The following is a 247948-nucleotide window of genomic DNA, read 5'->3' on the forward strand; positions in this document are numbered from 1 at the left end:
GGTCACGAGAACTAGCAGCGCTGCAGTCGAGTCTTGCTTCCGGATTGTCTAGCCCGCCAAGTTTGAATAGCAATACTTGAGCTTGGACGAGTCGGTGATTCATACTAACACTTGACAGCACAAGGAAACAGACGCACACAAAAATAAATTTCAAACACTCAAAGAAAGAACACTCACACTGCGCTGACTCTCAACCCTGTGGTGTATTACACTTCATCTTCATCATCTTTTTTTGCTATTATACACATGGAAGTAAAAAAAAAAAAAGGAAGAAAAGAAACAGAAAAGGAAGCTCTCAACGCAGTGGTAGCAGACAACGTGCGAAACAGGGAAGCAAGATCCGACTGCAGCGCCGCTAGTTCTCGTGACCGCCACCTGGGTAGAGTGTACTAGAAGGAACGAGTTGGACGAGCTACAGGCTCCGCTCATGCTTAGAGTTTCACCTGAAAATGTTTAAAGCGATCAGGTGGACCCAGCCACTTCGATCGCAGCGCCGCCTTCGTAGAGTGTACTAGAAAGGACTGAGTGAGATGACCGAATCGTGTTCTCGGCGCCGCCGCTTGTGGAACGATCTTGGCGTTGGAACGCAACGCGTTTTTCATAAAAAGTGGCTAATCCGAACCGCTTCGCTCGATGTGCCCGAGAGGGCACTACGAGCGAAGTGGCTTGGATTAGCCGTTTTTTTCCACATGCGAAAGTACCTAAATAGCACTCCGGTCGCCCTACTCAGTCCTTCTAGTACACTCTAACCTGGGCCACTCTCCTCTGCAGGCGAGAATAGGGAGCTGCGAAACTGAGCTGGCTTTAGTAACTTTGACGACCACTCTTAGACAAATCAAAAAAAAGAGAGGCTAGTGTCATCTGCGTATAAAACGATTCTAACTACTGGATCTATGTAAGTAATATTGTTAACATGAATTAAAAAAAAAAGGTCCCAAAATACTTCACTGAGATACACCCCAGACTTCTAACTTTGTTGCTGATGATACAGCCGTGTAAATAAACAGAGTGTTTACGATGACTCAAATAGGATTGACGCAACGAATTTGCTTCGCTCAAAATTTTGTTGAAATCAAGTTTATTATAAAGTAATGTATGAATTATATAATCAAATACATTTGTGAAATGTATAACAATATGAAAAGCTACCCCCCCCCCCTTCAAAAAAAAAAAAAGAAAAGAAAAACTCTGCGAAATTATTTTTTAGTTAAAGCAAAGCAAGGTTTATGAAGAGATTTCTTTTTCTAAAACCAAACTGATCATTGATAATTATGTTATGCTTTTCTATGAAGTTGGAGAGACAAGTATGTATAATATTTCCATACCCTTGGCAACACTGACAGAATAGAAATGGGTCTGTAATTACGGAAGTTGGTTTTGTTTCCTGTTTCTACACTAGGACAATTTTAGCCATTTGCATGAGCTGCGGGGACACTTCGTTTAAGACACAAATTAAAAATATAAGCAAAGAAGGGTAAAACATGTTTCATTGACCAAATCTGTCTATCACCAGCGTCATAATTGTGACTATTTGTTAGCGTAAAAAAACAGTAAACACTTCGGTATCAGTAACTGTAGATTAAAAAGATGAGTAATTTTTTTAACTTTAAATTCTCACGCGCGATTTCTATATAATTATTTCAAGACAAATGAATAAAATGGTCATTGAATGTATTTGCTAAATTCGTATCAGTTAGTTGCACACCAGCAGAACAAATGCTTTTGATGTTATTTGCACGACCACTACAACAGAATTTAACTTGTTCACCATAAGGTCAGTGCGACCCATTGATGACATAGAATAATTGTGAAGATAATACTCTCACTTTTCTCAGGTCTTTTGTAAGTTGATTACGAAAGAAATATCGAAAGTCTGGAGGTCATTGGGATGTCTAGTCCCTACAAACTTTTTATAGAGCACATTTTTTAGATTGATTCGTCCGAGTAAGTCTTTCGTTATCTACGGAATTCAAATACGTTTCTTGATTTTAGTTAACGTGTAAAAACAAATTATCGCGATAAAGATCCTTAAACCGCTTTAGAAATAAATTGTACGTCTCATCTGGATCTTCATTTTTCAAAACATCGCACCAATTTGCGTTGGCTACATTTCGTGCCAGCTCGTCCAAACCGCTCGGCTTAGTACATTGAACTGGCACAGAGAGATAAATGTTTTTTTTTGTTTGCGCACTTTATCTTGACACACATAAACATGGGTAGACGATATCTAAGGTCGCCATAACTAAGCACTTCAACTCTTACACGACTTTGCTCCATAGGTAGTAATAAAATATCAATGTCTCGGAAATATTTACCCTGGTCGGCAAATTGATTACACAACGACAACTATATCCGTTTATTAATTATTGCAGTTCTCTCTTTGAAAGAGCGTTGCTTAGCATGTTGATGTTAAAATTGCTCATTCAATTATATTATGCTTTTTATTATTTGCAAGATGAAAAGGGACACATAAAAGTTTTACAGGGGGCCAACTTTTCTCGTGGACGGATGGAGGGCGTCGATAAATGATAGACCATATCGTGCTCCATTCGTAATGATGAGGCAATATAGTCTTTGGTGATGGCGCGGGGCTTCTCCAGTATTTCTTATTCCACGTCGCCCACATCGAATGTCCTCAGAAAACGAGAGTTCTTTCTTTGCTGGTAAATGTACTTGGTTCCTTTCAGCTTCCATGGAGCGAACTAGTGTCATTGAATGCTGTGTCCTATTCAGGGACTTTAGGGCGGAGAAGCCTTGACATGAAACAAATTAGTCTCTGCACGAGGTACGTCGACTCGAGTGTTTGCCGGCAGACTGATAAGAACAGTGCCGAGTTAATTAACTTTTTTAATGACTCTGAGAGAATTTTTTTTTTTTGGGGGGGGGGGGGGGGGGGAATATTCAATAAACATACGTGTCGCGCGAGATAAAAATGGCTTGACTTTAATTTTAAGATAATATTTGAAATACAAGGGGTACACGGGGACATGGGATGGTCGTCGTTTGAGAAAGAGAGCGGCAATTAGTGCATTAAAACTTGAACAAAGGTTAACTGAAAGGGAAGGTTCGTTGTAGGCACGGAAAGTATACAAGCAATAATACATAAAACAAATTAAAAACAAAATGAACCAACCCAATCACGAAAGCTAAAATTTAAGTTCCTACAGACTAGCGTGATGGGGCTGAGTAACTAGTTCAGTGGGAAAGAGAGTAAAAGCAGAAAGAATTGTGGGAAGAAAAAATTCAAGGGAAATTAGTTTTAGCGATGACCATGTTACAAAAACGAAACATAAACAAAGAGAGGTGTTTTATAGATCACGGGGAAGCTTTCAACTGTTTGATGCGAGAACGGGACGTTAAGGACAAAAACATAGTTATTTTTCAAAAAGATAGACACATTATGTCTACCTTTATCTGCCTATCAAATGTGTCTATCAAAAGTACACATCTATCAAAATTATGCCATTGTGATGTGATTGCGAGACGCTAGAACATCTGGTTTTAAAGTCCACGGGGTTTCGTCCTCTCCCCTGAAGGATATAACGATATGGCGGGAGTGCTGGGTTTTGCAGGTGAGGATGCAAGAACGAAGGAGGAAGGAATTATCATCCCAAGAAAGGGGGTTTAAAGTTTGGTGGAGAAGGCCAAGAGACGCGTTATAATAAACAAAATTGGTGGGGTAGATGATTTAACGAGAGACGAAATTTAGGGCAAAATCAAAAGGGGAGAGGTGTAATTGTTTTTAGGCTAGGTGGCGCAAGTTACCGCTCGATGCAAAGGGTATCATCTCTCATCCATTCATCTAATCTTTTCTATGATAGATGACGTAGGCTCGGTGGAAGCGCGCTGCTGGCTGTCTTCACAAATACCTCGCAAGAAAAGTGAACGGACTGAAGAATTAAGACATCGCTGAATAGAAGCGCCGGCCGACTGAACTATCCCTATGAGTTCACTACCATACTAAAATCTGTTAACTTTTCCATTGATGGTTTTAAGGGTCATGATATTATTGGAGTTTTAAAGAGAGTCAATTAAGAGGCAAAGCAAATTTTTAAGTGTTGTGAATGCCAATGGGATTCGAGATATTCGTCGATTAGTTTTCGCGTTTTTGTCGCCTTAATCAGGAACTGAACGCGGAAAGAGCCTAGGAACTTGCGTCGTAGTCGTTTCGCGTACCTAGTAATTATAGACCTCTAGTAGACCGTAGTCTAGACTCTAGAGTTACGCTTTGCTAGCGGGTGCTCGTGCCGTCGTTTGAAGCATGATTGAGCACGTGCCCGCAGGGTCCGCTCCCCGCAGCGTGCGGTCTAAAAACGATCCACTAAAGCTCCCAAATATCTCGGCAGCGCTTTCTTGGCGGATGCCCCGAGGCCGCCCTTTGCGGTTGCCGTTAGTGTTTCAAAATGGTGAAGCATTCGCCGAAACAAGTGCGCTCATCTTCCATGCATCATTAGAAATGGAAGACCTGGCAATCTTTCTGGGTCCAGTTTCGAAATTATTTGGTAAGCACGCAAGAACTTGTAATTGCATACCGGAAACCCGACCTTAAGCGAAGTGTTTAAATCAGATTGAAATCTAATTGTGACTGCCTTTAAAACTGTAATTTCCACATGAAACATTAAATCAACAATTAGAATATTAATTAACACAATTTAAATTTATTTAACGTGGCGGCTATCACCCCATCTAATGTCCACGGAGCCCCATAAAGACACACTGAAGACGGTGCTATTTTAACTGTCACCCTATTTAAAAAAAGAAATCCGATCAAACTAAAATCAAACACTTCGCATATTGTGTTCGATTCTAAAATAGGCACTCCAAAATAGACAAACAATCGCTCCTGCTATTGTTGTTTCCAAAAGATTTTTTGTGAAAACAACACCTCTAACAACACCGGTTGTTTGCCTATTTTGGAGTGCCTCTAAATTGTAATACTCAAAAGTAAAAAAAAAAAAAAAACAACAATTATTAGATGGCATTATTATCTTTCGTAAGCCTTCTTTCTCTTTCACTTTCATTATCGTGATTTTTAGAGCGCAGCTCTTAGGCGCCCGTTTCCGGGTAGATCGGCGTCGCCGTCGCCGTAACCGCGCGGTGCATCATGGGATGTATCCCATAATGCACCGAACGGGACCCTCGTGACGTCACTCGTGACGTCACGTGTGATGTCACGAGGGTCCCGCGCGGTGCATTATGGGGCATTTCCATACATGGGTAAATTAATTTCAAAATGTAATTTAATTACAATTACAATTACTTTGCTTCAAAAGTAGTTTAACCACAACTACAATTACTACAACACGAAAAGTAATTATTAAAATTACAAATTACTTTACAATTACTTAATTCTGAACGCGACCCGACTTGGGCCATATAACTTTAAACGAATTGCATAGAATGCACCATATTTGTTCATTCCTTGCCCTAATGTTCACGTATTGTACTTTCCTTTCATAAAGCTTGTTATTTTCATGGTAGAACGTGAGAGTATGGGGCAATGAAGTACTACGTTCTTATATTTTAATAAATAATAATAAATTAGTTCATATTCTGGAAGACGTTAGATCGCTAAAGAAGAAATTGGGTTGACAGACTTTTGTTAGCCAGGCAAATAAAAAGGTGACAATTAGTCATGCATGACTATGTTGCAAGTGTTAATATAAAACAAATTCACTCGTGCTAATATGACCACATTCACACACAAACATCATCGTATTGAAAATTATTTACATTGAACTCAAATTATAATGGCTCAGAAATACATAAGAACCGAATCGGGGCTCCCGGATCATTGGTGACGATATTTACAAGTGCGGGATCAGTCTCCAAAATGCTTATGCAAATAATATGTGAAGTAAAACCAGCAGAAATAAGCTTGAAAATAATACGAAGATACACATATGCGACAGTACTGAAAGATAGACGTAAAAAACAGGCAAAAAAAAAGCTTCGGAGACAATTAAAATTCCCAACCTCGGCTCAAAGCTGAAGCACAATCTTCTTTCTTTCAATGCAATGCAATTTCAATATGGCATGCTTACGCTATTGTTTTCTTCTCACACCGCAGGCGGCGCAAACGGCGCCGTTGAGGTAGGCTCCAAAGAAGATTGTCTCTCAAGCCGCAGTGTAAGCAACAAAACAACAAACAATGCAAAGCCATTTATGTTGTGCATATGCGTGAGTGTGTGTCTGTGTGTGTGTTTCATCGAGAGCTAGGCCGCTTGGTCGAGCGCTGATACTTTCAGAGAGGTTCTGTCGGTGTCGCAAAGTTTTTCAAAAGTAATTGTGCCTAACTTTTGCAATTACTGACGCTAGAACGTATTTAAAATACATTACAATTCCTTTTAGCCAAAAGTAATTAATTACAATTACAAATGACCAAGAAAAGTAATTAAATTACAGTAATTCAATTACTGTAATCGAATTACTACGGGCATTTCCCATGATACACGGCGCGGAGAGGAGGAGACAGGTAGAGGGGGAGGATGAGGGGGGGGAGGAGGAGGGGGAGGAGGAAGGAGGAGCGGGAGGGGGAAGGAGGAGGGGGAATAGAAGGGAAGAGGGGAGGGGAGGAGGAGGGGAGGATAAAGGAGGAGGGGGAGGAGGAGGAAGAGGAGAAGGGAAGAGTGGAGGAGGAGGAGGAGAGGAGGAGAGGAGAGGAAGAGCTTGAAGGATGAGGGGAGGAGGAGGAGGACGGAAGGAGGAGGAGGAGGAGGTAGTGTCGGGATCAAAGAAAAGAGGGACCGGCCAGTTGGTGTTCTTTCCGTTATCCGTTTGAGGCGTGCGAGTGTCACGCGCCACCAGCACATCGACTTTTATTTCTATAAAAGGCTAGCGCTTGGTTCTCGCGGAATTCGGGTCACTAAAGATATCCCCCCCTTCAGTGGAATTTAAGTTGGAGTTATTATATCCTGCCATTGAAGACTCTTTTGTGCGTTGGCATGGTTTACGGGTGGGGCTTCAAGGTGTGCAGGCTCGACGCGGTGTAGAGCAGCTGTATCGTCTTTGCCGGTGATACGAAGCACTGATGTGTCGGCTCTTCTCTGAACCACAGGGAACGGTCCTTGATAGTGAGGGCCTAGTGGTTTCATGTAGGGTCACTTGGTTTGACCTATCCGAGTTGGAATGGGACGAAGGTTCTCGAAGATTTGCCGCAGTGTTTCAGCGTAATCTTGGGGTCTTGTTGAAGATATTGGCTCGGCCTCAAAGAAGTCTGATGGTAACCTGAGGGGGGTACTGTAATGTTTGCCGAGTACAGGAACCGAGGTTTATGTAGACAGCAGCAGTTTAGTGTGATGCGGAAGCAGTGTTCCACAAACGCGGGCCAAATCGTTCTTGCTTCGTTCCTGCTTCTGCAGAGAGCGCGTGAGGGGCCGGCATGCAAAACGTGCTGGGCTCGCGCTTCTAACATTCTAGCGTTATCGGCCGTCGGGTTTGTGCGACGGCTGATAATCGCGATGTTGATTATGGCTGCGCCCAAGCGCCACCTAGACACTGTCACACTCCTCCCCCCTCCGCGCGCACCAGCTGATGTTCTGCCGATGTTTATGGTGAGAAACGCACCAGGGGTTTTTGGTCTTGTGCTCCTCCTTGGTAGTTGGGTGCTAGGGGTAGCCATGCCTTCAGACATAGCTTGGGCAGGAGCGGCCAAGGCAGGCTGTGAGTCCACCACAGAAGACCCTTGAATCGGTGCAGCCTCGACAGGGGAAGTAGCCTGATGTGCTGCTAGTGTTGAGGCTGCGGTTAGAGCATGATCAGGATATTCCCATTCCTGGTGATCTGGTGTTTTAGTGACTTGAGCGAGATCTGGACGCAGGTGTTCTTGGTGACGCCTCCAACACCGGCCATCTGTAGTGTCACGTCTATGATATAGTCGCTCGGCGTCTCGATCACCGTTGCCGGGACCCATGGCGGACCCGGACGGAAGTTGCGCGCATAAACTGCATATCCTATCTGGACAGGCGGTACCAGCCGAACGCTCTTGTCATGCGCCATCTTCTGCCTAAGCTGCCTTCCTGACACTTCCCAGACAACACCCGACATCCTCAGGACGTCCTCCAAAGGTACAAACGTCCTCACGGTTTTCAAGACGTCCTCAGGACGTCCTGAGAACGTCAGTCACTGGATCATCCTAGAAACGTCCTTAGGAGGACTTATTGAGGACGAAGGATACAAAGTTAGAAGTAATATATACGTCCTCAATTTGATTGCATTTAAAAAAAATGCATGAAATGGCGGTAGTATACACAGTTCACGTTCACTGCTCAACTAAATTTCACATACAAATTAATGCATCTACTTGCGTAAGTTTAGGACATCTTTTAACTATAGTTTTAATAAAACAATTCTTCATTAAAACAAGGACGCACTACAATTATTATTAGTTTTGTATTTGCGCAGTATTTCGAAATTCAGTTCCATTGGTAACATTCAATCTAGGTGGCGCAAGCTACCGCCTACTACAAGGTGTACCGTTATGGCAATTATCCACCCATCCGAGAGACTCAAGCAAACTAAGCCAAGCCAGGACCAAAACAGAAGTAGCGTCGAGGTTGACGATGGCTTGATAATTTATAGTTGGTAATTCATGCTTGGATGCAACAGCGCGGATACAGTCACACTCACAGGCACACAAGAAGGAAACAGACTCGCCGCGCTGATTAAAAACTCGGTGATATATTTCTTCTTTCTCATATTGTCATCTTCTCCTCCTTCGCCGTTAATTAGAACATTTTAAATTTTAAACACCAGAAACCAAAATATCCAATAGACATAATAAATAAATAATAAATAAATAAATGACAACTAAAAAAAAATAGAACTAAAAAAATTAAAAGAAATATTTTCTAAGTTTATTTATTTAATTATAATTTTTTTAAACTAACTTTATTTTTTGGTTTTTTTAATTTTCTTAGTTTTATTTATTTTTAGCTGTCATTTATTTACTTATATTTACCTATTAATGTTTATTGGCTATTTGGTTTTTTGTGTTTAAAAATTTAAAATCTCTTAACGGCGAAGGAGAAGATAATGACGATTTGAGGAAGAAGAAATATATCACTGAGTTGTTAGTCAGCGCTGCGAGTCTGTATATCCGCGCTGTTCCATCCAAATTGATGATGGCAGCAATGCAAGGCAGTGACAAAGGTTAGTGTGTTTTTAAATATAGTACTTCTTCGAAATGGCGGAAAGCAATGAACGGCGATTTCGGCGGGAAAGATGCCGGCGCGTAAACGAATGCTTCGAGCTTTTCAACTGTGCGAAAGACTACTCAGTAGCAGGGGTGTCTTCCTCGCACGAACATTAATTGTGATTTTTTTCTAGACCATCTTAGTTTTCTGCTCTGAGTGTCATCACAAATCAATGTTTTAGGAGCAGTGAAAGCAAATGTTGAGTGCGCAAACAAAGCTGACGTGGAGACGATCATCAAAGTATGGCTGCGCCACGCTGGAGAGAAACTGAAAAAGCTGCAGTCAAAGGCCGGAGATGTTCGACATAATGGTAAGTTTCTCACATTACCTGTTTTTATTAATAATGCTCATGGAATTGATTTTTTTGCAGATCTTGCTGACTATTCGGACTAGTGCTGGCCAAGTAGCGAAGACAGACGCACGTCTGGTGCAGACATTGAAAAAAGTTACGTATAACATTTGCTCTCCAATAAAGTATTTCTTGAACAGTAACCTCTGTTTGCAATAATGAATGGCACGATCATGCTCATAGTTACATGCTAAGAACGTAGCGCAAGGAAATACACAGAGGAGAAAGCCGACAGAATGCTGGAGGGGAGAGGTTTTCTCCTCTCCTCTTCAGCATTCCGCCAGCTTTCTTCCTGCTTTCCCTTGCCCTATGTGCTTAGCCTCTCACTGACTAGTAATCTAGAATTAGTGTGTGAATTTCACTTTAAAATAGTGCACAACAATGCATTTTATCTGCAATCAACTCTTGCAGGCATCTTGAGGTTCAAAATCTAGTTGGAGAAAACCTAGAAACAATAAAAATGAAAGCATCCTAACAGCTCAGTGAACAGCTGCACCTGCAGTGCATTGTCCAAAAAATGTACTAGAAAAATCCTTGGCTGCCTTCCTGAGGACGTTCTGAGGATGTCCTGAGGCCGGACAATAGGACGTTTTTAGTATGTTTCCAGGATCATTTGAGGACATCCTCAGGACATCATAATGTCCTCAAAAGGCTGTCCTGAGGACATCCTGGGGATGTCCAAGTGTTGTCTGGGTCAGAGAGTCTGAACGTACCGATACTTGGGGATGGAAATAGATGACCACGTTACCTGGAAACCCGAGATAAAACGACTTGTAACGCGGTGCGCTAAATTATTAACTGTGCTCCGTCACTTCCATCGCCAGAAATCTGGACTGCCTGCTCAAGGACTTCTGATTCTCTATCGTGGCCTTATCTTCTCAAGAATGTTATACAGCCTTCCTATCATCATAATCAGGGCTTATCAAATGACCACACTCGAACGCTTTCATCGCGTTGCCCTCCGTCAGTGCCTTGGACTGACATGCTTCGCGTGCATTACGGCGACGCTCGTAGAGGCCAAGGATCAAACAGTAGCTATACACACAAGAATAAGAGCAATGAATCATATCACTCGTATGTATGGAGCACGATCTGCGACATCACTGCTGTCCAACATTGAAGAGCGTTCGGATTCAGAGATAGGTCGATGTGTACAAGAATTTAATTTACAAATTGGACCTCCTAATAGCCTTTATACTGTCATCGACTAATTTGTGATGTCCATGCCAGAAGACAGTTCTGCCGTGTCTCGCTTCCCTCAAGAAAATAGCCTCCTGATTCGACCCTACTCATCCAGAGATTGGTGACCAAATCACCCCCAACCCCTCTTTTCTTCTTTTCTCACCCTCTTTCCCCGCCTGTGCGAGTCTTGCCACTGCCCAAGGAGGCTAACATTACGAGCAGGTAGTGCAGGCATCCCCTCTTCCCGTGTGTAACAACACTCAACAACAACAACGCCACAAACGCGTGCCGGAGACACGCTGCTTCACGCGCTTCTGAACAAAGAAAAATAAAAGTGTCGGACAAAACGGCCAGATGTCTCCACCATGAGCAAAGCTGACATGAAGGCACCCTGCTAATATGTATTTGGAAGTAAAAAAAAAAAAATAGTCGAATGTGTTGCAAAGAAGGCTAAAATACTTATTCCGAACAACATCTATTTTATGAAACATTATTTCAGATATTTTCATTCTCCGTAGACCTTGTTTGGTGGCTAGTGGATATGAAAAAAAAAAAAGAAAAAAAAAGATTTCTATTACTTTGAATAATTACAATATATTTTCTTAACCAACAAACAGGTGCTTACTCTGAGATGCAAATTGAATTTTGTTGTTAGCGTTTTGGCGCCCTAAACAATTTTTTTTGTTGTTGTAAATTTAACACTTCCCCGTTTTGCGGATCACTAAGAAAATCAAACGGGTCATCAATAGGTAGAAAATACGTTTCTACCTAAGGTGAAGCGTACGTTTCTTTTTTTTTTCTTTTTCTCTCCAAATTTTTTAATTTTTAGGCAAAATCAAATGAACCTTTAGTGTCTTCATAAGTAACCTCGGGAGTTCACTATGCTTTTGTCCGTTATGAACATCTCTTTCAGCAGTGATCTCACTATGTCACGGCGGAATGAAGCGGTGCTACCTTACCTCTCAGGGCACGTTTGCTCGAAGCTGGTTAACTAACCGCGGTTAACCGGATTTCCCTACGAGGGGGAATTTTAGGTCATGTGACCGGCAGAGCAAGGACGGCGGAGAAACATGGCGGTGCCCCGGTGAATGAGGGCCGCTCGCTTTGGAACTAATACGTCGTTGTAGCTGCAATATCGGGCGCGTTTGTCAACAATGAATGGTGCAGGAGGCTTTCGATTTGCCTTACCTCACTTAAAACGCAAAGCATGAGCAATCACCTCGCCGCATTTTTCAGATTGTCCTTCGATTCTGACAATTCCTAAGCCTAAATGAAAGCGATAGTTGTCGGCATGGCTACGGCTTTGAAAAGTGGATTGCCTTGACTCAATCGGCCGGGTATTGATAGCACACAAAAGCAGACAGCGTCCCCATAGACCTTTTGCTAAATTTCCCAAGCACCGAGGTGCATGCTACGATACTCCGTTTCACCTTATGCTGTACCGCAGAGAAGGTTAGAAGCGCAAGCTCAGAGCATTAGGAGCTGCTATCAACGCACGCGAGCGTGTGCCGCCGAGATGTGCCCTAGAGCACGTGCCCTAAAGAAAGGAGCTCGCGCTTTTAGCCTTTCCTGCGGTACCACATGAGGTGAAACAGAGTAGAGTGTAGTTACACGCGCTGCGCGTGCTGGCGTCTGCAGTAGTAAGTATTCTAAAGCAAAAAGCCTACCACAAATTTTGCCGTGAACGCGCGTTCGTCAAAGATTTATTATGATTATTTACTTCGTATATTCTATAAGTGGAAGGCCAGCGCGCGCGGATCGTTGAATTACACTTCCAGTGTTCTCCTCAATGTTAGGGTAATTTACTAATAGGTCAATTTTCACTGGATCCGAATTACAGGTTTTTCAATTTATGACGGTGTATATACAGTTCTTACATGCCGGCCAACCATACTGCCGGTGTAACGCTCGCCTTTCACTGCTCACTTCTTTCTCATCGTTTCTAGGACTGAACTTCGTCGTCCACTTTCAAACTTGGAAGGAAATTTCAACGACGCTTGTCTTCACTTCAGACAGCCAAATATTTAGAAATTTTCCAAACAAGGGTCAATTTAGTTTTACCTTACCGATTACCTGTACCACGAGCAATAAAAATTGTTTCTTGAGCTGAAATATATGCCGCGCTGTGTCGTGAAAACACGGTAGCGCGCATTTTCGGGTCCCCCCCATTTAGGAAACCTCTCCACGGAAGCCACTTATATTCGCTACAGCCAGGAGGTGACACCAGCTACCACCCCCATAATAAAACACGGAGCTATCGCTCATCCAGCCCTCGTCAAACTTGGCTAGGTACTTTTAGGTACCTAGTAGGGAAGGGCGGTTAACTTTTAACCGCGGTTAAAGTTAACCGGCTTCGAGCAAACGGGCCCTGGGCCCGTTTGCTCGAAGCCGGTTAATTGGGGTCTGTGTATGTTTATACAGCCTAGAACATAGTCTGCCTCAACGGGTGACTTGTCTCCCAGCTGTATGTGAGAAATTTTGCCAGTGCAGTGCAACCGCTAGCCTGCACGGTCTTTCACGTGCATCACGCAATAGTAGGGAGTTTTCGTAGATCGTTTCCGCTGTCCCGCAACGCTCTCCGCAACCAGTTACGCTAGCCGAAACTCCATAGTCAAGGCCACCGGCACGCCGGCGCAGTCGCGGCTGCTTCGTTGCGGAGTGCTTAGCGGAGGGGTGAACGCGGTTTACGAAAACTCCCTAGTGATACACGACCGCACGCCGGAACCATGGTCATCCAGATCGAAACGGGCAGGGGTGGGTATTGAACCCAGGATCCCTGGGTTATACAGCGCAAGCTTTCGCTCCACGTGCTCCGAGCTGGTGTGCTCTAGCCCACTCGGCCGCCGATCTTTTCTTTTTTCTTTATTGCACTTGGCCGACGATTCTTCTTTATCTGTCCAAACTAAAGCCCTTCGATGTGTTTGCGTTTGTCTTGCAAATGGTGTCAAATGCGCCAGTGCACGAGACCCGTGTCTCGAGCGGCCCCTGGAAGCAGTTGTCGGCGCAGTACTGAAGTGTGCGGTCCTTGGACCGCTCGTCGCACATGTCTTGCGCGTTTCCACAACAATGGTTGGCGGTACTTGTAAGTGTGAATTTTATCACATGAATTTAGTCTTCATTTGCCGGCGGCGCATTCAACTTATGGAATTTGCGAGGATCACTCGAGTGGAACACGGCTTTGTGTTTGAGTGGTTCTTTTTCGCTGACAGGCAGACAGACGGAAACAGTCCTTTCTTGCCATACCCGTTGGCGTATAAGCAAACCATATCCCGTACAGCACCTGACCACGCCCCCTTGTCACGTGACATGACGTCACTTCCGCTAAAGCAATTTGTAATGTCACGTGACCTGACGTCACTTCCGCTCCAAATCGAAACCAGTTGTTTTATTGGTTAGCGAATTGTCACGTGACATGACGTCACTCGTGCCGCTGTGGCAAGGTAAACATGGCGCGCGCCGCCGCCTGAAGCACGAAGCCTACGCGGTCGACCATCGGTGCAGTCGCGGCTCAAGCCAGAAACGCTTGAGACGGGAAGCCTACGCGATCGACGCAGTCGCGGCTGAAACGCTGTGAACGAGGTGACGCGAGGGACTCAACACTTGGTGACGCAACTACGCGACGCCCGCAGTACGCGACGTCCCGCATCGTGCTTCTGCACAGCAGTGCGTAAAAAGCGCAAGTACTTCTCTTAGCGTTCTCAACTCGTCGCTTGATAAGAGCAAAGCAAGGTTACTACCAACGCCTACCGCTGGTTTCCGAAGTCGAGCCTTCGGTTTCCAACCTCGGGTCTCGATGTCCCCGCTATTCTTGCCGCGCAGGTTCGTCGCCGACGCGGCGGATCTGAACCATATCATGCCTGAACGCTTGCCTTTTTCGATACGAAAATATGCTCTGTTGTCACGAACGTTTACGCCGACCCACAAGCTGAATTTGAAGTATTGCCAGCATTTTTATTTCGCCTGTACGTTGTCATCGCATCACCGTTACTCGCGGCGACGCAGATCTTCGTGCTTGCCTTCTAGCGGTGCCGCGGCTCTCCGGACCCAAAATAAAAAAAAGCTGCTCTACGCTCGAACCGCAAATTGGGGAAGTGGTAAAGAAATTAGCTTAGTACCGTCAGAAACACTCGTATGACGATAGGCATGCTCAGTGGAACTATGAAGAGAAAAAACAAGAGTGCATACTTTGAACTCTAAAAGTTTTTATTTCACCACATTAAATATATCCTTGCAATGCAGTGCTGGTTTCCAAGAATGCTATTTCCTCAGTCCCTTGCGAAATGGCAAGTTCACACTGAAAAGCAACAGTTTACATATACATTAAAAGAAGTTCACGAATGGAAATAATAGTTTCTCTCGAGACCTAAGGTAAAGCAAACGGGCATGTCGCCTCAAACGTATAAGGCACATGAAAGCTGTAACTTTGGAAGCTACTATATAGCTTATTCACGTAAAAGCAGCATCACACACTGGCAACAGCTTATGACCAGTGGCTGACCAGTCAGTCACAAGAGACTTAAAATCGGTTTCAAGTCATTCCCTTCGTAAGCAGTTGCAGGTGAGTGAAACAGCCTTAAAGTGTGACACCTTTCGCTGTGAACACCAATTGTAAACAATGAATAAACCTCTTCTGTCCTTACTTAATTTACACCATGTCGGAATTTTACATCACTATTGTGTGCATGTGACAAAATGTGAAATTGAGCCCGAAACTGACACGGCTGCAAAATAATCAGTTTTAAGAACTCGTGTCGGATTTAAAATTGCAACCAGCAATCCTGGACACGGAGCAGACGTTCGATTGTATCTGTTCGGATGAGTAGCTGTGTTTTTATTTTCATTAATCCAGACAGTTTGAATGGATGTAACCTCTGCTTTTGTACATAACATGCGGATATGAGCATAAACAACAGGGGAGGCACCCAGCATTAACATCAGAAGTATGAAAACAGGTTAGAGAGCAGCTGAACTTAATTCTACTTGTTGGCTGATGAGTTCGTGGACGACATGAAGCATGGAGTCTTCTGCCGCGCCTGTGAACCCTCTGTGTACGGCCCTCTTTCAATGTCTTTTTTTCTGACTCCGCTTTTGAAGAGACTTGGGGCTAAGGACGTTGGTAACTGGTCATCGGTTCACACTCGACAAGTGCTTCCGGCGAGTCTGTGCCCAACTACATTGCTGTGCTGCGTCGCGTCGCTCAGCACTGCGAGTAGACATAATTTGCGTACAAGTTTTGTGACCGGTTAGCTTGTAGGGTGTGTGAGGAAGCCATTTAGCGACACCTTCTCGCCACACCAGACCTCGTTTTCGCTAGGGCTCAACAACTTGCGATTGCTGCGGAGTGTGCCACAAACGGAAAACCCCACATTTCCGGGCTCCAGAGACGGCAGAGGTTCGCCACATGGACAAACACCACCTACACAAGGCATGAAACGATTCAATGCCAAGCCACAGCCCTGGCGCAGGGAAGGCATCTCCGAGTACAGCTAGAAAATGTTGTGCACGATGCAGGTAGCTATAATTTTAAATACGCCATTTCTGTGGTGGAAAGGGACACATCATACATGCATGCCGTCAGTAGTTGGCCAAATCCAAGCACCACGCTCCGGTAGTGGAATTCAGTCATAATCTGGGATCATTGAACCAAGGTAGAAATCGTTGAAGTTCAAGTAAATGAAATTTTCATCTGCATAGATGGTGAGGCTTGGTCAACAATTGTTCAAAAGAGATAGTATCGGCTTGGAATGGCAGCATATACTTAAACCTAAATTGCTCTCCGGACGTATTCACAATGTAAGTTGGTGGTTCTGGGAAATGTCAATTTTTCCACGCGGTTCAAGGGAAAGGAGCATGAGCCACCATTGCTGACCGTGAAAAGACGTGGAGCAAGCCTGCTTGAAAGAAACCGGTTTGAAGTATTCGATAGGCTGCGTGAGCAACAGACCTTTCCGGAAACATGTGGTGCCCCCAGCGTCTACCTTATGCACTGCGACGTCCAGATGTATGGCACGAGGAATTGTCCCAGAAGCGAAGACGGAGTTGATGTTTGTTTAACAGTTTGTGATTTCAGAACACGGAGGGGGCAGAGGGAGAGCAAAACAGAGGGTGTGATGACCTTTTTTTTTACCACTCACTCAATTTTTAGCATTTTCCCAGCTCCTAATGATAAGAAAGACTGAATCGTGCTACTACTACGATCTACAAAGCGTTTGAGCCGGCACGAGCGTACATCCGAAGAGCTCTACAATTCCCCTCGTTGCAAGGTCTCTTAGGATTTTCCGGAAAGGTCTATTGCGCATTCAGAAAGGGAGAGAAGGGGGGGGGGGGTCCAAGAAGATGAAAAATTAAAGCACTCCTTGTCGAGGCTTGAGAAAGGATGGTCTTGCTCTTGTCTACCGCCTAACACAACACAAAGCACTACTATTTAAGGTGTCCTTCAATTAGCCGAGCCACTCCCACAGACTCAAGGACTGCCAAAAGAATTTCCAAGGGTCTTCGAGTAAGGACTTGGCGGACCCACATACATTCACACTAAATCTGAACTTCAAACCCAAGTACCACAAGCCTCGACTTGTTCCTTTGGCCAATGAGTCAAAGGTGTAGTACACCATCACGCAACTCGTGCAACAAGGAATTTTGCCCTTGGTGCAGATATCTGCATGGGCTACGCCAGTTGTACCCGTGGGGAAGTCAAACGGCGTGATATGGCTATGTGCATGTTATAAACGCATCATTAATCCAGTCTTGAAACAAGTCGTACCCACTGCCAACAGCACAGCAAATTTTGACTCAACTAGTAGCATAGTCCTTTATTACGCTTTTGGTCACAAAACTTCTCTGCAACGCTATAGAAGGGCTTGGTATGCGACCACGTGTGGCACTGGGGTTGACAAGGAGTCGGAGTCCGCCGTCCCACCTGGCAGACATGACGCAGAACACGGGGGCAAGGAAACTTGTTTCCTAGTGGGACTGGAGTTGTCAACGAAACACTTAAAAATGCACAGACAAACAAAGTCTGGCGACGCGGTTTTCCTGTTTTGCTCTTTGGGCATAAAACGCGCCGACAAACACGGTGAAAGGCGCGACGATTACTTTATTTCTTGATTAAATCTTCAGCTTCTCTTTCACTGTTGGCGACTTTCCGTAAACAGTGCTGACAATCGACTCCAAACTTTTTCCAAACTAGAAATACCCGAATCGTTCCTTTTGTGGGCCGTTCGAGGCATTCTATAGGTGAGTGCCACGGAGTTTCACGCTGATTTTGAGGATGTTTATACCTTCATATTCGAATGATCGAGGGAAAGCGCTCCTTTGTGGACAATACAGCATCCCGATTATCACAGAACGTGATGACAAGTCTCTCGTCTGCCGGAATGGCTTGCCGCGGAACGTCGTGTCCTACTTCGTGGTAAGCGGTCTTACTTTGGTCAGTCCTCGCACATGGGTGTATCCATCCTGATGCAAGGGCGTAGACTTCGGCGTCTTGAAGCACCACCTCGCACACCAAGTTTTCACGAGCAAAACCAGCCAGAGCAAATTCGCTTCTGCAACACGACCGCCCGGCGCCAGCCAGCAAGCCGCGCCCCTGACTACTACATGCAACCGAGGGACCGGAACTGCGGGGCCGGGAACGAGGAGTGGCAGTGGCCACCAAGGGCTTCTCGTTCCGGGAGGAAGGGTAGAAGGGTGGGATGGGAGACAACAGAAGGCATAAACGGGCGAAGAGGATAGATTTGTCTCCGAGAGATGTTCCTCAGTGGGACTGCTTGCTGTGCTTGAAGTCTAACGACAGACAAGAACTTGTCCGTCGTCAATCGATTGTCGGCGACACAGAACTTTGTGGTGTCGTCGGACAAAAACCGGTGTTTGTCGCTCTAGTGGGACGAGGCTATGAATGTTATATTCGGCGGCAACACTTATAAGAACACCGTGCAGAGTCCAAGTAACGTCGCTCCCACGGTCCCCCTCGCTCGGGTCAAGTATTGTCAGCGCCAGGAAGCCACGAACATAGATTAGACTCTCTCAACAAACGTCGCAGCATCCTGTTCACTGCACCGTCCTTTTAACCAAAATTGATCAACGAAACGCATTTAACCGCAGTATGCGTTCAATTAACGACGAGGAAGTTTCTGGACCCCCGAGGATGGACGACTCCGCTCATCACGGATGAATTATAAAGCTTTCCCCTGGTGAAAACTGAAGTTAGTAGTTGGAATGCCTCGAATCTTACTTCGAGGCTAAGAACATCACAAGCTGCGCAAAGTAGCAAGCCGTCTTCCTGGCGTTCTGCATGAATAAACCCACGACACCGTACAAGCCTTGCTCGCACCGAAAAAGCTTTCAGAGGTTAAGTTTGAGATCATCAAGCGCTTCAATGAACACCACGACCCCAAGCCAGCAAAAGTGCCGAGTTGGTTCAAATTCCATCAACGGAACAAATCAAACTACGACGGGCTCCGTCCTCGAGTATGTGGCCGCACTTCCTCCGCGATTATCAACTTTTCAAGGATTAGCATCATCAAAGGTCGCGGCGAGCTGTCAACACAAAAGACGGTTTGCCACGGTGCTGACGGCGAGTGTAGCAGTGGAGGGGGACAGGTTTTGTTCACTTCCGCATATCACACATCAGTTCCGTTAGCCACCACAGCGTCTGCAGATTGGCAAATATTTTCTTTTCTTTGCGACTACGCACCGGAATAGCGGTTTTTCGGGGCAAAGTGACACATTTTTGGTCACTTGAGCTTGGATAAACAATATAAAAAATACAAACTGCCAATTCTTTTAACACTAAAATCGTTGCACCACCCCTTTGACGTGCCTCACGCAGTAGTGATACATGACTGCGTGCCAGTATGATGTTCATCCACATTGAAGCGAGGAAGGACGGCGATTGAACCTCGAATTCCTGGATTCTGCAGTCCAAGCTCCCTGCTTCATGTGCTCCGAGCTGTGGTGCACTAACACGCTCGGCCGCCGATCCCCTCAGCAGTGCCATCGAAGGGTTATGCGCCTCGGTCCAGCCCACGAGCTGACCGCTCGACCAATGTTGATGCTGTAACCCTGCAGGCAAACAAAGCGCTTGTGGTTGCAGCCTGCCACTCATCTGTGAGCTCAATTGACGTTAACACAGCAGTGTTTCCAGGCCTGGGTCTGCAACTGAGTTTTAAGCCCCCCTGACGTGAGTCCCCAGAAGGCTGCCGGCTGTTGAGGTCTTTAGTGAAGTCTCACAATAGGCACATCGTCCTGCACGTTCCTCTGCAGGGAATGGGGTCTCTTTCTTGGCCTCTTGGCAGGCTGGTCACTTGGTGGGCATCCGGCTGGCACCCTTTTCGAGCCCCTCACCAACCCTGGCCTATGTCGGGCAAGGCTCATAAGCTGCACCCGGATCTGGCGTCCCCGGGGCCTTCATGCTGCCGCAATTGCCTCGAGGCTCAACATGAGGCCAGTGGTGTCATTGCCATTGGGCACACAGTCCAGCTCGTGCTTAAGACTCTGCAGGATTTTGAGGTATGTTGTGCTGTCCTCATTCAGGGCATGCAGGCACTGCAAGCTCGACTCCAGGTGCCAGTACACTTGTTCTCGTGCCTGCGTGGAAGGCGTTGTGGCAAGCAAGCGAGCAAGTTACCTTCTCTCTGTACTCTGTCTCACTTTGGGAGCTACAAGGAAGGGCGAGCTCCAAGTTTTCGGCATCCCTGCAAAACATGCAGGTTCGTGCAGTGCAAGCTCTGTTCAGGATAACATGCTTGTGCTCGTAGCTCCAGCTTCTCTCCCTCGGAATGTGAAGCAAACTATAGTTGTGGTGAAGGTTCAGACTTTGAGGCTACAAACAACTACTCAAAACTCCTTTGTTTCCCTTTTTTCTTTTAAGTTTACACATGTACGGTCAACAAGTAAACCTGCTTGACATTTTAGTAAGGGAGCATGACTGCGATTCTAGCCAGGTATGGCTGCCACATAGAAAACGAGTCCTGCCATTTTTAGATTAGTGAGCAACACACCAGGTTAGTTAAAATGTGAATGTAACTTGGCAGGTATGTGAAGCTTGGAGAGCCCACTTTCACTGTTTTAGCATGGGTATATATGCCGAGACGCTCCAGGAATTACCACAGTCAATCTTAATGTCCGGCGCATTGATGCATACCCATATGCCGGACATTAAGATTGACCGTGGAAACTCCTGGAGCGTCTCGGCGTATGTTCCCATGCTAAAACAGTAAAGGTGGGCTCTCTCTGCTTCACATATCTGCTAAGTTGCATTCAGATATTATGCAGGGATGCCGAAAACTTGGAGCTCGCCCTTCCTTGTAGCTCCCAAAGTGAGACTAAGTACAGACAGGAGGTAACTTGCTTACTTGCTTGCCTCAACACCTTCCACGCAGGCACGAGAACAAGTGTACTGACACCTGGAGTCGAGCTTGCAGCGCCTGCATGCCCTGAATGAGGACAGCACAACATACCTCAAAATCCTGCAGAGTCTTGGGCACGAGCTGGACCGTGTGCCCAATGGCAATGACACTACTGGCCTCGTGTTGAGCTTCGAGGCAACTGTGGCAGCATGAAGGCCCCGGGGATGCCAGCTCCGGGTGCAGCCTACGAGCCTTGCCCGACATAGGCCAGGGTTGGTGAGGGGCTCGAAAAAGGTGCCAGCCGGACGCCCACCAAGTGACCAGCCTGTCAAGAGGCCAAGAAAGAGACCCCATTCCCTGCAGAGGAATGTGCAGGACAATGTGCCTAGTGGGAGACTGCACTAAAGGCCAGCTGGCATGCAGCCTTCTTAAGACCCATGTCAGGTGGGTCTCACTTAGTTGCAGACCCAGGCCTGGAAACACCGCTGTGTTAACGCCAATTGAGCTCACAGATGAGTGTCAGTCTGCAACCACAAGCACTTTGTTTGCCTGCAGGGCCACAGCATCAACATTGGTCGAGCGGTCAGCTCGTGGGACTGGACCGAGGCGCACAACCCTTCGAAGGCGCTGCTGAGGGGATCGGCGGCCGAGCGTGTTAGTGCACCACAGCTCGGAGCACATGAAGCAGGAAGCTTGGACTGCAGAGTCCAGGCATTCGAGGTTCAATCGCCATCTCTGCTCGCTTCAATCTGGATGAACATCGTAGTGGCGTGCAGTCGTGTATCAGTACTGCGTGATGCACATCAAAGGGGTGGTGCAACGATTTTAGTGAGGAAAGAATTGGCAGTTTGTATTTTTTATTTTGTTTATCCATGCACAAGTGATCAAAACCATGTCACTTTGCCCCGAAAAACTGCTATTCGGGAGCGTAATCGCAAAGAAAACGAAATATTTGCCGATCTGCAGCCGCTGTGGTAGTTAACGGAACTGATGTGCGACATACTCTTTGGGATATGCGGAAGTGAAAAAAACCAGTCCCCCTCCGCTGCTACACTCGCCGTCACCCCTGTGGCGAACCGTCTTTTATATCGAAAGCTCGCCGCGACCTTAGATGATGCTAATCCTTGAAAAGTTGATAATCGCAGAGGAAGTGGCTCGGGTCTGTAAAGAGAGAACCCAGGGAGATACCACGTGATCGCCCAGAGTGCGTCACTCGAAAGGCGATGTGGAGAGTTGAGAGGCACCTTAACCTTCGATTTGTTTTATTTTTTTATAAAAAATCTAGCATTCGCAAGAAAAAACGGTTTTCTGTTCTTCATTCCATGGGTGACACAGATTATTTTCTGCAGTTGATTGGCCAAAGTCTGAAAATCGTTGAACCGCCCCTTTAAAAACCCCAGGCCGGCAGTCATACTGCAGCTGACTAAATTTCTCATCTATGGTGTAAACCAGTGTCGCTAAACTCAAAAGGCAGACCGACCTTACGCTTTGTAAACACGGACAAGAAATTTGGTGTCTGGCACTGCTGGCGTTCCTTGTCTTGCCCAGGGACGGTGTCCGTGGTGGTCAGCGACCTTTGTGTAGCTGCATCAGTGTTGGCAACCGTTCTTCGTAAAGCAGTCCTTGTTAAGGACATGAACAGCTTCCCTCTGGTTAGTCTAAAACGTTGAAACGTGCCATCTGTGAGAACAGTCCGGGTTTCCATGGTAAGTTTTTCCTAGTGCGCCACTGCAAAAATCCCTCTTTGTGTCGCGACTTGGCTCAGGTTGCCTTTCCGGTTGAACCCTTTTGGTGTATGTTACTTGTACCCTAAGATTTCTTAGCTGACGCGGGAGTCTGCTAGGCTCCCATGAATTATGCACTTATTTTAAAGTCGCATTCACTTAAGACCAGACTGCATCTTCCAACACATTTCAAATCGGAGACGTGTGGAAGAGGGTTATCCACTTACACATACTAAGGTTAAATGAGTTTTATTAACGAGTTTCGCTTGAAAAGGACGGTGAAGCGAACTGGAATCTGTAACGTTTGTTGAGAAAGTTTGATCTATTTCCAAAGGTCATCCATCCACCAGGAGCGTGACAATGATCCACGACAGGTCCCCTTCACCGACGCTGCTCATTGCAGAGGTCTCCATGCGTCTCGCCTTTACTGTCAACCGATGGGTACGACTTGACGAGCATTCCTTTGACTTTTCGTTGAAGTCTTTGCTTGAAACGCGCTCTTCCCAGTGTCCCTTGTGGAAAAATTTGCACGCATCTTTAGCGAGCTTGCATTTATCAGGTGAACGCATACCTGCGCAGAGGATACAGGATTTCTTTGATGATTTCGCCCCCTTACTTGTGGTTGCAGTGGAACTGGGCACTTTACCTTGTTTCCGCATCTGGAGTTGCTGGCTGGCGGCCGACTCTGTTTTCAATGCGAGAGTGTTGGCGCAGTCTAAAGTGATGTTCCGTTCCACTAGCAAACGTTGAAGGTGAGAATCCTTGATGTCACAAATTAATCGGTCCCTCATCATCACTTCGAGCGGTAGCACAGCGGAGACTTCTCTCGCTGGGGCTTGCGGGACCTGTCGAGTCTTTTGTGATGAACTGGCATTTGACACAAGCATGGCTGTGGTGGCCGTTGCTAAAGAGGGTGTGGTCGGTGTGGCCGTCACTGTACCGAAGTTGCAGTCGGCAGTGATTTTTTGCAGTGCGGCCACATCCTCGGAGACAGAGCCCATCGTAGTTTGATTCGTTCCGTTGATGGAATTTGAACCGACTGAGCACTTTCGCTGGCTTGGGGGCGTGGTGCTCATTGAGGCGCTTGATGATCTCAAGCTCAACCTCCGAAGCTTTTTGTGCGCTTTCGTACGCTGTCGTAGGTTTATTCATGTAGAATGCCAGGAAGACGGCTTGCTACTTTGCGGAGCTTGTGATGTTCTTAGCTTTGAAGTAGGATTCGAGGCATTCCAACTACTAACTTCAGTTTTCACCAGGAGAAAGCTTTATAATTCATCCGTGATGAGCGGAGTCGTCCATCCTCAGGGGTCCAGAAACTTCCTCGTTGTTAATTGAACGCGTATTGGGGTTAAATACGTTTCATTGATGAATTTTGGTTAAAAGGACGGTGCTATCAGTGCATTGATGCATCACTGTGATCTAAAGGTGGTTCATTCAGAGTGGGTTCGGAACTACAATAGCACGTCCTGGATGCTCAGTTCCCAGTGGTGCTGGCTAGATTGACAGCTTTCAGGCTCCTTGTCAACTCCAGTGCCACACGTGGTCGCATACCAAGCCCTTCTATAGTGTTATGGAGAAGTTTTGTGACCAAAAGCGTAATAAAGGACCATGCTACAAGTTAAGTCAACATTTGCTGTGCTGTTGGCAGTGGGTACGACTTCTGTTTCAAGACTGGATTAATGATGCGTTTATAACATGCACATAGCCATATCACGCCGTGCGACTTCTCCACGGGTACAACTGGAGTATCATGCCGTGTGACTTCCCCACGGGTACAACTGCAACCATGCAGATTTTCGCTCCGGGGCCAAAATTCCTTGTTGCACGAGTTGCGTGATGGTGTACTACACCTTTGACTCATGGGCCAAAGGAACAAGTCGACGCTTGTGGTACTTGGGTTTGAAGTTTAGATTTAGTGTGAAAGTATGTGGGTCCGCCAAGTCCTTACTCGAAGACCCTTGGAAATTCTTTTGGCAGTCCTTGAGTCTGTGGGAGTGGCTCGGCTAATTGAAGGACACCTTAAATAGTAGTGCTTTGTGCTGTGTTAGGCGGTAGACAAGAGCAAGACCGTCCTTTCTCAAGCCTCGACAAGGAGTGTTTCAATTTGTCATCTTCTTGGACCCCCCCCCTCTCTCTCTCTCTCCCTTTCTGAATGCGCAATAGACCTTTCCGCAAAAGACCTTGCAAAGGGGGCAATTGTGGGGCTCTTCGAATGTACGCTCAAACCGGCTCGAATGCTTTGTATATCGTAGTAGTAGCACGATTCACTCTTTCTTATCATTAGGAGCTCAGAACATGCTAAAAATTGAGTGAGTGGTAAAAAAAAAGGTCATCACACCCTCTGTTTTGCTCTCCCTCTGCCACGTCTTCGCTTCTCGGACAATTCCTCGTGCCATACATCTGGACGTCGCAGTGCATAAAGTAAACGCTGGGGGCATCACAGGTTTCCAGAAAGGTCTGTTGCTCACGCATCACGTAGCTTATCGAATACTTCAAACCGGTTTCTTTCAAGCAGGCTTGCTCCACGTCTTTTCACGGTCAGCAATGGTGGCTCACGCTCCTTTCCCTTGAACCGCGTGGAAAAATTGACACTTCCCAGAACCACCAACTTACATTGTGAATACGTCCGGAGAGCAGTTTAGGTTTAAGTATATGCTGCCATTCCAAGCCGACACTATCTCTTTTGAACAATTGTTGACCAAGCCTCACCATCTATGCAGAAAAAATTTAATTTACTTGAACTTCAACGATTTCTACCTTGGTTCAATGATCCCAGATGATGACTGGATTCCACTACCGGAGCGTGGTGCTTGGATTTGGCCAACTACTGACGGCATGCATGTATGATGTGTCCCTTTCCACCACAGAAATGGCGTATTCAAAATTATAGCTACCTGCATCGTGCACAACATTTTCTAGCTGTACTCGGAGATGTCTTCCCTGCGCCAGGGCTGTGGCTTGGCATTGAACCGTTTCATGCCTTGTGTAGGTGGTGTTTGTCCATGTGGCGAACCTCTGCCGTCTCTGGAGCCCGGAAATGTGGGGTTTTCCGTTTGTGGCACACTCCGCAGCAATCGCAAGTTGTTGAGCCCTAGCGAAAACGAGGTCTGGTGTGGCGAGAAGGTGTCGCTAAATGGCTTCCTCACCCACCCTACAAGCTAACCGGTCACAAAACTTGTACGAAAATTATGTCTACTCGCAGTGCTGAGCGACGCGACGCAGCACAGCAATGTAGTTGGGCACAGACTCGCCGGAAGCACTTGTCGAGTGTGAACCGGTGACCAGTTACCAACGTCCTTAGCCCCAAGTCTCTTCAAAAGCGGAGTCAGAAAAAAAGACATTGAAAGATTGGGCGTACACAGAGGGTTCACAGGCGCGGCAGAACACTCCACGCTTCATGTCGTCCACGAACTCATCAGCCAACAAGTAGAATTAAGTTCAGCTGCTCTCTAACCTGTTTTCATTCTTCTGATGTTAATGCTGGGTGCCTCCCCTGTTGTTTATGCTCATATCCACATGTTATGTACAAAAGCAGAGGTTACATCCATTCAAACTGTCTGGATTAATGAAAGGAAAAACACAGCTACTCATCCAAACAGATACAATCGAACGTCTGCTCCGTGTCCAGGATTGCTGGTTGCAATTTTAAATCCGACACGAGTTCTTAAAACTGATTATTTTGCAGCCGTGTCAGTTTCGGGCTCAATTTCACATTTTGTCACATGCACACAATAGTGATGTAAAATTCCGACATGGTGCAAATTAAGTAAGGACAGAAGAGGTTTATTCATTGTTTACAATTGGTGTTCACAGCGAAAGGTGTCACACTTTAAGGCTGTTTCACTCACCTGCAACTGCTTACGAAGGGAATGACTTGAAACCGATTTTAAGTCTCTTGTGACTGACTGGTCAGCCACTGGTCATAAGCTGTTGCCAGTGTGTGATGCTGATTTTACGTGAATAAGCTATATAGTAGCTTCCAAAGTTACAGCTTTCATGTGCCTTATACGTTTGAGGCGACATGCCCGTTTGCTTTACCTTAGGTCTCGAGAGAAACTATTATTTCCATTCGTGAACTTCTTTTAATGTATATGTAAACTGTTGCTTTTCAGTGTGAACTTGCCATTTCGCAAGGGACTGAGGAAATAGCATTCTTTGAAACCAGCACTGCATTGCAAGGATATATTTAATGTGGTGAAATAAAAACTTTTCGAGTTCAAAGTATGCACTCTTGTTTTTTCTCTTCATAGTTCCACTGAGCATGCCTATCGTCATACGAGTGTTTCTGACGGTACTAAGCTAATTTCTTTACCACTTCCCCAATTTGCGGTTCGAGCGTAGAGCAGTTTTTTGTATTTTGGGTCCGGAGAGCCGCGGCACCGCTAGAAGGCAAGCACGAAGATCTGCGTCGCCGCGAGTAACGGTGATGCGATGACAACGTACAGGCGAAATAAAAATGCTGGCAATACTTCAAATTCAGCTTGTGGGTCGGCGTAAACGTTCGTGACAACAGAGCATATTTTCGTATCGAAAAAGGCAAGCGTTCAGGCATGATATGATTCAGATCCGCCGCGTCGGCGACGAACCTGCGCGGCAAGAATAGCGGCGACATCGAGACCCGAGGTTGGAAACCGAAGGCTCGACTTCGGAAACCAGCGGTAGGCGTTGGTAGTAACCTTGCTTTGCTCTTATCAAGCGACGAGTTGAGAACGCTAAGAGAAGTACTTGCGCTTTTTACGCACTCCTGTGCAGAAGCACGATGCGAGACGTCGCATACTGCGGGCGTCGCGTAGTTGCGTCACCAAGTGTTGAGTCCCTCGCGTCACCGCGTTCACAGCGTTTCAGCCGGGACTGCGTCGATCGCGTAGGCTTCCCGTCTCAAGCGTTTCTGGCTTCAGCCGCGACTGCACCGATGATCGACCGCGTAGGCTTCGTGCTTCAGGCGGCGGCGCGCGCCATGTTTACCTTGCCACAGCGGTGCGAGTGACGTCATGTCACGTGACAATTCGCTAACCAATAAAACAACTGGTTTTGATTTGGAGCGGAAGTGACGTCAGGTCACGTGACATTACAAATTGCTTTAGCGGAAGTGACGTCATGTCACGTGACAAGGGGGCGTGGTCAGGTGTTGTACGGGATATGGTTTGCTTATACGCTACCCGTTGCCAATCTCGTCAGCTGCTGTGGACTTGGCGCGCGATTGTGGACGAGTAGTAGACCCGCGCCACTTGCTTGGACAGAGAACTCCTTGGTACAGTTTCACGGGTGGGAAACGGTTGCTTCTTGTTGCTTTTGACTCGACGCGCAGAAGTGTGCACTCTTAGAAAAAAGGGTATGGATAGTCCTCCTTTAGAGGAGGAACGGTCTTGTCACCTATCTTTTTTTCGAAAGGGAGAAACTTCCGTCCCTGAAGCAGGGGAGCAAAGTTCCTCCGTCGCTTGCATCTCAATATGGCGGCCCCGAATCGAGCAAATCGAGCCCAATAAGGCTTGACGAGGAGGCTACGTCTCTTGTACGGGACGAGAGCAGCAGCAAATAAAAGCGTAACACGAGCTTCCCGCGAACTGTGTTTATTTCCGAAGCCAGATTCCCCCCACAGGTACAGAAACTTGCGTTTCGAAAGCAGTTACTCAGTCTTTTCGTCGACAGCACTGCAATGTTAAACGGAGACAACCGAAACCCAGTTACTTCGCGCACTTTGAGTCTTACCTTTGGTGTTCCTCGAGTCACAATTCCTTCGTCAACCGCACATCACGGAGAAGGGCAAACTCAATCCGCGAAACCAAGAGCCGCTCTCGAAAGAACAAACTTGAAGCCGCTTTTTATCGCGTAGCGTGAAAGAAGGTTAAATCACTTGTTACCAGATAGCAGGGTCAAGCAGAGTAATTGCAAGTAGCTAGACTAAGTGGCGCTAGGTACCGCCCAATTCATGTTCTACAGAAAAATAATTTGATTTCCTCAGGCCACTATTGCGCTTGGGGATCCTCTACTATACACACATTACGGTTATTACAAGCATCAGGTGAACATACATTGAGCACATACACGGCACACACAAATATCAATAGAACGGAACACCACACTAACCCGAACACAACACCCGTGCTCTGCGTTTCCGTCTCTTATACTGGTCGTTTCGAACGGACGGAATTTCTCGGTGACTGAATAAGCAAAAAAAATATTCCCAGCATGTTGATTTTTTTCCAGCAATGTCAGACCTCTGAGAGTGTTTTGAATGGCTCAGGGGATGAATCTCTTATTAAAAAGCAAACGCTCGATCACGCCGTAATCATTTGAAAGCCAATAAATCAAGCCGGTCCAATGCGGTTCGAAGCCATGAGTTTGTTTCCCCGCACGGCACGTTGTAGCCTGTATTTCAATTGTAGTGTTTGTTTTTTTATTTGTGCTGTTCCCGCAAAGCTGCAATTGCCGTCTTGAATTAATCTCTGTAGAGCGGATATTCACTCAGCTGGAAGTGATGCTTCACGGGCTGAGAAATCGCTTTTCGATCAACTTGAATGCAGTCAAAGCCGCGACTTGCGGCAGGTGTTAACTGTACGGAGCTACGTCGTGGCGAGCCCGAAAACTTCTAGCGCTCATCCCAGCGCGCCACTTGGAGGGTAGTTTCTCCAGGAACCGTATAGTATATTTAGACAGCAAAATAAAGGGTAGCTTTTTTTTTTCGATTTTACCTACTATTGTTTTTTAATTCTAAAATTCCACACCGTAAATATACGTACTTTCCGTCACGATTTCGTACTGTTGTCCTTGCCCCAGAGCGCAATCGCTCTCGGGAACGATACAACCGACAGTCACATTGGCCACTGTACGATAAAAGCTTACTGTTCAGACCAGCGTTCCAAAACGACTATCCGCACGTTGATTGATTGCACGTAATCTCTCAAGTGGTATTAAACTTTTTAATGTAAAGCGGAATGTCAACCTGTGACACCCCGCCCCCTCGGGGTGTCACAGGTTCACGGCCCGACCAGCGGCATCAATGCCCGACAGTTTACGATCTCATCTTGTTACACCACTGATTCGCGAACACACGGTCACAGCGGCGATATTTCCAGTCTTCGGTTCACAACCCACAACACTGCCATCACGATGTTGCAGCTATTTTCTGACACGCACAAGTACAGAACCACGTTGAACGCCGGTTGCACTCGGCATCGGAAAACAGAACCGAACTCAGCAAGGCACCCTGGCAGCCGGCAGCAAAACCTGCCTCTCTTGGACGGAGTTCCTGCGGTTTCCGTATCGTCGAAACGTCGACACAGTTCCGGGTGGTTTCACTACAGTCCCGCCAGTCCCGCAATCCGGAGACAGCGATCTTACCCAGTGTACGTGGCGCTGCTGGCACTGCTCCGGAACTTCGCTGTTTCTAGCGGCTTCGTTTGCTCGTTTGATAAAATTAGTGATAAAAACGTCAATGCAACCGAAATGTTCTGCAAGTTTAGACTAGAAGACGGAATTACAGGCGGCCTTCGCAGCCGCTGAAGCTCAATGAACTCAACAGCTATTTATTAAACAACGTTCGCGACCTGCTCGAAAAACGAAACCGAAAGAAGATGAGTCGGGAGGGCGAAAGCTTTCTCCCGTCTGCCTGGAGAAGGAGAAAAACGTTTTGTTCCTCCCGTTTTCTCGTGTCCGCTTGGGGGCGCGTCAGTAAAAGGGAGGAAGACGCGCCGTTTCAACTTTTTCTTTCCATTTTTTCTTAGAGTGTGGACCTCTTTGACGAAGTCCACACCTCTGGACGTGCAGAAGTGCGGACCTCGCCACTAAATGAGCTATGCTCAGGGTCGGGACCCTGTTCCCCAATATTGCTGTGGGCGCCGCCATCTTGGTGATTGTACAGAGCAGACGCAACTGCCGATCGTCATAATTCAAAAGTACGACTTCCTCGGCATTTAATTCGGTGTTTGGAAGTTCATGTAATATGGCTTTGCTCTGTCGCGAAGCGTTTAAACATTTATAGAGGACGTAAAAGCGCTTGCTGTGATTTCAGATAAATTTTCAAATATCTGGCAGCCATGATTTTAAGCCACATTATGGACACGTGCCGTTACCCTAAAGCGTAGCTTACTTAGTGGCACTAGGGAAGATCATGGCGGAACAGCGCAGCACTGAGCTAGATTTCAGACGCCGTGTTCTTCTATATAAAGTGCCACGAAATAAGCTACGCCTCAGAGTAAGAACACTTGTTCATATTGTGGCTTAAAATCATGGTTGCCAGTTATCTGAAGATTTATCTGAAATCACAGGACACGCTTTTCCGTCCCCCACAAATGTTTAAACAGTGGGCGACAGAGCAAACCAATATTATATAAGCTTCCTAACACCGAATCTAAAGCTGAGGAAGTCGCACTTCTGAATCACGACGATCGGCAGTTGCGTCTACTCTGCACAAGCACCAAAATGTCGGCGCCTACAACAATGTTGGGGAAGAGAGTGCCGATACTCTAAGCGCAGCTCATTTAGTGGCTCTAGTTCTTCCAGTAGTGGCGCGCGGCAGGTGTCTCGAGCATTTACATAAAGATGATTGGCGTCACTTTTCCCAGGATAGATAGGCTTTACTCCACACAACCTGGGAGCGTTTTTGTAAACCAGTATTCAGACAAAGAGAGAGGCCGATATAGGACATAGGAAGTGCAAAACTGCCTTGCCACATAATTTGAGAAGGCAGTGATTCACGCAATAGTGCTGCAAAAGCGTCGTGGTTTCTGGTGAGAGCAATTTCGCTTGACAGCCCATTCCAGTCGGTCGTAGCCCGTAGTAGCGGGGATAATTTGTGGAAGTCAGTTCTGGCGGCGAAGGGAATATGGACTTTGTTAGGGTGATCATGACAAGGAAAAATACTAGTGGGTGGGATGAAGTTGGTTTCGAAAAATTCAGTTGATGTGTGATATCTATGGAAGTGGGATAGGCTACCAAAATATCTTCTCTGCTGGAGCGCTGATAATCCTATTGATCTTCTAGTTTGAATGAAGCTTACAGGTGTATGCATTTTTAGAAAGCACCGAGTTGCCCTGTTGTATAGAGATTTTAGCCTGTATTAAATACTTTTGATGCGGGTTCTAAACTCTATATGCGTACTCCAATTTAGGTCTAGCCAAGGTCGTGTAGTATGCTAGTAGTTTAGTTTCTGCTGTTGCCATGTACAAATGCTTTCTTAAAAATCATAAAGATTGGTTAGCTCTGTTAAGTATGTACTCGATGTTAGCATTCCAGGAAAGATTGGTAGTTAAATCAACTCCTAAATATTTACATGAAGTTACTTTATCAATTTTTATTTCATGGTAGATTAATCATTGTGTAGCAGGAAAGCTCAGTTAGCAAATGTGATTGTTTTTGTTTTTTCTGTATATATTTGCATTTGACATGTTTCTTACCACGCAAAAATGCTATCTAGGTCTCTTTGTAGAGCACTGCAATCTGACTGATTATATATCTAGCGGCGTACCACACAGTCGTCTGCTAAACGACGAATTTTTGATGAAAGATTGTTAGGAATGTCGTTTATATAAATTAAAAAGAAAGTGGACCAACTACGGATCCTTGAGGTACTCCAGAATTTACGTTTAGAGGGCGTTAGCTTATACCGTTTATGTCTACGGTTTGCTTTGGATTGTTGAGATATTCTCGAACCGATAAAATTACCCGTTCATTAACTCTTTTTTTTTAATTATTAGACGACTGTGTGGAACACCCCCCATCGGAAGCTTTCGAAACATTTATAAACACTTCGTTAGGAAAAAGAATATTGTTAGCAACAAGATGACTCATTACTGATGAATACACTTTGTATTCTAGTAGTTTACTGAAACAGATGTGATATAGGTCTGTAATTTGTTGCACAGTTGCGATTAACAGATTTATGAATTGAGACTACATTGCTAATTTCCATTTAGCCGGCTACAGCCAGTGTCAAGTGCTGCTGAAATAGGCTGTCATGTAGAACGCCTGGCACAGCTAGTTTAAACAATTTCGAGCATACCCCTGGCCCTGGACTTGATTTGCTGGTAGACGCTCGATAGCACTGACGACGCCATCAATACTTATCTTAAGGTCCTCCATTTCAAGGTTAGTTTCTGAGTCATGAAATTCAAATAAAGGGAAATCATCGGTAAACACTTCACAAAAAAAAATTGTTAAATTTTTTCTGGTTCGCTTGAAAATTAAACTTTAGTTCATAGTCAGCGCTTTGTCCGTGCACTTCTTTCACTCGTCCCTTGTCAAATTTTTTGTGTTTTCGTTTTCACGTTGAAATTTTGAGGCTGATTGATGAGGAGAAAGTGTGACGTCCCTTTTTGTAGTAAAGGAAATTTGTTTTCTTTCTTTGGTATTTACTACACGCCAGAACTTTTAGGATATGTTTTTAATATACTAATCAAATCATGGTTAAAAAATGGTATTTCGCTTTTCCTATTTCATTTTTGCGCAAACGCGCACATACTCCATACTCTAGGCAGTCATGCTCCGTATCCGAGTATATGGCCCTTCTGAAAAGTATCTTATTTTTTAAGATCGCACCTTCTACGCTTCGAGAGAACCAGGCGGGACAGCTTTCGCTTGGAGTGCTAACCAAATCGGAACAAAATTCTCACGTATTGAAATTATTTTTTTTAATTGACAGCCAATTATGTTCTATTGAGCGTTGCAGGTACTGGCTTTCACAGCGCATTCGGAAATTAAATTAGACAAAGAAGCTTCGATGTCATTGATTTTCGACTTAGAATAATCATATATGAGCTTTGAAAATTGCTTTAAAATTCACATTGCTTGCTTAAATTGCTTTTTAATAGGGAAATCGGCGGCGCTTCGTTATGATTTCTAAGATGCTTAGAGCACTCAGAGTGAGTTATCGCCTCCTCAGGGCACCTTTAATAAACAAGCGTCAATTCTTGCACCACGTGATCACACTCTTTGCGCTTACTCGCGCGCAGATAAGATCAGGCAGTGCGGGTAGCTGACGGATTGGTCCAAGGAGCATGTAGCTCCCATGTGTTCTGTGAACGAAGCATATTTCAACTGACCGTAGCAGCCCCATTTCATGAAGACTAACCAAAATTTCACGAGCGCGGCTGTGCATGGTGTGTGACATTAAAAGCAGCATTAAGAAAAAAACCTAACAGAATGAACAATTGGGCGAGTTGTTACATATTCCTAATAAAGCAGCGCGACTAGACATGAACGAAGCGAACAACTAGACAGAACGAACGTTGTTTTGATTCCTAAAATAAGGTTTTCTTCTAGTATTGCGATTACTGCCATTTTCAAAGTGTTTATTATAGAACAAATGAAAACAGTTATTCGTAAAGAGGTATCAAACTTTATTAAGCATAGCGAGCGTACTCACACATGACCACAATCACTTACGAAGAAGAAAACAATCCTCAAGCTTTATAGTTTCATATTGCTTCTAGAGTGGTGTTACGCAATAATCATGTCTCTTGAAGTTGCTCTGGGTGGCACTGGGCATTGTAAGAACTAAGCATCGTGCAGAACCCTAAAAAAAGAAAAGGAACTTGCAGACTTCGTGGCACTCACCCACAGATGGACGCTCCGCCAAAGGCGCAACTAACATGACGGACACTGCATAACCAGTTAGAAAGTACACACCTAGTAGAGGTAAAACTAAACGATGTGAAACAACAAAACGAATATTAAATTAAAATCAATAGATACAAAACCCTCGCCAGGGCTTTCTTTGGTAGCTCATCACAACATCGCAATCTCTCGATGTGACTGTAGTGAACCAGCCATTTGCCATCTCTAAAATGGCTGTGAGGATGGAGTTGACACAGACTAGAGTGCCTTCATGCCCGGTTTGCTCAGGGTGATGACATCTGACAAGTTTCTTCAAAATGCTTTTTCTTTTTTTTTCGGAGCGCCTGAACACCACTTTTTGACACAAGCTCTTGGTGTTGACTAGCGGCATTTTGTTTACGGCTATCCCTTTGTGTTTTTCAAGTGAGAGCGTGCTGTTGGCATTGGGTGCTAGTACAAAAGACGTCATCACCCTAAGCAGAAGGACATTGAGGCTCCCTAGCTTAAACTGGCGATAATAACTGGCGCGACTACTCGAAAAGTTAACTTCGAGTGGCCGTCCGTTTGGCCGTGTTACTCTCTGTACGCGACGCGCTTAACGGCCATTACTGCCGACTGGACCTCGGTGGGACGTTCTCTTCCGTCTACCATCAGGCTGTTGAGACGACAGATGGCCTCTGCGAAGACTGCATGGCGATGCGGGCGCTGTAGTCGTACAGAGCCTAGGAAGGAAGTGAACATGTGTGGACTTAGAGACACCCTTCGAAAGACTTCGCTGTTAAATGATCTACGTACTATCGCGGACAATATGAGCTGAAACAGCGCTCCGGCCGGCGCAGTGTACTACCTGCGCCACCTGTCGCCTTGCTCCGCACGCATGGCGCACACTGAGGCCGAGATAAATTCTCCCTTGCGCTCGCTGCGCCAGTGCGCTCTTCCGGCTGTCTGGTAGCGAGACAGCGGGTGCGACAGCATGCATGTGTGTGGTAGGATGGCGGGGCACGAAGGATTGTACTGGTCGTCCCTATTTTGGAATTGATTTAATTTACTCTATCGCGCAGAATCACGTAGAAAAAACGCTGAGTGGTGAAGATAAAATTGTTGAAGTGTGTTAAATTGCAGCTGCGATTATCATTTTTGAAAGTCACATCGAAAGACGTTTCAGGTGGTTTTTGTTTGATTAAGTGCATGCACAAAGTAGGACATCGTAAAGTATAGGCCAAAATCTGTATGCCGGATTTAGTCCGGCTCTAAGGTATTATTTTTTTCTGTTTCATTGATCCCATACGTTAAAAAAAAAAAAAAAAAAAAAAAAAAAAAACCCCGGTAAGCATACATGTTACTGAGAAGGTTTTGTAATCTTGATTAGTATGAAAAGGTTCAAATATATTATTTCTTTATTACTGGGCCCACGTGTCTGGTTCGAACAAAACAAGTTGCTGACAAGACACAAGCTTTTTGTTTACAAATTCTTAGTCGTAATAAAGTGAGAGAAACAGTCATATATTTGCCAGGAGAAGATGTCAGACACAAAAGATTAATAGTTGGCGTGGAACTTCAACTGCAGTATACAATAAGATCGGGATCAAGGAGGCAGCACGCAAAAGTATGCGCTGGTTAACGGCGTTAAACTGTGTGTTGCATACGTAGCATCAAGCTCTGTTCCAATCGGCATAAGTCCGGTTCAGGGGCCCTGAGGCGCGGTAAAACTTGCAAAATAATTGAAAACAGCGTCATTCTCCCCTGACCCACGAACACGGCTCTCATCCTATCTGGTAAGAAATCATAGAGCGCGGGCACGAAGTCTGGCTCCGACCGAAGCCACTCCCATTCACCTCTTATTGCTTTCCAGAATTTGTGGGCAGTGGCGCGGTGGAGGGGACGCCGTGACATGACTACCTTGATGCACCTCCAGATGTGTTCGATGATATTCAGATCGACTCCTTTTGGGGGCCAAGGCAGCTTCGTCAGGCAGCGCTCCTCGAGGAGATACGAGCGTGACAACGCATTTTCGACTTCGGCGCTTTCTTGAAATGCACTAAAATGCAGGTTAGCTGAAAACGTGAACATTGGGCTACGCGGCACACGCACCGTGATGGTGGTTCCGTCGGCCAATATTAAAAAGTTTTTGTAGATCGTTTCCGCTGTCCCGCAAGGTTCTCCGCAATCCGCTACGAGATGCGGAACTCTGTAGGCAAGGCTAGCGCCGCGCATGCGCGGTAGGGGCGTCTTCGTTGCGGAGAGCGTAGCTCAGGTGGGAAACGGTTTACGAAAACTCGGCCATTTTCGCTAGCAGGCGGCCGGAAGAGCGCAGCGGCGCAGTGAGCGCAAGTGAGAATTTATCTCGGCCTCTGGGTGCGCCGTGTTTACGGAGCGATGAGACAGGCGGCGCAGGTAGTACCGTGCACAGGCCGGAGCGTTGTTTCAGCTCATATTATCCGCAATAGTACTAACTTTTGAACACCCTGAGGATATAAAAAGGGTGTTCTATGAACTTATACGCATAGTCACACCCTTTTAGCATTCTTATGTCGAGTAATGCATCCTTTCCTAAAGGAAGGTATACCTGCAATTTTATGCATCCTTTTTGGGGAGTATGTTGCTTTTGAGCGATTTCCAATTACGCGCTATATAGCCATAATGGTTAGGGCAGCCGACTCCAGCAAACACCTGCTCTGGCTAGATGACCTGATCAATATATACAGATTTCAAAACCCCCAGTCCAGCAAGAGAAACTCCGCCCCAAGGTTCGAATTATCAGAATTGAGGAGATTGGTGACAGAGTATCAGATAGCACAGCACCACCAACGTGCCAAGTATATGCACGTGAAATCCCCGTCATTAACTTTCCGGGATTTGAATAAATTTGAAGCTTCTAGAACGTTTTCTCGTGCTAAAAGTGCTACTGCGAAGACGTTATTTTTATAGTTTTGTTTTTGAGGTTAAGAGTGGAGGAGAAGCTCTTCGCACAAATCCCTCCTCTCTTTCTACATTAACAGCATTCGCTTTGTTAAAGCGGAAAGAATAGACAACTTTGTGGGAGGAACTTGTCCTGCACTCTTAACCTGGAAACGACTATGCGGAGCGCCAGTTCGTCTGCTTCTTTTGCAGGGGTTGTGGTGACGTCAGAACTCCGATCTCTGATTGGGGTCTACCCACTATCTTTCAATGGGTAGGCCTCAAGGCAGCTTGCTTTGAGGTCTACCCCACTATCCTTCAATCGGAGCCAATCAGAGCTCGGTTTTCTGACGTCACCAAAACTCCTGCAAAAGAAGCAGACGAACTTGCCTTCTACGCAAGTCATAAAGGGGCAATGCAACAATTTTTTACTTCGCGCAAATACCACCTAGAACGGATTCCTGACGTTAATGACCTATGAAAGACGCGTTCGTTTTTCACCCCACGCAATAGACGCCCGAGAAAAAAATTAAAGAAAAACGAGCAGCGTTTACCCCCTCTACTCGCAGCCAGAACAAGCGGCCACGTGATCTGGAGCCGATTATATGCCGTCAGTGTTGATCCACGCGCTGGGGTCGGCAAAGCACAGGACACGCGCCGAGTTCCAGACATTGTTATGGCTCGGCTATTGTCGTCATTGCAGCGATTGGACACTGGTTTCCCGGATGCTTCTCGAGCTAGTAATTATCACGAGCCCAAATCATTCAAATATCGTCATTGGGGTGTACTGCGATCCCCGTGTTACGTCATCAAATTTTGCAAAGAAGAGATTGATTGAAAATGATCGCTTTTGTCCTTGAAATTACACCGCAACAAAGGAGTTTATAGGAGGTATTCACTGGACGCCATATTTGAGGGCGATGTTTAGCGCGCATGATTGATTGATTGAAACGTTTATTTAATTTCCATGCCTCTGGTCTATGGAACCTCATGTGGCATGGGGAAGGGGGAGTGGGAGAGGGGTAGTGATGGATTAGACGTACCGTCCGATCCCGGAGGACCGGAGGTAGGAGATGATTGATGCGAAGATGAGATCTCTTTCTGCCGCTATCCGTTCTAGTGACGTCCCCTTACAGGACCATACAAGATGGTAGCAAGTCGCAGGGAAACCGCAGTGTGGACATCCAGGGTCAGGACCTGTGTCATTCTCATCTGTTGACTTGTAGAACTTGGCACGCCAAAAGGGAGTCACCATAGTCCGAGTCTGGAGCCTGTGTAGTGCCACTTGCTCCCATCGTGGAAGCTTGCGAGGGATCGGGTGGGGGTTAGAAGGTAGGAACGCTGCAAGGCGCGCTTTTCGTGCTCTTTGTTCTTCCTTCTTTTGGGTTAGATCAAAGCCCTCGTCAGGTGGAACGTCCCGCTGAACGGGCGAGGGGACCGGGCCTTGTGACGGCTGAGTATTTGCCTGTAGCAGCGCCCTCGCGGTCCCGTCCGCCCGCTCGTTCCCTGGAACGCCTGCGTGGCCCGGTATCCACGCGATGGTAATTGTTTGTCGAGCCGCGGCTTGACGAACTAGTTCGCGGATGTTAGCGCGCATGCTCAGAACGAGCTCACATTAATAGCCTGCTAAGATCGGCAACATTGATGGTGCTAAATGCACGCTCCAAAAAAAAAAAAAAAACTGCGGAAGCTCGCCGTCAGCACGCGCTCAGCAGCAGGGCACACGGATATGGCCGCCAGTGAATACTCCCTATTGGCCAGTGGCGTTGCGGGCGAGTATCCTCGAGTCTCACTAGTGCCAGTAAGCTCGTGTAAAGTGAAAAATATTCGATTTGAATATCATTTCACCGCTCCTTTAAGGCCGGTGCAGACACTTGCGTTTGAGTGCGTTTGACTGAGTCACCGGCACATCTGTGCTTCGTATGAAGCGTGGAATCTAATTCAAGAAATCATCTTGGCAGGCGATATAAGCAGCAGGGATGTCCTGGTTTCTGAAGCCGCAACGCAGTCAAACGCAGTCAAACGCAACCGTCTGAATACATGTTTTCAGCCTCGTCCTTCCTAAAGTCCTTCCTTGAGGCAACGTTACTAGATTACCTCAGTTGTGAAACTCAAGCGGAATGGGGTACCCCCCCTCACTCACTTCAGTCCGCCAAGTGTCGTTCGAATCGCCATCTAGATTTTCGTTTCATAACTGTGCGTTCCAAGGAGCAGAGATGAAGCGCCATCTAGACGCCGTGCTTCGAAACGTAGGTAGCGATCCCAGCGATCCCGACACGATTTCACCGTGCCCGATTCCCATAGAATACGCTGCAGTTACCAAAGCAGCTGTCCGGCGGCGCGTCGAGCGACGCTTGGCGAGTCGTGGTGAGTGAGGGGGGCTACTGTCCGTGCATGCAGCGTCTATGAGCAGTTCCGTAACTGAGCTAATCTAATAACGTTGCCTTGAGGTACCACCGTATAGACGATTTCAAGCAGCTGCGCATGGGCGCCGCCATAACCGACCTTCAGTTCTTGTTTCCTCTTATTCCGTTCGCTTCACTTTATCATTGCCACTGCAGGGCACGTTATCGCCACTTTAGGTGCTACTGCGTCCTTCTCCCCTGCATAGGCCTCTGTGGAGGCTCGTCAATGCCCGCTTCAGTGACTCGTCATTTCGGTAAAACAAGAGAAGGTCGGCTATGGCGGCTCAATCTGGCGCGTGATTAAAGCGTCTATAAGGAGTATTCATTGGGCGCCATATTTGTGGGTGCTATCTAGAGCGCATGCTCAGAACGAGCCCACATTAATAGGCTGCAAAGACCGGCAATCTTGGTGGTGCGGATTGCACGTTACAAAATAACTGTGGAAGCTCGCCATCAGCACGCGCTCAGCAGTCGCGCACACAGCTGTGGCCGCCAGTGAATACTTTTGGGTGCTGTTTAGAGCGCATGCTCAGAACGATCTCACATCGATAGGCTGCTAAGACCGGCACTATTGATGGTGCGGAATGCACGTTTTAAAGGAACTGTGGAAGCCCGCCATCAGCACGCGCTCAGCATTCGCGCACACAGCTATGGCCGCCAGTAAATACTCCCTATAAATTGCAGCGGTTGGCTCTCCCAATTGTGCTTTGCGGGCAAGTAGACGCTTCAGACCTATTCGAGTGTATAGTTGATCATTGGACGTTTTATGTCTGAAAGCTCATATCGACACTTCCGTTCCCCCCCCCCTCCCCCTAAAAAGAAGTAAAAAAAAATATTCATAATGATAGTTTTGATATTAACGAGTCAAAAATGTTTTTCAGTTCGTACCCAGAAGTGTTATCTATATAGCGGGGTATCCATCGGGATCCGTATTAACGAGACATGAATCTAGTCATGTTTAGAGAGTGCTCTTCGCGAAGGTTGATCCGGCGGCGACGGACGGCTAAGAAATAGGCTTGACCGAAGCTAAAGGGGTATTCACACGAGGGAGAAATCCCGGGGATTTCTCCCCGGCACGCGCGCATCACGAGACGAAAACGCGAGACTTTTGCACATCGGAAAGCCTGACGTTTTCGTCGCAAAATGCGCGTGCCGGGGAGAAATCCCCGGGATTTCTCCCTCGTGTGAATACCCCTTAAGGGCCGCGTTCCATGCATTTTCAGAATCAGTTCATCCTGCGTAATGCTGCGTTCGCGTGCATTAAAATATCAAGCTTTTTTTTTTTTTGCTTCTTTTTTTGGATAAGCGTCCAGACGTTCTATACATCACCACTGCAGCTTCACTCTCTATTCGAGCGTGTTTTCGCCTGTTGCACTCAGTGATTTTCCCGTAAAGATGTGCTGCGTTTTGTTTCGCTGCCTGGCTATCCAACAACGTGTTTTCGAAGAGAAATAAGATTGCGGAAATTATGGTTTGGCGAACGAAGTTTGGGCAAATGGCTCGAAGCTGTATGACGGGCTCACTAGCTCCTCAGCAAAGCTCGACGGACCATATCATTAGGCGCTGTTCGCAGAGGCGGAGTGCGCCCTTGTCTTCGCGCGTTTGTGTTTACCAGCCGTTCGTCGCTATGGGATAAATACAGCTCTTGTGTGCGTTTCTCTTGGAGATGTTTACTGAGTTTCGCTCATCGCGAACGCTTTCTCGCGCTATATTCTGCGTTTCGGTGCTTGCATTCTTTTTCTCTTATTGTGCAATCCTGCCCAGTCAGAGTCTAGAAGAAGCCCGTGGCTTAGCCTAAAGACGATTGCGGTTTCGAGATATTTAAGACTACACAAAAACGCTTGAGGACAAAGCGCAAACGCTAAACGTAGCCCGCGGCGCGCCGCAACGCACTCCGGAATGGAAGACGTCCGCTGCCTGTGTGAAGGGCTTATTACTGCTAACATAGAGCGACTAAAGTGAGCGAGTTCTTAAATTAGTTACTGAGTGAATTCTTGAATGAGTTATTGAGTGAGTTTGTGATTGAGTAAGTGAATGAGTGAGTGAATAAGTTAGTGAGTAAGCGAATGAGTGAGCGTTCTTATCGAAAGACGAAGGAGTAATGCGCAACGACCGCTTAGCCTACGAGCATAGGGCCATTATTCTCGGTTCGCTGGAGAAAAGGAAGAACAGCGGTTCACTGTTGGAGTGTCGGACGGGACTGACACGCGTCACTGACGTCACGCCGTTGCGGTGGCGCTGTTGTCGGCACGACGCATGCGCAGACGCTTTACGCGAATCTGGTTTCTGCGCACGCGCAATGTCCACACCTCGTTTAGGCGCGATAGTTTAGAAAGCAGGTTTTTACGTAAAAACAAATGAAAAAAAGCTATTTTTGTAGGAACTTTTATTGGAGATTAGTACAGAATAACTGGAGCGTGATATTTTTTATAAAAGTTTAGTTTATAAGGTTCTGCAGCACAATTAACATTGTCTTTACACAACTATGTCTCACCGGTGATTTCAGGCAGCGCGTCCCGACCTGGGTGCGTTCTAACTTCGATGGTAATTCGCGGCGCGCCCACTTGGGAGATGGGGGTTGGCATCCGTCCCCTGTGTGTTTTTATCATGTCTTACAGTGGTCAGTGTCAATAAGTTTTTCTTTGTCACCCTTATGCCATTTATGTTTCGGCGCCAAAATGGCCGATCAAAGCTAAAATAGGGCATTCACAGTGGACGCTACCGAATGCAATACTCTAGAAATATTCAGTGCCTCTAGTGTGGCGTAAACAGCGTTTACTAGCAAGTAATCAGCGTTTATTTGCTAGTAAACAGCGTGTAGGTACTGCGGAGGCGTGCGGCGAAAGGAACATTTTTACCAGAACGGCGGTGTGCAAGGCACGCAGCGGGGTAAACCATTTGCTCACGATTACGGATGTTTGTGGTTTCCTCTCTGGCTAACAACAAGCTCGGGCGGTAGCTGATCTTTAAACTTCGTCCCCCAGTTACGTGCGTAACGCACGTAACTGGGCGGCTGACGTGTTGTTTTGTATTCATATTCCTTATTTATTTATTAGCCACTTTGTAGGATGGCAGGGACAGGAGGTTGTAGGAACGCATAAGAGAGACCTGTACGTTCGCTTTCCTTTCATATGGTACAATGAAACAATAGTCTTGCTGTTATTGGTAGTTTTGTCGTCGCTCCTTACACGCATCCGAAGTGAAGAAAAAACTATAACTCATAACGAAAAAGAAAAACGACGGTGTTTTCTCCATTCGCACTACGTAGGTAGTCTCATTATGTATCAGCATTTTACTTTTTATCAGTAACTGAAAAAAAAAAATACTGTTCGACAAAATCAACGCTCGAACAGTACAAAAATACTGTTTGACTAAATAAAATCACGGGGGTAGCCTCATCTGCTGTCGCATGGCCTACAATATCGACCTTTTCATCTCAGTAGTTGCCTGACGGGCGGATAGAAGGCGCTGGTGCACTCGACACCATTAGGTTGCTTCAATTTGCTTGGTTTCGGTTTCACCGTGCACACGGACGTATTGCTGTTTAATGCCCTTTTCGCTTAATAGTATCACACAAATGTGTCCCTTGTAGTACACAGCCAGTAAAACAGTGGTACTCAGCTACTTGAAAACCATAAAATAGTTTCAATACTAAAATGCGAGATAAAAATAAGACAAAACCACTGATGCACACAGAAAATCATTGCCTACGGCCGTATCCGCTAACACAACTATCCAACAAAAAAAAAAAGAAAAAAGAAAAAAATTGGAATATTGATGCGTCGTGAAAAGCATGGTCGCAACCTGATTAACAATGTATTGAATCGCAAAGAACAGTCTCACTGCAAGGTTCTCGTGAAAGCCAACTTTTAGTGAATTGCGCCAACTGGAAGAGACTACTATAACGCAGATAATGTAAAAATAAGTGGATAGCTAGTCTGTATATCTTTCCAAGCAAGAGATTGCGGCCGGTGACATTTTGAGTTTTCATGCGTATGGCGCGTGCTTTGCTCGCTTTCCGAAGCCCCGAACACGCACGCGCTGGGCTCTGAACATCGCACGCTGGACTGTGATTTCGTGAGCATTGGAAATGTCTATAAATGAAAAAAATAATCAATGTGCAGGTGAGCTGGTGCGTATTAATCATGATTTTTAAACCAAGAGAGTGGGAAGTAAATTTAAAGATACATTAAAAAAAAAAAAAAAAAAAAAAACAGAAGAAAGGTGTCTGTCACCTTTCTCGTTTCTTCTAATATAGACGCTTTACACACGCGCCAAATTACAGCCGCCATTGCTGACCTTCTCCTGCCTTACCGAGATGCCGAGCAACTGAAACGGTAGTTCACGATCCTCTACAAAGGCCGAGGCTTTAGAAAAGGACACAGTTGAGTCTAATATGACAATAAACTGACCTGCTATGGTAACGATGAAGTGAAATAAACGAAATAAGAGGAAACAAAAACTGAAGGTCAGTTATGGCGGCGTCCATGCACAGCTGCTGCAAAGCGTCTATATCTTCACGTTTCCTTCCCAGTCTCAGTGTTTAAACATCACGATTAACAGTGTATAGGCTTGTTTTTATCGAACAAATTATTTAGTCGAGACCAACCTAGCCCGAATGGAAAATTTCTTTAACAATCGGTTCCGCTCCAGTACTCCTTAAAGGCTGAACTCCATGGGACGAATATGCTGCGAATAACCGACGAATGTTGCCCGGCGGCTTTTGCTCTGCGCGTGGAATCACCACAGTGGCTGCTATGTCGCGCGCAAAGCGAGCGTGCCGTCGGGCGGCATTCGCCAGTTATTCGTCGGATAATTCGCTCCATTTAGTACAGCCTTAAGAGCATTTCGCGACATTGGCTTTGGGAAATAAACTACCACATTTTCCGGACTATAGTCCACAGCCGATGCGTATTTCGGAAGAGCAAATTTGGTGTCCAAAATAAGTTTGTGCTTAGATAGCTCGCACCCGGTGCACAGTCCGCACTTAGTGCCTAATCCGAACGTAAAAGAATATCACACAAACCACACCTTAACGAATGCCTGCTGTGTTAGCTCACGCTGAAACTTATATTATACACAAATCAACATTAATATACTCCGTTATTCATAAAATTCTTCACGTCTTCTCACAGTGAACGATCTAGAAAAAAAAAATCATTGTATAGTCCGCGCCTGTAGATAGTCAGCATCAAGTAAAATTTAAACTTTTAAACAGGTATAGAGTGTGCGTTATGGTCCGGAAGAAAACGGTTTTCGTTGTAAGGGCATTTGCTTAAGACGTTCTGAAATTATGAGATAAGTGACAGGCTTTCGTCAAATGAAACCCAAGACTTGTCTTCCGTAAAATTTATGAAATGAAAATAAAGGGCGCAAGACAAGTGACATCGGGCAAGTTTGGCTGAGGCCGAATGCTAAAGATCTGTCAGACAGATCTTTATCTGTCTGAACAGATGCGTGTTGTACAAATCGGCGTCGAAAGGAACTAAAAGCAAATATATATTCGCTATTGACGACGCTGCAATCGGGGGATAAATTTTATCCAGATGGCTTCTTTTCGGCATCCTATTGCGGACCCCAGACACTCAAGCTATCCGTGACAGTATCTTACGCAGAGAACATCAGCTGTTGCGTTAAAATAAATAATTGAACGAGACTGGTGATCTTATGAAACTATTTAAGCACTCAAAAGAATTCATACAGATGGGACCAAGCACGGCACGCAGTTTCTTGAAATTCATGAATTAACCGATCAAACGAATGTTCATATTAGAAAAAAAAAACGATTAAGAACGTCAAAGACATGTAGATAAACTATTATGAACAAACAAATTGCCTGATATTGACGTACTGTTATTCCTAGCATGATATTTTTTTCTTGCTTCAGTGTAAAAATGCAAGTTATACATTTGTTGCCTGTCCCCTCCGAGTTGCCCGATATAATCAAAAGCAACAGTTTTGGATTTGTTTCAATACAAAGCACGATGGTTTTGGGAAAAGGGCATTATGGCCCCTTACCCAGATTATGTACAATCGTAAATACTGTTTCGTAAACGCATTTTCGCGTTCTTGATAATATGCGAATACCGGAAATTTTAAGAATATTTCTTGCGCACAATATTTTGGCATTGGGAATGGTATGTTGTGTATTCGTTACCACGAAGTACTGTATTCGCGTAATTATTATTTTCTGATATTTTTAATATCCCGAAGCGTACGAAAATTAACTAATATAAAAAATTGAGCAATTTACAGTGCCTGGCACTTCTTATTGCGAACGTTTCGGAACTACTAGTAAGCAAAGCGAAGTTGTCATATGTAATTGGCCTTCGAGCCCTCGTGTTGTCTTAGAATCATCTGCGTACTCAATGTGCGTCAGCGCTAACGCCAATTTCTCTACCTCCTCTAGCCATTTTACACGTATCCGTACGCCGAAGGTGCATGTAGTCAAAATGTGTTCAACAATTAACTGCATATGTTAGGCAACTACTGATGTACGGTAATAAATACAAATATCGGGCGGCACCTAACACAGTGTAACAAAACCGGGGTGAAACGCGACAAAAAATGCGAATACAACTCATCTACCAATGCACGGAGGAGAGCGGAGCGACGAGTTGAAGCAACCTAATAGCGATGTGCGCGACCAAAAGCGTCGCTGCAGTCAGCTTTCCACGATTGGCCAAACCATGGGCATATGAGCATTGTCAGATTGTCAACTTTGACGGTGTTAGTTCCGGATTGCGATGGCTCCTAGCTTCTACTGTGCTTTTTAAACACACCACCGAACTCGTCGTCGCACCTGATGGTAAGTAGCCAGGATAACAACTGGTGACGTCACGGCGAGGCAAATCCCAGTCGTGACGTCACGGATGGAAACCATAAGAGGGCGCCACCGAAACATCTCGGCGCTAATAATGGCGGCCGCATCACAGGATTCCAAGATGGCAGCCCCGTGCGAATGAAGAGGACAAGGTGTATAGGGGCTGACGTCTTGCTCGCCACGATAGACAGTACCTGGAGTTCATGGCTAATTTAGTATGCCGGTGTCGCTTCAGATTATAGGCTTTGTATAACTTTCACCAGTATTGATTTCTTCGGCATTTAACTCGTTTTACGAGGCAAATCAAACACATGCATCGTTTTTTATGTGTCCGTGCATATGCAAGCACGTGCAAATGCTCGTGCGCTTGCGCTCGCACATGAACTATCAAAAATAACCAAACGTGTTTCGTGTTCGTATACACCATTCTAATAGACCTATTGCTAAATCACCGAAATATTAAGGGGAACGCAGGGACTCGTGTTCCGCGCGCCACACGCGCACGCCTCCCCCGTGTTAAAAGTTTCCAAGTAAATAACTAAAATAAAGCGTTGACGCACGCGCGTGCAGTATACAATTTCTTTTAGGCTCTTGCTATTGGAGACGTGAGCGATCGAAAGCGTCGCTATGGTCGGCCCATCACAATTGGCCGAATGCTGACTATGACGTCAGCAAAGGATATCAAATCGGCGCAAATAAGAGGAATGTAATAACTTCAATTTCGACGGTGTTGGCAGTGTTGCTTTGAGAGCGCTATGATTTCAGGCATTCAACATGCCCATTATAAACACCATTGAACTTGTTCTTGACAAGGTGATGACGTCACGAAAGGTAACCAAATGAGGGCGCCACCGAAACATCTCGCCGCTAATAGAAGGGTTAAGGCCAGTTCAGACACTTGCGTTTGAGTGCGTTTGACTGCGTTGCGTCGAGAACCGAAAGCGAGTCACCGGCACATCTGTGCTTCATATGAAGCGTGGAATTCGATTCAAGGAATAATCTTGGCACGCGACATAAGCAGCACGGATGTCCTGGTTTCTCGCAGCCGCAACGCAGTCAAACGCAGTCAAACGCAACTATCTGAACCAGGCTTTACTGCTGCTGACGCCAGCCCGTGCGGCGCGTGGAACACCATTCCCTGCATTCTTCTTGATGCTTGGGTGATTTAGCAATAGGTCTATTGGGCCTCATCTGGCATTGGGGAAGGGAAAAGGAGCTTTGGTGCTGACTAAACTCACTGGTTTCTGTGAAAGTAGCGCAAACATCCCGTATGGTCGCTATCTTGGTCAGTGAAATGAGCGATTTCTCCCTGACCCCTCCGTTCTTGGTGAGCCGATCTCGATTCGCTGGTCTTTTGTCGAGACGTTTCTTGTATACCGAGATTTTTCTATCCACACACCGGCGATACAAGCGTACATCTTCGTACCACCACCACACTCTGTGTCGGGTCTTGAAAGCACTGAAAAATAGTTTAACGGTTTTGAAATACGCAAGAAGAACAATAATATTGTAAAAGATCCGTGGAGATGGGCATGACTGATAAGTTGATTGCACACACCGTGCCAAAGACGCTTATGTTGGCGAGGAACGCTTCCAGTACATTGATGCTCCATGGTGATCTTGGCGCGACTGGTTTAAAACGACCCCTCTGAAAGCTTCAAAGATTTGAATGGACCGAGATGGTGATTTCCGTGGCAGCGTACCCAGATTAGCCAATCGCCTTGCGAGGTTTCGTTCGTCTGTATGTTAGTATCTGTTTGTGTCCGGCTAGCAGGTAGGGAAAGCAATGGCGCTACTTTCCTAGGATACAATGACTTTAGTGCTGACGATTGATTATACCCAGTTCACACGGCAGCGTAAAGATTCCTTTGGCACAGGTACCTCTAGTAAAGGGAGCTGGAGATCGTAATCACACGGCGCATAAAGTTCCCTTTCGCTAAGGGAGGTCCTGTGTTAAACGGAGCTCACCATGCTCCCTTTACAGCTACAGGGAGCAGCCTCGGACCCAAGAACTCAAAGTAAAAATCACAGATAAATAAATATACCTCGTTTAATGCATTATAACAAATTGAATACATATAAGTAACAAATTATGAAATGATTGTGAACACAAATGTGAAAGAATAGTACAGTAACGAGGAACGAATACTCCAGCTAGCAGGTAGCAGTGGCGGCACGTGAAAAAAATGTGTGCTACGAACGCAAACGCGATGGACCACTGCGAGTTCTTTTTCGAGGTTGCAGACGAGTCGTCCGACTCTCCAGCCTAGGACCTTTCATCCTCGTCGTCGTTCATCCCTTGTGATGGCGTGACTGGCGTAGCCGTGAAACTGACGCAGTTGGTGTTTCTGCCGGGCACAATTTAGCTACTTCAGTGAGAACTTTGCCGAAAAAAGAGCTGCTAAACAGAAAAAGGTCGCTCGCCTCGCAATTAGACTGTACTAGAAAGGAGGAGTGGGGCCATCGGAGTGCTATTTTGGTACCCCCGCATGTGCAAAGAACGGCTAATCCAAGCCACTTCGCTCGTAGCGCCCTCTCGGGCGCTACGAGCGATGTGGTTTTGATTAGCCGCTTTTTATAAAAAAACGCGTTTCGTTCCAACGCCAAGCTCGACCGGCACACTGGTCAAGGTCATAGAAACGATAGAACGCCGGACTATATTTATTTATACAACCTAGACGTCAGGCGTCACGTACATAGTCACCGCGACCTGCCTTGTCATCACAACGCCGCGCGACATCAAGCAGGACGACGCCTTGACGTCAACGTCGTCATCGACGTTGACAACGTGCGTTACACGACATCAAGACTGCGCTCTGACGTCATACTTTTTTGACAACGACGACGATGTCAACGTTGACGTTGATGACGACAACGTCACGAGACGTCAATATGACGGCGTCCTTGTCAATGCAACGTCATAAGCACGCTTGGTGTTAGTTCCTTGACGTCGTTGTCAACATGACGCAACTCGACGTCACGAAGACGTCCCGACAGCTTCACGACGTCGACGTCATCGTCGACGACGTTACACGACGTAGAGACTTCGTCGTGACTGCGCGTCGACGTTGATGCTGGTGAAGGCGACGACGTTACACGCCGTCAAGGCTTCGTCGTGACGTTGACGTTCAGGATGACGTCAGGACGACGTTAACGCTACGTCATAACCATGTTTGACGTTGCGTGGGGCCTGGACGTCAACGTCGGCATTAACGAACACGTCCGCGTCGTCCTCAATGTGGCGCGCGACGTCATGATCGCGTTACAACGGCGGCTTGATGTTGCCTAACGGCGTCGTCCTCAATCCGACGTCACGACCGCGTTACAGCAGCGACTTGATGTCGTCAAACGGTGTCGTCCTCAACGCGACGCGATGTCACGACGGCCTTACGACAGCATCTTGGCGTCGCGTAACGTTGTTGACGATGACGTCGTGGCGTCGTCGTGTCTTGGTGCTTTGACGTTACCTCTGACGTCAAACTCATAAAAAATACAATATAGCCGTTAAAAGGGCACTGACACTCCAAAGGTCGTATTATTTTTTATTGTCTAAAGACACGCAAAAAAAAAAAAAAAAAAAAAAAAAACGCATCGCGAAAAAAAAATGTTTGCGCGCGCGCGCGCCTTTTTATTTTTGGCGTTTATATTTCCCGCGCTCACCTCCTTGCTTATTTTGATCGGTGACGTCAAAAATCAGGAAATTTAGAAGCTTTGTAGGCGACGCTTCTATAACATTTAATAACGGAAATCGTAAAACATGTTTTTTAACGCAATTGCGAACGCACTACGGCCCCTCTTTTTGAAATATCAAAAATCAGATTTCGGTGTGATGTCGCTTCCTGAATTTGTATCCTCCCTCGGAAAACTTGGCGGCGCTTGAGCAGAGGCTCATCGGCGAGTCGGGGAAGAAGCCGTTTTTTTCCCGTGCCCTTCTATCCCGCCTAGCTGCTCACCTCCTCGCTTCGGGTCGCGGTGGCAACGGCGCTTTGCTTCATGGCGTGGAGCGGAGGTCCGAAAGAAAGTCGAGTCGCAGGAGACCGCAAAATTTGACTTACTGCACTGGCGCGGACGCGCGGGAACTTCAATTTCGGCATTTGGAATTTTTTTTTTTTTTTTTTTTAAATTCAGAAGTACTGAATTTCCAAGTTTCGAGTTTTGAGGGTAATGTCCCAGCATCGTTTTCAATCGTTTCGGATAATAAAAAAAACTATGATTTTGATGTGTCAGTGCCCCTTTAAGGGGCTATATTGCCCATATGACCTTGACTTGTGTCGTTGCTTGATCGCAGCGAAAGTAACGCTGCGATAAAAGTGGCTTGGTTCCACCTGATCGCTTTCCTCATTTTAAATTGCAACTGAAAGCATGAGCGGAGCCTATAGCTCGTCCCTTCTAGTACACTCTATCGCAATAGAAACTCGTAAACGAAGATGATTTAGGCCACTGTGGCCAGACGGGTCTGACGTTTTAAAGCAAGTCTCGTTTAGGTGCGCCCTTAGAATTAGACAAAAAATAAAATAAAGTACCGCAGAAGCAAGCACAAATAATATTTAGGTTTTATATATGGAATATTTCACGCACAATAATCAAAAACTGCGAGTCAAACAGATTTCGAGGAATACTTGTCTATCCCGTGCTCCTCTCGCGGTTTAGCAGGAAAGCAATCGACATCAACTTAAAGTGCTCTGTTTTGTCGTGTGATCAAGAATGCCTTTTACTACAGGTGCCTTCAACTAAGGGACCTAAGCTAAGGGTACCTTCACGCTGCCGTGTGAATTGGGTATTAGAAGTACCGTCCCGGAGGACCGTAGGTATATGATGGATGAAAAGATTAGTATTCGGTCAGCTTCGAAACGAGCTCACATTAATAGGTTGATAAGACCGGCAAACTTGATGGTGTGGAATGCACGTTGCGTAAAAACTGAGGAAGCTCGCCATCAGCACGCGCTCAGCAGTCGCGCAGACAACAATGGCCTCCAGTGTATGCTCCCTGTTGCTCCAGTTGCTAATACGACGTGTTTATCGTTTAGTTTTTGGCATTGTACTTTTCCTTAACAAAAATTAAAAGAATGAAAACGAACGCTTGCTTTCTAGTTAATTTTATATAACGGGTTAACTTAGCTATCCGAAATCGTATGGGCTGCACTACCCTACCAAGTTACTGCCTTTCTGTTTTTGCTTCTAACTCACTCGGGCCGACGAAGGTACTGCCTTGCTTTTATAATGCACGCGTTACAAGTTGACGGTTTACGACAACCCCCTTCTTTCCTTTGTGCAGCAGTGTTATTTAAACCTTTTCGAGCGTGGCGTCGTGTTGACGGCCAACGCGGAATCCGAAATTGAATTCTCGTCTCTGCGCGAGTACATACCGCACTGCTGCGGGCGGTATAGTATTGACGAAACGACAGAAAACCCTCCTGTACTGGCTCGGTTCCTTGGAAACGACCTTGACTATCAAAAAAACAAATGAACAAAACAATAGAAGGACAAGATAAATGCGAATCGGACAGAGACACACACACAAAAACAAATGGGACAGCGGGAGTTGTCTCTACGGTTCGCTCGTGTGTTCAATATTGTTGTTCGGGGAGTGTGCCTAGATTACAGAGTGTTTCAAAATGCTAGGTTGGGACCACGTCGGTCATGGCCCGCGTTCGCAATGCGAGCTGCGAGGAAGACTCGAAAGTGTCGATCGTCAGTCACCAAGGGTCTCGATGCCCTTTCCTCCTCTCCACGCGACAACTGAACGCATGCGCACTTGCGGCGACCATCATGCGCAGGAGGAAGCGTCCGCCATTATATTGCGAGCGATTTCCACGGTTTGAGTCGCTTCCTCTCTTAGATCTGGGCTCTCTAGGAAGACGTTCCCCATATTTACGTACGGGCCCTTCTCTGTTGACTCGTTTCCGGGGATGAAAGGCGGGTACACTGCTGACGTTTCGTGACGAGACTGCACGTTTCCATGCGCCTTCTGGGGAAGTCGTTTCTTGTGTCGCTTAATCCGAGGAAGTCGTTCTTCGCTTCGGAAACTCTCGGTTGTTGTCCGCCCATGCAAATATTCGGGAGCAAAATTTTGATCGAAGACTAGCTTCATTCGCCGAGATGTAAGTCGAGAAGTTAAGCCGCCTTTCTGCATCTGCTACATACGGGGAAAAGTCGTCGCGTGGGCGAAAAAACAAACAAACAAATAGCCCCCGGATTTGTACGAGAAATAAAGAAAAAAAAAAAAAAAAAGACCGGGGCGGTTAAAAAGCGAGTTTAAATTTCGCTGATCCAATAACGTGGAAGAGAAATATGCGTGGGACGTAAAGTAGGATTAGAGAGTTGTGCGTACGCATCTCGTGTTGAGGATTTTATGGTAGTCGCTTGCAGAGTGGGGCAAAACTCTTCACTCAAATAAATATTCAATTGAATTTGGACTCTCTGAGATTATCTAAGTCAAATTCACGAAACTTTTAATGTCTTTATTTATTTTAGAGGTTGGACGGAGGCAGATACTTTTCGCTCGAGTGATTTGAACCATTACTCTAACGACATCGGACAAAAAAGCGATACGACGAAAAAAAAAAAAAAAAAGCAAGAAGAAAGAAAGAAGAAAAAACAAGAACACGAGCACACGCTGACTTTATTATACATATAAATCGAGTATTTGTTGACTGGTTCAGCTGATTCAGTAAAACGTAACTGCACTGCAGAGAAAAAAAAATAAAGAAATAAAAAAAGCTTTGTTTGGTTTAGCGCGCAGGTTTGGCCGCATTTTTTCCCACGAACATGTACTCCGTTCTGGAGTGAATGATGAACGTCATTCAGGCCCTATGATGAGCAAATTAATTAGTGCTAATTTCGAACATCTGCACGAGTGCGGATGCTCAAAATACACGCAGATTTAGGCACCGAGTTACACTTTTTTTTTCTATTAGATTCGAGGTTCGTTTATGCAGCATTTCATGGGGAAAGAATAAACTATTCACGCTTTTTATTGGCTCGAATTTTCGTTTATAAGCACGTTTGTGTACCCAAGCATCCGTAGTTTATGATCACCTGTTTTAAACCCACTAGTGCCAAATAGGAAGGTGCTCTGAAGCCCTCGGCACCTACAAACTAAAACAATTTCTCACATTTCAGGGCGTAAATCAGCTCTTGTGTTCCAAAACGAAGGTTGATGCATGCGGCGGCACCTCGTTTAACATTAAAAAGGGTGTATCTCTCGAAATAAGGGATCTGAAGGGGCGTACCCATGGGTGTAAGCCTTTGAAACATACTTTTTACAATCCGAAGAGTGTGAAATGTTTTAGTGCGCACGCTGTACCAAATCATTTTGACATAAACAAAATTATTTAAAAGACAGAAGAGAGCGTGTCGGTTTCCGGCATGCGCGAGTAGCACACACAAAAGAAGATTGTTTCGTGAAAGTTTCAGACATTGTTTCATGACAGTTTCAGACATTGTTTTGTGACAGTTTAAGACATTGTTTCGCGACAGTTTCAGACACTGTTTCTTCCCAGCTTAAGAAACGTAGGTGGTGGCTGTTTGTGCTCACGCTTTTTACTTCGTAATTTGTTTTTCGGCGCTCTTATCGGCTACGTCTGATTGGCTGGTGGGTGATATGCTGGGGTCTCGTCACGCCCCGCGTTTCTCGGGCCGCAGTCGTACTGACGTCGCACAAAAGTGAGGCAGCAGACACTGTTCGAGGTCGGAGTCTGCAGACACTAGCTGCGTTCAATTTACCTGCAAAGATGCAGAAGTGTGTAGCGCAGTCTACTTCCGGTATGCGTATTGAGATAGGACCGGAAGTCCACCGCCCTACACATTTTCTGCACCGGTGCAGGAGGTGCATGCAAATCGAACGCGGCTATTTTCTGATGCGTGTTTATTTCTTGCATGACGGTCGCCTTGTTCGTGTCAAACGCTGTCTGCAAACCTGTTTGAAGCATACATATGTGTGAAGCAAACACGCTTTGAAAATGTTCGACGCGTGCCCGCAAATAGTCATCGTGTCTGAGGCAAACATCGTGTCTTTTGTTTTCGACGTACGAGTGGCGTGACTTGAATGGGCCGTAAGCGACTAGGAGAATTAGAATCCGGGCAGGGTCGAACGATAGCGAGCGTCGCTCACCTCGTAGATGAAGGCGTACTGCTCCTTGGTCTGGACGCAGCCGCTGCGGTCCTGGCGCAGCTTGAACACGACCCGAGGAACGTCCACCCGACGCCGCTCCTCGAGCTCGTGCATGCACACGTCCACCGCCAGGACGGTGCCCGTCCGTCCCGTGCCGGGGCTGCAAGAACACGTAGAGACCTTCGCAAAAAAATCGCCTTTGGCGCGCTGCCGTCTTTGTCTGCTGGGCTGTGGAACGCCTTCTGAGCATGCGCTGTTGCTCGGCTGCGCGGTACATCAGATGCTACGCATGCGTGTACACTCAATGACTCAGCAGTTTTCACCCGGGCTATAAATGCAAAGCTCTATAGTAGGAGCAAAAACAACGCACTCGTGCACTCTCAGAAATCTAGAGCTGTCAGCGCTCCCGGAAAAAGCGATTGGGAAAGCCAATCGCTTCAATCTACGGAGGGTGCTCGGCGAATGACTGGGCTGATAATAAATGTTTTGAAGTTTAAACCTAAAAGAAAGTGTGTACGCTGTGGAACTGGGCACGGCGGTTCACCGTGCTCAGTAACTCAACGGAGAGAGTTTTTTTTTTTTTTTTTTAAGGTTTAACTTTGAACATTTTATTAGCGCCGTTATTTACTGAGCGCTCTCCGTAAGTGATTCGATTTTCCGAGTTCTTTGCCGGAAAGCTGTCGCTTCTGATTTCTTAGAGCGTGGAATAATGTACCAAAAATACGTCGTGAAAATATTTTCTTTTCTTTAAGTTGATAGTGTGCACGTTGGCATGTAGGGATATAGAAAAGCTTGCACTTGTCTGACGACGATCGAGGCAGACGGGCACGTGTCATAAGCCATCCAGAGCTGTAAGAGCGTACGACGAAATAGTAGACCTTGTAAGCTATCGGGTCACTTCCAAACAATTCCTTCTTAGAGTAGGTTTCTAATGATTTCGATATTCCTCCCTCAAAATAATGGAAGTCGAATGTTTTATAAAATTCGAAGCAATTATTTATTGTTATAAAGAGTTAAACGAGAAGACACTGGGGAAAAAACGGGGCTGTGTCTTTGCGGTGCATTGCTCAAGAAAACGTCAAGATCCTATACAAACAAAAATGGCGGAATGTAGGAGACGAGAGCACGCGAGGACGTCGGAACGCCGAGCTTTGACTGGAAATTTTAGCAGGACGCAAAGTTAGCTGCCTTAGTTTCTACTCACTCCTCGAACACGTTTGAAACGCGCTGGAACAGCGAGTAAAGACAAAGACAGGTAGCCTTTTCGCCTACCCGAAAATCATTCTAGTGAGTGCTCGGCTCTCTGGCATCTCTGCGCGCTCTCATTCCCTCCTATCCCTCAGTTTCTTTTCTACACTGTAGCATTGCATGTCTCCTATAAACACTATACTCTGGCGTCTTTATGGCACGTCGAGAACAGTCATATAACCAGCACGTTCCCGCTTCGGTTCCCCAGCTATATCCCCTCCAGTCCACTCTTTCCTATGGCGAGGCATTGGGAGAACTTCCGCACAGCCAGCGACTGCCTCGTCCCCTGAACCGAGCGTACGCCCGATCAGGAGAGGAAGACGGCACGTGTACTTTACTTTGGCGCGCATGCGCAAGCACGCGCACGCGCGGGAGAGTAAGGGGTTGCTTAAAAAAATGCTACTGCATACAAAAATGCATAAAATAAAACTACGACAGGCGCAGGCAAGCCCGCGAACGACTTCCATACTTCAACCGCGGACAAGGCCGAATAAAATAACGGACATACCTACACATACCGTTTAAAAGATTCGGCTTATTACTTTTACAACTGAAATAATTTTTGCCGTTTTTTTTTATTTCTTTTTTTTTTGTGGGAGGGGAGAACAACTTTTGACGTGCCATGTTTTATTTGTGGACAGTCGGGAAAGCAAGGTCTATATAATTTTCTGCGATAGGAGTGCCAACAAGCAGTCCGTTTTGTCGTGCACAACCCGCCCAAATGAATAGTGAACCGAACCGCGAGGCACTGGGAAACCAATTGCAACACGGCACCTGCATCCTATGAAAGGTGGGTGTACCCGTCTTTGATCGCTCGGCAATGCGTTGAGGTTTAGGCTGTCCGGCGCAAATTTCATACGCGCTCCACCGGGGGAATAGCCCATGCTAACCGACAGCTGAAGGAACACTTGACGTGGCGAATTCGTAGCCAATGAGACTGCAGCATTAGGCGCTAAGATTCCCAAACAACCAATCACGGAACGGAAAGAATGATTACCATACTAGGTCACGGCTTGCGTTTCTAAGGCTCTCAGTGACTAACATATCAAGCTGCGTTTGACATAACCTCACTCGGTTAGTTCCTTCTTTTTTTCATTCTTTCGTTTGACACTTCCCTTTAAAGTTTTGATAATAATGCAATTAAAGACAAAGGTGCAAGCGAGCTGGACAAGAATGACGAATATAATCTCTGGAGAAGGGAAACATTTTCATTTAATTTCATTTCATTTCATTTTATTCACCTCAAGGGCGTCCGATGGACGCATTACATGAGGGGAGATTCAAAACATATGACAAAGATTTAAAAAAAGAAAAAAAGACCGAATAGCAAAACACGGAAAAGTGAAATGTGATCGCGGATTCACCCATTGTCGTCGAAGAAAGCGAAATAAAGAAAGAATATGGCCCCAACAAAGCACAAAATCTATTATACAAGAACATGATCAAGGTGAGTAATTGTGCAATAGTGAACACTGATCTCTAAACGAAATGGGATTGCTGTCAGTAACAATATGATCAGGTAGTGCATTCCAGTCTCTCATACAAAGTAATAAGGGGGAGAAAAGGAAAGTGTTAGTGCGACTCAAGAATGGTTCTAGTTTCCGACAATGATCTAGTCTTGGCGATGTAAAACTGACAGGGCGGCAATAAACTGATTTAAACGGCGAATCGCTGTAATAGATGCTTTGTGAAAAAAAAACAAAAACAAAGCCGAGTTATTTTACGTCTTAGTTCAAGAGGAGAGAAATTATTGCTAGTTTTTAAGGCCGAGACACTAGTTTCCGGTGAGTAGTTGTTGTGCATAAATCTTACTGCTTTGTTTTGGACATATTCGATTCTTTGAAAAGGTAAGTTTGGTGGGGGTTCCAAATGGTGCATGCATACTCTAATTTGGGAAGCATTATTGTCTTGTATCCGAGTAGTTTTGTTTTAGGTGGGGCAATATATAATGTTCGTCGCAAGAAGTCAGGCGTTTTCAAGGCACTGCTTGTAATGCATTCAATGTGGTCGTTCCTTGATAGGGTGTCTGTAAAATGTATTCCCAAGTACTTAGACGATGTTACATGTTCCAGGTGTTGTGATAACAATAAATATTGTGATTGTGTTACTGCAGAAGACTTAGTGACGGACATATGTTTACATTTGCGAGCGTTTATGCTCATCTGCCACATAGAGCACCACGAAGATCTCGTATTTAAATCGTCTTGAAGTAGAGTTGAATCGTTATTTGTAATAATTTTTCGGTAAATAACGCAGTCGTTGGCAAAGAGCCTATTTGTGGAGTTTATGAAAGAAGGAAGGTCATTTATGTATTTTAAAAACAACAGAGGACCGAGAACACTACCCCGGGGGACCCCGGACGCAACAGTGGACGGACGCGATGATGATTGGTTAATTTTGACTATTTGTTTTCTGTTTTCAAGAAAGAAAGAAATCCAGTTAATGACGAAAGGATCGATTTGTAGACGTGAAAGTTTAAGAAGAAGGCGATGATGAGGAACAGTATCGAATGCTTTAGCGAAGTCACTAAAGATGATACCGGTCTGAGCGGTAAGAGGAGTATTGAAGTGAATATCCGTAACAAATACGAAAACTTTACTAGTGCACGAGTGACCTTTTCGGAAACCATGTTGATTAGAAAAAAAGAAGTTACACTTGTCTAGGTGAGATATGATATGTGTATACAAAACATGTTCCATGAGTTTGCATGGCACGCTGGTAAGTAAAATGGGGCGATAGTTCGTAGGATCGGAATGGTCTCCTGATTTAAAGATCGGCATGACCTTGGCGTAGCGCCAGTCAAGTGGGACTGAGCCGGAGTTATGGGATTGTTGGAATAGTTTGCAAAAGATATTTGAAGCTGCATGCTTGATTATTTTCAGAAATGTAGCAGGATTTCCATCATCACCGGGTGCACTGCTCGTGGGCAGGTCTTCTATTACTTTGAAAATGTCGTTCAGATTAAACAAGATGGGCAGCATAAGTGGATAACTATTTGTAATAGCGTAATGGGGTGATGGGTGTGTTTCCTGGGTAAACACGCTAGAGAAGAATGTGTTTAGCAAATTAGCAGCATCAACATCACTTATCTTTTCGTTCTGTTCATTTGTAAATGTTGGGCGATTTCTGTTCGATTTAGGGTTAAGAATTTTCCGAAATTTCTGGGGAACAGATGAATGCATGCCGGGAGAGGTCACAGAAAAAAAGCGTTTCTTAGCATCTTTTACATTTAGTTTACATTGTTTTGAGAAGGTTTTGTAATATGTCCAGTCGACAGAATCATCCGTTCGTTTAGCCATGGAAAATAATCTTTTTTTCTTGTTTAGTTCGCGCTTTAAAGACCGACCAACGAAACCATTTTCCGCAAGGTAGGAAAATGCCCCTCGCGCCCTCCTTTTTTCACCCTCTCCCAAAAATCACATGACGGCAGAGGCTTCTATTGTGTCGGCTTTTTCTGTAGGGATAATCCTCAAAAAGCGCGAAACGAGCGGGTAACTGCGAGCGCCACAACGACCTTGAGACGTCCAGGTGTCTTCCCTCGTTGACGTGGGGACGCGCAATCCGCAGGATTGAGGAAGCCAGCGCGACCGAACTCTTTTTTCCATGAGCTGCAGGTCCGAGGCCGCTCGGTCGGTGGAAATCGAGGGGTCGTGGTATGCTGGGTTCGTTCCAGCAGCCGCTTTCTGGCATCGCGCGGCTGCCGGAACCATTCCCGTGTCTGCACACGGATTGGCTTGCGCAATAAAGGGTTCAGGTCGTCGATAATACATTTATTTCCGAAACTTATAAATCAAGCGGCTTACCCTAATCTCTTCATTACTGTTTGAAACACGTCTCCTCTCATAGGTTGTTCATCCCATTTTGGACTCTTTTGCGTATTTATTCCTCCTTACGTCTGCTTGATGACTGTTCTATAACTTGATAAAGACCTTTAAATATTGGCGCGGGCTTGCGCGATCAACGCTGTCCCGGATTTATTCAAAATGGGAAAGATTGGCGTCAGGAGGGGTTGAAGAAGCAAACCGACATTCTTGCTTCTAATGAGGACGGCACAATCGCAAGATAGGTCTTTGCTTCACCTGTATCCACAACGCCCCATCGTTTGCACGATCATAATTTCTCAGTGACATAGGTGTATACAACATTTTACTCATAGTTACTATAGATGTGGCCCCACAGGCTTTCCCGTTATGGGCGAGTGGACTTTTTAACGACCGGCGACTCTCCTGAGTGAGAATAAATATTATCATTTTCAAACAACATCCACCCCTTTCCCCCCCCCCCCCCCCCCCGCCCCCCCCCCCCTCCCTCCCCTTTCCCGAGTTGGGGAAATATCAGGCCACTCCAGGAAGCAGCCTGCAGACTGCACTTTTCGGCTACTCATTCTCAACACATTCGAACGTGGAAGTAAACACATCAATCACATGAACGGCGCCCTGTTTATTTGCAACCTAAATAATGTGGCTCTTCTGTTGGGACCCAATCAATTTCATCATGAATCATTATTTGTTATAACTTCATGGTGAATGTAGTGATGCCACAAAGTGGTCGATTCAAAGGGAGAAATAGGTCCTTGTATTTATTTTGCGGAAATACTCGCTCCTGTGACTCCCAAGTGCGCAAGGTAAACGCACCCGAGGCAGTGCGTAATACTTTAAAACTGTCGTTGACGAGGAAATATTTGTGGGAAGCGCGTAAAATTGTTTACACCACGAAAACATACCTAAACACACCAAAATGTCGCAATTGCAAAAAAAAAAAAGAAAAGAAAAAAAAGAAATCAGCTTGCGAAAACCGTTGTTTTCTTCTCTCTCTATTTTTTTTTTTTCGTGCCACTACAAAAAAAAAAAAAAAAAGAAAAAGAAAAGCGGCCGAGCGACGAAATTTTATTAAAACCTTGCTTCTTGGAGAAAGAACACCAGGATATATGGTAGTGAATATGCCAGAGAGTTTCTAGAAATAATGGGCGACCATTGAATCTACCCTTCTGCACGAATCATGCCCGCGATATTTCCATTTTCCTTCCACGTGATTAGAAGGCAAGACGCTGGGAGAATTCATGTGCACTAACATGCTGCTTCTAAAGGAAAGTACCAGATTTCTAGTGCATGTCATTTTAGATGTAAATAGTTTAATCAGTGTGCACAAACATTCAAGGCCTGGAGGATGACATGAAAGCATGGCGGAAAGCAGCTTGATGAAAATAGAAGTCTGTATTGCATTGCACTGGTGTGAAAAAATGTTACGTATTTTTGTCTTATTTCCGTGCCAAAATAAAAACAGCGTTTAGAAATCGAACACTGTGAGATTTGAGGAGCGCCGAAAGGACATTAAAAACCGGGACAACCAGAGCTTGTCCTGGTTCCTTGTTTGTTCGGAGCCTTTCAAAAGGGGATAAAAAATTATGAACCGAGTGACCCGACTTACCACATTAGAGCAGTTCATTTCCATTGCGACAAGCTGTCTTCAAGCGTCTAGCATAGTCCAGCTTGTACTGGTCCGTTTTTACTTTCGGTCCCCTTCAAAACGTGAGCTCTAAGCCACTGGACCAAACTACCAGATTCATAATCTGCGGAAGCGGAGAAGTGGAAATGCAACAAAATGAATGGTTCGCCCACAACCGGATAGATGGGGGCCAAAATTTCTTTAAAAAAAAAAACACACAATCTTCTCTTCAATTCTGTCTAACAATTGTATGTGAAGGTGTACTTGGCTATGGCATTATGCGTTTAGGAATCAAGCGAAACTTTGTATCGGATCGTTAGATGTCTACGTTCACTCCCATTCGATGCTTACTATGTTCTCAACTATGTACAGGGGGTAATTTTCAGCGGTAGGCTTTTAATCTGATTGCCCGCCAGAGCGCGAGCCAGAACGCACTACGGCCGCGGGCCGTCGCGCTCTCCTCCTTCTTCTCCTTATCAATGTACAATCAAAGACGAAGGCGGGGCCGTCAATCGTGCTGGTGTCGGGAACCAGTAAGTCTGACCCTTGAAATGCAGGCGTGACGCAAAACCCAGAGGCGTATCTTTCGCCCACCTACGTTCTTCCCAGGCGGCGGAGATTGTCGTTTAGAGGGGATTATCTTCTGAACGGATCCAAGTTACTCGAGCAAGCTCGCATTCTGCTCGCAAAGCCCAGCCACTAAGCAAATGTAACGGACGGTGGTTCGAGAGGCTTGCAACCCTTGCCCGCTTAGCCCTCCCAACCACTTCTCCGCTTCCGTAAATTTTGAATGTTGTAGGTTGGTCCAGTGGCTTAGAGATCACTTTTTGAAAGGAACCGAAAATAAAAACAGACCAGTAAAAGCTCAATTATGCAAGATGCTTGAAGAGAGCCTGTCGTAATGAAAATGAACTGCTCTAATGTGGTAAGTCGGGTCAGCCAGTTCATAATTTTTCATCCACTTTTGAAAGGCTCCGGAAAAACAAGAAACCAGGAAAAGCTGAGTGACGCAAGGCCTCTCGTATTGTTCAGGTTGTCCCGGTTTTTTATATCATTTCGGCGCTCCTCGAAACTCAGTGTTCGGTTTCTAAACGCTGTTTTTATTTTCGCACAGAAATAAAACAAAATACGTAATAATGTTTCACACCAGTGCAGTGCAATAGAGACTTCTTTTTCCAGCAAGCCGCTTTCCGCCATGCATCCATGTCATCCTCCAGGCCGCGAATGTTTGTGCACATTGATTAAACAATTTACATGTAGATTGACATGCACTAGAAATCTGGTACTTTCTTTTAGAGGCAGCATGTTAGTGCACATAAATTCCTCCAGCCTCTTGCCTTCTAATCGCGTGGAAGGAAAATGGAAATACTCCCTGGCAGATTCACAACCATATATCATGGTGTCCTTTCTCCAAGAAGCGAGGTTTTTGATAGAATTTCGTTGCTCGGCCACTATTTTTTGTAGTGGCGCGAAAAAAGAAGAGAGAGAGAGAGAGAGAGAGAGGGGAGGGAGAAAGCAACGGTTTTCGCAGGCTAATCGTTTTCTTTTTTTGTTTTTTTTTTGCAATTGCGAAATTTTGGTGTGTTTAGGTATGTTTTCGTGGTGTAAACAATTTACGCGCTTCCCACAAATATTTCATCGTCAACGACAGTTTTAAAGTATTACGCACTGCCTCGGGTGCTTTGACCTTACGCACTAGGGCGTCACAGGAGCGAGTATTTCCGCAAAATAAATACGAGGACCTATTTCTCCCTTTGAATCGACCACTTTGTGGCATCACTACATTCACCATGAAGTTATAACAAATAATGATTGATGATGAAATTGATTGGGTCCCAACAGAAGAGCCACATTATTTAGGTTGCAGATAAACAGGGCGTCGTTCATGTGATTGATGTGTTTACTTCCACGTTCGAATGTGTTGAGAATGAGTAGCCGAAAAGTGCAGTCTGCAGGCTGCTTCCTGGAGTGGCCTGATATTTCCCCAACTCGGGAAGGGGGGGGGGGGGGGGGGGGGGGGAGAGGGGTCGATGTTGTTTGAAGGTGATAATATTTATTCTCACTCAGGAGAGTCGCCGGTCGTTAAAAAGTCCACTCGCCCATAACGGGAAAGCCTGTGGGGCCACATCTATAGTAACTATGAGTAAAATGTTGTATACACCTATGTCACTGAGAAATTATGATCGTGCATACGATGGGGCGTTGTGGATACAGGTGAAGCAAAGACCTATCTTGCGATTGTGCCGTCCTCATTAGAAGCAAGAATTTCGGTTTGCTTCTTCAACCCCTCCTGACGCCAATCTTTCCCATTTTGAATAAATCCGGGACAGCGTTGATCGCGCAAGCCCGCGCCAATATTTAAAGGTCTTTATCAAGTTATAGAACAGTCATCAAGCAGACGTAAGGAGGAATAAATACGCAAAAGAGTCCAAAATGGGATGAACAACCTATGAGAGGAGACGTGTTTCAAACAGTAATGAAGAGATTAGGGTAAGCCACTTAATTTATAAGTTTCGGAAATAAATGTATTATCGACGACCTGAACCCTTTATTGTGCAAGCCAATCCTTGTGCAGACACGGGAATGGTTCCGGCAGCCGCGCGATGCCAGAAAGCGGCTGCTGGAACGAACCCAGCATACCACGACCCCTCGATCTCCACCGACCGAGCGGCCTCGGACCTGCAGCTCATGGGAAAAAGAGTTCGGTCGCGCTGGCTTCCTCAATCCTGCGGATTGCGCGTGCCCGCGTCAACGAGGGAAGACACCTGGACGTCTCAAGGTCGTTGTGGCGCTCGCAGCTAGCCGCTTGTTTCGCGCTTTTTGAGGATTATCCCTACAGAAAAAGCCGACACAAAAGAAGCCTCTGCCGTCACGTGTTTTTTGGGAGAGGGTGAAAAGAGGAGGGCGCGAGGGGCATTTTCCTACCTTGCGGAAAATGGTTTCGTTGGTCGGTCTTTAAGCTATTTGTAAACCACGATGACAAATCCTCGGTTTCCACCGTGAATCGAGGGACGAAAGTTGAAAGCATTTCACCGAGTGTTTTTTTTTTTTTTTCATGAAAAGCCATTTTTAACTGGTAGAACGCTCCGTGTATGAGGTAGCAAACTGACGCTCAAATTCGTCCATGGCTGACAATAAACTTACGATATCCGTGCGTGAGTAGGCGAATATCGGTTTCTTTATCTTTTTAGAGCGTCGTGAGCAAAATGACGTTTCGACATGTAAAATACAATGATCGCTGATGCTTTCCATTATAGCGAATGATGTTACACATTCTGGGCTCGAGATAATGAACAGATCTAAGATGGCTCGGTCGCGAGTCGCCGACGTTATAATCTGATGGAGCGCGTACGTTTCCAAGAGGAAAAAATTAAAGGGGGCAATTTAATGTGAACTATGTCTGTCCCAAACCTGTGTAGGAAGTTTATATTAAATGAATATCGAAACACCTAGACCTTTTTCCTTTGCAGATTGAGATGGCGCCGTCCCCTGCAATAAGTGGCGAGTACAAGAAAAAAAGTGAAAGCCGTTTACAAATCCCTGTAAGGCCGAATTGGAGCGCAGCTCTTGAGGAGGAGGAGTGAAGGGTACTGAGGGGACGGTAGACCCCTCCTCCTTCTCCTCCTCCTCCCCTCATTTTTTAATATGCTCCGGGGGGGGGTCACGTGACCTCAGAGGGGTCACGTGACCTGGGGCGTCACGTGGGGGTCACCTTGGGGTCACGTGACCTTGTGATGACCTTGGGAGGGGTCACGTGACCTCGGGGGTCACGTGACCTTGGGGAGGAGACCACGTGACCTCGGGGGTCACGTGACCTCAGAGGGGTCACGTGACTTGGGGGTCACGTGACCTTGGGGTCATCTTGGGATCACGTGACCTTGGGGGTCACGTGACCTTGGGATGACCTTGGTTACGCCGACGCCGACGCCGCTCAAGCCGGGAACGGGCCCCTAAGAGCTGCGCTCTAAAAAAATGAAAGCCGTTTACAAATCCCTGTAACGCCGAATTGGAGCGCAGCTCTTGAGGAGGAGTAGGGAAGGGTACTGAGGGGAATCACGTCACCTGCGGGTAGTCACGTGACCCCGGGGGGGGGTCACGTGATCTCAGGGGAGGGGGTCACGTGACCTGGGGGGGGGGTCACGTGACCTCGGGGTGCACGTGACCCCCCCCCCCCCCCCCCCCGGTTACGCCGACGCCGACGTCGACGCCGCTCAGGCTGGAAACGGGCCCCTAAGAGCTGTGCTCTAAAAGGACACATAAATCTCCAAACACAGCTAGGTGACTGGTGCGCGACCAGTCACCTAGCTGTGTTTGGAGATTTGTGTTTGTCCTTTGATCCGCCTGTTCCCCTTCTCGGGGGATTATTTTAGTCGTTCTTAAAGTTTGTTTACAGTTCGAGTGACGGCACAAAACATCATACCTCCATGGTGAACGCTTAGAAAGGTAGTGCGACAATTTTAGTGCTCACAGAATTGTCAGTTTGTATCTTTCATATTGTTTATCCAAGCACAAGTGACCAAAAACGCGTCACCTTGCCTTAAAGAACTGCTATTCCGGTGCGTAATCGCAAAGAAGAAAATGAAATATTTGCCGACCTGCAGGCGCTTGTGGTGGTTAACGGAACTGTGTGACGTACTCTGGGGGATAAGCGGAAAGAAACAAAACTTGTCCCCCTCCGCTGCTACAGTCGCCGTCACTCCCGTGGCGAACCGTCTTTTGTGTCGATCGCTCGCCGCGACCTTCGACGATGCTAATCCTTTAAAAGTCGATAATCGCGGAGGAAGCGGCTGGGGTCTTTGAAGAGAGAACCCACGGGGGAACCACGTAATCCCCCGGAGTACGTCACTCGAAAGGCGACGTGGAGAGTTGAGAGACAGTTTTACCTTCAATTTGTTTCATTTTTTTTTTTACAAAAAAAAAAAAAAAACAACAACAACAACAAAAATACACACACACACACACACACAAAAGAAAAGAAAATTAGCGTTCGCAAGCAAGTACGGTTTTCTGTTTTTCGTTCCATGGGTGGCACAGATTAATTTCCGCAGTTAATTTACCAAAGTCTGAAAATCCTTGCACCAGCCCTTTAATTAAGTGCATCTTTTACACCATTTTCTTGTTTGGAATATGCACTGAGGTCTTCTCGAATGCACTAAATCGAAAATACGTTTGCAAAAAAAAAATATATATATATTTGAAAATGCGGTGTACAAAATGTTTCGCATGTTAACATAGGCTTACGCTGTGTACTGTCGTACGGCCAGTGATTTACCGAGTAAAAGTGTAAATATGCACTCTAATCCGCACATCCGGTCCTCAGTTGTCAACACGTTTACGGTTACTTTATGTTTACTTCTAGACGTCTTAACTTACCAGTCTTTTGATTCCTAGCGGTCGTGCGCAGTGCGTGCAATAAGCATACTTAGGTTTGTTGGATTAATACATTACACCAACCAATGCCATTAATAAAAATAAAACTATTCTAGGGCGCTTGGGAGACCTCGAGGACAAAAAATAATCTGCATCAAAGATTCCTGTCTATTCCTAGACTTTTAATTAGCTGGAAAATGCGCGAAAGAATGTTTGGAACTTTGAATTAACTGGAAAATGCGCTTTCTTGGTTATTTTCATTTTGAACCCTGCATATAATTTTAAATTACAAATTGTGCGTTTATTTAGAAGCGGAAAATTCTAGTCGGCCCTTAAGGCGTTTAATGTCTCAGCTGTAAGTTAAAAATGTTCTCCCTTGTGCAGAACCTCCGCTAGCATAGGTTCTTTAACGTGCAGCACGCGGTGCACGCCGGCACGATGCACATTTAAATCGAAACCGGCATGGGAATGGGGACGGAAGCCAGGATGGCTGGTTTTGGCAACGGTATATATCTTTCGCTGAATTTCAGAATCTGAGGGAGTTCTCGTATTTACACGACGCGCACATCCAAACAGTTCTCGAGAAAACTCAGTTATTTTATAGCTTTTATTTTACAAGCTCGAGTTATTTACCTGCAGTGGACGACAGTGGGCCCCTGGTTTCGGGAGACGAAGCGCCTGGCCTCGATGAGGAAACTCACCACGCTGGACACGTCTTCGGGGACGCCCTGCGGGGGCCACCCCGTGTACCAGCAGTGGTACACGTCTCTGCACAGGTTCTTCTGCAAAACGATACAAAAACACAGAGTTTACACACTAACACGTGGTTTACAAAGAAGATTGGGTTTGCCCACGCTGGGTGTGAGCACTGGGCCTGCGCAAAAGTCACATTCGCGTGAGGCGAATCGTCCGCGCATGTGCAGTGCCGACAGCAACGCCACCGCAGTGGCGTAACGTCAGAGAGTTTAATTGGTGTATAGGAGAGTGAATGCCCTAAAAGAAGGGCGGGAGAAATTAGCTTTGTCAATCTATACAAGCAGACATGGAAGGAGAGAAAGAGATGAGAACGCGCGGGGACGTCGGGACACCGATCTCTGGTTGGAGGCTAGATGCCTTTGTCTGCACTCAGTGTACGAACGCGTTCAAACGCGAACGCCAAACACCGGACAACAGTGTTCGAAGCCGTTCGAAGATTGATTAGGTATAGTCTCTACTATACCACACGGTATAATAGAGACAAAGGCAGCTTTAGCTTTGAGTCGTCTGGGACCACCTATCCTTCCAGTCAGAGCTCGCCGCCCTGGTGTCCCCGCGTGCTCTCGTCTCCTCCTCTCCCTTATGGACAACTGAGACTCCTTCCGGCCATTCTCATCCTGTCAGTGAGTACACACTCAAAGAAATCTGGAGCGTGTACTTTTCCGCAAAGTATACTATGAACAGTCAATCCCAAACACCAAGTGCCGGAGCAAAGACAGTCTTTCTTAATCTAAACATATTTTCAGCCACGTCATTTACCAAGTGTCCTCTATAGATTTTTTAGACCTCGCAGTGCTAAGTGCTCGTTATCAAAATTAAGTGTAACACAATACCGTTACCGCTACTACCAAAAGTGTAACGAACGTTGAGGTTTGCGTTACTTGAAATTTGAGTATTAATTGGCAGCAATAAGCCGCAAAGCAAAACTTCGACATCAATTAATTTTTAGCAAGTCAGAGCAAGTCAGTTCACTCCTACAAGACCGTGTAGAGTGCCTATAGCTTTGGAAGCTGAAACACCTCAGAGGTTGGGAACGCACATACGAACTTGTACACGTTACTAAGAAAGTAAGGAATTACATTTACAATTAACCAAGACTAAAGTTTAGCTAATTACTGTTATAAGTACTCTTCCATAAAAGTAAGTGAACGTTACGTAAAAAGGTAATGTTACTCTTGCGGCGTTACTTTAACTTTCTGTCCTAGGGTAAACAAAAATTTAAATGTCAATATACTGTACAGAACGAATGTAGTACGTGGTACGGGGCGGTCGTATTACAGCTCAATATTCTTTAGCTAGATTTCAGGTGAGGAACCCTACACTTTGAGAGCCAAAAACAGTCAAGTTATGAACCTACTTGTTACTACAAACGTAAAAAAGCTGACGTCACCTAATATTTTTTATTAGTGGGTTTAAGTAGATTAAGAGAAAACGCTATAGGATCCTCATCAAACACATGTTCTACTAAAAATGTACCCTAATATGGTAAAAAGAACAAAAAATAACACAAAAGACACACCTACCGTTTTTATTTAGGTCACGAAAAGCTGACGCACAAAAGGGACACAGGGATGTGGGAAAGCTGGAGCTCTTATAAGAATAGTTGAAAAACAGCACAATATCAAATAAACATCCGTATGTACTAAATATAAGAGGTGTTCTAATATCTTTTGAGCATAATGCCAGTCACTATCACATCGTTTTGAGACGATTCCCATTTGAACTTTATTTAACTGTCCTAAACAATACACTAAGAGTCATAGTCAATATTTAACTGTTGTAGTCAATATACTAACTGTCGTAATCAATAAAACTGAAGACAGCATTGTTAATTGCCTCAATCTTTTGGAAGGCGCATATTCGTTTGGTGTCCTTCTCTCCGCACCTTTGAGAGCAAAGAGTGAAGGGACAAGATGAACAGGTGCGCAGATCCACTATACCAACTCGCGTGCATTTCTAGAGTTTTTTTGTTTGTTTGTTTGTTATACGTCGCTCTGCAGTCACGCCTTGGGCTTTTAAGTCATCGAGTTGCTCAGCATCTGGCATGCCTTCTAGAAATATACTGCCAATCCCCCACTTCCTTCACCCACCCCCCCCCCCCCCCTCCGCGAGCTGTTTAGCCACTTGCGTGTTCGATCTCGACTGTTACAAGGACACTCAACTTAAGCAGCACCTCGGCTCCCCTGTTATTGCGAACTGCATAAGAATATTCCCTGAGGGGAGCTTTCGTTACGAATTTTGTTGTCGAAATGTGAGATAGACATTTCAATGTTAAAAGGTGAAATCTTGCCCAAAGAGTGTCCCTAGTGGCATAAAGTACAATAAAGATTAGTTCGTAGCGCTGAGTTTTGTTGGTCAAGGTCAGTATTTTCTCATGCCTTGGTCGTTTCGCAGGTTTCTGCCGCTTGGCGATAGGTTTAGTAGAACGTATGCGAGTTTAAGCACTGGTGGGACTCGGCCAGTCGGCGGTAGCTCACCCTCAATCATGGTGAGCTACCGCCGTGGCACCCGTCGACCAAAGCTTAACCAAGACCCCGGCCGTCAGCGTTCAACATTTCTTCCCTCCACCTTGCGTCCTCTCGGCACGGTTGAATACACCTTAGAATTGGGGGCCCGGGGTCGTATGGGCTCGGGGCCCTAATGACTCACGAAACACCTGGTTTCACAGGTGCCCCCTGCGTGGAGGGCGTCACAGCGGAAAAGTTTACCAGCAATAAAGGTCGATTCACACACTTGCGTGAGTTTGACCGAGTGGGGCTGCAACGGCTTGCGGCGTTAATCGTTTTACCGGTTGCTACAGCGACGGGGTTTTAAAACGGTTGCAACCGCCCCGTTGCCATAGCAATCCGTAAAAAAAGATGGACGTCGCGAGCCGTTGCATTCGCATTCGGTCGGACTCACGCAAATGTGTGAACCAGACTTAAGCGTGCTAACAGACTCGGTTTTGGAACCAATCGCTGATGACGATGTGTTGAAACCTTCAAGTGGCGATAGGGTGTCACGTTATTGACGGATGCCGGTTGCTACGAGACCTCCGCGTTTTTATGGTATGGCGGCAGGGACGAGGGCAAGGATCTTTGTGTAGAAGTTCGGTCAAAACACCCACCAAGGATGTCTGCAGCTTCCCTGCAGTGAAAGACTTCCCGACTGATTTTTGACAGTGACGGAGGGATGTTATTTTTCCCGGTGAAAAATTTCGGAATGATGCCGCGGAATAGAAAATAATATTTGCATTTTTCAGCGCAGTTACACAATGAGAGTTAAGTTGTTTTCGAGCTAAACAACAACAAAAAATATTATAAAGCAACGTGCAACGGAATTTATTAAACTATACCGTAATATAGTAACGTAAATACTTTAATCGGTCGTGAACCGAAAATCTTAATACGCACGATAGTGCGTTACTAGAAAAAGTAACGCGTTAGCCGTTACGTCGTTACTTGTAACGTGTTACTTCGAACACTGAACACTCGTAGCTTAGGCTTTCCTCCAAGGAACGCTCTATCAATAAGCAACAGTAAAACATGGACTTTAATTTTTTACGGAGTATGAAAGACCTGGTGATTGCGGTGAACCTGGGTGGAGAATAAAACTTATTATTTTTTAAATGTTGATTTTAATGAGACCGGATTTACAACGATATTTAAACGTTTCCCGCAAAAATAATTTATGAACTATTTGTTATTAAAGTTTGTTGATTACTTGATTATTTCTACGTGAATTTGTTTTGTATTTAAATCGAAGATTTATCAAGCAAGGAAGACTTATAAAAGGCTGAACACGAGCAATAACAAGCGCCCTTCAAGACCAATCTGAGCGCCGAACTTTTTTTCGACGGTCCACTCTGTTCATACGTAACGGCCTATTTCATCGTAACCGTAGAGCACAGTAAAAAACTAACAAACAATAACAAAACAATAACTACAAAAAGGTCCTTTACAATCAAATCACAACTCGAGAGAAAGGTCAAGTGAAGTTTTTAACTACTAAAACAAATCAATCTGTTTTTGCTCTAGTGTGACGGGGATTACAGAAATAAAAGGTTGGTGATTAAACTGCACATTTACAATAATATTTCCCTCCGCACCGTTATCAGTAATTCGGTGAATCAATCAGACAATCGTCTATGTTGAAAAATACATATAGTGGTAAGAATAGGGTCTAGGACATTTCGGTGTAGGACTTTTCGGTATAAGACTTTCCGGTGTAGGAGTTTTCGGTGCACGGACTTTTCGGTGCACGGACATTTCGGTGTACGGACATTTCGGTGTACGGACATTTCGGTGTACGGACATTTCGGTGTACGGACATTTCGGTGTAAGGACATTTCGGTGTACGGACATTTCGGTGTACGGACATTTCGGTGTACGGACATTTCGGTGTATGGACATTTCGGTGTATGGACTTTTTTGGTGCATATCTTTTGAAATCCTAGTTATCTTTTGATTGTCTTGAGACGTACGTCGCATATTTTTTTACTTATACTGCTTATACTAACATCTTCATACAGTATCTTTGTGCCCTCTCGGTATGAAAGATCTTGATCATGGCATCTACAAATAACAATTTGTTTTTATTTTCCTTGTTTATTAATCAAATGAGTAAGAGATTATCTTCGACGTACTTGTCCTAAGTAACCCCTTTGCTTCCAGTATACAGGGTCTTTTCTTTAAGTTTAGCAGATTTGTTTAAAAGAAGCAGTGAAGGTTACACTTATGTGGTTTGTGCAGGTGAGTTATACGGCCAGGGGGACATAGTATAGGGGGCTAATCGTAACGATCATTTGGCTAAATAATTGAAAATTGTTAATTAGAATTTTAATTATTGAAAATAGATATATCTCTATAATTAAAAGTTTGCTGAGTGTCATCGAAAACCACTAAATGAATAATTTCCACAAAGACTCTGATCGCATGAGAAGCGTAGTAGTGCACTAAAGTTACCACCCGTGGAGCAGGTACAAGGCTAGAGGAGGCAGAACGTGATGATAATCTAATCATCCGCGTTCCGCAAAAGCTAGCCTTGTACCTGCTCCACGAGGGGTAAATTCAGTGCACTACTACGCTTCTCACGCATTCAAAATCTTTCTAAAAATGACTGATATAGTGGGTTTCGACGACGCTCAGCAAGTTTCTAATTGGAACCATATGTATATATTCACTAACTAAAACGCTAATTAACAAATTTTAATTAATTAGCCGACCTATGGCAAAGATTAGCCCCCCACACAATCTCCCCCTGGCCGTATAACTCACCACCACAAGCGGCATAAGTGTAACTTTCACAGCCTTTTTTAAACAAATCTGTTAAGCTTAAAAAAAGAAACACTGTATGTGTGGTCACTTCTTATGTCATCGTTTTGGCTTACCTAACCTAGAGCTAAACCGATCGTTATTAAACCCTTAAATTGCATCAATGGCCATCGCTACGAAAACGCGTAACATTTTTGTAAAATGTTTCGATAGTTTAGCTTCTTATAATGACTGCCTTACAACTGTATTAAGATATCTTTCCACGCTACAGAATGATTTCGAACATATTATTGTTGGATCGTAGACGCAATCATTTTTATTTGTTGAATGCATTTTCTATATTTTTTCTAACAGACAAAAGCAGACATCGAAATGAACACAAATCAGCAATCCCCTATCAATACATCTTGTACGTCTTATGCACAAATATAATAAAGTTTAGAAAGGTGTGCATTTTCTGCTGGAAGTTCAACTATTAATTTTAAAACACAAATCGTATTTACTACGAAATTTCCGATCGCCGAAGCGTTCGTACGCCGAAGCGTTCGTACGCCGAAGCGTTCGCACGCAGAAGCGTTCGCACGCCGAAGCGTTCGTACGCCGAAACGTCCGTACGCCGAAACGTCCGTACGCCGAAACGTCCGTACGCCGAAACGTCCGTACGCCGAAGCGCCCGTACGCCGAAGCGTCCGTACGCCGAAGCGTCCATACGCCGAAACGTCGGTGCACCGAAGCGTCCGTGTACCGAAACGTTCTTACAGCAAAATCTACGGTTCCCGTAAAGAGTCACTATCTTCTGGCTACAGTGATCTAAATCAGTATATACTGTTTTAATTGATGTTCTTCAAGAATTCACCATTTTTACCTTTTCAGCAGGGAACTCAAGACGCATGAAGAGAAGAGAATCGAATCCGTAAGCTAAAATTTAATCTAAACCTAATGTAACGTAAAAAAAGAAAGGAAAAAAAAAAGAACAGCCGAGGCAGCAAGTATTGATGATCTGTCTAACTATATGGAAATGAGATGGCACATCGAATCACACTCTGAAAGCCGCGAACAAATGGAGATGCTGAACGCGTATTGGTCTAATGCTCTCAAGACGGATCACCGGGAAGCGAAACCTCAACGTGACCAACGCGACCGAATGCATTTTGTCGGCGACCGCGGTGCAATGAATACCGATTAGAACGGGCGCACAAACAACGTTCCATCCGTGTTCTGTTTTCCCAACTCGTGACGCAGGTTCCAGCGACCAGAAACCCGCATTCCGTGCTCCGTGTTACCTCAGGATGAACCGCGAACGACGCTACGGGCCATTCAAGCCAATCCAATGCTCCGTGTGTGCCACGTGACCTTGAGGAGGGAAAGAGCGGCACACGGGGAGCGCAGTCACGTGATCAAGGTTCGCGGCGCTGGATTGGATGGAATGACCCGTAACTTCTGCCGTGGTCTATCGTAAGGTCAAACAGAGCACACCACAGTTTTCCACAAACGGGTACCACACTTTCCTCTCGAAAGGATAACAGCATTAGAGAGCGTGAATTCTGTAATGAATCACGCGGTTTAGAGGTTCATAAAGGAACGGACGGACCCGCATTGCGATTTGCGCTTTTGGTCGAGTTCGCGGGGTTATGTAAATAAGTTTTGTTTGCTCCAAGCCGCGCATGCATGGGCTCGGCGAAAAGGTTTAATTTCCGAATACCGCGCGCGCCTGGCCCACAGAAATGTGGGCAGATAGGTCCTTGTGCAGACTAAATAAGCGGGTTTGAGTTACTTTTATATAGCCACAACGGAATTAGTCCGCCTCGCTTCATGCAGCCTGCATATTTCTGTCCTCGTGGCTTTACGGCAATTTTTTTTTTTTTTACAGGTACATTCACGTTCAGCTTTCTGAGGCAGAATGCGACTGTACACAAACAAAGTGTGATAATAACGGAATCGCTACCGAAATTAGACTTGGGATTCTTGCTATTTCGCTAAACGCAACTCAGCTGCGAACAATTTGGGACACGAAGTGTTTATTTTTTTGTTAGTCTAAAAAACGAAAGTGGGGATGTTATGCCAGTTGAAGAGTGTGCGAATGTATTGAACCGAGTTTCTGTTGAATCATTTTCTAGTAACAGCACCACGGACTGTCCTCTCTCAGACATTTCAGACTATTTGCCGATGGACCCCATCTTGCTCCATTGTGCTGGCGTCGATCATGCCATAGAAATGTTAAGATTGTCGTCTTCAGCGGGGGTGGACGGTGTTAATTCGAAGTTTCTGAAAAATACTAAGCATTACTCTTCTATTATTTTAACTAAACCTTTTGATCAGTCTATTAGAGATGGTGTTCTCCCTTTAGATTGGAAGGTGGGGTAGGTGGTTCCCATTTACAAGACTGGGGACAAACATTCCTTCCTTATCGCCCAATCACATTCCTTATCGCCCAATCTCTATAACCCGGTGTTCCTTGCAAACTCCTTGAGCATATAATATGCTTCCACCTCGTCAATTTCCTAGAATTTAACAACTTATTCTGCCCATCCCAACATGGATTTCGAAAAACATTTTCATGTGAGACACAGCTTGTATCATTCACACATGTCCTTCACTGCCTCCTGGACCGAGGATCCCAGGCAGACTGCATTTTCCTAGATTTCTCCAAAGCGTCTGATAAAGTATCTCATAAACTACTTCTTCAGAAACTGTCCAAGCTTAACATAGATGCTGACGTTCTTGCATGGGTTCAATCTCTTCTATCTTTGTGGTTACAATTTGTTACATTAAATAATAGTAACTCGTCCTTTTCGTCTGTATAGCCTCTGGGGTTTCCTAAACATCTGTTTTAGGACCTTTACTTTTTAAGATATATTAACGACCTCCCTCTTAATATTTTCTCGTCTATTTGCTTATTTGCTGACGACTGTGTGATTTACCGTGAGATACTTAATGATCATGAAAACATCATGCTTCAGTGTGTAATTAATGATATCTACCAGTGGTGTGACGTATGGTCTATGACGCCTAATACTAACAAATGTACGTTCATGCGTGTATCTCGCCAGTCACATGAAACTCGGAACTACTTTCTTAATTAGGCTCAGCTTGACAAGGTATCTTTTTACAAATATTTAGGTGCGCATATAACTTCTAAACTCTCATGGAAAACAGATATTCAGTATATCACATCTAATGCTAACCGTATGTTAGGGCGTGATTTTTAAGTGTGATTTTTCATTGGCACCTGTTTCCCTCAAGCTATTTTTTTTATAAAGCTCTAGTTCAACCTAAGTTAGATTACGCAGCCTCTGTTTGGAATCCCGGACAAGCCACTCTTATCACCGCGTTAGAAAGCATTGAGAAAAGACCCGCTCGTTTTATTCTTTCTAATTATCATCATACATCTAGCGTAACTTCTATGAAGTCTACTTTGTCACTACCGCCCCTCTTCTTGCGACGTAAGCTTTCACGCCTCTCTTTGTTTCACAAACTTCATTTTTATCACTCTGTGCTTCGCGACAAATTAATCACTCGTCCCTTTTATATTTCTGCTCGTCATGATTATCAACACGAAGTTGGGGTACCTATCGCTATCACATCTACATTCCTATCTTCTTTCCTTCCTCGCATATCCCTCAACCGGAACCACTTTCACGGACCAATTGCATCCATAACTAATACTACTTTTTAGGTCTGCTCTCATCAATCATTTTTTTTTTGTTGAGTGTGAATGACTATGCATTACACTGTTTTGATACCAACTTTGCTCTCACCCATTGTAATGCCTTCGGGCCCTGAGGGTAAAGCAAATAAATAAATAAATTATAGAAAAAAAATTAAAAACAAATAGAGATAAAGTTGGGAACTGGCTCTCAAACGGCCATGGCAATCATTGGGAGGTGAGTCCTCCCCCAAGAGGTTGCGGTTCTTACCGATATCCGTAGTTACAATTTGCTCCACTAGTCAATTTCACACTCTGGTGGTTTTAAAAAGAAAGTGGTCAGACTGCTTTTGTAATTGTGCCCATAAACGGCCTGTTGAATTGCGGTAACTGGAAGGTATTTAAAATAGTAAAATGATGAATTGAGAACAGAAAGGGACACATTTGTAACCTTAATTTTTTTTCTTTCAATTTGCAAAAATTTCTATGATAGCATGGCTTACAGCTACAATTGACCCTTTTCAGAATCGTATCCAGCAACATTGGCGGTCGCTATTTTAAGTGCACGCAGCGTGTGACTGGATGAGAGTCCTCGCCAACTGCTGACGCAATCTTCGTGTGCCCAGACAGTGGCCGACTCAGACAGTTAGCGAAGCAGCTGCAAAATAGAAGCGCACACTTTTGAAAATGGTCTATTGGAGGTGCGAAATGTTGTAGCTTATGAGACTGAGACCTCGGGAAACATGCGGGTTTTTGACATAAGTATGTTTACCACACTATCAAAAGGTGAACTGGCCAAAACGCTGTGCCACTTTTCCTTCTAGCACCTGACCGTTTTTATGTGCCTGTCTGAGAGCGGTTTATGTTAAACATTTTCGACTTTTATAGCTTTAAATATATTTAAACAAAAGACGCGGAAACTGTCACTGTTTCATTTACTTTCGTGGGTCGACAAGTGAAAATGTCACAATTATATCAAACGTATTTAATTAAGGAACCGCAAGAATGCGTCTATACGTGTCACTTCAAGGAAAAGCAAACAGGGTTGGCGGACGGTTTATGCGCTGCGTTAATTAGTTAATTTGACTCGATCTATTTTGATCTTAAAAAAGTCTAATTAGATAATTGCCCAAGGAGGGTAGTATAACGTAAAAAAATTGTCTGTCAAAATGAAAGAAAAATACTTTTTATGCCTGGAATGTGCGCATTCTGGTAAAAAATAAGCATCTGATTTAAATGCACACTTAGAGAGAGCCAGCATTAATGAACCAGGGGTCATGGGCAAGAAGAAAACCACGGATCTCTACTGAGGTACAGTTTTTCGCTGAAAGCAGGTAAGAAAGACGTAGAATCATACACGAAAATAGTGTTTGCCAAAGCTATATATATATATATAATATATATAAAGTAAAAGTTCTCCCCGTCGGGAACTCGAACCACTCCACTAACGACAAAGCTGAAAAACACAAAAAAGCAAGGCAAATAATGTCGACACATTCTTCATTTAAACCCAGCTTTTGTTTTTACATTTGTAATCTTCGGCGTGTATTCGCAGAATAATTTTGGATTTCCGGACGTGTTGCAAGCCCAATGTAATTACTTCGGAAGCGGAGCCGATTTTGTTTTCCCGCCGGATTGCATACAATTATCGGAGCGACCGTCCGTAGCGTCTGCTGATCAGACGGAACTAATTTCTGTCTGGTCAGCAGACGCTGATCAGACGGGTACGTGATAACTGCTCCCACTACCCAAGCGCGGGGCCGCACGCGCCAGCCTTAAAACTTTTTGTTTTGACTAACCAAGCAACGCAACGTGGGCACAGGTCTTGCACATTGCGAATTTGCCGTTAATGAAGTGCAAAACGAAAACGCCATTGGAAGAGACACCTGCAGGATGTTATTTCATGGTTGGCAGCAAACCTTGCTACAGGTTTGAGAAAACTAAGAGTTTGCTTGTATATCAACTTGCAGTCATATCTCTCCAAGGAAGCAATCAATCAGCCATCCAATCGATCAGTTGTTCAATAAATGATTTAGTTGTTTAAAAGTTTGTTGTTTATAATATGTGGCACGTGTATATAGACTTATGTCACTTGTGAAAATTGATTGATTGGTTGATTGGGGTTTTTTGGCACATCAGCATCTAAGGCCATAATGCGCCAAGAGTCTGAACTATTGCAGTAGAGGGTGAGAGAGAGGAAAGAGCTATAGTAGCAGGTGATGTGATAAAAATATGGACATGCATTTGTATAAGTGTAAAAGGTATGGTCATGAGTTAGGGGTGGAAAATAAAATCACAGTCGGTGTATAAGGCCGATATCAGTAAGAAACTTAAATAAGCAAACATGAGAAATAAGTGGTTCATCACCTAGCAGCAGGGCTAGGTGTAGTGGGACATGTTCTCTATATAGTTGTGAGAAGTGTTTCTGACGGTATTGATCATAAGTGCGACATTCAATTAAAATGTGTAAAACGCTTAAGGTTATGTTACAGTATTCACATACTGGAGCATCCTCCCCACTCAAAAGGTGCCCATGTGTGAGACGTGTATGACCAATTCGTAACCGACACAGGATTACTTCGTAAAAGCGCTCCCGATGCCGGGCACTCTCCCATTCACTTATGTAAGGTTTTATTGCATGTAATTTGTTGTACATTTTAGTATTCCACTGAAGTTGCCACTTTAACCGAATGCACCGTTTTAGAGACGTGTGATAGTCTTTATAAGGTATTTCACGCAAGTCTATTTGTTTCTTGCTAGCAGAACGTGCTGCAGAGTCAGCCGCTTCATTTCCCGGGATGCCAACATGGCTAGGCACCCAGCATAAAGTTATGCGAATGTTGCTGTTTGCGGCTAGAATAATCTTACTCTGCAATTCAGAAACAAGAGGGTTTGTGACCCGTTCCAGCGATAAAACTGCTTTTAAAGAACTCAAAGAGTCAGTGAATACTACTGAGCGAGGAAACCTTTTCTTGGTTATGTAGTCGACCGCCAATAGCAGACCGTAGAGCTCTGCCGTGAATATGGTGGCGTTTGAGTTTATTCTCCTTACTCGCTTAACGGATGGTCCAATCATAGCGCATCCCACAGTGGAGTCGTCTTTTGTCCCGTCCGTATAGAAACTTGTATACTCTTGATATTTACATTGAAGTTCCAAAAATTCCTGCTTCATGACTTCCTTTGGAACATCTTTTTTACTATGTTTCGTTAGTGTGAAGTCGCAGTGAATGTTGCTATAGTCCCATGGGGCAATATGGGGAGGGTATTGGACTACTGGGGCCTTTGCATCCATTCCAATAGACTCTGCTGAACTACAGTTCCTAATTGAAAAAGGAGGAACTATGGAGGGCTTGTTTTGAAATGTTCTCTGGAACCGAATGTTTTCTATGTTATCTCGGGCAGGATGCTCAGGGACCGAGCGGACCCTAATGGAGTACATGAAACCTAGTGTAAACCTTCTATACTCCAAGGATGGTTCATTAGCTTCTACGTACAGACTAGGTACTGGGGAGGTGCGGAACGCACCAGTAGCTAAACGCAACCCCTGATGGTGAATGGGGTCCAACTTCTTCAAAGCCGATGCCCGGGCTGAACCATACACTATGCAACCATAGTCAAGCCGGGAACGAACGACAGAGCGATAGATGCGTAATAGACATAGTCGGTCTGAGCCCCATGCCACATGCGATAAAACCTTAAGAACGTTGAGAGATTTCAGACATTTCAGTTTAACACTCTTAATATGTGGAATAAACGTGAGTTTTGAATCAAATATGAGACCCAGAAACTTGTGTTCACTTTTTACGGAAATTGGAGTACCATACATACTTAAAGATGGATCATGGCAAATTCCACGCCGACGAGAAAAACAAACACAGGCTGTTTTTTCGGGCGAAAATCTAAAACCATTTGTATCAGCCCATTTGATCAAGTTATTAACCGTAAGTTGTACCCGACGTTCACAAATCGACAAGTTACAGGACGAGACGGAGATCTGCAGGTCATCAACATACATAGAATATTGTACTGAAGGTGGTATTACACGGGTAATTGAATTTAACTTAACTATAAAAAGAGTGACGCTGAGCACGCCTCCCTGGGGGACTCCATTTTCCTGTATGAACTCTCTTGAAAGTGTTGTGCCCAGCTTCACACGAAAAGTACGGTGCTCCAAGTAACTTTGGATGGCAGCTAACATGCGACCTCGAACACCGAAACTGAACAAGTCTTGCAGTATGCCAAAACGCCAAACCGTGTCATAAGCCTTCTCTAAATCAAAGAAAACAGAAAGGCATTGTTGCCTGTTCACAAATGCCTCCCGCACAGCGGTCTCAAAACGAACTAGATGATCAATCGTGGACCGGGCTGAACGGAAACCACACTGGTACTTATCAAGTAGGTTGTTTCTCTCCAAGTAAAATATAAGTCTCTTATTAATCATTCGCTCCATAGTCTTTGAAATACAGCTAGTTAAAGCTATGGGCCTAAAGCTAGATGAACATGAGGGATCCTTGCCTGGCTTTAGCACTGGTACGATGATAGCAACCTTCCAAGAGGATGGAAAGTGACTCTCGAGCCAAACTCTATTAAAAAGGCACAAAATAAGTTCCAGGGTGGACGGGTGGAGATGTTCGAGCATTTTATAATGAATCCCATCGGGTCCAGGTGCAGACTGCTTGGATGAAAGAGCCGACTGAAGTTCGTGTAGTGTGAATGGAGCATTATATGGTTCTCTCATAGCACCAAAGGTGGTCACGGTCTTTTTTTCAGCGTGCAACTTGTGTCGCTGAAAATTTTGAGTATAATGCTCGGAACTCGATACAAATTCAAAGTGTTCCCCTAGGATGTCTGCCTGCTCTTTCAGACTCGCAGGGCATATTCCATTTAGACTTAAAAGTGGGACAGAAAATGCACGGTAAGAACCGTCGATTTTATGCACTCGGTCCCAAATTTCTTTCAGGGATGCACTGCTATTAATAGAGGAAGCATATCCTCTAAAGCTTCGCCGCTTAGCGTGCCTTCGGATGTACCTTGCCTGTGCCCTCATTCTTTTGAAATTAATAAGGTTGTTCGGTGTAGGATATCGCCTAAAAATTCCCCACGCTTTGTTTTGTTTCTTTTTAGCCTCTCGGCAGTCTTCATTCCACCACGGCTTTGGCCTTTTAGGAAGATGGGTGGACGTCATCGGTATGGCAATCATTGCAGCTTCCAGGATGTGCTTTGTGAGATGGTCTGTCGCTTCGTCGATAGAGAGTTGATGTAGAGATGTAACAGCTAAAAGAGATGATTGCTTAAAACGTGCCCAGTCAGCTTTTTCAAACTTCCACCGAGGTGAACGCGATGAAAGAGTGACGTGAGAATGGTTAAATTCTAAAATTAGTGGGAAGTGGTCACTTCCATATGGATTTTGGATGACCTTCCATGAAAGCAATGGTAATATTAAAGGGTGACAAATGGATAAGTCTATAGAAGTAAAAGTATGAGTGGTAGAACTAAAATAGGTAGCTTCATTCGTGTTAAGTAGGCACAATCCCGAGGAAAGAAGGAAGCGTTCAATAAGAGCCCCTCTAGGATCTCGTCTGCCACTCCCCCACAGAGGATTGTGTGCATTGAAGTCTCCTAAAAGTAAAAAAGGTGGTGGAAGCTGACTAATAAGGTCTTCAAGCTCTTCAATCTTTAGCTGATAACTGGGAGGTATATATAAAGAACAAACTGTAATTATACGATCTAACAAAATGCGGGCTGCCACAGCCTCCAGCGGAGTCTGCAGAGTCACTTCGCTACATGGAGTTGAGCGTTGCACTACAACTGCAACACCTCCAGATGAATGAAGTGCTTGTATCCGGTCCTTGCGAAATACCTGAAAGTACTTTAATATATTAGTGTGGCTGGCTTTTAGATGTGTTTCCTGCAAGCAAAATGCAATGGGGGCATGATCGTCTAGCAGCTGGCTCACATCGTCATAATTCGGAAGGAGGCCTCTACAGTTCCATTGAAGAAAAAGAGACATTGGCATTCTAAAAGGAAGTCAGATCGATATATATATGTATATATATAGATACCAGAGAAGACTAAGACACAAATTTATGGGGCTTTTGGTGCCTCAACACGGCGGATTGTTTTTTTCTTGGCAGTGTCCTTCGGTCGTCCTACAACCTCAGAGGAGACCAGAGGAAGAGACTCTGTTTCGGGAAGAGACTGGTCGTCTTCAGAGAGCGGTAGGCTCTCGTCCATTTTTTCTTCCGGCGAGAGCGTTGGGCCCTTGGGCGGTGGAGGTTGTTCTGTCCGCCTGGGCTTTTGGTTGCTGCAGGAAGCACGAGGAGGGAGCCCTCGACCCCTGCCAGAAGGACCAGCTAGGGCCGCTGATGGCGCCCCTGATACCTGGGACGGGGTGGTACCCTCCTTGGAGGGTACAGCACCCTTAGAACATGAAGGTGACTGAGTGTGCGTCACCTTCAAAAGTTCGGAAGGGGACCCCTGTGGAGAGGACAGGTCTTCCAGGGAAGTCTGTGTCTCCACAGATGCCGTAGACAGTGGGGGTCCCCTCAACACTGCCTGGGCATAAGAACCCCTTGCCTGAAAGGCAAGCTGTTCTTTGGCTGCTTGGTAGCTCAGGTTATGTTTCACTTTGAAAGTCAAGACGTCTTTTTCCTCTTTCCATTTTGGGCAAGAGCGAAAGAAAGCAGGGTGAGCTCCGCTACAGTTTACACATTTCGGTTCATTTTCACAGATGTCCGCTACATGGTCAGTACCACCGCACTTTCCACACGTTTCTCGGCCACGACAGTTTCGGGAACCATGCCCAAAACGTTGGCAACGGAAACACCGCTGAGGATTTGGAATGAAAGGGCGGACTCTGCAGCTCAAATATCCTGCCTTCACGGTGGATGGAAGGGCATGGAGCTCAAATGTGAGTATCAGATGGCGGGTTGGTTTTTCTTGTCCGTCACGTTTTAAGGTGATTCGTCGAACAGCAACGACAGCACTCTTGCGAAGACCTTCGAGGATCTCGTCTTCACTGCATTCGAGAAGGTCATCTTCTGAGATGACACCGCGAACAGTATTCAGGGTACGGTGGGGGGTGACAGTAACCGGGTAGTCTCCCAGGCTTGTCATCTTCAAGAGTGCTGTGCTTTGTGGCTTGTTTTCTACCTCAACAAGGAGGTCTCCAGCAAGCTTCTTTGCCTTATAAGATTTTCCAACCACTTGTTCTAGATGCTTTGCAATCACAAAGGGAGAAACTTTTGACAAATGCACAGTGTCACTTGCGGAGTGTACTACAAGAAATCGAGGATATTTTTCAGGTTCATTAGCTTTTTCAAAAGTAAGGGGAGCGGGGCGAACCCTTTTCGGGGGTCGCTCTGCTCGGGGTTGAGAAGAGAGGGGCGCCATAAAAAGGCAAAGGGTTTTCGGAATCTGTGGCGCGCCGCCCACCACGGAGCCCAACGAGGGAATAGGTAATACCCCATAACAAATATGGCTTTGCTGGAAGCATTACTCTATTAGCGCTACCCAGAAACTATAACCAAGTGTGGATCTGGACGAGAGTATCTGTCACCACCCAAGGTTAGCCCTTGCCGCCAAAGAAGTTGAAAAGGAAAGAAGAGAAATGAGAAGAGTGAAAAGAAGGAGGAGACAAGGGTGAAAGAAGGGAGGGGATAGTAGAAGGAGTGGCGACTAGACTGAATCATCCTGGCCGGGCCTTACCAGGACTCCCGTCTATGAGAAGCGGGGGCCGAAGTGGTGTATTGCCTCGCCCGGGGGGCCCCGAAGGGTCCAAACCTACCCCGGGCTCGGCTCAACCACCAGGATGCCCTTTTCCCCAGACACGGGAAAGCCACGCACAGCCAGACGTGGGCGGGCGAACCCGCATGGCTCGGGGTCCGTGGAGACGCCACTCTCCAAACACCTGCTTTCACAGGTGCCCCCTGCGGGGACTTGTGAAAATGAAAATAAGTAAATCTATACGGCGTAGATTAAGTTTCTTTGTTATAGACTAAAGTTAATTTAATTTATACGAATTGCATATGTCACAAAGCCGGCCTTTTTTTTCCTCCCTCACAAAAGGGGTAAATTAGTAACCCGCCACGGAGAGCCAATTTGCGTGTTTCTTGTTAGTAAAGTTTTCGTGGTAAAGTTGAGGACGCTAACAGGAAAGCCGATTACCTTTTTCTACTCCAGGAGAAAAAAGTACAGAGAGATAATATATGTATTTCGAAGAGCTGTCGCAGAAAGGACATGGGCGATGAACTTGCTAGCCCCTTGCGTTTTATTCTTAATAAAATTGTTAATATAAAATCTTCCTGATAAATCTTAGTACGTTATGGTTTCAAACACTGTGTTCGAGTGCGTTAATTCACCGCGACTCCGCAGCAACACGAGTGGAACATTACGCTGAAGTTTTGAAGATAGGAAATATCATCATATACTATTACCGGAGAATACCGTGCGGAGCGACATTGCTACCGGAAGCTCGCGCTGTGGCTTGCTCCAGGAGCCCTGCTGTGCCTGAGGTATGTATATGATCGCGGCAACGCTACGCTGAAACATTTTGCTAGGAAGTTTTCGTGGATCGTTTTCGCCGTCCCGCAACGGCTCTCCGCTACCCGCTACAGTACCCAGAGCTCTACAGTCAAGGCCATCGGCGCGCAGGCGCAGTAGCGAGTTCTTCGTTGCGGAGGGCTTAGCGGAGGGAGAAACGCGGTTTACGGGAACTCCTCATTAAAGAGTTTAAGTAGATCGTACGCTGCGGAAAGCGGACTCAGCGTGATCGTGCTCAATTATGCTTCGAAGTGACGGAGCGATCTTAGTATCACCTTGATAGCGGGAGCGTATACCAATCTACTGAAACTCTTCAATAAAACGCTTCAGCATAGCGTTACCGTAATACTGTTACCATTACCGTAACAGCGATGCGGAAGCTGGGTCGAGAACGCACCGAAAACGAACCTTATTTATTTCAGTTCTTATTACGGTACCGTGAACAAACGGCTTGTGAGTTTACCTATACATTCTGTTTACCGCTAAGCTGGCAGGGCGCTGAAAGCTATGCGGTCCTTGCCCCAGTCAAGCGTCAGTCTTGTATCCACGTGATCATGCTGTCTGCGCATAATGTTTTGTATAGACCGTTTTCCCTTCTTCCGCGGCGCTTTCCGCAATGAAGATGCCGCTATCGCGCCCGCGCTCCGTTAGTCATGCCTGCAAAATGCCAGATCTCCTAGCGGGTTGCGGACAGCGTTACAGGACGGTGAAAACTATCTATGAAAGCTCTCTCGTGAAGGGGTTGTGGACCGCTTCTGCCACTCCGCAACGCTGCGGTCATGCGCAGTGGCGGCGTCCTTATAGCGGATCGAAAAGCGATATACGAAAGATCGCTAATGGTGATTTACTCGCTTGCGGTGCCTTCTTGGTCCGGACCCGGCGTTTGAATTATATCGGTAACAGTATTACGGCAATGCCATGCTAAAACGGCATATGAAAGGTTTAAATCCCACTCCTTCGGTGTTTCCTAGTGTACGCGAGTTGTAAATGCCTGCTTTGGTGCGATCAGTACGGCATGTGCACTCGACAAATTCTCACCCTTCAGCAGAGACATCAGGCACAATTTTTAGACAGGCTACCATCATGCTGCCTAATTGCCTTTATACAAAAATTATGATTTTGATCAGGAGACAATTTATTTCGCGATCATTCTCAGTGATATCTCAAGGAGGGCTACAGGCGACAGCTTATCAAGACGCCAATCAGGAATTCTTTCAAATTCCACTACTAAAAAAAATTATAAGTCTTAAAAAATTCTTAAGAAAAGAAAAAAAAGCCATGAGAGCCACACTAATGCGGTTTGTGCAGGTGAGTTATGCCGTTAGAGGGACATAATATGGGGGATAATTGTCGCGATAAATCGGCGAATTAACATAGTTTTGTTAGATAACCTTTTGAGTATTGAAAATAAATATATAGTTCTAATAAAAAACTTTCTGAGTGTCGTCGAAAACCACTAAAGCAAAAAAAAAACTTTTTTAAGTACTGAGCGCGTGGGAAGCAAGGTTGAGCTCTAAAGTTGACACTCGTGCAGCAGGTGCAAGGCTACCGGTGTGATAACACGCCCTCCCTTTTTCAGTTTCTTATCATCCACGTTTATTTTAGCCATAGTTTAATTTATTCTAGAAAGCCTGTCGAATCGCAAAAAAGCGTGGTCGCTGTGAAGAGAAAAAATACCAGGGAAAAAGGCGAGCGGAGGGTCTCTCGGGCAGCGCCAAACAATGCCCCAGCGGTAAAGTCCGAAAACACAATGGCACTCTTTTGTGTTTTCCGCCCCGCTTTTGATTCTCCCTGCACCAGAAGTTTCCTTTTTTTTTTTTGCGGTTTATTGTTTCGCGGAGAGGCCACCGCACGTATTAATGCCTCAGCCTGAGAGATCACCCCAGAAGTGGCTCTGCGTTGCCAAATCAGGACAATTCGGCGCTGCTCCTCGCCTTTTTTCCGGCGGCCGGGCGCTCAATGGCTACGTCGTAGAACTGACAGGCTTTCTAGAATAAAGAAGCCATGCTTTAGCGCACTGCTGCGCTACCAATCAGCTGGGTCTTTCTAAAAATTACTCATTTAGTGGTTTTCTATGACGCTCAGCAAGTTTATAATAGGAATTATATATTAATCTTTATTCGTTACAATGTTAGTTTAGGAATTTTATTTAACTATTCAACTCACCATGACAATAAGACCCTTCTATTATGTTGCCCTTGCCGTAGAGAAAGCTTGCACATACTGCATCAGTGTAGCTCCCTAAAATTGTATAAAACAAATGTGTAAAATAAAAGAAACCCCTGTTTAAGAGGGCTATCGCGTAATCAATTCGTGCTATTTTTGCTCATGTAAAATGGGCCCAAAATGCGGGATAAAAGAGGAGATGTGTACCGCTAAGCTTGAACAAGAAAAGACACACACGTGCACAAGTAGGGAGACCGTAAATAACTTTTCTTATCAATAGAAGACCTGCTTTCACGATGTCAGCGCGCGATCGCTTTGTCTAAAACTCTGAAACGGGAAAGTTGAAAGCAAAAGAAAAATGGACAAAGTGACGGATAAAAAAGGACAAAACAACACACGAAGTGTGTTGTTTTGTCCATTTTTAGTCTTCCCCGTCTCAGGGTTGACAAGTATGTCGTTTACTAACCAGCTCGCCGGCATTCACTCACTCCTAACACCTCCTTTATACTTTTCTTTTTGTTATTGTCTCTCCTGCCAAGTTTTAGCATTTTTGGTGAACTAAAAGGACAAAAAAAAAGCAAGATTATCGCAAGTTTTTTATTTCACGCTATAATTCGGTAGAATACGGATTGATGAATCTGTCGCGCACGTCGCACATGCACTCAAATATATGCAAATTGAAAACTCGGTATGTATAAGAAGAAAAAAATAAAAACAGCAACACATGAATTTATTAACACACCTCGCTTCTAGGCGCTGGTGTCTCGTTTTTATTGAACATCACTAAGAAAGATTAAGGAAATATCAAACGCGAATAAAAAAGACCGGGATCAGTGCAAAAAAAATTATTGTGGAAGGAATTGTAAATCGAGTTATCTTTTTCTTATTTTTCTTCCGTAGACGGCTGGCCGTAAGTATTCAGTGAGCTTTAGAGCCTCTCATGAAATAACGTATCCACGGATGTTTTGCTTCTGGTAGTTCGTAAAAGTGTAACCCCTCTAGGCAGTAATCATAGCACATCCGGTCACAAACTTTGGAAAAGCGCCCGAGGCGTGTAGTAATATTCATTGTGTAAAGTATATACATAAACTGAAGATTCAATTGAGGTTGGGCAAAAACTAAGTATACACACCTAAAAGAAGAAAAAAAAAAGTTTGGTATGTTCGCTTATCTACAGCGGGGACACTCTCGGAGTCTGGCTAGCTCCCCATACGTTTGAACAAATTTGATCTTGAAATTAACCGTCGTTCACCATTGCCATAAACTAAACGCGATTTATTGTGGATGTGTAACTAAACACGAGAGCTCCTGCCAAACACGACAGAATGAGATGACAGTTCAAAACCAACGTTCGTTTAACGAGAATAATCTGGGAAGGCGTTTTGGTGCAAATTTGCAGACAACCACGAGAAGAAAGTATCAAGTAAAGTGTGGGTCATATAAAGAAGGTGAAACTCTCCACGTAGAGTTTACCACAGTCTTTAAAAACTATAGTTAGGGTTTTGTTCAAAGCAAATACCGATAAAACCCGAAAATTAACTCCCGATGCAATCTTATCAAAATCGAAAAAAAAAAAACCAGACATGATAAACCCCGGTTAAGAGTTCTCCTTGAATAAGAAAAGCCCAAGCTGAACGGGAACACTATCTGTTTACAGCTTCTATTTGTCATAAACCGGAACGTAGCCCCAATGAACTGTCCGCGTGGTTGCTTCTTGCTTCAGAACGAAACATCTCATCTAGTTTAAACTTGAGGAAGAAAACGAGAAGGGATGGACAAACACAAACTTCCAACTGGAAGTTTGTGTTGGAAGTTTGTGTTTGTCTCATCCCTTCTCGTTTTCTTCCTTAAGTTTAATTATCCATATCAACCCGCTCGTTCTTTCCTTATCTAGTTTATATTTTTAATTTTTTGTCTCTCACATCGGTACGGGCATGTTTTTCAAGTATTCGTGTCGAATTTCCTTCAACATAACTAGGGTTTCTCGTTTTTGGAGTTTGATTTTTAAGAAATGCAGAGTGTGTTTTTCGATATCCGATAAACCCCGATACTTCAGGGTTCATTGGAGTTATGATGGATTAAACATTTTCTAAAATTTAAAGTTTGATTTTCAGGTGTTTTCGATTCTTTAAATTTTAAAATATACCCATACACAAACGCACATTAAAGTCTCCTGTCTCGAATGAAATTTTTTTAGCTGAATTTGTCATTAGCGCTTTTGACATTAAGAATACCTGATGTTCCACGACAAAGCTTGCATAAAGCGATGCTTGAACAAATGTTGGTATTTTGAAGCCACAAAACATTTGAGCATAGTCGCTGGGAAGCATAGAAGATTTATGCCCCAACCACTTTTTTTTTTTAATTAATGGGTTTATATGTTTCCTCGTTATAAAAACACGATCCCTCCTTCTATAAGTATCTCAAATGGTATGGTCCAAACTGAAAACCAGAACAGTGACCTTGGTCATGTGCAACAAGTAAAATGACCAGTTCTCCTGTATGAACTTTGACAAGATATACGGTGAACCACTTTTGGTAAATAGTTTCCATTAAGTTTTGAAATGAAACTGAAACCTTCTCTCCTTTAAAAGACTGACACTTTGCTCTAAACAAATTTACGATCCTTTTTTTGTTATCGTACCTTGAAAAATTAGAATTTCTCGGATAAATCTGAATTTACAAAAATTTTGCCGCCAAGTTTTTATTTTTATTTTTCTATAATATTTATCCGAAGACACGAAACCCTAAACATAAGCCCCGATAAACCTCGATTTTCGTCCGACACAAAAATGTATACCTAACAATCCCGAATCTGTGGTAAAAAAAAAAAGAAAAAGTAAAAGATATACATCGAGAAAACCCCTCGAGTTGGAAGATAACTGAACCCCGGAAACGCGAAAGCTTACTTATAAATAATTGTGCACATACAGAATGAAGCGTATCAAGAAGTGTTAAATATACAGGGTGTCTTCTTTATAGGCTTTATAAATTTGTTCTAAAGAAGCCGTAGAGACTATGCTAATGCGGTTTGCGCAGGGCAGTTGTACGGCCACGGCCATGTAATTAAGGGGGTTAATGGTCGCTCTACAAGTTTTGATCTTTTTAATTACTGAAAACAAGCATATGGTTCCAATTAGAAAGTTGCTGCGCGTCTTCAAAAATCACTAAATAAGTATTATTATAAAGATTTTTGGGGCGCGTAAAACGCGCGGTAATACGCCACCACTCGCGTAACGGGCGCGAGGCTGGCGGTGCGAAATCACGGGTAATAAGAAACGGAACAAACCGCCCGGACGCGCGACCAGTGCCAGACATGTACAAGTTACCGCAAAAAGCAATTAAGTTACTGAGTATCGGCTTCAAAAATAATTTGAGTAGAATAGAATTTGCTCAAATGAAAAGTCACTGAGTAAATTACGCACTACCATAAAAGAGTAGCGAATTACTTTTGACCTTATTTTTATACTTTTTGTGGGAACATGAAAGTGCATAGGTTTTAATTCGTCAGCGAAATCCTCCTCGTCAAATATAAAGCGGCTTGCGCTTTCACGGAATGCTTTAATAGCTGGTTCTCCTTCCGCGTGTTTAATTATTTTGTATTTTTTTTTGGTCAACCATGTACTGCGGACGTATCATTTATACTTTGAGATCTAGCATTGCCTGAGCTTGATTTTGCAGATAGTGTTCGCGTGTTTCCAGTGTTGCGTAAAGTACATATAAAAAGCCCTTGAAGTAGAGTAAAAAGTAAATAGAGGTTATGTACCTCAAGCGAAGTAGTGAGTACGAAAGTAATTTGTAATTTGAGTAGAAGTTACTCGGAAAACCTAATTAAAGTTAGCTACTAATTCCCGAAATAAAAATGTAACTAAAATAACTAAACTATTTAGAAAAGTATTTAAACTACTACTTCAGTAATCTTCTTGGCGTTCCCCTCTCCTAAGCTGCGAGGGGAGCCAAGTTGGGGCAGGGTAAAAAGTGAAGAGGATATAGGGGAGGAGGATGCGGGCCAAAGTGGAAAACGCGAAGTGTACATCGGCCTTTAGGAACAACGTTAATAACACACTCCGTTGGGAAGCGCACCCTTGAAACCCAGATCGCTCGCGTCCGCCGAGACCAAACTAAATACGAAAACACCGCCACCCTTTAGCGACTAGAAAAAACATGAAAGTTCATTCATATTGCTGCTGCGCAATGGCTTTGTGAGATGGCGCCACCGGCCCTTGCGCGACTCGACCTGAACCGATACGTGCAGATGTGCAGTTCCCGGAGTGGCCGCTGCGGGAGAAATGGCGGCGTTACGATCTCCATTACTTCGGTTCCCGAGTATAAAGGTTGGAACGCCCCCAAAGGTGGCCAACAAAGCACAGAAAAGCTGTTAGTGCTAAATTTGGCATAGCCCGAAACAGCCCATCCCCGTTTGAACCCGTCCCGTTTTAACCCACTCCTGAAATGACCTTCCCGTTTGAACCTGTCCCGTTTCGTTCTATTCCCGAATCGCCCGTCCCATTTCGTCCGGTCTCGTTTCAACCCTTTCCCGAAACGCCCTTCATATTTGAAGCCGTAGCCGAAACACCCTTTACTTTTGAGCACGCCCCGTTTCAGCCCATTGGTATAAGTTCCCGCACATTTCTACCTCTTCGCGAAAAGTCCCCATCCTTCTAGCCCTGGTTTGCACACATTTCTGCTTAAGAATACGTTCTGAAATGAAACTAATACGAAGGGGCAGGCGAGCTATTTAGATGTGTCCTGAAGTATATATGCATGTCAAATATATTCCCACTTGAACCACTTAAAATGTTTCTTTCAATATGGTCCCCAAAACGTGTAACTACGAACTATGTACAGTCGCCCAATTTTTTAATAATATCAAGCGAGCGTCGACCGCCGGAACGGCCAGCGCTGTGCCGCGGAAAAATGCGGCGTCACGGGAGAGATTGAGCGCCTGCGCACAAAGCCCTTTCTGGTGGGAACGTCGTCCGCTAGGCTATTCCATTGACCGCACACAGCCCCTGCTCCGTGGCAAAGGAGGGCAGGGCGCTTGCATTGTCGAAGTGCATCGCCGATACGCCCCTCCACTTGAAATGCGCTCAAAATCCTATTGACCTTAGCCTGTGTAACCCCAAATGGGTTTTCTATATCCCTTTACGTCAAGCCGCCCATCGACATTCTCACAACATGTTCCCGTGTCTTTATTGGCCCCCGAGGAGGCATAAAAAAGTGCGCGCGCCCGCTGGTCGAAGAATACTGTGACTACCCGGTTACATAGGCTAGATGACAACAGAAACAACGCAGTTGATGATACAAAACACCAAGCGGAAACCCTATCTATACTCCATATCATGTTGTGTTGTACCGCAGCCGACGCTACGAGTTGTCTTGGCCAGTTCATCGCTAAAAGTGTGTCACGTGGCCTTCCCGTTGGGTACAACTGCACGGGAAGCACGATGTCACGTTGCAGCGTGAAAGCACCGGATTGGTTTTGATGGCTCGTAGCATCGTCTGCGGCATATAGTTTAATGCATCGTTGCATTCAGTTTGTCGCGTCTCCGTACTTTTCATTTTTGTTGGTGTTCACAAAAGTAAACACAAATATGAAATGAACAAAGTAAATTAAACTCGAAATAACGCGCGGTTTATGCCACGCCACGCCTGAGCAGTATCACGCAAGCAAGCGCTGTTCAGATCTTTGCTTAAAGGCGGTTAGCTATGCCAACAGATAATGACCAGGGGCTGTGTGCGGTCCACGGAATAGCCAAGCAGACGATGCTCCCACCAGAAAGGGCTTTGTGCGCACGCGCTTAATCTCTCCCGTGACACGCAATTTGCCACGGCACAGCGCTGGCGGTCCCGGCGGTCGACGCTCGCTTGGTATTATTAAAAAATTGGGCCACTGTACACTGCGCAACAAAGTTACCGTAAACATGACGTTGGCGGTTTTTCGAATTTTACTTCCAAATTGTGTTAGAAGGTACCAAATTTTACCGCTTAGGTTATTGGCCCAGATGAACACTTTCAAAGACACTAATAATATTGATGGCAGTCTTGATTGTTTGAGAAGAACAGCAAAAACCGACAATCGCTCGTTCTCGCTAACAGTGTCGCACTCTGTGCAACGAGGGAATCTTAGAATGTGAGGGAGGCAAGCGCTTCGAGTAAGCTCAAATTAGCATCGCAGTAGGTTTTATACTGCGGCGCTACTTTTACCGTACCCAAAGCGCTTGCGTACATTTTTCAAAAACTCCCTTATAGTGAACGAGATATTTTGAAGCGCGATAAATCAGACACGTTGACGGGCATATGATCGCAACTTAATTTTCTTACGATTTTTTTTTTATTTTTTTTTTATTTTGACTAGAACTCTGGGGTGCTGGAGCGAAAGGCGACCAGAGCCGTCTGACAAGGCTCCAGTCCCCGTTACAGCTCTGCAGCAGCAGAGCAACAACAGACATAACTACAGACATGCAACGAAGGGTGCACTTGTAACATTGGCTTGATATCCAAACACTAAAGCCTCGCGCACACATTCAAAAATAATAAAATGGTACCGCCTTGTTTAGGAAGTCGAACGGAGAAATTGTGCCATCAGAAAGGCGACACTTCAATTTGGATTAGTTCGCGGCTGGCCCCTTTCCCGCACGGCACCTCCATTTGCAAGCTGCTGGAGAGATATTCTTGTCAAGGCCTCATACCGTTTGATCAGATCGATGAAGCTGTACAATGTTCGGGTGGGCCCTCCCTGACACAGCGTCTATCTAACGGTGCCATGTCTCCAAGGTTGTTCCGGGAGAGGGAGAAATGAGGTCAGCAAGGAAGGCAGACATAGGACACTTGAACCGACTCAATAGTTAACGAACAATACAAACAAACCAACCCAACTGATAACGAAAGATGGTTGAAACAGGAAGGTTGTTTCGGGATAGGACGAAATGGGAAAAGATGAAACGAGAAGATAATGTAACTAAAGCAAGGGTGCAGGCAAACTGGTTCAATACTGACATGGTAACCATGAAGCCGGGGAAAAGGAGGGACGTAGGACAGACACAAAACTCCAAAACGAGAAGGTCGTTTTCAGCCGGGTCGAAACGAGAAGGTACAAACGGGAAGGGTGCAATGGGAATGGGGCGAAACGGGAACCACCACTAAGTCCGCTGTCCTTCCCGTCCAAAAGCGTCGTTTGGTTTTTGGTCACCGTTGGGGGCGTCTCCCTCCAAACTGAAAGTCTCCTCCGGTTTCACCTCTGGTGGCGTCATGTCGGCTCCAGAAGCTTTCTACCTCCATGCTTCAGCCGCTGGGTTCGCGCGTTCGACCATAAAGAAGACAATTTGTTGCCGCAGTTACGCTGACAATAGCAGACTGAATTTATCGCGCGGAAGGAGACAGCGGGGTGTCCAGATCAGGTTCATACCTGGGCTCTTGCCGTGCTCGAAAATATTTCAAAATGAAAACTTAAAACGTAATGGCTGACTTGCTCCAGCGCCTAATTTTTTGACGAGCCTTCCAGGAAAAAGAATACTTTCATCTCGTACTTTGGACGAAGTTTTTCGTATTGCAACATGCAACATGTAGAAAAAAAAAAACAGTCGGCATCTATGATAGCTGTTCTTGGACGAACAAAAACAGATAAGTGTTACTGTGCAATTTTGCAGGTCCGTCACGGAAGCAGATGAGAGGGTATGGTTTGGTTTAATTTGGATAGATGCTGCCACAGACCAATGATTTGAAAATTATGTTTGGCAACAATAAAAGGCTTTTGAGAAATTGATTTATATATATACTACAATGTCTATAGAGCTGAGCTTTAGACTAAGTAGATAATTGCACAACTTGATAATTTACTACAGTGTACCCCATGACGACGCCACGCATAATTGTCATTCAGTTTCAACTAAAATACAGACCATGTTTTGCTTTGCAATGACATGGTGGAATCCAAAAATACCGGGAAAAAGCGACGTGTTTTTTTTACTTCTGCTAATTTAAACAAAATAAAAGTAACGCGCTGCAGATTCTTTCTAACCACGGCCTCTCACTCGAAACCGTATGAAGTGGTGGGTTTCTGGACGAAGCGGGCTCAGCTACCATAGTTTCTTGTATTTTGGTTATTGTCAAATTATGACCGCTACAAATTTCCGCTGAACAGAGTTGGCGGTAGGTGACTTAAGTTCGAGATTCAAAATGGCGATATCTGTGGTTTGCAGGTTTTCGTCAGGTGCGTCGAAGAAAATCGAGCGCGACTGCTTCGTTTTACGAATGCAAGAAAAAAACTACGTATTATCAAAATGGTTTGTAAGTCAATACATCTTAATGCAGGCTTGGTTAAGATCTAGCAGAAGCGTGTAAAAGCACATGTCACCACAAGGACATCGATCGTGAATGAGAGCCGATTTTTGTTTTTCAGAGGCATTCCATGTGTCGTATGATTCAAAAACACGAATACTAAAAATTTGAAAAAGGAATAGAATTATTCGAGCAATCACAATGTGATATAAATAAAAACACATATTCGCACACACATTTAAGGACAAGTAAATAAAAAAAAAAAAGAAGGGGGAGGGGCATATGAGAGTCTATCCGGAAAATTAACGGAAGACAAAGGGTATTTTAGAGATTTTGGACCAACTCTTTGAGGGACCACTAGTTGTTTTTTAAGTAAGGTGGAACAAAGATGATGAGGGCACCCTATTAGGCGTATTTATAGATATTTACTTATTTGTGTATGACAATTTCTCCAAAGAGAAGGCTTAAGGCAAATGAAGTGGGTGCCAAAGAAGGTTCTCACGCACTCTGGGTGTATTTTTTTACTCCAATTATTACTACACTTGAACAGATTGTTCGCCTCAACGACGTCCTGCTCTCATTGGTGTCTATATCTATATCTTTTTTTATGTTTGAAAGCAACGAGAATGTTCTCCCCCTCAAATCAGGCTAATCCGACGAAAAAATCACTGTGTGTCCATCTCGTTACCACTTCTTTGCTCTCAAATTGATATATTTTTTTTCTACATAGGAGAAAGGGCTCATTAGTGAAGGTAATACAATAACAGTTGTCTTAATTTGTTGCTTGTAGGGTACAAGCAGATCTTTGATGAGTTCGCAAAGTAAAAGAGAAAAAGAAAAAGCTGGCACTTGTCGTAGGAAAAGAAAGTAAAGAGGTAAAATAAAAATCCGCACAAAGTTTCCACAGCTCAGGCCTTCGACTTTCCTAAGTTTGGAGCCTTGAACCAAAGTTGAGTCAACTCGGCTTAGACATACCACCTTTTTTTTAAACAGAGAATTACTAGGATTTTTCTTTAAGTTGCTCGATTTGCACGGGAATGGTTAAAATTAGGCGAACTCTGTGAAAGAAATTGCCTTCAACAAGCAAATGCAGAAAAAAAAAAAGAAAGAAACGGCCTGTTGTAGTCCTCCGTACGATGAAGCGTATATAGATGTGCAGCCTTGCTTTTATTACGGGAGCACGTTTTTTTTTTTTCTTTTTGGAGCGCTTTTATCCTTAAGCTTGCTTGCCATATGAAGGATACATTTGTTCTTTCGGGTTGGCGTCGAAGAACCTGCTGGTACAAAGTGATTCAAGTGAGAGGACTTTGAGCAAGCTTGATTGATGTTCATCGATCGGATAATGCTAGAAGAGAATAGCGACCGTTGTGTTGCAATGAGCTAATACAAAACAACTACACTATTCGTACGTAAAATCTCGTCAATCATGTGTCAACGACCTTTTTTTTTTTCTTGGGGCAGGAGACCTTATAACGTCATAGTATCTTCGTAAATCTACCTCGTAGAAGCCTTGTATCGTTCTTTTTTTTTAACGAACTCTTTGTCCGATCAAACCACGGCAAGTCATGGTTTTGTCGAAAAATCTCGCTCACCCGTTTGTGATGGTGCAGGTGGTGTACCTCCATTTGAAAAACGGCTGGTTTGGAACAGCGCAAGCTACTCAGCTAGGCGGGTTAACATGTGCATCAATGACATTCTCTTGATTCTTATCTTGAGTCGTACTCGGGGCATGACACTGCATCGGGAATGGAACGCTCATGCATATTCCTGCTCCAGGTACTACTGCGGACCATCTTCAGCGAAGGCGTGGATGCCGAACTGCCACGCACGGACATCACCGGTCGGAGGCCTGCTTCGAGCGGGCAAACGTCGGCGAAAACAACTCATATGCAGCCGGATCTGGAGGATTTCTATCACTTCAGCTGGCAACACTGATCATCAACCACTGACGCCACCGCCATCACAGCCGGACTACAAAGCACGCCCACTTCGAGCTATCCTTGGGACATGACACTGCATCGGGAATGGAACGCTCATGCATATTCCTGCTCCAGGTTAGTTATTTAAAGTTCGCTGCTTCCTATCGTTCAAGTGATTACTATTTGTTAGCAGTTCGTGCACCGGCTACTGGATTGAACCTTACCGGCGTGCTCGTTTTTTTTTTTTTTTGTGCCCGCGGAACGGAGGGGTATTGTGTTGCTCATGTGCGCCGACGTGGAAGCAAATCCGGAACCGGATGACGCACCCGCTGTCTCCATTTCAAACACTGACGTCATCTTGACAACGGTACTTGCCACAGTTCAAAGGATAGAGCAAGGTCAAATTAGTGTACTCTCAGAAATAAAATAACTCAGAGAGAAGAAAAGACGAGGGACGAAAGGATGCAGGAGCTCTACTCAAGGGTAGTGGCGCTGGAAACAAAAACTAGTAACGCGTCTGCGTTCAAAATGGTGGTGTTTCAAGTGAATCCCTTTCCACTGTTTATTAAAAGTTCAGTGATGTTATAACCAGATGTGGCGACGCAGAAAATAGACTAAGGCGATGCAATTTGATGTTTTTTCGGTCTTTCTGACGACTCCAACGAAACGTGGAACATCTGTGAACAAAACATCGTAAACTTTTGAGCGGAAAAACTTGAGATTACCATTGCGGCTGACAATATTGAATAAGCTCACCGCCTGGGAAAGGTGGTTACTGGAAAATATCGACCCATAATCGTCAGGTTTCTTCGTTTCAAATATAAAGAGCACATACTATCTTTTGGGTTTAAACTTAAGGACACTCCCTTTGCAGTAAGAGAACACTTTTCCCTCGCTGTGCGAGTAGAAGAGCAAGGCTACTCGCATTTGCAAAAGAAAAAAAAAGCTCCTTTTAAACTACGATTTGATAAGCTCAAACTCAACAACAGAACGTACACTACAATCAGAAAGCTGACTGCATCAGAGAAGTAAGATAGCAACAAGAAAATTTGGGCACTCACGCCTGCGTCGTTGTTCCCCCTCCTTACACACGTGCATAGATAAACCACCCCCCTCCTTATCGTTTACTAACATTCCTAGCATCCTTCCTAACGCGATGAATTGAGTCAATTTATCGAAGATAGCAACTCTGACATAATTGTGCTGACAGTAACGTGGATAAACCCGGATAGCATGAACATCGATATTTTTCCGGATAGAAATGACTTTCAAATATATCGCCGGGATCGCCTAAACAAACGAGGAGGTGGTGTCATGATAGCCATAAGAATCATGCGCCCTCGTACGTCATTAACCTAAGTAGCAACCTAGAGTCACTTTAGGTAAGTTTATCTTTATCTAGAGGCAAATATGTTGTTGGTGTATGTTACAGGCCTCCAGATTGTAATAAGTTATTGTGCTGAGTTAAGAAATATACTTTCTGTTATCAAAAGCAGGTTTGGAGATGCTAACACTCTGTTATTTGGTCACTAATTTTCCAAACATTGACTGGACAAACTGACATTTCATCATCATGTTAGGAGGAACAGACGTTCGGTGAATCATCTCTTGACTTCAACCTCGAACAAGTAATTGATCAACCAACGGGTTTCAACAACATTCTTGATCTTCTCCTTGTGTCTCATCTTGGCATGATTAGCTCAATCAAGTACATAAACGGCATAGGTGACCATAAACTAATACAGATGACCCTAAATATATTCTCACCTGAACACTCAACAACTTCTAAAAAATATACTTTATTACAATAAAGCTGATTATTTTCAAATGAATGAAGACCTCGATGTATTTTTCAACAGCTTTTGTATATTTCTGGAGTCACACAGTAAATGAAAATAGGTTATTTCATAAAAATGAATGGCTGAATGCGTTAACCGTTATGTGCCACGCTTTAAAATATTTTCTGATCGCAACAATCCATGGTTTAGCAAGAGATTGAAAGCCCTGCGCAATAAGAAGAAACGGTTTTTTTGAGCTGCTAGGCATGCCGACACAGAACATGCTTGGTTGAAGTACATCTTTTGCGCAAAGCTTTATGTTAATCTTCTACTATAATTTAAAGGAAAATTTTATAACTGCGACCTACCATCCGTCGTAAAACACAACCTTAAAGAATTCCAGAAGCTTATCGCTCCAGATGAAACCACAAAAAATATCCTTGATTAACCGGGAAGGTGATACCATTTATGATGTTGGATGTCCTGTTGTTATGAATAACCATTTTGCGTCTAAGTTTACACAGGAGGATACGTCCACATTGCCCGTTATCAATGACGTTAGCTGTCGATTTATGAGTCCTATTTCTATATCACCTTCAGGAATTGAAAGGATTATATATAACTTAAAAATACTACGTCGGCTGGCACGGATAAAATTAACTCTAAGATTCTTAAAAATACAAAGCGCATATCCAGTGAAATTTGGAATATACTTTTTCAACAATCATTGTCCGCCGGTATTATTCCAGACGACTGGAAAATAGGGTTGGTCGTTCCAGTGTTCGAAAATGGAGATCACCACCTCGCCAGAGAACTACCGTCCCATCTCTTTAACCAGTGTGGTGTTCAAACTGCTTGAACATATTATTTCTCCAAATGTTGCATCGTATCCTGAGTCTAACAATTTTTTTTTATAAACATCATTGTGGTTTTTATAAAGGCTTTTCTTGTGAAGCGCAACTATTTGAATTCACCCATGACCTACATCTCAACATACACTAACTCTCAAACTGATGACATATTTCTAGACTTTTCTAAAGCATTCGACCGCGTTCCCCATTGTCGCCTTTTGTCTAAGCTCTCTTCACTTAATTTTGATTCCCTAACACTCTCATGGATTCGCAATTTTCTATCGTTTCGCTCTCAGTATACTGTTTGTGGTGATTTGCAATCTGACATTACTAACGTGACCTCTGGCGTTCCGCAAGGCTGCGTCTTGGGTCCTTTGTTATTTCTTATCTTCAGTAACGACCTTCCAAATGCTTTGTTTTCTAATGTACGTTTGTTTGCGGATGACTGTGTCTTGTACAGAAGAATTAACACTCCAGATGACCACATACTCCCGCAGCATGATCCTGATAGCATTAATAACTGGTGTGAAAAAATAGCGAATGCTACTTAATAAATCGAAATGACAGGTAATAAACCTCACTCGCAAACGATCTTTATCTCACTTCTCACACATATTAGGCGCTTCATCTCTTAGTGTGTGTCCATCCCACAAGTATCTTGATGTCCATCTTATAACTAACCTTTCATGGGTCACCCATATTAACTTTGTGACCACCGACGCATCTAGAAATCTCGATTATATCAAACACAACCTTAGAACAGCCCCTAACCATCTCCGCAAACTTGCTTACGAAATATTTGTCCGTCCGAAACTCGAATACCCTGCAGGGATTTGGAGTCATTTTGAAAAACAGCGCGAATATCACACGGACAAGAAGGAGGAACACACAGGACAAGGCGCTGTTTTTCCTTCTTGTCCGTGTGATATTCGCGCTGTTTTTCAAAATGAATTCATACCAACTCGCCCAACTTTCCATTCTAGTAAGGGATTTGGAGCCCCAATCAGAAATACCTAACCAGGTACATTGAAAAAGTCCACAATCTAGCAGTGTGTTTTATAGTATCCTCCTGTTCATATAACATGAGTGTCTCTCTCCTAAAACATCAATGTTTTTTGCCATTGCTCGAAGTACGTCGAACCATTTCGACTCTGTGCCTATTTCACAAGTTATATTATAGGAATGGTATTTCAAGCGTTACTTTCCTGAAACCCCCTAATAGGTCATCTCATCGTACTACTAACAGTAAAAGTTTTTTAACACCTCACTGGGTCAACCAACGCGTTCGTTAATTCAGTCGTACCACGTGGCATCCGCGTATGGAACGACCTTCCCGAATCCATAGTCACCATTAGCGAGACTGCAGTGTTCCGTGAACCACTTGAATCATATTTTCAAACATCTGCGTCTTTGTTCGTGTGTAATATGGCAACCTTCTATAACAGTCTCATGTGTTTATTGTTTGGACTTATCTTGTCCCTACGCGATCATTTTGTGGAAAACTGTATGGGCATTTGTTTCTATATTTTTTTTTTACTTTTCAATTTATGTATTTGAACCCGCCCCCCCCCCCCCCCCCTTACGCAATGCTCTGAAAAAGAGCAAGTGAGATATTGTGAATAAATAAATAAATAAATAATTTTTTCTTAAATACCAAGATCTCCCAATGACATTCTCTTAATTCTTATTTTGAGTCAAATTATTTTTTTTTTAGGTACCAACACATCCAACTTTAACGTTACATTTTATAGCTCAGAAAAATGCCAAATTGTACTATTTGACATTGGAATACTTATATACAGAGCTCTGACAAGAGACACCAGCTGGCACTTTCGATGTCGGCAATTATATCAGGCATATTTTTTTAAGTGACAAAATAGTCAATTTATAAGGCTATCTGAATAATTGACACCTCAACATAGCGACAGAATGCTCATTATTTTGCAAGGTGCTCAATAAAGATAAACAACACCCAGTTAGCAAAATTTTAAGCATTGAAAGTCAGTTATCAAATATTTTGTGAGTAGGTGTAAATTGGCGTAGGTGAACATTAGACACATTGCTTGGCACATCATGAAACCGAGCTTAGTGGGATAACTTACATCGAGGTCATGCAGCTTGAAGGTGGAGAGCGTAAAACTGGGCCTCACATCCTTGGCTTGAAGAGACACCTGGTAGTCGCCGTAAAGCTTGTGACAGTCCAGCGTGTTTTGAGGGAAGTAAGGGGCGCACCGTTGCTGCGTAATCAAGAGCGATAATCAAATACGGAACCACAAAACAAGTACATAGTGCACAACTCTAAGGGCGTGGCCTGGCCTGACACATGGCGCATTTATGGTCTTACATTTCACACCGCCTGTTAGGAAGCGATCGGAGCTTTTGTGTAGTCATAATATACCTCACTAGTATGTAGTATATATATATATATATATATATATATATTAGCAAGGTTTCGGGATTTAGGAAGTTTAAAGCTACTTCGGCTAGGACGTTGTTTTGGCCCAAAAACCCTAACTGACCTAAGTAATATTGCGTGACGTGAAACCCAGCCTGCCGGGCACAAAATCGGAAGCGGAGAATGTACTTCATGAATTCTGGACCCACAATGCCAAAAGTGTTAATTCACGTAGCATACCTACATATTTTATTTAGAAAAAAAAAATTACCTATATTTTGCTTTTAGCAGTTTAGAATTAATGCCACATTATTTTAGAACGACGTAAATCTAGAAGACAAAAAGAAAAGCCGCATATAAAGATGAACGCTACCTTGCACAGTGCTTCTTACAAAACTCTCATATGTTTCTCGCGATCTAGATACAACAGGTTGGGCGACGCTGCTTTGAAAACTTCTCACAAACAATTAGCGCGAGGCTTCGAGCGCAATGCAACGGAATGGGCTAAATGTCAAAGTAACACTGTTGCCACTCACCACACCATTTTCCTCGCATGGAGTGAGCATAAGAATAACTTTGCACTGCTGTTCCCAGACCATTCGCCAAAAATCTTTCACAGTTTCCGGCAGGGGTGCCTGGCATGCAATGTAGTGACGAGATCGACCTTTGTAGCCCTGAAAAGACGAAAAAAAATTATAACTGAAATATTTCTGGTTGCACAAGAACAACGCAGAAGAAAACAGCCGTTGACTAATGGGTAAATAAAAGCTAGCGCAGTTAATATGAAACGTCAAGGAGCTTATGCATTTTTTATACATATATATCATTGGGATGAGAGATATCACATCACATATTTTGGGGCAATTATCGCTAAGCGCATTGTTTATTTAAATATCTGACACCTCTAACTATAAAAACAACCAGTACGGTTTAAGTTATATCAATTTAATGTGCAATCCTTAAAGGTGCCCTGAGGGGGTTTTTGAGATCACATTAATATGGCAACAACTCACTCTGCGGGCTCTAAGCATCGTAGAAATCCATAAGTCATCAGAATGCGCGACCGATTTTCCTAGTAAAAAGCAATCAAAAATCGAAGTTATTGACGGCGATTGGAGGGGCATTCTCCCGGTAGCCAGGACGGCGCGTGATCAATGAAAACGCGACATTTCGTTGAGGTTGCAAACTCTGTTATCACAAAATGTGTACGCTTTTGTAGGCGATAGAAGCAAGTGAGAGTAGTCGAACAATGTAAATATTTCGCCGAGAGGCAGTATACTACTGCAATAGCGGTCTCCAAAAAAAAAAAAAACTATCTTCTCTTCTTTTTCTTCGAATGAGTGATGTGTCCGGTTGTCAGCTCTCGAGTGCTCGATCATTCGCTCGTTCGGTTGAATCGTAGTCCGGGCTGTGGGAGCAACGAGCCGCGCGCATTTGAGATATCACTCCGCGGTTTCCCCGATTGGAGGCGCGAGAATCCTTCGATTGCTGTTGACTGACAGTGATCCTGGTTTTGGGACATGCACCTCCCATCGTCGGAGTGGTAATCGGTGTTTTCCGATCTTGGATTGCTTTTTTAATAGAAAACTCGTCCGCGGATCGTCATAATTTGGGGATTTCTAGGATGTTTAGAGCCAGCAGAGTGAGTTATCGCCATATTTAAGCGATCTCAAAAACCTTTCAGGGCACCTTTAACACAATTGGTTTTAAAATGCTCTCATTCATCTCTTTTTCTTCCTTCCTGAAAAAAAATTATTGTTTTTTTTAATTATTTTGCAATATCGCCACTGAAAATGGTTAACTGGAGGTTTTTAACGCCACTTTTATGCTGTCCAAGGCTTCGGTGCACAACACCTACGGAAGGGTAGGTGGTTGTTGAAAGCCAAAGAATAAATGAAGTGAAACGAACCCTGACATAGTTGGCGTTGATGTAGTCGGATGTCTCATCGCCGAGCTTCTTGGTCAGGTGAACCCTTGTTTCTGGGACTGAGCAAATATAAACGCAACTTGAAATGTCAGCTGACTCCGGCAAATAAGATAAAACACAGCCGCCCCGAAAAAGTATTAATTATACATTATAATACAATGATTTACTATACAGTTGCATAATACAGCACAATACAATACAGTACAGTGTAATCAAATGCGATGCACTCTAATACGATACAATAAAGTGTAAGTGTAAAGTGTACAATACTATACAGTGTAATACGATACGATGTAGTTTAATGCAGGCTAATGCAATACCGAGACAATACATATTTATTTATTTCGCCTATGAGTATTGCAAAAACTTTCACAAATTAATGAGGCTTGTGCATGGGACGTGGCTGCAGGTTACACTTCCCTTTACAAATAAATAAACTCTATATTCAAGGAAATCAACTGCTTTATAGAGCTTACTTGGAATGACGTTTGCGTAGCGATTTTTTCCTTCCGCGCCGTGAGGAACCTCGTCTACGCGAGGTATAGTCATCGGGATGCGCTGTAGTCAGTCATGCAAGAAGGAACATTCAGTACGCTCAGCATTTAGCACACATATCTGGAAATCCTAAGACATTTCGCCACTTCTAGTTAGGCTGATAAATTCGATCCTATTGATGCAGTCTTTTCTCGACATGTCAGTAACACTGGTAAGCCGTTAGTACTGACAATATTAACTTTCAGTCTGTGAACATAAACACTTGATAATTTCTTCTTCATACCAACAGGAGAAAGTTGTTCTTCATAAAGCTCCGCGATGCTAATACAGAGTTTCTTAAGGCACTCCATTTTATCACGGAATGTTCTAGGAAATCAGTAAAAGCTTCGCCAAGGCATTTACCCCGATATATTTTAAACGACAGGAAGCCGTCGTCAAGCTTCAAGCTTAGCTTTATTATACTATACTTCTAATCTATGATCCTGGTTTTTTCTAATGTACTTGAAGGGGTGGTGCAATGATATTTGTACTTTGCGTAAGTACCACTTAGAATGAATCCTTGAAGCTTCTAACCTATGAAACACGCGTTAGTTTTTCTCCTCCTGGAATACTTGCAAAAAAATTGAAATTGATAAATTAAAAAAAAAAAAAAACAACGAGCAGCGTTTTATTTTTTTCTTTCAATTTGCAGTTAGAACATGCGGCCATGTGACCTGGAGCCGATTATATAGGGGTGTTTACAAAGAGTACAAATCTCTCTCTATGCTCTCCGAGACGCGCATAACGTGACAACAAAAACGTCTCGTCTTTGCGCGGAGCAGCGCTGACGTAGGCATCCCGGCGAAGAGGGGAGCTTTTGCACGGACTGCACAAAGGCGTGGGATCTTTTTGCAATTGGCGGTACCAAATTTGTGAGTCTGGTAACTCAGCGAGGTGCCGGCGGTGGCACCAGGATCGCCTAAATTGTGACTTGCGCTGTACTGCGTATGTCTTCCGAGGCATCCGAAGGAGTCTTCGATATTCATCAATGCCGCCCCTCAAGCCGCTCCTCATACCGCTGGTTTTTGATTCTACGTCCTTCGTGTTGCATTCGCCCATTCAAGAAGCATCGTTCTTTTAGCAGAGCGCAGTGTGTCGTCTTGTACATCTGAGAGCGCTGCTGCCATAATCGCGTATTGCCGTTTAATGTACGCCTTCATTTTAGAGCACAGCTCTTAGGCGCCTGTTTCCGCGTTGAGCGGCGTCGGCGTTGCATTATGGGACGTCACAGTTTCCTCGCTAAGTTTAGCGGGGAAACTGAACTGGGTTTCAGGTCATGTCACGACAGTTTTACCACTAAGTTTAGCGGGGAAAGTGAATGCGCAGTGTTGCATCATGGGAAGTCAGAGACCTACACACCAATTCAGTCTCCCCGCTAAATTTAGCGGGAAATTGAATTGGTGCTTAGGTCACGTTACGTCGATTTTTCCTTATATTTGACTGAGAAACTGAATTTATTTATAGGTCACGTGACACAAAGTCATGTGACGTCATTTTCCCGCTAAATTTAGCGGGCAAAATAAATTGGTGTTCCGCTCACGTTGCGTCGATTCTCCAGCTAAATTTAGCGGGGAAACTGTGGGAGGAGGGGAGAGTATGGAGGAGGAGGAGGAGGGGAGGGTACGGAAAAGGAGGATGGGAGGGTACGGAGGAGGAGGGTACGAAGGAGGAAGAGGAGCAGGGTGCAGAAAGAGCATGTGAGGAGAGTGATCTGCATTTGTGTGCACACATATATATATATATATATATATATATATATACAACGCGGGCACGTCACACCATCGTACGTGGTCTCCGAGAAGGATATAAACTAATATGTGCAGATGAATGAACCATATTTAACCCAATGAATCAAAGAATTGAAGTTTTCAGGAACCCGCCGAAAGCCAAAAAACGGCGGAGTGGTTAGCACACCCGACCGGACATTGGGAGGCCCAGAGTTCAAATCCTGGCTCCGCCGTTTTTTGGCTTTCGGCGGGTTCCTGAAAACTTCAATTCTTTGATTTATTGGGTTAAGTATGGTTCATTCATCTGTACATATTCGTTTATATCCTCCTCGGAGACCACGTACGATGGTGTGAAGTGCCCGCGTTGTATGTTCAAAAACGTGGCTCTTGATTCTCGCAGATGATGATGATACCGTGTCTCTAAAGCTCATAAACAAAAAATACTACATGTACGCGGGACGGGACAAACAGTAGGAGGATTTCTGGAACACAAAGGAGCACGTACCACGTGACATTAAGCGTCGTACCGCGTTCCACGCGGCGGCGTGTGTTTCCAGAACACCTCCGACTGGATACATTTCGTTTCTTGTGCATTATTAAGACAGGTAGGAAACGCCAGAAAGCTAAGGTGGAGTTGTGTAGTGGTTAGCACACCCGACCGGACATTGGGAGGCCCAGAGTTCAAATCCTGGCTCCGCCGTTTTTTGGCTTTCGGCGGGTTCCTGAAAACTTAAATTCTTTGATTCATTGGGTTAAGTATGGTTCATTCATCTGGACATATTCGTTATATATATATTTCTTTTTGAAATTGTTTTGTACGGTATTTCGCAAACACAAGATACATCAAGAGCTGCGCTCTAATTTCGCATTACAGAGATTCGTGAACGTCTTCCATTTTTTATAATATCCACGCACTGGGGTTGGCGAATCACAGGACACGCGCTGTGTTCCAGCCAATGTTAGGGTTCGGCTATTGTCGTCATTGCAGCGATTGGACACGAGACACTACCTAAAAGCTTGTCCAGCTATCGATTATCGCGAACCCACATCGAGTGCTCACGTAATGCTGGAGTTGAATCCATGAGCCAGATTTAAATATCGTCACTGGGGTTCAATTCCTACACTGCGATCTTCAAACTGCGTCATCAAGGTTTTCAAAGGAGGCATTGGCAGTAAGCGCTCGCTTTTATTCTTAAAATTACACCGCAACAAAAGAGTTTCTTCGTCAATTGCGCTGCGTGTAAGTATACTTGTGTCTTTTTAGTGTCAGTAAGCTTCTGTAAAGTGAGAAACATTCCTTCACAATTTCGTTGCACGGACCCCTTTAAATAGCTTCATACTTTTAATAATATCTAATTGTCGCGAGAGACTTACAATCCTGAATAAATCGTAAGTAGAATGGTCGAATGTATGTTCATATATTTCAAATCGTGTATTGTTGCGTGTTATCGCAATGAACTCTTTACCAAGCACTGGCGCTAGCGCAACGTTTCGCAGATCTCACAGAATCAACGGATCGCACCACGAGACCTGGAAGTTTCGTACTTCATATCAGCTATAACTGACAATTAAACGAAGCTATATTTGATTCTATCTTATTAGGTCCCTGCCTTTAGCCGTATAAATTCAACACATTATACCTCCCATTAACCCCACCGCTCATGAAAAAGTTCGTTAGATCATACCTCCCCACTTCTTTCGCTTAAAACATGCGACTTATAACCACATCTTGGAAGAAAGAAAAACACTTTCCCCAATGAATTTTTGTTATACCTCATATTTTCAAGAACAAGTAGTACTTCGCTAGCGCAAATGTCCGAGCTCACCTTGAATTCTTCTTCAAGAGCTTCTTTGTTGGAGATGATTAAAGGAAGGTTGTTGAATGGCACCGGACTACTCAGGTCCTCCTGAAACACGTGATAAGAAACAGATTAACCGAAAGGTAGTATTGTGTGTAAAAATTAACGAATGAGTGATAGACGAACCAGTGAACGCTCTACATTTTGAGACACGTACTGCTAAAATCGCCAATATTAGTTGTGATATCATTGTAAGATTACGAATCTATTTAATCGCAGATATGTTTCTCGTTAATATATAATTTCCCTTGACATTCACCAGCAGGGCAATGTTGCAAGCGTATTTGCACCCCAAGTACAGCTAAGCCGACACGTTAGATTTGATTTCAAAGCTGATTTCAGAGGTTGCACGCATGTCAGCGTAAAGCGCAGTCATTGTCTAATATCGTCAGCTCCCTATGTTAAAACATGGGTTAAAGATCTTATCGGAATCGTCTCGCTGTTAGAGGTCGTGAAATGTACACCTCTTTACGGATGTGAGGTATTGGTTTGTCCGGCGAGACTCGGCGACCGTTGCCATGTACAGCCGCTGAGTGGAGGAGAAACAAGGAGCAGCGCGAGGTTGTTGTTCGTTCCGGCGGTTGAATGAGCGGCCATGATTTACGGGTGTCCTAGATCAAGTGCTTAAAGGCCGACGACCAGTTCACGCTTTCCACTTGTCCCCTGCTTCCTCCTCTCCCTCCTATCACCCTGTCCACCGTTGCCTGTTTCCTCCTCCCCCATGGTGAGGAGGATCTTCTGCCTTGCAGAATCACGCAACTGATCGTCAGCCTTTAAGAGACGTTGGAAGTTGACACAGATATGCGGCAGGGTAACCTTCCTGTGGGAAAACTTTCAAGTTATGGGTTTGAGCTGCCGATGAAAAGGAACCCTTAATATGGAGCTGTCCAGTTAGATCACGTTCAAGCTGATCATCCTACTTTTCTTTTTTTTCTTTACACGAGGTTGACTTGGAAGCATCGGAACTGAACTAGTTGATTTACATCTAATTTTGGTAGTGATTTGTTTGTAACAACCATTCTCCTCCGCACTGTTTTGGACGATAGTTCTAATGTTTTATTTAGAGTGCATGATGATTTCTTCACAAATGGTCCGTGAAACCTGAAAACTGGGGCCGAAATGGCGCAGAGAAAATCGGCGTTTTGAAAGCATTAAAGAAGCCCAGTGTCTGATCAAGACTTCAGTTTTATAAAGCCACTGACAGAACGAGGTCGTCAGGGAGGAGTTTTAATTGTCCCGTGTTGAGCACGAAGTTTCTACCTCTGACGACACTTGGGTGTCTCGTGGCCCGTGCTGGAGATCGCGCGTCCGATAGATATGTCATGCCGTTGTCACCCTGTCAGCGACTCCAGAGTTAGTTCTTAATTTGAGCTTTTGTTACGTTGTGCGTGCGTGGTTTTGGTAAATTTTCACGTCTGATGTTTCTTGTGGGTGCAACTCGCAGCATACCTCGCAGAAAAAGCGCAAGCTCTCGCCGTCAATATATATACATATGAAATACCGCCTGAACTTAGCTTGAGCTACACCGAAGCAATGGAATAAAAGAGCAAGAAAACAGTTCCGCTACGTACGTGGCCGTCAAAGGCATCGTTGAGGAAAGAACGCAAGGAATTTCGTATCGTCTTTTTTCGGAAACTGGACTTAAAGGAAGCCATGCTCAGTCCGTCCACTGTATTCGTCGTGCTGTGTTTGTTCAGCAACCGCTGCCGCATCACCACCTGCGTGTTGAACGGAGAGCAATAGCATACCAGCCGCAAATCAGCATTTACGTCTTGAGAGCTATAGTACATCAATTTTTCATATGTATTATTGTTTGTATCTCTTTGTATTTTTATCATTTCGTTTGTAATATAAACAACAAGTAACATACGCGTTTGCTTCGTTTGTAGCTTGGCGGAACGTATGGTGTTGATACTCTGTAGATACTCTGTAGTGGAATGGCATTGCGCGAATCGAATAATTATGTTATAGAATTAGGATTCTATAACGTAATTACATTGGCCACGTTTTCCCGAAACCCGTGTCATGCACGGCCTTTAGTTATCGTACTCATCTGGAAAGTATTCTTGATTAATTTAGGCAATGTTTCGATTTAAACACCCTAATAAGGTTAGGCTGCGATCGCTTTTTGTTAACTGATATCTATTAAATGAGAAATGAGAATTCTACGTAACGGTGTGATAAAACCACTTACCAAATTAGTAAAAAAAAGTTAAACTTGGAGTTTGATTAAAACTATCCCGACGAAACTGGAATAGCCGGGCATACGACAATTTGAAGGTATAGTACGTGTTTCATAATATAAAAAAATAGAATAAGATATGATAGAGAATAATTTCTTAATTACGTTGGCGAACCAACTCTGTAATCGAGAAACACATTGAAAAGAATATGCAACGAAAAGAGAATTTACTAGGTTATAGCACTCAAGATAATTATTACCACAGACAGAAATTCTGCAGGCCACCAGAGAGGCACTTAACCAATGCAAGTGATGCCAATTATCTAAGTAGAAAACGCAAAGGGAAGGTATCGCACAAAAGGTTCACATTTCTTCGCTTCCGATTTAGCTTTTTTCTCTCGCTTACAAAACAATCTGCTTAAAATAATAAGTTTTTCTTAAAGCCGAGACGCGCAAAATCCAGAGTTTAAGTGAAGCCTTCAGCAACAAGCGAGACTGTGATTATTAAGAGCTGCAATTAAACGGCGCGCCCAGAACAAACGCACGTTTATCATAAGTACCTCATACTGCATATTCTAATTGTAATCGGGTTTGTCTGTAGGAATGCCGCGAACCTCCTAAAGGTCGAGTTCAAAAGGGTCGAAAATTTTGAACCTCCCTAAGGCTCGAAATCAAAAAGTTCGCAACATTAGAACCCCGTTAAGGTTTGACTTTGAAAATTCGAAAGTGTCATGGTTTCTAAAAGTTCGATTTCGAATATTTCTAATTATTTCACAAATGCTCCAAGAAATGTGAAGATCTCAGTCTTTTTTTAGGATTAAACTTTGAAAAAATCGAAGACTTCAAATTTTTTTGAGGTACAGGTTCGAAAAGGTAGAAAATTTCGATTTTAAGATTAAAGTCGGAATTTCCTGAACATAGGTTGAATTCCGCATTTTCGAATCAAGTTTTTATGTATTCGTCTAAAAAATTGCCATATGTGCCACAACTTACTGAAAACGGTCCACATTTTTTCTTATAACGTAAATACTCCTCAGTGCTATACTGGCGGTATTACTCTATACTACTCGTTATTTGTTCCAACTTATAAAAAAAGAGTTGAACTGGTTGAACGTTTCATCGAAAAGGCCTAAGGCAGTCAGGTGAACATACGTCTTATGGCTTTGCAAACTAGTAACAATCCGATCAAACGTCGCCTGAATGCCATGCTGGCATAAAACAACTCAATAAACAGGGCCACACAGGCAGATAAAGACATCCCGGCTTCCCGAAAATTTAAGTTGCTCTGAGCGTTTATTTTTGGTTGGATGAGTGCGTGAAATGATAAAAATCTGGACACTGTCACTGCATCCGACACTAGTCAAGGTTAAGTAGAACGCAACCAGACTGAATGTAACCCCCGAATGATCCCTTTGGAATGGCCGATGTCAAAGCAAAGTGATCATTCGGCGCTTTAAAAGTGAAGCATTTGTGGCACGATTTGCTAAGTAAATCTCCAGTGTAATTTCCACTCAACTTCATGCATTGATATATTGTGTTATTTATATTGCCTCGACCCTATGGGGTTGAACTTCATTCGAACTTCGTACTTTTGTTCAAAAGTTCGAAGTTCGATGAACTTATTAGCTTAGCAGACTCGAAAGTTCAAAAATCATTGAATGTTTGAACGTATAAGTTATAAATCTAAAAGTTGCCAAATTTCACAGTGCGAAAAATGAGAAAGTTAAGAAACAATTTTTTTTTTCAGCGGTAAAAAGCGAAAGTTCGAATATAGTAGAATTTTTTATGTATTAAGTCCGAGATTTCGAAACGTTTTCGAACCTCTTGAACCCGTTGCTTTGATCTTCGAGCCTCATGTTCGAAAACAGTTCTAGGCATCGCTATTTGTCTGCATGGTGGTTAGACAGCGGCTTGTTAGTCATTATCAATGGTCGTCTGCTGTCTCCGCAGTGGACGAGCAATTTTGCCAGTACAGTACCAATATTGATGCATAGCCTGAATGAAGTATTAACAAGTAACTAAAGTAGAGGACAATTGGAAGAGAAATACCTCGCAATCTAGCCAGAGGTATCCGTGGCACGTACGCTGCTCACTGCTGCACACAGTGTACACTGCTTTGTTTAAACTTAACGGACTTGCATTGCAGCGGACGATGTTCCTGTGGAGCTTTGACGTCACGTGATGCCAAAAAATGCCGTGACACTGACGTTTCGTGGCACTACGACGTAACGTGACACACAATTCCCGCTAAATTCAGCGGACATATTCACACGGTGTTAGGCGACGTCATGTTGCACGGCGTCACGTAACACCCTGAATCTCTGCTACATTTAACGAAGAGATTTTTCTCCACTAAATTTGGTGGGTCACGACGTGCATAGAAGAAACACGCACGTCCGGGACCCGGTGCGAAACCTCACCAATATTGATCAGATGAAACTAAGATATATATACATACATTGGCATGCTTTACAAACGTTTAGTATGCACGCGATGGTACCGTCGGCTTGCAGGCGTGCAGCCCCGGGGTTGTTCGTGAAGTGAATGCGGGTGATTGCAAGCCTGCTAAAGGCACATTCCCGTGCTCGATGCACACGTATGACACTTTTCGGTGTCGTTTGTTTTTGTTTGTCGCTCTAGTGGGACTTGGGCAGAACGGCTACCGGCGAAAAACATAAAGAAAAGACAAGTCACGTTTTGGTTGGTGCCTTCAACGCAAATAAAAGCAGTAAAGACGTAGTGACGAGGAGCAGACACAAGCAGCTCTTTCAACTACTAACGGCAGTTTAATGTCGCCCGATAGACGCTGACAAGATTCGGCCCCAAGGGTGAAGGGGATCATGCCTTGTCGGCGCACCTTTTCGGTGACATTAAAGTGTCGTTACTAGTTGAAAGAGCTGTAAGGACTTGTCCTTCCTTCCTAAGTGCCTGTCGTATCTCGAGACATTTTTCGCCCTCGTTCTTAGTTGTACAGATCAATCACCTCATTATTAGGCTGCGTTTGTACCCTTGCTTTTGATAACAACGCACAAAACAGCCCAGTGATTCTTGTTGACAAACGTCCCACTTTTGCATCCTGGTTTGATGGGCCCCGGGGGGGGGGGGGGGGGGGGGGGGGGAGGCAGGTAGGTAGTTAAAAAATATGGCACTATTTAGGTCACAAACAAAGTGATCAGGTGATTTCTGTGTTACTATTGTTTTATTGTAATGTTCTACAAAAAAAAAACACGAAATATTTAAGAGGAGATTGTCAAATAAAAGGCTTTTTCCCTTCCGGAAAGCCGCGTTCCGCCGTGTTGATGAACAGCTAATGCCACTCCCCACATTAGTACGGTGACTGGAGTGCGTCTCCGCCGGGTGTTTGGCGTCCTATGCTGCACATAGATCAAAAGTGCTCCCGAAGGGGCAGCAAATGACGTCACAGAAGCCGGAGTGTCATACTCTTGCATGTCGCAATCCTAGCGTTTGGGACTAGAAGTACCGGCAAGAAGACACGAGCGAACGCGAGTGTCGCTGTCCTCGAGGCGTTCCAACTCCTGGCTTCAGAAGCTTCTGTGGACTGTCAAGCTGGAGAGCGATATGCAGCAGAACAGGCGTCTGCCACATACACCACCAATGCCATGACACCACCAGGATCGCAGCCGGCGGCACCATGACGCTTTTATGACATTATCTGGCGGAAATCGAGGGACCACTTTTTGAGACGCAGTAAACACACCACTCGGAGACAGTTCCAGGAACCATATACCATTAGTTTGCGTTAAGACGCTTACTTATTGGCGTCGTTATTGGTTTTGGTGAAATGGACGAGCATGACGAGTGGCTTCGTCGACTATGCGGAGAGCAAGTCGTCTGCTTCTTGCTCAGGAGTTGGGGTGGTGTCAGAACGGCGATCTGATTGGCTTTGGTCGAAAGGATAGTGGGTAAACTTCAATGCTAGACGCCTTGAGCTGTACAGACTATTTTTTTTTTTCAATCAGCCAATGAGAGCCCGGCGTTCTGACAAGAACCAGACGAACTCGCGCTCCGCATAGAACTTGGTAAGTATACGATCCTGGGTGTATTAGGGGTGTCAAAAGCAAGGCCTACTCGTTTTTGTTTTTCATTCGGAGCCGTCCCCGGGGCATTTTATGCGGCCATTTTAGCCGCCGACGGATCGACTTGTCAATCGGAGGCTCCTCCAAAGTCAATCGAAAGCTCGTTCGAGACTGCAGCATTAAAACGACAAGAACGTCGAGGAAAGAATCACGAAACAATTAGATGTGGGAATATGCAATTACCCACGCCCCGCGTTTCTTAAGTTATCACTGAGTAAAGCTGAGGCTCGTCGCAGCGTTCAGTGTGAGCCGCGCAGGAAGATAAAACGAAGTGAGGCGAGCGGATGATGGACCGCGAATTCGGGATTTCGCTGTCACGCGATGTGCGTGGTTGTATGCGTGCCCTGGCGGCGCTTACAAGCAGAATACAGATGAGGAAGAGGCTGGCGCCGGCGATGGCCGAGATGGTGATGGAGGCGATGACGCTGCTCGAGGCCGGGCCGTACACGCGGGCGTCCTCGGGCATCAGTGACGGCGTACCGTGCTGCCCGCTGTAGAAGCACACGTTCATCATCTGCGAGGAAACGACCCCCGTTCATATCAGGCCGACGCGACTTCACTCGTAGACTTTCTTTTGCAGCGAAGCTATTATGTGCTAGGATCTGGAAAAAAAATGACCGCATCTCCGCGTGGTGAATGATGTTGATCGGGGCGGAGCTCTGGTGGTGCTGATGATACTGGTTTTATTGTTCCTAGGTAGTGCTGATGGTGCTGATTTCTTTTTTATTGCTCATAGGTAGTTCTGAGTTCCGGGTTGCGTTTCGACTTCATTATTACTGCTTTAGGGTCGGTGAAATGCAGAGCCAGGGGTTCTTCTAGCGGATCAACTTGGATCCGCTAGTAGCCGTGGAAACGCGTCTCCACCGCTTAACTCAACGGCCCATGTCAGAAAGAGAGTGCGTGGTATAGAACGTGGTTATATACGCAGTTGAGCATTTGACCGGAGTGCCCTCTCGTCTATAAACGTTGAGCTAATGCATGAAAAGTTTAACGCGAGTATATACGCATTTGACCGCAGCGCCCTCTCCTGTATAAACGTTGAGCGGCTACATGCCACGTTTCATCCATGACATCCCCAGCTCTTGAGTTACTATCACTTCTCAGAGCCCCCTACTCGTCCCGCAGTCGTGGCCGAGTGGTTAAGGCGATGCATTAGAAATCCATTGGGGTCTCCCCGCACAGGTTCGAGTCCTGTCGACTGCGCAAACATCTTTTCTTTTTATGTGAGCACGGACGCCGGACGGACGGACAGACGGACAAGGCTAGATCCTAAGGAGCTTCGCCCCTAAAAAATGCGTCCATGAATGCTAACAAAGACACTCCCGTTTAAACGACGCTCCTTCGTTCCTATATGTCGTGGCAAGTATAAATATAAAGGGGGCAACCAGCGTGAGTCAGCCTTCCTTGGCATTATTAGATATACTTCGTATCAGCTTCGGTCCGAGTGTGGCCGACGTTATGAGCTGAAGGGCCAATCAAACACCGGGAAAAGCGCAGCGTCATGGCGTGCTCTCGGCGCTTGATAAGACTACCCGACGGAGGAGCACGCACAGAGACGGCGAATATCGGCTGGTCCTATCAACTGCAGAGAGCACGGCATGATGTTGTGCCTCTTTCGCTGTTTGATTGGCCCTTCGGCTCATAACATCGGCCGCGCTCGGACCGAAGCTGAAACGATATAGTGAGGTCCTGATTCTTGTTATAAAGTCTTCGCTCCCCGAAGGCGGATTCGTGGTGTGGCTAAAGCCAAGACGAGCACAGTTAAAAAATGGTGGTTGCGGCAGGAGTTGTGAGCGTGACGTTGGCGGCATCCTCTCGACTGCGATCTTCAACGCAGGGCGACATTGCACTCCTACAAGAGGTGCACGTCACAAGCCTTTTAAAAGACCCAGCAAGGTGTGCAACGCTCGCCGGCCACTTGCTGCCTGCAACGCGTGAACGTTTCTTGGCGAAGGTAGTGCGGTGTGCGAAGGTGGGCACACGAGACCTTCTTGCCGAGGCAGCGCAAGCGGACGCGCTCCCGTCGCATTCACATATTTAAACGAATCTAAAATCTTACTCTGAAGAAATAAACTTGTTTTTTTTTCTCTAAAGTTAGAGCATTTCGCGTGTAAAATAAAAAAGTGTTACTGTATGTTTACTGCGTTGCAATCGGGAGATGCTTGGGCTTTTCCGTCGCGGCGGAGAAACGCTATTCTAATACACTCCTGCACAGCTTGCGGTAACGCAAGCGCTAATTTTAGCACTAGCGTGAGCTAATCTAAAACTCCCTAATGATGACTTTAGTCACTAAAAATGAAATAAAGACAAACAACAAAGTCGTGTGCGTGTCTTCATTGCAATCACATGTAAATCGTGTAGATGTCGTAAAGTTGTCACAAAGTTAACAGTTTCGCTGCTCCTCTACCTTCGCGTGAAGTGGATGGCTTGTACAAGGTTTTTAGTGTCTCATTTGGCTCGTTGCTCTCCTATCCTTGTTTGAACGGCTATGAAACATGACGACAAAGTTTATACATTGCTCAAAGCAAGGAGGGGGGGGGGGGGGGGTTAGAAATGTTTTGTCGTTCCAATATACCTGACATCTTTTTGCTTTTTAAATAAAGATGCTATTATAAATTCCTCTCTTGCACATATTTGCCGGGACGGCCCCCGTAGCTTTTACGTCGACGCGTGCGCGTACGCCGAGGAACGGGGTTGGAACCCCCACTCGACGTGTTTCTTTTCTTTCATAATTCTTTAACCTTCTCTACGCTGTTTGGAAACGCATCTACGTCATGGTGCGCTTAGTGTCTGATATCGCCCATACATAAAAATATGATCACGAAGTGGCCCCAAACAACGTCACAAAAAACCTGGGTGTGATGCTGTCGGATGTCGCGATCCTGGTGGTTAATCGTAGAAATACTGGCGAAAAGCAGGAACAAACGTGAGTGTCGCTGTCGTCGCGGCGTCCCAACTCCTGGCTGCCGTAACTTCCGTGAACTGTAAAACCGGCGAGCGACCTGCAGCAAAGCAGACGTCTGCCAAAGACACCACCGCTGCTGGAACACCGCCAGGATCGGCGACCGGCGAGAGCATGGGGCATCTATGACGTCATCGGGTGGAAATCGAGGAGGCACTTTTCGGGACGCGGTAAACGCACCAGACGGAGACGCCCTCCAGGAAGCGTGCACCTTCTGAAAGTTCCAGCTTATTATAGGCTGTCATCGAGTGTTCGGATTGGGAACTTTCCTGAACTGACTGCGTGTATGATTGCAGCGGTAACACGACTGCTTCGGGACAGTGTCCCTTCCGTCTCTGACCTAAGATGCCTTTACGTTTCTCTTCAAGTTTGTAGGCATAAGATGACCTCATGAAGTATTTATTCCCAATTTTACGCTCATCTTATATTTTTATTTGTGACAATATTGTTTACATTTAAAGCAGATTTGTAAAGAAAGGTCACAAAAAACACGATAGGTTGGGGAGAACTGTCTCGCGTTTGAAACACACGTAAATCGACTGTAAGAATAAACCGTTATGCACTAACAAATAACTTTTTGTTCACATCCCTGGTTTTGATTGCGTGGTTTAATCAGCAGCACAGTCGCGACGCATTTGAAACACGAAAGAATAATTTAGAGGTAATGTTAACTGTTATTTGTTATCACTGCTAACGAAATTTTTATGCAAAGGACAAGAGTAGGAAGGAAAAAGCGTAATGGCTAATATTATCAAGGAAACGTGCTTCAGCTGATCGCTTTAATTGAAAAAATGCGATAAATAAAAATAGAAATAAAATAATAATATAATATATTGTAAACAAAACAGGCAACAAGATTAATTTCCCGGCACAGATGCTAACTCCGTCGGCAAGGGAGCCTGCACGCACGGAAGTATGAAAAGGCCGGAGTAACTAAAATATATATTTATATACAAAAATATGAAAGGATATGAAGCGCTGTAACGAATGTTACCTATGAGAAGGTAATTGCACGCACAGACAAACACACCTTAGGAGGTACTTACGTTCAGGCGAACACTCAAGCTTTCGATATATTTGACAGTATTTCAGCGATTTGTACGTTTCATTCTAACCTTGATTTTCCGAAGATTTCAAATCCCGCAGTCGCTAGCTTATAACTTACCTTTCATTTTAAACAAGTATCTAAAATATTACCTATGATGTATTTACTAGTAAAAAGAAGTGCGAGAATTTATTTTTGTAAACAATAGATGATCATACAGTAGTCTATTTGTATATGGTAAAGTTTTGGTGTTCAAGCCTTTATTGTAATTTTTGCTCATAACAAGTCACCTGGGAAACTTTTATTTATGTAATTCATAATTCCATCAACTGGTGATAATTTTTATATAGTGTTTGACATGTGTTATATAGAATTATATGCATTCATAGGGTGTTTACGTGTGCTCATATTGTTACGCGTCATATTTGTTGTATTTTTCACAGAACGTTGACATCTGTATGAACCCCCAGGCACTCTTAAGCTGTCAACGACAACTTCTTCGTCCGGGGACCCCCAGCACTGTGTTGAACAATAAAATTTAATTGAATCAAATATTAATATCATCTTCAGCTCCGACAACCATGCATGCGCCTCTCAAATAAACAGGACGATAATAATAGGGGGTTACAATAAACGACAAGCTAGTTCATTCTTGAAACTAATCTGGTGTTGCGAAAGGTCAACAATTGGGTTCTCGTGTCTTCGTCCTAATATATAAGTCTGCCTATGTGATCCTTTTAGTTTACAACGTTATATTTGGAGGATGTAAAACAAACTAATTAAACGGATTTCGAATTAAGCATTTTCTATACAAAATACACTTCAGTAATATTGTAAAAGGATATTGCCTAATACAATATACGTAGCAAGCTTTCTGCCTGCTTACAAGTTATTTATAATTATGCTGACCAGCAATTTATGTTGATATATATATAGTATCAATTACACGCACGAATATAACAAGATTAACTACCTCACGTACCCCATCCCTTGGTTTAGTTTCGTTTTATAAAAAAAATTATTACACAAATATATTGTAAAAAATGAGACGCCGAAAATATATATTTAGTCCGATTGAGCATTTTGGAATACACCTTGTAATAGCTTCAGCAGCGTGCCTTCATCCGCGCTTAAAGGAACGCAAAGAAACCTCCCGATATCCAAACATATTAAAGAGTGCCGCCGGGGTCCCGTTTTTAAACGATTTCTCACGACGCTCTCAGGAGATTAAACATGTGAGGGCTATCGCAGTCTGGAGAATGCACTTCCTTCTTCGTTTTTGCGGCTGTTAGACCGCCTGCTTTGAGGCTTAATGGCTACGTCTAGAAAGATTTCAAGTTGAGGGCGTCTGATAAGGCAGCTCCGGGGCTGCGGTAAAGTCGCGTGCGCGCCAGTAGGTTTTTGTAAAATTACAGGTCTGTCACTGCCGCTCGATTGTCTGGGTGACCGTGGGTTCGTAAACGAAGATACATCGCGAACCTTTCTCAGAACTGATCAATAGACGGAGCCTTGACAAGCGAATAGTTTTCAGACTACGCGTCCAGCGCCGAGGGAAGTTCAAATAATAATTCAAAAGTAAATTTCTTGAAACGGGAGTAGATATATGGCCTAAACGATATCTAAGGAGAAGGAGGATTCGATAAATTCTCGGCAATCTAGAAAGCTTCCCTCAGGACGCCACAGGCTCCAAGCTTAAAACTTTTGAGTGAAATGAAGAGGTTCAGAGACTCTTTCAATTTCTTGCAGAAGTTGGTACATTGATAGATGCGTATATGTTGCGCACTAGGAAAGTAGTCTGAGATACTAATACTAACTTCATGTATGTGCGCCTTTTTGTGAGGCCGGAATTGTCTAGCGGAGTAAACTATGCTACTTTGTTTACATACCGTAACTAAAGAGTTTCTCGTAACTTTCAAAGGACCCCATGCGTTTGAAGAGCTAACTACTCTAGTTTTATACCATTTGAGCCTAATTGACGAAACTGGATTAGTTTGCGAGTTGGAGTGAAGACGTTTGGAGAGCACGGATTCAATCATTCTTTGTTACAATGTTATTCTAAGTCGGCAGTATAAAATCTGAGTGGTATTTACGGGAAAACTTGTTTTACTTCGTATGTAGTGGATATTAAGTTGCTCTTTTTTTTTGTCCCGGAATTTTTTTTTTTTTTCAGAGATACATACGTTTTGCTTTGACAACTTTAGATGCCTATATCGGCTAAGCTGGGTTGGGTTGCCTTATTGTTTTTCCTTACGGGTGGCGCGAAACTTTGCAATACGCGGAATGATAGCGAAGATAATGTAAAAAAAAGCTTTAGTCGAGATCAGTTTTTTCCTAAGTTTGGAAGTAAAATAAAACAAAAAGCATTGTTCGACAAAAATGCTTAACGCTTAAAAAAACAAAAACTTGGAGACAACAACTTTTATACTGACAACTATTATTTGAGGGACCCGAATATAGTCGTTTTTCTTCAAATTTCGCATAACCACAGCTTTTTTTTTTTGAGTAGCCGTCCGATTCTTTTTTATTTGGTTTAAACAAAAGGATAGCATGATATAACACAATTTGTAGAAATAAAAAAGAAATATAGCATCTGAATTTTTCTTCTGAACGCGTGGGAATAATAAAAAAATAGAAGTCTAAAAGACGAGAAAGTTTTTCTGAAATAAATAACCGCAGTAGAGTATTGCCATAAATTACTGCAAAAACAGATCAATGATAGCTTCCCTCGTCTGAAGGTTTTACACCTGAAAGATTTACACTAAGGAGCAGATTGCGCTCAAGGAGGTGATGAAACACCTTAAGCCAAAACATAGTATAAATTCGACTATAGATACATATATACAGAATGTTTCGCCAAATCTGTACAAATTCGATCTTCCGAAAACTACTTATCGCACCAAAATATTCTTTTGTCGTTTTGGTCTTAGGCCAGGGGCCTATTTAGGAAAATTATTAAAATTTGGGATAATGCCGTTGTTAATTAGTTTCGCGTATTTTCTTAAATATTGAGTTTAAGGGCATGGTTTCAATTGAAAACTTGTTGAGCATCATCGAAAACACTAAATAAAACAATGGAGTTCGATAGAAGGCACGTGCTGCATTTTACAACTTTCTAAAAAATCGCACAACTTCGACGGGTTTATAAGTCTCGGATTGCAATCGGAGCGCCTCTCGGCACCCATGGCACTTCACTCCGTGGAGAAATAGTGCAACTAACCTCTGCTGCGCTGTCCTAGCGCAACGCAGCAGGGGCTGGTTGCGCTTATTCTTTACGGGGTGCGGTGCCTTCGGGGCCGAGGAGCGCTTCAATTGCAAACAGAAACTTAAAAAGCTGTCGTAGTTGTGCGGTTTTTCAGAAAGCCGTAAAATACCGCATGTGCCTTCTATCGTTCTGCCATTTGTTGATTTAGTGTTTTTGATGATGCTCAGCAAGATCGCAATTGAAAATGTGCCCTTAGACTCAATATTTAAAAGCTTAATTACGCGAAAACAATTAACAACCTAACTATTCCATACTTTAATAATTTTCCTAAATAGGTCTCTGGTCTAGGACCAAAACGGCAGAAGCCTTTTTTTTTTTTGGTGCGATGCGTAGTTTTCGAAATATCGAATTTGTCCACCTTTCGTAAAACACCCTGTATACATACATATACAGAAAAAGGTTCTGCAGTAAAACCACAGCCGCCCGGATGAGCACCTATTTTTATTCCTTTGCGTGTTTGTGCACAGCATGCGAGTCTGCGATAACTAACTCTCAAACACGGCTCACTGCGTAAAATCCCTGTTTGTTATTCTTTCTAACCACCAAGATTTTTTATCCAAACGTTTTGACTAAGGTGATGACTACAGCGTCTGTATTTCCCAGTGCTTAAAAGTCTCCCTCAGGTGGCAGGGAATCGCTTTGTCTTGGTTATGTTGGCCTGGGGTGAGGGGGGGGGGGGGGATGTTTCTTGACAAGCAGCTTGCCTTGAAACTAAACTAATAACGTGCACATGCCTCCAAACGCTGACACAGCGTTTGGCTGACATAGCCGAACGCTGCGTCAGAAACACACCAAAATGATTCATGTTGTAACCTTGGGTTTAGTTCTCAGCTTCGCCACTAGGGGCGCGACAGTTGGATCCACTCCCCAAAGGGGTCTGAGACCCCCGTTGAAATCCTTAGGGAATCGGAGATCGCCCGAGACACCCCCGACTTTAAGCACTGCTTAGTATTTGTAAGCACAACTGTTGTTTCTTAAACTTGATACGTCCTTGAGCGTTCTTATCGGGGGGTACAAATATGCTTCAAAAACTAGGTACCTTACTAAAAGTGAAATTTCAATACCTATGAAGTTGGCCCAATATAGATTGAAATAAAGTTTCTTTCTTGAAGTAATGTGTTGTCTCATTTTGAGTCGGAGGGTTTCAACCTCGCCTATACGCCACTCGCTGTTGAGCTAAACGACCGACAGACATACCCCTTGGCCATTCAACCGTCGTTTCTGCGCCACGTGATCACACTCTCTGCACATAATCACGCGGAAGAAACGGGCTGTTTCAACATAAGGCAAAAATGTGATTTGTCCGACGAGCACGTAGCTTCTATCACCTTGTGAGCTTAGCGTCAAAGAGTGTAAGTGAGTATATATCTAACTGTAGTCCGCGGACTATGCACGTTTAAAATTTGCAATTTTGCGGAGTATACAATGATTTGAGATTTCAAGGCAGTTCTTTATGACGAGATGTGGCGGATTTTTTTAATATGATAGATTACGCTAATCATTTCCGCTTGATGCTAGATTCTTCATGCAGCGGGCACCTTTCAATGTGTTCCGTGTAGGAGAATAGTTTTACATGAATATTACGCACAAGGTGCCAACTATGCACAGGGTACGCATCATGCATCGGGTGCAGACTCTGTACTAGTCCGTACGGGATGCGTTTTCGTAAAACAACGCAATCATGCCCGTGTTTCTCGGACACTTGAAAGGCCTTTCGAATGAACTACTTTAAGAATCGGCGAACCAGCACGCGCCGATCGGCACGCCCAAAGTCAATATCGCAAGCTGATGAACTATCTGTTTGAAGGAGTTCGTTCTGAAGGCCTTAGATGTGGCCGTAAAATATCGGAGGTAGAACATTACCTGCAGGTCGATCCGACCCTGGTCGTTGTGATGCAGGATGACAGCTGCCAGGGCGGTCAACTTCTGCGAATACCTGTCCTGCTCGTCCATCAGGTGCATCCGGACCACGGCCGTGTTGTTCCCAGCTATGGCGCCGTGGCGGGAGCTACCGCGGCCGCAGTGGTCCTCGATGATCACCTGCCGCGGCCGCACGTTAGCCCTCAGCTCCGAGGAGAGCACGCTGGCGACGCCGTGCCGGAAGGCCTCCATCTGTGCGCAGAACTGGGCCCAGGTGTGACTCAGCGTGATGGTGATGCACAGGGCCACGTTGGACTCGCCGAGCACCGGCTGCCCGGCCTCGCCGTCGGGAAGGCTGGTGCTCAGACCTTCCACGGGCGCTACGGAGCTGGAGTCAGCGTCGCTACTGCAGCCCGTGTCGAAGCGCAAGCAGCCACCTCCTAAAATTACAACAGGTGCGAGTTAGCTTCTCTCAAGGGTAGGGAAGCTAACTCGGGTGACGTCTTTCGCCATACACCCCTGGCACCATCTCGCTCGACTCTGCGGGGAGAGACGGGTTAGTGGAAGCGACTGATTCAATTTTCGGTGCCATTCGTAGTTTGATCATAGTTCGCCATATTAGTCACGTGACAACCGAGAACATGTTTATGGGCACAGAGTTGGCTGCAAGTGACGCCACATCCTCGAATTCGAAATGGCGACGTACGTGGATTCAGGGATTTCGTCGAGCGCATGTGAGAATATGGGAGCTCGAATGTTGCGCTCGAGGAACATCGGAAGCAAACTATATTCTTTCAAAATGGTTCACAAGTCAAGGCTTCAGAAAGCAAGCTTGATACACAACTTGCTTAATCTTAATTCAAACATATTAAAAAAAAACAGAATTGGATGAGTTAGACGAGTGCCGTCTACACCATGCATTTATCAGGCTCGGCGGACATCATATGAGTGAATATTTTTTTAAGTAAGTTGGCTAATTAACTTATAATTTTTAATTAGCTTTATAATTATTGTTTTTTTTGTCATTTTGGAATTTCAGTGTTGACGGTAATTACTTTTAGATGTAAAGCAAATTTAGACAATTTGCGAAAAGGGTTTCAACATATTAATCAACTAACTTTTGCGTTTTTTTCGCCCGATTTTAAAATTGCGCGCAAATAGATCGCATCAACTCCTCCTTACATTGACACGTGGAAGAGTGACGAAGTCGTTTAGTTCTTAGCGTCACTTGTGTGGTCGGCGCACGCACCAAGGACACGCTCTCGATATAGTGACGACATGGTTGAAACAAGAATATCACTCTTCCATTGTCATTCTTGGCAGGGCTTGCAGCGCTCTTATTGAACGCAATCGTTAATGACCATGAAATTAATGCAAAAGTGCAAGCCCGCTGGACAAAAATGACGATAATAATCCCTGGAAAAGAGGAACAAGGGGGTAAAGGAATAACACAAATCTTTAAGCACAGCTAGGTGACTGCAGCGCGACCTAAAACATTCGCCTGGTCCTGGTATCGAACCAGGGACCTCTTCATGTCGAAAGCACTCTCTCTATCAACTATGCTACCAGTGGAGCAGGCTACCAACTGAGACGTCAGTAGAGCAACCGGGTTTTATCAGCCGCAACGAGTCTAACACCAACAAGGGTGAACGGCCTGCATGTTTAGAGGTTATGATGATAATGTAACTTATGCGAAGGAGGGAGCGAGCTGGACAAGAAGGACGATTATAATCCCGGAAGAAGGGGAACCCGGAAGAAGGGGAACCCGGAAGAAGGGGGCAAAGGACAAACAGGAATATCCAAACACAGGCCTTCTCCAGGGATTATAATCGTCGTTCTCGTCCAGCTCGCGTGCATCTTTGCATTATTTGCATAATCATCATAATTAAAATAATTTTACGATGCCCCCTTTTATGTAATGCCCCATGGGGGCCTTTAGAAGTACTTAAATAATAATAATAAGAAACTAAAAAATGTAGGCTGTTTACCCTTGGTGGTGGCAGTTGATAAAATCCGTTTGCTCTACTGACGTCTAGCTCCTGGTTTGCTTAGTTGGTGAAGCGCTCCACTGGGAATGGAGAGGCCCCTGGCGCCAGGACCTGGCGAATATTTGCGGTCGCGCACCAGCCGCCTAGGTGTGTTCGGATATTTATGTTTGTTCTTTGTCCCCGTCATTCCCCTTCTTCAGGGATCATTATCTTCGTTCTTGTTCAGCTCGCTAGCACCTTTGCATTAATTTCATTATCATCATAAATATTTATGTGATTTTTACGATGCCCCCTTTTATGTAATGCCCATAGAGACCTTCGGAAGTACTTAAATAAAAAAATATTAACCTTAAAAATGCGAACCGTTAAAACTGGTGGCAGTGTATAAAACCCGTTTGCTCTGAACTGACGTCTAACTCCTGGTTAGCTCAGTTGGTCGAACGCTCCACTGGAAATGGAGAGGTCCCTTGTACGATGCCAGGACCAGGCGGATTTTGTTCGGTCGCGCACCAGTCGCCTAGCTGTGTTTGGAGATTTGTGTTTTTCCTTGTCCCCCGTGTTCTCTTGCTGCAAGGAGTATTATCGGCAATTTCTAAATTGGGCGAAAAAACGCGAACAAATGAATAGATGAATATGTCTAAAACCACCACTTTTTCGCAAATGTTTTAAAATTGGTCTGGCCTCTAAAAGTAATGGACCTTTTCCAAATACCGACGGCACCAGGCGGTGGCTGCACGAACTAAAAATCAAGGAAGTGACCTACCTGCGCTACCAATCGATAACGGGAGCTACGCTACCAGTTGCTTCGCTCTCTGAGCTGCGTCGCGTGCCCAACGCGACTTTAAAGAGGGAAATCCGTAGCGTCCCCCCAAACGTCGTGTTTTTGTTTTCGTCCACTTTCTTTTTTTGTGTAACACAATCATATATATGCTGCAATTACGTGTTCTACTCGTCGATCTATAGCCTCATTCCAAATTTCCTCGATTTTTCGTGCCGACTTCCACCGCTTGGCGTCGGGCGCTCGCGCGTGCGCAGAACGCTTCTCGGAAAAGGTCTATTGTCTTCAATCCGCCGAGCCTGATAAATGCATGGTGAAGGCAGAACTCTTGTAGCTCTTACCCAATATAAAAATAAAGACAAGTTAGAATTAAAATAAGACACCATATACAATCAACACAAGCGTGTGAAGACATGTTCCACTATTGAAATAGCGTAAATAAAGCCGAAGTTTTACCAGCAGTACTGATATTTTATTTATCGAATTATTCAATAATTCGAATCAGAAACATCCTAAAGTCAGATCGATCTATTCGGACAATCATTATTTGATTTGAATTTCAAACTTGAATATTCGCACACCCCTAGCATTTAAGCCTAAAATAATCTTTTTTTTTTTTTTTCCTATGCACTGCGAAGGAACCTGCAAAAACCGTCTGATTGATGCTGCTATATACTCACAGGTGGCGCCTACCCCACACGCCCTGATCTGATGGATCTGGTTCCGGATATTCATCCCAAAAAGAATCTCTTACGTTTTTGTGTTTTATGTAGTGCCATCTATGAATAGCAGAGTCAACCAAGCAGGTTTCACCGCTTTTTAGCTCTTTTCTTCTAAAATTTACGCTCCTAAATTTTAATATGATAAATGTACCCTTTAAAAGTACCCATTTGAAAAGTTTAATTGCATGAAGTTATTTGGATTATTTATACCAAAAATGTTTTGTTTAAGCGCGACTAGGGCTCAAAACACTGTAGATGCTGGACTAAATGTTTAATGACGAGTTCGAAAGTGACGAAAATGTTGCCCTTGACAATCACACGAAAATGGTCAGTTTAGACTGATTAATCGGTGTAGACTTTAGTCCGCGAATAATGCATAATAAATTATTCCGCAGGCTAAACGGTTGATTGCACGGCTCTTGGTATATATATTTTTTCAAGTGAAAATCATTGACCGAACGCACAAGCCACACGCCTTTTTTATACGTTTCCATAACAATGAGTGTCAGACGTAGAAAGCTTAAAGTGTAACGCCATCTAGCCAGTCTTCAAGAGGTAGTTTATAAAGGAATCTTTGTATCCGAACGACGTGTATCTGTACGGCTTGTTCAAGACAAAGCGCTTGCGTTCAGATGACCTACTAAAAGTTCCTGTGCCATCCACTCACCCGTACTGTCTGTCGTTGGAACGTCGCGGACGGTAGCTGCAGTCGCCGGAGGCATCGGTGTTGTCTGACCCTGACTCTTAATAGTCTCGGTGGTGTGCGTAATTATCTTCCTGTCAGTACCATGCGCTCTAGTTGTCGGAATAAACGAACCTTCGGTATTTATAGTCGATAATGTTTTCTTGCTTTCAACCACCGAAGACGCCGTCGTCGTTGTCAGCTTTTCCCTAATGATGACAAGACTATCATCTTCTTTTTGGGTGACCGATTTTTCCATCTTCGTTTTTCCACTTTCGTCCAAGAACTTTTCCTGGTCATCTCCTGGCCAGTCCGACTCGGACAGCTTAGCGTCACTGACATTCCCAATGAATTTTGGTTCCACTGATATTTTTGAGACGGGGTCTTCTGGAAGCAAGAGCCCGGATAGACCGTCTTGGTACTTTTCAGCGCCTTCGCCGAATTCGTCATCCGACATGCCAGGATCAGGGCTCTGTAGCTCTGCTGTTGATGATAGTGTATCAGGACCTTCTGTGGCTGGAACCTCTTTCGGACGCTGCACTTCGATATCTTCGTCACCCGTTTGTAAGCTTGGGTTTTGCGGCTTCGGCGGAGGCGTTAGATTGCCCTTGTCATAATCTGTCTTTGGCTCGACTTTAGCTAGCTCGGACGCAGTGGTCAACTTGAGAGCTGGCCCGCTTGTTGTTGTGTCTGCAGTACTGCTCACAAGAAACTTAGTTTCTTTGTAGAGTTCGCTAGCCTTGGTAGCAGCGCGTTCTGACGGAACCTCCGAATCCACAGCTGCGCCAGTGGAGGCTAACGCTGATGTCACCGATAGAGATTTTTGTGGATTATGGCGGCTTTCCTTGGCAGTATAAATGACTGGCGTTGTATAAGCTTCTTCCAATTTATCAGTAGAAACAGAGATTTTGGGAACGTTCTGACCCGATGTTAAATCAGCAAGATCAGTATAAGCTGTCGGAATTGTAGACCTTCCCGAATTTATCGCAGCAGTGGTCTCGGTGTGCTTGAGCTTTTCGTCGTAATCGTCGAGCTTTGTTTCCGTTGCAGTTGTGGATTGACCTTGTGTTCTTTCGATCTCAGATGCATTCTCCGGTTTTGATTTGTGACCCTGGGAAAGTTCGTATTTCTTGTCGACTGTGATGGGGCTTCCGTCAAAAATCGGATCAAGTTGTTCTTTTGTCAGCGACTGGGTTACTTCAACATGCTCGTCCAGCAAGGGCGGTCTTAACTCATGAAATCTACTCCTCTCAGACATCGATGCGTCATCGTCTACTCCGCTTCTATGAACCGCAGTTGAATATGCGGTTCGTTTTGGGGTTAATTTACTCCCACTTGGCGTTACGATCTTTTCCTTCTCGTGCACCACGTTGTCTAAAGTAGAAGTGTTTTCGTAACTGACATCTTTTTTGGGATTGCCATCGTTGTCATCAGCATCTTTGAGCTTGACTTCGGATGTCGTTGAAGATGCGACATTGGTTGACAAAGTTGCCTCTCTTGGTGAGTCTGAAAACACAAATTGTCTCGATGTGTCAAATACATTTTGTTTGATCTTATGCCACGTAACACCCTCAACTCTTAATAGGCTGTCGGTGCTTGATTCTGAGGTTTCGCTCAGCTGATGAGCAGAGAGCTTGCTGGTGGCTGTTGTTGTCGATTTTAGGATCTGCTCTGGCGTTCGTAGTGCTTCATCACGTGGCAGTCCACCTGTGGTCGAAGCGAGCAACCGGAACAAAGGGCTGGTGGAACTCGTGAGCTTCTCTGACTGGTCACCTCCAGAAACTGGTGCACCTAAAGAAAAAAGAAATAAAAGGACACGTCACAGTGACTGTCTGTCGCAGTAACGTATTTGACCGCACATTGACTTCGAAACACATTCCGCACAGTACAGAATTGGCAGACTCCTATTAAAAAAATAGAGATGGGTTCCTTTATGAGACTTGCAAAACTGGAGCTGTTGTTTTGCACGAAAAAGACATATTTCAGGACAGCGTCTGCGACCGGCTCCCCAGAAGGTTACTCTTTCAGACGGAAACAAATGGGAAAGATTGGGGCTGCACGTCGCAAAGCAGGCCGTGAGCGACACCACACAGATTGGAAGGGGTTGAACCATAGGGTGCCTTCGCGTGCGCTTTAGGTTAGGGTGATGGCATCTGACCATTTAATTACTGACGCTTTTGCTTCTTTTTTTTTTGTTATAAAGCGCGTGAAAAAGCTGCGGAGCTCTTGGCAATGCGAGAGCCACGGGGGAAACCAGTTGGTTTTCGACGATTCCACTGTATTTTTTTCACTTTGAGCCCGTGCTGTCGGAATTAATTACTGCAAAGAGTGGCATCACCGTAAACAGAAAGACATTGAGACACGCTTGACCACCCAGGGTTCGAAGCCTTAACTCGGTTCAAAACACTCGGTGAAAGTAGTGCCTTATGCCTATAGATCATACTGCAAATACAGCACTGTAAAAAAAAAAAAAAAAAAAAAAAAAAAAAGAGTCTGCGGACAGGTTCTGACGCGTGCTTCTCTTGCGTGACTGTCCTGTCGTATCGGTCATACAGAAGCTGTCTGCAGAGATGTTTGTAGCATACATATGTATGAAGAAAAACAAGATTCAAACGTTGGTGAGGCGCGTCCTTAGATAATGCCGTCACCAGTACTGCGTGACTTTTATTATGTAAGAGCCGTGCGATGGCCTCTTTAGGACAAAGCGCTGGAACCTCTACACCAGGCGTTCACAATGTTTCCGCTTGTAAGCACGACGAAATACTAATTAAGGTTAACGTGAATCGCGTTACGGGGGAACGGTAAAAAGAAATTTGTATTTCGCGCGCACTGTCTCGATAAAACATTACACGACTTTTCGGACAGGTCATGCCGATTTTCATAGATTCGACCGCTTTGATCCGACACTAGCACACGTACGCACACACATACATACATAAAATAATCAGCTCCGAAACGCACGTGCGCACGAGAAATCTAACCTGCAGGACAGCTTCTCACGTATTTTACTTTGAGCATTTCGTTTCGAACCCGGCGATGGATATAAAGACGCAAGTTTTGTACTGAGTTTCCTTCCGTTCGTCACGCTGCTAAGCGATACAAGTCATGGTATAAGGTTAACGTTGAACAGGAAACTACCTAGAGCGCGGAGGAGCTGTAATAGGTTGACATTGAGGGCTCTGAAAGTGGAACGGGTGGTGCGCACCGGTAACAATACCGAAGTCATAAAATATCGCTTACTTTTTTTATTAGTTTCACGATGCTGAATGCGCCGAACAGACCAATCTGCTACTAACTCAGCTTGACCTTTCAGGTTGACCTTTCGAGGACCGAAGTTGGTGACATTGCTTCCCTGTTTTAGAGTAACAAACTTTTGCGAGAAGCAACAACAAACAAACAAGAAAAATGAGCTTAATATTTTACATAAAATATCGCTGAATAAACTTTTTTCTTGCAAATTACATTCAAATGCTTTGCTGGTGGAGCACCCAGGAGAAAACTTTGAAGCATTTTTGCCAAGGGAAATCAGGTAAGAAGTCTATTTTTTCGGTGGAACACACGCTAAAAAGAAGCGGAAAGTAAACGGAATGTCGAGGTCATGTTCAATTTACGTGCTCCATTCCACTGTGAAGTTAGAGAATCTAAAAGTATGAGTTTCGAAACTTATAAACAGTAGCGAAGATGATATTTTCTAGCTGAAAAACGAAATAAGCCAACTTGGATGCAGAAGCATTTGTCGAAACTCGAAGTTTTACGGTATTGCGCTAACAAGTAACGAGAACTTGCTCGAGAAAGTGAACTATCTTGGAACTAAGCTCGGTGTACCAGTCCACATTGAACAGGAGTGAGGGTCGGCACGCCTAATTCCTTTGAAACCAAGAAAGGTTCCACTCGTCATTGTTCGCTTCGCAAAACAGAAAATCTAAGATCAATGGCTAACAAAAAAAGAACGAGCTGAGAACCCAACTCGAGAAATGATCTGCATTCAGGAAAGCATGTCTCGACATAGCAGGTAACCACTTCGTGCTGCAAAAGCCGGGCGAGTGTGAAAATATTTCAGTTCATTAAGAACAGAAATGGAAAGTTTTTCTTTTTTCCTGCAAAGGACGGTGACAGAGCGTTCATTGTCAAAAATGTCGATGATCCTACGAAGATTGAAAAATTCACCCCTCTTCTCCTGCCTAATGTACGTGTTACTTTTTGTCGTTTCTGTAAGATGGTGATTACCAAAAACATACTACCGCAGCAACCGAAAGATTGTCTGGCTGAAGAACAAACCTTTTCTCTTAAGTGTTTTAAATTAAAAGGTGTTTTAATTTAAATAGAAGATCTGTGGAATCTAAATATGTTGGTTTGGAAGAACTTTTCCACTTGACGTTCACCTAGACGTAATCATGTTATCTGAAACTTGGTACAAATGTAATGGTGATGATTTAAACTACCTGAATAGAACTCTCACTCAATAAACCGGTTATCTCAGGGAAAAAGTGGCGTTGCCATGTTAATATATAAAACTATGAGGCATGCGATTTGGAGCGAAAACTGCACCTCGACCGATAAAGTGCTCTGGATAAAAATTAACTTCGATGTTGTGTTTTTGTGCTACCGTCCCCCAGATGGAAATATTTTTAAATTCTGTAAATTCCTGTATGACTCTTATGTTTACCGAAGCAAATAAGTATGATGTAATTTCGAAAAGTGTCATCAATGTTGACATATTAAGTGATTGCACAAAAAAAAAAATAAATACGTTTACAATCTCTTCTAACGCCGAATTAGAGAGCAGCTCTTGAGGAGGAGGGGGGAAGGGTATCAGGGGAGGCTATGCCCCTCATCCTCTCCTGCTCGCCTCACATTTAGAAAATTTTTCCACTAGATTTAGCGGCGAATTTTTCCGCAAAATTTAGGGGGATTTTTTTCGCGAAATTTTGGGGAAAAATTTTCCGCTATGTTGCGGGGAATTTTTTCGCTAAATTTAGCGGGGAAATTTTTCAGCTAAATTTAGCGGTGAATTTTTTCGCTAAATTTAGCGGTGAAATTTTTTGCTAAATTTAACGGTGAAACTTTTTGCTAAATTTAGCGGGAAATTTTTTTCCGCTACAACGGGGAATTTTTCCGCTAAATTTAGCGGGGAAATATTTCCGATAAATTTAGCAAGGAAATTTACCCCAAATGCGCCGCGCGGTTACGCCGACGGCGACGGCGACGCCGCTCAAGCCGGAAACGGGCGCCTAAGAGCTGCGCTCTAAAACGAAAACAATATTCTTATGCTTCTATAAATGAACGGTTTGCATGAATGTCATATGTCAGCCAATACGTATTTTTATTACGTCAGACACGGTTGATTTATTGTTTACTAATTTTGCGCTAAACATTATAAAGTCAGGTGTGGTGGCATGCAATATAAGAAACCACATTATTTTTTTTTAAATACATATATTAGTAAACATATATTACCTAAAATTCATACTCTTGTTTAAAGCATTGCTACCGACCGCCTCGAACATTTCAGGGAGAGCATGAGCACGCAGACTGAGCTTGGGTTTTAAACCAAACTGACGCTAATCATGCTTATTAAGTATTTATTCATACTGTCAACCCTATTTACGATAAGCACTTTTCTTATCAATAAATACGGCGTTTGAGGAAAACTCGATACCACGAATAGCAGAATTATTTGCTAAGATACAAATAAAAAACACGCTATTTGAAACTTTCATAAGAAAAACAAAAGTCCCAGAAAGGTTAAAAACTGTCAAGGCGGTCAGGAATTACCTAAACAAAGCATTGAAGAAATGTAAAACTTTCTACTACCTAAAATAGTTCAATATGTTATTGCACCGCACCGACGTGATGTGGAAAAATATAAATTCAGTTATAAATCTCAAATATAGACAAATCAATATTGAAAAAATACCGGACAATAATATTGAATTTGCCGGTTGTTTCCTTTCTAATCTATTTACTTTTTTTTTTTGTAAATCTAAGATGGAATTTAAACATAACCGATGCTTTTCATTATACCGACCGTAACACTGAGGATACCGTTTATTTAGATCGGGTAACGGAAGGAAGGTTATGTCAGTATTCCGTACCGTGAACACCCGTCATAGTTGTGATGCCGATGGTATACAGATGCGTCCAGTGTACATGTTCTGAACATTATCGGCCGTTATATGCCATACAGTTTTTATAATTGCTCAAAAACGGCCACATCCACACACACGCACAAATGCAGGTAGCTAAGGTTGTGGTTCTTTATAAAAGAAGGGGATACAGATTATATAAACAATGTACAGGTCTGTATCAATTCTGGTCTTTTTGAACTGCTTAGAAAAATATTTATAATTGTTTTATTATATTTATAGATAAACATAACTCAATTACAGAATCACAATTGAGGTTTAGAAGAAAAAAAAAAAAAGAACGCTCTCCGGAACTTGCTTTGCTAGAAGACTAAAATAACTAATTCTACGTAACATTAAAGGTACGAATGTTGTCCTGGGAGTATTTATTGATTGTACGAAAGCATTCGACCACAATTTTCATAAAGGGTTCTTTCGAAAACTTAAAATTTGTGGTATTACAGGCTACGCTCCTCTTATCAAATCGTGTTCAGAAAATCGGTGCCAATTTGTTGAATCCCGAAGAAAACCTCACCGGAGATAAGCTCACCAGAGAAAAGCTCACCCACGTTTGTGCGGGTCATGAGAAAAATTAACCAGTTTTTTGACAGACCCGGAGAAAACGTCATTTCAAATAAAATTTTATGTAAAGTGGTCGTTATCATTTGATAGCAGTAGTGCTACCAAGGTTTTAGGGGCCTCTCACGCAGGTGCTACATCGTGCAACAAAGTTACCGCGAAGCGATTTTTCGCGTTTTACTTATTAGAGAAGGGATTGAGCGGCGGTCAAACTTATATCGCGTAAGTTTGTAGCCCGAATGAGGAATAGACTACTTCCATAAAGCCCTGCATGCAACACGGCGCGCGTTGCACTCTGGGAACTAGTTGGCCAGGGAGGAGGGTGGCATGGTTTCGGTTTCGATCGACACGTCGACAAGAGATTATTTTCTGGTCCCGAGAGCGTCATTTGTGGTCTCTAAACTAGCCTAAATGGTCATACCTCGAAGCTTTAGCACAATCCCGAGACGTATAGCTTGTCTTAACACATGTTTGTTGTATTTTTGTAATTGAGCCTTCCTGTTAGCGTTCCAATCGAGGTATGTGGACGAGCCAGTGCTGGGAGTCTTGACGCTGCGAAGCTCGGGTGCTCGGGGATGTTGCTTGTGTACGAATCAACAAGCTGTAGCAACCAATAAGTATGCCTACATCGAGCTTGCGCCTTTACATTAGTGTTGTTGATCAGGAAGTTTGCTTCGTGTGTCCATAGACGAAATATTACATTTTGCAATTACTGTTTTTCTTAATGTGCCTGAGTATGCGAGGTAAAACTCGGAGGTGCCATTGAAAAGCTCAATTTTAACACACTTATCTCTTATCTGTACTGACCCGCAGCACTGCATGAAGTGAAGTCCCCACCCGCTTGCATTCCACTAATATTCAACATCGCGTATGCGCATAAAGTTATCCTGCAATCATAGGCGAATTCGCGCATACAGGCCGTTTTAAGAATGCAAAAGTCGAGCACTTGTGTGAAGAATGTCGCACCGTTCGCCGGTAGTGCGTCAGACGGGCATGAACCCCTATGCGCAACGCATTGGGGTTCATGCATGCCCGTCCGGCGCACGTTGCGACATTCTCCAGACAAGTGCTCGAACGAATTCAAAGCGCCTTTGACGGCTGCTAATGGCCATAATATTTGTTATGTGATTGCTTTCTTCCTGCCTGAGTATGCCGAGATAATTTCAGACACACCGTTCCCGGCACAGATCTCGGGCGTCAGTAAAAGCTCGTCCAAAAAGGCTTAGCGAGGAGTAGGGGACACTTGTTAGGGCCTCCGTCGTAGCTAGCCGATCTCAGCGTTTGCGAAAAGTTACTCTTCTATCAGCATAAAATTCTAGTGGGAGATATATGATAACACGAGGAAGACATCATAAGAACTTTTGTGAAGTAGTGAGGTCGAATTTATTGCGTTTCCTTAAAAGTTCACGCGTAAACACTGGCCTCAACGTTGATACCCTGTGAGAATGCGGCTTGCTTTTCGCCCAATGAAGTAACGAGAAGCGGACGTTTGGCAAACAAAATGCGTGTAAGGCTCCAGACGAACAAATTTCAGTTGTAGTTCACTGGTACTAAACGGGATTACTGACATTGAGCTCAAAGATGCACTCGTGGGGTGAGGTGACTAAGCCACGACTTACTACGTTCGCATACGCACGCACAATATCCGGTGTTTCGGGAACCAAGGAAAGTTCGAAGAAATGTAAAAAACACAGGCGAGCTGGTGAATGGTATCCATAATAACCCTGAGACGAAGGAAAAATAAAAAAAACCGGACAGTAGAGACTTCGTTGTACTGTCCGTTTTTTTTTATTTTTCCTTCGTCTCAGGGTTATTATGGATAAAAGGAAAGTGCCCCGGTCTTCGTTTTGTATCGCTCGAGAATATGTGTATTGTACGTTCGTCAAAAGTCAGATAATCGAAAACGCAAGCAGCGCGTTCGGTCGCGGCGTGATAGCATGAGATGAAGCTGCTCAGTCGAAACCGAAACTGAGTGGCCAACTAGTTCCCAGAGGGCACTGCGTGCTATTTCGCCGCGATGGGGCGCGTCGGTTTTGGAAGAAGTCCATTTGCACCGCACTAGCAGATTTAACGGAGACCACAAAAAAGACGTTTACAATTTTCTGTAATTCCGAATTAGAGCGCAGCTCTTGAGGAGGAGGAGGGGAGGAAACAGAGTTCAGGGTATGCCCCTCCTTCCCCTCCTCCTTCTCCTCCTCCCTTCCCGCTCCCTTTTTCCTTTCCGGCTCCCCTCTTCTCTCCTGCTTCTCGGGTCCAGTGGCGTTACGTGTGACATCACGTGACGTCACACGTGACGTCATTATGGGAAGTTCCATAATGCAACGCGCGGTTACGCCGACGGTGACGGCGTCGCCGCTCAACCGGGAAACGGGTATCTAAGAGCTGCACTCTAATGCCCGTGTTCCACTAGAGCGACAGACAGAAACAAACGACAGCGACAAGCCTCAAACCAGAGTCTTTCGCGATTTGAGAGGCTTTGTAGAATAAAGGAGGCTATGCTCAAACACGAGCATCATGCGCGCGAGGGTATCTTCGGCAGACTTGCAAACGCTCGTGCTTACTTCACGAGCACCGAACGACTAAACGCCTGCCAAAGGTACCATCGCTAGCATGCTGCATGGGTTTAAGGCTTGTCACTGTCTTTTGTTCCTGTCTGTCGCTCTAGAGGGACACGGGCATAAAAAAGCCCATCGTTCGTTTATGTTGACAATGTACACACTTCACATCAAATCGCTCTGCTGTAAGCAAACTAATATATATATATATATATTTAAGAAATCAATGTTTTTTATAATAAGTTAGATTTGATTGAAGTCAGACTTATCTCACTGTAGCTAGAAAATATTGATTATGTATAACTATATGCCTTTTTAAACACGGCAAGTTTTTTGAAGAAATCTTTCGATCAATGAAAACAATGCGTTACAAAAGAATTACCGCAATTTTAACAACGTTTCGCTCAGAAAAAAACCTCCATACTAGAACAAAAATAGCTTAGTTTTTGTTAGCGAAAAAGCTGTATTGGCTTTTTTTCTTTTCGAAATCTGATTTTTTTGCGATGCGAAATTTCTTTCCCAGTTTTTGTTCCTATTTTTTCCGTTCTGATTTGATTCCGAAAATATGTGACGTAAGTGGAGATTAAAGTCGGAGATAGAAATAAAGCTCAATGCATCGATTTTCTCCAAAGACCACCGGGCGCGTTAAGTTAGTGAGCTCCAGACTCCGGACATCTGCGCTCGAGCGCGCGTGTTCGGAGCGTAGCTTAACGACAGCACTTTTTTTCGTATCGAGGCGTCATCTGAAGCCTACTTTTAACGTTTCCGGTTCCGGCTTTTCGGCGAGCGCTTAAACACGGCTCCCGTCACGTCGAAAATCGTTAAGTGTTTGTTCGACTACTTTGATAAAATAAGTGCTCGGAGACTGCAGCAACACCAAGAGCTTGAATTCGTGCCGCACGCTGTTGTGCGGCGATTAAAGGTACGCCGAACGTCTTCTGAATTCCCAAAAACCTCAAAGAATGACGGCTGTATGGCCGAATTCATCTGCACGCCTGATCCCGAAATTGCGGTACGGCACATAAAAAACTTTGACAAGCTTTTGAAGGATGTATATGCATACCTGTGTACATCAGCATTTTTTTATTTCTATTTCCCGCGATGACGAACGACCGCACGAGCTGCCATATGTTCGCCGTCGAAGTATCCAAGCAGGCGCGAGTATAGAACGCGAGACGCGCGAGAGCTCCGCGAGACTGGCTGCGTGAGCTGAAACGCAGTCATGTTTCCGGAAACCGACCTGTTCGAGCCCTCGCGTACCACCTTCGACGACTTAGCTCGCGGAGCGCGCTCAGCCACCGTGCGCCGGAAATGAGACAATGTCGTTCAGTTTAGCTGGAGTGGACTCTGACCGCTGGAGCGCGCTCCAGCGCGTTTACTTAACGCGCCCACTGCTTTTCGCTCGTGTTCGGTCCTTTATAGATATTTCTTGTGTGATGAATCCTTGATTTAAATACAAAACATGAGCGCATATTTTAAGCATCGAATGACAAACAAATGGTAAATGCGCAAAAACACGTTAGGGATAATATTTGCCGTACAGGTTTGAATTAAATCATCCTAGTAAAACCGGTCTTAATTAGATCACGATTTAATTTATTTTGATCGTCATTCTCGACCGTGACTGCAGCCCAAGTTCCGATTTTATTTCAACCCATTGAGCGTGAGTGCTACCATATTTCATTCTGATGTAGCCGGGATAGAGGAAATACGACCTTTTTTTCCCCCGTTTGAATGTGGTAAGAATTTAAACCAGTTTTCTAAACTGGTTTAAATATCCAGAACTGGTTTAATATCTAGAAACTATTGAAGCTGCAGCCCTCAACACTGGTTGTATTTCCCCCATTATTTTGTTTGAAATTAGCTTTCTATTGAAATTTTTTTTTTTCTCGGGCAACGTCTGACGTGTTTTAGGAAGTTATTTTCAAAATAAATTCTGCTAGTGAAGTGCAGAATGACCGCACGCGCATAAGGCATCCGAGCAAATTTCAGTTGAGTGAACAGATTTCACTTAAGCTCGATTCTTAGATTCTAGGTGAGCTTTTTTCCCCATCGGACAGTTTTTCTGTGAGCTTATCTCTGGTGAGCTTATCTCTGGAGCTTATCTCTGGAGCTTATCTCTGAAGTCAATTGACAATCCAGTATGAGTCAGAAACGAAACACTTTTATTCACACCATCTAGCGCAATTATTTAGTCTTATTTTGGTGGTCAAGGCGGCACGTGATCAAGATATATTGAAAAGCATATGGATCTCACAGTTACGGAACTTTGGCACATGCTACTCTGACTATAAAAACATACAAATTAATATTATACCATATGCGTCCTGTTTCTATCTAAAATTTGTATTTAGGTATTCATCGACCAGAAAAAAAGGACTGGTAAAGGCCGTAAAGAACATTGTTTGCGTAAGTTCAAGTTGTGCTCACGCAACCTCTTTCCCCCTCGAGGTTTTCATATACATTCAGCCACTCCCGCCTGGCAATTTACTCGGCTTCAAGCTATTATACTACTCCGTTTCACAATAACTCGGCGAACTGTGAAGGGGGCCCCGCCACTCAATAAGAGTGTCGGAGCGAGGGAGTGTTATCACGTGCCTTGCTCCGGCACCATTAGTGGATCGAGAAACCCGTACCCTCCACAATTTGCCAAATTATCGTGAAAAAAAAAAATGGGTTGTGTGTATATTTATACAGCCTAAAACTTTATCTGCCTCAACGGGCGACGAGTCTCCCAGCTGTAGATGAGCAATTTAGCTAGTGCAGTACAACCGCTAGCCTGGGGTCATTCACGTGCATCACGCAATAGCGATACACGACCGCACGCCGGTACGATGCTCATCTAGATCGAAATGGGCAGGGGTGAGGATTGAACCCAGTGTTGTACGGAACAGCGTTCTAAGGAGCTGCGTTCCTGGAACGCGTTGCGTTCCTGGAACGCGTTCCTTTTCGGAGGAAGGAAGGAACGCCGCCGTTCCATTTTGCATCAGTGGAACTGGAACGGGAACGCGTTACTTTTTTACTGGGACGTAAGAAAGAACGGCGTTCCTTTTTTTTCCGTCCAGGGGGTAATTTTTAATTTATTTCTAAAAGGGAGATTCTAAAATTTTAAAACAATATTACGAAAAGCAGGGTCTCGCTAACTGTTTTGTTACTTATCTTAAGGCGCACTTGTGCAACCGCGTACGACCGTGAGAGACAAGAGCTGTTTTTAAGCAACTTATGACGGCGAAGGACGTGCTCCGGAGCAGTGCGTCTGGTTCTACGTCGTCGTAAGAGGCTTAAAAACCGGTATTATCTCGCTGAGTCGTACTCGGTTGCAAGAATGTGAATGGCACTTTAAGGCCCGTTCACACACTTGCAACTGAGTCAGACCGACCGAGACAAGACCGGTTTTTTAGCTTGTTGCGACGACTTAGGGCCGAAGGCGCTGCTGTGGAGCTGGTCCTAAAACGACTGGTCTTGTCTCTCTCGCTCGTACTTGGTTGCAAGTGTGTGAATGGCACTTTAGAGTTTATTTTCTGAGGTTTTCTCTTGGTAACAGCTGGGTGCAGAAAAGCTAATGGACATCGATACATTTTTTTCAGTGGCCGAGACTGCAGTACAAAAAAAACCAAAACGTTTAATCAAAACAAAAGACGCAGAAAGAGGGACGTCTCAAACTCAGTTACTTTCTTTGACGAATCCTCATACACCAGAAATCCAACGAAGACTACAGCCATCACTGAATTTTCAGAAAGTAACCTACAGTGAGAACAGAACTACAGGTGACCAGACATCAAACGCCACCTTGTATCCTGAACATTGTTCACTTAAAGTACACACAAAAATTAACCTCTATTCATTCTCCCGTTGTCCCCAACCTTAAAACAAAACAACGAATCTAACCTTCACGAAGAACTGGCAGATTTCAAGACTGTCCTCCCAAAAACCCCACCCTCTTCTCCACTTGCTTGTCTTGCGGACAGAAGCACCGAGAAGCAAGTGTTGTTAACTTGTTAAGTTCGAACAAGGAACTTTGTTAGATTGAAACGTGTGAGATTGCTGTCAAACACCCGTGCAACAGTACATTTGGCTGGTCTGAATAGCCCACCACGAGGATGAATATGACCCAAAGCTGAGATTTTTAAACGTGAATATATCAACAAATGAAATCTTGCTCCGCTTGTCTTCTTCTCCTGTCCTTCCATCACGGCATTCAAATTCGTATATTGCCATTTGATGACATAGATTAAAGAACAACAAAAACAACTCTGTTTCTTCCAATTGAATATGGTAATCACCAAAATACAAATGTAACGTATATATAGCGGTACGTTCCATTTTTTAAACTGTAACCGGAACGAGTTCCTTTTTCACAAATGGAACTTTTCACGGGAACGCGTTCCAAAAATCAGAAGGAGCGAGGAACAAGCTTTCGTTCCTTTTTTTGAGGAACCTGTACAACACTGATTGAACCCAGGATAGTTATCGTGAAACGAAGTACTAAGTGTGTAAGTCCAAAAAATAAAATAAGCAAAACTGACTTTTTTTTAAATTTTCTGCCGCTTTATTTTGGCGTTTAAAATAAAGACTTAAAAAAAAAATCACGTGCCCGAAAACGCTATGATGGCGACGTGCGTGACCAAAAACGTCGTCTTGGTCACCCTCCCACGACTCGTAAAACGCTCATTATGATGTCTTAAGGGGTATTCACACGAGGGAGAAATCCCGGGGATTTCTCCCCGGCACGCGCGCATCACGAGATGAAAGCACGAGGTTTTGCACGTCGCAAAGCCTGACGTTTCCGTCGTGGGATGCGCATGCCGGGGAGAAATCCCCGGGATTTCTCCCTCGTGTGAATACCCCTTTAAGCGACATTAAATTGGCTGTCTTTTTTCGAACATATTTATTGACTAAAAAGTTACACATCGCAACCTCATGAAAAACCAAATCATTCAATTGTGATGGGGCTGGGGGTAAGCAATGTAGGAGGAGGGGAGAGCTGCCTAAATGTGCGCAGGGTTCACTGACGAGCGCGTGAAACTGATATGAAAGTCGAGGATTTGTTTCCTGTGAAAGTGCTCGAGGCTAGGGTGGGATCCAGGCTTCGTACGACTGGTCTTGCCAACGTCACTATAATCAAAGTCAGTTAACAAGGTTCCCAAAACGCCTAGCGCCCTTTCGTGGCGTGTGCGCTTGGTGGCGCTCGCAATGCACTATGCGCCTAAATATAGTTCCTGTACAGGCTCCCTACGGGAGTCAGAGTTGCGCGTTCAGCCATTTTGAAATCCGAAGTTAAGCGGGAAAGCCACTTCTCGCTCGTGTAGGAGCCAAACTCCGTCGATTGCGACCGGTCACGTGACTGAATTTGTCGAATAGCGGCGCTGCGTGCGCCAACACCCATAAAAAAAGAAAAGAAAAACACAGGAAAGAAGGCGAAGGAGGCAAAACAGAGGAACATACGCCGGGGCGCGTGCAACGTCGGCGATGAGACCTTCCTGCACGGCGCAGGATTCTTTGCTCCTCACGCGACCGATCTGGGCGAATAGCGGAGTGACGGCACGTGGAAAACAGACGCGCAATTCTAGCTCCCGTAGAGAGTCTATACAGGAACTTTATGTTAGCCCAAAGCCCTCTGATGAAGGCGTTTTTACAAGTACCGCAAACCATCGTTGAATGAATGCGCAAGACACGTGCCAGGAGCGGGTACTCCGCCGCCATTCACTTTCAAGGGCCGCTCCCTTCTGTGCTGCGCCACTATATACTTCCAAGGGCCGCTCGATCTCGAAACCGAGGCTTTGTGCACTGGCGCATTTGACGATACTTGCAAGACAAACGCGAACACATCGAGGGACTTTATATCAGCCCGCCCAATGGACAGAAGCTGCGTAGTCGGTGGAACGTTGGATGCAGATTACTTGCCAGGAAAAGTATTATATAGGGTTGTTCATGATAAACAAACAATACACCCAAAGTCGGTACAAAAAAAAAAAAAAGCGTCGTTCAAAAACCACTTTTCGTTCTTTATGGAGGTATTGAGCCGGTAACGCTATTGGCGACGTGAGCGAACGAAAGCGTCGCTGTGTTCGGCCCATCACAATTGGCCGAATGCTGACTATGACGTCAGCAAAGGATGTCTCATCGACGGAAATAAGGGTAATGTAAGAACTTCGATTTCGACGGTGTTGGCAGTGCTGGTTTGAGAATGCTATGATTTCAGGCTTCCACCATGCCCATTAAAAACACCATCGAACTTGTTCACAAGGTAATGACGTCACGAAAGTTAACCAAACGAGAGCGCCACGAAACACCTCGCCGCTAGTACTCCGTTCACCCTTAAGCTGAGACGTAGCCAAAGTTACAAGCACGAGCTAGCTTGCGCTCCTGACTTTTAGACACGAATTTCTAGCGTGAGCTCTCGTTCTGCGGAAGAGCGCTTTAAAGCAGCCACCTCGAGCTCCCGTACTTGCGGCATTGTGGCACGCTATCCGCCAGCACCTGCCCACGTGCAGAAAACGGAGACGAACCGATTTCGAACGCCGGTCTTGCCTCATTCACACGAGGGAGAAATCCCGGGGATTTCTCCCCGGCACGCGCGTATCACAAGATGAAAACGCGAGGCGATGAAAACATCGCAAAGCCTGACATTTTCATCGTGGGATGCGCGTGCCGGGCAGAAATCCCCGGGATTTCTCCCTCGTGTGAATACCCCTTCACGGGAGCTTGCTGGGTACTTCGTCTGTGTCATAGAGTTATTACAATGTGCGCTAGAGGTTCAAGTGGCGCTAGTGTGCTGACGCAAATTGTAGCAGACAGCAACCAGTCAAAAATGGACTTCCGGTAATGCATTTCTATTAGAAAAAGTGAATACATTTTCTCCCTGCGCTCGATCATTAAAGCAAATATACCGAATAATTCGTACGTACTAGGTAGCTTGGAACATTTCTCAGTCAGGCGGACAAAATAATTGATCAGTTACTGCGTTTTTTTTTTCAAATTCGTTGCATTAAAAACGGTGCTGAAACGGCTTCGTGCGTGCATTTATGTGCACTGTCGGACACTGTTAGTTCGAACACGACGTCGGCACTTTTCAGCATGAGAGATACGTGCCTAACGAACGAAGGAAATCTGGAAAGCCAAGAGAGACGGCAAGAAGTACGCAGTAACACTGGATCAGCAACTGCCAGTGCATGTACGATCAAAATAAATTGAAGGCCACGTAATATATTCCGATTTTAAATAAGTAAGTACCGCTTTATTATTTCTGCTTGCGGGAAGACGCTTGCTCTACGTTCAAAATTTCACCTGCGCGCTCAAAATTTTTTGAAAACAGGTGTCTGGATGCAGGCTTAAAGGTGCCCAGCAGAGAAAACCATAGGAAGAAACACCTTTCACAGCCCACGTACTTTACTGCTTACGTTTTGAATGTTTTTATCCGCCCATGCACAACGGGTTCATTTTTATATAGTGAGAGGACTGGCATATTAGCAATTTATAAGCGTCACCGGAATTCTGGTGAACCTTGAACACACTCCATATTCTCTTTCGATTGTTTTTTTGCTTTGAATCGTCGCTTGGTTTTACGCACCTGCTGCGGAACACCCGTTTGGGACTGAAATGTAGCGAAGTTAAACATCGGTCACTGATGAAGAAAAATGCGCTAACTAAAGCAATTACACTTTTACAATGTTAATCAAGGTACATACTATTCGGTACGACCCAAATAACCAAAGTGTTTCGTGTTATTTTCCGGCGAAGAGACGAAATCCACGCGCGTTTTCCCATAGGAATGCACGGGAGCACCGCAAAAGTAGACTGGTTGCTGTCTGCTTCAATTTGCGTTACGGAAGTCGCATAGAGACTGGCGCCAGTTGAACCTCTAGCGTATATTATAATAACTCTACGGTATGTGTGCTGCGTGACCCCTGCACAGTCCCACACGAAGTGTTTCATCGACGAAAATAATAACAAAAAAAAAGAGTAATACCAAACTGTCATTTTGGAGTGTGCTGGTTTAAAAGCTTTGTCGCTCTAAGCTTTCTCTGTGCTTCTAACACACATCGTCGACTTCGTTGTTTGCAACTGGTAAGCCTAGTCGTGACGTCGCGGTTATAGCTACCAGCAGAACCTTAAAAGTACGCACCACCGAAACATTTCGTCGTCAATGAAGGATAGGCCAACACCTCGAGAGGCGCGCGCGTCTACAAATACGTCAGGAAAGTTAACCTCGTATAAGTTATGGGCTGCCATGCCAGATGGCAATTTTTGCACACGCCACTGTGCATGTTATCAGCTCTACGACTAAAAGAAAAATAGCAGAAAAGCGCTTCAGCTCGATGTCAGAAGGCACGGTCAAGTGCTCTGGTGCCAGTTGTATCGATGCGGCTATAAATATACAGTCATGAATAGATGCTTCACTGCCACCGTAGCTGGGGTTCAAAGTTTGACACTCGGCGAGAAACTGCCAGGATCGCCGACCGCTGGGATTGGCCCAGCGTCGCGTTGGGATTGGTCAGCGTCAAGGTCAAGCGCGGCGTTGGCCAATCGCATCGGTCGGCGATCTCGCCGATTTAGATTATCTTAATGTTTTGCCACTTCTCTTTGTTCCTTTTTTGAACCGCAATACACTAGACGCGTGCTAATTAAACAATAAAATATATACACTCGTAGTGACGGGTGTTCGAGAGAAGAGAGAACCGCATTTTTCTCACCGCAAAGTTAAACCATACACATCGTCGAAGCGCCCAGTTTCTGCCAACGTGAGGGTTAATTTGATTCAAAAAGCTATTAGCGATTTTCGGCAATTTTCATCGAAAAAATAAAAGAGATTTCTTTTTTTTTTTTTGTAGCGGACGTCGTGTTTTTCCGCGAATTCGTTGGCTCCGTTGGCCGCAATTTTCCTCATTAGAGGTTTCTGAAGATCACCTTAATTTTTTTTTTAACGAATAGTGGCAAGTTCTTTATCCTTTTTGCCGTCTTGTTCTAATCGCGTGCGTTGAATTTCTGCTGAAAGATTGAGACTTTGGCTATGCGCAATTTATTTTTAGTGAAGAAAAAAAAACACGGTTCTTTGTTTTGTTTTTTAACAAAAAACGTGCCGATAACGCGGAGCGAAATCTCGCGCTATCTGGCAGAATCCCAGAAATTCTGCGGGTTCTTCTACCCCTACCCTTTCCTTGTTTCGATCTGGATGACCATCGTATACCGCGGTGTGCGGTCGTGTATCTTTTATGCGGAACGCAATTTCGTCAGCTACTTTTGCAAGGCTTGTGGTGAAGTCAGAACGTCGCGAGCTTCATGGAAGGATAGTGGGTAGACCTTGAGACAGCTTGCATTGGATTCTATACCCACTATCCTTCAATCATAGCCAATCAGAGCCCGGCGTTTTGACGTTACCACAACTTCTGCAAAGGAAGCAGACGAACGTGCGCTCGGCATTGCATGATACACCTCAGAGACACTGGGCGATACTTCCTTTCGCACCAAATCTGAGCGCAACCGCGACGCTGTTTAGGATCCGACGTATAGCAAATCAGGCGGCTCCATAAGTGCATCGGCACGGCTCTCGTCATCGTTGTGCGCTTGCTGACAACGTGTAAACCAACCACGCAGAAAAAAAACCAAAAAAACTTAGGTTACGGTTTGTTTACTGCGGGTGAATGGTGTAGCCGATGAAAGCGAACGCACCAAGACGTATACGGCGCATAACTTTCATATTTGGTGCTGTTTTGATTGGCTATCGGATCGTAGTGTTTTGGCTGCGGTCAGTCTTTGTCTTGTCGAAACACACAAGCAGCACAACTGTATTCAATTTAGCATATTTTCGTTGCATTCATTTTTCGAGGATTACTCAGATATCACAAAAGGTTTTGAAGTCATGTTTGTTAATTGCTCCAGCTTTGGCTTTGCGTAAGCTAGTCATTTCCACTTTGGCAGGCGCCACTTTGGCAGCGGCTGCGGCGATGGTAGCACGCTGACGGCTAACTCTTGCCTGTGCTGCTTTCAGGTTAGTTTCGTATTTTTTTATTTTTAGTTTCTGTAGGTGATTGCCACCGCCGCTGCTGCTGCTGCTGCTGCTGCCAAATACCAACTTGTCTTGAATTGTTGCTTGCGACTAATATGTCCAACGACGAAGCTGATGGTTGTTCCGGCTGTGGTATAGCCTTCCGCGACAATGAAACTGTTCTATCTTGCTCGGAATGTGGCGATTCTTTTCACTTAGGTGACTGTTCTGGTGTGGCTGAGACAACCTTTAGGTCAAAAGGTGAGAGTTACAAAGAGGCCTGGCGGTGCTCTGCTTGCAAACCGGGGAGGACAAACGGGAGCCAGCCAGTCAAGCTTGATGTAGCAAGCTTGCTTGTGGATATCAACCTCAAGCTAGACGGCCTAATACCCGTAAAAGCGACCATAGACAGCATTGAAAAAAAAAATTCAAGAAGTTTCTGACAAGTACGATGACGTCCTATAAAGTCAGGCTCAGCATGATAAAGAAATCAAAGAACTGAGTAAGCGCCCGGAAGCTGTGGAAAAAGTGAGTGAGGCTAACGAAATCGACCGATTGAGGCGAGAAGTGAACAATCTTGAGTGGCAAAGCAGGAAGTTAAATCTGGAGGTTCACGGCGTCGCTAGAACGGAGAACGAGAACTTGCTTGACAAGATAAATCACGTAGCGTCTAGACTGCAACTTCCACCGCTATCGGAGGGTGATATCGTTGCCCTTCACAGATTACCCGGAAAGGCCGACAATGTGCCTGGTGTAATTGTCCGGTTCACCAGGCAAGCCACGAGGGAGTAGTGGCTGAATAACAGAAAAAAAAATTGTTGGGGACAGAGCATAAAGTTTTTACCGTGGAAAACATGACGAAGAAAAACTGAGCGCTCTTTTTGGCGGCAAAAGAGTGGGCCAAAAGGACTGGTTTTCGTTATGTCTGGCATCGAAACGGAAGCGTTCTAGTACGAAAACAAGATCGCGAACGTGCTTTTGTCGTAAGAAGCGAAGACGATCTGTTGAGGGCTAGAATAAGTAGTGCTGTCTTTCTTTTCGAATTGCTTTTAAACTTGTTTCTATTTTGTTTTTATGGAAACTGCAACTCCATTACTTCCGAATGAACTAAAGCGCAAACTTGATCTAGAATGCAATTCTCATTCAAAGTGCTTTTGTTCAAATATGCAGTCAGCAGTGAATAAAACGACCGACCTTGAATTACTCTTCGATCAGTTTGGTGCTCTCTTTGATATGGTCATGTTTACCGAGACCTGGTATACTGATAATTTAGATGTTTTCCGCGTACCGTCATATGACACGTTTGTTTTAAATCGCACTTCGAAACGCGGGGGAGGATTGGCTGTTCTGGTTAAAGACGGTATCGGTTGTAATCTTTTGAGTGACTATTCATTTATCACGAAAGATGTCGAGGTATTATGTTTACGATATAATCAGAATATTTTTGCTGTTTTCTACCGCCCACCAGATGGTAATGTTTCTGCCTTTTTTGAATTTTTTGAAATATGTTTGGAGTATGTAAATGAAAATCAATATAACGTTATTTGCGGCGGTGATTTCAATATCGACATGTTTTCGGACAGTGTCTCGCAGAGAGAAATGGAGACTCTTATTAGTATGAATGGGTGTGTCAATACAATTACAAACCCCACAAGAGTCACTTTACACTCCCCAACTGTTTTAGACTTATTTATTACGAACTTTTATATAGATCAGATTAAGAGCGGAGTACTTAGTTGTAACCTGAGTGACCATCTTCCAATATTTCTATGCGTTCAAATTCATGTGTCCCGAAAGGCGGTAGAGAATCAGCCAATTGTTTTCCAAAATACATATATGAACAGCCCCGAGGCCTTTAGACGGGACATCGTATCTACCATTTGGAATACAATTCTTTTCGAATATACTGCCGATGGTGCTTATAACGTATTTCTTGAGCAAATTCTTAAGCTATATAAGCATCACCTTCCATATAAAATTACGAATATATAAAAAAAAGATCCGTAAACCGTGGGTAACCTTCGATTTAGTTCGTAAAATTCGTAAGAAAGACATACTTTATAAACGCTTTCTTAAAACAGGCGACCCCGATGCACTTAAAACATTCAAAACCTATCGTAACTGGTTAACGAAAGAGCTAAGAAATGCAAAAAAAAGGTTATTACTCCTCTATTTTTTCTTCCGCGAATGGACGCACTGACATAATGTGGAAACACAGGTTCTTTGGTGAAAGGTGCTCCTTGGTCAACTGCCATTGAAACGTTAGTGCATAGCAGAGTTGCATTAACCGGCGAACAGCTGTCCAATCTGTTTAACGACCATATTGTAAATATAGCCGTTCATACCGGTGGTACCGACGCTTGCAGATACATGTGTCATAGAAACTGTAGCTAAATTTTTTTAGAACCAACTACTGCCTCAGAAATAATTAACGTGATTATGCACTTGAAAAGTAGTAGTAGCTGCGACGCTGATGGTATGCAGATACGTCCAATTAAGTATGTTGTTGATATAATTTCCCCCGTTTTAAATCATATTTTTAATCTCTCTTTAGCGTCTGGTGTATTTCCAAGAAGGATGCGAGTAGCGAAAGTAACCGTTCTGCACAAAAAGGTGATAAGAATGAGTTTGGGAACTACAGGCCCATTTCTATGCTGCCCGTTTTTTCTAAAGCGTTAGAAAAAAGTAATTCATCGCCGTTTGGTAGACTTTTTAAATAAAAATGACCTTGTTACTTCCTCGCAGTTTGGTTTTAGAAATAATTGCTCAACTGAAACAGCCTTACTTTGTCAAGAAGAATTTATATTAAAAAAAACTATGAAAAGAAAAACTTGGTTCTCGGGGTGTTTTTAGACTTTACCAAGGCGTCCGATTGTATTAGTCATAAGGTCCTATTTAAAAAAGCTTGAAGTTTACGGTATCCGTGGGCAGGCGCTATTACTTCTGCAATCTTATCTAGGGCATCGATAGCAATATGTATCCACCAATGGTAATACCTCCACTATTAAGCCTATTACTTCAGGTGTTCCACAGGGTAGTGTACTAGGGCCATTCTTTTTTAACATGTACATAAATGATATAATTAACGTCAATAAGGAGGCAAAATTTGTAATGTATGCTGATGGTGCGAGCATATTTTTTTCCTCCGAAACCGCTGATGAGCTAATCGATATGGCTAACTTAACTTTGTCTAGAATTACATCTTGGGGTGATAGTAACTCGTTGACAGTAAATAGTAGTAAAACAAAAGCTGTTATTTTTCGTCCAAAAAATAAACCTGTGGTGGTGTCTAAGCTTCTCCGCTTTAATTCGTCTCGAATTGAAATAGTCAGTTGTTTTAAAACTCTCGGAGTATTTTTAATGAACATATGTCCCGGGATAGCCATATAAACTAGATTATTCCAAGACCAGCTCGCGTGGCAGAATTGTGAATCGCTACCGTTACATGTTGCCAACAAATGAGAAAGTCTTGATCTATAACTCCTTGTTTCACTCCCACTTAGCCTACTGGTACCTCGGTTGGGGTACATCAACGTTAACTAATATTGAAAAACTGTTCATACTACAAAAGAGAATATTAAGAGGTATAGGTAATGTAGCTTTTGATTTTCACACTACTGAATTATTTAAAACCTATAGGATAATTGATATTCACAAATTGTATTTATATCGACTTTGTACCAGTTTTAAGAGTGAAAGAATAAAGGGCACATGTTTCTTACAAAATTTTGCATTGTTGTAGGAAGATTTACCAGTGTATTCTACTCGTCACGCGGAGAAGTGGAAGATGGTTACTCAGCGAACGAACTTTGGCTCTCAGATGCTTCAATTTACTCTTCCAAATGTGTTAAATAATTTTTGCAGTAATAATGTTTCCCTTGAAAACTTGACTTTCATAGACTTACGTGGATATTTTGTACATGATGCATTATTTTCATAAACCGTTTTTTGTTTTGTTTTTCTGTTAACAATACCTTCTGCTGCTACTTGATGTGATTTTCATCTTTGTTTCTCGATGCTTGTCGTTAACCACTGTAAGGGGACCGAGGACCAGTGAAGCTGCCTATCGCAGCTTTTTTCCTCGGGCTCCCCCATCAAGATTGATGGAAATAAAGATACTATTATTAATATTTATATTTTGAAACGGTAGTGATGATTGCTTTGGGATAACTATGATATACACTAATAGGTTCCATTAAAACTTTGGTGAGAGTCTTCGATAAAGTTAAATATATACATGACCGATGGCGCTCGTCATAGGCACATTGCTCTGCGGGAGTCCTAACTATACGTGGCCTTCCCATAGCAGCTGCAACACAGAATGGAATGTCCTGCTCGGCAACTGCTGCTTTTGTATATGTGAAGCAGTGACGTCACCCGACTCGAGCGGGAGAAGGCCCGTTGTTCTCGGATTTATCTCCATTATCACACGCTTCGACGTCTTTCCTTATCAAAATGGATATCGAGGTGGCGAGGCGTATATGCATTTCCAAACAATGGAGCGCTTTTACATGCAATTTTTGACTTTTGTTTTTTTAATACGGATACTAAAAATGCATGGTACCCTAGCCATACACAGCTTCGCTGTAAAAAAAAAAAGAAAAAAAAAGAGATACCAAGATGGCAAACAAACGCACCAAGCGAGCAAAGAGCGAGCAAGCTTGCGCGCCGTATAAGCATGCTGAAAACGTCTAGAACGGCACTTTAACACAGAGTGTGTTTACGGGCTGGATTTCTAGTGGAAAGTGCAACGCTCGAGCGTGAGGAAAAACCGTTTAACACGGGCGAAGGCGACATAAAGCGTACAGAGCTCTAGCGAGGCATAGGCATCTAAAAAGTATGCATTCGTATAGTCATAATTAATCGTACGTGCCCATAATTTGGCGTATTTATTTGTAACGAGCGAGAGTGGTTCAAGTGGCTCAGTGGGAATCGAACCCCGAACCACGTGCGACGCGGCTCGATAATGGGTCCCAATACCTCGTCGGCTGCGTCTGGCCTTGAGCTGACAAGAAGTATGGACCTTTCCAGCGCCCATTGATCTGGGGACAAAAAACGCCGAGTCACTGAGCCGTGGACGCGTGCGCGCAGCGTCCGATATACCGCTAAATAGAGCTACAGCGCATGCTCTGAAAACGTTATACACAGCCCAGCAGCCAATTTTCACGAGCCCAAAATCGATGCGTCGATTCAGTATTGACCAACACACTGTTTACAAACAAAACCGCGTTTGCCCACACTGGGTGCCGGTACTAGGCATGTGCAGATGCATGGCTCGAGGCGGAGCATGTGCGCATGCCCAATACCGACAGCAGCGCCACCGCAGTGGTGTGACGTCAGAGATTGGAGTTAGTCTATACCCCGTTTCAACCTAAGTCCTAGCGCAGCCGAGGCTATACGATCTGATGGATGACAATCAAACTGCTCAAGAAGTGCACAGTCACGCCGATGTCGTCTTTGCGTGTCTGCTTTCCCTAGCTAAACTAATCACGCAAAAAGAGAGAAGGTCATGTGCATTCACGGGGCGTGATTGGTTTAGCCGGCATAGCAAACGCAGAAAAGACGAAGCGCAGTGATGATGCACGTCTGACGCTGTAAGATTGGCTCCGTCGGAGTGTGGCGTCGACTGCGCTCGGCGCCCAACGGGAAAACAATGAACTAGACGGAACGGGTGTTTTCGCGATTTCTACGTCCCTCGTGGCTTCCGTGATTGCATGTTGTCGGCGGTTGGTATAGATATAGACCAACTCAGCTCTCTGACGTCACGCCACTGTGGTGGCACTGCTATCGGCACTGCGCATGCGCAGATGCTATGCCTGACGCGAATCTGGTTTCTGCGCACGGGTAATGCCCACACCTAGCGTGGGTGAACGCGGGCTTTTTGTAAACAGTGTGTTGGTCTATACGATGGAGCAGCTCTTCTAGGTGACTCCGTTGTTACCTTCGCGTAGGTGTGTTGCTCCGGGTCGCTTTAAATGCAACCTATGCGGAGCACAAGTTCGTCTGCTCTCGCACAGGGGTTGCGGTGATGTCAGAATGCCGAGCTCTTATTGGCTAATTGAAAAAAAAAATAGTGGGTAGGCTTCAATGCATCTAGCATTGAGAACTATCCACTATCCTTTCGATCAAAGCCAATCAGAACTCGGCGTAGTTCTGACGTCACAGCACCTCCTTCGCAAGAAGCAGACGACTTGCTCTAGGCATAGACGCGACCGCTAGAATTGGACAATGTGCGTTTGTCAACGTTCGTCGGAACCGTATTGAAAGACGTTAGGCACTATTCGCGACTCCAAGTAACTATACGTGGCGCCACTCGTTTTCCAAAATAGCACTTTTAGTGAGGGTTGGAGATGCGTGCCGCTGTTGAGCCTGTCTAGTGTGCTGGTTTCACTGAGCGACACAAAAATATTTCTTGTAATACAAGGAAGCTAGGGTGTTATGAGCGCAGGTCACCTCTTTATCCTTAAAACAAAAACGGTGCTTAGCCTAATACTAACTCCAGGAGGCACGACTTAATTCTGGAGCGTAACCGAAACTAACCTCTATTTTGGATTTAATTTATCCATATAGTCTTAATTTCGGATTCTTTCACAACTCAAGATGTGTCTCACATCGTAAGTATTTAGTTAAAGAAGTTGTTCGCGCTAACTTTATTTTGTGACATACATGTACGATCCAGGCTGATATTTGTAGTTGTTGAAAATATCAGTGCTGATATTTGTGCGTTCTCGCTGCCTTTTCTCGCTCAGATAATTGTCATGGGAAATAATGAACTGCGGGCTTTTTAATGGGTTTTTAGGTGTTGAGATAATTAATTGGTTTAACATTATTCCCAGCACAAGAATAAGAGAATAGTTCCAATTTTTATAGTATGTCCACAAAACGTATAAATTAGTCAACGCTGTTCTCACTGCAACAACCCAAAAGACGGAATCCGAGTCAGACAGCGGAAGTGTGTGTGTGTGTTTTATAGGCAACGCGCGACGCATATGACTTTATATTACATCCAGTGTTTGACTGTTTGTCTACCTTAATAACGATGTCACAGGTTTTGATGTGCTAAAAAGAAAAGAAAATTATACCTTTCTGAAAAAAAAAAAAAAAAAAAAAAGTTTATGGTTACATGGCGTATTTTCGTGATCTTGGCGTTAATTCAGGGCATACATTGCCGCCACTTGTATTAATAATAATAATATTAAAATTCAGATCTTTTAATAGGCAATTTTTCAAGCTCCAATATAATTTGTTGCTTATAATCTAATTTCAAACGCGCGAACAAATATGATTATCAAAAGCGTGCTAATTATCATCACTGGTACCAATTGCAGCATTTTAATTACCAAGTGATAAAATAAAAATAGTTTAAAATGAATGAAAAATTTCTAGGTAATATGAGACATTTATGTAAAATTACATTAATTGTGAGTAAAGTATATTTTGCTATCAAGGTCGCAACTTTTGACAATCGGCAAAGCGTCCAAAGTCGCCGCCAATTACCTTCCAAACCAAATGCCCAATAATAAAAAAAATGAAAAAAAAATTATTAGCTTTTCTATAACATTTAGTTACTTTCATGTTTACGCTCCGTTATTTTGCCGAACTCAGCCTTTCCAGTTCGAAGGAACGCCTACCTGCTTGCACGTCTGCGCACTGCAGCACGTTTCGTTGGCGTTGGAAGCCGGTGAAACAGTAGTGAGTTTTAGTATTGCGTATATCGAGAGGACGCAAGCGCTGTGTGTTTGCGTTAGCTTTGAGTGTTCCAAACTGGCGGGTGCGCGAAGCTCAAAATTGCGGTCTTGGATGGCGCATGGCGTTGAAGCGCACGCACAACGTCGGGCACGCAACTCTAACGCAAACGCACACCGCTTCCGTTAGCTTCTATGCGCAAAACACTCTAATAAGGTACAATCCCATACCTGCTGCAGCACTATACGTTGAGACAGTGAAGGTTGTTGTTTTGCATTCGGAAACGACATTTCGCGAGCCATGATCGCGAGCAGTTCCGCCGTGCCTGCTGAGCAGGAGAACCGGGGGACCCTCACTAGAGCGCTTCCCGTTTCCGCCGCGGGAGGGCGAACAACGGGCTGGTAACGCGTATAGGCATGTCCTTCCATCGCTTCCCCGGTGAAGGTAGAGCCTCTGGAAGCTCGCTTACGCCAGCACATCGCTGCAGGTTTGAAACGTTGAGAATAAAGATCGGGGCAAACTATTCCACTGCTTGCCCGCTGAAACCAAAGCGCCGTGCGTTGATCTGCAGCAGAAGGCACAGCGTCGCCGCTGTTGCAAACGGCACGCACTTCCGTGAGAGACCGCGATCGACAGAAGTCCGGTAAGCTCTCGGAAAAAGAAATACTCTGCAGTACGGGTACAGCCTGCCGTAAAAACGTAAAGAGCAGCACACGTGATTCGTGGTCGGCGCGGTGAAAGCCCCTCACGCGGCGCTGTATTTCCCGATAACACGGCGAGCGAGAGTGCCCGGAACGTTTCCACATTTGAATCGCAGGGGCACTTCAAAAGAGAGTCTTCGTTTCCCGCAATTTGCCTGTTCCAGCAACCGGTCTTTTTTTTTGGGGTGACAGGTTACGCGTGAGGCGACGCTTTATTTCCTTTTCCTTGTTATCTTGTTACGATATGAGTCTCGAGCTGTGCGCCTATGTGCCGACGTGACCCGTGCGTCCAAGAGTGGATTAATCGGCAATCGCGGCCCCTGCGTGCTAACGCTACCGAAGCGTCCCTTGCCGCCTTATCGCCGGCTGGGTGATAAGGTGGCCGACTGTAAGTAGCCAATGTGTCAATCTTTTTTACAGCCGACTATACGTAGCACATGTGGAGCTTCAAGATTAGTAGTGATGCCGTGCTAATGCGACTGTGAGACATTATCTGGTTGTGCGGAATTGAAGAAGAGTATAATTTAACGCTCCTGTTAATTACGCATAACTGAAAAAAAAAAAGATAAACAGGAGGAAAGTACAACAAAGCCTTAATTAGGGACCCAACGTTTCCAGGACTACTCGGCTTCTTCAGGCGTGACTGTGGCGATGGCCATTGAGTAGCAGTATTTAGTAATAGTAGTAGTAATATAATAGCAATAGTGCTAGTAATAATATAACAATAGTAATAGGACTGCTAATTAGTCTTGCCCCAAACGACACAGATCTGTCAAATTAAAAAAAAAGAAAAGCAAATTTTCGGTTATATATTTTTAGGCCAACAAGATACACACAGTAGAATGTCCAGAGTCCGTTTTTAATCGAATTCAACGTAGCTACGACTCGGATAACGTTCTTGCGAACAAAGCGAACTTGCTTTAACGTATTCAGTTAAAACGCAAGAGAAGTGTGAGTAAGGCATTTATGTATCTAAAGGCTGACTTCTCCACGTTTCTAAAGCGCATAAAAATAGGGTAAAAATGTAAGGTTCTCTTATCACACCTCCGCAGAAAATCTCATTACGGAATTAAGCAAACCAACTAAAAAAATGAAAACTTTTGTCAGATGCTGATTATGGCAGCCCCAATTATCCCCTTAGCGTTACTCATAACGTTCACTCTCTGTGAAGCTAGCTAAAATAGGTAATATGCGTATTTAAACCAAAACAATTATGATGTCTGAGGTTTTGAGTGAAGCAGCTTCTGTTGCGACTAACTGGCAAGTTGTGGAGCACTGGAGTATACGATAAAATTAGTAAAAAAAATATTAAGACGAAAGTATGGATGCTTGAAAACGGCAGAAAATCAGGGCATGGGAGGGCGGAATAGTTTTGTTTTTTCTTCATAATATATGTTTTTCTCCTTTATGGAATGTCCTTCTTGAAGGGACCTTTAAGATTTTTAAACAAGTGAATAAATAAATAAACAAATATTCAAATTTTTCGTTAACGCGGACAGTAAAAGTTCAGGCAGACGCAAGTTGATGATAACGTTGTCGGTATAACTAATGGAAAGGCGTTTCTGCAAATAATTTATTTTAGAAACAAAATAAACTATTATAAATGGCTGCAGCGTCTGCTTGGGTTCAATTTAAAATGGTATAGGAATAGGACCTAGGACACTTTTTTCTCCTCTTTTGCATAGGAAACAGGAGCGAGCTCGTCTTAAACCACCGGCGTCTTGAGCCAATTCTGTGGTGAAGACAGATTTACCGGACAATTAGGAACAGCTCGTTTTGCTCATTCAATTCCTCGATTCGTTCGTTTGAGGTCGTATTTTTGCGGTAATCTTGTCGTCGAAATATCGAAAAAAAGAGCAGACCTTCAGTGTTTTTTTTTTCTTTTTTTTATCCCGCTGATTGCTTACTGTTATCCTTCGGAAATTGTGCGACGATCGTAGGAACGTATGCCAGCTACTAAAATAAGCTGCGCTTCAAGGTAAAAATTTTTTTTTTTTTAAAACTGCGGAATACATTTTCTTGCGTTCTGCAGAAATGTTAAAGCACTCCGCGTAGGAAGAAATATCACCTAAGCTTCCCAACACCATATTGCCGCGTGCATGGCCAAGAGGGCACGCTACTTCATGCTTCTAGAAGATTCGCGCTTACTCTTACCGGAAATGTTCGACGCAAAAATATTCTAGCCGAATGTTCGAGATACCGAGTGTAGAGTGCAATAGGTAAGGAGTCCAGCGTGGCCTTGCCGACTCACTTTCGGAGTCTCTCCCTAGCCAGCCGTCAGGCCTACCCTTCGATACTCGCGTCTGGTTTTTCGACGCTCATTTTCTCTGTTTCTGGCACAAGTTCGTCGATTAAACCTTTATTTTTAGTTTTACGTTTCTCGTTTTTTTCCATCCCTGACAGTGTCTAAAGCACAAGAAGTGGCGTTTTTTAATCGTAATAATCGCTAATTGCGCCCGCTTTGCACCAAGCACCAAAATGGCGGAGTCCACAAACAAATCGAGGAATGAAGTGCTTATATACTCTAAGCGTAGCTTTCTTTGGTGGCTCTACGAAGGTGTAAGAATAATTAACAGTAGCGGGACAGCCGACGCTGTGCGACATGCATGGTACCGATGAAGCGGTATCATAAGCAGAAGGGGAAAACATACCGTAATATCCCGAGATATAGCCCACCTAAAATCGAAAGCAAATTGAACGAAAATGAGGAAAATTAGAAAAAAACTCTTCGCGTGCGATCAAAAATGTAAAATAAAATGTTGGCTTATTTCCCGCCTTGGCTTAGAAATACCAGTTCTGCCGAGGTCACTATTGGAAAAGACCCTGCAATTACTAGAATTGAGCTATCTTTCGGTGTTGTTAGGAAAATAGAAAATCATGCCAAAAATAGGGGTAGGTTATTTTTGGGGGTGCGGCATCTCTCAAGATATTACGGAAGGTGTGTCTTTTATAAGGCCGTCTAAGAGAAGTTTCGATGAAACCAGTGGATAGCAGATTTTCGAAGGTAATTCATAGTGACAACTCGTGTGCTGTAGAAGCAAATGCTGTCGGAGCTGTTTTGTTTTATCCCTCGCGTGTTTCAGGCAGTCTTGTAGTGCGGTGTCTTGTGCTACTTTATGTGAGCGCATTAGGAATTTGCGTTTCAAAAAGTATAGCCCTTTTCTCGACAGTGAGTGATTATGTGCCGATAGTTTTTCTGTGGATTTGTATTTTATTGTTAGAGACTCGCTTATTACCACCTTTTCCATTTCTCTCTCCTTGCATCCGTTTTGCATTCATTGTCACCGAACTGCAATAGCCTATGCCCGTGAAATCTTTCCGTTACCGGCAAGAGGAACCTCACTTCAGGAGAACACTACCATCGCACTACCACCACGAGTGCAGGAGCGTAGCATTGCGAAATATTTCGTTTACATCAGCAGTAATGCAAAAAATAAAAAAAAAAAGCACGTAAGTGACACGGGATTTCAAACTTGCCTCATGGCGGGCGAACGAGACTGAGGAGTAGAAACATCGTCTAGGTCGGCTGGCCGAAATGTAGCGTAAGAACCGGCAAACCGACGCGGTCTGCGTGCGACAGGGGCTAGGGCAAAGCGCGCTCATCGAACCCGCTTCGCCGGAAAGAAATTAAAGGAAGGTTCATTGGTGGATCTTCAGAAAATGCATGACCCTTAGGAAAAGCGACACACGTCCCCTTTTGAAGAACGCCAACACTGACCCCGTAACGAAGCCCAAAAGGGGCAGCAAAAAAATAGAGGAAGCAAAATAGAAAGCCAAAACAGAAAAGTAAAAAGGTCAGCGTTAGCGCTTCCTTAAAGGGGACGTGTGCGGCGCCTCTCAAGGGTCACGCTAACGCATTCCTTTAGGATCGACCAAAGGATCTTCCTTTAATTTTTGATTTCTTTCGTTTTCCAAGCTTTATGTATGCGTGCGTATATAATGCAGCCCGCGGTTGTGTAGCTCCATCTAGCGTTTTTATTTGCGTATATTGACATATTGATCGCGCCTTACTCGATGTCCTTTTCGCCTAGGATCTTATATTCTAAGGAAAATATGGAAATATTCTAATATAAAAGTTGCGCAGAACCCGTCGCGTGCGTCATGCGGCTGCCGCATTCCTCGATAGTGCTCGACAAAGCCCGCTAAATTTCACCGGGTTTTCCGATAAAGCCCAAGCTGGTATAAAATGATAAGGCTCCCTGACGCTCAAGTATTGAGGAATAAAAGGACAAAAAACAAAAAGCAATAGACGTCATCCTCCTACCACGTGTCTACTTTTTTTTTTTTTTTTTGGGGGGGGGGGGGGGGTGGGTGGGAAGGACGGATTAAGTTTTTTTTTTATTTTCAGGGATTGGAGAAACGTGAAACTTCACTACTATTTCGAAGCTGGGCTTCCAAATAACGTCCGTGACAAATTGGTTTCTGTCAGAAGAGACGTCGGCGGGAAATTAGCTTTTTGAAACAATGAAACAATGTGTGTCTCTGTGCTTGTATGTGTGTGTGTGTTTGTGTGTGTGTGTGTGGGTGGGTGGGTGGGTGGGTGGGGTGGGGGGGGGGGGGGGAGCTGGGGGCTCAGGAGCGGTTTTAGCACCGGGATGTTTCAGTGGCGCTCACGTAAGGTTCTTTTCCGTGACGTCAGAACCAGAATTTGTTGTTGCTATATATCAGTTGCGAATGACGAGTTTGGTGGCGTGTGTAAAAACACGTTGGAAGCTTGGAGTTGTTGTATCATTCAACCAATACCGTCAAGCTTATAAGTCCTATATTGCTCTTATTTCCGTCGATTACAGCGGAACTAATCCCGGGAAAAACGTCATCAGGAGTGTTTTGCTAATCCTGGAAAGCCGACCACGGCGAGACTTTTGGTCGCGCACGTCAACTCAGTGTTAAAGAATTTTCGTTGGCTATGTTCCAAATCAACGTGGCTAGATCAGTCCGCTGATTTCTTCTATTAGCGGCGGTATGTTTTGGGGGCGCCCTCCTGTGGTTCCCTCTCGTGACGGCATCACCTTGCGAACAAGTTCGATGGGGTTTGTAATTAGCATGGTGAAAGCTTGAAATCATTGCGTCCTGAAAGCAGCATTGCCAACAGCGTCAAAATTGAAGTTGTTACATTCCTCTTATTTCCGTCGATAAGAAATCCTTTGCTGACGTCATACTCAGCATTCGGCCAATTGTGGCAGGCCGACCACGGTGACGCTTTCGATCGCGCACGTCGCCAAAAGGGCGTTGGATGGCGCACAGCTGCTCTCCGAGCCTGGCGCAGCTGAAGCCACCGGAAGTTTGATGCTTGTCCCGAAAGTCGGGCGTCTGCTGGACTTTCTAGTGCATTCAGTCAATGTTTTGGTTCATGCTTCCTTGTGTCCTTGAATGGGTTTTAATAATTTCATGTTGAATTACATCCCGATAATAGGGCATTTGAACGTGGGATACATGGTCACTTGATCAACAGTAATCTCAAAATATTCAAAATATCCGGGAGATTTCTCGGATCTGCAAGGGCTGTTACTGAGCAACAAGCAGGCTCTCTCAAGATTCATTTATATATTTTATTTTATTTATTTTGACGACACGGCCGGCCAACTTTTGAAGACCAAGGCAGCGTGTAAGCAGAACAATAAAAACGTTAGCCAAAAAAATAAGTACTCGTAAACGCTCAGTAAAACCACTAAGCAGTTTAGTCCTTGGAGTTCATTCTAAAGAAAAAAATGTTCATCAATTGCGCTAGATAATGCCGCGGAAGGGACAATGCCTGTTACACTCCGGGGAAACTCGTTCCACTTGCAAACGGTGCCTGGAAAAGAGGAACGATTTAAAATGTCTTTCCTGCAACAAAATTCACGAATCAGTTTCTCGTACTAATGTCTTGTGTCATGGCTCACGTTATACTGAAGATAGTCGACAACCTTTAAACTAGTTTTGTTATTATGCTACGTAAACCTTTTAAACCTTTAATTTTCCTTACATGACAACTCGGGTAGTCCAGAGGCAGCATGCAAGGGTGAAATAGTACTTCTTTGCCATATGAATAGGAAATAGACCAATATACTTTTTTTAAACCCTTCCAACTTATCTATATGAATAAGAAGTCCACAAGGTGTGAGAATATTCTAGTAAAGGAGGGGATAGCGATTTGTACGCCGTTAGATTTGTTTCAGGAGTGCAGTGAATCATAGTCCATCGCAATGACCACAGCATTCTAAACGATTTGGCAATAACCTGCCCACTGTGAAAGGTTCAGCTAAAGTTTGAGGTAATTGTAACACAGATACTTGCACTATGCACTCACTGATTGCTGCTGAAGCATTGGAGTTGATACTGTAGGGTGAAAAAAGCGGTACCTTCTTCAGCGGTATTGTAGTTTGCACGCATTTCTTAACATTTAAGTCCGTTTGCCACTTCTGATACCGCAAAAAGATAATTTGAAAGCGGTCATATATTTTTTTTTTGTTCTCAGAAACGCAAGCTATTTTGGAAAACAGTGTACAGTCAGCTATGCAAAACGTAACGCTTGCATTGCTTATTGTAACAACTCAGACTGCGTTTTGTGGTCGAAACTGGTGTTTCGGCTTTGTCATTCGCTGAGCTGCCTCCTGCGGTGATTGGCTCTCCGAGTGTTGCGCAGGAAAGTAGACGCACGGGCCTTTTTTAGAGTGCGTGGGAAAACACGAGTAAAATATCCTACACTCGGTTTTGAAGTAGTCCGGATCATTGTCTGGATTTTCTCAGGATTGACTTCCCTTCTGTGTGTGACTGAGAACAAATAGCAGTCGAGAAAACTGACCCCTCTTTCTTGTCGAATAATTGATGTTACAGCAAAAGAGCATTGTGAATTAACAATTTTTCTTTTCGATTTTAATGTCAGATTGATAATACTGCATGGAGATCGGAGCTCACTAGAGAGCAGTGAGGTCTAGGAAGGTTAATTCGTGTACGAAAAGGTGTCTCTATCACATTTATTGAAATGTTGGTGTGTATTTGCTCGCTCATTTGCTCACGCATAGTAAATGTGACTGTCGTTGTAAATGCAGCGCTTTGCATTCATTGGGGCGTATGATATGGCAAAGACTTTGCCTTACATTGTTCCCCCGCTGCACCAAAGCTTTTTTTTTTTTTTTTTTTTTTTTTAGTTGGAGACAACGCATTAGTGTTTTTTTTTTAGATTGCCTGCTGCTTACGAAGCATCCTCATTCTGTTTTCGCAGCTCGGAGGCATGAAGCGAAAGTTGTTGCTGCAAACCAAATGGATCTTGGGTTCTATCCCCACCCCTGCCCGTCTCGATCTGGATGAGCATCGTACCGGAGAGCGGTCGTGTATCACTAATGCGCGGTGCGCGCAAAAGACCGTGCAAGGTAGCGGTTGTACTGCACTGGCTAAATTTCTCACCTACGGCTGAGACACCAGACTCCAACCGGGGTTGACTAACTTCCGGATGCCTAAACTTACACGCAACACAATAAAAAATCATTCCGTTTTCGAAGTATTCAAGCGACTACACTAGAGTAGCAAGACGGACACTTCTCATAACGTTCGTTCGAACGAAAGGACCGAATGGACCGCTTGGGTAAACAGCCGTCAGTGTATCACGCACACACGAATGCCGCCTCGGAGATGATGGTCGCCTTTGAGATTTGCTCACTTAAAGGGACGCTGCAATCTTATTTAGGCGTCTACCTTTTTCGCGGTTTCCAAGTCTCTTGGGGTTCGGGCGAGCCAGCGGGCACGGAGGTGGTAACTAAATATCAGAGTGTCATATTTTAACCGGACGACGCGGAAACCTTCTCCACCTACGAGGGCGACCAGTGGTGCCGAAAGTGCGCGAAATGTGAAGTCTTTGGTCCTGGGCTTACTACTGGTCAGAGCCGTTAAAAGCTTCTTATTAGTCGAAATACAAAATATAAGTGGCGCGAACCGTTTTAATTATTTAAAAAAAAAATAGTTTTTGCTCAGTATTTTAGATCGGAAAAGAAACAAATGCAGTTTATAAAGTACGGAAACAAGAAATGACCAGTCGACATACCCGCCACGAAGCGGTGGGAAAGGCGGCGCATACTAGAAAGGTATAGTGGCGAGCGTATAGCGGCGAGCGTAGAAAGGTCCCGGATGCACGCGGCGGCGCTGCGGTCGTATACGGACTCAAGGATAGGTCCGACCGGTTCCGAGCGTTCGGAAGGCCTTCGGCGAGAAGGTTGGCTTGCGGCTTCAATGTTTGGCGGTATGGCAGCGCGAAGTGGCTCCCGTTCTGAACTGATCTTTACCCCATCTTTGCTGTCGTTTGTGGCCAATGAAGTGCCATGCCAAATTAGCATACTTGGGTAGTAATTGAATTAGAATAGTGTAATTACTGTAATTTAATTACTTTTGCGGTAATTTGTAATTAAAATTAGTTACTTTCGGCTAAAAGAAATTGTAATTGTAATTTAATTACATTCTAGCATCAGTAATTGCAAAATTTCAGGCACAATTACAATTACTTTTGCAAAACTTTGCAGTGCTGACGAAACCTCTCTGAAAGCCTCAGCGCTCGCACAAGCTGCCTAGCTCTCGGTGAAACACTCGCACACAGACACAGACTCACCACTCACGCCCAATATAAATAGTTTCGCATTGTTCGTTGTTTTGTTGCTTACACTGCGGACTAAGAAAAAAATCCTCTTTGGAGCCTACGTCAACGACTCCGTGTAGCACCATCTGCATTGCTAGAAGAAAACAATAGCCTAAACATGCCAAAATATTGAAAAAAGGAAAAAAAAAATTGAGCTTCAGCTTTCAGCCGAGGTTGGGAATTTTAATTGTCTATGACGTTACTTTTCTATTTTTGCTAGTTTTTTACGTCCCTCTTCCACTACTGTCGCATTTGGGTATCTTTGTATTATTTCCAAATTTATTTATTCTTGGCTTTACTTCGGATATTATTTGCATAAGCATTTGGGAGGTGGACCTCGCACCTGTAATTATTGTCACCTGATTCGGGAGCCCCGATTCGGTACTTATATATATCTGAGCCATTTTAATTTCAACTCAATGTAAATATTTGACAACACCATGTTGTTTGTATGTGAATGTGGTCGTAACAGCGCGAGTGAATTTTCCTTCTATATTAACACTTGTAAAATATTCCTATATGACTCTGTGCCGCATTTTATTTACCCGGCAAAGCCTGTCAACCCAATTTATTCTGCAGCAATCTGGTGTTTTTAAGCATATTAACAAATAGATTATTATTTATTAAAAATATAAGAACGTGGTACTTTATTGCTCCAAATTGTCAAGCTCTATAATCAATTTAACAAAATTAATAAAAGGAAAGTAAAATAAGTGACATTTATGCCTCGATGCTTACTTTCCTCAAACAATGGGCAAGGAATGAACAAATAAATACGTTGCATTCTATACAACTCGTTCAAAATTAAATGGACCGAGTCGGGTCGCTCTCGGGAATAATTAATTGTAAAGTAATTGCATTACTTTTTAAAAGTAATTTGTAATTCTAATTAATTGCTTTTCATGTAATAGTAATTGTAATTGTAGTTAAACTACTTTTGAAGCAAAGTAATTCTAATTGTAATTAATTCCATTTTGGAAGTAATTTACCCATGTATGCAAATTAGTGATTAATTGGGCAGCATATGCAAAGCGAGCCGCCCTGGCTGCCCGCTTCATACAGCCTATCCATAACATGCTTTAGTGGCGCCCTCTCGCGCCGTCGACGCGGAGTGCGGCAGCCGTGAGCGCGCGCTGAGCTCACTACCCCGCCTGTAGGTCACGGCCACTCAAGCGACCAAGGACGTCATGAAGGAAGTTATTTTTTGCTTGTTTTTGTAATTTTAATTTGCCTATAACTTTTAAGATAAAGCGAAATTCGAGAAAAGAAAAGTTTCATTCAGCTACTGCGTTCAGTGCGCTAGGTTCGGTGCAAATGAAAAACAAGTAAAAAAAGTCTTGCAGGGCCCCTTTAAGCGCTGTCCAAACATTACACTACAAAAATCGTCAGGCGACTCGATGCCTGCAAAAATCATAAAAATTGAAGCGTCCGCTTCAATTTTGGCGATTTTTGCTGGAGTCGTATCGCCTGACGATTTCTGTGGCCACGCCAACATCACGATTTTTCTCCTCTCCTCCTCCACTTTTCTTTGACGTCTGTGCTCGTCAGATTTGACGTCGCAGGCCACCTGCCACTGGTGTGCCTGTTGTATATCTATTTGTTCTCCCGGGGCTCGTTGACCTCGCCACCGCCGTCGTCTCGTCTAGAAGGCCGAAGAGTTCCGGCTTCGGGTGGATTCGGGAGATTCCTGCGTCGAAGAGTGCATTTCACCCGCCTCGGCTCTGCTTTCTTTGTCGAGATCTACGTTCGTCGTGATGGCGTTCGACGCGGTTCCATATTCTGAGCGCATAGCTGCCCTGACGAGTCTTTGCGTCTTAAGATGTATTCAAAATGAAAAGAAGAGATAACCCTTGATGTACTGACTACTTTTTCCGCTGTGAGCGCGCGTGGATTGGACCGGATCCCCGCGGCTGTTAGGTTGGTTGTATTCCCAACGTAGCTCGTAAAAAATAAAAAAAAGTGCAGTGCGCAACATTGATACTTTTATTTGTATGTACCAACACTGAGAACTTAAGTATATTTATTTTATTTTATTAAACTCCTAACCAACAAATTTTGTTTGTCTATACGAGGCACGTTGGGAACATAAGCGCCGCGGGAATCTGATCCAACCCACAGAACCGCTGGAAGCCGACGACAGAGCACGCCCTTGCCTGGCTTGCCTCCTCACCCTCGTGTCATTCCCTTTCCGGTTTTCGGGGCTTGAAAAGCGGCGAAGGCCCCGAGTGATTGATCGACAGCCAAGAGAGCGTGTGAGCGGCCCTCCGGAGTCCGGACCCACACGTTGAGCAAATCAAGGCAGCTGTGGAGGACGCGGCCGATATTTGACGGGAGGAACTGTCCCCCCGGCAAAAAGAAGACGGACGGAAGCGGAGCGTCGCACGATTTGTCGGAGTGGTGTCGCCTGACGATTTTTGTTGTGTCCTTTCTGGGCAGGCCTTTAGCAGTATATTTAGCGGAGCTATAGATATGGTTTGCTTAGCGAACGCCGCTACCGGAAACGGCCGACACGCGGCAAAGGACACGGGCCAATCAGGGCGTATATTACGTGGTTTTGCTTCCGTCTGGCTCCGATGCAGTGTTACAGACCAAGCATGCTCCCCGCCGCACATCAGGACAATCTTTTTCCCAACAAACAGTTGAAGGCTGATAAGACTCAAAGGTATGTTTATTATAAATTGCTTCCTCGTTTCGTCAAATTTGTTGAGTTTTTATTTTTTTTTTCAAATATGACGTGTTCGACAATGTTTTACAAGTGGTGAGTTTTAGTGGATATTACTTTCGACCTTGACAATACTGACAGTCGCGTTGTTCGCGTCATCGGCGTTCACAGCTTATTCGTCTCATGGCGTTCAGTTGTGAACGAATACGCGGCGGCGCGGCGCCGTAGATTCTTGCCGTGTGAATTTCGCCCTAAACGTTCGCACCATAGTGTTCAGCCTTTACGGCCCTTTTGGCACGCCGCACCGTCAACGCTGCTCGGCTTAGGCCTGGTTCAGACAGTTGAGTTTGACTCCGTTTGACTGCGTTGCAGCTGCGACAAACCAGGACATCCCTGCTGCTTATATCGCGTGCCAAGATGATTCCTTGAATTGGAATCCACCTCACACGAAGCACAGATGTGCCGGTGACTCGCTTTCGGTTCTTGACGCAACGCAGTCGAACGCACTCAAACGCAAGTGTCTGAACCTGCCTTTACTCTCACAAGCCGTGCTATCGCAAACAACGAGCAAGAAGAGGTCAAGGCCCCTACGTACAGTTGAGTTTGAGAGCGTTTGAGTGCGTTGAGTGGGTTGCGGCTGCGAGAAACCAGGACATCCCTGCTTCTTATGTCGCGTTCTAAGCTATTGCTTGACTTTGGATTCTACGCTTCATGCGAAGCATAGATGTGCCGATGGCTCGCTTTTGTATCTCAGAAAAAAAAAAAAAAATAAAAAAAAAAGATGGAAGACGTTTACAATTTCCTGTAACGCCGAATAAGAATCCAGCTCTTGAGGAGGAGGAGGGGAAGATACGGAGAGGAGGGTATGCCCCTCCTCCTAATCTCTACCTTCCTCTCCCACTCTCCTGCTCGCCTCTCATTTAGGGGAAATTTCCCGCTAAACTTAGCGGGGAATCTTTTCCTATAAAATTAGCGGGGAAAAATTTCGCTAAATTTAGCGGGGAAAATTTCCCGCAAAATTTAGCAGGGAAAATTTTCCAGCTAAATTTAGTGGAAGAAATTCTCCGCTAAATTTAGCACGGAAATTTTTTTGCTAAATTTAACGGGGAATTTTTATCGCTAAATTTAGCGGTGAATATTTCCGCTAAATTTAGCGGGAAAAGTTTCTCGCTAAAGTTAGCGGGGAAAATTTTCCGCTACATTTAACGAAGACACTTTTCCTATAAACTTAGCGGGGAATTTTTATTGCTGTATTTGCGGTTAACGTTTTCCGCTAAATTGAGCGGGGAAATTCTCCCGATAAATTTAGAGGGGAAAATTTCCCAGCTAAATTTAGCGGGGACAATTTTCGACTAAATTTAGCAGGGAAAGTTTTCCGGCAAAATTTAGCGGGGAAATTTACCCATAATGCAACGCGCGGTGACGTCACTGGTGACGGCACTAGTGACCCTTGTGACGTCACACGTGACGTCACGTGTGACGTTATTATGGGAAACGTCCCAGAATGCACCGCGCGGTTACGCCGACGGCGACGCCGCTCAAGCCGGAAACAGGCGCCTAAGAGCTGCGCTGTAAGATCTTCTAGATAATTTGTTTTGGGGGGTAGACGCTCTGTGTGGTTTAGTGGGCCCTTCGCGAAGCCACCGCTGGATGTCGGCCGAAATCGTTCGGACAGTCTGGCGAGTCTAGCAGCTACTTTAAGCGAGATTTATATATCGCTCGAAGATGGTCGACATTAAAAATCAAGAGCTTTGAGGAGTTTCTCGAACATCCCACCTTTTTCTCCCTCTCTCCTCCGACTCTAGTTTAGATAGGGAAGCGCGACAGCCTCTTTGGGAACTACATCAATATGTCAAACCAGTATTCGCAGCCTGGTTTCAAGAGTGCCACTTTATCGGTCTAAGTCCATTCCACAAGAAGGGTCTGCACTCTCCAAGATTAGACACACCGGAGAGTCCGCACTTTTTCCTCTTGAAGAGAGCAGGAAATGAAAAAGCGCTGAAGCGAAGAAGCACAGCGGCACTTCTTTTGGGGGTAGGACTTGAACACTCCTATATATGCGGACGACTGAAGTCCCACAGGAACTTTAATCGTTCCATTTTTATTTTCCTTCATCACCTTAAAATCATTTTTAGATTTGCGTAATATATGTGTTGTAAGGCGACTTATAAAGCAGTTACATAAAAACAATAAATGCCACAATAAAAAAACACAATCTGGAGTACTCGGTTGATGTTCTGATTTACCAATGCAGCGCTGACTGGGCGCAAAAAGACTTTAAACGATGGTCTTTTCTTATAGATTCGGCTGTTTCTAAGCAAAAGTGAAGCAGTTTCTGCCAAGGATTTATTTATTAATTTATTTATTAAGAACATACGGTAGGGGTTTCGAAAGGGCCCCTGCTCATGTGAGAGTGCGAAACCAAAAAAAAAAAAAAAAAACTAACTATCAGGACTAGATACATTTGATCTAGTATTTTACAGCCCCTATCTTTTCGAGAAAAAGGCAACAAGCAGCTCCAGTGCATTCGCGCAGCTAAGGGAATAGTTTCGATCTTTGTGTGGAACGTAGGCCCCGAAGGTTTAACTACAAGGGACCAGTCGACGTACACCATAAGATTAAAGCGGGCACCAGATATTAAATTGTTTTCTGACCCTCAGAAGCCAAAACTTCAACAAAACGTGTCACCAAGCACATAATAAATTCTTTCTGACGCTTCCCGAAGTTCAGTCTGGCCACTTTTGATCACGATACTCATCAGAGTGTATGGCATCCGTGACATGCTAATGAGTTCCACGAGTGGCTCATGAAGGAAGAAGCTAAAAACATTCATACATTTACATAGACATTCATTTATGTACATATACTAACACTGGTCAATTTAGACGTCAGCCCAACGCAACGCACAAATTAAATACAGCTGTGACGTCAGTATTTGTTTCGAATTGCATCCAATCAATCAGTTGGCGCACACTCGATCCCATAAGCTCTTTGACGGGAGTAAATTTTATCAAGGGGCTTACTCAAGCGAGGTCTTTTTACAGAACGATAGTTTCTATGCTACCATCACAGCTAAAAACAAACGAAGAAAACATTTTATGGTAAAGAACAGATTCCATCTACCGTCGACCTATGAAACTAATGGTTGTGGTGATATGCTACCTTTTTAACGCCGCTTGTATGTCGGACGTTCGACTAGACAGTTGACACCTCATTATGGAAAGAGCCTTTTACCCGATTCTCGTCTTTTTTCCACACTAGTCTTGAAGACCGACGAGGAGAAGTTCTAAATGGAAGACGACACAACGTAGTCTCGACGGGGTACTACTTAAATCTTAAAGGCTAGCTAAGCATTCATTATCTGCCAGAACTGCTATACCTCAGGAAAAATGAAACATGTAATGTGCCATTTCATTGTCTGCACAAGTCTAAAGAAAATCTGAGAAGTTCACTCACTTCTCATAACGCATATGTTTGATTTGATCCGTTTTTCGGAAGAGCTCTAAAAAAAAAACATTTAATATAAAAGGCAAAAACAAATAATCACAAAAAATAAACAGAAAAAAAAATTTTAGTTCTTTACACAGAGAGAGTTTTGTCTGCCAGAACATAGCGCCATTGTTTCCCTCTGCAGAGAAGAAATTTAGCCAGTGCAGTACGACTGCTAGCTTGTGGTCTTTACAGTATATCACACAGTATTGATACATGACCACACGCCAATACAATACTCATCCAGATTGAATCGGGCAGGAATAGGGATTGAACTGGACAGGTGAAGTGCTACTTTCAAACGACGTTTCAATGAAAGATAGAAAAACAAAAGGAGGTAAAAATTAAACAAAGATATCCCAAAAGTAAAATTATTTAAATGTAGCTGAAGTTTCTTATAGTTTTCCAGAAAGGTAAAAAAAAAATTAGACTAGTAAAATTAAAAAGGAAAATGTAAAGAGAGAGAAACAAAGAGAAAAAAAAATTCAGTAAAATAATTCAGGTACACTAGTTTATCTGATTATAAGGTAATTGATGCAAGCATTTTCTCTTGTTGCGATGGCCTCAACTTCATATATTTCGCGTGTTCTCTTATAGTGATGTCGCCTTGGGATTCCTGTGTTAATAAACAGCGGTGCACATCTACATACAGTCTCTCGCATGCATGGCCAGATGTCTCGACGGAAAGTATTTTAGAGAGAGAGGGCATGGACCCTTAGCCTGAAGTTGACACATCGCTCGTACTGGCCGACCTCAACTTTGCCACATGAGAACGGGGTTTCATAAGCAACATTGCAGCAACAGTTTATTCAGTGAGCGCAGGTCTCTATGACAATTTGCTGGACCTCGCTAACAACTTTAGATAACGCTATCCAAGGCAGCGACAGGTGCTGCTCCTCCTCCCCCCCCCCCCCCCTCGCTGCTGTCGTCTGCTAGCGCGCGGTACGCCATGTTCTTCCTTACTCTTTTACCATGTCTGTGTTCGAAATCATCCGAAATAAGCGCGAAACACATGTACGACGAAACCGTCCGATCCGACGTCCGACCACGCAATACGACGGTCGGAGGCGAGGGTTTTCAACGCTCTAGCTCTGATGCTACGAAAACCCTCGACCCCCAATGTCGTTCCGGAAGTCAGCACGTCGGATCGGAAGGTTTCGTCGTACATGTGTTTCGCGCTTTACTCCGGCGGGTCGTCACCTAACAATCCTGATGGAACAACGCTGGACGCGGTTAGGTTCTTGAACGCCAAGGTACCAAACCGTTACTCAAGAGTGAGGTTGAGTTAAATCCGCTATGTTCTTCCTAACCGGAAACCGAACGCGGGCACGGACCTATGGGAGAGCGCGTCGGCACATCGATCACTGTTGCTACTTAGCGAAGCGTTATTTGAGGGATTTTAGATCGCGCATCTCCGCTTGGTCGCTGCAGCGGAAGTACGGCCACCGGAAGTTTGGATCGGCCATCTTGGGCCTGCTTAAAGTCAGCCGGGTGAACCGCTGCAGAGGCTAGATGGCAGCGTACTGAACATCACAGTCACTCGCAGAAGCTTTTCTAAAACCCTGTGTATACGGTTGTAACTGCCCCTGAGAATCCTTGAAAAGGTTTACGAAAGCGCAGCACAGCAGGATAAACGCACAACCCGCCGAACGCAAGTCTGGCGGTCAGGGGACGTGATCAAAGGACATGCCTCGGCACGCCGGAGTGCTGCGTCTGTGTACCTTCAAAGTTCACACGTTTGAATACGGATCAAGAATCGACGCTGTGTGTCAAGCAAATGGCGCTTTCCGCGGACTGTTTGCTTGACGCAACTGTCTGTGGCTATAAAGCCAGAGCTATCGGCTCCAACTCAAAGCTGAACAGCCGTATCCTTGACTTCTGAAATGCCGCAAAAAGATGCCCCGGAGAATAAAACATTTCGCAAAAGGGCTGCAGTCCGGTGCCATTGCTCGATTTCCGAGGCCACTAACGTGCGCGAACTCGGCTGTGGAAATTGCACCTTAAGCTGGGTATTGGAAAGCTCGCTCACGTTGCGCACAAATGGTAAGTGTGTAAAAGAAAACAATCGTCATAAAAAACCGAAAATAAATAATTGATAACATTTTAAAACGACGCTGAAGGTGTGTACTTTCTTTGTTTCTTTTTAATTTTTACTTTACATTCGCGCGCGTGAGCAGGTACTGACACATCCTTATAGACCATTCCAATGTTTACAAAATCACGGCCCATCACACGTTTGGTCGTTGATTCGGAATGCGAGCAAGCAGATTGCACCCACTATACACACGAATACCGAATATTACACCGGCCAGATGCTCTTCGTTTACAAAATGCTGGACTGAGAATATTGCACTGCCCATTGTGATCTTCACAGCCCAAGACGTGCATGTTCGTCGTTTTTGAAAGCGAGCAAAGCACGCGCCATGCGTAGAAATGTTGAAAATGGCACTGACCAGAAACCCCTCTGCACTACAGCCGTGACACGTGCATGATTGGACAGTAATCAGTATATATTTGCGTCTAAAGACTTAACTGCATGGAGGGAACTTTAACAGGAAGATTCGCACTCCGCAAACATTTATTACAACGCACTGCCTCGTACTCGTTGACACCAAACTCCATGCGACGAACAAGCAACAAACGCTGGCGAGGCCGGTTCTTGCGTCCGAGGCGTCAGCTGTGTTAGCGACTCCATAGGTCGTAAAACTACTCAACTGCGAACGCAGGCAACCAGCATAATCAACCAATGCACAACAAAATCAGCAAATGCTGCGTTCACTAAATGCATTCGAAGGGTTCGAACGGGGTCATAACTTTGGAGTCAGTTCGAAATCAGAGCCACTCAGTTGTACATCCTGACCGGCTTCTGGGAGCAAAATGAACTACTTTGTGCGACATTGTCAAGCCCAGCGTTTCTAACCACCGGTCTTCATTTTTACACCTGAAAATAAGCGTTGGTAACGAATGTAAAAATCGTCTCTTATTAGAATCAATTTGAAAGGCAAAGCGAGTTACAAATATGTTTTAAATTTTAAATGACGGAATATTTCAGCGAGTCGCAAATTTCCATGTAGTTGTTTCCTGGGAAAAAATATCCTATGTTATGGTGTTCATCAATTCAATATAATGCCGGCATGGTTGCGACATAGGTAAACACGTTTTTGTACTCGGTGAGAAAATTCATGAGCACAGGGTTAAAAAGCTGGATCTCATTGATATATATATATATATATATATTTTTTTACTTTCAAGCGGCTCGTCCATGCTCCGAGCTTACGCTGAAATTTGAGAGTGTAGTCCTACCAGACTTGTGGCCGTTACTTGAAAACTGTAATAGATTACAATTATAAATTACCAAGCCTCAAATGTAGTAGATTACCGTTACAAATTAATTTTGCTGAACAATAACAGTTTACTTTACTGGTTACGTTACAAATTACTTTCACGTTACTTTTTCCGTACGCTAATCCAGGACGCGATGGAAAAATTTTTAATATTTTTCAGAAATCTTCTCCAACACTACTTTTCGTTTCTCATACGTCCGTATTATGGTAGTCTTTGTAATTCTAAAATAATGTATTTAAGAGAAAGAGTGTAGGTGCACTCCGTTAACCTGTAAGCTGACAAGGCACCGAAAGCTGCAATTACACCCGCCATCCCGCTAGCTTACAGCCTGCGGAAATGATCCCTGGAATTGTGCAGACAAAGCTAGCGGTGTGCATGCTGATAGCAGCGTCTACCTCCGCTACGAGATTCGGAGCTAAAAAAAAAAAGATATCTACGAAAATCGCCCTTTTGACTCGGGTGTTTCGCCTGTCATTCATAAGAAAAGAAAACCTTGGTTCCAACGTTACGATGTATAGCCAATGCAGAATGCAGGTGTCTCAGCTTACATTGACGTGTTTTTATAGATTAGAGTTTGTTGTTCTTGCTGATGACAATCTGTGTTTTTTTGGCAAGCAAAGTATGCACTGAAACTCTATCTTTCCGTTCTCCACAATGCAACATCTTTTAAGGTGGTCAGATATATATGACGGGCCGACCATTTTGTCGTCCATCTGTTTGGTTCGTTATGGATTTCTAGAAAAACGTGATTACGTGATAGATGTGTTTTCTCTAAATTCTAGCTTGAGGAATTAAATACCTAAATAATTGAAACAAATACCCTAGTTTTTTTGGTCAGGTGTCTCATTTAGGTAATTAGAGTGCTCATTTTGATCATAACCACGAGAGTCCAAAGAAAATGCACGACTCTCAGGGTGTAGATATTGAGTTTGGTAAACCCAAAGTAGGACTGGTACGAGAGCCTTACGCCTAATACATAACAACAGTAATGCCAAGGATACAAATTTACTTACCGCATTAAATTATCACAATTATTTATAGTAAGTGTTTGGTGATAAATGAAATGATAAGAAACATAGAAGTCTTAATTTGGTACTGTGAGCAATAAAAAAGTAGTGTGCAAAAATAAAAGTATGCAAATGGTGGAGTGTGACGCTGTATAAAATGTAATGTAAGTAAGCACATCGCACACTAATGAACGCTGAAACAGCGTTACGTTTTATATTAGCGTAGAACGCATCGGAAAGTTAAGGGTGCATCGCAAGTTAAAGGGGCGATGCAACGATTTTTGTACTTTGCGCAAATACCGCTTAGAACGGATCCCTGACTTTAATGACCTGTGAAACACCCGTTTTTTCTTTGTTTTTTTTTTTCACCACACGCGGGCGAAGTTGCAGAAAAAAAGTAAAGAAAAACCAGCCGCGTTCACCCCCTCAACTTGTAGCCAGAACAAGCGGCCACGTGATCTGCAGCCCATTATATGCCGGCAACGCAATTTTTTTCAAGCGCCTTCATCGCTGAAACTAATCATGTACAAGTGCAGAGTCCGTTCCAAATTAGAGTACGCTTCATTCGTGTGGGAAACCCGGCCGACATTGCCTTGTCACTGCATTGGAAAGCATTCAAAACCGAGCAGCTCGTTTCATCTTATCTAACTATTGTCGCACGTCCAGTATAACAAATATGAAAATGCCTCTATTATTACCTGACTTATCTTTCCGCCGTAAATGTGCTCGTGTCTGCTTGTTTTATAAAATCTACCATCCCAACTCATTTTTACGCCAGTCACTTATACTCGAACCATCTTATCGCTCCGCTCGCCTCGAACACGTTCATTAAATAGGCATACCAAGTTTCAATATTAACGCATTCAGTGTGTCCTCGCACGTCAACAGATTGGAACCGCCTTCCCGCTTCAATTGCCTCCATTATTGACGTTGTTCTCTTTAAACAAACACATAGTAACAGCACTCTTAGAGGATCGATTTCGTTGTCATGAAATTTTGTGTGTGTTCAGTCCCCTCTGAAATGTACTATGTACCTTGTGGGCAAATAAATAAATAAATTAATGTTGATTATAGCCATGCGCTGGGGTTGGCAAGACACAGGACACGCGCTGAGTTCCCGACATTGTTATGGTTCGACTATTGTCGTCATTGCATCCAGTGGACACGGGCCACTACCCGAACGCTTCTCGAGCTGTCGATTATCACGAGCCCAAATCGAGAGCCTACGAAATGCTCGGGTCCAATTTATCAGCCGCATTCAAATATCGTCACTGGGCGGTACTGCGACCACCCAGCTACGTCATCAAGTTTCGCCAAAGAGAAATAGAATTGAAACGCTCGCTTTTGTCATTGAAATTACACAGCAGCAAAGGAGTTTCTTAGCCAGTGGCGTTGCATGCGAGTATCCTTGAGTCCCACTAGTGCCAATAGGATTGTGTAAAGTGAAAAACATTCCAATTGAATGTCGTTGCACCGTCTCTTTAAAGCGTGTACATACACTGTTCAGGCCGTAATGTTTGAATCTTCATAGTACCATATTACATTGAGGCTTGGTGTAAGCTGCCTCCTGGTTCGTTACAACAGAAAGAGGGAAATTCTCTCAACCTGGGTTCATAAAAAAAATAAAAAATACTCTACCTGGTGACAGCTACAAATAATCTCAGCGCCGCTAGGCTCTCAAGGGTCTGCGAAGAGCGCGAGCTGGCAGCGAGCTTTTGCCGCATGATTTCATACAGTCACCGTTGTTCTTGACAAACGACATTGCTTACTTACGCACCTATGGAAGCGACCACATGTGAAGTTGTGAATATATTGTGTTGATCGTGGCACACGTGGCCAGTAGCCTAGGTTCTTTGCAATCCGCAAAATCTTACTCCTGGATTACCTGCTCTCCAAAAAGCATGTCGCACACAAAATAGCACCAGCTGAATCGCTGTGAGATCTAAAAGAAAACAATGATAAACAAGCGCGTAGTCACGTAAAAACTGAGGGCATTGCACATGTGTAGAAGGTACGCATTGTTTTACCAAGTACTTTACTAGTAAAGTGTTTGGTTTTATCGTAAGTGCAAGCGAAGCGTAACCTATAAACGCGAGCATTCTGCCATAAACTACTCTTCCAGTGAACAAGCGCACGTGCTCGGTAGAGCCTTTCAAAGCTTGGAGCACGCTTCTATTAGGGCGAAGACATCAAGGCAACCTAGTATTTATAGATTTTGCTAGCTCAAACCTGAAACGATTTATGCGCGAACGGCTATCAAATTTAAAAGAAAATTGTAAAAGCTGCGCTAATTTTTTGTATTTTAAAATTAATTACGCCTACGTTTTTTTTTGTTTTTTTTTTTTGTCTTTTGCGTTAACGTGCCATTTTGCTAGTTATGTTCTATTTTTCGAGAAATCCGACAACTATAGACCATTCCATTTAGCGCTCTCTGGGCGGCACCATTTTGTTCGCCCGCAGCGCCCTCTCCACACATCCGGGAAGTTCAGCGGGTTCGGCGGGGTAAAACGAGAGAGAGGGCACGCCGCCGACTCCGCTAGCAGACAACAAACCGGGAGGTCGCCGTTCTCCATCTTTGGCCTGTATCGGCGGGCTCTAAAGAACACCGAACTCTCGCTCGTGGCTGCCGTTGTGAAGGGGTTCGCGTTCTTAGAATAGTTGTGGCTACTCCAAAATCAGCCTGTAGCTCTCTGTTGTTCTATTTTGCTAAATGATAAACTAGCATATCTTTTTTCCGTTACTTAAATAGCAGTTGAGTCAGCCGGCAGTACTATCCTCAACTACTGCCTGTATTGCGGCAGGAGAGCACGTTTTTATTTACTATTTCAGACTTCCACTCATGGTCGCTAAAGGCCTACACCAGTACGAACTTTTGTATAGTAAAAAAGGTACAGCAACCGGATTTTGTTTTCGCCAAAGAGACCGGCCTCTCTACCTTTATTTGCACGCAGGCAACAGTGCAATTGGACCCTGTGAGTCTTTTTATCTAGCATAGTATTACACGATAACTGGCTACCAAAATCTGCGCATCTGCGCTTGTAAGTTCCAAAATGACGCGATTTTAAACAGAGTTTGCACGCCAGCCGGACGCTAGCTACAGCCCACTCGGCGGAGCGGACGGCTTGCGGGGGAGAGGGGGAGTGCATTTTTTTTTTCTCTTTTACCCTCTCTGCTATGACCCTAATGGAACGGTCTATACTTTGATTCAAGTATGAACCGCCTAACCTAAGATGTAGACAAAAAAAAAAAAGGCTAACACGGGCACATTAAAAATGCAGTGTCACGTCTCATTCAAATTAGTCGTTAGTTTCTTTAAACAGCAGGAGTTTCGTACGGCGACATTGTCAGCCGTTGTAGATGAAAAATTTAGCCAGTGCAGTACGACAGCTAGTTTGGAGTCTTTAATGATGTACGACCGCACGCCGGTACAATGCTCATCCGCATGGGGGATTTAGCCCAGTGTTCCTGCGGGTTCTGGAGGGTGAGCACCGTGCTTTGAACAGAGATCGCTCTTGTGCATTTGTCCACCTACTCCGAGCTGCGGTGCGCCAACACACTCGGTCACCGATGCCCCACTGCACAAGATTTAAGCCGATTGCACAGGCACAGAAAGAGAACGAACTACATGATCGCAAGTTCTTGGCGCTGCTTTATAAACTTCATCTGCCCGTAAAGTTGGCTGCGCTCTGAACTAAAGTAAAGCAGAGCAAATGTTCAGATCTTAGGGTTTTACAAGCCAAACCAACGAAGGCCATCTGGCACGCCCCAGCGAAACAACCACGAGTTAATTTCGACCAACTGGAGATTTTTTGACGTGCACCCCTAACCTTAGATTGGCCTCAGCCTGATTGCGGGCACCTTGGCCGAGATTCGAACCCGCCCAAAAGTGATTCATAGGCCACCGCTTTGGCTCAAAGTCATTGACACTTTTTAATGTTGTTTTCTGTTTTAATATCGTTGCCAGTTAAAAGTTACCGAGGTGACTGTCAAACAAAATTTAGTCGAACTATACAGACAAGCCATGGTGTAATCGCGAAAATAATATCTGCAATTGATAAAAAAAATTCAATTGCTTTGGCATACGTGGCAGAATTGCCACTGGCAGAATCCCTTTCATGGCGCCGATTTAATTCAAATCGCGCCAGGCATGTAAAAAGAAGCGCGTGGAACGCCCGCAAAAGCAACTATGGTGCACCCGCTGCCTCGCGCTCGTTGTTCTGACATCTCCGGCTCGCTCACAGCGGTCTTCCAGGCATCGACGTTCCAATATCTAGCACATTTTTTTGTTTTTTACTTGGCGTTTTAAGCGGCACATGGCGGGAAATGCACATCAAGCTATATTTAAACACGTGTCGCCATCTCTGTTTTATATTAAGGAACAGCAACTTGCCGTAACTGGAAGGGGAATGTATGAGGTTTAATATTAAACTTCACCTGTAATATGTTCGTATTGAAATTCTGGAAATATAATATCGAAGGATGTTAGGAGTATGAAAAATGAGAGATCTCGGGACCAACCCCCATTACCCTGACCTTCAAAAATGACCTTCAAGAAAGAACATGAAAGCAACATACAAAAATCACCCTGTAGGAATGTATTTCACCATGCACTATTCATAAACCCGTCCCCAGTATATTCTCTCCTTTTATAACAATTAGACTGTAATAGAGAGCACCATCACTTAGAACTTCCTTTGTTCATATATCATGTTTTGCCACATCCGGTTTCCTCCGGATTGTCAGTTTTTTTGGTCGATTGAGCTCTTCCTGCTCGTTTTAAAGAAATAAGCACGATAAGTTCATATCAGAAACGAGCTGTATCAAGTAAAACGTTTTCGATTTAAATAAACCCATTTTAAAAGGCGAAACAATTTTTTTTTATAATTGGAATCCATATTAAATTATCTCCCGCTCACTGACCTCTATTCTCTGGCTAAGGAGCTAAAGATAACAAACAAATGGAGCATATAATCAATTAACTTAATCGAAACGATTACTACAAAAATTTCTACTCTCTTATACCGTATTTAGCGATGATCTATTCGATAAACAAAAGCCAATAAAATACTAAAAGATATATAAAGTGCATCTGCGGTCGCTGTATTAATCCATCATACAATGAACTGCATGAACGGAATTGAAAAGGACAGCGACATTTTGAAGTTACAGCAGAGGCCCTTGAAGGCAATGTGTGTGACCTATAATATGAGAACCTCGATGAATTCTAAAAGGGAAACTGAAGCGGTTTTGTATTTAAGAAAAAACACCTAAATCGTCTTAATTTGTTCTCCAGGATCACGAATATTGAAATTATTTTTCAATTTGGTGCACGGAGGCTGCAGAAAGTAATTTTCAAAGCACCGCTGAAGCCCTTCCTTCCCGGGGCGTAACGTCATAATAGGAGTTGCCGGAGTCTCCGCTCTCGCGCATCTTCAGCGCCTGTCAAAGCTACGCACGCGCATCCTTTCTATATTCAAAAAGGTCAGAAAGAGACGTCACGACTGGTGTCAGTGCGGGGGAATATATCTGGCAAGCTTGCAAGTGCATGCGCTGGTCACACGAGCGACTCACACTTGGCGGCCCAAAAACCCTAGCATGACGTCCCGACTGGTCGGAGGTTTTTCGTTCTTTCTCGCGTTTAGTTACATCTTCGGGCAGGACGAACGTGATATTCAGATTCACGGGTTAAAAATACGTCAGAATTCAGCTCCAACTCGTTTCTTCAAGATGTGTTTAAGCTTCCCTTTAACCAATAATGAATTCTTAGGGTATGTTCAAGACAAGGCCATGCAAAAGATACTCCGAACTGTAACATTAAATAAAAGCATTCCTCTATACACTCGTCTAGATGTTGAAATAGAAAGGAAAGACCAGATCATTGAGTATCGTAGAGTCCTTCCGAAGATTGATGTCATGGATAGCCTAGATGGAGAAAAAGATATTAATAATGAGATTATCATCATATTTCAAAAAAGTAAATTAGCAGGATCCGGTTGTAACTTTCGAAAAATAATTGTAATAAATATGGCAGTCACTACATTTCAACCAATGAAAGTGACAACATACATCCCTCTACCAGATGACATGAAGTCTAAGAAGGCTGTGATCAATGGTCAAAATAAGGGCAGAATTCTTATGTAGGCTGCAGTGCCAGCATTACACCAAGCAAACGACCATGTTGATATAGTTTCAAAATATGAGGATTATCAGAATGAATTAAATTAGACGGCATTGAATTTCCTGTCTCGGCCAAAGAAAATCCAAAGTTTGCAAAACAGAATAAAATAAAAGTTAGTGTGTTTGCCCACGATGGCACCGTAGGTGTTGTTATAACTTCGCCTCGGTGGTCGTCGACTGAGATCCAGACAACAGACACCCGGCTTCGATCGCACCCGCGTTCCAACTGGCACGGGGCTTTTATTTGTGAGACAAAGAAGAAGGAGACCAAAACACGCGACGCCCTCCTAGCGGAGGTAAATCATTCAGTTACTACAGGTGTATACTCTACAATGGGAAGAAAAGTCATAATAAAAGTGTGGTAAACCTCCTGATGTGTAAAGAACGTTAGTGTTGGATCAAGAATCAATGCATATTAGCCTTCCACTCAGAACATGATGAAAAGGTGTATACATGCGAACTATGTTTTTATCAAACAACAAAGGAAGATAATTTGAATGACCATAAAAAAGTTTTAAAATAACAGAATTTAAAAAAGTCGTATTACCAAAACCTGGTTCCATTGAATTCAAGAACTATTTTCGTTAACTCAAACTTCTGTACGTTATTTACGATATTTCGAATCGGTTCTTCAGCCAATATATGGGAATGCAGGGAAAAATACAACATACCAAAATCACACCATGCAGTTTTGGAATTTATGTTGTCAGTATTTACAATAATATAAATGTTCCACTGTATGTGTATCATGAAACGAGTACTGCAAAGTTCTTTTGTGAAAATATAACGAATATTGCCAACGAAATTAATAAATTACTGAGGGAAAACAAATATATGATTCCTCTAAATGAGAAAGAACGAGGAATACACGAAAATGTCCATGAATGCTACATATGTCTAACACATTTCAATGCTAACAAGGTATACGATCACGATCATTGGACTGGAAAATATAGAGGCCCGACCTGCAGCAGTAGTAATGTAAATTATAATTCCTCAAGGTTTATTCCAGTTTACTGTAATAAAATATCCAGATCAAGGAATAGAGTCTTGTAAAGTAAAGTACGGCTATTGTTTCAAGATAAAAGAATTTAACTTTTTAGTACTTATTCGGAACTTAAGGTATGTGTTGTCGAAAGGCTCTACAGGACATTAAAACAGAAATGAAAAATGGTTCAGAATCCGCAGGCGTTAGATAAAGTCGTTAAAAATTTAATACATCCATCATTGTTCTATTAAAATGACTCCGAACGAAGCCTCACTGAAAATAATGAAGAGGTTAAAAAAATTGTATCCTCCATCGAAACGTAATAAAAGCCGGAATTCGAAGTTGGTAAAACTGTGGGATTACGAAACTATAAAAGGATTTTTTTGAAAAGGGATATAAACAAAATTATACGACCGAAGTCTTGATTAAAAAAATGTTCGAAGCGACGGTGTTCCGTATTATCGTCTAGCTGACATGGAAGGAGAGGATATATTGGGACGATTTCTGAACAGGACATGGTAAAATACGTTCCTACAGTGTGATTTTGTATTTTGTTTTCATGTTATATGTTGAAGGTAATTTTAATGAGAAAGCATTAAATAGCACGTGGAGCGATCTGGTGTTATCTGAGCGAAGCCGGCGTTATCGTTGTCTGTAGCAGCAACAAACGGCACCTAAATTACCCTGAGCGAAACGGGACCTAAATTCCCATTGGCTGCAACGCGTCATGTGGCTCCTTAGCAACGCCGTCATCGTTGCTAAGGAGCCAGCTGAGCTGCTGGCGGCTCAGCGGGGAAAAAAAAGGGGGGGGGGGCTATGTGCTGGCGTGATATTAGGCTTAAGGTCACGCCTATTGTTACGCTTTGAAGTCTTACGTTGTCAACCGGTACCTGCAGCTGGGGCGATGATGATTGATGAGAGGACACCTGATGTCAGTACGCGCCGCGCCGAGCTTCGCACTCCAACCACTGCTTCACCCAGCGCCGCAGCAGTCACCAGCGAGCCCCAGGGGTGCTTTCGCATTCACAACTTATCAGAACTGCTTAGGTGTCCTTGGAATTTTTCGAGGTCGGGGAAATGGGGTATGGTCCAGAACTCTAATTTTCTATACTACTCATGCTTCCTAATTTAATGCCTCATAAATTTGATTAGTTGACGTGATTCCGTTTTCGTGGCACGATGATATAACACACTTTTAAACGTTTATGTTTTTATTTTAATATATACAACCTGTACAGTTAGTTGCTTACGTTTTTATTTCATTATTCTCAACCGACCGTTCACGTAAATTACCGTGGGCGATAGGACGTTGTATCTCGAGAAAACAATTGTCCAGTATAAGAGACTGTGGTCTATTAAAACAAACAAAATCATAGACTAATAATTAAAAAGAATCGTAATATTTAGAAATGAAAGCATAGTTGAAAAGAAGTTATTTAATTGGACATTATATTTATGACTGCAGGATACATAGAATGAAAGCTATAAGTTACCAAAAAAGAACCATAACGTCATGCATGCTGGGGTTCCACCTTAAAAGGTTAGTCTCTTCCCCTTGTCATCTCCTTGTTTGCAGAGGCAGCAATGGCGAACGCTCTCATCGAAAAGAAACTGTCATCAATCATATCTCATTGTTCAGCGTGATAAAGAGCTAAAATAAACGTCGTACGCACTCTATAAAAACAAAAGGTGTAGCCTTTACACACCTTGTCACATATACGACGCTCCAAACTTCAGTTCGACGTACAACTCCCTAACGTTAACAGGCGGCCCCAACTTTTACGAAAGGCTTCATGATAATGCAATATAACTTAAACAAGTAAAATAAGTATCAAAGACCATAGGGCAAACGCTGAGGTTTTGCAGTAGGGCCAAGAAAACCCCAAGTACTTTTTTTTTGCAGTCAGTCACACGTGCATTAACTATTTTAATAAGTTGTACAACTCGGCTATCAAGCCGCTCGTGAAAGTTGGTAGTGTCATTTCAACGTCAGTGCTGTACGCCCCACTGAAGTTTTGGGTGCATTATATGTGACAAGGCGTGTAAGAATATCTACTTTTTTTAGAGTGTGGATTACCTTCGCAACATACGTTACGTACACTTTGTTATTAGTATGTCCTTTTTATTCCGGCACGACGGTCAACACTGTTGAACTAGAGCAGTTCTTGGGAGCTATGCAATGCCGGTCTAACCTTTCTTTGCCGAGTGTCACGTCAGTATCGAGTTTCAATCGAAAAAGATTGGTCCCCAAGCGCTTACTATGGTGCGGTCTAACAGCGGGAATCCAGCGGTTCGATCAAACACGCGCGCGTCCGTTCCGAGTCTGAACAAATATTTATGTGGATCTTGCTGACACTCTCGTAGTTCAAACTTATCTTCTTGGACGTCGGCTCGCTCCTGCATTCCCGAGGCCGCGAAAAACGCCGCGGCGACTTGTTTCGATCCGCGCCTTTTTTCCAACAACCGGCGCGGGCCTTGTTGTTTTTGCAACGATGACAGTTGTGTTGACTTCGTAGCGATTGAGTTCGTAGCAGTCGACGAAGGCGGTTATCCCGCCCTCGACGTTTGGGCCCGTTTAAATCGTTGTAGCGTCAATATTTCACTGCACGCACATGATCCCCAGAAAAGCGTTGGTGGAAAGGCCGTCCGCGTCTGTCATTAAAAATCCACGTGCTCCGATCCATGCCTAGCTCTCCGATCGGTTATTCGTGTTGCCGAAGACGATGCCACCATAGCAACAGCCCGCTCTCGCGGGGGACGTGAGCTTGCGGGACACTGAAGGTTCTTGTTTTCCCGTACGAGAACCTTCGCAACTTATGAATTTCTTAGCTAACTTACAAACTTCTTAGCGAGTGCGACTGGAATGGCTAGCGACGTTAATTTCTTTGTGGATTGCTATGACGACGGGGCGGTTGTAAACGGCCTAAAACCCCGTTGCCATAGCAACCCGTAAAAGGATTAACGTTGAAAGCCGTTGCCGCCGCCCTCGACCGGACTTACCCTAGTGTGTTACATCATCTTGTTTTTGTTATTTGATCTTCTTGTTCATAGCCCAACCCCATAAACCCGAGGACTGAAGATTAACAAGAATTAAAGGAGAAAACAGGAAGCGTAGAGAGACAGAACGCGTACATTGCGAGAGGTGATTTGTGCACGTGCACTCGAAGCTGGCAGTGCAGTGCCAGTTGCTTGTTGAACCAGTCATTCGCCTATTTTTCGCTACTTAATTCCCCCCCCCCCCCCCCCCCCCCCCCCGGCCCATGCCCAGGCGCGGATAGCGGGATCATGGGACGAAAAGGGAGCGGAACATTGGTCATGTGACCGCGTAGCTGCAGTGTCAGTTTAGGCTACCGAAAACCGCGGGAGAGGAAAAAAAACTTTCGCCTCCCTCTCCACCTCTCCCCCCCCCCCCCCGCCCCCTAAAAACAAGCAGAAGAAGACAGTTTTCGGGACACGCGCACCCGACTCAGCTGAGGACCCCGATGATCCTGGCTCAGGCAGTGACAGATTATGCGTATGTCCTGCAGACTTGTGCTTATTCCCGTATTTTTCACACAGAAAAAAATATAATTAAGAAACATTTTTTGGGCGAAGCTATTTTGGCACTTATTTTCGTAAAAGATTTACGCTACTTCAACACATTTTTATTTTGTGAAAAAAAAAAAAAAATAGAAACAAGAGCAAATTTGGGTAAACTACTATTTCACAGGAGGACGTTTTGATTCTGGAGAAACATCAAAGATAAACAACGAACCTGTAAATACTGGTCATCAGGGGTTTCTCTCAAACAGGACATCAATAGTAAATAGTTTCAATAGAAACGTTTGTGTGAGCTTTACGTCGCCTCCATCAAATGCGCACAAAAAAAAAGATTGCTTTTCTTTATAATTATTTTTGCGGCCGAATTCGCAGTCAGATTTAGAAGCTTGTAAACAGGGGTCTCAAACTCATTCTAATGTGGGGGCCAGATAGTCTACCCAGAAAGTTGAGCGCCAACGTAAGGCTTTGGTCAAAAGACTTGATAGAGAAGGGACTTTGTGCACTCTTCTATTTGTAAACCTGCAGTTCCGCCAGTGGGACCTTTAGCTTTGATTTGTTTATGAGGCTACTTAAGCCCTTACCTGATGTGATAACAAGAAATAAATTGAGCGGCCACGCCGCTTGTGTGTCATTCCCGTTGCCTAAATCGCTCGGGAGTTAATTGAGCTTAACATGTCTAAATAAAAATATATTAGTGCAACTGTTTTTTTGTTCCTGACAATATTTGCATTTTAATGGCAATACCTTTTTTTCAGGCGAAAATTGTGAGCTCATAGATTCATCTTTGGAATTTGCACCTGTTGAGCTAGAGTTCATGCAGCCGACGTGCGTCCTTGAGCGAAGAGCTCGCGCTTTCCCCTTATGATGTACCGCAAGAAAGGCTACAAGCCTTAGCTCCATGCTCTAGGCCACATCTCAGCGGCAGAAACTCTCATGCATTAAAGGCAGCTGTTAACGCTACGAGCTCAAGCTTCCCCTTCGCTGCGGTACGACATAAGTTGAAACGGAGTATAGTAGCGGAATTGTCATACAGGTGGCTGACATGACAAAAAGCCCCCTCCCCCCCCCCCCTAGGACGCAAAAACTGAAACAACACACAAGGCAGGCAAATAAAAAGAGAACAGTATAAACTACGTGGATAAGTTATAAAAAGCAAAGCTACGTTTCGAAAGGAAACGAGTCTGCGACGTGATATTTTTATGGCACATGCCATTTTTCGAGGTCGAGACATGGGAAATGGGGCTCGTAGTCGGTTGGACCGCAGGCCGCGTCACAGCGAGTTGCGAGCCGTATGCGGCCCGCGGGTCGCGTGTTTGAAACCCTACACCAAGAAAAACAAAAATGCGTAAATACGTCAGAAATTTGTTGTCTATACGTTCGTCCATAATCAAACTAAGCTCAATTGTTCTTACTTCTTTTTCGTTACGTATTTTGAGAAATAGGTTTAGCACATTTACGCGCCTACTGAATTCATGCGTAGATCTGGTAGTTCCTTGTTATAACTTATGATTACTGCGTGTATTTTCCGATGCTAACTAATAAACATTACGGCAGAATTTATTGTACGGTCGTTGTTTAACAGCTGTAAACAGCAAACAACGCGGGCCTTCCCGTTACTAAGGGGCTTACAGAAAAAAGCTTCGTTGGCTTCGGCGTTGAGACACGGGGGTGCGGTGAATCTCCCTTCCGCGGCCGTGCCTATGGTCCCGCAACTTTGAAGAATTCTCCAGATCGAGTGAAAGTTTTCTATTTTTTTACTTTTTTTTCTCCCGTTGAGGACATCTCCCGTGGTCGCCGGATGATGTAGAACATCGTCCTCCATCGACGGGATTTCTTTCCAGAAGCTGCCCAAATACCCTTTCTCCCGGTCGGAGTGACGCCCGGGGGACGAGGGGCACCCTCCGGTAAAGCGAGACAACTATCACTGATGCGTCCGGCACGCAGACTAAAACGGCGCATGCTCGTGTGGAGGAACACTGAAAACAAAGTTGAGCTGCCGAACTGCATTACAACCTCTTCATCCTCTTCATGGACAGCGAAACGACATTCCGAAAAACGCAGAAACATAAACATAAAAAAAAACAAAAAACATCACCAATTTTTTTGGTTATTTGAGTTCGCTGTAGTTACGGAACAGATAGACTTATTTCAATAATTTTGAGATTATTCGGTTCCGTGTAAAATTTAGAAGGCACGAAACGGGACACTTTTCTACTTGTAATCAAGAGGACTTTGTACATTTTCTCCAAACGAAAAATTACCAAAACAGCCGATCTTAACCGATTTCACTGTTCTTTGTTATAAACATATAAAAATATATTGTGGTTCGTGTGACTTAATTTCTCAACAACACGTCAACGTCTTTTAAGTAACAATTTCAAAAGTATCTGTGTAACGGTTATCGAGCGAGAAGTTTTTAAAAACTACATGTATTCTTTGTCTATGGGGCTTACCAGCTCGGAGCACGTGGAGCGAAAGTTCGCTCTGCAGAACCCAGATCCTGGGTTCAATCCCCACCCCTCCCCCTTTTCGATCTGGATGAGCATCGTACCGCCGTGCGGTCATGTATCACTACTGCGTAATGCACGCTAAAGACCCCCGGCTAGCGGTTGTACTGCACTGGCTAAATTTCTCATCTACAACTGGGAGGCTCGTCGCCCGTTGAGGGAGACCAAGTTCTAGGCTGTATAAACATATTCGCAACCCAATTTTTTTTTCTATGGGGCTTCCAGGTTGTGCTCCGAACGTACAAGAAAGACACACGCAATGAGCGGGTGCTCAACTGCCTGCTGGCGCGAGCATAAGGTTTGATCTCGCAGATCGTTTGCATCCGTTCTCGCACCAATGGAACCATAGATGAAGCCACGTGTGCTATACCCTAGTTACACGAGCACTCTCAACTGTCATTAAGCCAACGACGATAGTTGTCTCCCAACAATCATCGAGCTCGACGAAGTTGTCAGGAGTTACACCGTAACACCGGACAACCCTAATCATACCGCCTAACAACCCCAGTTGGGATGTGCATCAAGGGACGCAGTTAAAGCCGAAACGAAACCAAAACTGATGTGACTTTACCTTTTTTTTAAGAAATGATGTGAACGAATTATATGCACACTTCTCGTTCATTATAAATGTGTAAAACAAAATAAAATATACTTTATTTTTGTTTTTACAGTAAAGAAAGAATAATCAGAACCTTTCTTTTTTTCACAAATCCTAGCAAGAGACACAACAAAAGTCTTATCGGCCCGAACTTCCCACACTCCTAAAAAGAAAAAAAGAGGTGTAAAGGTAGAGCAAATAGGTGATGTTCAATTATCTTAACACACTGTACGGATGAGTACTCTTTCCCTTGAATGCTAATCTCCTCCCGGAGTTACTTTCGGACCTTGAGCTCGAAAATAACTCGGTAGCGGTACCCCCGAAAGTCACTGTAGCGAGAGTTATAGACTGTGGAGACAGATGTCGCCTCAATGCGAGCGTTTCGGCGATCGGCGAACATCAATTAGGATGTTCTAGAATGGCGAGGTGTGTCATCCGGCAGTCGTCACTGTGTCGCAATGTTTTGGGCAGGCCGGTGAGGGCGCTGTGGGGCAGAGTGCGGCCATCCTTCGGCTGATAGAGGCCTGGCGATCGCAGCAAATATGCTTTATTCGGCGTGAAAATAGTCGTATTCTTCGTTTGTTTTTGTCTATTCTGTTGTGAGAAAGAATAAGTTACATCCTATATCACACCCCTGTAAACGCGTGACTTTCGTGAGTGGCAAAGTATACCCAAAACGCAAATGCCGTTTGAGAGCGGTCAGTTACTTTCTGGCCTCTTGCATTTTTTTTCTCGTTATGCCATTATAGAACAATAAATGTCTATCTCACCTTACATACCAAGATTAAAAAAAAAGCGAAGTTTGAAAATAATCTAGTATGGCATGCGATGCTTTCCTCTCCACTTTATTGCCAAAGCTTTTTTTATTTATAGCTTCGGCAGCTGTATATTTTTGAGACCTCTAAATACCTACTTTTTGTTATGGTCTTTATACATTTTTTTTTGTGTAGCATAGATTAATGAAAGTCAGTTCTCCTTGACTTCTGCATGCTCAGCCAAAGATTATAAACCAGGAAATGTTTGAATTCATTTCATCTAGTCAGCAGGCATCATATGAAAATAAGCAGAAATGACCCACAAGATAAATGAAGCAACTTCAACTGCTGTCTTTATTCAAGAGCGATCCCAGTTGGAGAAGTTTAATTTCCCTGACATGTTACACAGGTCACACATTCGCCTTATACTTGTTTCTTTTTTTCTCATCATCAGCTTTGTTTATTTCCCTTAAAATCGGACGATCACAATCCGCGAACAGAGAGACGTTGCTCGGCGTCCGAAACAAGGAGCGTTTTTCTTTGCACAAGTTGTAACCAACGTAGAACCCCGGCACAAAACAGCACCCCTCCGTCCTTTTCTTCGACGTATTTGACATCGTTGTAACTCCCTTGTATCTTCGGCGCACCTAGCAGCCACACACACTATGCAAAGCAAAAAGAAATGGTCACACCAACCACACCCCAAGACAGCCTCGCTAAACGCTGCCTGACCGGCCTCCTGATCCCGCCCTGACTGGCAGCGCCACCTCAGGCCCCTGCTCGTCAGAAATGGACCACTCAACAATCAGCTCCCATGAAGGTGCCGACGCGGTCGGCACACCTCCCAGTTTCAGTACACCCTACGTCAATTGCGCAGATGCGGTTACCACTGGGACATTGAAATGTCTGTTTCTAGTCAAAGCTGATGTGTCCATTTAGTTGGTTCTGTACCATGTGTTGCGTGAGATTCTTGTAGAAACGCAACTTCGTAAACTTTCTTGAGCCTTCTACTACAGTACGTTGAAACTCAAGAATAGCAGGAGACGGAGATCTTCTCTCTTTTCACATTAGCACAGCAAGAGCTGGAGTCCGCTTTCCAGCTCTCCAGCATTCGCTATGCAAATGTGGGAAAAGGAAAGGACTCCGTATCCTGCTGTTCTTGAGTTGCAACGGACTAACTCGTTGTTCGTAAAAAATCACGTTTTCCCAGTTTTCCTTCAAAATTTGTGAGTACTATGCATGCATGAATGGTTGGACGGATGGATGAATAAGGCTGAACCCTTTTAATTAGCGGTTGCTCGCGCACCTAGCCAACACACTTAAATTCGCAGCCAGCGTCACCACTTTGCAGAACGGCAGAAACATTATTTAGTGCATACTGCTTACCATATCATTACGTTATCCGGCGTCCTTTCTAGGACAGCCAATCTCTCGGAAGTAATCTATTATCCCGCTTCCTTGCGTTTTGTCTTTCTATGGGAACGTATTTGTTTCTCAGGGCGAAACTTAAATAAAGGACAAAAAGGGAAAATTGGTGGCAAGGGGGGGGGGGGGGGGGCTTTGCCTTTTTGTCAGCTTTATTTAATTGCTCCTAATAAATATTCCGCTATAGAAGGTGACTGATTAACAAGATTAGCAAAAAGCGTCAACATGACATCCGCGCATTTTTTAGCGTTTTATTTAAAAAGGGTATTGATTTACTCTCTCGGGCTGGTGCCTCAAATGAGCACTTTTCACCAAACTGGGAGTTTTCATGTCATCATCCTTCTTCCATGAATAAATAATAGCAAGGTACGGTGATCGCTTGTTTGCACTCACAGTATCGCACTCCGTTAACACTACCTTAAATAATCAAAGGCTGTGAAAAAAAAAAGGTTTTTGCGTGTATGTTTACAGCCTGAAGTTAGTCTGCCTCAACTGACCACTTGTTTCTGAGCAGTAGATGATAAATTTGGCCAGTGCAGTACAAGCGCTAGCATGGGGTCTTTAACGCGCATCACGCAGCAGTGATACACGACTGCATGCCGGTACGATGCTCATCCAGATGAAAACGAAAAAGGGTGGAGATTGAACCCAGGATCCCTGGGTTCTGCAGCGCGAGCTTTCACTCCATGTGCTCCGAGCTGGTGTGCGCTAGTTTCGCGACAAGAACAAGGTGTGGAATTAAAGTGGTGGAAGAAAGCTACATCGCGAGTTCGATGAAGGCGAACATATTTTTACGACTCGTTCAATACAGAGTTGAAATTACGACAGCCATTTTACACTATACTGATCTATAAGAGAAATGAATAACCTGTTGACTTCTTATAAGTAAATAAGTGAGTTGACAACTAATGCTAGATTTGTTTATAATCTTTTCAATATTTATTTCCACATGTAAACAGTGGTATTACGTACAGTTTTTCGCTCTTTGTCTGTACTGATTTATGAAGAACAAAACATTTTTAAACCTTGTCTGGAGCCCCACATCATGACATTCCGTAAGACTGGGAAGTTTCATCACAAATGTTTCAGCTGTGAATGAACAATAATAATAAAATAAAAACAGCTGCCGATCCTAACTCTGTCCCACATTGTCGATACAAACCGCAGGAGATTACAGTTCCTTAAAATGCATATATCAGGTTTCTGTCCCGATTTATTTATTTTACTTATTCAAGACATTGCAGTCTTATCAATGGAAAACCAAACGCGTCTCTCGATTTTTTTTAAACGACTCTTTTTCAGTATTTATATTTTTACAAGCAAAAATGCGGGAATAAAAAATAAGCCACGATGCTTCTACTGGGTGAGCACCCAGGACAACGCTCGAGGACGAGACGCTGATATCGAGGTGATTGATTTCTTCCGAGTCTTCCCCGAACTTGAAAGCCAGGCGCCAAGATGATGCGGTTATCCCAGCCACCCTAGACCCCCGCCACCCCAGCAGCAACAGGGGACGGAAGAGGGAAGGCGAAGGAAAAGAGTGCTGATTTCTCATGGACACAGCAAAATCAACGAAAACCTGTGGCTACTTTAGCGCAAAACCTGGCAAAGCTAAAAGCATTGGAGAGGTTAAAAAGGATTGTGGGGAAGATAGAGCCCACGTGACCACATGCGTTCACGCAAGCACGACGGGGGTCCATGTCACATCAGGGAATGACGTTTTAGCGAACAGCGGTCATCATAGGAAATCAACGTTTTAGCGAATTATAGGGGCGCGTGTTAACCCCCTCCCCCCAACACACACACACACACACACACACACACACACACACACACACACACACACACACACACACACACACACACACACACACACACACACGCACACACACGCACGCACGCACGCACGCACGCATGCACGCACGCACACACACACACACACACGCACACACACGCGCACACACGCACACGCACACACACGCACACAAGCACACGCAAAGGTGCCGCCTCGGTGGCTCCGAGGCGAGAGCGCACTCCAAGAAAAAAGGGAGGAGAAAGGTAGCAAAAGCGACTGTTCCTTCTTGTTGCGGACAAGTTGCCCAGAGAAGGGAGGAACGGCAGTTCAGATGAAAGGAGGAGGGCGAGTTCTCCTTGTTCAGTTGGCGCAGGGGTAGAACATCGCGCTACTGACCAAGTGGTCAACGGTTCGATCCCCAGAAAAGTGTTTTTTTTTTAAGTTTTTTTGTATTTTTGTTTACCAAAACACACATAAACAAACCCAGTCCTATGAAAGGAAAATTAAAGTCCTTATTATTCTCCGAGACGTTTTCCTCCTCCAGGCAGACCGGAGAAAGCTTTCGCCCTCCCGACCCATCTTCTTTCGGTTTCGTTTTTCGAGCACATCGCGCACGTTGTTTAATAAATTAATGTTGAGTTGATTGAGCTTCAGCGGCAGCGAAGGCCGCCTGTAATTCCGTCTTCTAGTCCAAACGTACAGAACATTTCGGTTGCATTGACGTTTTTACCACTAATTTTATCAAACGAGCTAACGGAGCCGCTAGAAACAGCGAAGTTCCGGAGCAGGGCCAGCAGCGCTACATACACTGGGTAAGACGGCCGTCTCCAATTTGCGGGACACACGCGGAACTACAGCAGCGAAACCACGAGGAACTGTGTCGACTTTTTCGACGTTATGGAAATCGCGGGAACTGCGTCCAAGGAAGGCAGGTTTTCCTGCCGGCTGCCTGGGTGCCTTCCGTGCTGAGTTCGGTTCCGTTGTCCCGTGCCGAGTGCCAACCGGCGTTCAACGTGGTTCTGTATTTCTGCGTGTCAGCGACATCGTGATGGCAGTGTTGTGGCTTGTGAACAGAAGACTGGAATTATCGCCGATGTGACCGTGTGTTCGCGTATCAGTGGTGTAACAACAAGATGAGATGACGTAAACTGTCGGGCATTGATGCCGCTGGTCGGGCCGTTATCGGAGGGGCCGGGGTGTCGCAGGATGACATTCCGCTTTACATTAAAGAGTTTAAAACCACTTGAGGGATTAGGTGCAGTCGATCGACGTGTGGATAGTCATGTTGGAACGCTGGTCTGAACGGTAAGCTCCTATCGTACAGTGGCCAATGTGACTGTCGGTCCCCGAGAGCGATTGCGCTCTGGGGAAAAGACAACACTACGAAAGTATGACGGAAAGTACGCATATTTATAATGGAAGTTTAGCATAAAAAAAAAGACAGGCAAAATCGAAAAAAAACAACAAAAAAACGCTATCCTTTATTTTACTGTTTAAATATATTACGGTTCCTGTAGAAACTACTCTCTAAGTGGCGCGCTGGGATGAGCGCTAGAAGTTTTCGAGCTCGCAACGGCGCAGCTCCGTACACTTGACAGTTGTCGCAAGTCGCGGCTTTGACTGCGTTCAAGTTGATCGAAAAGCGATTTCTGTGCCCGTGAAGCATCACTTCCAGCTGAGTGGATATCCGCTCTACAGAGATTAATTCAAGACGGCTATTGCAGCTTTGCGCGAACAGCACAAATAGAAAAACGAACACTACAGTATAAATACTGGCTACGAAGGGCCATGCGGGAAAACAAACTCATGGCTTGGAACCACATTGGAGCGGCTCGATTTATGGGCTTTCAAATAATTATGGCATGATCGAGCGTCTTCTTTTTAATAAGAGATTCATCCCCTGAGCCATTAAAAATAGCCTCAGATGTATGACATTGCTGAAAAAAAAATGAACATTTTCGGAATATTTTTTTTTGATTAGGGAGTCACCGAAAAATTCTCTACGTTCAAAACGACCACTATAAAAGACGGAAACGCAGGGCTCGGTAGTAGTGATCGGGGTAGTGTGCTGTTGTATTGATGTTTGTATGTGCGATGCCTGTGTATGCGTTCCATATATGTTGACCTGATGTTTGTAGTGTGCGCAACGTGTCTACATGTGTTAGAGATTCTGAAGAAAAGGAAATGCAATTAACAACGTAAGAAAATAAAAATATTTTTTTGTAAAAACATGAATTGGGCGGTACCTAGCGCCACCTAGCCTAGCTACGTGCGATTACTCTGCTTGACCCTGCCATCTGGTGGCAAGCGATTTAACATCCTTTTACGCTACGCGGCTACGCCATAATTTCGTGTTACCGTGCTGAGATAAGCCAAGAGGTTGCTTCGGATTTGTTTTTGTTTTTTGAGAGCGGCTTTTGGTTTTGCGGGCGAATGATTTTCACTCCTCCGTGATGTGCGGTTGACGCAACGGCGCAACGGTTGACGAAGGAATTGTGGCTCGAGGAATAGCAAAGGTAGGACATAAAGTGCGCGAACTGAGTGCCGGTTGTCTCCGTTGAACATCGCAGTGCTGACGATGAGAAGACTGAGTGACTGCATGCTTTTGAAACGTAAGTTTCTTTACCTGCAGGGGTAAAGAAACTTCGGAAATTAATACAGTTCGCGGAAAGCTCGTGTTACGTTTTTATTTCCTGCTCCTCTCGCTTCGTGCAATAGACTTAGTGTTCTCGTTAAGCCTTACCGAGCTCGATTTGCTCGATTCGTGGCCGCCATAATGAGATGCAGTCGACGGAGGAACTTTTCCTCCCCTGCTTAAGGGACGAAAGTTTCTCCCTTTCTGAAGGAACATATGTGTCAAGAGCGTTCCTCCCTTTAGGGAGGACTATACTGACCCTTTTTTCTAAGAGTGCGCCGGCCTACGGATCCCCAGGTGGCGGGTTCGAATCCCGACCGAGCTGCCCGCAATATGACGGAGGCTTATTGCGGAAAAGGCGCCGTGTAACCGAGCTTTCGGTTGCACGTCAAAAGATCCCCAGGTGGTCGAAATTAATCCTCAGTCCTCCGCTGGGGCGTGCCAGATGTCCGTCGTAGGTTTGGCACGTAAAACCCCCAAATTTGACTTTTTAGCACACGCACATGCACGCGCACACACACGCCCACACACACGCGCGCACACGCACGCGCACACACACACACACACACACACACACACACACACACACACACACACACACACATACACAATTCTTTCCCGCTGCGTCCAAGCCGCGTCGCGGCGGCAGTCTGTGGGGGCTCATTACAAAAATGTTAACCCACCTGGTCCACCCGTAAACGCCGCTTCGCGGAGGCCGACCATTCGCTAAAGCATCTTTCGATGAAAAGTGTTTTCGCGAAAACGTCGTTCGACCAACTGAGTGCCACTCGTGTGGAATGTCGTAGTGTAAACTTCAACTTATTTTGCGTTAAGAATGAAGAGGTTTGGTGTTACCAGAGCGTGGGTGGTTGTGTGTGAAGTTGCAGGTTTGATGCAACGTGATTCAGGTGAGCACTGGCGCAAGGGCGGGGTAATGATTGCCAACGGAATGATTTGGTTAGGGTTACTCAACGTAAACAATGCCCCACGACGGATTACGTGACATTATTCGCTATACATTCACACACGTATGGAAAATTGCGCTAATAAATTAGACACGAAGCTTTCGGTGCTCCGAACGCGTGTTTCCCAACGGTCCAGTTACGTTTCATTGATGGCGAATGCGAGCGCGTAGGGCATCCGCGGGTTCTGTGACAGCTAGCTATTTTGGCCGCGACGTAGCTCGTCCGAAAGCAGTCTTGCTCGAAAGAACGTAGGACGTGAGCCTATAATGGAGTGCCCTCCGACGCCCGTGGATTGTCGTCTGTTGTAGTGGACGTGTATCTTCGTGATTTACAACGGCTGAGGTGAGAACAGCGGAGCGTCTTTTTCGAACACCCTACTTCCAAGCACGTGGTTGTTGCCTTTTGCCGTGCTTTGGCTGCGTGCACGCTCCAGTCTCACGAGACGCCAAGAGTTGTCGGTGGCATAGGAAGCTGACGCTGGAGGCGGGACAAGTGGAGCTCCTCCCTGTCAATATCGTCTTGTTTCTGGCTCAGTTCTGAACTCGTGCGCCGCTTTACGCAGCTCTGAACTATTTGGCTTGTCATTTTTGAAACGGAACATATGGGAAGGGGTGGACGAACTCCTAATGTCTAATGGAAGAAGTTGTCGTACGATTTCGTTTTATTAGAACAAGGGGAAAACTATATCATTTGATTTTTTTTAGAATAGGGTAATAAAATATTTTGTTTCAGTAAAATCCTGAAAACACTGGCTCACCAGGCATTTGGTTGTGTTTAAGAAGATTTAGGTTATCTTTGCATGTCTTGATATAGGTGTTCTTTTTCCAAAATTTAGTGTCTATTCCATACCAACCTTGAAGTCTTGGGGTTATAGGTGGTGAAGTTCTATGTATTCCATTAAAGCTTTTTTTTCTCTTTTCACTGACAGGGAATATACTATAACAGCTAATTTATGTCCTAATTTAACAGTTAATCGGCATGCGTTCAGCAGATAAAAAAGAAGAAAAACATTACGGCAGTTTAACTGTCACACCGCCTTCTCTCTTCTGCATCGTATTCCCAACCAGGAAATTATCATTATCCTTTGCATTGATGCAATGCCATGAAACATTTCTAAGATTGCATTTATGTTCCATCGGTTTATAATCAAACTTCTGTGTTTTTTTTTTGCCGATAATGAGTGGTATCGGGCAAAAAATCGTGGCAAGCTCATTCTATCATGAAACAATCTGCTGAGATACTGCAACATCCACCTACATTGTTCGCCGGCGTGATTGTCGGTAACATCATCTGTGACCATCAGGTATGTTGTTGTGCATATTCGCATTATGACCGGCTTGATTATACAGAAATACACAATTAAAACGCATGCATGCCAGTACTCTTCCAGTGATATCACTATGGTATTGCGAGTTGGAAATGATTTGGAGTGGATAAATTTGCCTTCACCTGAACAAATGGAGCTTACCTCCAAAGCTCAAACACTCAGGGTGGATGCTCAAATGGTCGGATTTCAGTAGGTGCCTGAATTAGACAGGAGTTCTTTAAAAAATATATGCTACATCGGATCTGCGAGCTTCTTCGTGTTAGAACATGTTTGACACTGTAAATTCAACTGTGCTTGTAGGGTGAGACCTGCAGTGGTCTAGAACATCAGGTACTGCCAACTGGTTTTTAATGCCCATCGACAGTGATTTTGAACTATTACTAATAGTTTTATAATTACTAAAGTAGTGCATCAGTTAAACAGTAGCCATGGCGATATTTGTTTTTGCATGTAGTCTGAAAGAACGATGCGGCGAGCAAATACCTTTTCTCCATAAGGTTTTTTTAATTTTCGTTTTATAGATTTAGTTGCTGAAGACGTTACTGGAAGGTTCTATTGTTGTAGTATTTGCAGCGTGCTCCCAAACTGTACTAAGCACCTACCAAGTCACTGTTTTATTTACTTGCACACCTGCCGATTACTCATGATATTTCTTTCATAAAAATGTGCACGATCTGGGCACTACGCCTGGTTGATGGCCGCAGTGACCATTGTTATGCGCAAGCAAGCATATACTTCTCCTTGTAAATATATATAGTCAGTGACAGATGAAGATTTCGGGGGAGCCCCCAACCGCTTTCCACTTTAGCAGAGTGAACACTAGATTGGGGGTCACGTCCTCTTGAGCGTTTGAACTGCTAAATTGGAAAGAGGTGGGAGGAGCTTCCCCTGACGTCTTTACCTGCCACTGAATATATAGTATAGGTATGACCATCATTATGTGTTTCAACTCTACATAAAACTTACAATATAAGGTATATGCCAGGGGTGAATCAAAGTGGCGATGCAGTTGTGCCAGGGGTGACCAGGCATACATATTCAGAGAGATACCAAAAAGAGGCATTTTAAGTGAAGAGTCACAGTAGAAAGAAAAAAATGGCAGTTTTTTTAAACTTTCTCGTCTCACTGGGTAAACAGTAAATTCTAGTAATTAAGGTATAGCTCATTATATATTTTTATTATGCGTCGAAATTCTCGAACAAGCTCCTTAACGCTCACCTCCTATGATTTCCCCATAGTCCCGAGCAGCCGTTGTTTGTCCGTCCTGGTCTCATTCTATGTTTATTATATCGCCTTTCTGGCAGAGAAAAGTGCTAAAAGCAGTACACGAGCTTTCTTTTAATCTATTTCGCTTCTCTTCTGGTTTGGTGGTAGGGGCCACGCTTGCTAGGGAGCTGCGAGCCGCACTTGAACTTGGAAAGAGTTAGAGGTTGGACACCCCTGGTGTGCATTCGTAGGCGTTCATAATGAGTTGCTGACTACATACAATTGTAACAGTGGCTACTCTACATTCTGTAGAATCGCTGCAGTCTGTGGGGCTCAAAAAGAAGAGGCAGTCTCAAGCCCTTTGAAGAGCAAAAGGTGCCATCATCATGGAGGTGCTCTCGAGAAAGATTGTAGGTGCTGCTTTAGAGCTCAGCTGTGCAGAAAACTGTAAGCATAGCATTTCTTTGTATATAAATCCAATGACAAGTTTGCGTTTTCATGTGCAAGTTTCCTTTCATAACTCACATTTTGTTTGAACAAAATAGAACATCTACATTTTAATTCATGTGTCTGTAGAATAAAAACGGGTTGAAAAAAAGTTTAAGTCTGTGTCTAGGTATCCGGCATCTGATGGAGGTTTATTGTAATGTCGGCACAATCACCGTAAAATATTGCTGATGCTTTCATTGTTAAAATATCCTGGTGATTTGAAATAATCCTCAGAATGACTGGGGAAAGCAAGAGTGTCTTTATTAGATCGTTTGGCATGCAACTGTCCAACATTTTATTTCAAGGAAAGATTGAAATACAGTGATGAATGTGGAATATTGTCAACGAAATTTTTTTTCTCACTCCTTTCAAGCCCTTATCATTCAACTACGACTCCAATGCATATACAATAGTTTTGTTTTATTTTTGTTTGTTTTTTGTCTAGAGAGAAATTAGGTGATACTGATATTGTCTTGTAATTTAGAGCGCACAGCCATTCACACTCAAACACACGCACCAGGAAAAATTAATCACCCACTCAACGCTGATCATCAACTCAGTGTTGTATTTCGTCGTCAACACCCGTGGTTTTAGAATGGGATTTGGCAGACCTGCTGAGGTATGGGAAACCATTTTTGGCGTCCGCGAAGACAGCGGCACAGTCAGAATATTTTGTCAGGGTGTGGTATCTGTTGGTGGTGCGGTTCGACGTAAAAAAGATAATGGAAGTATATACGAACAAAACCCTACGGAAACAGTTTCACCTCACACTCTCACTGTAATCTCTACATAACAAAACAACAAGCGCACGTACAAGTGCATACTTTCAATGGCTAAGCGAACACACTAACGCATGAGTGCCCAAAGAGCACACATACAATAGATATGAGTTACATAAAGGTTTTGCTCTTGACAACAAGTGTAAACGACCTGGTAGCTTCGGACGGTGCAGCTTGTGTAACCGAGGCGCCTGCTGACAAAAGAGGTTTTGATTATAGCCTTCACTTTGTTTTGAGAGTAATCATACATCAAATGTGCCTGTACTATTCTTGAAAGGAAAACCAGCGGAAAATCAATTCAGAGCAGCGTTTGATACGTCGAGACGTGGCAGCGAGTTTGCCATTCTCCGGCACATAAAACGTGGTCCTCGTGGTTCCTCCTGCTGAATCTAGACATGTGTAATTTGTAAAAGTAGGGAAAGCATAGCTCGCATCTTTCACTCTCTCTTGCAACTCCGTTCACTCATAAGCTGACAGTGCGGTGCAAGTTACCTGCTCAGTTTGACCAGTTGTACGTCTATCTTTGGCCACGAGATCATGCTTCCGCCCCGTATAAACTCACGCAGAGAGAGGGGTTAGGTGATGAAAGGAAAGCGGTCGATTGGACACGCAAGAGCGTAGCTCCCACCATATTGTCATCTTAGGGGCCATCGGGGAGAGGTCACTTTTACCTCCGACCCTCGAGGCCACTCACGAGCATGCTTGCTTCCGCAGCTGGACAGCTGCTTTAGCAAGCTCCAGCGAGCTCGCGGAGAGGACTCGGGCACTAATCCGGCCGAGTTTGGCAACCGCTCAAGGCTCAAGTGCTTCTCTTCCTGTCAAGGAACCACTATATTTCTGGCCCGTCTCTCTCTCTTTCGTTTCTTCCGACCTGAGAGGATAATGGCCGAGATAATCTTTACGCACTTGGATGGCTTCTTGTGCGTTTACTAATATTCCTATTCTGTCAAACGAAATGGCCTAAAAAAAGTAAAATCCAGTGTTTTGTTTTGATAACGCGGAAAAAACATCGAACGCCATAAAAAAAAAAAAAATTGCATATGGCAAATTAATACACAATTCCGTTGGATACGTGAAACGTTTTAGCATCACAAACGTTTAGTGATAGCTGTACCGATATGCAATCGGTGTCAAGTAATGCGTTTCCAGCTGAATTTGGCAGGGAAGCTGAATTAGTGTATGGGTCACGTGACGTCGATTTGTTTGCTAAATTTGGCAGAGAAATTGAATTTATGTGTCGGTCACGTAAAGTTCATTTTCCCGGTAAATACAGAGGGGAAACTGAATTTGTGTAGAGGTCACTTGACACGAAGTCACGTGACGTCATTTGCTTCGCCAAATTTAAAGGGAAAATTAAATTGGTGTTGATGTCAGATGACGTAAAATTTCCCGCTAAATCAAGACTGGAAACTTAATCCGGATTCACGAAATCTGTGGCAGCTATAGCCACGTGACATGAAGTCATGGAGCATCATTTTTCCTTTTAATTTCAGCTTGGAAATTGAATTAGTGTTCAGGTCAGGCTTCAATCTAAGAAAGTACCTTGTTCGAACTTAACAGCTGCTTCTCGGTGTTGCTGTCCACGAGCAAGTGAAGAAGAGGGTAGGGCTTTTGGAAGGTCAGTCTTGAAAACTGCAAGCCCGTCTTCGTGAAGATTTGATTCGTTGTTCAGTTTAAAAGTAGGGGACAAGGGAAGAAGAAATTATTTTTTTTTATATTTTAAGTGACCAATATTTGAGACACAAGGGTGCGTTCGACGTCAGGTAGCCTGTTATTTTGTCGTAACTGTAGGTCTCTTTGTGGAAGTTCGGTGATGGTTGTAGTCGGCCTTAGATTTCTGGGTGTGTAAGGATTCGTGGAAGCAAAGAAAGTAGGGTGTTTGAAACGTCCCTCCTTCTGTGTCTTTTCCTTCGATTAAAAGTTTTGCTTTTTGTACCGCAGTCTCGGGCACTGAAAAAATAATCAATGTCCACAAGGCGTCCTGCACCCGGCAGTTACCAAGCGAGGACACCAGAAAATAAACGATAAAATAAAGAGCCAAACAGTTATCGAAATCCTGCTCTTCGTAAAGATATAGTTTTCGCACTTCTGGAATTTCCCTCATAGAAATAAAATAAAAGTTACTCGACTGGACGAAAAAAGGAAGGCCGTTTTTTGTCTGTTCCAGTAAAAATGTAACAAGTTCCCGTTCCAGTTCCGCCAATTAAAAATGGCACGGCGGCGTTCCTTCGTTCCTCCTAAAAAAGAAAACGTTCCAGAATCGCCTTTCCGTGCAACGCTGCTTTCGCCCCATTGTCGTTCATGCCCGCACATGCGCTGAATGCGTTCCTTTTTTCAAGAACGCAAGGGTTTTTGCAGGGCATCATAACAGATCTGGCAGGGAAATCATCGAATCATTCACTATGAATACCACTGAAAATATGTTTCAACGCCTTATCTTGTTCTGTGCAAAAAAAAAAGAATAACCTACTTGATTTCGGAATTGGCGTATATTGTTTCCGCTCCCCACTCCTATTGAAATTTTGTTCAGGTCCATGCTGGTACTTCACATTTTATCTTGTTTTCTTCTTCACAATTTTATCTTTGCGCTTTCCTTGCTCTTTTTACGCATCTCTTTCTCTCATTTTCCTTAACGGTCCTGAATTGAATTTAAGCTCGCTGATGTCGGTACTTGAAAGAAATGTTCGTCGTCCCTCGTCTCGAGATGGCTTTATTCTTTTTTGTGGTCAGTCAGTTAATCCCGCTTCACGAAATCCGTAAAAATTTTGCCAAAGAACATTTCACGTCAAAAGGTATGATTGGAAAGGGGACCTCCCCCCCCGTCTTCTGGCTACGGCTCTGCGCGAGGCCCTCGCCTCAAACTCTAAACTTCCTCCTTACTTTTCTTGAAAACATTTGTTTTGTCTGCCCTGGCTAAGTAGCGCAAGCTGCCGCCCATTATAAAGGGTTCTGCCGTGACCGTCTATCCATCCATACATGCTTTTACTTGATGCCTCTCACTCCTCCTGTTTCTAACAGTAAAGGCTCCTTCGTTCCTATAACTAATAATGTTCAAGTGTCTAGTTCATTTCAAATTAGAATATTCACTTTCAGTATGGGATCCCGCTCAACAAAGTCTTGCCCAGACATTCGAAGCCATCCAAAAACCGAGCAACTCGCTTTATCTTTTCCGACCATCACCGCACAGCCAGTGTCACTAACGTAAAAAAACCACCTTGTTAATACCTAACTTGTCTTCCCGCCGTAAACACGATCGTCTTTAATTTTTCACAGGATTCACCATCACAACCCATTACTACGCCAGAAAATATACTTGTACCATTTCATAACTCGGCTCGCCTCGGGCATATCCATAATGTTGGCATACCAACCTATAATACTTACACTCTCAGCGTCTCATTTCCACCTCGCACATCAAAAGACTCGAATCAGCTTCCCGCGTCCCTAACATCATTTACTTTTATATCACTTTTTAAACAAACTTTTACTAACAGCACCCTTAATTGATTATTGTCAAATTAGTTTTTTTATTTGTTCACTCCTCTCTATAATATACCATGTACCTTGAATGCACGAATTAGTTGTCTTGTTTTATACCCCCTCCCTTTTGCCCCATCGCTTTGGTAGACCTCCAAAAGGTCCCCGACATACCCATGCTTGAGAACCACTGGTTGACACCTTCGCGCATCTACCACACTTTGTTATTTCCTCTTCGTGGTTAGGTAAAATAAATATTTTTTGGATAAGGTTAAAGAGGGTTTGCCAACACATTTTTCGTCCAGCTACACAGTGTATTCAACCCCAATAATTTCTTCTTATGGCTGTCGAAAGTTCTTTATGATAACAGCGCAGTTTTTTAAGTCTGTCGAGCATCCATAGTCCCGGCAATGGATGACTAGATATGCAGAATTTAGTTTTTTGATGTTATTGTGCTTTTTAAGCGGTCATATAGACATCTTCTAGTTTGTCTTACATCATTTTTGTTGAAAGCAGTCGTCAGGTGATGTGAGCTTTACCCACTTCAGAGTTTGTGTTGAGCTGGTGCTGAACAAATGCCGTGTTCATGCTGCATTGTTCGCGCAAACCGGAGCGGCTACAAAAGAGCCCTTGCCCGGTAGACAGGAGAACAGAAGCACCAGCCTGTCGCTCACGCAACGTTCGACTCCGTCAGCCGAGCGCTACGTCCCTGTTGTTGTCCCTATGGATGGAGCTCTCGAGTTAGCCGCTTGGGGCGCAATGGTTTAATCCGCTCCCCAATAGACCAGTGGTTCTCAAATGGAGGTCCGCACCAGTTGGAATCCCTGAAGGCTCTGTAGGTTCCACAGTGTAATATTGAAAAAAATGCTGCAGTGTTGTTATCACCGTTCACAAAGTTAGTTGGTCCTTTTTAAATACACCAGGCGAGCGCGCGCACCATTGCACTTTTAAAGTTTGGTTTCTTCCTAAGCACGTGACTGGAATATTTGTCTTTCTCAAAGTGTTGATCGCGGTGGGGTAGACTCGTTGAGCATGCTTCTTGCCAAACACCGGTGCACTGCGGAGGAGCAATACCCGTGAAAGTGAGCTCCAGGGGTGTTGCTTGCCCGCAATACGCCAGTGTTCGGCAAGAAGCACGCTCAATGGGGCAACAACGCCACAATCTATATGTAGAGAAATAAGAACCTCGCAGGTTAATCTCGAAAGGGATATCAAATTGTATATTGTTCGAAACTACTATTTGAATGTTCACACCATCTTATTATTTAGGTTTCTAAAATTGGCGAAAATTTTCATTGTTAGTGTGTGCGCACAGACTGACACATACTATTCTTGTAAAAAGCCTATAGTACCAAAATATATTTCTAACCATATGGTCTAACAAAGTCTTCTTACGAAACTTGTGTCTGCTTCCTCAGCAATTGTCATAATTTCATATCTGAAGTGAAATTATTTGTGCCTTTTACAAGGAGAACATGCAGACAATAGCCCATTTCAAGTGCTGCGCACCAAGGAAAAGTCATCGGCCTCTACAACCATCATCACTGTGAAGCTGGATGAGTTTTCATTTAGGTGACACACATAGTGGCCAGTGCATTGGTTATTTTCGAATTGTTCTGGGTCTACCCAATTCACTCTTAAAAAAAACTGAAATACTGTTTTTATGTCGAGTTATTGCAATGGTCAATTTCAAATCATGTGGCCTTCTCTCGATACAATCACAAAGTTGGATATATATAAATGATTTGCTTTGCAATTAAAATTCATTTGGTTAAAGAGCACCATGGCTAGTTTGATTATTTATCACACATTGAGTTTCACAAGAACTTACGTTACCTTTCGTATGCACCTGTTGGCACCAACTGAAGTGGCTAGTGCTGCTTTTCTGTTGCATTTTGGTCATGGTTAATTGATTTCGTACCAAACATTCTGCAGTGAAGATGTATAAATGATTTTTCCAGAAGTTTGGACTAACATTTATTTCAGGGTAATATTTATTCTGAATTCTCACAAGAACACGAGGCAAATGCAACTTTTTGGGCACTGTGTGTAAAAGCTAATATCCTTCCTGTGAAGCTAAAAGACACAAAATTTCAGACTGAAAGTAACACCTAACTGTAGAGAGTACACTTAACACTACCCATAGATTGCTCTTTAAAGCGTTAATATAGTTCAAGTTTAAGGCGTTAGCAAAGTAATACTTTATTTCTGGTAGCTAAACCAAGCAATGCAAGAAAATTGCCGTTATTCTGCAAAATAGTGAAAATAACTCTTTATAAGAAAGTAATTTTTACACCGCGTAGGAGTTCTCAGTTACAATTCAGCAGAGTCGCTACGACACTTCCTAGATAATGTTTAAACCCCTAACTTTAGAGATTCACCCAAATCTCACGATAGAAATGGAAGTAACTCTCCTCAAGAGCTACATTACCTCCTGTGTTCCCATGACTAACTTGAAAGAGTACACAGAGCACACTCTTGAACGGGTTGAGGTTGCTTTAACCAACTCGGCTAAGGGTTACTTGCCCGAAGGAGTGAAATTTATTCTTGTTATTAAATAGTAACTTTTCCCACTCATAAGAGTTGTTTCAGTTACGCCTCAAAGAGTCCCCGCAACTATACCTTTCCGTGTACATGCAACACCACTAGGAGCAACCGATATTTCTTTAAAAGTGTGAACGTTACACTTCCCTTCGAAGAGCAATTTCTAATCTAGACAAGAGTAACTCTCACTCTAAACAATGGTGACTTCGAGTTAATTTTGGTAAGTGTAATGTTTACCCTGGCTTTTGAAGTGTAACGCTCACTCTAGCAACAGGGGTGGATTCTGGAACATGTCCGTTACAATTCAAATAGAGCTGCGTTGACACCGTTTTTTAGAGTGAAATGGCCGCCCTTGCCGAGCTTTCATTTGTGCGACGTGCCGCAATCCTTTTAGTGGCAGCTCTGGCCCCGAACCATACTTCTTCCGACAATATTGGCTGCTATACGATACTTTCTAAATACAACCTTCAATCTTCCGCAATAGTAAGTGCTTCGCGGGCGCTGGCCATCGGCGGCGATGCGGTAGATGCCGCCATGTTTAGCTTTATTGGGGCGAACCCTGAACATTGAACTGAGGTTTGTCAGCTCAGTTGAACGCAATGATCGTTAGCGGCTCAACGACAATTGTCAACGCTGTGTAACTACGGCCGGTCGCGATTGAGTCAACTGTTGGCTCAATGTCCGTTAAGAGCGTTAGTGTAACTTGTATACTAAGTATACTAAGAATACTTAGTATCCTAAGTATAAGGGCACTTCTTTCAGTGCATCGCCGCCATTTGCTTCGAAGGGCCGCTGGAGGCTTGCGCCTCGTGCACTGGCGCATTTGACGGTAATTGTAAGACAAGCACATCAAGGGACTTTAGCGTACGCAATGACTAATGCAGGCCGTTTATTTTGAACCAGAATTACGTCCAATTACACGAGGCGCGGCTTTCGCATGAATTAACACACAGCTTCGTTGAGTAAACAACCGTTGCGGGGACCTCTTTTCCAGCTGCCGTGTGTTCAAGAGCGCTGTCCCCAAAACGGCTACTATAGGCCAACGCGCTGTTTCCAAACAAGCCCACGTGAAGTGTGGACAAACGTGGACTTGTTACATGCGGTGTGAGCTTGCGTAGGATCCAGATTCGCGTGAAGCGTCTACGTAAGCGCCCTGCAAATGCATATCTTGCATGTGACATTCGCGGTCATACCAGTATTTCATCCGCGTGAGCGTTCGGTTCGTCGCCTTAGTTTCACACCGCAAAACTCGTAGTTCGAAGAAGGCGGTAGGTAAAAATACCCATCAGTACCAAGCAATGGCGACTCTTGCAAGCTATGTATTTACGCTGAGGAACTCGCTAGGGGCGCTTCTGTTTTTCTCGATATGGGCAGGGCGAGTGCTTGCACCAGCGGTGCAAGTTGAAGTATCCTCACTCTGGGTTGTGAAACAATTCCCCCAGGTGGCAATACCAAACTCCTCATCGCGAATAGCAGCGCGACTGCAGCGACCTGTCGCTGGGGCCGCGTGTCGGAGTACATTCGCCTTTTGAAAGTCACGCGCCCGTTGTTATAATGTATGAACTATGAAGCACAACATATATGGCGGAACAAGCAACACCACAAAACGTTAGATTCTAGAACCACATAAGCTAGACATGAAGTGGCATTAGTAGAGTTTCTAGGGTTAAGACATTGCCAATGTCTTGTCGGTCCGCCTTTTTTTGCGAGGATTCTACAGCTTCCAGCAAAGGGCATACTTTCGAGAGCGCCATATTTGAGTGCGTTGATGACAGCGCATGCTCAGAATTAGCTCACATTTATAAGCTGCCAACACAGGCAATCTTGATTGTGCGGAATGCACGTTACAGAGAACTCTGGAAACTCGCCGTCAGCACGCGCTCAGCAGCAGTCTTGCACACGTTACTAAAACAAAAAGTAAGCGATGAGAATTACAATTAATCTTGGTTAAACGTATTTCAGTTAGATTACTTGATTGATTAAAAAAAAGCAATTGGCAGTTATTAAAAGCAACAACAAAGGAAAACGTATCTTCTCCGATTACTTCCGATTTTCAAAAGGACAGATTCCCTGCCCGGTTCGAATACAAATCTTCAGTACTGTTCACGGTTGGATTAGAATCACCGAATCATAAACTACTCATATTCTTAATACTGTTTGAAACCTGGTTTGAGCATTACATGGTTGAATATTCTAGAAACAAAGGGCATCATTAAAGATGAGAGGAAAAAATAGTAACCGCTACGAGTAATTTTTGGTACATCTAAAAGCAATCAGGTTACTCTTGTGATCACCTCCTAACAAATCTATCCAAATTATCACAAAATTATACAAAAATTAATTGATTCTGAGTAATTTGATTACTTGTAATAAGTGCCGTTCCAGTCTGCTCAACCGCCACGCACCCAACTACGGCCGCCAGTGAATGCTTCATATAGCGTCAAAGAGAATGCTGGGAACGCATTCATACGCGCTACATGCGCTAGACTTATCTCTTTAACAGATTCGATAAACAATGAACATAAGGCGTTTATGAACGTGCGTGCGAAGTCCCCTTTGTTCTAGTTTTTTTTTGTTTTTACCCTCGAACAGGTATACTGCTGCAGACGCGCAGTGCAGTCACGCGCAGCGCTTGTAACTACACTCGCGCACGCTCCTTGCTACTCGACTAATTAAGCGTCTATTGTCAAAGCCGTGTCCTCTCAGCTCAATTTCGGAGGCCGACACCGACAGCACGCTAACGGAATGCTGAGAGATCAAAAAACGCGAGGGCCTCGCTGCCGTCGGCTACAAAAGGCGGCCCGTAGGCGTGTGTACCGCCGCCGCGAACAAAGGGCAGCCGACACAGCAGCTCTTCCTGGATGCATCCAACCTTCGTTGGCCCCGACCGAAGCCCCAGGCAATAAATCCGCCGTAGAACAATGGACCCTCGAAGCCCGTGGGCTGCTCGTTTTTCTTCTTGTTGTGGGTATATGCTTTTGGGGAGCGTTACCGTGACTATACAACACGGCCTGTTCAAAAGGGCGTTGCGCTACGGCTCTTCCATGGCGTGGCAGCGGCGTTCTCTCTTGGTGAAGAACATCGAGAACATCGGGGAACAACGCTAGCCTACAACGGTCGTCTCCAAACTCTTCTATACAACTCGTGTAACTCGTCTACGTTAGAGAGCCGGGAACTCCGAGTAAACAAATTTAATTTTAATTGGGATCAACCCAAGACAGTAATATAGAAATAAAAGAGGGCTGCGTGGCCCAATTAATTTTGAGAGGCCGGCGTATGCATAACCTCCTGTTTATGAAAAAAAAAATATAATGGCGTGGGTGATGGGATTGGTGGACGGGGACGAAATGTTGCTTGATGGAATAAATGGGAAAGTGACGAGAGGTCAGTGTTGCCTGATGGGGTTTTGAAAAGGGTCTAACACCCTTGTTACACTCGTGCTCTTAACTGTCATTAAGCCAACGACACTTGACTCAATCGCGATCGGCCCGAGTTACACGGCGGCGCCAGCAGGCATTAGGCCGCTAACAATCATTCCTAGTTACACTAGTGCTCTTAACTGTTATTAAGCCGACGACAGTTGACTCAATCGCGATCCGCCGGAGTTACACGGTAGCACCAACAGTCATTAGGCCTCTAACGATCATTGAGTTTGACTGAACTGCCTTACCTCAGTTACACTCTATTTCACCTTAAGATGTACCGCAAGAAAGGCTACAAGCGCGAGCTCCTTCCTCTAGGCAGATCTCGGCAGCACAAGCTCTCGTGTACTAAGGGTAGCTGCCAACGCTATGAGCTCGCGCTTCTAGCTTTCGCTGCAGTACAACATTAGGTGAAAGGCAGTATAACTGATCGGGGTTCGCCCCAGCTGGTTCGCCCCGATAGAGCTACACTCTCAGAAAAAAAGGGTGTATGTGGGTGTATCGCGCACCCTTACACCCCCCTTCGACTGGAGACACCCGGCGAGCGTAATCGTACTCCCATCATGTGAATCCTCCTCTCCCAAAGGAATCGGCGGGCGAGGCGAGGGTGTTGCCAGGTGCACCATTACACCCCCCTTCCCCTTTCCTTTTTCAAAAAGGGGAGAGGGAGTGCTATCAGGAGAGCGCAAGAAAACAAACAAAATGCGCGCGGTAATAGAGTAGAGCGCGCGTCCTGATTAGCAGTCACTGGTTACACGTCATCCGACTGACAACCTATCGCGATAGCGATCGCGTTTCGCGCGTTATCTGGCCTTCGTGTTGCCAGGAGACTTGACCTCCTCACCTCCTGCATTCCATCTCGGCGTGCTTCGGCGGCCATACTTTTGCTTCGGCTGGCGGGTGACATCGCCTTTGTTCATTCGCGCTATTTTGAATTGCGTGTTTTTTTAGAAGGTGGTTGGACAAAGCGGATCGTGTTCACGAAGCGATGCTTGGCACGTAGCTGCACTGCAGTCACAAACCAAGATGTGCCCGCCCGATGAAGGTAAGTCTGCCGTTTACATGCACTCGTTGGATACTGCGTTTTGCGAGGCATGGGGCCTGCTAGCTGGGGACGTGCTTTCCTTTTTCTCCTGTTTATGTCAGAGTTACTTCGCTTTTGCATGTGTGCGCGGTGGCGGTGCCCGGTTCTCTGTGTGTACAAACGAGCACGACATCGCAGCTTCGAGACATTATTCTTGCGTGTAGAGCTGGCGTCATTCAGAGCAACGGGTCTCTATCGTTTCGCCAAAAAACACTTTTTGTGGACAGATGTTACATGGACTCTCGTTCGTCGACACTACCGTTCCATCGACAGTCGTTACGCGGATTTAGCGTTGTAGGGACATTTCGTCGCGGGTGTATCCTACACGTTCTATCCGCTTCGTGGCAACAGTGTGAGGCAGCTCCTTACAGAAAAAAGGTAGTTTGTGCTGTCGATGAAGCATTCTGGCGATGAATCATCGCGTATCTATAAAACGATCTGTCGGTGAAACGTAGTTCGATTGCAGAGCAACATGCTCGCACTTGTTACCGGCTTCGCTCGCACGTATGGTTATGCAATGCGATTTTCGGTGGGGATGATGGAACTAAGGTGGCGCTTCGGGACAAGGCAGTTCTTTTATAGGTTCCCTACGGGAGTCAGAGTTGCGCGTTCATCTTCGTAGCGCCGTCTTTCCTGCACGGCATATTGATCCAGCTCCTCACGCGACTTTTGGACCTCTTGGCGAATATGTGCTGCCACCTCGACACTAGGCTAAGTGTCGAGAAAACAACGCGCGCGCAAGGCCTCTCTTACCCGTTCCACATCCCAAACATCAGCTACATCCTGTTCAACCATTGAGGCGCTGTGACCTAGATGCTGCTCCCCCAAACTCGCCTTTGTCCCCATCGTGCGTGATCTTCCGCCCCCGAGGTCGACACAACGAAACCATATTCCCTCCCTGCTCGGCCACTACGAAGAGGGAGAGGGAACTGGCACCATTGACTCTCGAACCGACGAGGCGCGCGGCGCGCTCAAAAGCAGGGGTGCGTACGGCGGGGCGCGTGCAACGTTACTTTCTTGCACGGTACGTGGTCGGATCTCGGCAAATAGCGGCGCGGCGGCACGTAGAAAATAGACGCGCAACTCTGGCTCCCGTAGGGAGCCTATACAGGAACTAGTACTCCAGTGCAGCATTGAGATTATAGGCTCCAGCCAGGGTTGCGCGTCTGGTTTCCACGTGCCGCCGCGCCGCTATTTGCCGATATCCGATCACGTGAGGAGCAGACTCCAAATGCCGCGCAAGAAAGCCACCGGTACGGCGGCTTCGCCGACGGTGCAAGCGCCTCGGTGTGCATACCCCCGCTTTTGCCTCCTCCTGTCCTGCTTTCCAGGAAATGAGGAGGTAGAGCGCGGCGGCCGCTATTCCCCCAATTCAGTCACGTGAGGAGCAGACTTGAAGTGCAGGAAAGTCGGAGCTACTGGGATGAACGCGCAACTCCTGACTCCCGTAGGCTGCCTCTGCAGGAACTCTAGGGCAGCATGGAGTTCCTGCGTAGGCCCCCTACGGTAGCCAGAGCAGGGTTGCCAGGTATTTGCAGATTAACCCGTCAAAATTTCCTGATATTGTGCCCAAGAATAGCCAATTGTCGGGCTATAAAAATAGCCCAACACATCAAATTTCATACAAGGTATTTACATTTCTTTGGAACACGGGTAACATGATACATAAGACAATTATTTACAGAAGAAGGCATTAGGAGGATAAAGCGTCCCCGTGTATATTTTAGTGCAGCGAAAGAAAGGGGTTCTCAAACATCTGTTAAGCTGCCCCCACTCCTCTTCCTCCCTCCTTCTGGAAACACGTGCCTCCACCCCTGCCTGCGGTATTAAATCGTGTCAAAAAACTTCGGAAAAACGATATTGCACCTGCGCAACCAACAGCAATGAGGGTCCACATATTGTACTTGCACGCTTGTGATTTGGATATTTTCCTTTCCAAACCTCTTGAGTTGATTGTTTTTCTCTACCCGGCGCAGAAATATCATGTTTAACGCTTTGAACATTGTTGAATATCGGGTATGAAATAGCTTAATAGCCAACCACTAGAGTTTCCTGCCTATTACAAAACTGAGTAGCCCAATTGGGCTGTTTATAGCCCAACCTGCCAACCCTGAGCCAGAGCTGCGCGTTCACCCCGGAGCACCGGCTTTCCTGCAGGGGACGAAATTCTGCTCCTCATCTCACTGGATTGGGCGAATAGCAACGTGCTCCTTCTCCTTTCCTGAAAAACAGGAAAGGAGGAGGAGACAAAAGCAGGGGAACGTACGCTGAGGAGATTGCAACGTCGGCGAAGCGGCCGTATCGGCGGCTTTCCTGCACAGTATTTGGATTTTGCTCCTCACATGATCGGATCTAGGCGAATAGCGGCGTGTCAGCGTGTGGATAACAGACGCGCAACTCTGACTCCCGTAGAGAGCCTATGCAGGAACTCTAGGACAGCATTCACCAGCTTCGGTGTGTGTGGTGCTCAGTTTGGCGTTACTTTGAGAGCTCTATTCGGAAACATGTGTAGTGGCTGTACCCGCGGATGCTAACTTTTGCGAAGCTCGAGTTTGGCTAACTTTGAATTATCATGTTGGTACCCTACTTGTCAGACTCTTTCTTGGGCAAAATTTGTAAAATTAGACTACACGTTTTATTGCATTTTTCATTTGTGAAGCATACACTTTGTCACACTACAGCAACAATTAAGTGTCGCAGTGTTAATGGTTCAAAAACGCGAGTGTCTCCTTGTGCTTGTAGTATGCAAGTCATCTCAGGCACCTGTGAAGTGTGAGATAACATAAGATGCTTGGTTAGATCACGTGTACTAATGACTCGAATCTCTAACGCACAGGAGTGAAGCTCTGCTGCTAGCACAGATGTCGCCATAGTCTCGAGGCACCGTCTGGCAAGGTAAGCGATCAACTATCCTGCTGATTTTTGTTTTCTTGTCAGATTGTTAAGCATATATTGTGAAATTAGGCTAAGTGCTTGCTTAGATCACGTGTACTAATGACTTTCATCTCTACTGCACAGGCGAGAGGCTCTGCTTGTAGCACAGTCGCTACCATAGTCCCGATGCCCTTTCTGGGTAGGTAAGCAACCAACTATCCTGCACTGTTTTTTTTTAGTTTGTACTGCATGTATTGTGAAATTGGGCTTGGTGCCTAGCTAGGTCACGTTTACTAATGACTATTTGCACCTAGCAGTGATGCCATCATTGTCCCGAGGCACGTTCTGGCAAGGTAAGCAATTCACTACCCTGCGGACCCTATTTTTTTTTTCTTCTTCTTTACTTGTCAGGCTGCTAAGTAAAATTGTGTGACTAGGCTAGGTGCTTGTCTAGATCACGTATACTAATGAGTAATCTAATTCACAGGCGAGAGGCTCTGCTTGTAGCACAGACGCTACCATAGTCCCGAGGCTCTGTCTGGCAAGGTAAGCAATCAACTATGCTGCAGACTGTTTTTCTTTTTCTCAGGTTGTTAGCGTATCTTGTGAAACTAGGCTTGGTGCTTGGATAGATCATGTTTGCTAATGCCTATTCTCTGACGCACAGACTAGAAGCTCTGCACCTAGCAGATGCCGCCATAGTCCCGAGGCACCGTCTGGCAAGGTGAGCAATTGACTATCCGGTGGACCCTGTTTTCTTTTCTTCTTTACTTGTCAGGCTGCTAGGCTTATATTGTGTGATTAGGCTTGGTACTTGGTTAGATTACATGTACTGATGATTCAAATCTCTGATGCACAGGCTGCCCTCACGGCAAAACAGGTTTAATTTTGGCAAACGCCTTTCGTCAAGCATGGTACGCAGTCTTTACCATTTTGTAACTATTTGATTCAACGGGGGCGACATGTTTTCTTTAGCGGCATTAATGATAAATAAAGAGTTTGAAGTAAGAAGGACCGCATATAAAATGGCACAAAAAGGAGCAAAGCATAGATACCATTCACATGGGCGTACCAACCGGGGAGGGGGGGGGGGCGGGGCAAGGAGGGCGCGAGGCATGTCAGGGCAGGTTAAAGACTGGCCGGCGGCGCCCAAGGGATACCAAGAGCACTCCCCCGCCCCCCCCCCCCCCCCCCCTTCCTGACTAGAAAACAAGTTGGAACGCCACTGACCGTACATATTCCCCACGAACTACACCCTCTAATACAGATACAACTACACATTGTATCTGTATTCCTGAATACTTTTTCACCAGTTTCGCAGAAGTGTCTCGGGGATATACCATCGCATAAAAGACAATGTATCTCAGTATCTGTATTTTTGGCCTTAAAGCAGATGTATCTCAGTGTTCCCGAATACTTTTTGGAGTGTCTGCCCAGCCCTGGTTTATGGCACATTAATTTATTCTATCATTCTTATTATTTTCCAGGTACTTCGGGCAAATCAACCCATCTGAAGTGCGATACAAAAGTGCAACCAGTGGCATTGCACCGAAGTTGCGAACTCTTCAAGTGCTTTGACATCTGTGAGTGTACCGTCCTTCAATTATACTCAGTGTCACTAGTTGTGTGTAGTGCAGGTGAATGCAATGCCATGCGAAGAGAGAAAAGGCGAGCGCTAGGAAGGCATATGGGAGGGGAGGGCAGGGCTGGGGGAGAGGGGAAAGCACTACGAATGTTAGATAGGAGAGGAGGTTACTCTCCTCACCCGCCTTTCTAGCGCTTGCCCTTTCCCCTCTTCGGGCACTGTTTAGCCTGTGCTGCTAGCAAGTAGTGTCTCGGAATATATTCACCATTGTACAGATTATGATGCACTGGCAGGTAATAACTGGGTAAAATTAATCTGCTCAGTGCTTGAAGACGCATCTCGCGACTTGCTTGAACACGGCCCACAGGAAACCAGCTGCAAGCTCCCGTTCTCATAACGAGCATTACAAATGGCATGCATTATAATATGTCGCTAATAGACCGATCTCACCAGCTAGTTTGAGTACGCCACCGCTGCCGATATGCATCGTGGGAGCTGTAGTCTTTCTACACACGCGACAACCATGCTGGAGGTTTGCGCGAGTAGACCACGAGGCAGCATGAGCTGTCGCGTGAACTGGCGTCTGCCTCCTACGAATTACAGTTATGGCGGCATCACGCATGCGTGGAACGCTTGGTGGGATCGGTCTATTCATTTACGCTGGAAACGTAGCTATGCTCTTGTAACATATCCACATAGTTAATGTAGTTTCGTTTATTATTTTTTAGGTGTTTAGTCTCTATTTTTCCTTCCCGTCTTTTTTTTTTGTATTTAGCACCTGCACGACAATTCCGCTGGTAGGCTGCAAACACGAGCTCTTTGCCCAAGGATGCACTTCAACTGCATGAACTCTCGCTTGTCAGAAGCAACCACCAAAGATAAATTCATGAGCTCTGGATTCTCGCCCTCAGAAAATATCACCATTAAAATATAAGCATTCGCTCAGACTGGTGCTATCAGAAATTCCCAGAAAAGCAAAAGGTATTCTTTCGAGACATGTTGAGCTTGAATATATCCTGAGTGAAATAAGCAACGGCAACAACAGTGTACTTCTTCTCTTGTCCTCTTACAAAATGCCAGTATGTTGGCGGCAGTACCACTTTAATTCTTGTGATTGCATCAGGAAAGGGATACAGGGAGCACTACAAATGAATCACGGCTAAAAATGTCACTGTCAAGATTGCAAGTTACAAAATGTGGAGAGCGTAAGGTCCCTTTAACAAATTTCTTGACCCCCATGCCTTACAGAAGCCCTCGATCTTTTGGGGGTGGGCTATCTGGCCTCTACACTCAAATGTGTTTGAGAGCACTGTTTTAGATGGTCCAAAATTTTGTTAAAGGAAGCTTGCATTAGGACACCTCTGATGTTGGCATTCGTTTATCTGGTTAGGCGCCACTGAGTACAAGGTTGCTTATGGCATTTTTCGGCTAATTGTGCATTTTATTAGTAAAAAATAAACACAGTTGCAATAAGAAACAGGCTGGCATTGTTGAAAACCGCCAAAATCAGTTGTTTAAGTATATTGAAAACACATGCTTTTTATCTGTGTTTTCGGTTTTCCAGCCTTGCATCTGTATCTAAAGTGGTAAACTTTCCACCCCACTATTCTTCAGTGGTGTGCAAAATATTTATGAAGTTGGCTGAGTTCCTGGTTTTTCGTAATGCTCATTAAGTAAGGTGTAGGGCCTTGACAGTGTCCTATATGTATCTAATCATGGTATGCAACTGGGTTTTGCTTTTCAGGAATGCTCCATGGCTCTTTTTGGTGGTCAACACCCAAGGAAGAAGACTAAAAGACAAGACATGCAAAAAGAAGAAAAAAAAAAAAAAACAAGTGACATTTCTGGTGCATGCATTTAATGTGTATTTTTGTAGTATATGTTTCACCCAGTGTTTATGAGCAATAAATATGTAGGAACAGATACCAATTTTCGTAGCTTATTTTATAAAATTTTGCATGACAATGTTATATTCGCAAGAGTAACACAAAAGCTCTCAATTGTATTTCAGGTTGACAGTTAGGACGTCAAAATGATGCCAGGCCATATAATGAAATGACGATAGAATGTGGGATTGGCAGCCTAATTGTTTTCTGGTTGACAAATGGGACATGAAAATGACACGAAACACCGTCGTTTGACGGTTAAAACCTGGGAAAAGAGCTGCAAAGACATTTCCTGTCAATTTGATGGAAAATGTTCTAGTGTTAGTTTTGTTGACTTCGCACATGTACACCTAAGAGTGGGGTTTATTGGTTCCCAGTAAGTGAGAAGGGTGTGGAAAACGGTATATAAGTACACCTAAGAATTGGGTGTAACTGCATTCCCAGTAAGTGAGAAACGGAATATCTGTGCACCTAAGAATGGGGTGTATCAGTATTCCCAGTAAGTGAGAAATGGAATATATGTACACCTAAGAATGGGGTGTATGAGTATTCCCAGTAAGTGATAAACGGAATATATGTGCACCTAAAAGAGGGGTGTATCAGTATTCCCAGTAAGTGAGGAACGGAATATACGTACACCTAAGAATGGGGTGTATCGGTATTCTCAGTAAGTGAGAAACGGAATACATGTACACCTAAGAATGGGGTGTATCAGTATTCCCAGCAAGTGAGAAACGGAATATATGTACACCTAAAAATGGGGTGTATCAGTATTCCCAGTAAGTGAGAAACGGAGTATATGTACACCCCGGGGTGGGGTGTGTCTTATGCACCCGCTGAGGTGCACATGTGCACCTCAAAATGAGGTGCATGTATGCACCTCTTTTTGGGGTGTCGCATATATACCCATGGGGGTGTCGTATATGGGACAAGTCACATACACCCCACTGGGTGTAAGTACTACACCCCTTTTTTTTTAGAGTGTAAAGATGGCGGTGTCCGCCGCATCCGCGCCCATGGGAAGCGCATGCGAAACACTTGCTATTGCTGAAGGTTGGGGGAAGTCTCTAGAAAGCATCGTAGCAGGATATATGGTACGAAGAGGTGTGATTCCAGGCCAGAGCTGCCGCTAAAACGATCACGGCACGTCGCGAAAGCCACAACTCGGCGATGGCGGTCATTCTAATGTCGGCGCCAATAATGCTCTTTGTGCCTCTCTCGCTTGAGTTCGTGTGAAATGTTCTGATTGTAATTTCTTTACTCTAAAACAAAAACGAAAAAAAAGCTTATTTAATTTGGTTTGAAGCGTTGATAATGAGTGAAAAATGTGCATATAATTAATTTTCATGTCTATTAGAAAAAAAATAACGTGGCATCATTTGGCTTCGTTTCGGTTCCAACTGTGTCCCCTGACGCGCATACCAACTTGGGTTGTTACGCCGATGTAGTAACACCGGACAACCTAGTTGAGCTCAATGACAGTTGGGAGATCTCAACTATCGTTGGCTTAAGGACAGTTAAGAGCGCTAGAGTGACAAGGGTAATAAAGCCTTTGCAAAACCCCATTGCCATTTCTTAGGCACGAAGCGTGGGAATGGATCCGAGTCCCCGCCGAACGATCACGCAACATCCGTTCTTGGTTCGGTCTGAGCCGAGTTCACGTCGAATACTAACGCAGTTTCCCTCCAATAGGTGCTCAGTGCGCGTGCCCCAAGGATGGTGGACCATGGCTTTCGATATTCTTGTTGCTCAAAGACCTTCTCCGGCCATTCCATTCGTCGGTTCGAGTCTCTTGCCGGGCGCGGTGGCGCTTATGGTACAGGCCCCGTAAATTACCATCATCGACCTTGCTTGGTAGCTTCCCGAATAAAATGGTGTTTGTTTGAATTAGAGTTGCCGCTTCTTACCGAAACACGGAGTACATTTTCAGCGAAGCGGTGTGCTTGAAACATGAGTGTTTTATCTTTGAAAGCCGGGAAGAATACAGTTTACTGGGTCACTGTTGTGCTTGCGAAAGCGACTCGGTGATTCAGCATCCGGAGCTGTGCTGGGTTATAGCCGGGCTGAGAGCCATCGATAAGTGGATACTAGTCCAACACTGCGCTGCAGAGAAATCGCGGAGAGAAGTTCGGGTATCGCCGCCAGGCGGAATTTTTTCACAGCGCAGAGTGAGGATACTTTAACTCCCTCTGCTGCTGCAAGCACGTGCAATGTCACGCTTCTATTCAATATAAAAATTAAAACATGACCGCGTGAGGAGCACGTGCACTAGTTATTGTGAGGAAAACAGAAGCACCTCTAGTCAGCTTCTCACCCGCAAATAGGGAGTATTCACTGGCGGCCATAGCTGTGTGCGCGAAGGTTGAGCGCGTGGTGACGGCGAGCTTCCACAGTTCTTTTGCAACGTGCATTCCTCACCATCAAGACTGCCGGTCTTAACAGCCTATTGATGTGAGCTCATTCTGAGCATGCGCTCTAAACAGCACCCACAAATATCGCGTCCAGTGAATTACATCGAGGGGCTTCACAAGCCCACCATAGCTTCACTTCAGCCTGTCTTTATTGCATGGACCTCAATGTGCCGTGCCCGATTTCGTTATGGCTAAGAAAATATTCATTGTGCGGCACTTTACGAATCTGATAAACGGTGAAGACATTTTCTTGTTGTTTAGTGTGGCGGAGTGCCATTGGGACGCTACTGCGGGCATATCGATGCTAAAGCTGCGTGCTCAACATTATTGCCATTTACTCACGCTAAACGAAGCGAGCGATCGTTACACCTCCCGTCCTAGCCCACCATAGCTTTGCTGCCTGCGAGAAATGTACGAGGGTACGCGTCCGACGGCCACTCCACACAACCGGAATCGTTGTTCTTGGAGGATAATAAATGGGAGCTAGTTCTCAGCATGCGCTGCGATCAACGACCAGCAATATGGCGTCCCATGAATATTTCTAAAATATGAATGCAAACGAGAACGAAGAACGAGATACAAAGAGAGAGAGAGAGAGAGAGCAAGTAAGCGTACGTCAACTCCGCCACGGCTACTCCCAGAAGGCTTAGCTCGCATCGTCCGCTTCCGGCTGACAGTTTGCCCCATCGGCGCGATCAGAAAAGTTCGTTCAAAGAAGCAGCACAATCCGATCATCTTTCATTTGTATGAATCTCATATTTGGGTACTGCACCAACCCGGGAAGGTCGCTCTCGGGCATTGTTTCTGGAAATTCGCATTTCGGTTCAGTATCTTTTTTAAAAGAACACTGCAATTTTTTTTTTGCCAGGCGATTTAGTGTCGTGTCAGAAGGCTACTCAATCAATATTTTGCTACAGAGTCATATATTTTCATTAAAGCCAAAAATACGCAACTGACTGAGACCGAAACATGTGCACTGAAGCTCGGCGGAGAAAGTTGCCGGAAGTCACGTTGCTATCGCTTCCTACCCAGTTTGTTTTCCGTTCCTCCGCTTCTCGGCCGTGTGAAGCAGACGACGACAACGAGGACGTTGCTTGAACCGTTTGTCGCGCGATTGTGTCGCACTTATATACCTTCCCCTCCTTGTTCAGTACTTGAAGATCGATTGGCCGGTACCACGAACCACAGTTCCGGAGTAGCGATCCCCCGTCTGATCCAACTTTGATCCATCACGCGCCGCCATCACTTCGTCCACCCCAATGTCCGTCGCCAAATTAAGAATGACGTGTACATCCACTTCCTCTCATTTGTGCAACAATCGTTTTTGATCAATGTATTTGCAGCTTCTTGGAAGCCATAAAAATTCGGGTTCATATTTTTCTTATTGTTGATGTTGAATGTGTGTCTACCATGACCCACGACCATGGTGGAAGAAACATTAAGGTGATGACTCTCTGTCCTACGCGCCGACCACTTTATGTTCGGGGCATTGAGAGCGTTTCACTCGCACTGGGATCGATGGCGCCTAAGTATGGAATCCCTCCCAAACCGACCTCTCCGGTTGTTGCTCCCATCGGTGGTCCCGCGTTTCCTCGCTCACCGCTTCTTGTTGTACCTCACCGCCGCCACCAAGTGACCAGAGTTCGTAAATCTGCGTTCTCTTCCTTCTTATTCTTCGGGTTAAGGCTCTCCTTCGTGCACGATGGTGGCACCTGTGATCGACACAGCGCCAAAGCAAAAGACGAGGCCAGCCACTGGCAACACGCCACCACCACACCGCGAAAAAGGCGAGCACGCTACGCCGCCCACACCGTGGCCGCCGAGGAGAGACCCCATACCCACGGTGCTCATAGTTGAGCGCCCTCCGCGGCGGCGCGGAACTCACTCCTCCTGGTTCGAGGCTAGCTCCGAACGCGATCTGGTCGCTCGCTTCGCACCGGAAGAGCGGCCAGAGTCATCACCTAAATGTATTTCTTCCACTGTGCCCACGACTTATAAAAATATTTGGTATGCATCAGGCTGAATGGCACGTGACCGTGGAAAAAAGAGTGAGGGACATTTCTGGAAACGCCAGCGTCACCAGTGAGCACTCTGGGGCATTATGGGAACTGTGAGGGTTTTGTGCCCATTAGTCAAGCCAAGTCTAGCCTAGTCGAGCTTTTGCATGCTGGTGGCGCACGCTACCCCTTGAACTGCAGCATCCTTCTTAATTCAATCATGCATGCATCCAGACGAGCTAACTGTCTCGAACGTTGTTGGGACGAGGTTCATTTTTTTTTATTGGCGAAGGAAAATAAAGTGTACCAACTAGCTCAAATGGTTCCCATAGGAAAACGAAAAAACACGTTGGACGCCTGAGTGATGCCTCGCTCTTTTGGCGCGCGGCCAAAAAGAGCAGGATGGCCCATTCAAAAACGTACGGTGACCCATCCAGAACGATGGCCCGTACAAAAAAGGGGCAGCAGACTGACTTGCTGTAATTGAGGATTTCTCACCTCACTCGGGTAACGCAACGCAGCACACGGCGTCGCAAAGCATGCCGTCTGCCGTACGCAGGGACCCAACGCGAGCGTAGGCAACGTACGTGGTTCTCCCACAGTGGTACGGCGGTAGCAGCAGATGACGGAACAGCGACCCTCACTGTTTCTCCCATGATGTCTCACGCGCACCGCTTGAGGGCGCGCGCCACTTACCAAAAAGGGCCGTACTTGAATTACATTACAAGTCAAGGCTGCGGCCCCAATTGAACTAGGGAATGTCAGTGTTGTAGCAGCGCATCGGTGACACTTTAGATCAGCCGAGACGACGCTACATCTAGAAACCATATAGATGGATTGGCAAGCGATCCGTTTTTAGTATCTCATTTTAGCAACGATCATATCTTCCTAATCTCACTGCCGTTGTCACGAATAGAGCACGCACAAAATATTACTCACATTCTAGAAGCGCAGCTATCCACGAGATCACGATGATCAGCTGGACCGGAGAGAGAGGCAGCATACGGACTCGATGCACGCGGCGGCAGTTCTCCCGAGTCGCCGCGCCGGTAGCCACTGTATTCGGTGCCTCGGTGGTACGTCCAACCAGAGTACTTCTTAGGTTTCTTCAACCAGCTTCTGGGTCAACACAGATGACGACTCTGCAACGAAATCCAACCGAAGCGTATGCGGAAAATGCAGAAAGAAACCGTTCACGAAAAGCGCTGTGCCAAAGACAATGCGGCAGTGATCCACCGGCAAGGGTAACGCCCCCTCGACAAAAAAAAAAAAGAAAGGCAAAAAAAAAAAGTCGTTCTTATCAGTCGCAGGTTACGATACGATGGTATTGGAATGGCGTTCGTGTCTGATAAGTTCCGCAGCGTGTTCATTGTCACATCATTCTCTCAGTCTCGAAACTCTCCACTGCTCTTGGGGCTTATCACTTTTCTGTATTGTCTCTTCGTTACTCGCTCTTGTTTTTTCTTTGATAGCGTGCGGTGAATGTTGTTCTATTTTAAATTAAGTAAAAACGCCTGTTTTCAAGAGCACCACATTAACACAGACGCAGTACACACTTAGTAGCTACACGCTCATGCACTTGGAGACGCACGTGCGCATGTACACAGTGGGACGTAGTTAGAGGCGAACGGCTGTTTATAAATATTTTTGTGTGGTTTCAGGCCCTCCAAGTGAGCGGTAAAGTTTGGTGTTGGTGCCTTGGTGTAATGTGAAATATAAATTTAAACTTGCCTTGATCATTTTGATAATCTCGTAGAGCACACAATATTTGACACAACTTTATGTTTTTAGTTGGTCCAGGATAAAAAGAAAATGAATTTGCGTTAGGACAGGGTTACACGGCTTATAGACCCTTTTGCTATTTCAATACATGAACTTTCTCTTGCTTCCCAAGCGACTTCCGTTCGCTTCGTCTTTGCAAGCGCGTTGTGCTTGCTTATGTCACCAGTGCTAGAAAGCATAAATGCCACACGGACTACAAAGTTGGAGATCTAACGAGGGACTTCGTCCGTATAATTTAACATATTGGAGTAAGCAAGATTACAAGAATATTGGAAAAAATTGAACAGATCTCGCACTTCGTCGTTCTTTTGGTGTTCACCTGAAGAATTACTGGTTACACGTTTCATCGACATTTCAAGCAGCTGCGTTAATGTGGGTCTTATTCAATCTTTTTTATGAAACGGGAGTTTTACGGGACGTCAAAAACTGGAGCACCGCCTGGTGACGTTTGCCAAGAAAACGGTCGCTTATACATCATACAAAAGACAGTCTGCAAGCATCAGTCGCGTGAAAAGTGTCTCCTTGAACTCGTTGCCATGCGGAGTTCGAAGCACGAAACTCACGGTGGCTTGTGTACGAATCTGTTTGCAAACTTTCTTTTGTATGATGTAGAAGCAGTGTGACTCCAGCTTTTGAGGTATATAAAACTCTGGGGCCAAATTGGTCGGAATAACGGCCAGTACAAAAGAGGCAAACTGCATTAATTAGTAAACTAATAAACTAAATGTATTAATTATCTTTATAAAATATATATTTTTGGCTGCATAATGTATTTGAAATATTGCTGCTCAATTTCGATATAACCTAGCCGTGCGGGGAAATTTGTAGTGGGCTCTACGGAGTGGGAAATGTTACCTTTACACACGACTCTATGCCGAAACTAAGCCGGCAAATCGCGCCCGTGACCTCGACCTCTCGCCCTTCGCCAGCTCCGCAAGCGAAACCGGCTGCGATAGTCGCTTTTGGTCTGCTTACTTCTGGTTCGAATTCGTGCGCAAGGGTGAAATGTGTTGCCCCGAAGCACCCGCTGCGAATTTTGTAATAAAACGTTTAAAGCGCGGCTCGACCATATAAGGTCGAACGTCAATTTTCTAAAGTACTTTATGAACCCAGAGAGGACGAAACTTAAAAGTTAACGAAAACATTTTGCTTAATTAAAGAGCTAGTTAAACGATTTGCATATTTCGTGTGGCTGTCATGGCCACACAAAAATGCATATAATATTTGAAAGCTAACGAGGGTTACTAATGTTTAAATTAACCCCAAAGATATGATTAATTTACTTAGCTTCACTAATTCATACCGCGCGCCTGCTTAGGGCTACAAGAAGCATGAAACGAAGTACGGTGGTACAGACATACACGTCACCACCACAAGTAAGGGATGAGCAAACAAAATTCAGCGAAAACCTTCACATTTTTATGTTGTTTTCGAAAATATTTTTGGCACTTATTCAGCGTGGTTGTAATTGAAAACGGATCATGGCAAGGGGCTGTGTCTTGATATTTTTTACGTAACCTTACAGCACTTAAGTTAAAGGACACGTTCTTAATACCTGATTCAGAGGAAGTGAATCAACATCTAACGCAGAAAGAAAAGTCAGTAAGGTTTGGACTTTCTCTAGACGTGGAGGACCTAGCTGTTCTACTATGTCCCACATAAGGCATTGTTTGACGTGGTCAGCGCCAGCATCGAGGCTATTCGCAGTGTGGACTTCCAAAACTTAAGTGGTATACTGGTAGAGTCTTTTCAAAACCTCCTGAGATTTTATATTACACCCACAGTGGTCACCTTTAACAGCCATTGCTATATACAAAAGCAAGGAATATGTATTCGACTATGTGTGACACCAATACTGCGTAACTTATTCCTATCCCAGTGTGACCGAGACATAGCCCGGAACCTTCCCTCTGACCTGGGTCACGTGTCCTTGGGTATGTAGATGACTACTTCGTTCTCCTCACTTAAAGACCTGACTAACCTCCCTCAAAGGCCTTCAACAGCATTCCCATCATTTTCGCAGGAGAAGCTATAGGAATTGAAATTCACACATAAACTACCAAAAGGGAAAGGTTTGTCTGTAAATTAAGATTTTTCACCTGCGACGCGACTTCCGAGATCGAAGCTGATTGATTTTGGAAAGTCCCTGGGATCCGTGTTTTCCGTGCGTTATAATAAATTGCACGTCAACAACAAGGTATATGCTTACGATCCGAGGGAAGACTTGGTTCACGAGGTTATTACTTAGCGCACGGCGTATTATTCGTAAAAATCGTGCTGACAGCCATGACGCGCTCGAAGGGACATCAAGCTAGGTAAGAGAAGGGATTGGGTCGCAGTGTTCCTTCGAAACACGTAATATTTCAGTTATTTTTGGTAATGTTCGTAGCGTCATGCGCTGTCGAGAGGATCCGAGTTCCGCAATTGATTCCAGTGATTATGAAATAGCGGTTCCCACGGAAACGTGGTTACGAAGCAAAATTCAAATCGATGAAGTATTTAACTGCCATAAACGGTTCAATGTATATTGATATGATAGGAGTGGTAGACTTGGCGGTGGAGTACTCATTGCCGTTGTGAATAACATTGCATCTTCAATCATCGATGTATGTAGCCCAAATGAAACTGTCTGGGTCGACCTGTGTGTAAAGCACAAGCGACTGATATTGGGTGTCAGTTACCGCCCCCCAAGTGCGAACAACTTTGTTTGTGAAGATTTATATGACTCACTCAATAAGATAATCACTCGCTTCCCTACTTCGCCCATCATTCGTATGGGTGATTTTAATTTTTCTACCGTTGTGTGGTCTGGAATTTCCCCAGTTTTTTTCTTTGGAAAGCAATACTTTTGTAGATTTATGTTTTAATTAAAGTCTTTCGCAAATGGTAACCAAACCTACCCGCACTACCAGCTCATCAGCAAATATACTAGACCTTATCCTAACAACATGCCCGAAGTTAGTCTCGTCCATATTACATTTACCGGGCCTAAGTGATCATTGCCTATTACATTTTGATATAAAAATGCCGTCGGCCGGCTGTACCAAATACCTTCAAACGTGTACGAGACTGCGGTAAAGCTAACTTTGAGGCAGTTAATAGGGACCTGTGCACTTTTATGAAAAATATTTTACCCTGCTTTCATGAGCGTTCTGTTAATGATAATTTGAACTTTTTCAAAATGGAATTTGATCGACTTTTAGATTTCTATATCCCTCTGAGAAAGGTGTATTCCAATTCAGACGCGCCATGGTTTAATAGAGCGCTCAATAGATTGCGTAGGAAGAAAAAGCGTTTATTTCGTGCTGCGAAAAAAGATTTGACTAGTCGACGATGGGTCGCTTATTACACTGCTGCTGACTCATACAAAACTGCTGTAGATCAAGCCGAAAATGTATTTTTTCACTGCACCTTACTGTCAATGTTAATAAATAATGCTAAACAGTTTTGGAATGTCAAGAAAGGAAACAGTAAAACTTCAGTGTCATTGAAGGCCGATGATGGTAATCTCATTGCTAGTTGTGGATTGCGTTAATATTCTCAATGATGTATTTGTAAGTTGTTTCTCGGTTCCTTCAAGCTCTCCTACTTCTGGTTGCATATCATATAACTACCTGCCAATGTATCCGCTAGCGGTTGATCCTGAAGGCATTGTTAAAATAATTGATTCCCTTAAACTTTCATCATCAGCAGGAATCGACGATATTAATTCAAAGTTCCTAAAAAATACAAGGATGTATGCGTCAATTTTGCTCTCTGTTATATTTCCTAAATTCCTACAGTTAGGTGTTTCACCTGATGATTGGAAGGTCGCCAGGGTGGTTCCTGTTCACAAGGGAGGTGATAAACATAGTCCTCTAAACTTTCGCCCTATATCACTGACCAGTGTCCCATGCAAAATTCTTGAGAATATAATTTATTCCAATTTAGTAAATTTCTTAGACTCAAACAGCTTCTTTAGTCCATTTCAACATTGTTTTCGGAAATCATTCTCATGCCGAACGCAGCCTGCATCGTTCACACATGAGCTTCATTCTATACTTGACCGGAGGTCAAGTATAGTACGTGGCTTGCGCATGACGTGATTTCCGATGTCCTCCAGAGAAAAGGGGAAGAAGGAGCTCCCCTCTTATCAGGATCCTCCTTTGTGCCTCCCGGATAAGCACGGCCGTCGCTATTATCCTCCCAGAAGATTGTAAAAGATTAACCTGTCACTCAAAATTCTTACAAAAGCAGCTTTCCTCTCCTCCTTTTACATGGTCTTCAAAAGTATGCGATGTGACATCAGTGCAAGGAGCCTAAAGATTGCATCTTAGATATTTCAAAGGCGTTTGATAAAGTGTCTCACAAACTACTTCTGTTAAAACTCAGAAAACTAAATATCGACCCTAAATTTCTCACCTGGATACATTCTTTCTAGATTAATCGCAAACAATTGGTTACCATCAATGACTCTAGTTCCACATTAGTTTCTGTCACTTCAGGAGTATCGCAGGGTTCAGTCTTAGGACCTTTGCTATTTTTTAATCTATATTATTGACTTACCAACTAATATTTCATCCAATATTTCACGATTCGCTGATGACTGCGTCCTATACAGCAAAGTAACGAATAACCTTGAATCAAGACAGTTACAAAATTATATTAATGCAGTGTCACTTTGGTGCGAATATAGTCAATGCAATTAAACTCCACTAAATGTAAATCTATGCGCATATCCAGATGTACAGCAGTACCTGCAGATTATAATATTAAAGGAATTGCATTACCGTCGGTCTCGGAGTATAAGTACCTTGGTGTACGTATCACGTCTGATCTAACATGGAAACGTCACATAGATAACGTAACTAACAATGCAAATCGCATGCTGGGATACTTGAAGAGAAACTTCTCATTGGCACCCCTATCATTAAAGGTGATAGATACTGTACAAAACACTCGTATGACCAAAACTAGAATATGCATCATCTATTTGGGACCCTGGTCAATCTTCACTAATTACATCACTTGAAGCCATACAAACCAGATCGGTACGTTTCATTTGCCCTAACTGTCATCGAACCGCAAGTATATTGTTAAAGAAGGCTAACCTTTCACTTCCAATCGTTCGGTTAAGCCCATTTCACAAAATTGATTACACTAATGTTACACTGCGTGAAGGGCTTTTTGAACTTCGTTTCTATGTTTCATCACTAGTCGATCTTCAACATAAAGTTGGCATCCCTCATTCAAATTGTAATGCTTTTTACCATTCATTTGTATTATGCACATCCCATGAATTGAACCCCCTTTCGGCCCCCGTTGTTTCAATTGTAGACAGTGTTGTTTTTAAAAAGGCATTGATTAGTATCATTACTTGATTTTGCGACTCTTGATTTTTATCAACTTTCCCACCTGAGTTTTTTTACTAGCGGCTCATTGTTCCCCCTCCTCCCATCTGTAATGCTTTACGCCCTGAGGGTAAATAAATGATATGAAATGAAAAATGAAATGAAACCAACAACAGGCTTCCGTTTTTGGACCTTAAAGGGACACTGACAGGGTATTTATGCTCGCCGAGGTTTTTAGTAGTACATGACATATGAGAGCCCGTCTACCCAGAACACAATTTGCGGCTCGAAATTCGTTTTTTTTCCGCTCAAAAACCTCCGATCAAGAACTGGCCGGTTCGAATCTCGCTGACTCTCTTTTCCGTGGTCACAAACCATTTTCTAAAGTTTCGACACGACCACCAAATTTAATCAAGGTCGTTGGTCACTGAAAGCACACACTCAATACTAAAAATAGAAAAAAAAATACGAAAACAAATTTTGTGGCTTTTAAAAAGCTGCATGTTGATTGGAAAAAAAAAAGTTGCACAGAGAGCCGGGAGCATTCTGTGCGTGCGTCTTTTCGCGTATCGTGGGACTCGCGGGGACGGCGATGGCAGCGGACGACGGGCGTGGGACCTCTACTTCAGAACTGTCGTTCGCGGTACCGGCGAATTCTGTCTGCCTTTAAAAGAGAAATTTGGGACCGATCAAAAGAATTGGTATTCATCCCGTACGACACGCCCGACCACCAAGCCGATTTGCACGAAGACGTCGCCGAGCCGTCGCTCCCTTCTCGTGGCTGAAGACATCGCTCGCGCAAACGTCAAGCACCGCACGAAGTGTGGACTTTGAGTTGAATATGCACGCGTATGATCTCTTTACTAGGTGCGAACGACGCCAATGCGTGGTGCTTCGACTTCGACCCGGGAGCACTTTTGCTGGAGCAAAATCGGCAGCAAACTTTCCAACTTACAGTTTACTGGCTGTATTATCACTAAAGAAGGAGTTCCCCCAGTAGCTCAGTGGAAAGCAGACTTGGACGTAGTTCAACTACCCTACTCAAACTACTGTAGTTTAACTACTTTTCCGAGTAACTTGGTAACTTTCAATTACAACTTTATTTGGGTAATTAGTAGTTTTATTTAACTACGTTTTTCAGGTAACTTCTACTCAAATTACTAACTACTTTAGAAATTTAATCCTATTTTTTTTTTCATCAGAAAATTTTGAGTGCAGAAATAAATAAGACGCTGGCAGGTTAAGTGGTGTTCACGAGCAAGGGGCCCCCCTCACATTCCGTTCCCACGCACTTAAGGTCGGCAGCCCTAGAAACTGCATCACAGGCGTCCTTGGGCCAAGGTGGCGACGAACCGCCAAAACATAACACCGGCGCGCACGAAGGTAAGCAGAGATGCTTAACAAGCCTTGGTCGGGTGTTGACCTAATCCGGGAATGCACGCAAGCGCCGCGCCTCCAGCTGCAGCCGTGAAAGACGGGGACACTCCAAGGGTTGTTGTTGTTGTCATGTTGTGTGCCTTTAGTGAGTTCTGACTCAAGTGGTAGGATCCACGGTAGGCGCCAATTGAATGACCTCGCAGCTGGGCGCCTGTTCCCATGGTCGCCTCGTCGTCAGCGCATACTCCCTAGCGAAGCCGGACTCCCCCGCGCACAAACGCCGACACGAATAATCCGTTCATGGGAGCACGTTCCCACTTCCAGCTGCAACTGTACGAGCGCCGATGCTTGTTCACGTAATCTTTCGCTTCCTTCCGACCTTCCACGCCAGGGAGACCTCCTCTTTGTTGAAAACGTTTTACTTGTCAGGCGTGTCAGGCGCGTCAGGATACCGTAGTCGCCGGCAAGGATTTCGAGTCACCCTTGGGAGATCCTTTTGTTGGACCCAACGTCAACGGCGAAAAGCAATTTTTTTTTTCCAGTGGCGTAGCTATAACACTGCAAAGAGACGCGCAGTCGTCGGGATGACCTTATCGTCGTGGCACGAGACTTGACCCCTTGACACTCGCTCGTCGAAATCTGCACTCGCTCGCCCGTGCACTCGCTCGGCGAAATCTCCGAACGTCGTGAGAATAAAGAGAGGCCAGTCATAAAAATCTCAACTTGCTGAAGAAAAAAGAAAAAAAGAGGAGAGTTTGTTATAAAAGACCCTCTAGCCGAGGCAAGCCTTACATGTTTCGTCATGGACACCAAACATGCCGACACTCGCTTACCTGACCCTGCACAGCCTGCTTCTAAAATTGAACGTTGTCTTTGCATCCAGCGCCACGATGGAACGTCTTTCTAGCTTGACCGAGGAGGTCATTAGAAGGAAAAGAGGAGAACTTTCCAATAACAACTTTGAAAGGCCATTGCTTCGGCGAGCAAATAAACTATTTTGGAACTCATAAAATGACTGCATTTATTTCCGGCTCGCAGGGTTTTTCACTGATCAAAACTTCTGTTCATTTTGCTGCCACAAAAAACATAAAAAGTAACTTCGAAAGTAACTTCAAAGTAATTCGCTGTTTTTTTACAGTAGTTAGTAATTTACTCAATTACTATTACAAATGCGTAATTTCTACTCTACTCCAACTACTTTTGGTGTCGATATCCAGTAACTTAACTTAACTACCTTTTTGAGTAATTTGTACATGTCTGGTGGAAAGACGTCGGCTTCACACGCGGCAGGACCGGGTTCGATCCCCAGTGAAACCGTACTTTTTGCTTTTCTTTTTCAGGTATTTTGCGATGTTTACATTGCTTTTTTTTACAATTATCACGGAAGAAACAAACAAAAAAATAACAAACAAATGTTGTGGACGAAACGTCGCTGAAATAAATGGTATGGGATTTCCTTTTTGACACCTGCGCACTCAATGTAATCACTTTCCACAAAATGCAAGGAGCATATAAACCAGGTAGCGTCCACTTTCCGATTTGCCCGTAAATGTTTTACAGGAATTGCAGCCAGCCATTGGTCCGATCCCGTTAATCTTTCGAAAACTGTCGCACAATGCCTCTTTTTTTCGGGCGCAGGACATGTGAGCCAGTTCTCCACGTTACATCTTGGGTGTATTCTTTTCGGAGCCGATCACGGAAATTCACCATGGGCACTCACTACTCATCTCCAACTCCTCAATGTACAAAACAACTCATCTCGAAGTACAGAAGAGCGAGCGGAGCAAACATAACTGCAAAAGAATCGCACGGCAAACGGTTCCCGCCTACGCCGCCACGCATCTCGTCTGCCACGCAGAGGGGAAAAAAAAAAACGCACGGTCGGGTGTAGCCACGTGACTTCCGCCACTCCACACTCTCCTCTCCACTTCTCCGACCTCCGTGCGGGTTTTGGTTTCGGTTTCGAGCAGTTGCGTCTTTTGGCTTTATTAAAAATATACGCTACTCTGTTGCAAAATATTAATTGGGCACCATAATGAAGCGCGAATCCGACACTATAATGCAGCGGCTGGCAAAAAATGAAAAACATTTTTTGGGGGGTGCCAGCGTCCCTTTTAGATTCTCTTCGGTTATAACCAAACATGTTGGACATATTTACCACGTTCTACGAAGCGATTTCTTCCGTTGGATTCTGCCCACTCTGAATTCATTAAACGAGGAATAGTGCAGAGCTGCCTAAAAGCAGCCTTTCAAAAGTTCTGCTAGTATACATCTGAGTAGTTATTTTACTGGCGCATGAAGGGCACTGCTCCCACTGCGATTATTTAAAAATATAATAACTTTATTTATTACATCACATATTGTGGGAATTGGACAAAAAAGCTGACAATGCAGCCTGACGCGTCTCCAGCCCGCTCAACAGGTACACAGCGAAGGCCAAGTTTCGTACAAAAAAAAAAAAAAAAAAAAAAAAAAAAACGTAACAGCAAAATACATACAAACAACCACGAAGCACTAATGTGGTTGTTGATTACTAGATTACTAACTGGTCATCAACTACACGTGAAATCAACAGTGACGAAAATGTGCTCGAGAAAATTCCGCCTTAAAACAAGACAAACACCAAACAAAAACACATTTATATCAAAAGTAGATAGTCCCGTGGCTCACGCGGGTTGAAGATATTATATCAACATTCGAATTTATGAAAGTGTTGAGTAATGTTGCAAGTGTTCTTCTAAGCATCTGAAGGCCATAATATGTCCGCGATGTCTCAACCATTCAGAAATCTGAGTGGAGAGTAGATTGTGTAAGTGGTCTTTTTCTAAGATATGCCAAGCTTAGCAGGAAGCTATTTATCGCGAGATATTCTTGTTTACACTTCATGGAAGGCTATGTTCGTATTGTGGATGTATTTTTAGTACCACGAGTTTCTCAGAAATTTGGTCCGGGTGAAAAAGATAAGGCACGTCACACACGAGTCTTTGCGCTCTATTTTGTAGAAATAATATTCTATATAAACATGTTTTTGTAGTGGTACACAATATAAAATGACAATAGTTCAAATGAGATAAAATAATGTGTTATACAGAAGTAGTTTAAAACTTGATGAAAGGCTTAGATGGTGGCAATGTATCAGACCTATTATACAAGCAAGTTTTGAAACAACGTAATCTAAGCGCGCTGTCCAAGACTTATGATTTGAAAACAACACGCTCAAGCTCTTGAACGTGCTGACCATTTCAGAAAGGGACAACAAGATACATTGTCGCTCGAAAGGGGAATGCTCCTGTTTTTGGGACTAAAACCAAAGCTGTAGTTTTGTTTTTATTTTTTATTAGATTATTTGATGTAGACCAAGCCTCCAGCCTCCTCAAGATGTCGTCTGCTACTTATACAACATTGCTGCGATTCCGAGCCGGTCTAAAAATACTGGAATGAATTCCACTGGTTTCGGTTTTAACATGCTTGTGGTCATGTGGGCATTTTATGTCAGGTTTCCTGGATTTTTCTATATACATTTCTTTCTCGTAAATGCAGCTAATCAAACAACAGGACTGAACCGCACTCAATGCATGCTGCGTTGTAAAGAACCTGTGGAATGCTTTTTATTTTGGAGATTAATGCTTCAACCATTTGTCAAGTTACACCATCTTGCATGCGCGATAGAGGCTGTGACAATGTCTTGGTGGCACCGCAGCAGCGAGACGTTTGCTTTTTTTTTTTTACTGCTGTCAGCGAACGGCTGCTTTAATACTCTCTGTGTTATCCTATGCAAAGGCTAACCGTACTGTCTGTAATTAAAAGTGAATATTTTCACAAATGACGCTTGATAAGGCGATGAATGATTGAAGAAAACTAGACGTTTATGTGGCGACCTTGTGCCCAAAATAAAATAGAATAAGGCTGGCGTCTCAGGCGTCGATGGCGGCATAACAGCAGGATTGAGCGCCGGGGCGAGGCTGACTCCGGCTGGCTACGCAGAGCCTCTTTTATGCACACGTGAGCTTCTGGAACGATCGGTGTAGAAGGTTCGGCGCGTAGAACATTCGGGCCTTGAACAAGCAACAGGGTTCTCGAATGGATCAGAAAGAAAGAATTACAAAAAATAACAAATAGGGGCTTCCCTATTGATAATCGCTCTGAGGGGACTTCAGGAATTCTTTAAGGGGTGTGAAGGGGACTTCAGGAATTCTTGTGATGTTTGAAAGGTGCACCGATATTTCCTGGTGGGTTCGTTGGCCCCGTCAGAGGCTCTCCTGAAATGTCTGTAGTCCCCTTTAGAATGCTTTGAAATGTCTGAAAGCCTGTCAAGGACTTTTCTAATGGGGTCGGGAAAACTTTCAGGCTTCTTGAGATGTCTGTGGGGTCACGGCCTAGGTGGAGAAAATACATGTCGCGGAATTAGAACATAGCTACGTATTTTTCACAACGGGAAAACAAATAATTATTTGAAGAATGTCGACCGTATCTGTGTACGGTCAGTTTTTTATTACTGCTCTTCTATCAAACACAACTGGGCTCCTCGACCCATTTGTCACTGGCCGGGTGTTCGGTCGCCAAGGGGGCTACGGGTTCGATCGCCCCATGTGGAGAATTGACAAGGCGCGGGCCGAGTGTTGTTGGCCGAGCGGCGTTTTGAGGCGAACAAGCTTTACTTGTTGCACTAAAATTAATAAAAAAAGGGCAAGCCGAGAGCAGCGCGTTGCCCAAATTCAGGGACGCTGGGGAGGTTCCAACTTCCGAGGGCGTAGCGGTAGTGACTCGTGCCGGGAACCGGTTTCCCCGCGGGGGACGGTCCCCAAAAAGGAAAAAAAAATCAACAAAACCATTTTGCTTTTCACCAGAGTCGGAAGTCCTCTCGTTTTCGTCGTCGCCAAAAACACGAACAGGCAACTCAAATCCCCCCCCCCCTCTTTTACAATGCCTACACACACACACTGCGCTTCTCTCCGCCCGAAAATGGGGAGAGGGTGCAATACCGCCAGTTCCGGACAGCACGCTTCTCCAATAGTCGGCGGGAGAGAGTGGTGTGAGGAAGCCGAAGAACTCAGGAGGCCGCTATAGCCATTTTCTTTCCGCTCGTGGGCGGTTTGTTTCTCACCGCCATGGAGATCTGGAACGGACCGGTTTCCAACATCCAGAAAGGTAAGCACTGCTTTGAGGGCTCGCCCCTTGGTCTGTTTTAATCCGTGCCGTTTCTTCCTTGGTTCCGCAGGTGAACCCCAGTTCGACGTTGGCCGCCTTCAGCACCGCTCGAGCGCCATCGTGTTCAGCGCATTCAAGGAGATGGTGGCCGGTGTCGGCCTACTCGCAGTGTTGCCAGATTGGGCTATATATAGCCAAATTGGGCTACATTTTTTTCTAGTTGGCGTCAAAATTTCGTGGTTGGCTATGTGGCTATTTTTGGGCTATTCCTAAAGGTGCGGCGAACTCTTGTCGAACCTTAGGTTCCACGTCAAACTTTGAGTTTCGACTAGTTAATTTTCGACCTTCTAATCAGTTAAAAAAAATTGTTTCTCTTTTGGCTAGTCGAGAGGAGAGAGAGGAAGGAGAATGGCTTTAAACTTCTACAAACTTCGGGGTTTTCACAATGCGCAGAGAAGCAGTGCTAGCAGAGTTCAAGTGGCCTCCCCACAGTGCAGTGGAAAAAATCAAACAAACAGATTGCACTATTACCACGGTCGGCGGAGAAAATCTCACCGTAGTAAAGCTCACAGGAGAAAAGCTCACCGGAGATAAGCTCACCGGAGAAAAGCTCACCGCAAAACCGGCTGATGCGGAAAAAAGCGCACCGGCCTTTGAGCGGATGCGGAGAAAAGCTCACCGATTTTATTTTAACTTAGCGAATTCTGCGTCAAACGAGGCAATTTAACACAATTTGCATTAGTCACTTCATTAAACATATGTCCTTTTTTTGTAATATTCTTAAAGGTAATAAGCATACTTACTAATTTCTCAGAAATCAGTAATCACCCATTTTGTACACTAATGACGCCGCAAGTATAAAATGAGAACATCGTACCCTGGTGAAAAAGACAACAATTTATTGACAGCTGACTGTGCGCCGTCGGTAGCTCTGTCAGATAAAGAATTTTGTTCTTTGCGAGCTTATATGAATAGCGGTGTCTGAACCGTTTCAGCTCCGAATATTGTGTACTGCCTAATAGATAAGTAGATGTTTGTTGATGTAATCAGTGTCCGCTACGCTGTTTTCTTTCTGTTAATTTCACTAACAAAACTTTAGTTGCGAGAACAACTTCGTCGTGTCGTGTTTGTTGTCTTCACTCCGTCATCGTCATCTGAGCGGTTTTCATCATGTGTAACGTTTACCAACTCGCCCTATTCGATACCTTAAAGAATACTACTTCTTATGTAAGTCACGAGTAACAACGGTGCCAGTGTGCGGTTCTGAAGGTCATAGGTGGCTCACCGTAGAAGGGCACTATCACACAAGGGCACCGTGTGGAAACACCAGCACGAGCGGCTAGAAAACGTGCATGTCCGTCGAAGCCTCGATTTTCTACTCACCGTTTTCAAAAGTGCACACAAGCTTCAAAGAGAATTTCAGGCACCGCGTTGTTGCGCATGCACTTTCGAATTTTCGGAATTTACAGTTTTGACTTTTAGGCTATAGGCAAACATTATTAAGTTTTCGAACTTTTTCCTGTTCTTCAAGTTCATAAAGTTTTCAGTTAGGCTTTCGTTGCATAGACACTAAGCCACAGAAAACACTCGCCCGCAGTAATTATTTTGGGAGTAGTATACTTAATAAGCTTAACAAATATTACAAAAAACGACATTTACTTTTTTACAAAGCTGACGAATTTTAATAATAATAAATTTATATGTTACGCATGATCCAACAGCCTCCGAACAAATAGAAAAAAAAAAACCGGTGAGCTTTTCTTCGTATACGCTCAATGGCCGGTGAGCTTTTCTCCGCATCCGCCGGTTTAGCGGTGAGCTTTTCTCCGGTGAGCTTATCTCCGGTGAGCTTTTCTCCGGTGAGCTTTTCTCCGGGATTCATTACCACAGGCCCTGTAGCGCGTCGTCTACCCGGACGTAGACTGAACTCTCCAAACGTAGCTTTGGTGCCCATTGTGAAAATTCTTAGGCATCGCCCACTTTAAGAAAAGAAACACAACCGAAAATAGCGTGAACCGGGATGGGACGCTCATATTCTACACAAAGCAAAATAGACGGGTGGGTTATTGGTAAGAACCTTAGATATAGGGGGTTCTGGTTTGAAACTCAGAGTTCTGACTGTTCTGCTTCTGCATTCTGTTCTTTTACTGTACGATCATATCTCCCGGGCTTCGCAATACAGCTGTCCATCTATGTTTTCAACTTCTGAAAACATTCGAAAGATGGGTCATTGTTTCACAAATTTTCATCCTTCTGAAACTTTTTCTTTTTTTTTTCTTTCTTTTTTTTTATCAGGGGACGCAAAAAATGGCGCATCTGAGCGCTGAAAAAGAGAACGTAACGTGTTGTTTCTCACGCGTATGTAAAATTGTCAATAAAAGGCTTAAAAATTGTTGTTTTTTAGCCTTGGCTATTTTGGGTTATATTTATTTTATGGCTTTGGCTACATTTGGGCTATACCTCCCAGCTGTTTGGCGGTTTTTTGGAGGGACCATCTGGCAACACTGCCTTCTCGCAGCAAGCCTGGCAGTCGGGATCAGCGTCCCACCGCATGTAGTGCCTGCGCACCGGGATCACGGTCCTGGGACGGTGGATGACGGCCGCTGTCGCGCCTTATTCCTTGCGCCTCTTCGTCCGACCGGCCTCAGAAGCATACAGCGAGCGAAAAATACGCCGAAGACGCTGCCCCGACGACATCGTGGACGAAACCGTGACTGTGCTCGGAATTTCTCAACGGTGACGGGATCTGCTTGCGAGTTCGTGGTTTTCGCTAACCATGCTTACTGAGACAGTGTATGTGTACGTGAGGTGCACCCGCTCCGTTTTATTAGCTGAACTACCGTACATGAGGAATTTCCCCAACGGCATTGTGAGTACTTTGAAACATATTTTTCGTTGTGATAAAGAAGTTAGTTGTTCCTATTTGATATGATCTCTTTCGTCGACAGCTACTTGCGCCCGGGTTTGAACAAGCGTTGGTTTTTATTGTCTTTTTGAGTTTTAATACACATGTAAAACTCAATGTCCGCAATAAAGTTTCAATAACGTTTTGAACTGAATATTTGTTTATGATTCACAGTCATTTGGGCGTCTAAAGGGTTGATGGGCTACGGGTTGAAGGGCTGTGGGGCTGGAGGTTTTTTTTCTGAGGGGCATACCTGAAGGGTTTTGAAGGCCTGTGAGGTTCCTTCAAGGCTGATGGGCCCTTTAGAATTATTTTCAATACGGTTCCGCTACTAGGCATCGGACTTCGTCCCGTTTGGTTGGGAGCCAGCGCGCTGCGGACTTGGCTTGCTGCGCACGCGGCCTCCCCCTCCCTTTTAAAGGGGAGGGGGGTGCAACGATTTCCCGACTTCGGCCAAAAATTTGTGGAGGTTTCCCCCTGACACTTCTGAAGTAAATAACCGAAAACCGATTTCGCCTAAGTGTCCTAATCGTTTTGTAGAAACAAAAAACAAAAAAAACATATTGGCATTTTTTGCACCCCTCAACTCACTCCCAGTCTTCAGGGTCACACTCCTAGTAACACAATTCGGAGTGCCGTGTAGGTTCCCGTGTGCTCTCTCAGAGGACGCTCCTTCTCCCTCTCTTTGCTGACATTAGCGGACGTTATGCTGCACCTTAGAGCCGAGCGAGGTCACGTAATCTTCTCGCCATAGTTCCTTCGACCGCCACTTGTGGCTGCAGGCCGGGGGGGGGGGGGGGGGGGGGGAGGTGGAAGCTAGAATTTTGCTTTGCGATTATGCAGGGGAATCGCGACTATTTTTAATGAAGGAGATGTTTTCTCTATCCTCCGGGACACGATAAACAACGTAAAGCTGACGAGATGCAAATTCTTTTAATTTTAAAATTGTTGCACCCCCCCCCCCCCCCGCCTTTCAAAGCGCATCGCCCCGATGCAACACAAAGAAAAAAAAAAAGTAAGCTAAAAAATCACCTCGAACACAAAAAGTCTAGTCACCACTGTCCTACCGAGCGTAGAACTGCTTTAATCGGACGACGTCAACCACCTCGGGTCGATGTTGGCGTCGTCATGATGTTTGCATTTCGTCGGGCACCACTTCGTAGTTGAGCACCCCGACGCGACGAAGTACCTTGTATGCCCCGAAGTACCGTTTCAACAGTTTCTCGCCGAGGCCGAGGCGACGGTTGGGTGTCCACACCCACACCCTGTCTCAGGGGTGGAAGTGAACGTCTCGACGACGAAAGTTGCAGCGGCCAGCGCCAGCACGTTGCTGCTCTTCAATCCGAAACCGGGCGAAATAGCGGACTTCTTCGGCTCGCTGTTTCTCGTCTGTTCATTCGAAATTTATGGCATCCTTTGTCAGGTGCGTCAGCTTTGCAGAGTGCTTGGCGAAACCCCGGACAAAGCGCCTATAGTATGCAAAAAGGCCCAGGAATCTTCTAACAGCCTTCTTCTCCGACGGCGGTGAAACTGGCTACGGCTTGTGTCTTCTCAGGGTCAGGACAAACACCTTCGCTGCTGACAAAGTGGCCAAGGAACTTTAGTTCCTCGTAAGAAAATCGACATTTTGTCGGCTTGAGAGTGAGTCGAGCGTTCTTGATAGCTCGAAGCACGAATCGGAGTCGTCTCAAGTGGTCGTCGAGGTTGCTGAAGAACACCAGAACGTCGTGAATGTAGACGAAGCAGCTCTGCATTTTAGACCAGAGAGCACGGTGTCTATTATAAGCCGAAAGGTCGCTGGAGCCGTGCATAGCCCGAAGGGCATCATTTTATATTCAAGCAGCCCTACCGTCGTGACAAAAGCCGCCTTCTCGCGATTCCTTTGGTCGGCCTCGATCTGCCAGTATCCACTCTTTGGATCCATCGACAAAAATATAAGGAAGTGACGAAGTCGGTCCAACGTATCGTCGATGTGAGGAAGTGGATAGACATTCTTCCTAGTCACAGTGTCCAGTCAACAATAGTCCACGCAGAATCTGGAAGTTCCGTCCTTCTTGACGAGCACGACTTGCGAGGCAGATGGACTGCTTGACGCCTGGATGATGCCGTCGTCGAACATTTCTGGAGCTTGCTCCTGAATGACCTCCGTCTCTTTTGGGGAGACTCGTTACGGCGAATGTTGAACCAGGAGAGCGGCGTCGTCGGTAACAATGCGGTGCTTCTCTACTGTCGTTCGTCGCGTCCTTAAGGAGGGAGCAAAGCACTCAGTGAACTGGCCGAGACGTTCAAGCAGTCGTCCTCGCTGTGGAGGGCAAAGCTTCGGATCGCTGTCAAATTCCGTGGACGGTGTTCTCTGGGGCTGCGATGATGACGGGTCTTCGGACAGTGCAGAGATCACGGTTGAGTTCCAGAGTTCCTCAATGTGGTCCACGGCGGTACCGTTGGTAAGGTGTCACGGCTCTTGTCGTTAGCTTGTACCAGAAAATGTGGCACATCCGTCTTCAAGCGTTGTTACACGTCTTGCGACTCCGATTCCCCTTTCAAGGAGCAACTGGACGCTGCCCTCAAGCAGAGCTTCGACGCAGGAAGCTTCATCGGACTCGACGGGTATCAAAACACTCAATCGCGACGGCAGGACGCCAGCAAGTACTCGAACAGACGCCGCCTTTACCGTAGATCCTTCCGGCGCCGGGACAGTTTGTCGGAGTGTCAACATGTTGTCTCCTAGGTGGATGACCGCATCGTACTCGCAGAAGTAGTCATTCCGAGGATAACAACCCTCGCACAGTCCTTAAGAGCGACACACTTCACCAGACAGGTTCCGCCATGAATCGTGACGGCACCACTTCCAACAAGTGTAATAAGATACCCTCCGGCAGTGCGTACCTGCCGGCTATTCCAGCGTGTAGTGACCTTCCGCAGGCGTCGAGAGAGTCTCAAAACCAAAACGGTGTAGTCCTCTCCGAGGTCCATGAGTGCCGATGCGTTGTGGCCGTCGATGACAAAGTTGAGGTTGTTGGGCACTTTCGCGAAAGCGTCGTTTCAATGAGTGGCTTCGGAAGAGTGGGAGCTCTCCGGTGTCTTGGACGCTCCTTCCGTCGTCGGCCCACGCCAACTCCACCTCCAGGGGTTGCCGCTCTTAGTTTTCCCGACGGGACAGGGGGGGGGGGGGCAAGCTCTCACGGCGGGATCTGTGTTGAGGTGATGCTGGGCGGTGAGGCGACAGCGAACGGAAACCGCGGCGATGAATCGGTCCCGGAGATAGTGACCGGCGGAGATATTCGTTGATGTCCTGAGGTCGCTAGCCGTACCTTGGGTGTGGGTCGCTCGGCTGAAAACGTCAAAGCTCAAGCTGGCGTTAGTAGCAGCGGTGATAGTCATGTCCAGCCTCTTCACAGTGGAAGCATATTGGGCGCCGGTCTGCCGCCCTCCGCACGTCGGTCTTTCGAGGCCTACTTTGCTCCTGGTGCGGTGTATACTGCGGCGAAGGGGCCCTCTCGTCGTGGTGCCGCCTAGTACTGCCGGGAAGACGGAAGCTGCGGGTGACGAGATACGGCGGCGTATCTCAGCACCGGTGGTTCCGGAGCGGCGTTGACAATAACCTCTGGCTGGAGCGCTTGCTGAACTTCTTTCCTTACAATCTCGGCGATAGAGGGCGAAGTTAGGCATGCGGCAGCAGGTAGTAGCTTCTTGATTTCCTCCCGGCCACCACTCCGGATGATCTCGTGGAGGTTCGTGGTGTTGCAGCTGGACGGCGAGAAGGCGACGAAGTCAGGAAGTATCTGGTAGTGGCAGGCCCGTGTTGAAGGGCACATTCGATTTTTGTGGCCTCAGTGATGAAACCCTCGGAGGTAGGCAGGGCTCGTACAAGGCCTCCGAAAAGGTTCTTTTTGACTCCCCGCATCCCGAAGCGTTTGGCTCGGCTCGTTTCATGATGCGGAGAACGTCCTCGACGAAACTTGTGGCAGTTTCATTCGGCCCTTCGTTTTATGGTTGGAGAAGTTCTTCGGCCTGCTGACGTCGCTGCTGACTGGCAAATGTGCTTTGAAGCTCGGTCTGGAAGTCTTCCCACGACGAAATCGGCGCTTCGTGGTTTTCGAATCAAGTGCGTGCCATTCCTTCCAGGTTGATATCGAGATCCTGTAGGCTCTGCTCAGGCCTCCATCCCTTGAACCGGGCAACGTGCTCGAACTAACTCGACCAGCCGTCCACATCTTCATAAAGATCCACACTGAAATTCGCCGGCATCCGTCATGGGGCCTGCACGTAGTTGATGGACGTCGGTGGTGTTCCTCTTGCTGGAACGTGTTGTTCATCGTTGGCGCATTCTTCCTCGACGGCTCTGTTATTTGACCGATCTCTGGAGGCTGGCCTTGGTTGTGGCGGCTGGCTCGGGTTTCGGTTTCGGGAAAGTCGTGCAAGTATTACCGATTTTTTTGTTGTATCGGGAAAATTGTGCCGGTATCATTTTGATTCTGCCGATGTCGACGGAAAATCTGTTATATTGCGGAGATGCAACCATGATATATATGGTACACTAACCGTGTTTTTTCCTGAATATCGTTTCTGAATTGACAATAACTGCGCAGTATTATGCATTTTCGGACGATTCGAAACTTATATTGAAATTTGAACGAAAGCTGGTACCATTTTGATGCGGCCGATGTCCACAGAATATCTGTTATATTGCACCGACGCAATCCTGATATATAGTTTACTCAAACCGGGTAACCACGATTGACACGAATATTGTTTATTTCTTATTTTTCCCAAAAAGATAACTTGGAAAGGGAGAGGAGAGAGACGGGACGACACGAGCGAGAGAGGAGGCATAATAAGAGGGATAGTGAACCCAATTCCTTTTTAGTTCAACGAATTCCGAAACTATACGTAACCTCACGTGACCTGACCCGCTGGTGCCTTGGAAAGCAAACTTGGAAAGGGAGACGAAGAGAGACAGTTGTGTCCTACCCGTTTTTCGTTAATCCTTCGAAATAGGGCGCTTGGGCCCAACGCAAGATCCGGCTAGGTGCGCGCGCCGCGCGCGCGGGTGTGTGTGTGTATTTTAAGGAGCGAGAAGCAACGGGCAGAGACTCATGGCGATCGCGACATGCTTCGGAAAAGGCGTCCCCCCCCCCCCTCCCCCCCCCCCCCCCCCCCCCCCCGTTTTAGACGTGACAATCTGCTGGCCTCATCCCCCTCACCATGAGCACGAGGAGGACCACGTTGCCCAAGCCAACGGAAACAGGCGAGGGACATTCCAGCAGAGCCTCTGACTGGAAAGATCTCAAGTTCTTCCCACCTTTTCTGCGGGGTAAATGGACGACCCCGGAGGGGAACAAAAGGAAGGAAGAACGGGGCCAGGGGCTGGGCGTACGGGATGGTGCGGAGACCAGGTGGCAGATTTTTCCTCGGACGGGACGGCCTGGAGGCAGGGAGACATCGACGGACAGACGGGATATTGAGGAAAGGCTGATTTCCAACGCCGTCAAGACTCGACGTGGCTTCTCCGAGACGACCAGATCTGCGAGTGCTTGCCAAGCTCCCCCGCAGACATCAATCCCCAAACTGTCTGTCAGCCACGAGACTTTAGCGCGGAAAGACTTTTTCATAAACTTGTAAAGTGCTGCAGTCGATTTTTAAAAAAAAATCTTGTGATAGAAAGGAATCTTGTTCTTCGTCGTTATCTGCGTGCTGTTGCGTCGACATTTGTAAATAGGCGTGGTAATATTCAAGCTTTCATTGGAAGGTGAATAACAGTCGTGATTATTGAAAGTGTGTTGTTGGTGCTTATCTCTTATTTAGACTAATGCTATTTTGTTGACTTTACCGCGTTTATAGTAGAATCTTAACTGTATTAAGGTAATAGTATTATTGTATACAAAATAAGTTATATTTTGTTCTAAGGCAGGTCGAGCCCATAGGGAGAAGTAAATTTGACTAAATATTAAGTTCAGTACTCCTGCCACACGGAAAAGTTAATATATTGTCATTAAATGATATGGGATTTAATCAGTTCACGGTCTTGAGTGATTATACGAGCGTCTAATCACTGCGTGTCTCGCCATTTTGTCGGCGTATTTCTGTATATAATATGCATACCTACAGCAATGATTGCGTGACTCAATGTTTTCGACTTAAAACGATCCCATTTTTTTGTAGTCGTCTTATACACATACCTCGTGCCATTTCGTACCGATTATTTAGCGGTGTGATATTTTTCCCAAGTAATAAAACGTTTCATAGACCCATTGCTATGTGCAGCACTCATTTTAGCTAACACGACACGCGCATGTGACTGAAAGCGCGTTACGACGGTCGATCCACGCGCGTTGCCTTCGCCTCGACGCGCGCCCCAATAGCCTTCCGTTGCGACGTCACGAGAAGAATGCTACGGCCTTATTTCCAGGAGGAGTTGGTTAGTGTGCTGTTGGGCTGATGTTTGTATGTGCCGTGTATGTGTATGCGTTCAATGTATATGTTCACCTGATGCTTGTGGTATGCGTAATGTATCTACATGTGTGTATAATAAAGGTGACAAAAAAGCCCAAAGCGTAATGGTGGCGTGAGCAAATAAAATATTTTTGTAACACATAATTTGGGCGGTATCTATAATCCGTTACAACTCGGGAAGGTAGGGCGAGGGTAAGACGGTCCGGGGAGGAGGAAGCAGACGGAACGCTAAAGAGAGAAAAAGGTTGCCCCCTCTCTCCAGCGTTCCGTCCGCTCCCTTCCGGCCCGTCCTACACTCGCCCTACCATCTTGAGTTGCAACAAACTATAGCGCCGACGCTCCAAGTACTCTGTAGATATACGTGCGATATCTGGCGGGCGCTCAGATGACACTGCCAGTACTCGGTTCACATACGCGATATCCGGCGGATACTCAGCCGACTCTAAGTTCTTTGTGGATACACGGGTGATAGCTGGCGGGTACCCGGACGACACTGACGGCACTCGATAGACACGTGATGCCCGCGGATGCTCAGCCGGCGCTGGCAGTACTCCAGTGATATTGTGCTGGTACGGCCCCGCTTTTGAAACGATATTGTCTGGACGTTGTGTGGATGGGAAAAACCGTATATTTTGAGTATCTGCCAACAATATTGTGTAGATACTTGCCTACTATTCTTGTGTCGCTTGGGGGGATTAGCTTTTCGAGACTTGAAAAGGATAGAGCTCGAAAGATCTTTTGAAGGGTAGGTTTCACGGGCATGGAATGTGGTACCCCGCTCCTCCAACAAAATGTCAGGAGTGACAATTAATGATGTGACGTATGCCTGAAGCAAAGCAACATTAAATGGGGCAACCTCGTGACCAAAACATATAAAAAAAGGCTAGCGTCCCAGGCGTCGATAGTGGAGTAACGGCAGGATCGAGCCCGGCTTGGGACGAGACCGACTACGGCTCGCCACGCGGAGCCCCTTTTGTACACGCGTGGGCTTCTGGAAGAATCGGCGTAGAAAGGGCGGCGCGTAGAACATTTTAACCTCGAACAAACAACAGAGTTCTCGAAGTTCCCAGTATGCGACAATTACAAAAATAACAAAAAAGGTCTGTACGCTACCAGGCATCATCCTCGGCCCGTCTGTGTCGGAGCCAAGCGCGTCGCTGAGTTGGCTAGCTACGCACACGGCAGTATTGAGTTATGAAACTCTCTATTAATAAAATATGATGGGATATTTACGAGGAAATGTCAGCAAGTTACAAATCTGAGCACACTAGAAGTAACGCAATATTCAGCGCCCATTTTTCCGCAGCTAAGTGGCAGCATTAGTGGGCGTGAAATACGAACCCATGCTTTGTTCCAGCATGGCACTGTCACGTTACTCAGATTTACCATTGAAACCTGGTGGTCGTGTTGCATTGGCGTAAGCGAAAACAACAGCGCGGAGTCGCGCTATTTCTTGAGGGCCAAAGGGCTGGAAACAAAAAAAATACGTCGGGAGCGCTTGGATTCGAAGGTGATAAGCATATTTAAGAGAACCGTGCATAATTTAATCCAGTAATTCGACATTAATGGTTCAGTACTGAGGTTTCTAAGACCATCTATATATCGTCACACATGACAATTGATAAGGCGATGAAAACTGAAGCAAACTAAACTTTTAATGGGGCGAACTTGTGCCCGAAAAAAGATAGCGTCGCAGACGTCGAAACAGGAGGATCGAACGCTGGGGCGAGACTGACCTTGACCTTGGCTCGACACGCGAAGCCCCTTATGTGCACCCGTGGGTTTCTGGAAGAATCGGCGTAGAAGTTTCGGCTCGTAGAACATTCGGACCTCGAATAAACAACAATGTTCTCAAATTCACCAGAACGCGACATTTACAGAATTGACAAAAGGGCGCATATACACTCCGTGCGACGCGACTGGCGCGCCGCCGCGCGGCCGGTACCGAAGGTAGGCAGTGAGAAGCCCAGGGAAAACGAAACCGAAACCACGCCACGTACGTTGGCACGCATTGAAGTCGGAGTGGTGCGGTTGCGCTGGGTTCACAGCATGAAGTGCTGCCTGTGCTGCGTCATTAAGTGCTTCAATAGTTATGCGTCGTATTTCGTGGAGACAAAGTTTCACAGTTTTTCACCTCGCCGATGTTTTTTGGAACAGCGACAACGATGGAGCCGTGCCGTGCGACGCGAGAAATTTGATCTCCCGATCATGTCTGCCACTGTGTCGGCACGGCTGACATATTCTACACTGCCTCTTTGCGCTCTGCGTTTGTTTTCGTACCAGTAATGCCTACATGTGTCAGCGCCGATGGGACGAACCGAAATGGCATCCCACACTCGCGGGTATGCAGTGCCAATTTCGTTGGAGGAATTCCCTCCAAAGAAGTTTCGTCCCTATCGTACGTGTCGATGATATTTCCGGACAAGTATGGCACGCAATCTGTACTTCATGAAGAAAGATTCGAACGGTAAAAAAAAGTGACAAATATAAGTCTAAAGAAAACAACAATGAAACTCGGAATCACTGGAGAATCGACGTTTGAGTATGGAAGTTTATGTGGTGTGCTTTCTTTCTTGATCAGCCTCCTTTTGGATGTGGAAACACTGACACCCCGAGTTCTGTAGACAGCAATTTTTTTTCTCGGCTTTAGAACCTCCTATCGCAAAGTGGTTCGAACTGAAGTACCATCCACTAGTCCCTTCCTACCTGTAAAGTGTGCACCTCCCGCGATGAGTGGTATTATCTGGCAGCCTTTGACGGTCAAAGCCAGTTCCTACTTAGTTACACCGCCCAAACTAAATTTCCACCTGGTTTCGCTATACCAACTCTTTTTGTTATAAGTGTTATGCCAAGTGACGGTCATGTCAAAGTACCTGTGCGCCGAAAATCAGCACCTTGCACAACAGGTTATTACACAACACCTGACCGCAAAAGCCCTTGGCGGCCAAACCATGGTTTGGCCGACAACTTTGTTTTCTCGGCTTTGGAAACACCTTTCGTAAAGTTGTTTCAATTGGAAGTACAGTCCACTAGTCCCTTCCTACCTCTAAAGTCTCCACCTCCCCCGACCAGTGCATGGTATTCTCTTGACAGCCTTTTCATGGTCAAAACCGGTTCCCATTGAGTTACGCCGCCCAAACCAAATTTTCACCTAGTTTCCCTATGACACTGTTTTTTGTATAATAAGTGCTGTGTCATGTTACTGCCAAGTCCAAGCACCTGTGTGCCCAAATCTGCACTTTGCACAGCCCGCTATAACACAACATTTTGGGTCCAATATTGGATATCCCGTACAGCTTTATTTCTTTATTCGTTAGAAACCTAACTTTCACACCTGCTGTCTTAAAGAAACTTGGCACTCTTCGTGCACAAACTTAGTGAACGTCTCACTCGCCTCCAAATATCATCGTTCCAACAGTCCTAGGTTTACAGCGACGAGCGAAATAAATTTCCCACTCACAGCAATTAAGGTGGCGGCCGTCTTGTTTTTCGGAAAATTGCTCCAACTCCTTTTTCGGCCGCAACTAGAGAAATTATCCTTAATAACGACTCAAACGCAATATATAGGAAGTGGAGAACAGCTAAATGCCCTTCTGCCCCAGCACTCATGCAACGTCACCCTCAACTTATCGGCTCAAAAAGCAAAAGTTTCGTCCGTGCGCGCTTCCGCCGCCACAGCTTGGCATGCGAAAAGGCGCCGCAGGCTGCTGAACGCACCTCACAGTCGAACGCCAGCTCCTCCGCTAGCGGCGCTGCGCGCGTTTTTCAAAGCGCCCCCTATAGTTCCCGCACGGAGTGTATACTCCCAGGTATCAAGCCTCGAGTCCTTTACGTAGGAGCCAAGGACGATAACTATTCGGCCACGGGCGCGCTTGCTCGCAGACCCGCG

General features: G+C 44.6%; 1 protein-coding gene and 1 long non-coding RNA gene across 3 annotated transcripts; one reads left to right on the forward strand and one right to left on the reverse strand.

Moving 5' to 3' along the window:
* Window positions 1–34114: 34114 nt before the first annotated feature.
* On the reverse strand, window positions 34115–222324 carry LOC8053006. Its single transcript, XM_029976792.4, has 13 exons — window positions 222004–222324; window positions 127845–129650; window positions 123693–124129; window positions 114919–115074; window positions 109853–109999; window positions 108249–108329; window positions 104638–104719; window positions 104144–104220; window positions 102771–102908; window positions 101942–102076; window positions 67284–67432; window positions 54588–54747; window positions 34115–35070 (listed from the first exon to the last, which is right to left on the reverse strand). The coding sequence occupies exons 1-13, from the start codon at window positions 222065–222067 to the stop codon at window positions 34999–35001; spliced, it is 3504 nt and encodes a 1167-aa protein (XP_029832652.2). The 5' UTR covers window positions 222068–222324; the 3' UTR covers window positions 34115–34998.
* Window positions 212688–214079, forward strand: LOC120844428. Of its 2 annotated transcripts, XR_006077821.1 has the most exons (7): window positions 212688–212765; window positions 213148–213206; window positions 213330–213388; window positions 213503–213538; window positions 213673–213731; window positions 213853–213909; window positions 214045–214079. It is a non-coding gene; the product is annotated as an uncharacterized LOC120844428 (long non-coding RNA). The 2 variants fall into 2 exon arrangements; XR_006077820.1 differs by lacking the exon at window positions 212688–212765 and having other exon boundaries at window positions 213086–213206.
* Window positions 222325–247948: the final 25624 nt, after the last annotated feature.

This window comes from Ixodes scapularis, unplaced genomic scaffold (genome assembly GCF_016920785.2).
Source record: "Ixodes scapularis isolate PalLabHiFi unplaced genomic scaffold, ASM1692078v2 PGA_scaffold1__304_contigs__length_218370807, whole genome shotgun sequence".
Lineage (NCBI taxonomy): Eukaryota > Metazoa > Arthropoda > Arachnida > Ixodida > Ixodidae > Ixodes > Ixodes scapularis.

What these genes read in the sequence shown, in the direction of transcription:
- LOC8053006 (XM_029976792.4), bottom strand. Translation starts at nt 222,067, where the DNA reads ATGCTGCCTCTCTCTCCGGTCCAGCTGATCATCGTGATCTCGTGGATA. An exon ending in ACGATGCCTTTGACGGCCAC is followed by an intron (nt 108,330 to 109,852) that starts GTACGTAGCGGA and finishes CACGTGTTTCAG; the next exon opens with GAGGACCTGAGTAGTCCGGT. An exon ending in TCAACGCCAACTATGTCAGG is followed by an intron (nt 102,909 to 104,143) that starts GTTCGTTTCACT and finishes TCGTCTTTTCAG; the next exon opens with GGCTACAAAGGTCGATCTCG.